Raw genomic sequence first — 288358 nt, 5'->3', positions numbered from 1 at the left:
CCATAAGATTAGAAGCAGACTTCTCCACACAAACACTACAGGCCAGAAGAGAATGGCAAGATATCTATCGAGTGCTCAATGAGAAAGGCTTTCAACCAAGAATACTATATCCTGCTAAAATGTCATTCAGACTCGATGGAGGCATCAAAACCTTCTCAGACAAGCAATAGTTGAAGGAATCAACTATCAACAAGCCTGCCCTGAAAGAAGTTCTGAAAGGTCTCCTATAAACAATCAGACCACCACAAATAGGACATATATCAAAACACTCTAAAACTCTACAAGAGTGGCCTTAAAATATCTTCAATATTTGATATCAATTAATGTCAATGGCCTGAATTCACCTATTAAAAGACACAGTGTAGGAAGATGGATCAGAAAACACAACCCAACAATATGCTGTCTACAGGAAGCCCACCGAACTCAACAAGACAAACACAGACTTAAAGTGAAAGGATGGAAAACTATCATACAAGCCAATGGCCCAGAAAAAAAGTGCAGGAACAGCTATACTCATATCTGACACGATAGACTTTAAAATAGATAAGATTAAAAAAGATAGGAATGGACACTACTTAATGCTGAGAGGATCAATCAAGAGGACTGAACAATTATTAACATCTATGCACCCAATGAGAAGCCATCTAAATACATCAAACTTTTACTGAAAGAGCTACAGCAATATATTAACAGCAACAAAATCATAGTAGGGGACTTCAACACCCCATTCTCTCAACTTGACATATCATCCAGGCAGAATATCAGTAAAGACATAAGGGAGATAAATGAAGAGATAGATAAACTAGAACTATTGGACATTTGAAGAGTCATTCATCCCAAGAAACTGGAATACACATTTTACTCAAATCCACATGGGTCATTGTCAAGGATAGACCATACATTAGGCCACAAAGACAGCATCAGCCAATTCAAGAGCATTGAAATCATCCTAAGCATCTTCTCAGACCACAGTGGAATTAAACTAACACTTAACAAGAAACAAAAGATTAGTAACAGTGCCAAAATGTGGAAGCTCAACAGTACACTTCTTAACAACTTCTGGGTCAAAGAGGAAATCAAGGAAGAAATCAAAATGTTTCGAGAGTTCAATGAAAATGAAGACACAAGCTATCAAAATATTTGGGACACAGCTAAAGCTGTCCTAAGAGGGAAGTTCCTAGCTATACAAGCACACATTAGGAAACAAGAAAAAGCACAAATAAACAGCCTGATTGCACATCTTAAAGACCTATAAGAAGAAGAACAAAGGAACCCTAAAGCAACCAGAAGGACATAAATCACTAAAGTTAGGGCAGAAATAAATAACATTGAGAATAAGAAAACCATACAAAAGATCAACGAAAGTAAATGTTGGCTCTTCAAAAGAGTGAACAAAATCGACAAACCTTTAGCCAGACTCACAAAACAAAAAAGGGAGAAGACCCAAGTAAATTGGATAGTAAATGAAAGAGGAGATATCACAGCAGACACTGCAGAAATTCAACATGTCATGCGAGACTTCTATGAACAACTATATGCCACCAAGCTAGAGAACCTGGAAGAAATGGATGATTTCCTAGATACCTACCAACTTCCAAAACTAAGTAAAGAGGAAGTGGATAACACAAACAGGCCCATCACAGCTAATGAAATTGAAACAGTTATCAAAAATCTCCCCAAAAATACAAGTCCTGGACCAGATGGCTTTACAAATGAATTCTACAAAACCTTCAAAGAAGAACTAATACCTCTACTTTTAAAAGTCTTCCAGAAGATTGAAGACACTGGAATACTCCCTGCCAGCTTCTATGAAGTCCATATCTCTCTGATACCAAAAGCGACAGGGACACAACCAAAAAAGAAAACTACAGACCAATATCTCTGATGAACATAGATGCGAAAATATTCACCAAAATTCTACCCAACCGGATACAACAGTATATCAAAAAGATTGTTCATCATGACCAAGTGGGGTTTATCCCAGGCATGCAAGTTTGGTTTAATATATGTAAATCAAACAATGTGACCCACCACATCAACAAAAGCAAGACCAAAAAAACACATGGTCATATCAATAGATGCAGAGAAAGCCTTTGAAAAAATACAACATCTCTTTATGATAAAAACACTACAAAAATGGGAATAGATGGAAAATTACGAAGATAGTGGAGTCTATATATAGCAAACCTACAGCCAACATCATACTCAATGGTGTAAAACTGGAATCATTTCCACTCAGATCAGGAACTAGACAGGGATGCCCACTATCACCATTACTAGTCAACATAGTGTTGTAGTTCTTGCCATAGCAATCAGGCAATCAGGCAGGAGCAAGGAATTAAAGGGATAAAGATAGGAAGAGAAGAAGTCAAACTCTACTTATTTGCAGATGACATAGTAGTTAACATGGAAAAACCTAAGGAATCCAGCAAGAAGCTTTTGGAAATCATCAGGCAATAAAGTAAGGTGTCAGGCTACAAAATTAACATTCAAAAGTCAGTGGCATTCCTCTATGCAAACACTAAGTTAGAAGAAATTGAAATCCAGAAATCAATTCCTTTTCCTATAGCAACAAAAACAATAAAATATCTAGGAGTGAATCTACCCAAAGAAGTGAAAGACTTGTATACTGAAAATTATGAGTCACTACTCAAAGAAATTGAAAAAGACACAAAGAAGTGGAAAGGTATTCCATGTTCATGGGTTGGAAGAATTAACATCATCAAAATGAATATATTACCCAGAGCCATCTACAAATTTAATGCTATCCCTATCAAGATCCCAAGCACATTGTTAGGAGAATAGAAAAAAATGCTACAAATGTTTATATGGAACCAGAAAAGACCTAGAATTGCCAAAACAATCTTGAGAAAAAAGAACAGAACCGGAGTGACCACACATCCAGATTTCAAACTGTATTACAGGGCCATTGTCATCCAAACTGCTTGGTACTGGAACATGAATAGACACACTGGACAGTGAAATAGAATTGAGAGCCCAGAAATGAGGCCCCACACCTATGGACATCTAATCTTTGACAAAGGTGCCCAGACTATTAAATGGGGAAAGCAGAGTCTCTTCAACAAATGGTGTTGGAAACAATGGGTTGAAACATGCAGAAGAGTGAAACTGAATCATTGTATTTCACCAAATACAAAAGTAAATTCAAAGTGGATCAAGGACTTGGAGGATAGACCACAAACTATCAGATACTTAGAGGAAAATATTGGCAGAACTCTTTTCCGCATAAATTTTAAAGACATTTTCAATGAAACGAATCCAATTACAAAGAAGACTAAGGCAAGTATAAACCTATGGGACTACATCAAATTAAAAAGCTTCTTCACAGCAAAAGAAACCACTACCCAAACCAAGAGATGTCTCACAGAATGGGAGAAGATCTTTACATGCCATACATCAGATAAGAGTTTAATAACCAGCATATATAAAGAGCTTGCCAGACTCAACAACAAGTCAACAAATAACCCTATCCAAAAATGGGGGAGGACTTGGACAGAATATTCTCCACAGAAGAGATCCAAAAGGCCGAGAAACACATGGAAAAATACTCCAAGTCTCTGATTGTCAGAGAAATGCAAATCAAGACAACAATGAGGTATCACTTCACTCCTGTGAGAATGTCATACATCAGAAAAGGTAACAGTAGCAAATGCTGGAGAGGGTGTGGGGTCAAAGGAACCCTCTTACACTGCTGGTGGGAATGTCAATTGGTCCAACCTCTATGGAGAACAGTCTGGAGAACTCTCCGAAGTCTAGAAATGGACCTACCCTGCAATTCCTCTCCTGAGGATATATCCTAAGGAACCCAACACATCCATCAAAAAAGATCTGTGTACACATATGTTCTTGGCAGCACAATTTGTAATAGCCAAAACCTGGAAGCAACCCAGGTGTCCAACAACAGATGAGTGGCTGAGCAAGTTGTGCTATACTATATATACACAATGGAATACTACTCAGCTGTAAAAAATGGTGACTTCACAGTTTTCAGCCGATCTTGGATGGACCTTGAAAAATTCATGTTATGGGAAATAAGTCAGAAGCAGAAGGATGAATATGGGATGATCTCACTCTCAGGCAGAAGTTGAAAAACAAGATCAGAAATGAAAACACAAGTAGAACCCAAAATGTAATTGGCATATCGCACCAAAGTAAAATACTCTGGGGTGGGTGGGTGGGGAGAATACAGGTCCATGAAGTATCATAAATGACATAGTGGGCGTTGTATTGTTAAATGGGAAACTGGGGAATGTTATGCATGTACAAACTATTGTATTTACTGTGGAATGTAAAACATTCATTCCCCAATAAAGAAATAAATTACTAAAAAAAAAAAAAAGAAAGGAAAGGAAAGGAAAAGAAAATTGAGGTCAGTATTTTCTCTTGACTTGAAAGGGCCATCCCTGAATTGGGTTTGATGTACTGCACTGAAGTAAAGGACTAGGGCGAGTGGTCTTTCAGGTCCTGGTGCATGATGGGGGAGGAGGAGCTGGGCTGGGGGTGAGAGTGTTTTGCATAAAACTGAGAATATACACATATGTGCCAACAACTGTTTACTGTTTACTGTAAACCAGTAATACCCCCTTGAATAAAAAGTAAACAAAAATCCTTTCCAGGGATAAATTATCTACAGAAAAGAATGCAAACCACTTTGTATATGCAAGAGTTAATTGGAAAAAGAAATCCATGCTAATAGAAAAGCTGCCTCGTGAAAATTATTTGGTGCAAGAGACATCAAGGATGGATATTAGGGGAAATCTGAAAAAAAGGTAACTTTTCAGATGCAGTGTTCTTTCCAAGTTTGTCATGTGACCACCAAGGATTGTTGCATATAGTCACAGCTTCCTTTTCTGTGTATACACAGACCTGTGTGTCTGTAGAAAAATACACTTTTCTGTCTGGTACATTCTGGGTTCTCCCCTCATATCTAGACCTCTTTCTGTCCAAGGCAGGAGCTTGGATTGTAAGTTCTAGTCTTAGAAATACTTACAGTGATGTCTTCCACCTGCTTTCGGGAGGTGTTCTGGATGCCCAGAATCTCATTCTGAATGTTGCTAATCAAGTCCACAGTGACCCAAAACAGAAGAAATCTGTTAGATTATTTTCAAGTCAACTTACATTTTGACTAGTCACTTCAGTCTTTTTCACTACATTTTCAAGACATTAACATACTCAGCAAGATCTAATGAAGATATATGCAAATGTATTTCTGGAAAATGAGAGCAATCTTAGAAAACATACCTATGTTGTCAGCTCTCTGAAATCAGGCCTACAGATCCTGACTTCACAGCTTTCCTGCCTGGAGTCCAGGCCAGAACCTCCCTGGGCTGTAGGGCTGGCAGGTGCATTTGCTTTGAGAACCACCCCACAGAGAAACCTGCCCTTAAGTCAGGGCAGGTAAATACATGGTCCAGGGTGATGTTAGCTCCCATCACAGCATGGAGAGAAGGGGGAGGAGAGGGAGGGGCTCTGACTGCCAGGACTCTGCATTCTGAGAACTTGAAGATTTGAAATACCATGGCCTGGGAGGTGTCACAAAGGAAAAAGGATGCAAGCATGAGATCCTAGTTCAATCCCTGGAAGCACGTGTACCAGAGTGATGTCTGTTTCTCTCTCTTCCCCTGTCTTTCTAATTAATAAAATAAAGTCTTTTAAAAAAAGATTTGTAATACCTGAACTAAGGACATACCTATGAAGCTCATTGTACCATTGCTCCATTTTCGTAACTGAACTGAAATCCAAGAGAAGGGGAGAAAAGAAGATAAAATGCACAAAATTCACACAAACATATTGTGAGTACTTCCCCCCACCAATAAAAAGTTAACAAAAAGTAAAATAAAGGTATCCCTTCCAGGGGTAAATTATCTACAGGAAACAAAAAAAAATCTTCAACATGTAAACATCAACATCAGGTTGTTATTGGTGGGACTGTGTGAGTCAGGAGGCCTGTCCTGCTCACTGGGTGGTGAGAGGCCCAGCTCTCTGACAGATAGTTTGCTGAGTTGGCAAAGAAATCTTCTAGATGGAGAGGAAATTGGGTTGGGGGTCAGGTGGTGGTGCCAGTGGTTAACTGCACATGTTACCATGCACAAGGACCCAGGTTCAAGCCCCTGGTCCCCACCTGCAGATGGCTTAGAAGCTGCATGTGTTTGCTTGAATCAGAGCCATTGGGGGGCAGTTGAGAGCACACAGCTGTCCTTGTGGGGGTCAGAGCATGTGTGGCTAATAGACCCCCAGATGGAGAGCTGTGCTCCCCCCGAGATTCATGAGGAGACAGGGTCAGGCTGCAGTCTTACTGAAAACAGACCACGAAGATGCGGTCTCTCCAGCCCAAGACCAGCGATGTTCGGGCTTTCTTTCCTTTCCTCTTGTTGAATGTCACTGACATGTCCCGCAGGGTCAAAGTGTACTTGATTCTGCACTCTTCAACCTGGAGAGGGAACAGAGCACAGAGCAGTTAGCTGGCATCTCCAGCATTCTGAGAGCAGCTGGGTTTCTCCTGCGGAGATGGTGGGTGTGTTTCTGTGGCTCCTTCCCCTCTGAGCTGAGCCTTGAGAGCACAGCAGAGGGAGGGCTGGGGCCTGAGTGCTGTGTGCTGACTGGAGCCTGGCCCAGGATGTCCCTGAACACTCCTTACCAGTGGGAGGAAAGCAGCCATTTTCCTGAACATTGCAGAACAATTAGATACCCCCCATATTTATGAGCTCCCTAAGAGAACCTTTCACTCAGCATCTTTCCTGTTGCTTATTTGTTTGCCATAATGATCCATGATCATATTTCCCTTATTAATTGTATGGAAATTGCAATGAGATTATTAGTTAATTATTGTCATCCTGAAAGTACTTGAGGATACTAATGAAATAAATCATGCATTACAATGTTAGTTAAACATATTTTCCATGATTCCCAAACAAGTTGAATTTTCAATATCTATTTTTTTTAGTTGCCATTGGGGTTATTCTGTGGCTTAGTGGCTACATGATGAATCCACTGTTCTTGTGGGTCATTTTCCTGTTTTTTGTTTTGTTTTGTTTTTTTTAATAGGACTGCGAGAAATAGGATGGTAAGGTGACTGAGTGGAAGAGAGGAATGAAACCTCCAGCCTTGCTAACTGCTCATGAATCTTTCCCTCTGCAGATGGGGAGTGGGGATTGAACCTGTGTCTTAGGCCATGGATGCTCAACCAGGTGTGCCACCACCACGCAGCCACCCAGTCTCAGTTTCTAAGAGTTTTTCATGCCTTTAAAGCTTAAGTTATTTAAAATTTGCTTTCATAAATTTGTATTCATAATTTTACATATAAATATCTGTCAACATGTTATGTTATGTTTTTATGTTCTGGCAAAACATAAAAAGCTGCTTAAGTACTGTGCCCACCTAAAACCAGGCAGAGGCTCATGTACCATGAGAAGGACCATGGACAGGAGCAAAGGGAACTGCACGGTGGGAACTGTCACTGGGTGTCTCTCCTCACTGTTCCCTTCCCCATCTCCTTCTTTGTCTCTCAGGTACTTTAAAAGAAATTTGAGGGTGGTGTATAGACACTATAATGGTTATGAAAAGATACTCTCATGCCTGAGGCTCCAAAGTCCTAGGTTCAATCCCCTGCACCCCAAATGCCAGAGCTGAGCAGTGCTCTGGTTAAAAAAAGAATTGAGGAGGACTTTGCTCAACAGTGTAGTCCACTCACTGAATTCATTGCCTCGTGTCACACAGGATAAATTCAGTTAATAAACCACTCATTCCCTCAGTCCATGGTCCCTGTCACCATGTGCAGTCTGTGATTGCAGACATTTTGCAGAAATTTCGTGTGAGTGTCTGTGAGTCATGGGAAGCAGGGATGGGCTATGGCTTGTCCTGTCTCCCTGGGGCCAAGCTGGAAGGGCAGACATGTGAAGGAAGAGCAGGCTGTGGGAGGGTCCTCCAGTCTGGGGGCCCCCTGGCCTCTGACTCTGCATCTCTCCTTCAGCCTCTCCACCCTGGCTGCCTTTCCCCAGAACTCGGAGCCCTGCCCAGTCTCCTTGCTTCCCCTCTGCTGCCTGCCCAGTGCTGGACAGAAACCTTGCAGAAAAGCCACCTCTTCTATCCTCAGGGCAGCAGAGAAGAGGCAGCTGTGGAGTCAGGAGCAGGGGGAGCAGGTACGCACTTTGTGTTGGAGATGAGCAGCACATTGGAATATAAGATCAGTTGCCTTTTCTGCCACCTCCGACCCTTCTGGAATTTGCCAAGGCCTGTGAACTGGATGTGGCCACGAGGCACCTCTGGGATGTTCTTCTCTTCCGGGCCACTCTCCTCCACAGCAGAACTGCAACACAGCAGACCCACAGGGCAGCCTGTCACTGGGGAGGCTGGACACAAGGACTCCTGATGATGCCAGCACTCACAAGCATTGCAGAGGAGTCTCAGTTCCCCAGAAGGACTCAGCACCCCGATTCAGGAGTCCTGAGCTACACAGAGCTCCTGTGAGAGTTGAGGTCACTCAGGGCCAGTGGAGATGGAGGGCAGCTTGAAGGACAGGACACAGGGGCTGTCACTTTAGTGTCAGGGGACAAGGAATCAGCAGAGTCTGGGGACTCTAAGAGGGAGTGAGGGTGACTGAGGGTATTGGGGTCCTGGTGCTTGGTGCTGGGAGTGGAGCTGAGTGGGGAGGAGAGTGTTCTGCAGACACCTCTCACTGAGTGATGAGAAATCTTACCATGTCAACAAACTGCACTGTAGTGAATTAGTCGCTCCACTAAATGATAAAAGGGGTGAGGGAACAGTTAGAGGACAAAGGAGAGATGACAAATGTTTCAAACAACCAACTCAGGTCCACAGTACAGTGTCTAGATGAACTGAAAATCATGTAGCCCCAAGTGTCACCCCCAGTTTTGCATATGCCAATGACTCCATATGCCAATGACTCTCTGGCTGTCTCCTTCCCCTCCCTCTTCTCCTTCCTCTTCCTCTTCCTTTCCCCATCTCCTTAACCCCTTCACTTTCTCTTACTTCTGCTTCTGACTCTCACTCTCAATAATAATAATAATAATAATAATAAAATGTAAACAGATATATGACCTTATAGAAGTCAAATTACAGATTACATGACATCCAAGAGTATGAAGGTGTCATTCCACTGTGGTCTCAGGTTAACATACACCCTTAGATAACAGGATTCTGGAAAACTGACTCTAATCTTAACTCAGTCATCACTTTGGGGTTGAGGGGGGCAGGAATCCCAAGATCAGCAGATAATAAATCCAACATCCAAATGTTTCTCAACTCAAGGAAGTACTAAGCTATTCTTGGCTGTGCCCTGAGTAAGCCCACAGGACTCTGATCCTAGCAGGTCAAGTCTGCTCTCTGGCATCAGCAGGAGGGAATCTCATGAGCACAGGTAACTGTTCATGAGACCAGGGGTGAAGCTGAGGATTCTGTCAGTGGGCATCACACAGAGCACGTCCTGGGACTGCCCTCCTCCTGCTCTGCCGGTCACACAGGGCATGTGAACAGACTCTACCTGAAGCAGGACAGACAGTCCAGACACTCTGAAAGCCGCGAAGACTTTCTGGTAGATGCAGACATCCTCTATTCTTCACTCTTTGACGCTAAAGAGAGAGCTGGACACAGCACTACTTGCACTCTCAGCTCAGTCTCCAAGACTGAAGATTCCGCTGTAGCCAGGGCCACTGGGCTGTGATGTCATTAGTCAAAGGTCAGATCATTACTGCACAGCTGAAAGCATGATTCCCTGAAGCAATTTGTATCTTCAGCATTGAGTTTTTCATTAGTCCTTTGGAATTTTGTTCTGATAACTATAGATCCCCATGCATTGATTAGAAACAATAGAGATGCCACAAGCCTTGCCCCCATTTCACACAGTGGTGATATCATTATATAATCCTAAACAGAGTAAATATCATGGCAGGATATTCACATGGATGCTGTCAGAGACACACTATTTCCAGGAGCATCAGTGTGTGTGTGTGTGTGTGTGTGTGTGTGTGTGAAGGGAATGTCACTTGGAAAATCAAATGTCAAATGAGTTGTGGACATTCTTTGATGACCTTCAACTGTAGTGTAAAAAGTATACATCCATGTAACCATTAGAGGACTGGATGTAGCCTAGAATAGACCTCTTAGGTTTTTTAAAAATTTATCTATTTTCCCTTTTGTTGCCCTTGTTTTTTTGTTGTTGTTGATGTAGTAATTGTTGATATTGATGTACTTGTTGTTAGATAGGACAGAAAGAAATGGAGAGGAGGGGAAGACAGACACGAGGGGAGAAAGATAGACACCTGTAAACCTGCTTTGCCACCTGGCCTGTGAAGCGACCCCCCTGCAGGTGGGGAGCTGGGGCCTCGAGCCTGGATCCTTATGCTTCGGAACATGTGTGCTTAACCCGCTGCGCTACTGCCTGACTACCAGTTTTGTTTTTTAAAGAATTTCTTTATTCATGAGAATGATAGGAGGAAAGAGAGAAAGAACCAGCCATCACAGTTACAGGTACATGGGTTGCCTGGATTAAACTCGGGGCCTCATGGTTGAGAATCCAGTGCATTAACCACTGTGCCACTTCCTGGACCACAATCTCTTTGCTTTTTCTTTATGCTTTTTTCCCTTTTTATTATGTCTTTTATTTTCTTTTTTAGTAATTATTCTTATTTATAATTCACTGGATAGAGACAGAGACATGAGAGGGAAGGAAGAGATGGAGAAAGACAGAGAGACACCTGCATCACTGTTTCACTGCTCATAAAATTCTTCCCCTTCCAGCAGGGTGGGCGGGAGACCATTGGCTTGGACCCAGCAGCTTATAGCTAGTGCTCTCAACCAAGTAGCCTCCTCCACTACTTCTTGTCTTAAACAGCTCTGGTAAGATGCATTCCATCTGATCACAGACAATAAACATACAGATTAACATCAATGAGAGAATCACTAGTCAGATCAATCAGGGTGTTGAGCTCCAGACAGGTGTGTTTGTGTCTGTGTCTGCTTGTATGGGAGAGAGGTGGGGAGAAGCCTGTTCTCACTGTCCTGCTGCATCGTCTGAGTGCTGGACCAGGCTGAGGGGTTCCTCAGACTTCTATTTCTTTCTTAGCTTTCCTTAGTATCTTATAAACTCAAAGAAAATACGACATTCTTACTAATGATGCGATGTTTGAACAATGCTTTTGCTTACTCCATCCAGGAAAAACGAGACAGATGTTTGTCTTATGCCATAAAGAATGATTAGAATATTAAGGAGGAAATGGATCACATATCCTAGATTTCCTCATGCTGCTGTCACACAGGTCAGGCATAGTCAGGTGGCCGTGATTTCATTCAGTTCCCTGGACTGTCAGAGACTCAATGGAACTTCACCTCCAAAGGGTTCAAGCAGATTTGCTTTAGCTGCAGTTTTGGGATTCAGCCACCTGAGGGCACTCATCCCCTACACATGGCAGCAAAGTGAACAAAGGTCACTCAGTTTTCTTCAAGTACTTAGAAACTGGATTCTTCTAATAGACCAGTCACATATTTTAATTGTGAATGATCAAACTTATGACAGTGCATAATTCTGAATAAGAATCAGAAATTGAAAGTACATGTAGATTGATATTAAGAGTCAGCTAGAGGCATTCAGCAATTTTCTTTTTTTTTATTTAAGAAAGGATAAATTAACAAAATCATAGGGTAGGAGGGGTAGAACTCCACAGAATGAACAAAAATCACTCAGTTTTCTTCAAGTACTTAGAAACTGGATTCTTCTAATAGACCAGTCACATATTTTAATTGTGAATGATCAAACTTATGACAGTGCATAATGTTGAATAAGAATCAGAAATTGAAAGTACATGTAGATTGATATTAACAGTCAGCTAGAGGCATTCAGCAATTTTCTTTTTTTTTATTTAAGAAAAGATAAATTAACAAAACCATAGGGTAGGAGGGGTACAACTCCACAAAATGAACAAAAATCACTCAGTTTTCTTCAAGTACTTAGAAACTGGATTCTTCTAATAGACCAGTCACATATTTTAATTGTGAATGATCAAACTTATGACAGTGCATAATGTTGAATAAGAATCAGAAATTGAAAGTACATGTAAATTGATATTAACAGTCAGATAGAGGCATTTAGCAATATTCTATTTCATTTTATTTTATTTGTTATTGGATAGAGACAGAGAGGAATTGAGAGAAGAGGAGGAGATAGAGAGCGAGAGAGACAGAGAGACACCTGCAGCTCTACTTCACCACTTGTGAAGCTTTCCCCCTGTAGGTGGGGACCGGGGGCTTGTACCCCAGTCCTTGAACACTGTAGTGTGTGTGTGCTTAACCAGGTGCACCACCACCCGGCCCCCCAGCAACATTTTGTAAGATGATTCTTTCCATGGTTTATGTTTTAGAAGAATTTAGAAACTATTCCATACTTTAGCAATGTATTTGAATCTAAATTTACACATCCTTTTTATGTCTCCAAAATTAACTAGCACAATAGTTTGACTTTCCTGAGGACATTTGGGATCAATTCTCTTCTTTGTGTCCAGGGTTATAACTGCTGGGGCTCAGTATAGGCAATAGGACTTCACTGCAGGCATCAGCTCTCCCCCCCTTTTTTTGGATAGGACAGAAAGAAATTAAGAAGGGAGGGGATATAGAGAATGAGAGAAAGACAGACACCTGCCGACCTGCTTTGCCACTTGTGAAGTGTCCTGTTGTAGGTGAGTAGTGGTGGTTCATACCTCAGTCCTTGTGTTGAGTTCTTGCACATAGTACTACATGCACTTAACTGGGTGTACCACTCCCCACCCCAAAATGAATCTATTAGATGGACAGCTTTTTATCCAATGTCCTAGGGAAACATTAATAAGTGATCTTTTACTTATTTATTTGTGATTAACAAAATCATTTGAATAATAACTGTGGCTCATACATTTTGGACAAAGAATAAAACAGACATTTCTTCATAAAATAGTTCTGTCTGCAAAGGAAATTCTTCAGATGAGAGAGAGGGAAAGGATCCAGCAGAAGGCAGCATTGTTTGGCCTTCAGTTTCAAGATTGAGCCCCAGGGGGTGGTCAGCTCCTAACAGCCAACTACAGAGAAACTCCACAGGGCCGCTGGGTGGTGGCTCACCCTGAGGAGAGCACATGTTTTCCTGCCCAAGGACTGGGGTACAAGCCCCTCAATTTCTCTCTGTTCTATCAACTGCAATAAATAAAGTTAAAATAAAAACTTTTAAGGAGAGATAAATACAGGGCATCTACTCAACATATGCTGCGCTAGGGTCCAGACCTGGGACCTCAGGATTGAATTTTATGTCTATGTGCTAAGTCATCTGCCCAAGCACAGCAAAAATCTGTGCATCTCTCTCCTCCTCCTCCTCCTCCTCCTTCTCCTGTTCTTTGTCTTCTCCTTCGTCTTTCTTCTTCTCTCTCTCTCTCATTCTCTCTCTCTCTTCTTCAGGGATTTAATAGAGCTTTACAAAATCACAAGGTTTCAGGGGTGTAATTTCAGCTCATACATGGTAACTGTATATCACCACAACTGCCATCAAAGTTCTGTGACAACCCCCAAAAAAGCACTTTTGTCATAAAGCCCAAGAGAGCATTTAGTTACTATAGTTTGTTTGTTCCTTTGCCTCCAGGGTTATCGCTGGGACTCATGCCAGCACTATGTATCCTCTGCTCCTGGCAGACATTTTTTCATTTTTTTGGATACGACAGAGAGGGAGAAAGACAGACATCTGCTGACCTGCTTCACCACTGTGAAGTGGTCCTCCTGCAGGTGGGGAGCCAGGGGTTACTATAGGTTTTAAAAGTTAATTCAGTCAAACATATCCCAGATATGAGTGAAATAATCTGGTAGTTGTCTTTCAGCTCTTTACTTAAGTGACTCAGCATAATTACCTCCAGAGCCGACCATCTTGTTCCCAGTGATACACTGTCATCTTTGTTGATAGCAGAGCAGTGTTCCATTGACTATATGCCCCCATAATCTCTATATGAGCTGGAGGCTCACTGTGGTCTGAATCTGCATTTGCAAATGTCCCTGTAATGGGCTGGGGAGTCAGCAGAATTGTTCTGCCAATGACTCAGAAGCCTGAGGCTCTGAGCTTCCTGGTCCTGTTTCAGCCCCAGAATCATCCAGAGCAGAGCATCCAGTGAGCAGCTGAGAAAAAAATCTAAGGCCCCTGTAACCTCTGAGGTCATGACCTCTGGTGTCTTCTGTCCCTTGACTTGGGCCAGTGCTGGTTCTCTCAGTCCCTCTCTCTCCTCCTCTCACTCTTCTTCTGTCTGTCTCTATAATAAATAATAATAATGATAAGATAATGAAAGGGAATCTGGCCACTGAGTGGAATAAATTCATCACGCTGGCACAGATCCAGACCCATAGAGAGAACCCCTGTGGTTAAAAATAAATAAATATTAAAAATGTTTTTAAATTTTATAAAATCAAACTTCACATGACAATTAAATAAAATGTTTTATATTGATGTGCTACCAATACAATGAAATAGTAGGATGAAGTCTGTGTAGGAAATTATTTCTTCCACCAACTAGGTTGTTGGGCCTATGGATCAAAGACCTTAAGGCTGTTTAATTTTTTTTTTCTCCTGTACTTTTTGGCATCACTGGGGCTTGACTGTCTATGCCAGTTTCTTCTACACAGAGACACAGAGAGGGGAAAACTCTCAGCACTGTCGTCTTCTACAGTGTGGTGAGGCCCAGGCCTGAGCCAAGGTGGTGTACAGGGCAAAGCGGGCAACTGTCTGGCTCGGCCATCTTGCTGGTCCTGAAGGGTCTTTACTAACTCTGTTCTAGCTTTTACCTCATTTTATAACATTTCAACATACTCACTGTTTAGTATAAGACAGTTTCCAGATTTAAAATTTTTTTATTAATTAATGAGAAAGATAGGAGGAGGAAGAGAAAGAACCAGATATCACTCTGGTACATGTGCTGCCAGGGACTGAACTCAGGACCTCATGCCTCACAGTCAAGTGCTTTATCCACTGCACCATCTCCAGGACCACCAGATTTTTAGCTTCTGAGATCAGACAAGATCGGCCGTGTTCTGGGTTTGATGGCCGTAGACACCACCAGAATTTTAAAATGTATTCATTCACTTAAATTTCACCACTGAGTAAATCCTCCTACTTTATATCCACTCATTCAAAAATATACATTAAACATGTTTTCTGATGCAGAGCAGTATATGGCAAGACCAGGACAAATGAAACAAAGTCATGACACTTTTGAAATGAGAAATTATTACTACTATTGTTATCTTTATTTATTGGATAGAGACAGCCAGAAATCTTGAAGGTAGGGGGTAATAGAGAGAGAGATGGAGAGACACCTTCAGCCCTGCTTCACCACTTGTAAAACCTTCCTCCTGCAGGTGAGGACCGGAGGCTCAAACCCTGGTCCATCAGAGCCATCACAGCCACCCATCCTGGGGTCCAGCCTCTCCCTGCGCCAAGTCCCTCATGACAGCAGGGCCGCACTGCAGGTCTGTGAACTGAACAAGGTGGCGCAGGATTATATGGGGTGCAGGCTGGAGAGCAAAAACCGTCATCCCAGAAGCAGAGGCTGCAGGTTAAGGGGTGGGACTTGGACCCAATGCTCAGGGTCTGGTTGCCTTAGTTACTGTTATCTTTCCTGCAGAGCAGTGTCTGGGAAAGTTGAGCCTCCACATAAGAGACCCCACTGGGGGGGGGGACCTCTAGGAAGCAGGAGCTAGTGGGGTTACAGAAGTGCCATCTCAGTAAAGATTCAGCCGGCCTTCACCGCCTCCACCTGTCCTCCCTTGCTCACCCCGTGAAGGCCAGCCTGCACTACACACCTGCACTGCCTCAGACCTACACTTCCTGACCCTTTAGTACAGTTTCACTTTTTAATTTATTTTAATTTCCTTATTGGGGATTAATGTTTTACATTTGACAGTAAATACAATAATTTGTACATGCATAACATTTCTCAGTTTTCCACATATCAATACAACTCCACTAGGTCCTCTGTCATCCTTTGTGGACCTGTATAGAGGGTGATAATTTTTTTTTAATTTCTTCATTGGGGAATTAATGTTTTACATTGGATGGTAAATACAATAGTTCGTACATGCATAACATTTCCCAGTTTTCCATATAACAATACTTCCCCCACTAGGTCCTCTGTCATCCTTCTTGGATCTGTATTCTCCCCACCCACCCAGCCCAGAGTCCTTTACTTTGGTGAAATATGCGAATTCCAGTTCAGGTTCTACTTGTGTTTTCTTTTCTCATCTTGTTTTTCAACTTCTGTCTGAGAGTGAGATCATCCCATATTTATCCTTCTGTTTCTGACTTATTTCACTTACCATGAATTTTTCAAGATCCATCAAGATCGGCTGAAAACGGTAAAGTCACCATTTTTTATAGCTGAGTAATATTCCATTGTGTATATATACCACAACTTGCTCAGCCACTCATCTGTTGTTGGACACCTGGGTTGCTTCCAGATTTTGGCTGTTACAAATTGTGCTGCCAAGAACATGTGTACACAGATCTTTTTGGATGGGTGTGTTGGGTTCCTTAGGATATATCCCTAGGAGAGGAATTATAGGGTCCTAGGGTAGGTCCATTTCTAGCCTTCTGAGAGTTCTCCAGACTGCTCTCCACAGAGGTTGGGCCAATTTACATTCCCACCACAGTTTCACTTTTTTTTTTTTTTTGCCTCCAGGGTTATCACTGGGGCTCAGTTCCACTGTTGTTGTTATTGATGTCTTTGTTGGATAGGACAGAGGGAAATGGAGAGAGGAGAGGAAGACAGAAGGGGAGAGAAAGACACATGCAGACCTGCTTCACTACCTGTGAAGCGACTCGCCTGCAGGTGGGGAGCCTGGGGCTCAAACCCAGATCCTTGAGCTTTGTGCCATGTGCGCTTATCCCGCTGCGCTACCACCCAGCCCCTATATTTTCAGTCTTTCTGTCCTGTGTCGCTGCCCACTTACAAGTGCACCACAGGCAGATTATAAACACAAACTAGAAGCAGTGCAGGGGCTAAAATCTGGACATTCTCCATCGGTGAGTGCGAGGCCGACCTCAGCCCCTGCTGCCAACTTCTGAGATCCTGATGGCTCCCAGCAGGTGCTGGACACCTGCATCTGGCTGAGGACAGACCCCAGGCATTCGCACATGCCCGGCCTGCAGCTGCTGCTCCGGCTTCTTCCCGGGAGACTCAGCCCCCAGCACGCGCCCACGGAGGACTCTGCCCCCCCCCCCTGCATGGTTCAAACCTGTCCTTCATCTGCAGCTCTCCCGAGATTCCCTGTTACCCCTCGGGCCTGCACTTCTGCACTGACAGGAGGTGCAAGGACCGGAGTTCAGGGACCCACCAGCCCGAGTCCACCAGGAGGTGGTGGGCACAGCGAGGGCCCCATTCCCACCAGAGGATGAGGGAGGTGTGCTACGGGGTGGGGTCTGTGACATCAGCATGTGCCTCCTGGCTTCCGGCAGGTTCGAGGCTCCTGGGCTTCCTGAGGGCTGAGACTGCAGGGCACCTGTCAGGGAAGCAGGTTGTGCGCAGTGGCCCTGTGCCTGTGACCTTCAGGAAATGCCGCGGGTGGGCCCCACTTGGGAGCACCTGAGCACACAGGGAACCACAAGCAAGGACCCCTCCTGTGGGGAGGGGTTCAGCCTCAGTAAATACATAAATACACACGTGCCTTCAGAGAGCACCCTGGAGACTCTGAACTAAAATGTCAATGCCGTTACTATGCGGGAGGAAGTGTGCAGGGGCCTGGGTTCGAGCCTCTGCTCCCTACCAGCAGGGAGAAAGTTTCGTGAGTAATGAAGCAATGTTGCAGGTGTCTGACTCTCTCTACCTCACATTCCCCTCTCTTTTTTTTTCTCCAGTTTCAGCCACTTTATCCCAAATTATACAAGGTCATCCCTTTTGACTGTTGCATTATACTCTCTTTTTTATCTAGGCATCTGTAAAAGGCATTTTGGTTGTTTCCAGGTCTTTGCAATTGTGACTAAAACCACTATGAACACGGGGGCTCACATATCCCTGAGTCAGTGCTTTTATATCTTTTGAGTATATGCCTAGGAGTGGAATTGCTGGGTCATGTGGCATTTCCATTTTTATTTGTTTAAGGAATCTCCATCCTGTTCTCCAGACTGGGTTTACCCCTTTGCATCCCACCGGCAGTGCAGTAAACTTCCCCTCTCCACATCCTCTCCAACAGTTAGTTATCTTCTCTTGTTTGACTGATGGAGTCTGTTCTCACAGGTATGTGGTGGAATCTCAAAATGGTTTTGATTTGAATGTCTCTGATGATGAGTGAACTGGAGCATTTCCCCTTGTGTCTGTGGTCCATGTGTATCTCTTCTTTAGAGAGTCACCTACTCGTGTATCCTGACCACTTTTTTATTGTGTTCATTTTGTTGAGGTTTCATCCTACCTTTTTCAATTTTTCTCTGTATAGATCCAAACTAAAATTAAAATGACCACTAGTAGGGCAACAACGGGAAAATAAATAAATATTTGATTGCTTTTTTTTAAGACCACTAGCAGCCATTGATTCATCATTCATGCTGGCAGCAAGTCCTGGTGGTAATCCTGGTGACAATAAAGAAATAAATCCCTTTAGAGAAAATCCTGGAGACTTTGCACTAAAATGTCATTATTCCTACTATGCAGGAAAATCTCACTTAATAAAATGCAGGGCGCTGGGTGGAGCTGGGCCCTTCTCCCTGTGGGGGTGATGGTGGACTGTAGCTCCTGCCCCTGACCTGCCCCTTGGACCCGGAGCAGAGTACCCACTGCCCTTCGTGGGGGTCACACACCCAGCTCTTGCTCATCCTCACCTGGTGACAACCTTTCTCTCCATCCACAGCCCACAGTGACCACATGGGCAGGGCCCAGGACAGAAGTATATCCATAGTCAGGCCAGCGCAGTGCTGGGAGATGTGAGCCCAGAGAAGAGGCTTCAGACAGGCAGACAGGCTTCTCCTGCCCGGGAGAGCCCACCGCTTGAAATGCTGTCTCCTAAGTATCCTGCCTGTGACAGACCAGCAAGGTCAGTGAACCTGCCGGAAACCTCCAGGGACTGGTGTTTTCCCAGATGAGACCCCAGGAAGGCAGGGCGTTAGTCTGCTGGGGGAGGAAGCCGCTTGGCCATGTGGCAGATGGGCACTGAGGTGTTGTGGAAAGCAGAAAGCTTAGTCCTTGAGGACAAAAGCTGCTGGCAGCGGGTTCCTTTTTGGCGGCAGGAGCACTGAGCTGGATGGTTGAGGACTGAGGTGGATTTGGGCAGTTGGGCGAGAACTGTCTTTGAGAGTCGCAGGCAGCAGATGCAGAGGCAGCACAATGTGAAACTGGAGGGTGTGAGAAGAAACAACTGACATCCCCAGGGCAGTGTGAATGGGTCTAGCTGAAAGGGGGTTTGGGTGGGGTTGTCCTTGTGCCTGGGCAGTGGCTTAGCAGGAGGAGCCCCAGGCTTGCCTGTGTGACATTGAACTTGGACATGCAAGGTCTTGGCTTGCGTGCCAGCACTGCTTCTGTGAGAGATGAGTGGTGCTTTGCTGGTGTCTTTCTCCTTAAGTAAGTGCTTAAAACTGAAAACCAGTGTTTTCAAATGGACTGTAATTCAGGGAGTCTGAGGCCATTGGAAGATGTGTAAGATAAGAACAATGTTGTAGCTGTGAGTATCAGTGTGATGTGTATTTTTCTTCTTTTTAAATCAATTTAATTATGAAGGACAAGTCCATAGGATAAGAAGGGTACAATTTCACATACAATTCCCACCACCAGATTTCTCCATCCTACCCCCTCTATTGAAAGCTTTCCTATTCTTTATTCCTCTGGAAGTATGGACCCAGGGCCATTAGGAGGTGCAGAAGGTGGGAGGTCTGGCTTCTGTAATTGTTTCCCTTCTAAACATGGGCATTGGCAGGTCTGTCCATACTCCGAGCCTGTCTATCTCTTTCCCTAGTAGGGCAGGGTTCTGGGGAGGTGGGGCTCCAGGACATATTGGTGGGTTGTCTGCCCAGGGAAGTTAGGTTGGCATCACGGTAGGTGTGGTTTTTTTTAATGAAATGATACATATAGTAGTGGCTGTGGATGGTGAGTTGTATCTTTACACCTCAGTGTGGATGGGTTTAGAGCTGTTATCAGGTCACAGAATGTTGAACCTAGATCTTTTAAGCATCTAAACAGAGGCTGCGGTGTAAATGCCTGCCATATCAGGATTTATTTGAGAAATATTCAGAAGGTAAATTCAAAAGAGCAGAGAGTGTTGGGCTGGGTAGATGGTACTAGAATTAAAGCTCCAAACTTTCAGTCCTAAGACACATGAGGCCCCAGGTTTAATTTCCAATATCACGGCAAGACAGGGCTGATCAGTGTTCTGTACTGTTGTATGCTTTACATTGGTTTGTTCTAGCTCTCCCCCGCCAAGAAAATTGAATCAGTCCTGTTAGTTTCGCAGCCCGCTTGGCCCCGCCCCTAGGGACCCCAACAGGGTTCCAGAGTTCCAGAGTTCGTTTGAGAGTGCTTGGCGCCGCTGCGGGGGGAAAGAGACAGCAGAGTTCTGTTTGGTGATTAGTTTCGTTTAGTTTATGAATCGTTGTTCCTGAATAAAGAAATACAGCTTCCCTGCCCAGCCGTATGTCTCTGGTTGTCTCTGTTACCCGCCCGTGAAGCTAGCCTGGCCAGCTAGAGCCGCCGAATTTTAACAGCAGTGTACAAAGCAACAACAACAACAAACAAGCAAACAAAACTAAATTAAATAATATTCTGTAGAGGTAGCCACGAGGGGGCTTTAAACAAATTGAAATCAAATCTCGTAGAGCTAATGGTTCTCTGTAACTAGCAGTGCCGGCACCTGACACCTTCTTGCAACTCTTTGCCTGGGTGATGTGATGTTCTCTCTTCAGATACTGACCTGCAGGTGGAGCTGCACAGAGCATATAGAAGCAGACCAGCAGCGCCTCCTTTCAAAATACCCAGTGTGCTGTTGATGTATTTGCTTCTCCAAACTGGTCGGTAGGCCTCCATCCACGAAAGCTAAATGGTAAAATCATAGTTTTCTGAATTATTTTTTAGTCAAAGAGATAGAATGAAGAGCCTCAGCCTTGAAAGGCTTTTTGCAGAACCATTCTTCTGTCTCCCCAGCACTCTCCCTCTCTCTATCCACCTCCTCTCAGCTTCTCTCTGTCCTATAAAATACAAGGATAAAAAAAAGAAAAAAAATGGCCTCAGGGATTGGTGGGTTCATAGTCCATGCAGCAAGCCCCAGTGATAATCCTGGCTGGAAAAAGTAAATTGCTTAAAAAAAAATTAAAAATAGAGGCCAGGCCAAGGAGCACTGGGTTAAGCACATGTATCACCATGCGTAAGAATCTGGTTCAAGCCCCCACTCCTCACCTGGAGGGAGGAAGCTTCATGAGCGATGAAGATGTCTTTCTCTCTCCCTTTCTATATACCCTTCTCTTTCAATTTCTCTCTGTCATGTCAAATAAGAAAAATGGTTGCCAGGAGCCATGGATTCGTAGTGTTGGCAGGGAGCCCCACTGATAATCATGGCAGCAAAAAAAATTTAAAGAATACACTAAAAATAAAATAAAACCATTTAGGCTCAATTTGTGACATATATTAGACAGCTTGTAGTTTTCACCCCATTTACAGTCACATATGGAACACTTGAGTTGTGTCATATTGTGACAATGTTGTGAACTCAGGTTTTCCATAATCAGAGAGTTGTTAGACTTCAGACTAAATGATTTGCTTGATGCTGCTTTGCCAAGTTTTATGGAGGATTTTGGACAAGTATGGCATGTGGAAGATGTTTACTTGACATTTCTGATACAATCTCCAGTTCTTCCCTAATGGAAAAACAAAAGAATACCAGGGCTGGGTGGTGTCACCCCTGGTTGACACCACCAGGATTGGTTGAAGGGGGCACTGCTAGGATTTCGCGGGGCGTAGTAAAACCTGGGGGCGGAGACTGCATCAGAATAACTCCTCAGCAACATCCAGTAAATAAATAGATACTAACTAAAAAATAAAAAAGACAATTCCTTCCAACAGTTTGCTTTATAGCATGTAGCAGCTCATGTATTCAGTCATAGAGAAAAATAGAGGAGAATTAGAATTTCCTGTAAGCTCACTGATAACTTTTCTTGGGTCTTACTTAGAAACATTGCTCAGCTCTGCCTGATAGTTTAAACATGTAAGTAGAGTTTTCCTTCATCAGTCTTCAGTGCATATAATTTAACTCTGATCTAAATTGCATAGAGTAGAAATAAGAAGATGTGAAGTCTAATCATTTAGTAATCACAATGGCATTTTTGGTGCAGAGGAATAGGGAGTGGTGTCAGGAAATACTAGCACCTCGCAAGCACTAAGGATTGCCAACTGACTACCCTGATGCACAGGGTGCTCTCTCTGCTGGTATTTTACGCTCATATTCTTTTTGTTTTCTTCCTCCAGGGTTATTGCTGGGCTCGGTGCCTGCACCATGAATCCACTGCTCCTGGAGACCATTTTTTCCCCTTTTTGTTGCCCTAGTTGTTGCAGCCTCATTGTGGTATTATTGCCATTGTTGACGTTGCTTTGTTGTTGGATAGGACAGAGAGAAATGGAGAGAGGAGGGGAACACAGAGAGGAGGAGAGAAAGACAGACCCCTGCAGACCTGCTTCACCGCCCCTGAAGCGACTCCCCTGCAGGTGGGGAGCCGGGGGCTCGAACCGGGATCCTTACGCTGGTCCCTGTGCTTTTTGCCACATGCGCTTAACCCACTGCGCCACCGCCCGACTCCCTGCACTCATATTCTTTTAAAAATATATATATATTTATTTATTTATTTATTTTCGTTGCCCTTTTTGTTTTATTGTTGTAGTTATTGATGTTGTTTGTTGTTGGATAGGACAGAGAGAAATGGAGAGAGGAGGGGAAGACAGAGAAGGGGAAAGAAAAGCCTGTTTTACCACTTGTGAAGAGACTCCAGGCATCATTAAGGTGGTTCTTGCGCTTTGTGCCACTTGTGCATAACTGGCTGTGCTAACGCCCGATTCCCTTAGGCTCATATTCTAAGAGAACAGATACATTGACTTGATCCACCTCAGGGATCCTGAAACACTCTAGTGTTTAAACTTAAAAAACTTAAAGTGAAACACTCTAGTGTTTCACTTTAAAAAGAGTCTGATTTTGTTTAGTGGGCTGGGTGTTGTGCAGTGGTAGAGTTCAGGACTTGTAAGCATGAGGTCCTAAATTCGATTCTAACACCATATCAATCAGATCAATGCACTGGTTCTCTTTTGTTAAATAAATTAAAAATATATTTATTAATCAGAAACTGAGTTTATGTGTTGTAGGAATAACTATAGGGATCTAAAGTGCTAAAACATCATATTCCTCTAACCATTTTAAGCTCCTTTATTTAAGAAAGTCCATGAGAAACCAGATATTTATTATTTTGCATACTAAGCTAGAACTTGACTTGTGAGAATTTCCTTATAAGCTTACTGTCATTGGGGTCAGTCTTCATGGGTTAAAAAGGCAGTATGGTGAAACTAAGCATCTTAATGTGTCCTTACTCCTGGAAACAACTGAACAAGAACTAGAAAGTTTGTGCTGCTATTACCACCAAACCCTACTCAAGCCTACCCTGTGTGTTCAGGTTTAATGTATTTCACATGGATTAACCTCTTTACATATTAGTGCCACATTGTAGTATAATAAGAATGCCTTTCTTTGTCTGAAAGTTATTTTATCTACAGAACCTAACTTCTTTGCTTAATAACCCTCTATCCATCTAGCTGGTGTTATAAAGTAACTCGAACATGTGGAGTGTTTTACTGTGTCACTTCTTTGTCGGTAATGATACTACTAAGATAAAGTACGTCTGGATCATTTCTTGTTAAAAATATCCCCCTGGGAGTTGGGCATTAGCAAAGTGGGTTAAGCACAGGTGGCACAAAACACAAGGACCAGGCTAAGGAACCCTGGTCAAGCCCCAGGCTCCCCACCTGTAGTGGAGTAGCTTCACAGGCAGTGAAGCAGGTCTGCAGTTGTCTATCTTTCTCTCCTTCTCTCCGTCTTCCCCTCCTCTCTCCACTTCTCTTTGTCCTATCCAACAACCATGAAAATAGTAACTACAAAAAAAGGGCAACAAAAGGACTAAATAAATAAATAAATAAATAAACTATTCCTCTAAGCTTGCCTCTAGATTTTTCTTAGAGACAGAACAGAAGCTTTTGTCAAAGGCTACTTCTAGGGGGGATCTTCCTCCTGGATGCTTTTTCTTGGTGGAAGTCTACCCCTAGACACCTGGGCATTGTAGTGAACTAAGGTGTTTGCAGTGCTGCATCCAGATGTGTCACGTTCTGAAAGGGAAGGACTGTCACCTCTCAGTGTGGATAAAGCCTCTCAGTTGTCTTCTCTTGTGATAGTAAGATTTTTCTTGAAAGATTGAAGTGATAATATAATAAAGGCAACTTATGGCAAGCTCACAGCTAGCATGGTGGAAGAGAAGTCAACTCTCACTGTTTGCAGATGATATGATAGTATGCATAGAAAAGCTTAAAGAATCCAGCAGTAAGCTCTTGGAAATTATCAAGCAATATACTAAGGTGTCAGGCTACAAAATTAACATATATAAGTCAGTGGCATACCTCTATGGAAACACTGAATTAACAGAAGGAGAAATCCAGAAATCAATCCCTTTTACTGTAGCAATGAAAACAATAAAATATGTAGGAATAAACCTAAAAAAAGTGAAAGATTTGTATACTGGGAATTATGAGTCAATATTCAAGGAAATAGAAAAAGAATTGGAAGAATTAACATCATCAAAATGAATATGCTATTCAGAACCATATACATTTTTTATTTTTAAAAGTTTTTATTATCTTTATTACTGGATAGAGACAGAAAAATTGAGAGTGGTGGGAGAGGTAGAGAGGGAGAGAGACAGAAAGACACCCTCAGCTCTGTTTCACCATATGTGAAGCTTGCTCCCTGCAGGTTGTGGCCAGGGGCTTGAACCTGGGTCCTTGTGCACTGTAATGTGTGCTCTCAACTGGCTGTGCCACCACCCTGCCTTTCATTTTTGATACTTTGAGGAACTTCCATTTGCTTTATCTAGAGCCTGGACCAGTTTACATGTCTCCGCACAGTGTACAAGGATCCTTTTTTATTTCATACCCTCACCAACAACTGCTGTTTCTGATACTGGCGATTTGGCAGTGTGATTTTACTTATTTATTAATTTTATTTTAGTGAGTGGGGGGTAGAGCTATGAAGAGAAAGACTCCTTGGCTCTGGCTTATGGAGGTGCTAAGGAAATGAACCTGAAACCTTGAATCCTCAGCATGTCAGTCTTTTTCTTTTTCTTTTCTTTTTTTTATTTAAGAAAGGATTAATTAACAAAACCATAGGGTAGGAGGGGTACAACTCCACACAATTCCCACCACCCAATCTCCATAACCCATTCCCTTCCCTAATAGCTTTCCCATTCTCTATCTCTCTGGGAGCATGGACCCAGGGTCATTGAGGGTTGCAGAAGGTAGAAGGTCTGGCTTCTGTAATTGCTTCCCTGCTGAACATGGGCGTTGACTGGTTGGTCCATACACCCAGTCTGTCTCTCTCTTTCCCTAGTAGGGTGTGTCTCTGGGGAAGCTGAGCTCCAGGACACATTGGTGGGGTCTTCAATCCAGGGAAGCCTGGCCAGCATCCTGGTGGCATCTGGAACCTGGTGATTGAAAAGAGAGTTAACATACGAAGCCAAACAAATTGTTGAGCAATCATGGACCCAAAGCTTGGAATAGTGGAGAGGAAGTGTTAGGGAGGTACTCACTGCAAACTCTAGTGTACTTCTGCTTTCAGGTATATATTTTGCAGTAGTTTATGGATACGTGTGAACATAAGCTCTCTCTCACAGAAACTGGTGTATATCTAGGTTATGGGACTTTGTTAGAAAGTGAACCACCTGAGATTAAATTAGAGTGTACTATAAAAGGAAAGGTCTCACCCGAGTACTGAAGCTGAAGGGTTGTCATTCCACACGTGAAGTCTCTGGACACAGTCTGAGGTGAAGCATGTTGAGGTGGCAATCATTGCGTTGGTTAGGTTGTGATCGGCAGATGCAATATTATTTGGTATGGATTGGGAGAGGCATACAGGAAAGTGGGCCCTATCCAAGGGTTCCAGGACTGGGTGAAGTAGAGGCTCTATAGTGGAGATGTGAGGTTCCTGCTGTCTTAGGGTTCAAAAAGACAATGGATAGTTAATGTTATCATCACATTATTTGGTAATTGGGTTCAAAAAGACAATCGATAGTTAATGTTATCATCACATTATTTGGTAATTGGGTTAACTTTGAAAAGTCCTTTTTTATGGTTTGCTGTACAGTATCCAGTATCTTGTATATAGCTGTGCTATTGGATGCTTCTAATCTACTTGGTCTAGGCTTTTGAGAGAGTCCGTGTATCAAATACACAGCCTATATATTAAAAAGATTCAGTTTGTGTTTTGAAAAACTTTGAGACATACAATTGATTTTCCCCCTCTCATATTAATTAACTACTGATTTATATGTCTACATTTTGCTAGGAGTGTACATAAACACCATTCCCACCACCAAAAGACTGTGACCCATCCCTCCCACCCACTCCCACCCCCCACTGTCCCAGGAAGCTGCATGTCTACCCCTCACCACAGGGTTTTTATTTTGGTGCCCTACTTACAATTTGGTCAGGTCCTGCTTTTAGTTTCCCTTTCAGATCTTCTTAGTTAACTTCTGTTGATGAGTGGGATCATCCCATACATACTCATCTTTATCTTTCTGACTTAGCTCACTTAAGATAATTCCTTCTAGCTCTGTCCAAGATGGGTCAGAGCTATGAAGAGAAAGACTCCTTGGCTCTGGCTTATGGAGGTGCTAAGGAAGTTTACCTGAGACCTTGAATCCTCAGCATGTCAGTCTTTTTCATAACTATTATCCCATCTCCCCCATTCAAGAATTTTAAAAATAATAATGATTAAATGAAAAAGCAGTGATCCATTTCTGACTTTATAGATGTATTAAGAGTCAGATTAATGAATCCATAGAAATCTCCTTAGATGATCTTAATTATTTTAAATAAAAAATATCATTTAACCTAAAAAAAAAATTGAGATGTAGTTGCAATCTTATTTGATTTATGGCATCCTTAATTCTAATTATTTGCCCCAGATATCTCAGAAGCAGAATGAAGTATCTTATGCTTTATAAGATACATACACACATGCACAAACCTCACAGATAACTATAATATCTGTGTAAATTTTCCACCTTCAGAAAAATTAAAATAATTGTAGAATTTGGGGCTGTTGGGTTGGGGTTAGAGACGAGACCAGAGTCGCTCAAAGTTTAGGATTTTTTCTCCACTGCTAAGAGATGAGCTACCGCTGGAGGGTAGTGTTTGACAATTAAAAAAATTCAGAGCCTAGTACCCTTGGCTTTATTTCAGAGAGAAGACATTTTGCCAACAGTACAGAGACAGTTATCTTCTCATTCAACTGCCTGGGTTTCCCCGGGGAGGGTATTTAACTCTTTTCTTTGTCTCTAGTCTTTGTAGTCCATAGAACTCAGATGATCTAAGAAATCCCCCCATGAGCCCCAGTGATTTCACCTACAGGTTATTTAGGAAACCTGAGTCTCTGTATCTGCTGCTTTCTGACTTGAACTGCCTTGTCTTCAGCATTCAGATAATTAATAGAGGAATGCTGCCTCAGGTGTTACTGTGAGTCTGGTTTTGAGAGGCTTCCTTGTGACTGTATGAATGAGATACACTCTTTTTAGAGAGAATACACAACAAGATTTCTTTCACTGCCCACAAGGACTTCTTTGGATTGCTTCCAAATCTTTCCTGGATCCTAAAATTGTCTATTTATCCCAGCTGGAAATATATATATATATAAATATATATATATTTATATATATATATATATTTATTATATATATATATTATATATATATATATATAAATATATATATATATATACACACACACACACACACACGCACACACACACACACACACACATATATATATATATCCAGGGTTATATCTGAGGCTTGGTGCCTGCACTACAAATCCACTGCTCCTGGAGGCCATTTTCCCCATTTTTGCTGCCTTTGTTGGTGTTATTTTTTTAAATTTTATATTTATAAAAAGGAACATTGACTAAACCATAGGATAAAAGAGGTACAGCTTTGCACATTTACCACCACCAGACCTCCTTATACCATCCCCTCCCCTGATAGCTTTCCTATTCTTTAACCCTCTGGGAGTATGGATCCAAGATCATTGTGGGATGCAGAAGTCCACTGGAAGTTCTGGCTTCTCTAATTGCTTCCCTGCTGAACATGGATGCTGATCCATACTCCCAGCCTGTCTCTCTCTTTCCCTAGTGGGGAAGGGCTCTGGGGAAGTGGAGCTCCAAGTCACATTGGTGGGGTTGTCTGTCCAGAGAAGTCTGGTCACATCCTGCTAGCATCTGGAACCCGGTGGCTGAAAAGAGTGAGTTAATATACAAAGCCAAACAAATTGTTGAACAATCATAGACCTAAAGGCTGTAATAGTGCAGATGAAGTGTTGATGGGTCCTCCATTTTGTAGATAGCTAATAGGCATATTTTAATTATATTTCAAAGGCCCTGTAGTTATACTAGTGTTTTTTTGTTTTTGTTTTTGTTTTTGTTTTGCATGAGCTTGAAATCTGATATGCAGGTGGATCCTAATTATTGTCTGGGGAGACGATGTCATGTCTGGAAAAGGGAAAGACAGCTGGATGAGGGAAGAGAGTAGCTTCCTAATATGGGAAAGGGGTATAAATATTACTGTAAACCCCATCAATTTGATGTGATCTGGGGCCCATAATTAACAACCCTGTAAACAATGTTTCTTCAATAACATGATATTGGGGTAAAAAAAGATTTGATTATTTTTGTGAACCAAATCATGAAGTACAAGTGTCAATTATAAAAGTATCAGGGCCAGGATAGATAACATAATGGTTATGCAGGGAGACTCCCATGCCTGAGGTCCCGATGTCCCAGGTTCAATCCTCCATACCACAAAAACTAGAGCTAATGAGTGCTCTAGTAAAATAAATAAATAATAAATAAGTAAATAAATGTATATAGAGAGAGACAGTAAAATACTGTATTTTTTCAAGGACAATTATTGTCCTCATGACAACCTTTATTAGAATCATCAAATAAGTAAATGCTGAAAAAAGGGATGCTAAAATTCTATTAAAATCCTAGCTCTATTTCCTTCTTAGCTTGAGGACAGATCTCACAAACCTAATACTGGCTAGAAAAGCCACTCAACACTTTAACAACTGAAAGAGAAAGTCTAAGCTTGTCTGATAAAGAAGGGACTCCAAAAGTTGGATAAGGGCAGGAGACTGGCTCACTCAATGATGGTCTCTTTAGCCAGTTTCAAGCCACTCTTATCACCTAGGGTCCTATCCATAGGATCATAAGACTCCCCCACAGATGTTGTGGGGCAAGACCTCTAGGAGTTCCCTCTCTCTAACACCATTGGTCACATCCATTGGGAATATTACCATAAGCACTGTGTTTAAAAAGGGAGTTGCCTCAGATAAATCACATCTAGAGACAGCTTCAGAAACTGATGGAAAATTTCCTTTCCTTTTATGTTCATTTCCACCTCCGCATTTCAGAGACAATGTGCAGGTGTTTAAAATCCCTGAAAAGCATGCTTTCTCTTCATTTTTTTGCTGAGATTATGTGTGAGGAAATTTTATTTATTTGTTTAAATTTCTCAATTAACTTTTTTAATTAATAGTATTTTTCAAAGAGATGTAGAGACACACACAGAGAAACCCATATTTAATTTTAAATGTCTTCTTTAGGGAAATGTTTATTTTTAATATTTTATTTATATATCTATTTCCTGGGTAGAGACAGAGATTGAGAGGGAAGCAGGAGATGATGAGAAGAGAGAAAGGACAATTAGGAAAGTGCCCTTCATTTTCCCAGGATGCCAGTTTGACCTGTGACTTCTTTTTTTTAAATTGTATTATTTTCCCTTTTGTTGCCCTTGTTGTCTTTTTTATTGTTGTTGTGGTTATTATTGTTGTTGTTATTGATGTGGTTGTTATTGGATAGGACAGAGAGAAATTGAGAGAGGAGGGGAAGACAGAGGGGGCAGAGAAAGATAGACACCTGCAGACCTGCTTCACCTCCTGTGAAGCGACTCCCCTGCAGGTGGGGAGCCGGGGGCTGGAACCCGGATCCTTATGCCGGTCCTTGTGCTTTGCACCACCTGTGCTTAACCCACTGCACTACCGCACGACTCCCGAGAGTGAAAGAACGTATGAGAGCATTTTGTGTGCTGGCCAGCGTGTGAGTGGAAGGGTGAAGGTGGTCCTTGGCGTGACTGCCTTGTTCAGTGTTACCTTGTTTGTTTTCTTACTTTTCCATTTTGACAAGGAAATGGGACAGGCTGTCCAAAACCAGCTCACTTCACCCCTTTGGAATATCTGATTAAAAATTTCCCAGATTTCTCCAGAAGGGCCTCTGGATTCAGGGTTCAGGTAGATGCCTTCACATTGAGGAAGTTTTGTGCAAGAGAATGGCCCACCTTTGGAGTAGGTTGGCCAGAGGAAGGAAGCCTGGATTGAGAAACATGTGCCGCTGTGCAAGATGTGATTTTCGGGGACCCTGGGCACCCGGATCAGATGCCATATATCAAAGTCTGGATGGGTATTATCCATGACCAGCCTAAGTATTTACAGGAATGTCAGAGGAACCCCAATGAGAAAAGCAAGCCAGGAGTGTACATAGCCCGGGGGGACAGGAGAAATGGGACTCTTAGGAGACCCACCTGTCCTGTTCTCCCTGAAACTCCCCCAAGACTGAGAAGATGGAGGAATGGAAATCCCACTCCATATTCTGGTTCCCTTAGGGCCACTGCTCCTGAGCCAGATTCTACATCTGGGGTCCCGTCGCGTCTCTTAAGTCCGCCCCACACCAGAGCGGGAACGACCTATGGACAGCACCAGCGGGAACTTTTCCTTTAAGGGAGGCAGGGGAGTCGGATGCCAGGGGGAGGCCGCTGAGGGTGTGTGTCCCTTTCACCACCTCTGACTTGTGTAACTGGAAGAACCAGAATCCTCCTTTTTCAGCAGATCCAGAGGGAGTGGCTACCCTGCTGGAGTCCATCTTTTATACTCATCAACCCACTTGGGTCGATTGTCAGCAGCTGTTAAATACTTTGTTCACCATGGAGGAAAGGGAAAGAATTAAGCAGGAGGGAAAGGAACAGGTCCGGGACCACCGAGGAGAACCACCTACAAACCAGGACATGGTGGAGGAGGTGTTCCCCCAGACCCGCCCCAAGTGGGACCCCAACACAAGCGCCGGATCTGAAGCCCTTGCTAGGTACCACCAGACTGTATTGAGAGGCATTCGGGCTGCAGGCCGAAAGCCTACTAATTTGTCTAAGGTGACCGAGTGTATACAGGGTGCGAATGAGAGCCCAACTGCTTTCCTAGAGAGGCTTTACCAGGTGTATCGAACCTGGACCCCCATAGATCCTAAAGCCACCCAGAATGTGCAGGCTGTCATCCTCCACTTCGTAGCTGAATCCGCCACAGATATTAGAAAGAAGCTGCAGAAGTTAGAGGGTTTTCAAGGGACATCTCTCTCTGAATTATTGGTAATTTCCCAGAAGGTTTTTGAAAATAGGGAGGACCCGGCGAAGACCACGGTGGAACTACATAAGAAGATGACCTGGGTCCTGTTGGCAAGGGAAACAGGAGGAGAAAAAGGTTGGGGACTAACAAGGAAGGCAGGAAGGGCCAAGTTCCTAGGAAAAGATCAGTGTGCATTTTGTAAAAAAGAAGGACACTGGAAGGATAAGTGCCCAGAGCAGAGAAAAAGGGAAGGGGCCTAGCAGAGAAGAAGAAGCGCCCCTCCTGGTCCTAGATTAGGAGGGTCAGGGCTCCCTCAACCCCTGGGAGCCCAGGGAAAAACTCTCGGAAGGGGGAGAGCAGCCGCTGCCCTACTGATGAAAAAGACTACTAAATTGACTTTTGGACAAACTCTGGAGATTGTAACTACCCACAATCTGGCCAGTCTACTTCACTCTCCCCCCGGCTGGTGGATGACTAACTCTCAGGTCACCCATTACCAGGTGCTGTTACTGGATCCGCCCTGTACCACTTTTAAGCAGACTGAGGCTTTGAATCCTGCCACCCTGCTCCCCAACGCGGAGGAGGAAGTCACCCATGACCGTGGAGAGATCCTGGAAACCCTGACCTCGCTGAGAGCTGATCTGACGGAGGTTCCACTGCTGGATGCACAGGACGGTGTACGGTATGCAGGGGCTGCCATAGTCACAAACCAGAAGGTCCTGTGGGCTGCATCGTTGCCACAAGGGACTTCAGCCCAAAAGGCAGAGCTGATAGCTCTCACGCAAGCACTCAAATGGGGAGCAGGGAAGAAGATAAATGTGTACACTGACAGCAGGTATGCCTTTGCCACTGTTCATGTTCATGGGACACTATATCAAGAAAGGGGATTGTTGACTGCAGGGGGAAAAGCTATCAAGCATGTTCAAGAAATATTAGCCCTGCTGGCAGCTATATGGGGACCGGAGAAGGTTGCTGTGATTCACTGCAAAGGGCACCAAAAAAAGATGACTCTGATGTTGCGCGGGGTAATCAGTTCGCTGATAAAACCGCTCGGGAGGCAGCCCAAAGACTAGTGGGGACCCATGCTCAGCTAGTGGTGTCCTCGCCAGAGGAGATACTAAAAGAATGGAAACCAGGATATTCAGGACAAGAGGAAGAATTGGGTAAAAGGCTCGGAGGAAAACCGAGTGAAGATGGATGGATCATCCTCCCTGAAGAGAGGATTCTGCTTCCCCAACAATTGGGAACACAGGTGGTAACGCTGGCACATGGAAGCACTCATACCGGGGGAGACAAACTGGCTGAATTAATCAATAAATTTTATTTGATAGTAGGTTTACATAGGATCTCCCGAAGTGTGGCAAGCCACTGTGCCACATGTGCCAGGGTCAATGCCAGCCCTGTCCAGGTTAAGGGATCTGGAACCCGGTGGCAAGGGGAGGAACCCGGAGAGCACTGGGAATTGGACTTCACTGAGATGCCTGAGGCTCCAGGAGGCTCTAAGTATCTCTTAGTCATGGTAGACACTTTTTCAGGATGGGCTGAAGCCTTCCCCACTAGGAAAGAGACTTCCCAGGTAGTAGTAAAGCAGTTGGTCTTTGAAATTATTCCAAGGTTTGGACTTCCTTATTCTCTGGGGTCGGACAGTGGCCCGGCATTCATCGCCAAGGTCACCCAACAATTGGCTGAAACTTGGCAAATTAAATGGAAACTGCATTGCATTTATCGCCCCCAGAGCTCAGGGCAAGTAGAAACGAATAGGACACTTAAGGAAAGTTTAACAAAATTAAAAATAGAGGCTGGCGGGAACTGGGTTTCCCTTTTAACCTTTGCATTGTTAAAAAATATAAATACCCCATATGTTTCTGGATTTACCCCATTTGCAATTATGTATGACAAATTGCCTACTCTTGTGCCCAGGGTAGGGGCCGAGAAATTGGCCGAGGTGGCACGAGGTAATTTCCTAGAGTCCCTACAGGCTTTGCAGGTGGGGCAAAGAAAGGCCAGCCTCGCCATCTGGAACGTGAAGCCTGGAACCCAGAGGGAGGAAGGCCAGGACCGATCGGCCCCCCTTGTTCGAGCCTGGTGATTCCGTGTTGGTGGAGAAGTTGCATCCTGATCATCTTGAGGCCCGGTGGGAAGGACTGTGCACCGTGGTCCTAAGCACACCAACCACTGCAAAGGTCGCTGGGAAGCGACGTTGGATTCACCACACACGCTTGGACAAGTTTGCTGTGGACCCCCCAGAGGCAGATGGCCGGAGAGGATGGCACGCTGTGTCTACCGCGGACCAAATGAAGATCCGACTGGTCTCGGGCTAGTCCTGGTGCTCCTGCTTTGCTTTGGCTGGAGTTCTCAAGTGTCCTCTCTGTATGTATGGAAGGTGGTGAATGAGAATGGAAAGGTGGTGGCCTTCCAGCCAACTGCAGGACAACCGATACTCACTTTTGACCTATGTGACCTGTTTGGAGCAGACTGGGACGCGCAGAAATGGCCCCTTGTCCGGAAAGGGAGGAACTGGACCAGTCAATGGGGAATTACGAATAATGGAGGGTGTGACACCATCGACTGAGAGACCTGCCTTCAGAAGCTACCCTTCTATGTCTGCCCCAAAGAGGACTGGGTTCAGGACACCAAATGCCAGGGAGAATCCCACTTCTTTTGTGGCCAGTGGGGAGAATGTTTGACTATATCCTCTGAGATGAACAATGACAATCACATAATATTCTCAAGGGTGAGCTATCCGACCACCCCCATCTGCAGCTCTACATGAGAGTGTAACCCTGTGGAGGTAAAAGTTAAGACTTGGTATGAGACTGACCTTTGGGTAAAGGGAAGGGTGTGGGGCGTCCGATTGATATTTACCAGGAAGGACCCCGGTGCATATTTTACTATCCAGTTGCAAGTGCTACCATGTACCTAGAACCCTATCGGACCTCTGAAACCAATTATTACTCTGGTCTCTATGATCCGGAAAATCAAGGATTTGATTGTCAGCTAAGACTAGTGGGGAATGTGACAGGCGGTAACAAGCGGTTACAATAAAAAACCCCTCTCTGAGATGCATCTAAGTAGATTTTAAGTTCCCATTTTAGTTTTAGGTCTTAAGTTTTAAGTTCCACTTTTCTCTTAGAAGTTAAGTTGTTTGCTGAGTGGAGTGAAAAGTCTCTTGCCCTTTTCCCTTTGAAAAACAGGACTAATCAGTGGAGGCCATCGGGTGTTTTTGCAGAGTTCTGCATGAGGGCTAGCCTTATGAGGACCTTTGCACAGATTAGAGGTATACTGGTCTCCAGATGGTATGGCCAGATGGTAGGGGAACGTGGGGACCTAGACACTGGTTAAGTCCCATTGGTTGTGTGGTTTTGCAAGGTTTAAAATTTGCCCGCGCTTTGCTTTGAATGGATCCCGCTTTTTGCTTGGTTTGAAATAATTGGATTCCGCGCTTTCCATATGATGTAATTGGATATAGATTGTTAAGATGGTGTGTTCCCCCTCCCTGAGTGTATTTTGAATTCCTATAAATTGTGTGGTTTGAGCCCGGTTCGGGGTCTAGCTGGTAGGCTGTTACTAGCTGCCACTTGGCCAAAACTCGAGTTCGTGAATAAAGATCTTTTGCTTTTGCTTCCTTGCAGTGGATGGTGGTTTGATTTTGCTCGTTACCACCCACTAGACAAAACGTTTAAAAGAACAGTCTTAGTCAGAGGGCTTCATGTCTTCCACCAGGAAGTTTACACATAGATGGCAGGACTGAGGAACAATTCAAAATCCTGCAAAGTATTAGAATATAATTGTTCTCAATTGTATATTGTATATCATACTACTAGGAAAAAGAAAGGGTCAGTTCTAGGAAGGGGAAGGATGGCTGTAGGCATTCCAGCAGACACCCAGGTGGCGTCACTGATTGCAGACCTGCCAGGGGAGCCCCCAACAAGGTGCTGAGAGGAGCCCTGAGCTCCTTAGCAGCTGAGCACGGTGTAGACAGGGAGCTGCCTGGACCCCGCACAGAGAGGTCTGAGATGGTCCATCACTGCGCCTTTCTGTAGGTGTCACTCTCCCAGCTTGAAATTAGGAGGCTGTCTTATTGTCATGCCTGAAATGAAACAAAGAGAGCTGTCTTAGATAAGTCACATTCTTAGATAGTAGCTTCCTCTTGATTCCTGAAGAAATGTATTATCCCAGGAGAAAATTTCTCCAAGGAGATAAATGCATCAAGGGGCTGTGTGGTGCCCACCTGGTGAGCACACATGCCACAGTGAGTAAGGTCCTGGGTTAATATGCCTGTACCCACCTGCAGAAAAGGAAAGCTTCAGGAGCTGGAAAGCAGAGCTGTAGGTGTCTCTCCTTCTCTCCTTCTCTGTCTCTCCCGCCCATTTTAATTACTGTCTCTAGCCATTAGGTAAATTGAATCATTAACAAAAGAGTTAAATATATTAAAACCTAGTCAGCACAGAGTAGAAACCTTTCCTTTTAACACAATACAGCAAATTTCTGCAGCCTTCTCCCAGACTGTGCTGCCAGAAGAATGAAGTCCTGCCATTGTTGGGATGTGATTCTCTTGTCCTGTTTTAAACAACCAGAACACCATGTGTCTCACACAGACTGGTTGCTAGACTAATCTCACATGGCCTAGGCTCACCCAGAATCATGGTGTAGATGAGGAGTGTCCAGGAGCCTGGTCACCTTTGTACCACTGGCATCAGTCAGGAAGAAGGCGCCTACCTCTAGCAGAACAGGGACCAGGATGGAGGGTCTCACTCCTCGCTCTCCTCCTCATTAAGCTCTGTGTGGTTGTGGGTGCACAGCACTGCCATGAGGCAGGAGAACTGAGTGCAGGTGGCCTTCTCCTTCTGGTGGACCAGATGGACACAGTCCCTGATATCCTCCACTGCCAGGTTCACAGGGATGATGGGGTTGCCCAGGGCATAGTTGTAGAGTGACACCTTGTGGGTGGCCCTGTCCCCATAACCCATCAGATAGTCAACCCTGGGCTCAGAGGCGGTGAGGTCCAGCAGAGGCAGCCATGAGAGGGCCCCGTGCAGACGGGTGGACATGGAGCTCTGCCAGATGCTTTCCACAACATGGAGGGTGGTGACAGTGTTACCCCTCTGGTCCACAGCCACCAAGATGCTCTTCTGGTGGCCTCTGCCAACAGAGCTGCCCAGGGTCCAGGTAGAGTCACCTCCAGCACAGAGTCCTGTGAACATAGCAGTGGGTTTAGCAATGGACAAAGGAGGCACCCCAGGCAGCAGAGCAGAGGCAGTGAGAGGATGAAGGAATCAGAGAACCAAGGGGCCAAGGGTCCACTATCTCACTGACACCATTGCAGAGGGACTGATGGGGAGAGCAAACCCAGGCTTAAATCTAGGAGACGAGTCCTGCATGTCAGCAGGAAAATGTTTAATGAGGAGTTGAGACAGGAGAACAGGACTCCCTAATTTTTACTGAGTTTGAAGTTGTGGAACTGGAGTTGGCTTTTTAATTGAGAACTTAAGAGGTTTCTGTAAACTTGACACTGGAAGTATCATGCTGGGTCATTGTTAATTCTGGTGTATATTCTGGTCCCATTTCCCCAGGGAGTTTGGTTTTCAGTGTCCTGAGCTTGTTTTCAGGAGGGGATAGATGGCCAGAGAGGTGGCACTTGCAGCAAAGGGTGCAGTTCCCCTCTCCCCTGCTGAGCTGACCTGGGGACCTGGGCTTGAGGAGGAGCTGACCTGGGGTGTCCTCTAGTAGCTGCTCCAAAAGGAAGGACTCCTGGTGGCTGGAAGCCGAGCTGGAGTCTTCCTGTTCCTGTGACAGGTCCTCAGTCACGGGCGGTGGTGCCATTCCATTTTCACAGTGGTAGTCACAGTCTGTGAGGAGAGAAATCCAAGCATAGGTTCAGGCTGAGGTGCCCTGATGAGCCCATCATGACCACATAGTGTGCCCACAGCATGGCAAGGGAGCTGTGTTTTTCAGGGAGACGTGCATGGTTTCTGGGGGCTACTGGGTTCCTGCCAATCCTGTGTCCCCCAATGGGATTGGTTTTCAGGGTCATGAGCTTGTTTCAGGAGGGCATTTACAGGCACCCAGGGTGTCCCCTCTACCCTGATGGTCTCCACATGCCAGGCTGGGGGAGTCATCGACTTCAAGTGGAAACTCCTCAGTGGCCGGCATTTGGCCCACTTCATGCTCCTGCAGATGTTTGCCATCTAGATGGAGAGAAACCTCAGTCTAGGTCCAGGCTGACCATGAAGAGACTCACCTCATGTAGAATATGACACACGGACCTTCTCCTGGACCTTCTTTGCTAAGAAGGCTGTGTCTCTGTGTCTCTGTATCCCTGAATCTGACAGGAGACCCGGCACTCACATGTGCCCAAGAAAAGTGTTGACAAAATAAAGAGGAAGATGCTCTTATACATTCCTGTGCCTGGAATGCCATGAATTCCTCATGAGGAAGAGCTCTACAGAGCAGCCCAATCTGCCACAGAGAAAGAAGTAGAGAAGCAAGGACTGCCCCTAGAGCCTGTTACAGAGGCAGTGAGCTGTCTACTGAATGCACGGATACCTGTTACCTGAGCTATTCCCTGTCAGAAGGTATTGAAGCGAAGCTGGAAACCATTTACTCTGAGTCTTTGCAGTTAATGTCTCACTCCAGTTAGCCTCTTCTCAGATTGCCCTGGCACTCATCTGCAGGTGGCTCTGTGGTTTCTTCCATTCTGAAACTCACAGGTCCCTGATCATCTTCCTCAGAGTCCTGGGAGAGAAAGAAGTCAGGGTTACAATAAACCTTGGGAGTGAGCTCTGGAAGAACACATTTCCTAGCTGCTCTGTTTCCCCAGAGAGAGAGAGAGAGAACCCTGTGTCCAGCACCAAAGCGACTTGAACCCTGGGGGTGACTGTGGTTTAGAGTTGACACTAGAGTTTAGTGATTCCTTGGGTTTTCAGTGCATGTTCAGAAGTGTGTTGACAAGGATATGTGGATTTCTTCCTGCTTGCTCTCTAGGCTCAGGATATACACACAGGTAACTCCCAGTTGAGTGAGTAATTTGTAATTTTAAGTGTCAACTATCTTGGGAGTCTGGCCTTAGCGTCGCAGGTTAAGTACACATGGCACAAAGCACAAGGACTGGTGTAAGGATCCCGACTCAAGTCTCGGTCTCCCACCTGGAGAGGAGTCACTTCACAAGCAGTGAAGCAGGTATGCAGGTGTCTATCTTTCTTTCCCCCTCTCTGTCTTTCCCTCCTCTCCCCATTTCTCTCTGTCCTATCCAATTACGATGACAACATCAATCATAACTACAGACATATAACAAGAGCAACAAAAGGAATAAATAAATATTTTTAAAAATTTAAAAAATGTAAAAAAAAGTCAACCATCTAATCAAATTATTGGAAAGAAAAAACCCACAATTCCCCCAACGTGATGAGAAGCATTGCCTGGTATATGAAGAAGCAAGAAAGTGTCATCAATGCTGCAGAGTGAAGGCCAACCCTGACATGATGCAGATGCTCAAATTATGCAAAAGAAAAAAGAAAAAAACCACAAACTTCTACTCCACCTATTGACATGATATAAACAGAAATATGTTCATGATGGATAAAAATTAGCGAAGAAATTGAAGTAATTTAAAACCAATCATTTAGTAGCTTAAAAAATATCTGAAAGTCACATATATTCAGTCCTTATTTAGTCCCACCAGCATTATTACTGGAGCTTTGGCAGGCACCACTGCCAGTGGTCATTTTTTCCTTTCTATTTTATTTGATAAGACAGAGAGAAATTGAGAGAGGAGGGGGACTGAGAGAGAGAGAAGAGACAGAGAGAGACACCTTCATGACTGCTTCCAGGCTTGTGATGTCTCCCCTCTGGGTCACTGTAGATGAGGACTTGTGTGTTCAACCCACTGTGTTAACCACCCAGCTGGAAAGGCTTATTCTTTATTTAATTTAATTTTATTTAATTTAATTTAGTTTATTAGAGACATCCAGAAATAAGAGAGGTATGGGGTAAAAGAGAGGGGGAGGAGAGGGGGGGAAAGAGAGGGAGAATTGCCTCTCTGCTTCACCACTCACAAAGCTTTTTCCCTGCAGGTGGGGAAGAGTGCTGGTACCCAGGTCCTTACACTTTATAATCTGTGAACTCAAACAGGTGCATGGAAGGCATATTCTTGACACACTAAGTTGCTAGTGGAGACAAGAGTGGAAGGAGGAATTGGTTTTATAATAGATCAGTATAAATCATTCCACCATAAAGGTGATAGAGAATTGAACAAAGAGCACACAGTGCCCAAGGAACCTGCATGCATTATCAAAGGGTCTAATATATCTGTAAGCAGATCTCATGAGAACAATACAGAAAACAGGGAAGAAGAACTACCTGAGCTCATAATGACTAAGGATCCTAACTCAGTGAGAGAAGTCAATCAACACATTTGAGACAGATATTCAAAGTTTCTATGCTCAAGTTCACATGACTCATTTCTCTATATTCTATAAATGTGTGAAGCCACCTAATAGCTTTCACCTCCTCACTTCACTAAGCATAATCACATTCATTCTACCCCCCAAATTTAAGTGTCAAATTATCTCAATGTTTATGAGAACTATGGAGTTATTTGTTATGGGAGACACAAAGCTTTGGAGTGGGGTGAGCATGGAAATATACCCCTATATTTATGTGAGCTTATTAACCATTATTCAGTCACTAGTGAAAATGTAGGCAAGAGAATGTCTTTGGAGGGCCAGGCAGTGGCACACCTGGTTCAGCACATGTAGTATTAAACACAAGGACCAGCGCAAGGACTCGGGTTCAAGGCACTGACTCCCTAGTTGTAGGTGGATTGCTTCACTAGCAACAAAGAAGGTCTGCGGTTGTCTCTCTCCTCCCCACTCTCAATTTCTGTCTGTCCTATCCAGTAAAATGGAGAAAAAAATACCGATTCCAGGAGCAGTAGAATTTTAATGCTGGTACTTAGTCCCAGCTATAACCTTGGAGACTTAAAAAAAAAAAACTTTGTTGTTCATTATAAATATCTTGGTTACAGCACTGCAATTCTAGAAATCAAATAATACACAAAGAACTATATTGCCACCAGGGCTTGGTGGCTGCATCATGACTCCACTGCTCCTGGCTGCCATCGTTGTCTTCTTTTTTCATTTTATTTCATAGAGAGGAAACAAGGGGGAGGAAGGGGCAGAGGACTAGACAGACACCTGCAGTACTGCTTCACCTCACAGGAAGCTCCCCTGCTGCAAGTAGGACCCAGGGACTTGAACCCAGGTCCTCTTGCATGGTGACATGTGCACTCTACCAGGTGCACCACTGTCTCTCCCCACACCCTTTCTTGCTTTTTTCCAGTTGAATAAAGAATACTGGGGTCAATATTTTCTCTTCACTTAAAAGTGTCACCCTGTCCAGGGGTTAATAATCTACTGGAAATGACACAGACAATTCTGTATACGCAACAGTCAACTGGGGAAAACCTCCATGTGAAAAGAAAAGCTGTCTCTTGAAAACAGTTAAGTACAAGAGACATCAAGGATTGACACAAGAAGCCTTCTGGAAAAAATTGTGACATTTCATGTGCCATGTTCTCTCCAGGTTTAAGTCAAATTAATTATTGTTGCATATAGTCCCAGCTTCCTTTTCTGTGTATACACAGACCTGTGTATCTGTAGGAAAATACACTTTCCTGTCTGGTACATTCTGGATTCTTCCCTCATCTCTAGACCTCTTTCTGTCCAAGGCAGGAGCTTGGAATGTACATTCTAGTCTTAGATACACTTACACTGATGTCATCCTCAGCATACTCCAGCATGGCGTCCACATAGTCCATGTTCTCACTGTAAATGTTGCTAATCAAGTTCACAGTGACCCAAAACAGAAGAAGAATAGCTGTTAGCTTGTTTTCTAATCAACTTATGTTTTGGCTGATTACTTCAGTATTTTCTACTACTTTTTCAAGATAGCAACTTTTAAAAGATATATGCAAGATCTAATGAGAGAAACAGTATGCAAATGTATTTTTGGAGAATGGAGAGATACCAGGAAAAGAAAAAAAATCTATTTTGTCAGGTCACTGAGACCAGGGCTTCAGATCCTGTCCTCACAGCTTTCCTGCTTGGAGTCCAGGCCAGAACCTCCCTGGCCTGTAGGGCTGGCAGATGCATTTTCTTTGAGAACCACCCCACAGACAAACCTGCCCTTAAGACACGGCAGTTTAATACATAGTCCGGGGTGATGTTAGCTCCCATCACAGCATGGAGAGAAGGGGGACAAGAGGGAGAAGCACTGACTGCTAGGACTCTGCATTCTGAGAACTTGAAGATTTGAAGTACCATGGCCTGGGAGATGGCACAATGGATAAAGTATTAGACTCTCAAGCATGAGGTCCTGAGTTCAATCCCCAGAAGCACATGTACCAGACTGATACTTGGTTCTTTCTCTCTGTCTCTCTCTCTCTTCCTTTCTCATTGATTAAATAAACAGAATATTCTTAAGAAATGATTTGAAATATGTGAACTAATGGCATACCTACAAAGCTCCTTATACCATTGCTCCATCCTCTCAGCTGATCTGAAATCCAAGAGGAGAAAGAAAGTTAGAATGCATAAAATTCACACAAACATATTGTGATTGCCAGCCAGTATAAACATCAACGTGGTGGTTATTGGTGGGACTGTGTGAGTCTGGAGGCCTGCCCTGCTACTGGGTGGTGAGGGCCCTGCTGTTTGACAGACAGCTTGCTGGGTTGGAAAGAAAAAAATTCTAGATGGAGGATAAATTGTGTTGGGGGTTGGGCAGTTATACTGGTGGTTAACTGCACATGTTACCATGCACAAGGATGTGGGTTCAAGCCCCTGGTCCCCACCTTCAGAGGGCATAGCAGTTGCACGTGTTTGCCTGAATCTGAGCCTATGGGGACAGTTGACAGCACACAGATGTTTTTGAGGGGGTCAGCGCACTTTTGGCTAATAGACCCACAGGTGGAGCTGTGCTCCCCCTTGAGAGTCATGAGGAGAGAGATGCCAGGCTGCAGTCTTACTTAAAAGAGACAACGAAGCTGCGGTCAGCCCAGCCCAAGACCAGTGATGGGCGGATTCTTGAGACTTTCTTGGGTTTCTTCATGTTGGGTGCCACCCAAATGTCCAGCAGGGGCACCCAGTACTTGATTCTGAAGTGACCCTTGAACCTGGAGAGGGAACAGAGCACAGAGCAGTCAGCTGGCATCTCCAGCATTCTGAGAGCAGCTGGGTTTCTCCTGGGGAGATGGTGGGTGTGTTTCTGTGGCTCCTTCCCCTCTGAGCAGAGCCTTGGGAGCACAGAAGAGGGAGGGCTGGGGCCTGAGTGCTGTTGCTGACTGGAGCCTGGCCCAGGATGTCCCTGAACACTCCTTACCAGTGGGAGAAAAACAGCCATTTTCCTGAACATTGTAGAGCAATTAGATAACCCCCCTATATTTATGAGCTCACTAAGAGAACCTTTCACTCATTTAGCATCTTTCCATGTAGTATCTTATTTGTTAATCATAATGATCCATGATCATATTTCCCTTATTAATTGTATGAAAATTGTAATTAACTTATTAGGTAATTATTGTCACCCTGAAAGTGCTTGAGGATACTAATGAAATAAGTCATGCATTATAAGTTCAGTTAAATATATTTTCTATGACACTGAAAGAATTAAGATGTATTTTCCATGTCACTTCGTTTTAATTGCCACTGGGGTTATCACAGTGGCTGCCTGATGAATCCACTGTTGTTACTGATCATTCCCCTGTTTCTGTGTGTTTGTTTTTGAGAGGACCGAGAGAAATTGAGAGGGTGGGAGACTGAGTTGAAGAGAGGAATGAATCTGCAGCCCTGCTAACTGCTTATGAAGCTTCCCCTGCAGATGAGGAGTGGGGATTGAACCTACAACCTTGGGCATGGTAATAAGTATGCACACTGAACCAGGTGTGCCACCAGCCAGCCACCCAGTCTCAGTTTCTAAGGGCTTTGCATACCTTTCCATAAGTTAGAGGGAAAATATTTACCTCAAAGAAAGCGTGCACATGTTTACAATGAGTCAATAAGTGCAGCAAGCAAGTAGAAAGAAAAGTAAAGACACCATAAAATATTGAATCAAATAGTTTATACTTAGACCTAGATACCTCTTCACCCACTTCCTATTTCACTTCCTTGATCACACTAAGGCTAAACTTGTCAGACAAAGTAAGGACAACAAAAGCTGAATAAGGGCAAGAGACCAGCAGACTTCAATGATGGCTCTCTTGGTCACCACCAGGCCACGCCATCATCTGGGGCCCAAGTCAGGAAATCCTGGGATTCCCACATAGACACGATGGGCCTAGACCTCTGACAGAGACCTGTCTGCACTGTCACTGGTCATCTCCATCAGGAGCAACACCATAAACCTCTTGTGGGCCTCTACAGGACCTTGCCCTCAATGTGGGACAGCAATAGTAGGGACTGCCCCACTCTCCAAAGGGAGGTTGGCTCAACATACTCTGCCACTGGAGGAAGACTGGTCCTGAAATAAGTGCAGCCTAGAAACGTAAAGGAATCATGTGAGATAAGCTAAAAGGTGAAGGATGAGTAGAGATGATCTCACTTGTAGGCAGAACATAAGGTTCAAAAACAGAAAGGAGAATCACGTAACAAAACGTGGACTGGTTTGGTGTATTGAGCCAAAGGAAAGGACTCTAGGGAGGGAGGGCAGGGAGAGGGCTAGGTTGGGTGTGGGGGACAGGGGATGATTGTGGAGTCCTGGAGCATGATGGGAAAGGACCAAAGTCAGTGAAGAGAGTGTTTTGCAGATACCTATCAAGGTGCAATGTCAAGATTACCTTTGTGTCAAGAACTGTACAAAACCATAAACCTACAATAATATTAGTTTAAAAGATAAAAAGTTGTTATTTCAAACTTGCTTTCTTAGTGTTTTATTCATAATGTTTCACTTAAAGTCTGGCCAAACGTAAAAAGCTGCTTAAATGCTGTGCCCATCATAAAGCCAGGCAGAGGCTCACGTACGATGAAAAGGACCTTGTCCATGAGCAAAGGGAACTGCATAGTGGGAGCTGTCACTGGGTGTCTCTCCTCTCTGTTCCCTTCCCCATATCCTTCTCTTGTCTCTCAGGTACTTTCAAAGAAATTTGAAGAGGACTTTGCTCAACAGTGTTGTCCACTGACTGAATTCATTGCCTCGTGTCACACAAAATAAATTCAGTTAATGAATTACTCATTCCCTCATTCCCAGGTCCCCGTCACCAGGTGCAGGCTGTGAATGGAAACACTTTGCAGAAATTCAGTGTTAGTGTCTGTGAGTCCCTGGAAGCATGTCTGGCTGTGGCTTGTCCTGTCTACCTCGTGCCCAGTTGGAAGAGCAGGCCAGTGGTGGGTCCTCCAGGCTGGGTCCCCGCTGGCCTCTGACTCTGCGTCCCTCCTTCAGCTTCTCCACCCTGGCTGCCCTTCCCCAGAACTTGGGGCCCTGCCCAGTCTCCCTTCTTCCCCTCTGCTGCCTTCCCAGTGCTGGACAGAAACCTTGCAGAAAAACCACCTCTTCTGTCCTCAGGGCAGCAGAGAAGAAGCAGCTGTGGGGTAAAGAGCAGGGGGAGCAGGTACGCACTTCGTGTTGGAGATGAGCAGCATGTTGGAATATAAGATCATTTGTCTTTTCTGCCACTTCCGCCCCTTCTGGAATTTGGCAGGGCCAAAGAGCAGTATGCGGCCACGAGGCATCACTGGGATGTTCTCCTCTTGCAGGCCACTCTCCTCCACAGAAGTCCTGCAACACAGCAGACCCACAGGGCAGCTTGTCAGCAGGCATTCAGGACACAGGGGCTCATGCTGATGCCAGCACTCACAGCATTACAGAGGAATCTCAGTCCCCCAGAAGGACTCAGCACCCCCACTCAGGAGTCCTGAGCTACACAGAGCTCCTATGAGAGTTGAGGTCACTCAGGGCCAGTGGAGATGGAGGGCAGCTTGAAGGACAGGACACAGGGACTGTCACGTTAGTGTCAGGGGACAAGGAAGCAGCAGAGTCACTGGACCTGGGAGAAAGGACACACTAAGAGGGAGTGAGGGGGAGTGAGGGTTGGGGTCCTGGTGCTTGGTGCTGGGGAAGGAGCTGAGTGAGGGGTGAAAGTGTTCTGTAGATCCGGCTCATGGGGAGATGAGAAATCTTACCTGTGTCAACAATCCGCACTGTAGTGAATTATCAATGACCCCCAATATAAGAATAAAAAAAAAAGTAAGGGGATGCTAGAGGTCAAAGGAGAGAGGATGAGAAATGTTTCAAAGAACCAGCTCAGGGCCAAGGCCTAAAGGCAGCACAGCGTCTAGAGTGTTGTGGTAAAATCATCAACCCCAAGTATCATCTGCAGTTTTTGCCTGTTTGACTCTGCTGCTTTCTTCACCCATTCCTCTCCCCCTTTTCTTTCCTCTTTGCTTCTTTTCTCTTCTCTTCTCTGTCTCTCTTCCTATGTCATAAAAATAATTTTAAACAGATATACGTGGGACCTACAGAGGTCAGATTGCATGGACTCCAAGAGTGTGAAGAGGTCATTCCATTGTGGTCTCACATTAACATATACACTTAGATAACAGAATTATTGAAAACTGACTCTAATCTTCTTTAAGTCAGTCTTCACTTTGGGGGTGAGGGAGGCAGGAATCCCACAATCATCTAATAATAAATCAAACATCCAAATGTTTCTCAACTCAAGGAAGTACAAAGCTATTTGTGGCTGTGCCCTGAGTAAGCCCACAGGACTCTGATCCTAGCAGGTCAAGTCTGCTCTCTGGCATCAGCAGGAGGGAATCTCATGAGACCAGAGCTGAAGCTGAGGATTCTGTCAGTGGGCATCACACAGAGCACATCCTGGGACTGCCCTCCTCCTGCTCTGCCGGTCACACAGGGCATGTGAACAGACTCTACCTGAAGCAGGACAGACAGCCCAGACACCCTGAAAGCCGCGAAGACTTTCTGGTAGACTCAGACATCCTCTATTCTTCACTCCTTGATGCTAAAGAGAGAGCTGGACACAGAACTGCTTGCACTGTCAGCTCAGTCTTCAAGACTGAAGATTCCACTGTAGCCAAGGCCCCTGGGCTGTGATGTCATCGGTCAAAGGTCAGTGTCATAACTGACCAGCTGACAGCATGACTGACTCCTTGAAGCATGTTATACCACCACTCTTCATTATTAATTCTAAACAGTAAATATCACAGCCAGATATTCACATAGGTGCTGTCAGAGACACACTATTTCCAGGAGCATAAGTAGTGTGTGTGTGTGTGTGTGTGTGTGTGTGTGTGTGTGTGTGTACATAATGGCATTGTTATCTCCATAAACCCATTTTAAAAATAAACAATCCAGTAGCAAATGAGTTGTAGATATTCCTTTCTTTAGTTTATTTATTATTTAAATTTCTTTATTGGGGAATTAATGTTTTAAACTCTACAGTAAATACAATAGTTTGTACATGCATAACATTTTCCAGTTTTCCATATAACAGTACAACCCCCATTAGGTCCTCTGTTATCCTTTTTGGACCTGTATTCTCCCCTCCACCCACCCCAGTCTTTTACTTTGGTGCAATACACCAATTCCAGTTCAGGTTCAAGTTGCACATATTCTATGATGTCCTTCAACTCTAGTATAAAGATACACATCCGAGTAACCACTAGAGGACTTGATGTAGCCTAGAATAGATGCCTTAGCTTTTTGCTATATCTTTTCTCTTTTTTATTATTAGGTCTTTCATTTTCTTTTTAATTTGCTATTAATTTTGTTACAAGATTGTGATCACATTGTACAGTTTCACACCACCAGAGTACTGTATCCCCTCTCTCCCAAAGACAACCACCAGAGTTCTCACAAGTCTCACAGTTTGCTTGCTTCTGTTTTGTTTGGATTTTTTTTTACAAGTTCAGTGAATCATATCTCCAGATTCCACATATGAGTGAAACCATCTGGTAGTTGTGTTTCATATCTTCACTTATTTTGGTAAGTATAATCACTTCAGTTCTATCCATTTTGTCGTTTTTGATTGCAGAGTAGTATTTCATGGAGCATCTATCCCATGACTCCTTATTCAGTCAAGTCATCTGATGATGGGAATCTAGGTGGCTTCCACTCTTTTTCATTTTCTTTTTAATAATCATTTTACTATAGTTCACTGGACAGGGACAGAGAAAGTGAGAGTGAATGAGCAGATGGAGAGATAGAGAAGGAGAAGGAGAGACACCTGCTGCACTGATTCAACTGCTTGTGAAGCTCTTCCTCTTCAGGGGGACCAGTGTCTTGAACCCAGCAGCTTGTAACTAGTGCTCTGAGTCAGGTGTGCCCCTCTCCTCCACCCCTCCAGCACTTCTTTCTTAAACAGCTCTGGTAAGATGCACTCCATCTGATCACAGACAAGAAACATACAGATTAACATCAGTGAGAGAGTCACTGGTCAGAACAATCAGGGTGCTGAGCCCCAGACAGGTGTGTTTGTGTCTGTGTCTGCTTGTGTGGGGAGAGGTGGGGAGAAGCCTGTTCTCACTGCCCTGCTGCATCATCTGAGTGCTTGACCAGGCTGGGGTTCCTCAGACTTCTCTTTCTTTCTTACCTTTTCCTTAGTATCCTGTAAACTAGTTGAAAGAAAATACGATGTGATGCTTGAACAGTGCTTTCCTCACTCAAGTCATGAAATATGAGACAGATGTTTTGTGTCCTTAAGAAAAAGATTAAGAACAAGAGCAACTGAAGCACACATCATGGGTTTCCCCCGTGCTGCTGGGAAATGGGTAAAGCACAGTCAGGTGCCACTGGTTTTTTTTCAACTGCTTCCATCTCCCAGTGACTCATTGGAAAACCACCTCTAAAAGGTCCAGGGAGATTTGCTTTAGCTGCTGCAGCCCCTCAGTCTGCCCTGTGACCATGACCAGGAGGACACAGTCCAGGCCACCTGAGTAAAGTGGCCTTGCTGGGCCTTGCTCTGTCCCCTTCCTATTGAGACTCACAGCCCCCCTCCTCCTCACCCCTGTGGCATATCCAGGGGGACTCTGTCCCTGCTCTCACTGAGCCTCGGCCTCCTGCTCTTGCACTGCTGCCCTGAAAAGATGTGCAGGGACCTGGGGTTGGGCCACTGCACCCCAGGTCCTGCAGGAGCTGCTGCCCTCCAGGGTAGCAGAGTAGCAGGGTAGCTGAGTGCAGATGTGCTCGGTGGTGGGGTCCTGAAACCTCAGCCACAAGGCCATGTCACTGCCTCCCCTTGGAGCTTACAGGAGCTTCTCCTCTGCTTTCTGAGGACCGGGGACCCAGGAATCTCCATAGGTTACAGGGAGGGCAGGTGGGATTGTGCCTGTGTGTCAGTGAATGAACTGTGAACCATGAAGCCCCCTGTAAGATAATGAAAAAAAAAAGCCTGTAGATATGGAGGTTGGCCCATGTCTACAACATTAGGGGAACTGAGGTGGCTTGCAGTGGGGAGACTGAGGAGTCAGAACTCTGGTGCTGGGAATGGTGTAAATTCAAAGCCCTGTCCACAGGCTATTTTGTAAAATTAAAAAATGAATCAATTAATTAAAAAATAGCACATGGTAGGCAATAGCAAGGTGAACACAGCACACCTTTAATTTCATTAGATGTTTAGCATGAAGTGGCCTTTTCTTCCTGCTCTTTCCATACCACGGTTATCGCTGAGGCTCATTGCCTGCCGGACTCCACCTTTCCTGGAGACCTTTTTATTTTTTTTATTCTCTTTCTTTTTTTTTTTCCATTTTTCTTTTGATGGTGACACAGAGAAAGGGAGAGAAGACAAAGGGGAGAGACCCTTGCAGCACTGCTCATCAGCTCATAAATATCTCTCTCTCTCACACACACACACACACACACACACACACACACAAGGACCCAGGACTTGAACCGCAGCTGCACTGTGGTGGTAACATGTGCACTCTTCCAGCTGAGCCACCACCTAGGGCCTGGTCTTTCCACTGAGCCCTCTGTTTGCACACACCAAGGGCAGTTTGAGCACTGTGGTGGGTGACCGCCCGAGTGTGAGACACACACAGACAGACGCACAGACACACACAGCAGGCAGGCAGCTGGCAGGCCTCGTCCCGTGTCCTCCCCAGTGGAAGCTGCCTCACTCTCAGGCCTGCAGTGAGAGCTCTGTTTCTCCTTCCCTGTACCTTCTATCTCGCCCTTTCTCAGCCTATTTCTCTCTGTCTCTGTCATAAAAAGATAATGAGTAAAAAACAATAAAAGGAAAGCTGGCCGCTGGGAGCATTAAATGTATCACACAGACAGCAACCACCGTAGAAAACCCCTGCAGCAAAAATGAAGAAATAAATGCATTTACATTTTTATTAAATCAGACTTCATATGATAACTAAATGTGTTATATTGAAGAGGTATCAATACAACTAAATATTAGGATGAACTCTGTGTAGGAAATTGTTGCCTCCACCAACTAGGTTGTTGGCCTGTGGATACAAAGGTACTCAAGGAAGTACTTTGCTCCCTCCCTCCCTCCCTCCCTCCCTCCCTTCCTTCCTTCCTTCTTTCCTTCTTCCTTTCTTTGTTTCTTTCCTTCCTTCTTTCCTTCCTTTCTTTCATAATATCTCTATTTTTTTCATGCCTAGGGTTTCACTCCTCCAAAGCTGTTTTGTTTTGTTTTGTTTTTCCCAGATAAGGACAGAGAGAGAGGAAAGCTCTCAGCACTGCCTGCCGTCTTCTACAGTGTGGGGAGGCCCAGGCCTGAGCCCAGGTGGTGCACAGGGCAAAGTGGGCAACTGTCTGGCTCAGCCATCTTGCTGGTCCTGAAGGGTCTTTCCTACCTCTATTCTAGCTTTTACCTCATTTAATAACACTTCAACATACTAACTGCCAGACAGTTCTCATCTCTTTCTTATTTACTTTTAAATTTATTTTTACTTTTTTTTATTAGAGAGTTCTTCTAGCGTTTGCCATTAGAGAGTTAATATTCATTCACAAAACTGTAAGGTAAAAGGGTACAGTTCCACACGGTTCTCACCACCAGAAATCAGTGTCCTCACTCCTCCATTTCACCTGGGTGATGTTGGGAGTGTTTGTCACCAGGAATATTGTTTTTATAGCTTCAATGAGAGGGAAGCTAATGTGCAAAACACCAGAGGAAGCTATGCACAGTTTCACTTATCTGAGAGAAAAGTTCTCCCAAGATCACCAATATAGGCTGATTCTATAACTAATGTGTGTGTGTGTGTGTGTGTGTGTGTGTGTGTACCCCTGTCCCAAATTTTTATAGTGGTCCTGCCTTTACCCCCTTTCCAGTTCACCCCCTGGCATCTATTACTACCAGGAGTCTTTCTCCGCCACCCTTCTCAGATAAGTGAAACTGTGCAAAGCTTCCTCTGGTGTTTTTCAATTCGCTTCCCTTTCATTGATGCTATAAAAACAAGCTTCTTGGTGACAAAAAGTTTGGATCCTGGTGGAATAGTGGTACAGAGCCCTCTGGTTCACTTCTCCTCCCATAAATCCCTCTGGGAGTCTGGACCAAAGATCATTATGGGGTGCAGAAGGTGGGAGTTCTGGCATCTGTAATTGCTTCTCCACTGGACATAGATATTGGCAGATTGATACATACCCCTAGTCTATATTATCTTTCCCTGGTGGGGCAGGGTTCTGGAGAGCTGTATTCTGGGTCATGTTGGTGAGGTTGTCTGCCCAGGAAAGTCAGGAGGGTAATACAGTAGCACCTGGAACTTGGTGACTGAAAGTCAGAAAGATGGGAAGCAGGACAAAACATTTAATGAATAAGAACCCTCAAGTACGTGTGATGCCTTCTTTAGACCCTTACACTAGAATTCCAGGCTTGTGAGGTCTGAGTCTAATCGGGAAGGACCATGAAGGACTCTTGTCTGAGGCATGTAATTGCCCCTTACTTAGGGGGACATGTACACCTGTGCCCAGCATCCTAGGCCCCAGCCTATGTCTACTCTGTAACTTTGTTAGAAAACGTGCTGTGGAAATGGAACTAGGTGGTCTCATGTGTGAGGAAAGATCTCACCATAAGAGGAGATGGGATGTTGACATCTCCGACTTGGTGTCTGGAGACAATCCACAGTAACAAGTCAGCAGCAGCACGTAGTGGCCTGGTGGCTCAGGTAGTGTTGATTGAGCTGAGCTTGTTTTTCTTTGAAATTCCAGTGGTTGGGATTTACCATAATATACTTGACCTCACTATGCTTTCTGCTGTTTAAGGCTGTCTGCTAATAACAGTATCTTAGATACTGACAGGGCCAATCGATTTTGATCTATCTGGCTAAGGTTATAGGTAAGTTAGGTACTTATACACACACATACACACATTCATCAAATGGTCTTTAAAGATTATAAACAGATGTTGTAAATATAGTGGTCAATGGTGTAGATATGTCTCTCAATACCTTGTAATTGTCTAAATATGTGATTTCCGTTTAAACTGTGTACAGTCTGGAGATGGCTTTATTGTGCAAATTCACAAAGAGCAGAAAACACCCAGAAAAAGTTGAAAGTCTCCATAGTTTGCTGGGTCAGGAGTCAATGATTTTCAACTGCTATCCTGCCTTCTAGGCTTCTATTGATGGTCAGTTGCTCCTTGGGGATCCTCTTGCTGGTCCACTCTCCTTGTTGGGGATATTCTGCCTGATTCAGCAGCTGTTAGCTTTCATTAGTAGAACACATCTGCTAGTTTTCCCCCTGGGGCCCCATATATGTCAGTAGGTCTTGCTGAGATCAAGCATGTGCACCAAAGACACAGTAAGTAGACCAGGGTCTGCTGATGCATTGGTAGCTTTCAGTTTGCCAATGCTCTATCCCTTTGTAACCTAAAGTTTTGTTCTAAAAAAAATCCATCCTTGGGAGTCCGGCAGTGGCGCAGTGGGTTAAGCGCACGTGGCGCAAAGCGCAGGGACCGGCGTAAGGATCCCGGTTCGAGCCCCCGACTCCCGACCTACAGGGGAGTCGGTTTACGGGCGGTGAAGCAGGTCTGCAGGTGTCTATCTTTCTCTCCCCTCTCTCTCTGTCTTCCCCTCCTCTCTCCATTTCTCTCTGTCCTATCCAACAACAAAGCAACGTCAACAATGGCAATAATGACCGAAACGAGGCTGCAACAACTAGGGCAACAAAAAGGGGAAAAAATGGCCTCCAGGAGCGGTGGATTCATGGTGCAGGCACCGAGCCCAGCAATAACCCTGGAGGAAAAAAAAAATCCATCCTTATTTGTGAAATGTATGACATGTTTTAATAAAATGACTTTTACACACACACACACACACACACACACACACACACACACACACACACACAAAGATGTATGTAAATTTTCCATGGTAAGAAAACCAAAATAATTCTAGAATTTGGGGCTATTGGATTTGGTTATCTTGTGCCTTATAGGTTACATACACATATGCACAAAAATCCATAGACCTATAAGATGTACCTTACGGAAAACCAAAATATTTGTGGTATTTGGGGCTGTTGGCTGTTTGGCTATTGGCCAAGAGTGAGGTTGTTCAGTTTAGGACTTTTTTCCCCCCAGTGCTAAGAGAGGAGCTTTCGCTGGAGGGCAGTGTTAGACAATTAAAAAAAATCAATGCATAGTATCCTTGCCTTTCTTTCAGAGAGAAGACATTTTAAATCCAGCAGCACAGATACAGTTATCTTCTCATTCAACTGCATGAGTTTGACCTCTGAGGTTATTTCACTGTTTTGTTTGTCTCTAGTCGTTGCAGTCCATAGAACTCACCTCTTCTAAACCCCCCCCCCTGTGAACCCCAGTGATTTCACCTACGAGTTATTTAGGAAACCGGAGTCTCTGTATCTGCTGCTTTCTGACTTGAACTGCCTTGTCTTCAGCACTCAGATAATTAATAAAGGAATGATGCCTCAGGTGTTACTGTGAGTCTGGTTTTGAGAGGCTTCCTTGTGCCTGTATGAATGGGATACACTCTTTCTAGAGAGCTTACACAACAAGATTTCTTTCACTGCCCACAAGGACTTCTTTGGATTGCACCAAATCTTTCATCTTTCCTGCATCCTAAAGTTGTCTATTTCATCCTAAAGTTATCTATTTCATCCTAAAGTTGTCTATTTCAATAACCCTGAGATATATATATATATATATATATATATATATATATATATATCCGTGCCTGCACTGCGAATCTACTGCTTCTGGAGACCATTCCCCACATTTTTGCTGCCTTTGTTGATGTGCCATTGTTGTTTTATTTTTATTGTTGCCATTGCTGTTGTTGTTGCTGCTAGGACAGGGCAGAGAGAAGTCGAGAGAGAAGCAGAAGACATAGAGGGGGAGAGAAAGTATGACACCTGCAGACCTGCTTCACTGCCTGTGAAGCGACTCCCCTGGAGGTGGGGAGCCAGGGGCTTGAACTTTTTTGGATCCTTATGCAGGTCCTTGTGTTTCATGCCATGTGTGCTTAACCCACTGCACTGCTACTGCCTAGCCTCTATTTTCTAGTTTTAAGGTCTTCCTTGCATATGGGTATGGATATGGATATGCTTACATGCTATTTTTATAATGAGTGCTCAATTTAAAAATACAAAATGTCTGAATTTAAAATGATTAAAACTCATGCCTGGAGATGAATAATAATTGTATTTATATACTATTTGCACTTGTGTTTCATTTGGCTCTTCCTCTTTTTTTTGCCTCCAGTGTTATTTCTGGGGCTCAGTGCCTGCACCAGGAATCTACTGCTCCTGCAGGCATTTTTTCTATTTTATTAGGCAGGGCAGAGAGAAATTGAGAGAGAGGAGGGGGAGATAGAGAGAAGGAGAGAAAGATAGACACCTGCAGACCTGCTTTGCTGTGCTGCTTGTGAAGCAACCCCTCTGCAGGAGGAGAGCCAGGGGCTTAAACTGGGATCCTAGCACAGGTCCTTGCACTTTGTACTATGTGCGATTAACCTGGTGAACCACCACCTGGCCTGGCCTTTTGGCTTTAACTAAAATTAAAGTATGGTTTTTGCTATGATTGCCACTGTCCAATCAGTAAGGTGGTCCTAACTTTAATCTTGTGATACAACTATTATCACTATCATTCCAATTTACAGTTGAATTTGCAGCTAGAGATATGTTTTTAACTAATCAGACACCGAAGAAATGTGACCACTAGCTAATTATAGATCGTGTTTATGTAATTGGCAGAGCTGCTCTTGCTGACACTGAAGTTGATTGCACTCACCTCTTAGACTTTCTGTAGATTCTGACTTAGAAAGGTACATCAAAACTCTGGTGACTGCTATGTGCCAAGTAGGGATTCATAGGCTTATTAATATTTTCTCAGTAGTGTAAAGCCACCTGTATTCTGAGGCTCATTGGATCAGTCAGTCAGATGTGTAACATACTGGTAGGACCTGAAGGTTCACAGATGAGTTGGAGCACAGCAAGGCGTGTGCTTGACGACTTAGCTTCCTACCCACCGCAGCATGTCCTGTCCTGGAGTGAATGGTGCTCTGGCCTGTCCCTTATACAAAATTACAACTTATTACTGTTTGACTCACAGGTTAGTTAGTTTTTGAAATCGGTGATTCTATTCAGTGTCAGTGAGGCTGAGGAAGTGACATTCTTACCAGCATTGCTGAGTTGGTTGCAAATTGATGCACACTTTCAGGAGAAAAATTTCTCAAATGATTGTTAAACTGAAAAAAATCACATGGGCTTGGGAGCCAGGCAGTAGCACCCCTGGTTGAGTGCAGACATGACATCTGCAAGGACCCCTGGTCAGGACTTCAGTCTCCACCTGTGGGAAAAAGCTTTACAAGTGGTGAAGCAGGGCAGGAGATCTATCTATCTCTATCTATCTATCTATCTATCTATCTCTATCTCTATTGCTATCTCCTGTTCTCTCTCAATATCTCTTTCCATATTGATTTTTCTGTCTCTATTAAACAAAGAAGTAAAATATTAATAAAGAGCTGTAAAAAAAAAAAAAAGAAAATACATAGACTCTTTGAATAAGAATATACTTTAAAAAACTTGTCCCAAGGAAATCACTGGGCCTTTGCTCCAAAATTCATTACACAGATCCTGGTACTTCAGAGAAAAATAGACAAATAAGAAATGGTTTTAAAATATTAAGTTCTATGGACTGGGAGGTGGTGCAGTGTATAAGGCATTGGACTCTCAAGCATGAGGTCCTAAATTCAATCCCTGGCAGCACATGTACCAGAGTGATGTCTGGTTCTTGCTCTGTCTCCTATAATTTCTCATTACTCAATAAATAAAAGCTGAAAGAAAAATTTTTAAGTTCCAGGAAGATAACTCATAAGCAGAGCACAGAACATAGATGCATATAAACGCAGGTTCAGTCTGGTGTGTGTGTGTGTGTGTGTGTGTGTGTGTGTGTGTGTGTGTGTGTGTCTGTGTTAGAAATAAGTGTATCTGGGGCTGGGTGGTAGCACACCTGTTTGAGCACACATGTTACAATGCTGAAGGACCCGGGTTGAGGCTCCTAACCCCCAGTTTCAGGGGGATAGCTTTGCAAAAGGTGAAGCAGGGCTGCAAGTGTCTCTCTGTCTTCCTCTCTAACTTCCCTTTCCTCTCAATGTCTGGATGTCTCTGTCCAATAAATTAAGATAATAAATTTTTAAAATATATATGTATATATACATATATATGTATATATATTTTTAAAAAACTGAGGAAAGACACAAAGGAAAGACACAAATGGGCTGGGTGTATGGATCAACATGCCAACTCCCATGTTTAGACGAGAAGTAGTTACAGAAGGCAGAATTCTTACCTTCTGCGCCCCAAAAGGAATTCTGGTCCATACTCCCAGAGGGAGGAGAAATGTTATGGGAAGGTGACTTGAAGATAACTATTTACAGAAGGGATAAGTCAACTCATATCTTTAACCTTGGGAGAACCACTGCAGTTCCCAGTGAAGGGGCAGAAAAGGAATGGAATTGTACTTCTGTTGTCTCATAATTTTGTAAATCAGTATTAAGCCACTAATAAAAATCTTTCAAAACTTGAATCATCTGTGTTCAGGCAGTGGCAGTCCCAGTTGAGTGCACATATTGATATGTGCAAGGACCCAGGTTCAAGCCCTTGGCCTCCATCTGCAGGGAAGAAGCTTCATGAGCAGTGAAGCCACGATGCAGGCATGTCTCTGTCTCTCTCCTTCTTTCTCCCCAACCCCTGTCAGTTTCTTTCTGTCCTGTCAAATATGAAGGAAACAAAAACCAAAAAAAAAAGGGAAGGAAAACTGAATGGTCACTAGGGTCAGTGGATTCATTGTGGAAGCACCAAGCCCCAAATGATAACCCTGGTGGAAAAATAAAATCTAAAAATGGTAGAATTTTGTATTCAATTATCAAAATAATGTAGTAGCATAATTTTGTAGGTTTGGAAATTTATTACAGACTCCATCTTAAGCAACAAAAGCAAATTAATATGTAAAGTATGATGGATTCCTTGTGCAGGCAACAATCCCCAGCAATAACCCTGGTGATGAAAAAAACAAACAATAAAAACAACAACAACAACAACAACAAAAATGATGTTGAGATAAAGAAGTTAAAAGAATCTTTAAATCTAAAGCAAACAGGTAAACAGTAACAAGTCAGCCCATATATCCTTGTAGACACTATATAGTAGCCAGTGTGCAGACATCAGATAAAACAACAGTGCTGTTGGGGGATGGTCTAGACGTGAATTGCAGTAGATAATGAAAAATAAAATTGTTTCTAGAATGTGATTAGTAGTCTTTTTAGTTACATAGCATTTCCTCTCATTGTACACATTCTAGTGTTAATGAATCTAGTTTCTTTGATACTTGATTAAAACCAAGGGTGAAGGACAGTGATAATGAGGAACAATAAATAACTTCCAAAAAGCCCCCAGGGTTGACTCACTCACCAGCTGGGTGGCCAGTCTCAGTGAAGATTCATGTGAACACCATACTTACCTCTGGACCTGTACAGAGACTTTGCATGAAGTCTTGGAAGAGTGTCTGTCACACTCATGCTTAATGTACCCAAGTGTGGATTAACTAGGGGACAGGTGACCCTTTCAAATCACATGTAGGAACAACTCCAAATTCAGTTAAACTCGGTCCTCTTGCTTGTCTCCAGGACATCCACGGAGCACCCCCTGGTCTCTTCCCTGGCTGGCGAGTTTTTTCACCCGCCTGTTGCTGCTTCTGCTGTTCAGACCTCTTTTAATGTGGATGTCCATGTTCACTACAGGCTGTGTTGCAGAATGGACTCAGTTCCCTGTTTGTTTTTGTTTTTTTTTATTTAAGTTTCAGGTGATCTTCAAGGGTTTTATTCAACAGCTTCTTCTTTGGGACACCATCTTTGAAGTTTCTGAGTTTTCCTTGTGCTTTGATCTGATAAACTAAGCATTAAAGACTGACTGCTCAGCCTCCTTACATGTTCCTGCTGTGCACTGTTTCCTCCTGGTGGAGGCCTCAGTGCTGTTGCCTGACCTCTTCAACAGTCCTTTTCATCAGCTCAACTCCCACAACTTCCTGCACCTCCTGGTTTGAATGGGAATGTTCCTAGTCCCCATTTCAGGAAGTTTTGCTGCTCCAAGAATTTTAGTTTCCTCTTCCTCTCCTTTTGTTTGGCAGTGTGGGGAGGACCTCAGGTTTCTAGCGTGTCTCCTCATGCTGGCTGACGTTGCCCATTCATATAGTGATAGACTGAAACACCACTGCTGGGGCCAGATGGTGGCACATATGTTACAATGTGCAAGGACCCGGGGTCAAGCCACCAGGCCCCATCTGCAGGGGTGGGGGACAAGCTTCACCAGTGGTGAAGCAGGGCTGCAGGTGTCTCTCTGTCTCTCTCCCTCTGTATCTCCCCCTTTCAATATCTGGCTATTTCTATCCAACAAATAAAGATGAAAGAAAGGAAGAATGAGGGACCTGGGTGGTGGTGCAGCGGGTTAAGCACACAAGGGAGGAAGTGCAAGGACTGGCATAAGGCTCCAGGTTCCAGCACCTGGCTCCTCACCTGCAGGGGGTTCGCTTGACAGGTCGTGAATTAGGTCTACAGGTATCTTTCTTTCTCTTCCATCTCTGTCTCCCCCTCTTTTCTGGATCTCTCTCTGACTTTACCAACATCAACAATAGCAATAACAATAGAGAAAGAGGGAAGAGAGAGGTAGAGAGAGGGAGTGGGGGAGAAAGGAAGCAAGGAATAAAGAAAGAGAAAGAAAGAAAGAGGGAAAGAAAGAAAGACCACTCTCTGAAACCTGCTCTGGTGCTGTGGTCCCTCACTATGGTCCTAGAACTTGAATGTGGACCACGTGCATGGCAAGGTTCTTGTCCTGCCTGATGGAATACATCTCCAGTCCTCTTTCTTCACTTTTTATTTCATTTTATCTGATTCTTGTGTTTTTAAATTTTATGATTAGATTGTAAAATTCCAGTGTATAGTGCTGTGTCACACCCACCACCAGAGTCCTGAATCCCAACCACTCCACTACCCAAAGATGACCACTAGAGTTCTCACAAGTCTTACACTTTGCTTGATTCTGTTTTGTTTTTTCAAGTTCATATGTTTCAGTTATCTATATTCCACATGAGTGAAACCATCTGAGAGTTGACTTTAGTGCCTTTATTTATATCTAGAAACAAAATCATCTCCAGTTCTATCCATTTTGTCCTGAAAGACACAATATCATCTTTTTGATTGCCGAGTAGTATTCCGCTGAATATATATCCCATAACTTCTTTAGCCAGTCTTCTTTTTTTTTTTTTTATAAAATCTTCTAAAAATAAAGGGGGCTGGGTGGTGGTGCGCCTGTTACAATGCATAAGGACCCGGGTTCGAGCCCCTAGTCCCCACCTTGAAGGGGAAAGCTTTGTGAGTGATGGAGAGCTGCAGGTGTCTCTTTTTTTTAACCAGAGCACTGCTCAGCTCTGGTTTATGGTGGTGCATGGGATTGAACCTGGGACTTTGGAGGCCCAGGCATGAGAGTCTCTTTGCAGAACCATTATGCTATCTACCCCCGCCCCAGTGTGTGTCTCTCCCTCTCTGTCACCCCCTTTCCTCTCAATTTCTGGCTGTCTCTGGTCAATAAATAAAGATAATTTTTGAAAAATTTAAACAGAGTGGGGCAGTAGCACAATGGGTTAAGCACACATGGTGCAAAGCACAAGGACCGGCATGAGGATCCCGGTTCGAGCCCCCGGCTCCCCACCTGCAGGGGAGTCGCTTCACAGTTGGTGAAGCAGGTCTGCAGGTGTCTGTCTTTTTCTCCCCCTCCCTGTCTTCCCCTCCTCTCTCCATTTCTCTCTGTCCTATCCAACAACAGCAATAGCAACAACAACAATAGCAAGGGCCACAAAATGGGAAAAGTGGCCTCCAGGAGCAGTGGACTCCTAGTGCAGGCACTGAGCCCAGCGATAACTCTAGAGCCAAGAAAAAATAATTTATTTTAATTAAAAAAAAAAAAAAGATGGGAAAGCTATCAGGGGAGGGGGTGGGATATGGAGACTGGGTGGTGGGAATTATGTGGAGTTGTACCCCTCCTACCCTATGGTTTTGTTAATTTATCCTTTCTTAAATAAAAAAAAAGAAAGAAAAAGGAGGGAAGGGAGGAAAGGAGAAAGAGAGAAGGGTAGTGGTGTACCTGGTTGAGTGCATACATGTTACAAGGACCCGGGTTCAAGCCCCCAGTCCCCACCTGCAGGGGGAAAGCTTCATGAGAGGTGAAGCAGGGCTGCAAGGCTGCTCTGTCTCTCTCTCTCTGTCACCCTCTTCCCCCTCGATTTATGGCTGTCTCTATCCAATAAATAAAGACAATATTTAAAAAGACAGAGAGTGAGAGAAAGAAAGCAAAGAACAAAAGAGCAAAACTCCCATGTGAAGCGAGTAGCCCAGTCCCTGTGGGGTGCTGGTTTCAAAGACCCCATCTGCCCTTCGGTGGGCATCTCAGGGATTCTTTGGCCTGCACAGTGGGCCAGAGGCAAGGTCACCAGGCAAGGCGCACAAGCGCAGCCTCAAAGCCAGCCCCGACTCCCCACGCCACAGTCTCTAGGGCCCTGGCACTTCGCAACCCCATCACAGTGTGCAAGGACCTGGTTCAAATCCCCAGTCCCCACCTGCCGAGAAGTTTCATGAGCAGAGCAGGACGGGTGTCTGCTTGTCTCTGTCCTTCTCTCTCTTAGCAGGTAGCAAAAGGCAGTGGAATCACTGTGCAGACACTGAGCTCCAGGGGTAACCCTGATGGCAAAATAAATCAATACAAATATATCTATTCTCCCCCCTCCCTTGCTTACAAGGGTGTCAGGGATTGAACCTGGGACTTGGAAACCTTAGGCATAACCATTATGCCATCTACCCGCCCCCAATTATTTTACAGTCCTGGAACGACTCCCTCCCCCACCTCCCGCCAGTCTTCTAATGATGGGCATTTAGGCTGCTTCCTCTCTTTGACTATTGTGAATAATGCAGCTATGAACATAAGAGTGTCTATGTCCCTTCACATTAGTGTTTGAGTGTACTTTGGATAAATGCCTGTATGGAGTTATGGGATATATATATTCCGTGGAATATTACTGTGCATTCAGAAAAATCTGATTACATACAAAACTTTTAGACAAGTTGTTCAGTTTTCTTGAAATATGCCACTGAGTCTTGATAGGGGTTGCATTGTAATTGTAGATTAGTTTTGGTTGAAAGACCATTTAATATTGTTTATTCTTCCAATCCAGGGACGAGGAATGTTCTTCAATTCTTGTGTGAAAAGACATTCTCTATTTCTTTTAACAGTGCCCAATAGTTTTCCTTTATGTGTTTGTATGGTTTATATTTTTAACCTCTTTTGTGAGACCATCCCAAGGTATTTTATGTTTTTGGTTTTGATTGTAAATGTACTTGAGTCTTTTATTTTACTCTCTTCTAACTTTTTTGTATACAGAAATGCCACAGACTTATGAGTATTGACTTTATATCCTGTTACTTTATGAAATTTATTAAATACTTCAGTAGTTTGTCCGTAGAGCCTTGAGGTTCTCTAGATATGTTATCAGTCGTTAGCAAATAGTGCTAGTTTGATTTTTCTTTCTAATTTGCATATATTTGATATTTCTGTCTTATCTGGTTGCAGTGGTGAGGACCTCAGTGACTATAGTGAATAACAGTGGAGGTAGTGGACATCCTTATTTGGTTTTCCCCATTGAGAATGATGTTAACTGTGGGTTTGTCTTAATGGTGTTTACTAGGTTGAGTAAATGTCCTTCTTTTCTCAATTTCTGGAGTGTCTTTATTATAAATGGCTAATGGATCATGTCAAATTATTTTTCACCATTAGTTGATATGACAGTGTGATTTTTTTCTTTTCCTTCTCTCTTCTCTCTCTCTCTTTCTGGTATGATAGATTTTATTGATTGGCTTTCAGATATTGTTCCATTCCTGTTTCTCAGGGATGAATCCCACTTGTACTTGGTGAATTATTTTCTTGACATGTTAGACTCATTTTTCAGTGTTTTTTTAAAAAACAAATTGATTGTAATTTCTTTTTTATTATTATTTCAATGTATTTATTTATAAAATCGAAACACTGTTACAAACACTGGTATATTTATGGAATGGAGGAAATGATTTTCTAGGAGAATAAAAAAGAACTGCACCAGGAAAGGCAAAAATACCGAGTAACACATCAAATTACTACATTTCCTTTTAAGTTGCACATCACCTGTTGCCTATTTGGCTGTTGGCCAAAACTAAGGTTGTTCAGTTTAGGAATTTTTTCCCCCATTGCTAAGAGAGGAGCTGCCACTGGAGGGCACTTAGCACTTTTTTAATTGTTTGACAATTAAAAAAATACCAGAGCCTAGTTTCCTTGCCTTTCTTTCAGAGAGAGAAGACATTTTTTTTCCTCCTCCAGGGTTATTGCTGGGCTCAGTGCCTGCACCATGAATCCAACGCTCCTGGAGGCCATTTTTTCCCCCTATAGGCTTCCCACACCTTGGAACTCCCTTCAAAGAGCAGGGAAAGATTTTGTCAGAACAGAGGAGGTAAAAATGAACTCCCAGCCTCCACACCTGCAGAAAGTCAGGAAGCCCTGACCCATGACACCCAGATGCAAAACTGGTCAGAGTTACCAAGCACCCAATCTGAAAGTATGGGGCGTATTGGGGAGTAAAAGAGATAAAACCCTGTCCTGGAAAACTAAACAGAGGAGGAAGACTTGATTCAAAGGTATTTAAAGATAGAGCATGAGAGAAGTGTGTACATGCAAGAACTGGTCCTCAAGAAAAGGAGGTGGCTCAGTAATAGAGCACAGGAATTGCCTGGGTAAAGTCCAGAGTTTGATCCTTAAATCTGTCAAATAACTGAGTAATTATTTTTAAAGTCCAGGTGGTGGAGCACATTTTATAATTCACAAGGACCCAGGTTCAAGCCCCCAGTCCCCACCTGCAGAGGGGAAGTTGCATGAGCATTGAAGTAGGTGTGCAGGTATCTTCTGTCTCTCTCCTTCTCTGTCTCCCCACTACCTCCCCAATTTTCTTTTTTTTTTCTCACCTGACCGCACCTGGCCCGGCAGCCCCGCGCAGGGCCGCGACAACCCGGCCAGGTCCCCCCCGCCGCAGCGCCCCTTCCCCGGGAGCCGGTGCCACCCATCGCAGCCTGGCCAGCGCGGCTGCCGCCCCCACGCCCCACCCCGGCGCCTCAGGCCCGCTCACCTCAACCTGGCCCTACCTCCCCAATTTTCTTTGTCCTGTCAAAAAAATAAATGAAATCAAAACCCAAAAACGAATCCTTAAAAAAAAAAGTACAAATAAGCCTTTAAAGCAGGAGGAGGAGAAGTAGAAGGAGAAGAAAAGAACTGTGGGGCCCTGGAAGTGGCACAGTGGCTAGTAAGGTGCTAGGCTCTGAATCACGAGATCCCAGGCTCGGTCTCCAACATTGCTTGTGAGAGAGTGATGCTCTGGCTCCCTCTGCCCCATCCCTCTCATTAATAAATAAATGTTTAAAAAGAATAAAAGCAAGAACTGGGCCTGAGCTCACTTCTGCTGACAAAACAGAGGGTAGGGGATTTTTTTTAATTTCTTAATTGGGGGATTAATTTTTACTTTCAACAGAACAAAACGATAAGGGGATTCAATTTGGGGCTAAAAGGAGGTCCTTAGTCATCTGTGCTTGCTCATGAGCTTTACCTAAAGGCAATGGGCCCATTCTTATATCTTTGAGATAGGAGGCAATTTCTTATATCTTTGCGACAGTTTAGGGGAAGGGGCCCACAGCTGTAGGCTCCCTCCTTCCTGGGGAGACTGCAAGATAGGGTTGCTGTCTCTTCTGATGTTTACATTTAAAAGTGGTCCTTGCGTAAGATGTTTCCTGGGTTGTAAGCTGACAAGAGAATTTAATTCTGTAAATGCTTGTGTGTTTGTGTGTGGGGGTGTGTGTGTGTGAGAGAGAGAGAGACAGAGAGAGAGAGAGAAAAAAAGAGCGAGAGAGAGAGATACAGCAAAGCACCACTGTAGCCTTTGTGATGCTTGAGATCAAACTCGGGCAGGACCCCATGCTTGAGAGTCAGCTCTCTACCCACTGAATCACATCCCTAGCCAAAAATAATAAGAAATCTTTTTAAAAATAAAGAAAACTGGGGTGACAGTAAAATACTTTCTGCAAAATACTTTCATGCCAGAAACTCTGAGGTATCATGCTTAATCCCCAGCACCATTATCAGACAGAGCTGAGTAGTGCTCTGTTCTATATGTGTATATCATTCTGCATCTCTCTCATTAAAATAAATAAAATATCTTAGAATGAAAGAGGAAAAAGAAAGTAGAATTTCCCTTTTGTAGAATTGCCCTTGTTGTTTATCATTGTTATAATTGTTGTTGTCAGTGGTGTCATTGTTATTGTTGGATAAGACAGAGAAATCTTGAGAGTAGGGGAAGACAGAGAGGGGGAGAGAAAGACAGACACCTGCAGACCTGTGTAACTGCCTGTGATGCGACTCCCCTGCAGGTGGGGAGCCAGGGGCTCGAACCTGGATCCCTGCAGTGGGATCCTTGAGCTTCGTGCCATATGGGCTTAACCTGCTGCATGACTGCACGGCCCCCTATATTTTCAGTCTTTCTGTCCTGTGTTGTGGCCCACTCACAAATGCATCACAGCCAGATTATAAGCACAAACTACAAGCAGTGCAGGGGCTAAAATCTGGACATTCCCCATTGGTGACTGTGGTGACTGCGAGGCCGACCTCAGCCTCTGTGGCCAACTTCAGGGTCCTTAATGGCCCCCAGCTGAGGCCAGACCTTCAGCTTTTGCACAGGACCGGCCTGCAGCTCCTGACATCACCTCGTGCTTCCTGGCTTCCGGCAGGTTCAAAGCTCCTGGGCTTCCTGAAATAAATCCCTTTAGAGAAAATCCTGTAGACTTTGCACTAAAATATCATTATTCCTACTATGCAGGAAGAACTGACTTGATAAAATGCAGGGCGCTGGGTGGAGCTGGGCCCTTCTGCTAGTGAGGGTGATGGAGGACAAAAGCCCTCACCCCTGGCCTGCTCCTTGGGCCCAGAGCAGAGTCCCCAATGCCCTTCCTGTGGGTCACACACCCAACTCTTGTTCATCCTCACCCTGTGACAACCTTTCCCTCCATCCACAGCCCGGAGTGACTGCGCCAGCAGGGCCTGGGACAGAAGTGCAGACGCTAGGCCTGCACAGCGCTGGGAGATGCGAGCCCAGAGAAGAGGCTGCAGACAGGTAGGCGGACATGGTTCTCCTGCCCAGGAGAGCCCACCTGGCTCTGTCCAGTTTGCTGATGTGGCGGTGCTCCTTCACGCACTTGATATGCATTCCCCTGTGACCGACCAGACCAGTGAGGTCAGTGAACCTGCTGGAAGCCTGCGGTATCTGGTGTTTTCCCAGATGTGACCCCAGGAAGGCATGGCCTCAGTCTGCTGGGGGAGGAAGCCACTTGGTCAGATGTTGTGGAAAGCAGAAAGCTTAGTACTTGAGAAGAAAAGCTTCTGGCAGTGGGTTCCTTTTTGGCGGCAGGAGCACTGAGCTGGATGGTTAAGGACTGAGGTGGATTTGGGCAGTTGGGCGAGAACTATCTTTGAGAGTTGCAGGAAGCAGATGCAGAGGCAGCACAGCATGAAACTGGAGGGTGTGAGAAGAAACAACTGACATCCCCAGGGCAGTGTGAAGGGGTTGGCTGAAAGGGGGTTTGTCCTTGTTTCTGGGCGGTGGCTCAGCAGGAAGAGCCCCGGGCTTGCCTTTGTGACACTGAACTTGGATGTGCCAGGTCTTGGCTTCTGTGCCAGCACTGCTTGTGTGAGAGATGGGTGTTGTTTGCTGGTGCCTTTCTCCTTAAGTGCATGTCTTTTTCTAAGTTTCCTTTTCTTGCACCTTCTATTATTTGCCCATAAGAGAAACCATTTCAAAGTCCTGGTAGAATCATTGGGACCACTTAGAAACAAGTCATTTTTCAGGAATCAAAGAGATACTTCCAGATGTTGAGTTCAACTATGGGTCACCAACTCCAATTTGATCACTGTACTCTCCCAGCGTGCATACACACTCTCACTCTCATGCCTTCCCTCCCTCCCTTACTCCCTCTCTCCTTTCTTTCTTTCTCTCTCTCTCTCTCAAACACACCCATATACTCTCTCTCAAAGACACACATACTCTCTCTGTTTCTCTCTCTCTCTCTCTCTCTCTCTCTCTCTCTCACACACACACACACACACACACACACACACACACACACACACACACACTTGTCTGTTGCTTATTTAGCTTGCTCTGCTTTCTTCCCATGTATGGAGGAGTATGAACTCCAAGCATGACTAAGAATAACCTTGGTCAGGAGTCAGGCGGTAGTGCAGCGGGTTAAGCGCAGGTAGCGCAAAAGGCAAAGAGGAGTGTAAGGATCCCGGTTTGAGCCTCCAGCACCCCACCTGCAAGGGGTCACTTCACAGGCGATGAAGCAGCTCTGCAAGTGTCTATCTTTCTCTCTCCTTCTCTGTCTTCCCCTCCTATCTCCATTTCTCTGTGTCCTATCCAACAACGACGACATCAATAACAACAACAATAATAACTACAACAATAAACAAGGGCATCAAAAGGGAATAAATGAATAAATATCTTTAAAAAAAGAGTAACCTTGGTCCTTGGTCTCACACCATCTTATGAACTTCAGATGTACCTACCCTGTAACTCAGCATTTCCTCCCTAGAAACTTAACTGTTTCAGTGCCACTTGAACTTCTGGTATCATATAAGCATATAATATCCTATGTTTGCATCTTTGACCTGTTGTAATGTGTTCTTTATGTTCAGTATCTGGAGAAAATTAGTTATCGTCTACATCAGTAAATACTCTGACCTTTCATACATTAAAAACATACTGATGTGTTTTTCCTTTAGTTTAATGGCTTAACATTAGTTTAAAATACTATAAAACTTCAGATATTTTGTATGTTGAAAACTCATTTACCTGTATATCACTTTGTAGCATCATGCTTTGGTAATTTGGAAACTATTAGATCATTGAGTTATATAGGTTTTGAAAATGTTGATACACCTTCTACAGTACCTAGAAATCTCACTAGTTAACATTACCATGAATCTAATCAGAAAGTTTTAAATAATATTTTGAAAATCTGTGAAGGTCACAGGAGTGGATACAAAATTTTCAAAATTCTGATTTCTCTTAAAAGCTCCAATTTGATTATTGGTACCAAGCACTGTGAGTTGTTTAACTGAAAGTTACAGGCTTTTTAATGAATTTATTTTGAGAAAATGTCTTATGTACAAATAACCAAACTCTGTTAGTCTCAAGCAGAAATAGAGCTCCATGGGAAAAAGTGACCCACTTACCAAAAAAAATCAGGGATTTTAGTTTTTATTCATATTTTTTAAAACCAGCACACTGCTCTGCTCTAGCTTATGGTGGTTGTAAGGGGAACTTTAGTTTGTAACATAGCAAATGTAGCTTCATGTACTTTCCACTTGGTCTGTCACTTAGAATAGTAAAAAGATGTACTCATGGGTTGAGATTTAATGAAATTAATAGTTTCAGTTGTGAATGCTTATCAAAGACTTTTTAGTGTGACCTTTATTGAGAGGACACCCTGGGTTTGCTCATAATCACTTCTGCACTCTTGCACTGCCAGAGCAATGCCAAGGAGTGAAAGGCCAATTGTCTGACCACTACTATGAAACTGATTTGATCTTTGCATCTCTGAAAGGTGAAGGTGATTCCTAAGGGAATCCACATTTTGTAAACGGGCTCCCTGGTTCTGATGTTCATCTCTTTTCGTCACATGGGGACTCTCACAGACTTCAGCTGCTTTGAGGGCTGTTAGCAGGACCACATTCAGAAGACCAGTTCTCACTCACTGTGAGCATGCTGGTGGAACAGACTGAGAGCAGGACTGAGGATAATTCAGGCCCAACATATACCTGGTTTAGAGATTGCAAGGAACTTAGATGGGCCACGCAGATGCTACAGGTCTCCCTTTCCTGGTGGCTTCAGCAGCTGGAAGATTCAGTACACATGTGTCTATAGCCAGAATGCTTGGAAACTCAGATGTGTCTCCAGAGAGCATTTAATTAATGGGTACACAATGACATTCTAGTGTGGGGGTAGATAGCATAATGGTTATGCCAAGAGGCTCTCATACCGGAAGCTCCGAAGTCCCAGGTTCAATCACCCTCACCACCATAACCTAGGGCTGAGCAGTGCTCTGGTTAAAAAAAAAAAAAAGACATCCTTGACTATCATGGGGTAATATGTGTGCTCAACCTGCCAGGCACTCTTGACTATCACGGGGAATACTTGGTGGAGGGCACTGGGACCATTCCAAGTTCAGGACATCTCAACATCTGCCTACCCTCTGCCTTCTCCTGGCTTGCGCTGCATGTTCCCAGAGTTATAAGCACCAGGAAGAAGATGATCTTCCTTAAAGCTGATATTTCAATCTCAGATGCTTTTTATTTTGTACACATACATTCCATTACCACCGCGTAATGTACTAATCCAAGTATAACAGGTTGTGTAGTGACACAGGAAGGAAAAGCTCTTCCCAAACTCTCCTTTGAGACAAAGCTACTACTAATGGTTAATTTTAGTTTTCTTGATGTTTTTAGTGCACATTTATCCTTGACTATATGGGAATGGTAGTGATTTTTTCATGGTTATTCTTCCATTCTGTTTTGTTACTTCTCTCCCTTTTTGTGAGAATGGGGGATTGTAAGGATTTTACATGTCCCACTGCATTCTGTTCATTAAAGCTGTCTGTACCCAACTCTCTGAGGACATGAAAATATTAGCTGTTATCTGTTCTAGATTCTGATTTCAAACATGGAGCTGGTATATCAACCTAACAGTTTTCTGGAGATGCAGAGGAAGGAGCAAGTCTGTGGTACTTTTCCATAGGGTGTGGGTTCTGTGAGGAGAGCATCTGTCAGGCCACAGTGGTCCTAATTCACTTTCCCAATGGATTTTTCAGTGTCATTTTTGTAGTCAAAGGGCTATCCTTGCCTTTTACAAGTAGGGCTAGCATTTGAATAAGTGATTCCCTTTATCTTGTAATTTTGTAAAACAATATTAAATAACTAATAAAAAAAGAAAATTATTATGATCTATATCACTAACAGTAGAGAAGAAAAGTCACACCATCATATAAGTAGACACAGAAACACCATTTGATAAAATTCATCAGAATGTCTGATCTCCGACAGGAATCTTTATTTTTGACCACTTTTCTCCTATTTTCCCTTGCCCTGTCTCTGGTACCAATCATTTTTTATCTATTTTCTTTCATTTCCATCACCTCTGGAGCTTTAACACTCTGGGATGACTTTTTCAGATAGAAAGAGCAAGTTGGTGGCCACATACTGAAGTTTCCTTTAATTCAGTGGGGCTGAGCTCAAACCTGGGTGTCACACATGACAAACAGCACAATATACAAGTGAGCTACTTACTGCCAACCAAATCTGATCTCTTCTCCTAAGAGTCTGGTGGTGGGTGGTGGTAGTGGGGTGTATGTGTCTTAGATTCTAAATATAAATCAGATCATGCAATCACATAGAAACCTGCTTTTATATCTAAAGCTCTGGAAGGAACTGGTATCAGAGCCAGTTTTCATTTTTGTCATCTTCAGAGGACTCGATTGTTCCATCTGTCTTCTCCACTACATCCCCTAGGCCCGCTGTGTCACAGTGATCCGTATTCTTGCCACAGTCCTCCAGAAGCACCACTCACCCAATTGCAGTCAGGCTTGGGTACTTCATGCACTCCTCTGCTTCCTCTCTCCCTTTATAACCCAGCCAGAAAAAAAAATAATACCATGTGTTTTACTTGCAACAATTCTCACTTCCAGTTTCTTTTTAAAAATTAATTTTATAAAATTATATGTCAACAGTGGTTTAAATCCACACCATGCCTACCACCAGAGTTATGAATCTTCAGTCTCTTCACTGCAATCCACTATAGTTCCCCTAAGGTTGTAGACACGCGCTAACCATCATCTCTACAACCATCTGTCTCCATTTATACATGATTTCCCCCATTTTCTCCTGATTCAAATCTCTGTTCCTCTCCAAGCCATTCATGACAAAATTACTACCTCCATATGCCCCTCTCCTTTTCCTTATTTCTCTCTGGGTGCTGATGGAGATGGAGTTCAGAATCCTCTTATCTTCATCTTTCCACTTCTCCCCCACTGGGAGTACAGATCAGGCTTGTTTTTGGGGTGCAGAAGGTAGGGGTTCTGGCTTCTGTAATTGCTTCTCTGTTGAACACAGTCACTGGCAGGTCGATCCATACTCCCAGCCTGTACCTATCTTTCCATAGTGGACCAGAGCTCTGGAGGTGGGAGCATCCAGGACACATTGGTGAGGTCGTCTGCCCAGAGAAGTCAGGATGAAGTCATGGTAGCATCTGTAACTTGATATCTGGAAGGTGGCGTGACCTAAATTGAGACAAACTAATTATTGAACAGGAACCAAAAAGGTAGGATTAGAGCAGATGAGATTAGGGATTTTAGGATAGAATAAAGCTAGGAAGACCATTTTAGGCATGTTCTGGGGGCACACAACTTACGGTAGTTTTGCTTGAGTTTGATAGCTAGCCTGAAGTTAGAATGAATATTGTCTGAGAGAATGGTGTCAGGTTCCGATGACAGCATGATGTCGACCAGACTTCCCTGGACTGAAGGACAACCCCACCAATGTGTCCTGGAGCCAGCTTCCCCAGAGACCCACCCTACTAGGGAAAGAGAGAGGCAGACTGGGAGTATGGATCCACTAGTCAATGCCCATGTTCAGCAGGGAAGCAGTTACAGAAGCCAGACCTTCCACCTTCTGCACCCCATAGTGACCCTGAGTCCATACTCCCAGAGGGATAGAGAATGGGAAAGCTATCAGGGGAGGGAATGAGATATGGAGATTGGGTGGTGGGAATTGTGTGGAGTTGTACCCCTCCTATCCTATGATTTTTGTTTATGTCTCCCTTTCTTAAATTAAAAAAAAGCAAATAAAAAAGAAGAAATCCCAGAAAAAAAATGGTGTCAGAGTAGAGAAAAGGGCTAAAAAGTTGGATTAAGGCAAATGATGGATAAAATGAACTATCTCCATCCATCTGACCGAGGGCCCATACATATTTGTACTTATACTTTATATTTACATTTATACTTATATTTATAATATACTTATATTTATATTTAGCACCAGAACCTGTGTAACCTCTAAGTCCCTATTGGTCTGAGCTCACAGCTCATGGTCACAGCTGGGAACAGTGCAGGCTGCACTCACTTCAGGACACAGTGTTTTCTGAGTGGCAGGGCAGGATACCCGAGCCTCCCTTCAGAGACTGGGGCTATCCCTACAGTCGCTGCTTTATGGTGAAGACAAGGTCATAGGAGGGCCGACAAGATGCCCTTCTTGATGGATTTTTTCCAGGGGCTGGGCTCCAGCGCACTGTGGTGGAGGCCGCAACCCCCGAGGGACTTGTGCCCAGGGCCCTCCCTGGTCCCCATGTCCCCACTTGCCCCGCGGGTCCCTGCGCAGCAGTTGTCTGTTTGGAGGGACTGGGGGGGTGGGGTGAAGGAGGGCGGGCCAGGGGCCTGGGCTCGGGCGCATGGTGTGACGCAACAGGGGCTGAGCGCCCCCCTAGGCGTGCGGGGGGCTGGCCCCTCCGGGTGGAGCAAGCACAGGCCGCCCCCTAGTGCGCAGGTGCCTCCCTGGGCGCTGAGTGCGCAGGCGCCAACCGATGGCAGGACTGAAACATGGCTAGAGCCCAGTCAGAGTGCAAGGCGGCAGCAGTAGAGGCAGCCCTGGACGAACAGGAACCCTGACTGACTGACCAACTGAGGCTCGAGTCTTGGAGGTAATGGGACTAAGGCGCCCGCCTAGGGGCCCGCTTGCCATGTGGCCTGGCACCTGCTGAGTGCCCGGAGCCAGTGACGCTCTCTGGGACCCACGGGAAAGGAGAGGTGTGGGGTCGCTGGTGCGGGGTGGCCTTGGCTGTGGCGACTGGGGTGTGGGGAAGGCGTGCGCCAGCAGGGGGTGGCCGACGCCCTCTCCAAGAGTGAGTGAGCACGCTGGGCTTTTTTAGGGGTGGTTGCTAATCGAGGCGCTACCCAGCGCAGGATTTTGTAACCAAGCCTCCCCTGGCAGCTGCTGTCGCCGCTCCCGCCCCTTTGCTCTCTTGCTGGAGAAATAATGATGTGATGAGCACAGCCCTGCGCGCCTCCGCCAGGGTGCAGCGGGTGCGGCCAGGTGGGCTGGCTGGGGTGTGTGTGTAGGGGGGCCGCTGCCCATCGCCTCGCCCCACCCACCCCGCTGCGCCAGGGGTGTCGGGACGAATTAGACTTGGGGAGCCTAAAGGAGAGAAGAGTTGCAAGAGGTGGGGAGGGGTTGGCGAGCTCTGGCAAGGTGGCAAGCAGAAGGGACCTGCCTGCAGTGGCCCAGGAAACTCTGGGCTAGTCCTGGATGGGGGACCCCACCAGCCTGTCGCTCTCTGTGAAGGTCTTGGGATTTGGAATCCATGATTTATCAACGGTGGCAATCTTGTATGGATTAATAGGGCCATTGCCAGCAGAACCCCATGTCCCACCTTGCCCCGTGGGTCCCTGCGCAGCAGTTGTCTGTTTGGAGGGACTCGGGGGGTGGGGTGAAGGAGGGCGGGCCAGGGGCCTGGGCTGGGGCGCGCGGTGCGAGGCACTAGGGGCTGAGCGCCACCCTAGGCGTGCAGGGGGCTGGACCCTCAGGGTGGAGCCCAAACCAGCTGCCCCCCAGTGCGCAGGTGCCTCCCTGGGCGCTGAGTGCGCAGGCGCCAACTGCTGGCAGGAAGGAAACCGGGCTAGAGCCCAGTCAGAGTGCGAGGCGGCAGAGGCTGAGGCAGCGCTGGACCTACAGGAACCCTGACTGACTGACTGACCAACGGAGCCTCGAGTCTTGGAGGCAAGGGGACTACGGCGCCTGCCTAGGGGCCCGCTAGCCATGTGGCCCGGCACCTGCTGAGCCTGGAGCACTCTGCGCTGAGGAAGTTGCGACTGTGGGGCCGGGTTGGTCGGGCTCGGCGCCATCGGGGGGAGGGGGGTGTCCGGTGGCGGGGTAGGGTCCCCGCGGAGCGCGCGGGTGTGGGCGGGGGACCCTGCGCGAGACTGCGTGGGGGCGGGAGCACGTAGGTCCTTGCTCCCAAGCCAGAGCGAGGTCCCCCGGCACCTGTGCGTGGGACCCCGAGTTGGCAGCGTGGCCCCGCGCCCCAGCAGCACTGAGTGCCCGGAACCAGCGCGCGCGTCCTGCACTGTTGCTTGTCCCTGGGTCCCGGGCTCTGGGGTGCACGGCGGGCGCAGAATGGGGCGCCGCGGAGGTGCGACGGTCCCTCCTCAGCCCTGTGAGCCCAATAGCCGGGAGACCCATGGAGGGGCTGACCAGCGAGAGGGCTACATGCTGACTGGGACTCGGGTTCTGGCGCGGCGGCACATCGCACCCCCCAACCTCCTTGGTCAATTCCGTGTGGTGACGCTCTCTGGGACCCGCGGGAAAGGAGAGGTGTGGGGTCGCTGGTGCAGGGTGGTCTCAGCTGTGGCGACTGGGGTGGAGGTAAGGCGTGCGCAGGCAGGGGGTGTCCCATGCCCTGCTCTCCAAGTGCTAGCGAGTGCGCTGGGCTTTTTTAGGGGTGGTTGCTAAGCAAGGTGCTACCCAGCGCAGGATTTTGTAACCAAGCCTCCCCTGGCAGCTGCTGTCACCGCTCGCGCCCCTTTGCTCTCTTGCTGGAGAAATAATGATGTGATGAGCACAGCCCTGCGTGCCTCGGCCAGGGTGCAGCGGGTGCAGCCAGGTGGGCTGGCTGGGGTGTGTGTGTAGGGGGGCCGCTGCCCACCGCCTCGCCCCACCCACCCGCGCTGCGCCAGGGGTGTCTGGACAAATTAGACTTGGGGAGCCTAAAGGAGAGAAGAGTTGCAAGAGGTGGGGAGGGGGTGGCGAGGTCAGGCGAGGTGGCGAGCAGAGGGGACCTGCCTGCACTGGCCCAGGAAACTCTGGGCTCCTCCTGGCTAGGGAACCCCACCAACCTGTTGCTCTCGGTGAAGGTCTTGGGATTCGGAATCCATGATTTATCAGCGGTGGCAATCTTGTATGGATTAACAATACTGCCATTGCCTGCAGAACCATCTTCAGTGTTGATTGATTCTGCCTGGGCTGCCTTAGGGAGATTGAAGTGCTGTAGCCTCTCCATCACCTTTGGCTGGAGTGCTTGGGGAAGGCCACCTCACCTGCCACTGGACTGGGGGTGAGAGGGATTACCAGCAGGGGGACATCTCTTTTCTCACCCAGTCATCAATTTGGGGGCGGGGAGGCTTGTGCCTCTGATTGACACTCAGGGACTTTAGTCTCCCAAGACTTGAAGACTCTTCTCAGCACAGTCAGAGAGTGTCCCTGTGGCACATTCACAGATTCCAAAGCCCGGTTAGCAACAGACCCCCTTTTAGCTCCACTTTCACCCCTGGTAGTGACACTTTTAGATTTGAGGTTGAGTTGCATTACAACACAATTTTCAGTTTACCTGCTTTATTTTCCTGGTGAAAGAAAGGTAATAAGTAACCAAGGCAAAAAAAAAAAAAAAAAGGTAAAAATGATAAAAACATGCTAATTTTTGGCAGGTCAAGTTGTTACTCTGGTTTTTAAAAAAATGTCATTAATCAGAATTTTCCAGTAGCCAAATTGTCTTGTGTAGGCGGCTGTGACTCAGAGATTTTGGCTCTAATAATAATTGTAGAGTGTTCACCATTTCCTTTAGATGGGGTGACTTTTTCATTGCCTGCAAGAGAACAAATGAGAATTATTTTGTACCCCACATCTGGCATTATGGCTAGTGGGATTCAGAGTGCATGGTGTACGTGGGTACATTTGGACTGAGAGGTAAGGCCTTGCAGGCCTGCAAGGACAGGAACAGGAACTACACACACCAAAGACACTATCTTCTCCACCAACATTTACAGTCAATTTATCCTCTGTCAGTAGTTCAGCAGACCTGAGGGTTCTTCTCAGTAAAAGTTGTTCAAGGGAACTGGACTTTATACATGCAAATCACTCAGTTCCCTTTATTAACTCTTTCCTCCAGGTTTCTCTGTTCTTGGTTAAGAGTTCATATAAGCCACAGATGTCATCTATGTCACTTGTCATGTCAAACTTGTGTATTGCACTTGAGACTAAGTGGTAACTTGAGTGAGCAAATGAGTAGTATGTGCAGTAACCCAAGCAGATGAAATAAAGGTTCTCAGTTCAGCATTCTAAGTCATTGTTTCAAACTCTTAATCATTTATTCCTCCTTCTTCGAAAGAACTTTGCACTTATAGTATAATTATCCTAAGTGATACTGTTTGAGACAAAAATAAACATGTATTCTACTTTCCAATATTTCTGAATGTTATAGGTTACTTGTGGTGGAAATGAAATTTAACATGTAAAACCCTTCTATAGAATTCGGATTACATTGGTATTTCTCCCCTTTGACATATATATCCTGTATTGTTAGGTTTTTTAAAATGGTATAAGTTACAAAATAAATAATAGCAATTAATAATAATACTCAATAGAAAAAGTCCTTTGGGGGGCTGGCAGTAGTGCTTCAGGTTAAGCATACATAGTACGAAGTGCAAGGACCTGTGAAAGTATCCCAGTTCAAGCCCCAGCTCCCTACCTACAGGGGAGTTGCTTCACAGGTAGTGAACCAGGTCAGCAGTCATCTCTTTCTCTTCCCCTATCTTCCCTTCCTCTCTCAATTTCACTCTGTCCTGGGACCAGATGGTGGCACACCTGGTTGAGTGCACATGTCACAATGTGCAAGGACCCAGGTTCGAGCCCGGTCCCCACCTGCAGGGGGAAAGCTTCACAAGTGTTGAAGCAGAGCTGCAGGTATCTCTCTGTCTCTCTCCCTCTCTATCACCCTCTTCCCTCTTGATTTTGGCTGTCTCTATCCAATAAGTAAATCAATAAAGATAAAAAAGGGAGTTGGGTGGTAGCGCAGTGTGTTAAGCACATGTGGCGCAAAGTGCAAGGACTATCATAAGAATCCCGGTTCGAGCCCCTGGCTCCTCACCTGGAGAGGAGTTGCTTCACAAGTGGTGAAGCATGTCTCGGGTGTCTCTTTTTCTCTTCCCCCTCTCTGTCTTCCCCTTCTCTCTCCATTTCTATCTGGCCTATCTTAACAACGATGACATCAATAACAACAATAATAAAAACCAACAAGGGCAACAAAAGGGAAAAATAAATAAATAAATAATAAAAAAATTCACTCTGTCCTATGCTATAAAAAAAGTGCTTTGCAGAATTTAAATACATTGTATTCCAGGTACCTAGAACCTGACCAGTTTTGAAAGTAAAGGATTATAATGGGGCTTTTTTTTAATTGTTAGAGGATCTGTTATTGCTCTTAACAGAGTCTCTTTCATGAAATGCACATAGGGTGAAGAGATGCCTTGATGCTTTTGTTATTTAAAACAACATTGAGGTGACAACTAGGAGAAAGCTCACTTAGTAGAGCACACACTTTGCCATGCTAAGTATTCATAGGAGCACCATGCAGAGGGGAAATTCCATGATTGGTAAAGTAGTGCTGTGGTGTTTCTCCACCCTCTCTCCCACCTCTCTCTTTCTGTCTCTCTCTCACTCTCTCTCTCTCTACCCCTTTCTATATTCCATCCTCTGTATGAAAAAAAAGAGAGAGAAAATAGTATACTTGGAGTGGTTGATTGTTACAGACACTGGTGGAAAAAAAGTATATAATATTGATTTAAGAAAACATGGAAGTCATAGTTTCTCAGTTGCCCAAGTTATTGAATAATAGGCACTTTGACTACAGCTTTTAAAGGAGTGTTAATTAGATATATTTTATTGACACACAGAATAGATTTGCCCTGGTCTTTCACTGGACACAATAAAAATAACTATGCCTTTGTGCCCTGGGCAGAAGGGAGTCCTGTGTCAGCACTGCCAGTTCATTGGTTATGAAGAGTTGTGTTCAGGAAGTCAGTCGTAAGGACAAGATGAGTCAGTGGGCAGCACATATACCTTACCATGAGTTTGAGTCTGGGCACCACATGGGAGTACCATGGATAGCACTGTGGTAGCTCCCCTGATGAGGTAGAATGATGATGTGATACTCCTCTTCTCTCCTGTACCCCAGATAGTGAAGAAAGAAAAAGGGCCAAAGAGGTCTCTCAGTAGTGTTATTTGCCATGCATGAAGCCATAAATTGATGTTGCATATGTACAAGGCTCAGAGCTCATTTCTGGAACTACATTAAAACAAATAAATAAGCAGGAAGTCAGCAAGCAGAGTGTTCTTGTGCAGTTAAATCACTTGTAAGGACTGACGAAGTTGCTCACTTGGATAATGCAGAGCTTTGCCATGTGTGTGACCCAAGTTTGAGCCCGGGCCCCCATAGCATTGAAGAAAGCCTCAGTGCTCCGGTCTCTCTCACTCTTTCTACTTCTGCCCATTAAAAAGAAAAGTCATTCTTGATCCACCATAGTTTTACTTAATGCTGTTTTTATCAAACAGTCCATTCCCAGAAGACTGGCATTTTCTTTGTCTGGGCTCTGGAGTGTGTAAGATGGTGTGTGTGTCTGTGTGTGTGTGTGTGTATGTGTGTGTGTGTGTGTGTGGTGTCAGGGCTCTCCTTTTGAAAGGCCAAGTCTCAGCTCTGTCTTGTGGTGTGCCAGACACAGATAGGAGCACTTACCCTGCCTTCTAGCCTGAACAGTAGTGACAAGGAATGGACTGAGCTGTCCATGGCAGCTGGAGTTCAGTAACCACTGCCATGCTTTTTCAGCCATTACTTTCTGCCCCTATGCTGTGGAGATGCTTCTCAGTCAGCAGCTCCTGGTCCTCACATTCAGTCCCTTGGAGTGACAGTCCTCTTGGGCTGATCTGTCATTTCTCAGAGAGAACATTATAGGGCTCACTCTTGAGAAAATGTGCCTCTCCTGAATTATTCCCAGTCATTTTTCCATGATGGATGCCTCCAGCTTTTATTCTTAAACTCTCTTTCCTGCTAGAAGAAGTTGTCCTGCACTCTTGCCCTTGTGATTGGCCCTCCATAGACATTTGCATGTAAATTTCCTTGGACTATTATATTTGCCTTTCTGAGAGTCTTGCTATTTTCAAAATGGGTTCTGCTTTGTCTAATGAGAACCCTTCCTGTTTGAGAATTTTGGTATCCAGGGATAAGATAACATGACATTTATTTATTTATTTTTGAGCTGAGACATAAACATGTCTTTTGAGCAGAGGGAATCCTTTGGAGGAAGGCTGAAAGGAAGTGGGGCCTAGAATTTTTGCTGGGTGTCAACAGCTTAGGTGGTGACTGTCTGTACACAGAGCAACATGACCACTTTAGTGTGAATTCAGGCAAGAATCTGGTTATCTGTACATGGCAACCACAGTACAGTATGAGTTTTTCTAATAATAATAATAATAATAATAATAATAATAATAATAATAATAATAATTACATGAAAATTACTGAAGAGCCTGATTTTCAGTCTTCAGCAGATATTCTCATCTAGTGTAGTCATAGAACAACAAAAAAGAAAACTTTTAATGAGTCATTGCTAAAAAGGAACATTTGCAACCACCCTTTCCTTAAAATCATAGAAAATATGTTAACAGTAACTTTGTAAGTTTAGGTAGGCATTACCTTTAAAATGATGTACTATACTCTGCACAAAAGAAAAAAGTACTGAACTAATCCACCAGAACCTGTAAGTATATATGTTAAGCCAGCCAAGATGTCATCATCCCCTTGTCTGTCATGAAAAGTTGTCCTGCTCTCCTGTATGAGGATGAATTGGAGCCCCCCTGGGGTGACAGTTCAAGTGGTATCACTGAGTTCTGATCCTAATACTCAAAAGGGGACAGAATCTATGCTGATTTGATAGGATTGTCACAAGGATGAAGTGAAACTGTGGCTGTACAGCATACAGCATTTAGAGAAGCTCCGGAGGTGACTCAGCAGGTAGAACACAGATAGGACAGGGAGAAATGGAGAGAGGAGGGGAAGACAGAGAAGGGGAGAGAAAGACAGACACCTGCAGACCTTCTTCACAGCCTGTGAAGCGACTCCCCTGCAGGTGGGGAGCCAGGGGCTCGAACCGGGATCCTTAGGCTGGTTCCTGCGCTTTGTGCCACATGCCCTTAACCCACTGCGCCACCGCCTGGCCCCCTTGTCAATTTTTTTATTTGACCTTTATTAGCAGATACTTGTAGCTTGTTGAGTTTTTTTTAAAAAAATCAAGTTGTAAACTTTTATTACAAATTAAAAATGAGGTTCTTAAAAATCTCAACTTGACCAGATATGAAACAACTTAAAAACCTTTAAAGGTGTACTGAGAAAAACCAGGCCTTTAAAAAAAAAAAAAAAACACGTTTGTCATTACCAAAAAGAGACATCTTTAGGTTAAAATAATAAAAACCCCATGCTGCATAGATAATGCAAATAGTCTGGTTATCTGCTCAAGGGGCAAAAAGCAAGCACTTAAGGTCTTCAGCTCATTCCTGTTGTTGAAACCATATCCGTTCCTTACATTGAACCATTTTACTGTTACCATAACCTTTGTTGCCTTGACCTTCTTGTCCCTGCCAGCAGGCGCCATGGATGTGAAGCTGCCTGGGCAGCCGCTCCCTGTGCTGCTGCCATTGTACCGGGCTTGGTGTTGGTGGTGCTGAGGGCAGGGGCAGCTGGCAGCTGTTGGGTCTAGGCCACCTTGCTCATGGTTGTGGTGATGGTGACTGGGGCCGGCTGCTGCAGCTGCAGCTCCTCCCAGGGTGTGATGGTAACTAGGCGGTGGTGGCGGTGGGGCTGCTCAGGACTCTCTGGGGTCAGCTCTCAGCTTGTCATTTTTAAGCCAGGTTCTAGTAGGAATGAACATGTCTGACTCCACTCAGAAACATTTCTTTTTAATATTTACTATGGCTTTCAATTTCCCATCCTTTCCCATCCAAGTTCAGCTCATTAGCAAATCCTGTAACAAGTCTAGAATGAAATTTTCAAGAGAAAATGATCTTCTCTCCTACTTCCAAAAGCCTAAAGATTCAGTGGAAAGACAGAGGTATTTATTCCTTCTAGCGTAGGTGATTGTCTTATGATTAATAAAGAAGTAGCTACAATTCAAGGGCCAGAGGGTAAGTTGTTGCACAGGGGTTCTGTTCAACATTTTGTTAATTAGGAGATTCCTGAGCCCAATTAGTCAAGTAATGATTTGAATATTTTCTTTGTAAATAGATTTAGGTAAATTAGTTCTCCTCCAGGACCATATTTAAAGCTGAATCTCCATCAAAATCCAAAGGCACACATCTGTGAAAAATGGCAAAAAAGGCTCCCAAGTTCTAGGTTTAATCCACCATACCACCCTAAGCCAGAGTTGAGCTGTGCTCTGGTAAAAAAAATAATAATAATAATAATCTAAATAAAAAATAAATCTACCATCCTCAAAGTATGTCTTTGGGGGAAAAATAATTTCATGGGAGGCGAAAAATGGAGATTCCTTTTGAGAGATAAGGACAACTTCTTGGGAAAATTTGACCAGTGAGGGAAGCAGACTTTTATGTGTAGACATGTTTTTTTTTCACCGTGTCTCTTCTGGCTAACATCCTAGCTGGCCTTCTGTTACCCCTTCACAATGTCCTCGGTGTTAACTAAGCTATTTAAAGATGGCATCGAAGAACACATGGTGAGTTCCTCACCATTTCTTAATCTCATATGTGAAGGTGGTGTGCATGTTACTAATCGCCACTTATTTTTCTCTAATCCGTCTTTCTAATGCCTACTTAAGCAGTATCTGAAGAACTCAAATGGGTAGAGGATAATATTACCTGTTTGGACACCACAGAACATTCATATTTAATCTTTTTTTCCCCTTCTTTCTCTCACTCATTCATTGGCCCATGTACTCCCAATGTGCAGGTGTTTAAAATCCCTTAAAATCATGCTTTCTCTTCATTTTTTTGCTGAGTCTATGTGTGAAGAAATATATTATTTTAAATGTCTGTTTTCTTTTTTATAAATTTTATTTTTGAAAGAGATGCAGAGACACACCCAGAGAGAAACCCATATTTAATTTTAAATGTCTTTTTTTCAGAAATGTTTCTTTTTAATATTCTATTTACTTATCTATTACCTGGGTAGAGACAGAAATTAAGAGGGAAGCAGGAGATGATGAGATTAGAGAAAGGACAATTAGGAAAGTGCCCTTCATTTTCCCAGGATGCCAGTTTTGGCCTGTGAACTTCTGACCTGCATGTGGTGTGCAGGTGCCAGTGTCAGCAGAATGAGTGACTATTCCATGAACTAATGTCCCCACACTTGGCTTCTGTCTGGGAAGTGCTGGCTAAGGAGTAAAAGGCTAGTAACTGAGGGACTAGTGTGGGAGAGACTTCACCTTGAGCTTTGCTGTGAAGTGTGCTGATGACAGTAACAGCCATCCAGAAATCAGAAGTGCACCATCTCTATTCTCTGCTACTGTCTCCTCCTGTGCTGACTTCAGACTCAGCCATGTACTTGCTGTGGCCCCCGGGACATTGACAGGTGGGAATCAGGCAGAGTCCTCAGTGCCTGTCTGGCTGTGGGGAGCCCTTCTTCCAGCACTGAGGAAGCTAGGTGCCACCCTGTGGAAGCCTGGGGAACAGGCAAGACACACATAGTAGCTCCAGTGGAGCTGTTAGCTGCCTGCAGACACACGTGACCTCAGCTGATGCAGAGCTGCCCTGAGGAGCCCACCAAGGGCTGATCTGACCCCGAGCAAAGAGAGGGGACATCTAAGGCACAGAGTCAGGAACTGATATTTATTATAGAAATAAGCAAGAAAATACAGTCAAAGACTATATAACTACATATATACCATGAAAAGAATAATAAGTGAGAAATTTCTGTGAAAAGACCAGGGTGTAAGGGATCCAGGAAAATGACTCAAATGAAATGAGCTGGATATGGAATGTTGACATTTTCCATTGTGACCCCACTAGACAAAAAGTTTAAAAGAAGTGTCTTAGTCAGATGGCTCCATGTCTTCTACCAGGAATTTTACACATAGGTGGCAGGACTGAGGAATAATTCAAAATTCTGCAAAGTATTAGAATATAAGTGTTCTCAATTGTATATCATTCTAATAGGAAAAAAAGGGACAGTTCTTGGAGGGGAAGGCTGGCTGTAGGCATTCCAGCAGATACCCAGGTGGCCTCACTGATTGCAGACCTGCTAGGGGAGCCCCCAACAAGGTGCTGAGAGGAGCCCTGAGCTCCTCAGCAGCTGAGCAGGGTGTAGACAGGGTGCTGCCTGGACCCCGCTCAGAGAGGTCTGAGATGGTCCATCACTGCGCCTTTCTGTAGGTGTCACTCTCCCATCTTGGAATTAGGAGGCTGTCTTATGGTCATGCCTGAAATGAAAAACAGAAAGCTGTCTTAGTTAAGTCACATTCTCAGATAGTAGCTTCCTCTTGATTCCTGAAGAAATGTATTATCCCGGGAGAAAATTTCTCCAAGGAGATAAATGCATGAAGGGGCTGAGTGATGCCCACCTGGTGAGCACACCTGCCACAGTGAGCAAGGACCTGGGTTCTTGCCCCTGTGTTCACCTGCAGAAAAGGAAAGCTTCAGGAGCTGGAAAGCAGAGCTGTAGGTATATCTCCTTCTCTGTCTCTCCCTCCCATTTTAATTACTGTCTCTAGCCATTAGGTAAATTTAATTATTATCAAAAGCATTAACTATATTAAAACCTAGTCATCACATAGTAGAAACCTTTCCTCTCAAATCAATACAGCAAATGTCTGCAGCCCCCACTCAGACAGTGCTGCCAGAAGAATGAAGTCTTGCCATTGTTGGGATGTGATTCTCTTGACTTGTTTCAATCAAGCAGAACACCATGCGTCTCACACAGACTGGTTGCTAGACTAATCTCACATGGCCTAGGCTCACCCAGACTCATGGTGTAGATGACCAGTGTCCAGGAGCCTGGTCACCTTTGTACCACTGGCATCAGTCAGGAAGAAGGCGCCTACCTCTAGCAGGAACAGGGGACCAGGATGGAGGCCTCACTCCTCCCTCTCCTCTTCGTTAATATCTGTATGGTTGTGGGCGCACAGCACGGCCATGAGGCAGGAGAACTGAGTGCGGGTGGCCTCCTCCTTCTGGTGGACCAGATGGACACAGTCCCTGATATCCTCCACTGCCAGGTTCACGGGGATGATGGGGTTGCCCAGGGCATAGTTGTAGAGTGACACCTTGTGGGTGGCCCTGTCCCCATAGCCCATCAGATAGTCAACCCTGAGCTCAGAGGCGGTGAGGTCCAGGAGAGGCAGCCATGATAGGGCCCAGTGCAGACGGGTGGACACGGAGTTCTGCCAGATGCTTTCCACATCATGGAGGGTGGTGACAGTGTCACTCCTCTGGCCCACAGCCAGCAAGATGCCCTTCTGGTGGCCTCTGCCAACAGAGCTTCCCAGGGTCCAGGGAGAATCACCTCCAGCACAGATACCTGTGAACATAGCAGTGGGTTTAGCAATGGACAAAGGAGGCACCTGAGGCAGTGAGCAGAAGCAGTGAGAGGATGAAGGACTCGGAGAACCAAGGGGCCGAGGGTCCACTACCTCACTGACACCATTGCAGAGGGACAGATGGGGAGAGCAAACCCAGTCTAAAATCTTGGAGATGATTCCTGCATATCAGCAGGAAAATGTTTAATGAGGAGTTGAGACAGGAGAACAGGACTCCCTAATTTTTACTGAATTTGAAGGTGTGGAACTAGAGTTGGCTTTTTAATTGAGAACTTAAGAGGTTTCTGTAAACTTGACACGACACTGAAAGTTATCAAGCTGGGTCATTGTTAATTCTGGTGTATATTCTGGTCCCATTTCCGCAGGGAGTTTGGTTTTCAGTGTCCTGAGCTTGTTTACAGGAGGGGATAGATGGCCAGAGAGTTGGCACTTGCAGCAAAGGGTGCAGTTCCCCTCTCCCCTGCTGACCTGACCTGGGGACCTGGGCTTGAGGAGGAGCTGACCTGGGGTGTCCTCTAGTAGCTGTTCCAAAAGGAAGGACTCCTGGCGCCTGGAAGCTGAGCTGGAGTCTTCCTGTTCCTGTGACAGGTCCTCAGTCATTGGCGGTGATGCCATTCCATTTTCATGGTGATAGTCACAGTCTGTGAGGAGAGAAATCCAAGCATAGGTTCAGGCTGAGGTGCTGTGATGAGCCCATCGTGACCACATAGTGTGTCCACAGCATGGCAAGGGAGCTGTGTTTTTCTTGGAGACGTGCATGGTTTCTGGGGGCTACTGGGTTCCTGCCAATTCTGTGTCCCCCCCATGGGATTGGTTTTCAGGGTCATGAGCTTGTTTCAGGAAGGAAGATCTGACTTGGTAGGAGGCATTTACAGGAACCCAGGGTGTCCCCTCTCCCCTGATGGTCTCCACATGTCAGGCTGGGGGAGTCATCGACTTCAAGTGGAAGCTCCTCAGTGGCCGGCATTTGGCCCACTTCATGCTCCTGCAGATGTTTGACATCTAGATGGAGAGAAACCTCAGTCTAGGTCCAGGCTGACCATGAAGAGACTCACCTCATGTAGAATATGACACACGGACCTTCTCCTGGACCTTCTTTGCTAAGAAGGCTGTGTCTCTGTGTCTCTGTGTCCGTGAATCTGACAGGAGACCCTGCCCTCACATGTGCCCAAGAACAATGTTGACAAAATAAAGAGGAAGATGCTTTTATACATTCCTGTGCCTGGAATGCCATGAATTCCTCATGAGGAAGAGCTCTACAGAGCAGCCCAATCTGCCACAGAGAAAGAAGTAGAGAAGCAAGGACTGTCCCTAGAGCCTGTTACAGAGCAGTGAGTTGGTCACTGTCGAATGCACGGAGGCCTGTTGCCTGTGCTTTTCCCTGTCAGAAGGTATTGAAGCAAAGCTGGAAACCATTTACTCTGAGTCTTTGCAGTTAATGTCTCACTCCAATCAGCCTCTTCTCAGATTGCCCTGACACTCACCTGCAGGTGACTCTGTGGTTTCTTCCATTCTGAAACTCACAGGTCCCTGATCATCTTCCTCAGAGTCCTGGGAGAGAAAGAAGTCAGGGTTACAATAAACCTTGGGAGTGAGCTCTGGAAGAACACATTTCCCAGCAACTCTGTTTCTCCAGAGAGAGAGAGAGCACTGTGTCCAGCACCAAAGCGACTTGAACCCTGGGGGTGACGGTGGTTTGAGTCGACACTAGAGTTTAGTGATTCCTTGGGTTTTCAGTGCATGTTCAGAAGTGTGTTGACAAGGATATGTGGATTTCTTCCTGCTTGCTCTCTAGTCTCAGGATATACACACAGGTAACTCCCAGTTGAGTGAGTAATTTGTAATTTGAAGTGCCAACTATCTTGGACGTCGGGCCTTAGTGCCTCAGGTTAAGCACACTTGGCACTAATCACAAGGACTGGTGTGAGGATCCCGACTTGATTCTCGGGCTCCCACCTGTAGAGGAGCCACTTCACAAGCAGTGAAGCAGGTCTGCAGGTGTCTATCTTTCTTTCCCCCTCTCTGTCTTCCCCTCCTCTCTCCATTTCTCTCTGTCATATCCAATTACGATGACAACAACAATCATAACTACAGACATATAACAAGAGCAACAAATGGAATAAATAAAGATTAAAAAAATTTAAACTGTAAAAAATATGTCAGCTATCTAATCAAATTATTGGAAAGCAAAAACCCACAATTCCCCCAACGTGATGAGAAGCATTGCCTGGTATATGAAGAAGCAGGAAAGTGTCATCAATGCTGCAGAGTGAAGGCCAACCCTGACATGATGCAGATGCTCAAATTATGCAAAAGAAAAAAGAAAAAAACCACAAACTTCTACTCCACCTATTGACATGATATAAACAGAAATATGTTCATGATGGATAAAAATTAGCGAAGAAATTGAAGTAATTTAAAACCAATCATTTAGTAGCTTAAAAAATATCTGAAAGTCACATATATTCAGTCCTTATTTATTTCCACTAGCATTATTACTGGAGCTTTAGGCAGGCACCACTACCAGTAGCCATTTTTTCCTTTCTATTTTATTTGATAGGACAGAGAGAAATTGAGAGAGGAGGGGGACATAGAGAGAGAAGAGACAGAGAGAGACACCTGCATGACTGCTTCCAGGCTTGTGATGTCTCCCCTCTGGGTCACTGTAGATGAGGACTTGTGTGTTCAACCCGCTGTGTTAACCGCCCAGCTGGAAAGGCTTATTCTTTATTTAATTTAATTTAATTTATTTATTAGAGACATCCAGAAATAGGTATGGGGTAAAAGGGGGGGAGAGAGGGGGGAAAAGAGAGAGAGAGAACTGCAGCTCTGCTTCACCACTCACAAAGCTTTTTCCCTGCATGCGGGGAAGAGGGCTGGTACCCAGGTCCTTACACATTATAATCTGTGAACTCAAACAGGTGCATGGAAGGCATATTCTCGACACACTCAAACTTTCTATGCTCAAGTTCACATGACTCATTTCTCTATATTCCATAAATGTGTGAAGCCACCTAATAGCTTTCACCTTTTCACTTCACTAAGCATAATCACGTTCAGTCCCCCTCCCCCAAATTGAAGTGTCAAATTAGCTCAATGTTTGTGAGAACTATGGAGTTATTTGTTATGGGAGACACAGAGCTTTGGAGTGGGGTGAGCATGGAAATCTACCCCTATATTTATGTGAGCTTATTAACCATTATTCAGTCACTAGTGAAAATGTAGGCAAGAGAATGTCTTTGGAGGGCCAGGCAGTGGCACACCTGGTTCAGCACATGTAGTATTAAACACAAGGACCAGCGCAAGGACTCGGGTTCAAGGCACTGACTCCCTAGTTGTAGGTGGATTGCTTCACTAGCAACAAAGAAGGTCTGCGGTTGTCTCTCTCCTCCCCACTCTCAATTTCTGTCTGTCCTATCCAGTACAATGGAGAAAAAAATACGGATTCCAGGAGCAGTAGAATTTTAGTGCTGGTACTTAGTCCCAGCTATAAACTTGGAGACTAAAAAAAAAAATTCTTTGTTCTTCATTATAAATATCTTGGATACAGCACTGCAATTCCAGAAATCAAATGATACACAAAGAACTATATTGCCACCAGGGCTTGGTGGCTGCATCATGACTCCACTGCTCCTGGCTGCCATCGTCGTCTTCTTTTTTCATTTTATTTCGTAGAGAGGAAACAAGGGGGAGAAAGGGGCAGAGGACTAGACAGACACCTGCAGTACTGCTTCACCTCACAGGAAGCTCCCCTGCTGCAAGTAGGACCCAGGGACTTGAACCCAGGTCCTCTTGCATGGTGACATGTGCACTCTGCCAGGTGCACCACTGTCTCCCCCCACACCCTTTCTTGCTTTTTTCCAGTTGAATAAAGAAAACTGGGGTCAATATTTTCTCTTCACTTAAAAGTATCACCCTGTCCAGGGGTAAATAATCTACTGGAAACGACACAGAACACTCTGTATATGCAAAAAATCCATGCGAATAGAAAAGCTGTCTCTTGAAAACAGTTCAGTACAAGAGACATCAAGGATTGACACAAGAAGCCTTCTGGAAAAAAATCATGACATTTCAGGTGCCATGTTCTCTCCATGTTTAAGTCAAATTAATTATTGTTGCATATAGTCCCAGCTTCCTTTTCTGTGTCTGCAGGAAATACACTTTCCTGTCTGGTACATTCTGGATTCTTCCCTCATCTCTAGACCTATTTCTGTCCAAGGCAGGAGCTTGGAATGTACATGTACGTTCTAGTCTTAGAAACACTTACACTGATGTCGTCCTTCGCATACTCCAGCATGGCGTCCACATAGTCCATGTTCTCACTGTAAATGTTGCTAATCAAGTCCACAGTGACCCAAAACAGAATAATAGCGTTAGCTTGTTTTCTAATCAACTTATGTTTTGGCTGATTACTTCAGTATTTTCCGCTACTTTTTCAAGATATCAACTTTTTAAAGATATATGCAAGATCTAATGAGAGAAACAGTATGCAAATGTATTTTTGGAGAATGGACAGATACCAGAAAAAGAAAAAAAAGCTATGTTGTCAGGTCACTAAGACCAGGGCTGCAGATCCCGTCCTCACAGCTTTCCTGCCTGGAGTCCAGGCCAGAACCTTACTGGCCTGTAGAGCTGGCAGATGCATTTGCTTTGACAACCACCCTACAGACAAACATGCCCTTAAGACACGGCAGGTTAATACATGGTCCAGGGTGATGTTACCTCCCATAACAGCATGGAGAGAAGGGGGACAAGAGGGAGAAGCACTGACTGCTAGGACTCTGCATTCTGAGAACTTGAAGATTTGAAGTACCATGGCCTGGGAGATGGCACAATGGATAAAGTATTGTACTCTCAAGCATGAGGTCCTTAGTTCAATCCCCAGAAGCACATTTACCAGACTGATACCTGGTTCTTTCTCTCTCTCTCTCCTCCTTTCTCATTGATAAAATAAACAGAATATTCTTAAGAAATGATTTGAAATATGTGAACTAATGACATACCTACAAAGCTCCTTATACCATTGCTCCATCCTCTCAGCTGATCTGAAATCCAAGAGGAGAAAGTTAGAATGCATAAAATTCACACAATCATATTGTGATTGCCAGCCAGTGTAAACATCGACATGGTGGTTATTGGTGGGACTGTGTGAGTCTGGAGGCCTGTCCTGCTACTGGGTGGTGAGGGCCCTGCTCTTTTACAGACAGCTTGCTGGGTTGGAAAGAAAAAATTCTAGATGGAGGATAAATTGTGTTGGGGGTTGGGCAGTTACTGGTGGTTAACTGCACATGTTACCATGCACAAGGATGTGGGTTCAAGCCCCTGGTCCCCACCTTCATAGGGCATAGCAGTTGTATGTGTTTGCCTGAATCTGATCCATTGGGGACAGCTGACAGCACACAGATGTTTTTGAGGGGGTCAGCGCACGTTTGGCTAATAGACCCCCAGATGTAGCTGTGCTCCCCCTTGAGAGTCATGAGGAGAGAGATGCCGGGCTGCAGTCTTACTTAAAAGAGACAATGAAGCTGCGGTCAGCCCAGCCCAAGACCAGCGATGGGCGGATTCTTGAGACTTTCTTGGGTTTCTTCATGTTGGGTGCCACCCATATGTCCATCAGGGGCACCCAGTACTTGATTCTGAAGTGACCCTTGAACCTGGAGAGGGAACAGAGCACAGTACAGTTAGCTTGCATCTCCAGCATTCTGGGAGCAGCTGGGTTTCTCCTTGCCCTCTGAGCTGAGCCTTGAGAGCACAGCAGAGGGAGGGCTGGGGCCTGAATGCTTTGTGCTGACTGGAGCCCAGCCCAGGATGTCCCTGAACACTCCTTACCAGTGGGAGAAAAACAGCCATTTTCCTGAACATTATAGAACAATTAGATATCCCCCCTGTATTTATGAGCTCTCTAAGAGAACCTTGCACTCATTTAGCATCTTTCCATGTAGTGTCTTCTTTGTTAATCATAATGATCCATGATCATATTTCCCTTATTAATTGTATGAAAATTGTAATTAACTTATTAGGTAATTATTGTCACCCTGAAAGTGCTTGAGGATACTAATGAAATAAGTCATGCATTATAAGTTCAGTTAAATATATTTTCTGTGAGACTGAAAGAGTTAAGATGTATTTTCCATGTCACTTTATTTCAATTGCCACTGGGGTTATCACAGTGGCTGCCTGATGAATCCACTGTTGTTACTGATCATTCCCCTGTTTCTGTGTGTTTGTCTTTGAGAGGACCGAGAGAAATTGAGAGGGTAGGAGACCCAGTTGAAGAGAGGAATGAATCTGCAGCCCTGCTAACTGCTTATGAAGCTTCCCCTGCAGATGAGGAGTGGGGATTGAACCTAGAACCTTGGGCATGGTAATAAGTATGCACACTGAACCAGGTGTGCCACCAGCCAGCCACCCAGTCTCAGTTTCTAAGGGCTTTGCATACCTTTCCATAAGTTAGAGGGAAAATATTTACCTCAAAGAAAGCATGCACATGTTTACAATGAGTCAATAAGTGCAGCAAGCAAGTAGAACAAAAAATAAAGACACCATAAAGTATTTAATCAAATAGTTTATACTTAGACCTAGATACCTCTTCACCCACTTCCTATTTCACTTCCTTGATCACACTAAGGCTAAACTTGTCAGACAAAGTAAGGACAACAAAAGCTGAATAAGGGCAAGAGACCAGAAGACTTCAATGATGGCTCTCTTGGTCACCACCAGGCCACCCCATCATCTGGGGCCCAAGTCAGGGAATCCTGGGATTCCCACATAGAGACGGTGGGCCTAGACCTCTGACAGAGACCTTTCTGCACTGTCACTGGTCATCTCCATCAGGAGCAACACCATAAACCTCTTGTGGGCCTCTACAGGACCTTGCCCTCAATGTGGAACATCAATGGTAGGGACTGCCCCACCCTCTGAAGGGAGGTTGACTCAACATACTCTGCCACTGGAGGAAGACTGGTCCTGAAATGAGTGCAGCCTAGAAACGTAAAGGAATCATGTGAGATAAGCCAAAAGGGGAAGGATGAGTAGAGATGATCTCACTTGTAGGCAGAACATAAGGTTCAACAACAGAAAGGAGAAACACGTAACAGAACGTGGACTGGTTTGGTGTATTGAGCGAAAGGAAAGGACTCTAGGGAGGGAGGGCAGGGAGAGGGCTAGGTTGGGGGTGGGGGACAGGGGGTGATTGTGGAGTCCTGGAGCATGATGGGAAAGGACCTAAGTCAGTGAAGAGAGTGTTTTGTAGATACCTATCAAGGTGCAATGTAAAGATTACCTTTGTGTCAAGAACTGTACTAAACCATAAACCTACAATACTATTAGTTTAAAAGATAAAAAGTCAAGTTATTTCAAACTTGCTTTCTTAGTGTTTTATTCATAATGTTTCACTTAAAGTCTGGCCAAACATAAAAAGCTGCCTGAATGCTGTGCCCATCATAAAGCCAGGCAGAGGCTCATGTACCATGAAAAGGACCTTGTGCACGAGCAAAGGGAACTGCATAGTGGAAGCTGTCACTGGGTGTCTCTCCTCTCTGTTCCCTTCCCCATATCCTTCTCTTGTCTCTCAGGTACTTTCAAAAGAAATTTGAAGAGGACTTTGCTCAACAGTGTTGTCCACTGACTGAATTCATTGCCTCTGTCACACAAAATAAATTCAGTTAATGAATTACTCATTTCCTCATTCCCAGGTCCCCGTCACCATGTGCAGGCTGTGAATGGAAACACTTTGCAGAAATTCAGTGTGAGTGTCTGTGAGTCCTGGGAAGCATGTCTGGCTGTGGCTTGTCCTGTCTCCCTTGTGCCCAGTTGGAAGAGCAGGCCAGTGGTGGGTCCTCCAGGCTGGGTCCCCGCTGGCCTCTGACTCTGCATCTCTCCTTCACCTTCTCCACCCTGGCTGCCCTTCCTCAGAACTCGGGGCCCTGCCCAGTCTCCCTGCTTCCCCTCTGCTGCCTGTCCAGTGCTGGACAGAAAACTTGTAGAAAAGCCACCTCTTCTGTCCTCAGGGCAGCAGAGAAGCAGCAGCTGTGGGGTAAGGAGCAGGGGGAGCAGGTATGCACTTCGTGTTGGAGATGAGCAGCACCTTGGAATATAAGATCATTTGTCATTTCTGCCACTTCCGCCCCTTCTGGAATTTGGCAGGGCCGAAAAGCAGGATGCAACCACGAGGCATCACTGGGATGTTCTCCTCTTGAGGGCCACTCTCTTCCACCGAAGTCCTGCAATGCAGCAGACCCACAGGGCAGCATGTCAGTGGGCATTCAGGACATAGTGGCTCATGCTGATGCCAGCACTCACAGCATTACAGAGGAATCTCAGTCCCCCAGAAGGACTCAGCACCCCCACTCAGGAGTCCTGAGCTACACAGAGCTCCTATGAGAGTTGAGGTCACTCAGGGCCAGTGGAGATGGAGGGCAGCTTGAAGGACAGGACATAGGGACTGTCACATTAGTGTCAGGGGACAAGGAAACAGCCGAGTCACTGGACCTGGGAGAAAGGAGACACTAAGAGGGAGTGAGTGGGAGTGAGGATTGGGGTCCTGGTGCTTGGTGCTGGGGAAGGAGGTGAGTGAGGGGTGAAAGTGTTCTGCAGATCCCTCTCATGGGGAGATGAGAAATCTTACCTGTGTCAACAATCCGCACTGTAGTGAATTAACACTGGCCCCCAATATAAGAATAAAAAATAAAAGGAGAGAGGATGAGAAATGTTTAAAAGACCCAGCTCAGGGCCAAGGCCTAAAGGCAGCACAGTGTCTAGAGTGTTGTGGGAAAATCATCAACCCCAAGTATCATCTGCAGTTTTTGCCTCTGTGACTCTGCTTCTCTCTCTACCCATTCCTCTCCCCCTTTTCTTTCCTCTTTGCTTCTTTTCTCTTCTCTTCTCTGTCTCTCTTCCTATGTCATAAAAATAATTTTAAACAGATATACGTGGGACCTATAGAGGTCAGATTGCATGGACTCCAAGAGTGTGAAGAGGTCATTCCATTGTGGTCTCACATTAACATATACACTTAGATAACAGGATTATTGAAAACTGACTCTAATCTTTAAGTCAGTCTTCACTTTGGGGTTGAGGGGGGCAGGAATCCCACAATCAGCAAATAATAAATCAAACATCCAAATGTTTCTCAACTCAAGGAAGTACAAAGCTATTTGTGGCTGTGCCCTGAGTAAGCCCACAGGACTCTGATCCTAGCAGTTCAAGTCTGCTCTCTGGCATCAGCAGGAGGGAATCTCATGAGCACAAGTAACTGTTCATGAGACCAGGGCTGAAGCTGAGGATTCTGTCAGTGGGCATCACACAGAGCACGTCCTGGGACTGCCCTCCTCCTGCTCTGCTGGTCACACAGGGCATGTGAACAGACTCTACCTGAAGCAGGACAGACAGCCCAGACACCCTGAAAGCTGTGAAGACTTTCTGGTAGACTCAGACATCCTCTATTCTTCACTCATTGATGCTAAAGAGAGAGCTGGACACAGAACTTCTTGCACTGTCAGCTCAGTCTTCAAGACTGAAGATTCCCCTGTAGCCAAGGCCCCTGGGCAGTGATGTCATCAGTCAAAGGTTAGTGTCATAACTGACCAGCTGACAGCATGACTGACTCCCTGAAGCATGTTACACCACCATTCTTCATTATTAAAATAGTTTTCTTTTGAGATGACTGTAGACTTTCAGGCTTTTACTAGAAATAATAGAAATGTCACAAGCCTTGTCCCATTTCACACAGTAGTTATATCATTATATAATTCTAAACAGTAAATATCACAGCAAGATATTCACATGGGTGCTGTCAGAGACACACTATTTCCAGGAGCATAAGTAGTTGTGTAGTTGGATAGGGGCCCCGAATATTGAAAGCAGCTGTTGATGTGAAGCCAGTTGTTCCTTGTGGATATTTCCAGCTGTGCCCACCTTGTGATAACTCTGAAAAGGTGAGACGAGATGGTATTGGGGTCGCAGACTCTCCCCTTGCTTGGAAGGGTGTTGGCCTAAGCTTAAGCTTCCTAATAAAGGCTCTTACTATTGCATGTGATTCTGGTCTTCTTTGTGTGAGATCAGGACTCGAACTTCTGGGTATAACATTAGAGTGTGTGTGTGTGTGTGTGTGTGTGTGTGTGTGTGTGTACACAAAGGAAATGTTATCTCCATAAACCCATTTTTAAAATAAACAATCCAATAGCAAATGAGTTGTAGATACTCTTCTTTTTTTCTTTTTTAGTTTTATTTATTTTTTTTTGAAATATCTTTAATGGTGAATTAATGTTTTACATTGGATAGTAAATATAATAGTTTGTACATGCATAACATTTCCCACTATTCCATATAACAATACAACCCCCACTAGGTCCTCTGTTACCCTTTTTTAAACCTGTATTCTCCCTTCCACTCACCCCAGTCTTTTACTTTGGTGCAATACACCAATTCCAGTTCAGGTTCAAGTTGTACATATTCTATGATGTCCTTCAACTCTAGTATAAAGATACACATCCGAGTTACCACTAGAGGACTTGATGTAGCCTAGAATAGATAGATGCCTTAGCTTTTTGCTATATTTTTCTGTTTTTTATTATTAAGTCTTTCATTTTCTTTTTAATTTGCTATTAATTTTGTTACAAGATTGTGATCACAGTGCACAGTTCCGCACCACCAGAGTACTGTATCCCCTCTCTCCCAAAGACAACCACCAGAGTTCTCACAAGTCTCACAGTTTGCTTGCTTCTGTTTTGTTTGAATTTTTTTTGACAAGTTTGTAAATCAAATCTCCAGATTCCACATATGGGTGAAACCATCTGGTGGTTGTGTTTCATATCTTCACTTATTTTGGTAAGTATGATCACTTCAGTTCCATCCATTTTGTCCTTTTTGATTGCAGAGTAGTATTTCATGGAACATCTATCCCATGACTCCTTATTCAGTCAAGTCATCTCATGATGGGAATCTAGGTGGCGTCCACTCTTTTTCATTTTCTTTTTAATAATCATTTTATTATAGTTCACTGGACAGGGACAGAGAAAGTGAGAGTGAATGAGCAGATGGAGAGATAGAGAAGGAGAAGGAGAGACACCTGCTGCACTGCTTCAACTGCTTGTGAAGCTCTTCCTCTTCAGGGGGACCAGTGTCTTGAACCCAGCAGCTTGTAACTAGTGCTCTGAGTCAGGTGCGCCCCACTCTGCTCCACCCCTCCAGCACTTCTTGTCTTAAACAGCTCTGGTAAGATGCACTCCATCTGATCACAGACAAGAAACATACAGATTAACATCAGTGAGTCACTGGTCAGAACAATCAGGGTGCTGAGCCCCAGACAGGTATGTTTGTGTCTGTGTCTGCCTGTGTGGGGAAGAGATGGGGAGAAGCCTGTTCTCACTGCCCTGCTGCATCATCTGAGTGCTTGACCAGGCTGAGGGGTTCCTCAGACTTCTCTTTCTTTCTTACCTTTTCCTTAGTATCTCATAAGCTATTTGAAAGAAAATACAATGTAATGTTTGAACAGTGCTTTCCTCACTGAACTCATGAAATATGAGACCCTTCCAGCACTGCTCATCAGATCATAAAGCCTTCTCTCTCTCTCTCTTTCACACACACACACACACACACACACACACACACATACACACACAAACACACGTAGGGACCTGGGACTTGAATGCAGCTGCACTGTGGTGGTAACACGTGCACTCTTCCAGCTGAGCCACCAACTGGGGCCTGGTCTTTGCACTGATTCCTCTGTTTGCACAAATCAAGGGCAATTTGTGCACTGTGGTGGGTGACTGCCCAGGTGTGAGACACACACAGACAGACACACAGACACACAGCAGGCTGGCAGCAGGCTGGCCTCGTCCCTTGTGTCCTTCACAGTGGAAGCTGCCTCACTCTCAGGCCTGCAGTGAGAGTTCTGTTTCTCCTTCCCTGTACCTTCTATCTCACACTCTCTCAGCCTATTTCTCTCTGTCTCTGTCATAAAAAGATAATGAGTAAAAAACAATGAAAGGAAAGCTGGCCACTGGGAGCATTAAATGTATCACACAGACAGCAACCCCCATAGAAAACCCATGCGGCAAAAATGAAGAAATAAATGCATTTAAAATTTTATAAAATCAGACTTCATATGACAATTAAATGTGTTATATTGAAGAGGTATCAATACAACTAAATATTAGGATGAACTCTGTGTAGGAAATTGTTGCTTCCACCAACTAGGTTGTTGGCCTGTGGATACAAAGGTACTCAAGGAAGTACCACTCTTTCTCTCTCTCTCTCTCTCTCTCTCTCTCTCTCTCTCTTTCTTCCATAATATCTCTATGTTTATCATACCTAGGACTTCACTCCTCCAGGGCTGTTTTTTTTTTCTCTCTCAGATAAGGACAGAGCGAGGGGGGAGCTCTCAGCACTGCCGTCTTCTACAGTGTGGTGAGACCCAGACCTGAGCCCAGGTGGTGCACAGGGCAAAGCAGGCAACTGACTGGCTCGGCCATCTTGCTGTTCCTGAAGGGTCTTTCCTACCTCTATTCTAGCTTTTACCTCATTTTATAACACTTCAACATACTAACTGCCAGACAGTTCTCATCTTTCTTACTTACTTTTAAAATGTATTTTTAATTTTTATTAGATAGTTAATATTCATTCACAAAACTGTAAGGTAATAGGGGTACAGTTCCACACAGTTCTCACCACCAGAATTCAGTGTCCTGACTCCTCCATTTCACCTGGGTGATGTTGGGAGTGTTTGTCACCATGAATCTTGTTTTTATAGCTTCAGTGAGAGGGAAGCTAATGTGCAAAACACCAGAGGAAACTATGCACAGTTTCACTTATCTGAGAGAAAAGTTCTCCGAAGATCACCAATATAGGCTGATTCTATGACTAATCTATCTGTATGTGTGTGTGTGTGTGTGTATATGTATATATGTATATATATATATATATATATATATATATATATATATATACCTGTCCCCAATTTTTATAGTGGTCCTGCCTTTACCCCCTTTCTAGTTCACCCCCTGGCATCTGTTACTACTTCCAGGAGTCTTTCCCCCCCTTCTCTCTCAGATAAGTGAAAGTGTGCAAAGCTTCCTCTGGTGTTTTCCAAATTCGCTTCCCTTTCATTGATGCTATAAAAACAAGCTTCCTGGTGACAAAAAGTTTGGATCCTGGTGGAATAGTGGTACAGAGCCCTCTGGTTCACTTCTCCTCCCATAAATCCCTCTGGGAGTCTGGAACAAAGATCATTATGGGGTGCAGAAGGTGGGAGTTCTGGCATCTGTAATTGCTTCTCCACTGGACATAGATATTGTCAGGTTGATCCATACCCCTAGTCTGTATTTATGTTTCCCTGGTGGGGCAGGGTTCTGGAGAGCTGTATTCTGGGTCATGTTGGTGAGGTTGTCTGCCCAGGAAAGTCAGGAGTGTAATACAGTAGCACCTGGAACTTGGTGACTGAAAGTCAGAAAGATGGGAAGCAGGACAAAACATTTAATGAATAAGAACCCTCAAGTACGTGTGATGCCTTCTTTAGACCCTTCCACTAAATTCCAGGCTTGTGAGGTCTAAGTCTAATCGAGAAGGACTATGAAGGACTCTTGTCTGAGGCATGTAATTGCCCCTTACTTAGGGGGACATGTACACCTGTGCCCAGCATCCTAGGCCCCAGCCTATGTCTACTCTGTAACTTTGTTAGAAAACATGCTGTGGAAATGGAACTAGGTGGTCTCATGTGTGAGGAAAGATCTCACCATAAGAGGAGATGGGAGGTTGACATCTCAGACATGGTGTCTGTGGAGACAATCCATGGTAACTGTCAGCAGCAGTGCGTAGTGGCCTGGTGGCTCAGGTAGTGTTGATTGAGCTGAGCTTGTTTTTCTTTGAAATTCCAGTGATTGGGATTTACTGTAATATACTTGACCTCACTATGCTTTCTGCTGTTTAAGGCTGTCTGCTAATAACAGTATCTTAGATACTGACAGGGCCAATCGATTTTGATCTATCTGGCTAAGGTTATAGGTAAGTTAGGTACTTATACACACACATACACACATTCATCAAATGGTCTTTAAAGATTATAAACAGATGTTGTAAATATAGTGGTCAATGGTGTAGATATGTCTCTCAATACCTTGTAATTGTCTAAATATGTGATATCCGTTTAAACTGTGTACAGTCTGGAGATGGCTTTATTGTGCAAATTCACTAAGAGCAGAAAACACCCAGAAAAAGTTGAAAATCTCCATAGTTTGCTGGGTCAGGAGTCAATGATTTTCAACTGCTATCCTGCCTTCTAGGCTTCTATTGATGGTCAGTTGCTCCTTGGGGATCCTCTTGCTGGTCCACTCTCCTTGTTGGGGATATTCTGCCTGATTCAGCAGATGCTAGCTTTCATTAGTAGAACACATCTGCTAGTTTCTCCCCTGGGGCCCCATAGGTCTTGCTGAGATCAAGCATGTGCACCAAAGACACAGTAAGTAGACCAGGGTCTGCTGATGCATTGGTAGCTTTCAGTTTGCCAATGCTCTAACCCTTTGTGACCTAAAGTTTTGTTCTAAAAAAAATCCATCCTTATTGTGAAATGGATGACATGTTGTAATAAGATGACTTTTACACACACACACACACACACACACACACACACACACACACACACACACATACACAAAGATGTATATAAATTTTCCATGGTAAGAAAAACCAAAATAATTGTGTGTGTATAAAAAATTTCATAAAAATGCCCTTAAACCAATTTTCTCTTTAGACAGTTATGATACAAATCCTGAATAGAAATAGCTTGAGGATGAAATTTGAGTTAACACATTATTAAACTTGCTGGAGAACGGACTGATGAGGGTAAAATATAGTTTTTTAATTATTTTAATTTCATGAATTACAGAAGGTGGTAGAGGGGCACAGAAGCAGCACTCTAGCATATTCAGTGCTTGGGATTGGACTCAGGACCTAAAATTTAGAAGCTCTAATTTCTTCCATGGTGCAACCTACCCATCTTCAGAGATATTTTTCTTTTGTTTTGTTCTAAAGATCTTATTTATTCATTAATGAGAGAGAGAGGAGCAGGGAGGATCTGCACGTTACTCTGGTATATGTGGCACCAGGGATTGAACTTCTGACCTCATGCCTGAGAATCCTATACTTTATCCACTCTACCTCTTCCTCCCAGTACCACTGATAATTTGGCTTTGATTGGAATTGGAACTACTGAAGAAGCACTATTGGGTGCTGGGTGGTAGTGCAGTGAGCGGGTTAAGCACACATGGCACAAAGCTCAAGGATAGGGGTTGGGATCCCAGTTTGAGCTCCCCACCTGCAGGGATGTCACTTCACAAGTGGTGAAGCAGGTCTGCAGGTGTCTGTCTTTCTCTCCCACTCATTGTCTCCCCCGACCCTCAATTTCTCTGTCCTATCCAGCAACAATGATAAACAAAAAGAACAACAAAAGGTGGGGGGGAGGTGATGGCCTGCAGGAGCAGTGGATTTGTAGTGCAGGAAGAAAAAAAAGAAAGAAAAAGAAACACTCTTACTCCATAAGTAAACCTGAGATAACAAGAGTCTTAAACAATTAAATTCCTTCCACTCTTGATCTTTGTCAATTGTATGTGCCTGACGTTCAGAAATAGAAATCCTTAGAAAAGAATTTGCGGTGCCTTTTCCATTGTAGTATAAAGATAGTAATTATATTAAAATGTGAATTCCTTTCTATCTCTGCACAGGTTGGAACAAGGACCTAGTCAGAAAGAATGCAGACCTACAATTTCACCCAGAATAGTGTCACTGACCACAGGGTAGGATATGAAGTCCATGATATTAAGGTAATATTACTGAATGTGCTTACTGTATCTTTGATTTATTAAGGAATCAAATTTTGGGGCCTGGTTTATTAAGGAATCAAATTTGGGGGCCTGGTTTATTAAGGAATCAAATTTGGGGGCTCTAGCAGGTATCCTTAGGCTGATCCTTGTGCTTTGCACCACCTGTGCTTAACCCACTACACTACAGCCCAACCCCTGTTAATATTCTATTATCTTCCTTTCCTTCTTGGCTTGGTCCCTTTATCTTGCTTGTAAATCTGTCATCTGAACTGAGAAGGTTGAAAGAGGAGGGGAGGGGGCCCACTGAGGTGGAAGGATCCAGGGCCACATGTATGCCCTGCCCACTTCACTCCCAGGTCAGACTGGCTTCCTCTGCCCCCTGGAGCCTGTCTGTGCATGTGTGTGTGGGGGTGGGGTGTTTACAAGTGTTTCCTGATGTTAGAACAGTCTCGTTGGAGTGTGACTGCTAACTGCTTTTTGGCAAGATACTATTTTAAATAGTCCTGGGGTCCTGATTGTGGTACACCTGGTTGAGCACACATGTTACAGTGCACAAGGATCCAAGTTCAAACCCCTGACCCCCATCTGCAAGGGGAAAACTTTTTGAGTGGTGAAGCCATGTTGCAGGTGTCTCTGTCTCTTTCCCTATCACCTACCTTCCCTCTGAATTTATGGCTGTTTCTATCCATTAAATAAATAAAGATAATAATAGAAAAATTAATTTACATGACAGAAGTCTACATCAAATTGGCATTTGAAGTAAGAAAGCTCTTTTTTGAGGTCCCCTGTTACAGAGCACATGAGTGGAAACAAACTGCTTCTGGAAAGCCTGTTTTTAGTAGCTTAACTTTTTCCTTTCTTTAATTTTCTTTTCTTTGTAAACTATCTTTATTTATTGGATAGAGACAGCCAGAACTTGAGATGTGATGGAAGGGGGAGATAGAGGGAGGGAGAGACAGAGACACTTGCAGCCCTGCTTAGTCACTTTTGAAGCTTTCCTCCTGCAGTGAGGATCAGGGGCTTGAATCCATGTCCCTGTGCATTGTTGTGTGTTTAACCAAGTATACCAGTGCCTGACTCCCCCCTTTTTTCTCTTGGCTTTTCTTTCTTTGTTTATTTTTCCTTTCTTTCTTTCTTTTTTTTTTTTTTTTTTTTTTTGCTTTTGGGCTTATCACCAGCTTTCAGGGCCAGCACTATGAATCCACTGGTGCTGGCAGCCATATATTTATTGATTCATTTATTTATTTATTTTGGCTAAGACAGAGAGAAACTGAGAGGGGAGGGGGTATATAGAGAGGGATAGAGACCTGTTTCTCTGCTTGTGAAGTGTCCCTCTGCAGGTGAGGAGCCAGGGCCTCCAACCAAGATAATCGCATGGGTCTTTGTGCTTTTATACTATGTGCACTAAACCCAGTGAACCCCCACCTACCCCACCCTCCCATTTGCATTCCTTTATAGGTGAGAGGAAATACAAAATAAGAGGCAAAATCTTCACCCAGCACTTTGTTTAGGGCAGAAGAAACTCTGCAAATGTCTCCCCTCAGCTTAGAGGGAGAGGGGAGTTTCTCTGCATGTGATGCCTCTTTTTTTTTTTAATTATCTATGTCTGGATTGACTGATTAGATAGAAAGAGAAATTGATAAGGGAGGAGCATATAGAAAGGGAAAGAGATAGAGACACCTCTAGCTATATTTCACCACTTGTGAAGTTTTCCCCCTGCAGGTAGGGGGCCAGGGGCTTGAACCCAGGTCCTTGTGCACTATGATGTATGCACTTAACCAGGTGCACCACCACCTGCCCCCATTTTTTTGCTTTTAAAGAAGCTTCCACTGATTTTTTTTGCATACAACTCTTTATATATGCTATTCTTTTTTAAAGGTTTATTTATAAAATGGAAACATTGACAAGGCCATAGGATAAGAAGGGTATAATTCCCACCACCAGAACTCAGTATCCCATCCCCTCCCAATGGCTTTCCTATTTTTTAACTGTCTGGGAGTATGGACTCAGAGACATTATGGTGTGCAGAGGTAGAAGGTCTGGCTTCTGTAACTGCTTCCATGCTGAACATGGTTGTTTACAGGTGGATCCATACTCTCAGTCTGTCTTTCTCTTTCCCTAGTGGGGCAGAGCTCTGGGGAAGTGGGGCTCCAGGACACATGGGTGGAGTCTTCTGTCCAGGGAAGTCCAGTAGGCATCTTGGTAGCATCTGAAACCTGGTGGCTAAAAAAAGACTTGACATATAAAGCCAAACAAATTGTTGACCAACCATGAACCTAAAGGCTGGAATGTTGCAGATGAAGATTTGGGGTCTCTGTTTTGAAGATAGCTAGTAGGCCTATTTTTAAAATGTTATATTCCAAAGGGATATTATATTCCAAGGGATATATATTCCAAAGGGACATTATATTCCTACTGCTTTGTCCTCTTCTCATGCAGTCTCATCCTGCAGGTAGCAGGATGGGTCTGGGCAAAGCCCTATTTCTTTTTCTGGCTCTGAGATTTTGAACTTTACATCCTGTCTCTAGATTTTATTCAAACTTAAGTCTGTCTCTAAACCCTAACACCATCAACACAAAATGAGTTGAGTTAGATTCTTAAAATTTATTTTGGATTTGAGTCCCCACCACACCTGCAGAGGAAAAGCTTTGTGAATGGTGAAGCAGTGCTGCAGGTCTCTCTCTCTTCTCCCTCTTTACTTCCTCTTTCCCTTTTGATTTCTGCTGTTACTATCCAATAAATAAAGATAATAAAAATATTTTTAAAATATTTTTTTAATTTTTAAAATATTTATTTTCCTTTTTGTTGCCCTTGTTATTTTATTGTTGTAGTTATTATTGTTCTTATTGATGTCCTTGTAGTTGGATAGGACAGAGAGAAATGGAGAGAGGAGGAGAAAACAGAGAGGGGGAGAGAAAGATAGACACCTGTAGACCTGCTTCACTGCCTGTGAAGCAAACCCTCTGCAGTTTGAGAGCCGGTGTACTTAACCCACTGTGCTACCTCCTGACTTCCCTTAGATTATTTTTAAGGAATTTGTATTTACAATTAAATTTTGATTTGATAGAACAAGGCAATTCATACAAGGAAGGGAGATAATGGAGAGAGAGAAAGACACATACAGCTCTGCTTGCTTGTCAAGCTTAACCCCACCCCCTAGTAGGTAGGCACTGGGGCCTTGAACCTGGGTTCTTAGTCATGGTTATGTGCATGCTCAACTGAGATCACCACCACCTGTGCCTATTTTAAAATTATTAAAGAATTTCTTAAGAATCCCCTCAACACTTTATCTGTACTATTCCAGCTTAGGTCCATGATTGGTCAACAATTTGTTCGGCTTTGTATTTTAACTCTTTTCAACCACCAGGTTCCAGATGCTAGCATAATGCTGACCAGACTTTCCTGGACAGACAACACCACCAATGTGTCCTGGAGCTCTGCTTCCCCAGAGCCCTTGCCCACTAGGACAAGGGAGAGACAGGCTGGGAGTATGGATCAACCAGTCAACGGCCATGTTCAGCGGGGAAGCAATTGCAGAAGCCAGACCTTCCGTCTTCTGCATCCCACAATGACCTTGGGTCCATATTCCCAGGGTTAAAAAACAAGAAAGCTATCAGGGGAGGGGATGGGATACAGAGTTCTGGTGGTGGGAATTGTGTGGAGTTGTACCCCTTTTTTTAAAAAAATATTTTATTTATTTATTCCCTTTTGTTGCCCTTGTTGATTTATTGTTGTAGTTATTATTGTTGTCGTTGTTGTTGGAAGTTGTACCCCTCTTATCCTATGGTTTACTCAATGTTTCCTTTTTATAAATAAAACATTAAAAAAAAAAAGGGAGTTCGGAGGTAGCGCAGCGGGTTTAGCGCAGGTGGCACAGCCTAAGGATCCTGGTTCGAGCCCCCAGCTCCCCACCTGCAGGGGCCTGGCCTCACAGTAGGTGAAGCAGGTCTGCAGGTGTGTCTATCTTTCTCTCCCCGTCTTCCCTTCTTCTCTTCTTCTCTTTGTCCCAGCTGCATCCAGCTCAGCGCCATGGAGCCCTGCTGCCAGCGCCCTGAGGCCCTGTCGCCCCCACGCCGCATTGCTTAGCGTCGCTTCGCGTCACGTCACCCCACGCGCGTCGCGTCACGTCACGTCACGTCAGCCCCACGCCGCATAGCGTCGCGTCACGTCACCCCCACGCCGCATTGCGTTGAGTTGCGTCGCACCCATAGGCCCCAGCGCTGGGGCCCTGGTCCCCGACTTGAGTGCCAGGCCACTACTGTGCAGAGGCTCCTGACGTGGAAGTACTGCTGCGGAGTCACGACGGTGCTGTGCTGGACAGCAGCGGCCATGTCCATCGTGCTCGGGCCATCTACTGCCATTCCTCCAATTCCAAGTAAGTGGCCCCCAGTGCCACCCGTCCTGGAAGGTGCTGGGTGGGGGGAGGGGCGAAATCGGGGTACAGCCACAGAGGCGCCAGCGCCGCAGGACCCCTTACCCCGGGCCAGGCACACCCCGAAGAGGTGGCTGCGCCCCCCCCAACCCCCAGGACCCAGCGGCCTTGAGCGGGGCAGTCCCCGGCAGGTGCGCACCCGGGGGAGGTGTGCGCGAGCCCCCAGACCCCACACCCCGGGCAGGGACACCCTGGAAGGGTGGCTGCGCACCCCAGATCCCGCTGTTTTCGGCTTCCAGGAGCGCAAGCACAGGGACCCAGTCTGAGAGTCTGGGCAGCCGGCCTTCCCTTTCCTTCCAGCCAGGAGAGGGGTCCTGGGGTCCCAGGGCCTCGCCCAGCATGTCCATGCCTGCGGCTCTGAGCGTCCTGAGGGTGAGGACCCGCCCGGGCAGCTCGAGGCCTGGCAGTGCGCCTCCCGCCCACCCCAACCGCCCGGGCAGGAGGGGACCCTGGTGGAACCCACCAGCCTGCCTTGGCTTCGGGAGTGGCCAGGCCCAGAGAACTTTCCGCGCGCCCGCCCATCCGAAATGTGCGCACTCTGTCCTTCCTCAGTGTGGCCCACGAAGGCTGTTTGGAATCCTGAACCTGGAGTTTGGCCTGGGGCAACATGGCGAGCCGGGCTCCCAGACTAAGGTGAAGGCCTGGGCGCGGGGTGTGGGTCCAGGTTGGGGGGTCTCCTCACACTTCTAGAACTGGAGTGTTTTCTCTGCCTCTGTCTCTCTCGGAAGAGACATGCATTTCTGAGCTGTGCCCCATGCTGGCTGGCTGGAACCCCTGTTGAGCCGTTTGCCAGGCTGTGGATTGGGTCTGGGCTGAGGGTCTGGCACTTTGCAAACTGCTGGTCCAGGGAGGCCACTCACAGCGCCCCCCCCCACCCCTTTCAGGAGGCCTGGGCCTGGCTGGGCTCCTTGCGCCATGGGGGGTAGGCGGGGGGGCGCCTGGGGCTCTTGTGTCTGCGAGGACAGTCCTGGGGGGACTTCAGTCCGCCTGCGCACAACAGGGCGGCCAGCGCACTGGCAGGTGGGAGCTGCAATAGGAGCTGGGCAGAGCCAGGCAGGAGCCAATCTTGGAGCTGGGTAGGAACCGGACAGGAACTGTGGTTTTAAAAAAAAGGAAATTAAAAAAAAGAAAAAAAATGTTACTTATTAATACCAAAAAGAGAAGCAGAGCATGACTATGGCACATGCAATGCTGGGGATTGAATTCAGGACTTAATGCCTACAGATCTACTGCCCTAGCCATTTTGCAATTCTAGAGTATAAATAGGTTATTTTATTTTTTTGTTGTTGTTGTCACCAAAGTCCCATTGCCTCCCTTTCTTTTTTTTTTCTTTTCTATTCTTATCCACTCTTTTTAAATTTTTATTTATTTTTCCTTTTGGTTTCCCTGGTTGCTTAACATTGTTGTGGTTATTAATGTCATTGTTGTTGGATAGGACAGAGAGAAATGGAGAGAGGAGGGGAAGACAGAGAGGGGGAGAGAAAGACAGACACCTGCAGACCTGCTTCACCACCTGTAAAGGGACTCCCCTGCAGGTGGGGAGCCAGGAGCTCTAACCACGAACCGCGATCTTTCCTCCGGTCCTTGAGCCTTGCGCCATGTGCGGCGCTTAACCCGCTGTGCCACCACCCGACTCCAACTGTCTCCATCTCTTAACACTTTTTAAATAAGATTATAATATAGTCCTAGCTTTGGTAGTGCATATACTGAAATTGGCATGATACAGAGAAGATTAGCATGGCCCCTGCTCAAGGATTACACACAAATTCATGAAGTGTACCATATTTTTTCAAAAAAAGTTTATAAAATATATGTACACATATAAATAATTAAAACCTTTTAAAGAGCCAGTTAATGCAAGCTGGGAGGTGGTTCAGTGGTAAGAGGTCTGGTTTGCATGTGTTGGATCCTAGGTCTGTCTGAACCCTTTTTCTACATATGCTGGAGCTCTTTTAAAAGATTTATTAGTGAGGGAGAAAGGGAGGAGAAAGAGAGAGAGATAGAGAGAGAAAACACTGTAGCATCAGTCTGTAACATGTGATGCTGGTGGTAGAATTCAGAACCTCATGCGTGAGTCCAAAACTCCAACCATTGTGCCAGCCTCCAGGGCTGCAGATTGGCTTTTTTGAAAAAAATCATGGTAATATTGTTCTCTTAACTGTACATCTTTTAAGTAATACAAAGACTTTTAAATTTTTTTTCTCAAATATTGTGCCTGGGGATCAATCCCACCCAGAACCTTGCACCTGCATGGGACAGCTGAGAAGCCTCCCCGCCAGTCTCCATTCTGTATCCTTTAAGAGAGGGAGACATGCAAAGCACTGCTCCTCTATGCACGGAGTCCCTCCCATTGCCTGCCTGTGCTGTGCACTTGCGGTGTGGAGGATCAGACCCCCAGCCACATGCTACGTAAAGCATGTGCTTTACGCCCTGAGCCGCCTTCTGGTCCTGAGTTTGATTCCTGGCATTGCACGTACCATAATGATGCTCTCATTCTCTTTTATGAATAAAAAAGTTACGTATGTACTTGCATAACAATTCCCAGTTTTCCATAAAGCAATCTATGTATCTTTTTTTTGTTTGTTATTGGATAGCGACAGAGAGAAATTGAGAGAGAAGGGGGAGATAGAGAGGAATAGAGACAGAGAGACACCTGCAGACCTGCTTTACTACCTGTAAAGCGACTCCTCTGCAGGTGGGGAGCAGGGGGCTTGAACCAGGATCCTAAACGGTCCTTGCTCTTTGTGCCATGTTGGCTTAGCCCACTGTGCTACCTTCTGGCTCCCTTAGGTATCTTTTCTAAAGCCTGTTAAATCTAAAATGTTCTTAATCTTTTGAAGTAATTTCCTGATTCATGTTTTCTTGTCTTAAACATCTTAGTTCTGTTTAAGTTTGCCTTGTGGGAAGTCCCATCTGTCTTTGGTCTTGGTAATTTTCCAGGGATTGTAGTTGAATGCCAGCAAGAATGCTCCCAGATAAAAAACAAAGAAATTGCTCTGCATGTGCTTCGAGGTAGGCTTTACCAGAAGATTATAGAGAAAGACAGGTGTCAACAGCAAAATGCCAAAAGACTGCAGGTAATATATATATACATTTAAATGAAAGAAAGAAAGAAAGAAAGAAAGAAAGAAAGAAAGAAAGAAAGAAAGAAAGGTGGGGGTCAGGTGGTAGTGCAGGAGGTTGAGTGCAGGAGGTGCAAATCACAAGGACTGGTGTAAGGAACCTGGTTTGAGCCCCTGGCTCCCCACCTGCAGGGGGTCGATTCATATGTGCTGAAGCAGGTCTGCAGATGTCTTATCTTTCTCTCCGTCTCTCTATCTTCCCCTCCTCTCTCTATTTCTGTCTGCCCTATCCACAAACAATGACAGCAATAACAACAATAATAATAACCACAATAATTATAAAACAGCAAGGGCAACAAAATGGAAAGGAAAAAAAAAGATTTATTTATTAATGAGAAGGAGTAAGGGAAGAACCAGAGCATCACTGTGACATATGCAATGCCAGAGATTAAACTGAGAACTTCATGCTTGAGAGTCCAATGTCTTATTCACTGCACCACCTGTCAGGACACTGCAGATAAGATTTATTTAGTAGAATCACTTAACAACTGTTCGAAGAGTCACTCTGCACATGCCTTACATATGGGAGTCCCTCGGATTGATTTCTGGCACCACTGAACAGCAACACAGATACAGCAAGCCAAGTTCAGTGGATAGTAGATCTGTGCTTAGGTCTCTATCTCAAAATTGTAAGCATTGAACTGAGAGATAGCTTATTGGTAAATTGCATACTGCACATGCAGGAGGCCCCAAGTTTGATCCCCAACATACAGAAGTTCTGAGTGGTGCTCTATCCATAAAAATAAATAAACGAAGGGGTCCAGAGCTTGCTCCCCCAGTAGAGTGCACATCATATCACCATGCTTGCAGACTTGGTGTTGAGCCCTAACACAACATGGGAGCACCAGGCATGATGGCAGGTACTGTGATGTTTCTCACATGCTCTTTCTCCCACTTTTTCTATTTCATTTTTTTTAATTTTTAAAGTCAATTTTCTTTTATATATATTAATATATTTATTTATTATTGGACCGAGACAGAGAAATTGGGAGGAGAGGAGGAGTTAGAAAAGGAGAGAGACAGAGAAACACCTGCAGTCTTGCTTTACCACTTGTGAAGCTTCCCCTACCCCCTGCAGCTGGGGACCAGGGACTTGAACACGATTCCTTATGCACTGAAATTTCTGTGCTAAAACAGATGCACCACTGCTGGCCCCCTGTATATTTTACTCATTTATTATTTCCTGGATAGAAATTGAGAGGGAACAGAAGATGTAGAGGGGGAGACACAGAGAGACACCTGCAGCGCTGCCTTACCACTTGTGAAGCTTCTCCTCAGCTGGTTGTATCTTGGGCTTGAACCTTAGTCCTTGTGAATTGTAACATGTTCACTCCACTGGTTACATCACCTCCCGGACCCCATTTTTTTCATTTTAAATTTAAAAGGAGAAAACGTCTGTTGGCAATAGTAGAATTATATAGTATAAAACTGTTGTACTAAAATACATCGATATATTCATCTTTTTTTAAAGGTCATTTTGTGAGTGCACATGTATACTGTGAGAGGACCAATGTTCAAGCCCTTGATCCCCACTTGCAGGCAGAAGCTTCACAAGCAGTGAAACACTATCTTAATGTGTCTCACTTTCTTTTTCCACTCTATCTCCCCTTTCCATCTCTATTTCTTTCTGTCTTACCAAACAAAAAGAAAAAAGACTTTTTAAAGGTTACTTTATATTAAAAATGTTATTTCATTATTCTTGACCAAGTAAAAATATCTCAGGACATATAGAAAATATACTCCATTGAGAATAAGAAATAACTTGAATGTTTAGGCTCTCTGTGTCTGTGCCAGAAGGGGTTTGCTAAGAAGTAATGCTTGGGAAATGTGAATTCCTAGCTTCAAGTCTACCTACTGATGCTCCTCTGCAATCTGAGACCATCGCAGGCAAGGGATTAATATATCATTTGCACTGTCACTTACACTACTGCAGGCTAAAACAAGGGTAGGGAAAGTGGAAAGGACAAAAGTAGGAAAAACTAAGATATCTAAATCAAAGTGACTAGTGACAGTTACTATAATGCTTACTGTTATGCAACCCACTTTTCCTAAAATGCTACAAGGTTTATTACAAATAACTAAAAAATATGGGTATTTTGGGCTTCCACATTCTCTTTCAACCCCATTCAGGTTTTACTTTTGTTTCTAAAGATTTATTTATTAATGAGAGAAATAGGGGAGAGGAAGAAGGAGACAGCATCATTCTGACACATCTGATGCCGGAGACCAAACTTGAGACCTCACACCTAAGAACTCCAAAGCTTTATCCACTGGACAACCTCCCAGACAGTGGCAGCCTTTATTTTTTTATAATTTAAAATATTATGATACTTTGCTTACTTAAGAGGCAAAATATTTATACAATCTGAAGAGAACAAGAGTATACATACTTTGCTTATTTAAATGATACATACACTTTAGTAGAACTTACACATTTGAATAAAACTACATACATATGTAATTCAAAATCTAGGAAATATCGAAAAATGTAGTGGGGGAAAACCCCTTTCTTACCCCTTGACCTTAGACTCTATAAGTAGAAAATATTAGAGTATGGTTTTTTTAATGAATTAATTTATTTTCCCTTTTTTGTTGCCCTTGTTTAACATTGTTGTAGTTATTGATGTTGTTGTTGGATAGGACAGATAGGAATGGAGAGAGGAGGGGAAGACAGAGGGGGAGAGAAAGACAGATACCTGCAGACCTGCTTCACTGCTTGTGAAGTACCTTTCCTGCAGGTGGGGAGCTGGGGGCCAGAACCAGGATCCTTCTGCCTGTCCTTGCGCTTTGCAGTATGGTCTTGGTAGAGCTATTTATTTCTGAACCCACAGGGAGTCGTAATAAATCTATGTAATAATATGTTTTATTTTACAACTTGAAAGTATCTTAATTTCCATAATAAATTTCATAAAAATGACCTTTAAACCAATTTTCTCTTTAGAGAGTTATGATACAAATCCTGAATAGAAACAGCTTGAGAAAGAAGTTTGAGTTAACACATTAGTAAACTTGCTGGAGATTGGACTGATGTGGGTAAAATATAGCTTTTTAATTATTTTTATTTTCATGAACTAAAGAAAGGGGTAGAGGGGCACAGAAGCAGCACTCTAGCATATGCAGTGCTTGGGATTGGACTCTGGACCTACAATTTAGAAACTCTAATTTCTTCCATGGTGCAACCTACCCATCTTCAGAGATATTTTTCTTTTGTTCTAAAGATCTTATTTATTCATTAATGAGAGAGAGAGAGGAGCAGGGAGAATCTGCACATTACTCTGGTATATGTGGCACTGGGGATTGAACTTGGGACCTCATGCCTGAGAATCCTGTACTTTATCCACTCTGCCTCCTTCTCCCAGACCACTCATAATTTGGCTTTGATTGGAACTGGAACTACTGAAGAAACACTCTTGGGGGCTGGGTGGTAGTGCAGCGGTTAAGCACCCATGGCACAAAGCTTAAGGTTAGGGGTTGGGATCCTGGTTTGAGCTCCCCACCTGCAGGGATGTAACTCCACAAGATGTGAAGCAGGTCTGCAGGTGTCTGTATTTCTCTCCTACTCCTTGTCTCCCCCCCACCCTTAATTTCTCTGTCCTATCCAGCAACAATGATAAACAAAAAGAACAACAAAGGGCGGGGGGAGGGATGGCCTCCAGGAGCAGTGGATTTGTAGTGCAGGAGGCAAAAGAAAAAGAAACACTCTTACTCCATAAGTAAACCTGAGATAACAAGAGTCTTAAACAACTAAGTTCCTTCTACTCTTGCTCTTGTCAATTGTATGTGTCTGACCTTCAGAAATAGAAATCCTTAGAAGAAAATTTACAAGTGCCTTTTCCATTGTAGTAAAGATAGTGATTGTGTTAAAATGTGAATTCCTTTCTATCTCTGCACAGGTTGGAACAGGAGCCCAGTCAGAAAGAATTTGGACCTACAATTTTACCCAGAATAGAGTCACTGACCACAGGGTAGGATATGAAGTCCAAGATATTAAGGTAATATTACTGAATGTGCTTACTGTATCTTTGATTTATTAAGGAATCAAATTTCGGGGCCTGGTGGTAGCACAACAGGTTAAGCATACATGGTGCAAAGAAGCCACCTGGCAGTGGTCCCAGTTCATGCAGATGCATGTGGTCCTGGTGATACTGCGGGGCCCATCCATGCTGGCTCTGGGCACAGCTCAGTGCCCCCCATCTGTGCAGTACTTAGGGGCCGGGGAGCCCACAGTGTACCACAGGGCGGCAGCAAGGCCCCTGTGTCGCCCTAGTTACAACATCTTCACTGGAGTGACTGTCAGTGTCACCTAGAGATGCCTGCTAGCCATATGCTGCTGGGCATTTCAGTGTTTGTTTTGCCTTTCTTTTATATTATTTTTTATATATTCTCTTTTTTTGCCCTTTTTATTGTTGTTGTATTTATTAGTATTGATGTCATCCTTGTTAGACAGGACAGAGAAAAATTGAGAAAAGAGGGGAAGACAGACAGGGAGAGAAAGACAACTGTAGATCTGCCTCACTGCCTGTGAAGCAACTCCCCTACAAGGAGGGAGCTGGGGGCTCGAACTGTGATCCTTCAGAAGGCCTTGCATTTTTGCCCCACTTGCCTTGACTGGCTGAGCTACTGCTCAGTTCCCTTTTTCCCCGCTTTTTAAAAAAAATTATTTATTCCCTTTTGTTGCCCTTGTTTTATTGTTGTTATTATTTTATTTTTAAATATTTATTCGGTTTTGTTGCCCTTTGGTTTTTGTTGTTGTTGTTGTTGTTGTTATTGTTGTTTTGTTGGGTGGGACAGAGAGAAATGGAGAGAGGAGGGGAAGACAGAGGGGGGGAGAGAAAGATAGACACCTGCAGACCTGCTTCACTGCCTGTGAAGCGACGCCCCTGCAGGTGGGGAGCCAGGGGCTGAAACCGGGATCCACATGGTGATCCTTCTGCTTGCGCACTTGTGCTTAACCTGCTGCACTACCAACCAAATCCCCTGTTGTAGTTGTTGTTGTTACTGATGTCATCATTGTTGGATAGGACAGACAGAAATGAGGAGAGTAGGGGGTCGGGCGGTGGCGCAGTGGGTTAAGCGCACGTGGCGCAAAGCGTAGGGACTGGCGTAAGGATCCTGGTTCGAGCCCCCGGCCCCCCACCTGCAGAGGAGTCGCTTCACAGGCGGTGTTGTAGGTCTGCAGGTGTCTATCTTTCTCTCCCCCTCTCTCTGTCTTCCCCTTCTCTCTCCATTTCTCTCTGTCCTATCCAAGAACAAAGCAATGTCAACAATGGCAATAATAACCGCAATGAGGCTGCAAAAACTAGGGGGAAAAATGGCCTCCAGGAGCAGTGGATTCATGGTGCAGGCACCGAGCACAGCAATAACCATGGAGGAAAAAAAAAAAAGAAAGAAATGAGGAGAGGAAGGGAAGACAGAGAGGGGAGAGAAACATAGACACCTACAGACCTGCTTCACTGCTTGTGAAGCAACTCCCCTACAGGTGGGAAGCCAGGGGCTCCAACCTGGATCATTACCCCCATCCTTGCACTTTGAGCCATGGGCGCATAATCAGCTGCACTACCACCCAAGTCTCCTTTTTTCGCTTTCTATATGCACTGAGTATGTGCTTGTCTCTGAAGGTCATGTATACCCTATGAGTTTTAGTCTTTTTTTTTTTTTTACCTCCGTAGTTATCATTGGGCTTGGTGGCAGCACTAGGAATCCACTGCTCCTGGAGGCTATTTTTACCATTTCATTGCCCTTGTTGTTGTTGTTGTTGCTATACCTGTTGTTGGACAGGACAGAGAGAAACTGAGAGAGGACAGGAAGACAGAGGGGGAGAGAAAGACAGACACCTGTAGACCTACTTCACTGCTAGTGAAGCGACCTCCCCCACACACATAAGGAAGTGGGGGCTCAAACTGGGATCTTTATGCCCATCCTAGTGCTTTTAGCCATGTGTGCTTCTCCCGCTGTGTACGGCCTAGCCCCCGGTATTTGCCTTTAATGACTTTGGTGTACCTTACTAATAATGAGACTATTTCTCATATAGACTCAGAATAATACTTTGATCGGACTTTTCAGGAAGCATTTCTTTAGATCATGTTCAGAGTTATATTTCTCTTTTAAAATATTTTTCATGACATGCCCGGTTTTATATATATGGAGACAGAGATAGAGGCAAAGGCAGGGAATGAGAGACAGAGAGACAGCGTCCCAGCATATACAGAACCTATCTGGCTGGAATGATCACCTAATCTGGCACTCTCTCCGTCTCAGGAGATGTTCTCATCCCTACTCCCAGCCTGTCCTGGGACCCTCTTCCTAGTAATTGCTACCTCTGCATTTTTCCTAGTTAACATGGATTTTTGATCATTTGAGAGTTGGTCTCTACTCTTGAAAGTTGCTCACACTTTCAAGGTGTTTCCCTCCTCCCCCCTACATTAAGGAGCACTTTAACTGCTATGTGGATAAAATATATTTCCTTGCAAGGGAGTATTTGAAACTATGATCTGTATTTAAAGTTGATTTACAAAGTGCTGAGTTTGCTAGAATATATATCTATCATTTACAAGGAAACAGTCACTGTGCAAGAAGAAATACAGTGTTGACAATAGTGTTTCAAGCATATAGTGTTCTTATGCACTCAGTCCAAGAGTTACTGAAATCAACAAAGTTTACTCTCAAACTGTAGTCAATTCTATGGAGCTAAGAGAATTTACATTTTTTACTTGCTTCATTTTTTGTGAACCTTTGGGAAGCTAAAGACAAGTTTTCTTCAAGTAGATCCTGTGAAAGGTGGGTTGTAACCCCAGTTTTTAAAAAAAATATTATTCAAGGTTCCTGCACAGCATCAGATGTGTCTGACTTCTAAGGAAAATGAGACCCCAGACACATTGATGGGTGAGTGTCAAAATATTTAAGTTGGGATGGTTGGATTTAAAATAGCAGTTCAAAACTCTCTCAATAGCAGCTGTTTAGTATTAAGCTTAATTGTCTTCACACATTTCATCCATTCTGACCAGCCCTTAATATGGCACAAAAATCAGAACTGCCTTGCTAAAAGTTTTCTTTAATACACTAAAGAATATACTTATTTGTACATCTGGGGAACAATATAGTTGCTGGATCTTTCTATTTGTTTTGTCATCTCAGTGTAATTTGTTTTAGGTAAAATAATTAAAATAATGAAAATAGAAACCAGGCATTGCACAATGTAAAGGCATCAATACCCCTGTCCCAAACTCACCTGTTACCAGTGTCTTTTTCATCCCATTTTCCATGTTTTCAGCTACATGTTCTCAGGGAAAAAAAACAAAACTCAGACCTGCTCCTCTGCACCTCTAACCACACTTGATGGTGTTGTTAGCCAAAGAGGTGAAGTCTCCTATTTTTTTCACCAAGAAGTGCTGTCTTGAAAAAAATATTTTGAGGGAGAGGCTGGGTGGCTCACCTAGTTGAGAGCACATGTTACAGTGCTAAAGGACTCAGGTTGAAGCCCCTGTTCCCCACCTGCAGGGGGGAAAGCTTCATGAGTGGTGAAGCTGTGCTGCTGGTGTCTCCCTCCATATCACCCCCATTCCTTCTCAATTTTAGGCTGTCTATCCCATCAATAAATATATAAAGATAATAAAATATTTTTAAATATGTATATTGAAGGGGCTGGCAGTGTACCTGGTTAAGCACACATAGTACTCAGAACAAGGACCCATGCAAGGATCAAGTTTCAAACCCCACTCCCCACCTTCAGGGGGGTCGCTTCACAAGAGTCGAAGCAGGTCTGCTAGTGTGTCCTTCGTTCTCCCTCCTCTCACCTCTCAATTTCTTTTTTTAAATTTTTTTTATATTTACTTATTTATTCCCTTTTGTTGCCCTTGGTGTTTTATTGTTGTAGTTATTATCAATGTCATTGTTGGATAGGACAGAGAGAAATGGAGAGAGGAGGGAAAGACAGAGAAGAGGAGAGAAAGATAGACACCTGCAGACCTGCTTCACCACCTGTGAAGCAAGTCCCCTGCAGGTGGGGAGCTGGGGCTCAAACCGGGATCCTTTCGCCGGTCCTTGCATTTGGAGCCATATGCGCTTAACCCGCTGTGCTACCGCCCGACTCCCACCTCTCAATTTCTGTATTATCCAATAAAATGAAAAAATAAGCCACCAGGAAAAGTGGATTCTTATTGAGCCCCAGCAATAAGTAACCCTGGAGGCAAAAAAAGGAAAAATCTGTTAATTGATTTATTCATTACCTCACTAATCATATCTTTCTCTCCCCCCTCTGTCTTCCCCTCCTCTCAATTTCTCTCTGTCCTGTCCAACAACAATGACAGAAATAAAAATCAATAATAACTAGAACAAAGATAAACAAGGTCAAAAAAAGGAAAAAATACCCTCCAGGAGCAGTGGATTTGTAGCATAGGCACTGAGCCACAGCAATTACATGGGGTGGGGGATTAAAGAAAAAAATAAAAAAGAGAGAGGGTGACTTTTAAACCTACTTCACCACTCATTAAAAATCCTTCCTGCTGGTGGGGAGTAGGGGCTCAAACCCAGGTCCCTGTGTATGGTAAGAGCAGTCAGCTGTGTGCATCACCAGCCATGCCCCATTCTAACATAGTTATCTAGTTGTCTGTTTTAGGTTGCTTCCATATTTTGACTTACCAACTATATAGCTATATAAACATAGCTGTGCATATGTCTTGGGACTAGCATACAATTAAATATTAGAAATTAAAGTACATATATATGTTTTTTAACAGACTATTATTATTGGAAAGGGCAGAGAGAAATTTAGAAGGGGGGGGAGGTGGAGAAGGCGAGAGACAGATATGCACCTGCAGCCCTGCTTCACCACTCTTGAAGCTTTCTCCAACTCAGGCGGAGATCAGAGGCCTGAACCTGGTTCAATGTACACTGTAACATGTGGGCTCAACCAGATGTGTCACTGCCCGGACCCTAAAAATATATATATATATATTCTTTATATATTTTTAAAATATTTTATTAATATTTCTTTATTCCCTTTTGTTGCTCTTGTTTTATTGCTGTAGTTATTACTGTTGTAGCCGTTGTTGGAAAGAACAGAGCGAAATGGAGAGAGGAGGGAAATACGGGGGAGAGAAAGATAGACACCTGCAGATGTGCTTCACACCTGTGAAGCAAAGCCCCTGCAGGTGGGGAGCCTGAGGCTGTAACTGGGATCCTGATGCCTGTCCTTGTGCTTTGCACCAAGTACACTTAATCAGATGCACTATCAGCAAACTCCCAATTCTTTATATTTTAATGAGAGATATACAAAAAGAGAAAGATCAGAGCACTGCTCAGCTCTGGGTTATGGTGGAGCTGAAAATTGATCCTGGGTCTTCAGAGCCTCAGGCATGGAAGCCTTTGACATACAGAACCATTATGCTGGCTCCCCAGCAGGGTCAGTGGAAGATAAGGAAGTTAGATGAGTGACATGCCTGGAGACAATCTGAGTATTCAAGACTATGGGAAGTTCTCAAAAATTGAGAAAAGTGGGCAGTTAGTGTGTCACCCAGTAGAGCACTTAAGTTGCCATGTTGGTGACCCGGGTTCCAGCTCCAGTCCCCACTCGCTAGGTGGGGATGGCGGAAAGTTTTAGAAATAGTAGAACAGTTCCGCACCTCAGTTCTTCATCTTTGTCTCTACATACATTCAAAATTAATAAATAAAATAAAGACAGCTGATGATGATGTTAGAGTCCTGTAGCTAATAATAGTAATAACATAAATGATATATTTATTATATATGAATAAAATAAATTAAATTAAATGAAGACAGCTGATAATGATGATAGAGTCCTATAGCTAATGAGCAGGAGCCATAGCATTAGCAACAACAATGAAACATCAAAAAGGAAACGACACATGGGCCTTTAGAGTTTTTCAAATATTATGAATAGGGTACAGAAAAAGTACAGGTAGTCAATAAATACATAAAAAGTACAGGTAGTCAATAAATACATAAAAATATTACACTTGTTATTAGGGAGGTGCAAAAGAAACTATAATGTTGATTGTATTTATAAGTAGCTTAAAAAAGTGGGTCACTATTGAAAAATAGTTACTGTTTTCATTGTTGTAATTATTGTTGTCTTTGTTATTAGATAGAATAGAGAGAAAAGGAGAGAGGAGGGGAAAACAGGGGTGGAGAGATAGATAGACACCTGCAGACTTGCTTCACCACCTGTGAAGTGACTCCCCTGCATGTGGGTAGCTGGGGATCCTTACGCCACTCCTTGCATTTCACGCCATTTGCCCTTAACCCTTGCGCTATTGCCCAACTCCCTGTTTCTATCTTTTTTTTCCTTTCAGAGAGTTTAAACTTTTAAAAATTTATTTATTCCCATTATTGCACTTTTTATTTTTTTATAGTTATTGTTGTTGTTGACCTTGTCAGATAGGATAGAGAGAAATGGAGAGAGGAGGGGAAGACAGAGACGTGAAGGGAAAGATAGACACCTGCAGACCTGCTTCACCAGTTGTGAATCAACTCCCCTGCAGGTGGGGAGCTGGCAGGTCTAACTGGGATCCTTACCCCGGTCCTTCTGCTTTGTGCCACCTGTGCTTTACCAGCTGTGCTACTGCCCAACTCCTGACCTTAAACTTTTATAATTATCGGGTATGGTCCTAGTGTACACAGGCTTTCATTTTTTAAATTTTGACAAAAGCATACTCTGATATTTTAGAAAATGTGTGCTTTTTATTTTGGAAATGCGTACTTGCTTGTTTAAAAATGTCACTTCTCTTGAAAGAATGTTGGGTGTTATATTTTCTAAAGTTCTTAGTAGGCAGTTAGTACTAAGTTTTCCTAAAAAGAGAAAGGGCAGTCAGGTTGAACAGTGACCTTCGTTTCCCCAGGATGCCAGTTTTGACCTGTGACCTTCTGATCTACATGTGGTGTACAGATGCCAGTGTCAGCATAATGAGTGGCTATTCCATGACCATTTGTCCCCACAATTGGTGACTATCTGGGAAGTGCTGGGCTAAGGAGTCTTTAAAAGGCTAGTAGCTGAGGGCCTATGGCAGTAGAGGTGTCACCTTGAACTTTGCAGTGAAATGTGCTGATCACAGTAACAGCCATCCAGAAGCCCAAAGTGCGCCATCTTTAGTCTCTGCTACTGTCTCCTCCTGGGCTGACTGTAGACTCAGCCATGTCCTTGCTCTGGCCCATGGAACATGGACAAATGGGAAGCAGGCAGAGACCTCAGTGGCTGTCTGGCTATGGTATGGGAGCCCTTCTTCTGGCACTGAAGAAGCTAGGTGCCACCCTGTGGAGATTTGGGGAACAGGCAACACACAGAAAATAGATCCAGTTGAGCTATGAGCTGCCTGCAGACACATGGGACCTCAGCTAATGCAGAGCTGCCCAGAGGAGCCCACCAAGGTTTCATCTGAGCCCTGAGCAAAGAGAGGGGCCATATAAGGTACAGAGTCAGGGAGTGATATTTATTATAGTAATACAATCAACAAGAAAATACAATAAAAGACTCTATAACTACATACATACAGTGAAAGGAATAAGAGAGAGATTTCTGTGAAAAGACCTTCAAAGCAGGATGTAAGAAGGGATCAAGGAAGATGCCTCAAATGAAATGAGCTGGATGTGAGATGTTGACATTTTTCATTGTGACCCCACTAGACAAAAAGTTTAAAAGAACTGCCTTAGTCAGAGGGCTTCATGTCTTCCACCAGGAAGTTTACACATAGATGGCAGGACTGAGAACTAACTCAAAATCCTGCAAAGGATTAAGAAAATAATTGTTCTCAGTTGGATATCATAAAGTAACAGGGAAAAGAAAGGGTCAGTTCTAGAAAGGGGAAGCTGTCTGTAGGCATTTCAGCAGACACCCAGGTGGCCTCACTGATTGTAGATTTTCCAGGGGAGCCCTGAGCCATTATCAGCTGAGTAGGTTGTAGGTAGGGGGCTCTCTGAATCCCATTTGGAGAGACCTGAGATGTTCCATCTCTGAGCCTTTCTGGAGGCGTCACTCTCCCGGATTGGAATTAGCAGTCTGTCTTACTGTCATGCCTGAAATGAAAAACAGAGAGCTGTCTTAGTTAAATCACATTGTCATATACTAGCTTCTTCTTGATTCCTGAAGAAATAAGTTAAGCCAAAGAGAGTATTTCTCCATGGAGATAAATATATGAAAGGGCTAAGTGGTGGCCACCTGGTGAGCACACATGCCACAGTGAACAAGGACCTAGGTTTTTGCCCCTATCCCCACCTGCAGGGGGGAAGCTTCAGGAGCCGAAAAGCAAAGCTGTAAGTATCTCTCAATTTCTTCCCCACTGTCTCTCCCTCCCATCTGAATTTCTATCGCTAGCAATTAGGTAAATTGAATTATTATCAGAAGAGTTAAATATATTAAAACCTAGTCAACATTTCCTCTCAACACAGCAAGATTCTGCAGCCTCCACCCAGAATGTGCTGTCACCAGGACAATGAGTCAAGTCCTGCCATTGTTGGGATGTGATTCTCTTGTCCTGTTTTAATCAGCCAGAAACCTTTGTCTCACACAGACTAGTTGCTCGAATTAATCTCACATGGCCTAAGGTCACCCAGACTCATGGTGTAGATGAGGTGTGTCCAGGAGCCTGGTCACCTTTGTACCACTGGCATCAGTCAGGAAGGAGGTGCCTACCTCTAGCAGGATCAGGGGACTTGGATGTAGGGCCTCACTCCTCCCTGTCTTCCTTGTTAAGCTCTGTGTGGCTGCTGGTGCACAACACGGACATGATGCAGGAGAACTGAGTGATGGTGGCCTTCTCCTTCTGGTGTAGCAGATAGACACAGTCCATGATGTCCTCCACTGCCAGATTCACGGGGATGATGGGGTGGCTCAGGGCATAGCTGTAGAGTGACAGCTTGTGGGTGGCCCTGTCTCCATAGCCCATCAGGTATTCAGTACTGAGCTCAGAGGCAGTGAGCTCTAGCAGAGGCAGCCATGAGGGGGCACTGTGCAGACGGTTGAACACGGAGCTCTGCCTGATGCTTTCCACATCATGGAGGGTGGTGTCAGAGTCATCCCTCTGGTCCACAGCCACCAAGATGCTCTTGTGGTGGCCTCTGTCAACAGAGCTGCCCAGGGTCCAGGTAGAGTCACCCCCAGTGCAGAGACCTGTGATCATAGCAGTGGGATTAGCAATGGACAAAGTAGGGGCCCTAGGGAGCAGAGCAGAGGCAGTGAGAGCATGAAGGACGTGGAAAACCAAGGGGTCGAGCGTCCACTTTCTAACTGAGACCTTTGTAGAGGGACAGATGGAGGTAGCAAACCCAATTATAAGAGTATGACATGATTCCTGCATATTAGCAGGAAAATCTTTGAGGATTTGGGAAAGGAGACCTGGACTCCCTACTTTTGATTGAATTTGAAGGTGTATATAACTGGCCTTGGCTTTTTATTGGAGAACTTAAGAGGTTTCTAGAAACTTGGAAGTAGAAGTTATCATGCTGGGTCACTATTAGTTCTGGTGTATATTCTGATCCCATTTCCATAGTGAGGCTGGTTTTCAGTATCATGAGCTTGATTTCAAGAGGGGAGAAATGTCCAGAGAGGTGGCACTGGCAGCAAAGTGTTCAATTTCCCTCTCCTCTGCTGGCCCTGAACTGAGGTCTGGGCTTGTGGAGGAACTAACCTGGGGTGTCCTCAAATAGCTGCTCCAAAAGGAAGGACTCCTGGTGGCTGGAAGCCAAGCCAGAGATTTCCTGATCCTGTGACTGGTCCTCAGTCACCTGTAGTGGAGCCATTCCATTTTTATAGTGATATTCTCTGTCTGTATGGAGAGGAATCCAAAATAGGTTCAGGCTGAAGTGGTCGTAATGAGCCCATTGTGACCACAGGATGTAGCTAGAGCATGGCAAGGGAGCTGTGTCTTCCTTGGAGATGTGCATGTTTTTCTGTGGGACTGCTGGGTCCCTGCCAATCTCCCCACCCCCTTGGGATTGATTTTCAGTGTCATGAGCTTGTTTCAAAAAGGAGGTATGACTTGGCAGGAGGCATGTACAGGAACCCAGCTGGTCTCCACATGTGAGGCTGTGGGAGTCATCTGCTTCTAGTGGAAGCCCCTCAGTGGCTGGCGTTTGACCCCCTTCATGTTTATGCAGATGTTTGACACCTACATGTAGAGAAACTCCCATCTAGGTCCAGGCTGACCATGAAGAGACTCACCTCACTGTAGAAGATGACACATGGGCCTTCTTTGGACCTTCTGTGCAAAGAAGGCTGTGTCTCTGTGTCTCTGTGTCCAAGAGTCTGACAGGAGACCCTGCCCTAGCATGTGCCCCAAGAAAAGAGTTGACAAAGTAAAGAGGAAGATGTTCTTATACATCCCTGTGCCTGGAATGCAATGAATTCCTCATGAGGAAGAGCTTTATATATCAGTCCTGTCTGCCACAGAGAAGTAGAGAAGCAAGGACTGTCATTAGAGCCTGTTACAGAGTAGTAGTTGGTCAGTGTCTGTTGAATTCATGGAGGCCTACTGCTTGCACTTTTCCCTGTCAGAAGGTATTGAAGCTAAGCTGGAATCCATTTTTCCTGATCCTTTGTGGTTAATGTCTCACTCCAGTCAGCCTCTTAGATTGCCCTGACACTCACCTGCAGGTGGCTCTGTGGTTTCTTCCATCCTAGAACTCACAGACCCCTGACCAGTTTCCTCAGAGTCCTGGGAGAGAAAGAAGTCAGGGTCACAATAAGCCTTTGGAGTGAGCAGTGGAAGAACACATTTCCCAGCAGCTCTGTTTCCCCCAGAGAGAGAGAGAGAGACAGAGACAGAGAGAGAGAGAGAGAGAGAACCCTGTGTCCAGTATCAAACTACTTGACCCCTGGGGGTGACTGTGGTTTAGAATCACCACTGTAGATTTACATGAATACTTGGATTTTCAGTGCATGTTTAGAAGTGTGATGACAAGGGTATTTGGATTCGTTCCTGCATGCTCTCTAGTCTCAGGATATGCACACAGGTAACTCTCAGTTGAGAGTAATTTGTAATTTAAAATGTCAGCTATCTAATCAAATACTTTTAAAAATATATATCTTCCCCCCACTAGAGGAGAAGAATTTCCTGGTGTTTGAAGAGGCAGGAAACTGGCATCAATGCTGCAGAGTGAAGGCCAACCCTGACATGATGCAGATTTCAAATTATGCAAAAGAAGAAATAAAAAAGAGAGAGAGAGGGCTAGGCAGTGTTGCAGCTGTTTTGGCACACACCTTACCAAGTGCAAGAACCAAGGATTGGGTGCCACTACCCTGCCAGAAAGCCTTATTATTGACATACTAAGCTGATAATGAAGATGAAAATTAAGGAGGAATTGGTTTGAGATAGGTGATTAAAAATAATCCCATTCTAATGCAGTAAAGAATTGTAAAAAGAGCACACAGTGTACAAGGGAAATGCAGACAGTATCCATAGGTCAAGTATATATGTAAGTGGATCTTATGAGAATATCATAGTGGGATCTCCTAGCATAATGGTCATGCAAAGAGACTGTCATGCCTGAGGCTCCAAAATCCCAGGTACAACACCCTGGATGACCATAAGCATTAAGCCAAAGGTGAGCAGTGCTCTGGAAAAAAAAAAGAGAAAGAAAGAAAGGAAGGAAGGAAGAAAGAAAGAAAGAAAGGAAGAAAGAATCCTCCTCAGGGCCAGGCAAGACAGTACACCTAGTTAAGTACACACATTACTATGGACAAGGACTCATGTTCTAGCCCCGGGCCCCACCTGTAGGGGGACAGCTTCATGAGTAGTTAAGCAGTGCTGTAGGTGACTCTGTCTCTTTCCTTCTCTATCTCCCCTCCCCTCTCAGTTTCTTTCTGTATCTATCCAAAGTAAAACAAAGAAACAAAAAAACTCCAAGGGAAGAATATGGTGTCCCATATCTGAAAATGGGGAAAGATTTAAGATGGGAAAGAAAAGATATCCGAGGTCACATGATGGAAAGACTCTAACTGAATGAAAAGTACCTTTACAAATTTGAGAAGATACTCAGAATTACTTTGTTCAAATTCACATGACTCAGTTCTTTAGCCCTCACCTCCTCAATTCATTAAGCATAATCAGCTCCAGGCCCTGCCCCCAAATGGAAGCTCCAATGTATCTCAAGGTTTGTGAGAACTATGAAGTTATCTCTTATGGGAGACACAGGGATTTGGAGTGGGGTGAGCATGGAACTCTACCCGTATACGTGGATAAGCTTATTAACCATTATTCAGTCACTGCTGAAAATGTGGGTAAGAGAATGTCTTAGTTCTCCATAGTAAATGTCTTAGCTATTGTACTGCAATTCCAGAAACCAAATGATACGCAGAGCTCCTGGCTGTCATTCTCTTCTTTTTCATTTTCTTTAATAGCGGGGAAACGGGGGAGAAAGGGGTAGAGAAAGAGAGAGAAACCTGAAGTACTGCCTCACCGCTCATGAAGCTCCCCTGCCACAAGTAGGACTCAGGGACTTGAACCCAGGTCTCTTGCATGGTAATGTGCACTCTACCGGGTACACCACTGCCTGGTCCCTCCTAGCTTGCTTTTGGTCCAGTAGCATAAAGAAAAGTGAGGTTGTTATTTTTTCTTTAATTAGTAGAGTCACCCATTCCAGGAGGAAAACATCCACAGGGAGCAATGCAGACCACTCTGTATATGCAAGACAGGGTTGCATTCAGTCTAAGCTCCCTTTTTTGTGTCTATAGAGAAGTGTGTGTAAATAGGAAAATACATCCGTCCGGGTGGTATGTGCTGAATTCTTCCCTCATCTCTAGACCACTTTCTGTGTAACGCAGGAACTTGGAATGTAAGTTCTAGTCTTAGAAACACTCACACAGGTGCGTTCTGCCTCCTTTTGGTTGATATCCAGGTAGTCCAGAATGGCGGTATAAATTTTGCTAATAGATTCCACAGTGACCCAAAAGAGAGAAGGAGAAATGAGCTGTTAGACTATTATCAAATGAACTTGTGTTTTGGCTAATCATTTCAGCATTTTTCAATGGTTTTTCAAGATATCAAGTTTTTAAAGATACGTGCAAGACTTAATGAGAATAACAGTATGCAAATGTATTTCTGGAGAATGAGACAGATCCCAGAAAACATGTCTGTGGTGTCAGGTCTCTGAGACCAGGGCTGAACACCCCATCCTCCAGGCCTGCCTGGAGTCCAGGCCAGAACCTCCCTGGGCTGTAGCTCTGGCAGGTTCATTTGCTTTGAGAACCAGCCCATGGAGAAACCTGCCCTTAAGTCAGGGCCATTTAATTCATGGTGCAGGGTGATGTTAGCTCCCATCACAGCATGAAGAGAAGGGGGACAAGAGGGAGGGGCATTGACTGCTTGGACTCTGCATTCTGAGAACTTGAAAATTTGAAATACATGAAATAAGGACATACTCAGAAAGCTCGTTATACCATTGCTCCATCTTCTCATCTGATCTGAAATCCAAGAGAAGGGGAGAAAAACAGTTAAAATGCACATTCACACAAACATATTATGAGTGTTGGCCAGTGTAAACAGCATCATTGATTGTTATTGGTGGGACTGTGTGATCCAGGAGTCCTGTCCTGGTCACGGTGCTGAGGGGCCCTGCTCTTTGACAGTTTGCTGGGTTGGCAAGGAAATCTTCTAAATGGAGGAGAAATTGGATTTAGGGCCCTTTGGTGGTGCTGGTGGTTAACTGCACATGCTACCATGCACAAGGACCCGGGTTCAAGCCCCTGGCCCCCACCTGCAAAGGGCTTAGCAGCTACATGTGTTTGCTTGTATCAGAGCCAGTGGGAGCCAATGGAGAGCACAGAGCTGTCCTTGTGGGGGTCAGAGCACCTGTGGCTAATAGACCCCCAGATGGAGCTGTGCTCCCCCTAAGAGTCATGAGGAGACAGGCAGGGCCTAGCTGCAGTCTTACTGAAAAGAGACCACGAAGCTGCGGTCAGCCCAGCCTAAGACCAGTGATGTGTGGGCTCTTGTGGCTTTCCTCATGTTGGGTTCCACCCACATGTCCATCAGGGGTGCCAAGTACTTGATTCGGAAGTGACTCTTGTACCTGGAGAGGGAATAGAGCACAGCACTGTTAGCTTGCATCCCAGCGATCTGGGAGTATCTGGGTTTATCCTGAGGAGATGGTGGGTGTGTTTCTTTCTTTAATTTTTTTACTGGGGAATTAAAGTTTTACAGTTGACAATAACTACAATAGTTTGTGCATGCATAACATTTCTCAGTTTACCCTGAGATTTTTTCACATAACAATACAACCCCCACTAGGTCCTCTGTTATCCTTTTCCAGGATGTGTACTCCCCCCACTCCTCCACCCCAGAGTCTTTGACTTTGGTGCATTATACCAACTCCTTGGAGGGAGGTACATACTTCCTGTTGGAGATGAGCAGCACGTTGGAATATAGGATCAGCTGCCTTTTCTGCCACTTCCGACCCTTCTGGAATTTGCCAGTGCCCATGAACTGGATATGGCCATAAGGCAACACTAGGATGTTCTCTTCCAGACTGCCCTCCTCCATAGAAGAGCTGCAACACAGCAGACCCACAGGGCAGTTTGTCTCTGGCAGGCAGGACACGGGCTCATTCTGATGTCAGCCCTCACAAAGCATTACAGAGGAGTCTCAGTCCCCCAGAAGAGCTCACTAGCCAAATTCAGGAGTCTTGAGCTAGACAGAGCTCCTGTGATAGTTGAGGTCACTCAGGGCTGGTAGTAATGGAGGTCTGCTTCAAGGAGAAGGCACAGGGCCTGTAACTTCAGTGTCAGGGGACAAGAAAGTAGCAGAGTCTCAGGACCTGGTAGAAAGGAGACACTAAAGGGAGTGGGGGGGGAGTGAGGGTATTGGGGCCCTGGTGCTTGGTGCTGGGAGAGGACCTGAGTGGGGGTGAGAGTATTCTGCAGACACCCTGTGTCAACAAATCACACTGTAGTGAATTAACACTGACCCCCAATATAAGGATAAAAAAATGTAAGGGGACACTAAGAGGTCAAAGGAGAGAGGATGAAAAATGTTTTAAAGAACCAACTCAGGGACACAGGGCCAAGGCCTGAAGGCAGCACAGTGTCTACAGCGTTGTCAGAGCATAATCAACCACAGTATCATCTGCGGTTTTAGCCTTTGTGACTCTGCTTCTTTCCCTACCCATTCTTCTACCCCTTTCTTTCCTCTTTTCTTCTTTTCTCTTCTTTTTATTCACTCTTCCTCTCTCATGAAAATAATTTTAAACAGATCTATGTGTGACCTATAGGGGTCAGATAGCATCGATCCAAGAGTGTGAATAAGTCATTCCATTGTGGTCTCAGGTTAACATACACACTTAGATAACAGGATTCTGGAAAACTTACTCTAATCTTCTTTAAGTCAGTCATCACTTTGGGGTGGAGGGGGGCAGGAATCACATGATCAGCCAAGAAGAAACCAAGCATTCAAATGTTTCTCAACTCAAGGAAGTACTAAGCTATTCCTTGGCTGTGCCCGGAGTAAGCCCACAAGACTCTGATGCTAAGGGGTCAAGCCTGCTCTCTGTCATCAGCAGAAGGGAATCTCATGAGCACAAGTAACTGTTGATGACTAGGGCTGAAGCTGAGATTCTGTCAGTAGGAATCGCATAGAGCACCTCCTGGGACCACCCTCCTCCTCCTCTGCTGGTCACACAGGGCATGTGAACAGACTCTACCTTAAGCAGGGCAGCCAGCGCAGACACGCTGAAAGCCTCGAAGACTTTCTGGTAGATGCAGACATCCTCTACTCTTCACTCCTTGACAGGAAAGTGAGAGCTGGGCACAGCACTTTGTGCACTGTTCAGCTCAGTCTCCAAGACTGAAGATTCCACTGTAGCCAGGGACCCTGGCCTGTGATATCAGTGGTCAAAGGTCATCATCATAACTGACAGCTGACAGAGTGCCCCTCTAAAGCCAGTTACACCTACAGCTTTGAGTCTTTTAATCTTTTCCTTTTGAGATGACTATAGACTTCCAGGCTTTTATTGGAAATAATAGAGATGCTACAAGCCTAGCCCCTATTTCATGCAGTGGTCATCTAATTATATAATACTAAACAGAGTAAATATCACTGTAGGATATTCACATGGATGCTGTCAGAGACACACTATTTCCAGGAGCGTGTGTGTGTGTGTGTGTGTGTGTGTACACACACACAAGCACAAAGGCAATGTTATCCTCATAAAACTATTTTGAAAGAATGAATCCATTGGCAAATGAGTTGTGGACATTCTTTGATGTCCTTCAACTCTAGTGTAAAAGACCCACATTCAAGGAACCATTGGAGGACTTGATGTAGCCTAGAATAGATGCCTTAGCTTCTTGGTATGTTTTCTCTTTTATTAATTAATTTATTTATCTTAATGAGAAAGATAAGTGCAATGCTCAGCTCTTGCCTTTGGCGATGGGATTGAACCTCTGAAAGGACCCCAGATCCTCACACATGAAAGTCTTTCACTTTCTTTTTTTATTATTTTATTCATAGTTCACTGAACAGAGATAGAAAAAGTAGAGTGACGGAGATGGAGGGAGAGAGGAGAGACATCTGCAGCCCTGCTTCAACTGCTTGTGAAGCTCTTCCTCTTTAGGGTGGACCCGTGTCTGGAACCCAGCATGTTGTAACTAGTGCTCTGAGCTAGGTGCATCCCAGCCTTCTATTACTTCTTGTCTTAAACAGCTCTGTAGGATGCACTCCATCTGATCACAGACAAGAAATACCCAGATTAACATCAGTGAGAGAATCACTGTTCAGAAAAAACAGGGTGTTGAGCACCAGACAGTGTGCTTGTGTATGTGTCTGCTTGTGTGGAGAGAGAGGTGGGGAGAAGCCTGTTCTCACTGTCCTGCTGCATCATCTGAGTGCTTGACCAGGCTGAGTGGTTCCTCAGACTTTTCTTTCTTTCTTACCTTCCCTTAATATAAACTGTTTGAAGGAAAATATGACATTCTTACTAATGATGTGATGGTTGAACAATGCTTTTCCTCACTCAGTCCAGGGAAAGTGAGACAGATGTTTGTCTTTGCCATAAGGAACAATTAAAAGATTAAGGAAGCAATGGATCACATATACAAGATTTCCCTCATGCTGCTGGCACACTGGTAAAGTACAGTCAGGTGGCCGTGATGTCATTCACTTCCCTTGTCTGTCAGAGACTCATTGGCACTTCACTTCTAAAAGGTTCAGGCAGATTGGCTTTAGCTGCAGTTTTGAAATTCAGCCTCTTGAGGGCACTCATCACCTACACAGGGAAGCAAAATGAACAAAACTCACTCAGTTTTTTTCTTCAAGTACTTACTTAGAAAGGAGATTCTTCTAACAGATCCATTCACATAATTTAATTGTGAATGATCAACTTATAACAGTGCATAATGTTGAATAAGAATCAGAAATTCAACATACATGTAGATTGATATTAACTGTCAGCTGGAGGCAGTCTGCAATATTTTGTAAAATGATTTTTTTCTATGGATTATGTTTTTCAGAACTTTGGAATGATTCCATTCCATACTTTAGAGATACATCTGGATCTAAATTTACACAACACTTTTTTTGTTTTTTTATATTTATTTATTTATTTTCTTTTGTTTTGACCATGTTTTTTGTTGTTGTTATAGTTATTATTATTGTTGTTATTGATATTGTTGTTGTTAGGACAGAGAGAATGTATAGAGGAGAGAAAGACAAAGAGGGGAGAAGAAAGATAGACACCTGCAGACCTGTTTCACCGCCTGTGAAGTGTCTCCAGCAGTGAGGAGCTGGGGCTTGAACTGGGATCCTTAGCCAGTCTTTGCGCTTTGTGCCACATGAGCTGAACCCACTGTGCTCTCACCTGACTCCCTACACAACACTTTTTATGTGTCCAGCATTAACTACCACAATAATAGTTTGAGTTTCCTTAGGACATTTGGGGTCAGTTCTCTTTCTTGTGTCCAGGGTTATAACCGCTGTGGCTTATTGCAGGCACAGGAATCCACTGCCGCTGGTTGCCATTTTTTACCTTTTTTTTTTTTTTTTACTAATTCCCAATTTTTTTGGATAGAGCAGAAAGAAATTCAGAAGAGAAGGAAGGATGTATATGTATATGTATATATATAGAGAGAGGCCTACAGACATGCTTCTCCACTTGTGAAGCCTCCTTGCTGCAGGGATGAGCAGGACCTGGAAGGACCTTGACCATGTACTGTGTGTGCTTATCTGGGTGCACTACCGCCAGCCCCATAATGGAGTGATTAAATGCACAGCTTTTTACCCTACAGCCTAGAGAAACACCAGTAAGTGCTCTCTTACATCTTAATATATCATTCATATAGCCATTGAGTAATAACTTTGTCTCCTACATTTGGGGCCAAGATTGGAACATGCATTTTTCTTTACATAGTTGTCTGCAAAGGAGATTCTGCAGATGAGAAAGAGGGAAAGGATCCAGCAGGAGGCAGCCTTTTCTGGCCTCAAGTTTCAAGATTGAGCCCCAGGGGCTGGTCAGCTCCTGACAGCCAACTCCAGAGAATCTCCACAGGGGTGCTGGGTGGTGGCTCACCCTGATGAGAGCACATGTTTTCATGCCCAGGAACCTATAAAAGGTTAGGACAGTAAATATCCAGGAGTCTGGAGTTGGGCTGTAGCGCAGAAGGTTAAGCACACGTGGCAGGAAGTACAAGGACTGGCATAAGAAACCTGGTTCAAGCCCCCGGCTCCCCATCGTGAAGTGACAGGGGAGTCACTTCACAATTGGTGAAGCAGGTCTGCAGGTGTCTATCTTTGTCTTCCCCCTCTGTCTTCTTCTCTCTCCATTTCTTTCTGTCCTATCCAACAACAAGGACATCAACAACAACAACGATAGTAACTACAACAATAAAAGAAGGGCAACAAAAGGGAATAAGTAAATATTAAAAAAAAAAAAAAAGACAGTAAATGTCCAAGAGCACTGGCTGCCCTCTGCCTTGGTTTTTTACAGTTATGTGTGAGAAATAGTCAGATAGCTTACTGGAAACAGTCTTTCACGTATTGGCTTAGATAGCAATCCTAAACTCTAGGACATCTTATATGAATGTCCCCCCAAGTTTGAAGGTAGACAGTCTACAGGGCATGATAGAAGGTTAAGGATGTACTGGTGGCCTTCAACTTCTCTAGAACCAGAATGAAACAGCTTATGTACTCCACCACTATGTTCTCAGGGAAGAAGGGGGTCTCCTGGGTAGTAGCTACTGTCCGGTAGCAGTTTGGGTCGTCCCTGTCCCCAGAGGCCATCACAGATTCAGGGGTGAGCTCAAGGTCCTGAGGAGGAGTAGATTTGGCCATGTTGGGGCCATGGGCGTGTGGTATATGGTGGAGTGCTTGCAGCTAAGTTTCATTATCATTGATGGTGGCGATGATGTCACTGTTCTGGTCCACTGCCACCAAGAATCTGTGATGGATGGTATCTGATGACAGATTGTACAAGGGCCTGGGATAACCCACCCTCCCCCAGCAAATAGACCTGTGACATAGCAGTGTGTTTAATGATGAGCTCAAGTGGCCACTCTGTGTGCTGAGAGGAGGTGGAGAGCCAGGCAGCCACCAGGCCCACTTTCTAGTTGAGAGCATTATAGAAGGAGAGAAGGAAGAAAGCCCAACCAGTCTTAAGTCCAGGAGAATAATGTACCTCACCATGGAAATATTTGTGCATGGGCTGATGTATGAGATTTGACTTCTCTACTTTTAACAGGATTTAAGATTTCGTAGGTGGAATCCAGATATATTGTGTTATTCATCTTTCACAGGGAGAATGCCTGTAGAAAGAACGCCCTGTCCCTTGACATACAGTCCTACCTCCAAGGACACCTCTATGAGCAAAGACAGAAAGCAGAGAGGGCACTGAGTCTTGTCACGTACTGTTGTCAGGCTTCTGCCTTTTGAATGGACAGTATCTGTTGCAAGAGTCACCAAGGCCTGGCAGTGGTGCACCTGGTAGTGCACACAGAGGAGCCGGGGGCAGGACCTTGTTTTAAGTCCCTGGACCCTAATCCTGGGTGAGGGGGAGGGAGAGGAGAACACCTCCCAAGTGGGGGAGCAGTGCTGCTGATGTCTGCCTTTATCCTTCTGTCCCCATCTCTATATCTCTGGTGTGACAAATTAGAAAAGGAAAAAGTGACTGTGGAGAGCAATGGAGTCATCATGCAGCCAAGAGCCCCAGCAATAACCCTGGTGGTAAAAAAAAAAAAAAAAAAGTCATAATGAAAAATTTATTTAATTCGTCATCCTAGTCTGGTCATAGTACATAGCAAGCCGATACACTTTTTTCAATATATAATTATCGATGGGAGAGTATTAGAATGGTATGGAGAAAATGCTCCTAAGAAATTTTAAAAAACCTGGTAAAACACATTCCTGTCTTCCTTAAGGGTAGGGGATTGGATATAGAGATCTGGTGGTGGGAATTGTTTAGAGGTTTACCCCTCCTATCCTGTGGTTTCATTAACATCTCCTTTTTTAAATAAATAAATAGAAATAGGGGGTCGGGCGGTGGCACAGTGGGTTAAGCGCATGTGGCGCAAAGCACAAGGACCAGCGTAAGGATCCCAGTTCAAGCCCCCGGCTCCCCACCTGCAGGGGAGACGCTTCACAGGCAGTGAAGCAGGTCTGCAGGTTTCTATCTTTCTCTCCCCCACTCTGTCTTCCCCTCCTCTCTCCATTTCTCTTTATCCTATCCAACAATGAATAGCGTAAACAAGGGCAATAATAATAACCACAAGGAGGCTACAACAACAAGGGCAACAAAGGGGGGAAAAATGGCCTCCAGGAGTGGTGGATTCATGACGCAGGCACCGAGCCCAGCAATAACCCTGGAGGAAAAAAAAAAGAAATAAAAAAAATACTGGCCAAAAACATCCCTGTCTTCTTTCAACATAACCTGGCTCTGAGGCAGGTATGGATGGTGAGACACTGTGGGATGAAATAGTTTCTTTCTAATGGGGATCCCAATCCTACCACCTCCCACTCTCATAATAGACTCCATGCCTAATCCAGACACTGACTGCATCACTTCCTGGATTGCCTGAGGCACTTGCCTGAGAAATCTTAAACATCTCCAATCCATCCATCAACACAGATCCAGCATCACTGTAAACAGTTTGAGTCTTACTTTTAGGTCAGTCTTCCAGGATTTTCTTTCCTTTTCCTGGCCACTCTCTTCTTCCTTCCCTTAGGCTCTCAGTTTTCCTCAATATATACTAAGATAGTAATAATATAAATGAAAGAAAACAGATGTACTAAAACTTACTGATCTACTTATATCCCTCTATATAACACACTTTTGTGTGTACTACATGGACAATCTCTATACATTTAGAAACAAGTAATATTACAAGTCATTACACAGACAATGTATTAGATTCACTAAAAAGGGTTATTTCAGTTTTTCTAGGAAATAAAGGTATCTAGTGTACATTATCTTTTTTTTTTACATGGTAGTATTATTTAAATTCTAGACACCCTTGATTTTTTTCTGTGTGTGTGTGTGCATTAGGAATCTGAGTGTCAAAGTAATTGAAAGGACTAGTTTATACCCCTTGCCTTTCATTATTTCTTTCTTCTCTTTTCTTTTTTTAATATTTATTTTATTTATTTATTCCCTTTTGTTGCCCTTGTTGTTTTATTGTTGTAATTATTATTGTTGTTGTCATTGTTGGATAGGACAGAGAGAAATGGAGAGAAGAGGGGAAGACAGAGAGGAGGAGAGAAAGATAGACACCTGCAGACCTGCTTCACTACCTGTGAAGCAACTCCCCTGCAGGTGGGGAGCCGGGGTTCGAACCGGGATCCTTATGCCGGTCCTTGTGCTTTGTGCCACCAGCACTTAACCTGCTGTGCTACAGCCCGACTCCCTCTCTTTTCTTTAACAGGAACCTTTTCCTTTAATGAAGATGTACTCTTGGTTATCACAAAGGTAATAATGAGGAGAATGGGTAAAAAATATCTGGTCAAATAGTCCATTATTTAAAGTATTTTTTTATTAACTTTTGTTGCCCTGGTTATTTTATTGTTGTAGTGATTGATGTCCTTGTTGGATAGGACAGAGAGAAATGGAGAGGGGGAAGACAGAGAGGGGGAGAAAGATAGACACCTGCAGATCTGTTTCACTACTTGTGAATCAACTCCCCTGAAGGTGGGGAGCCAGAGGCTCGACCAGGATCCTTATACCTGTCCTTGTCTTTTGCTCCATGTGCGCTTAACCCTCTGTGCTATCACTCGACTCCGAAAAGTTAATATTTTTATGCATGGCGTGTGTGTGTGTGTATAATAGGGAGAGGGAGAGAAATGGAGTGAAGGCCTGTGAGTTTCCTGAGTCATAATCAGCTCTGATAATGATGTCTGATGACACTGTCCCCTGAGAGGTTGCAGACCTGGCTCTAGAGCTAGCTAAGTGGGATTCATGTCTTGTTGTCCTGGTGTCAGACCAGTTCCTCTATAGGCCTCCAGCTTTATAAAGGCAAAGCCCTTCACAGAGATTGAACCCTTTTTTTCCAATTCCTGTACATATTGGGAGGGCTGCACCCTAGTTTTTGAATTAAAATACCAGTCATAATCCTGTTTCTCAAAGCCAGAGGCCAGAATCTCATAGTAGGTCATCTGTAGTGGTTCACTCTTGCTTCTGGACACAGAGACCAACAGACCAACAACTTTTGATCCCACAGACAGTTCTGTCCTGGTTCGATACTGGCTCAGAGATGTTCCTTGTGCAAGGAATGGCGACTGGAGCTTCAGAGTATGTGGCCATCAGTCCTCCTGGGAATTGCTGGGCTCTGCCTCTCCTCCCATGGGTATTATGCCTGAACATTTTAGGATCTAGTGGAAGGCTGTCTGGGGACAGAGTTGTCTAGCAGCAGGGAAGTGACCATGTTCAGCAGGGCCTCGGGACAGAAGTGAAGCCTCAGCCAGGCCAGCTCAGCGCTGGGGAGAAGCAAGCCCAGAGAAGATGCAGCAGACAAGTCAGGCAGACAGGCTTCTCCCTGCCCTGGAGAGCCCACCTGGCTGTGTCCAGTTTACAGATGTGGTGGTGCTCATTCATGCACTTGAAATGCTGTCTCCTAAGTATTCCTTTCTGTGACTGGCAAGGTCAGTGAAACTGCAGGAATCCAGCAGGGATTGGTTTTTTCCCAGAGGTGACCCCAGGAAGGCAGGACCTCAGTCTGCCAGGGGAAGAAGCTGCTCAGCTGCGTGGCAGATGGGCACTGACTGAGGTGTTGTGAAAAGCAGAAAGCTTAGTCTTTGAGGAGAGAAGCTGCTGGCAGCGGGTTCCTTTTTGGCGACAGGAACACTGAGCTGCATGGTTGAGGACTGCATGGTTGAGGTAGAGTTGGGCAATTGGGCAAAAACTATCCTTCAGAAGTCACAGGCAGCAGATGCAGAGGCAGCTGGCATGAAACTGGATGCTGTGAGAAGAGACAACTGACATCCTGAGGACTGTGTGAAGGGGTCAGCTGAAAGGGGGTTAGGGTGGGGTTGTCCTTGTGCCTTGGCAGTAACTCAGCAAGAAGAGCCCCAGGCTTGCCTTTGTGACACTGAACTTGGATGTGTGAGGTCTTGTCTTCTGGACAGCACTGCTGTGTGAGAGATGAGTGGTGATTTGCCAAAGGGTGTCTTTCTCCTTACGTAAGTGCTTAAAACTGGACAACAGAGGTTGTTAAATGAACTATAATTCAGGGAGCCTATGGCCATTGGAAGGTGTGTAAGATAAGAAGGATGTTTTAGCTGTGAATCTCAATGTTATGTGTATTTTTCTACTTTTTAAAAAATTATTTAATTATGATGGTCAAGTCCATTGGATAAGAGGGGTACAATTCCACACACAATTCCCAACACCAGATATCTCCATCCTACCCCCTAGTTCAGTAGTTTCTTTATTGTTTATCCCTCTGGGAGTATGGGCCCAGGATATGTATGGGGTGCTGAAGGTGGAAGGTCTGGCTTCTGCAGTTGCTTCTCTGCTGGACATGGGCATTGACAGGTGGATTCATACTCCCAGCCTGCCTCTCTCTTTCCCTAGTGGAGCAGGGACACATTGGTGGAGTTGTCTGCCCAGGGAAGTTTGGTTGAAAGCATTGTATGTGTATTTTTTTTTTAATGAAATGATACATATAGTAGTGCCTGTGGATAGTAAGTTGTATCTTTACACCTCAATGTGGATGGGTTTAGCACTGTTATCAGATCACTATGAAGGTTGAACCTAGATATTTTAAGCATCCTAACAGATGCCGCGGTATAAAAGCCAGCTATAACAGGATTCATTCAAGAAATATTCAGAAGGTAATTTCAAAAGAATACAGAGTGTGTTGGGCTGGAGAGATGGAAGTAGAATTAAAGCTCCAAACTTTCAGTCTCAAGATACATGAGGCCCCAGGTTTAGTTCCCAATACCAGGGCAAGCCAGGGCTGATCAGTGCTTTGTCCAAAACAGCAACAACAACAACAACAAAAAAAACAAGAAAAGAAACAAATACTAAATTAAATAATATTCTGTAGAGGTAGCCATGAGGGGTCCTTAAACAAACTGAAATCAAACCTCCTAGAACTAATGGTTCTCTGTCACTAGCAGTACTGGCACCTGCCACCTCCTTGCAGCACTTTGCCTGCATGATTTTCTCTCTTCAGATAGTGGCCTGACAGTGGAGCTGCACAGAGGATATATAAACAGATCACCAGTGCCTCCTTTTGAAATACCCAGTGTACTGTTCATGTATTTGTTTCTCTAAACTGGTCAGTAGACCTGCATCCATGAAAGCTAAATAGTAAAATTACGGGTTTCTTAATTGTGTTTTACTTGAAGAGATAGAATGACAATATTTTTGAGGCCTAGAACCCCACAGAGTCTATTCTTCAAAACTCTTTCTGGACCTTCTCAGATTATTTACACTTATGGGACCTTGCTTGTGACTACTGGGGATATTCTAACCTTCCCTTCAGTTATCTTCCTGCCTTTCTGTCATCCCATTAACTCAATCCTCCAAAGTGTTACAGAATGCTTTCTCTAGAAGTCAGTAATATTTAGACAGGCTTGTTCTAAACTCTGGAAGCACATTCTCCTATTCCTATACTTAAATTACCAGAAGCCAGGCACTAAGAACTTCAGGGTACACTCTGCAACTTAGTGCTTATTTTGTTAATTTTTTTTTCTAGAGATGGAAAGAAATTGAGAAGAGGGGGATAGAGACCCGCATAGCCCTGCTTTAGTACTTGTGAAGCTTTCCCCCTGCAGGGAAGGATAGGTGGCTAAATCCATGGTATTCTTAGGCACTGTAGTGTATGCACTTAGTGTGTGGCAGCCGGGCCATGCCATGTATTGTTTAAATTCCATGGTAAAACGGTGAGTAGCCCCATAGCCCCGCTACAGTAGTTAGTGCTCAGACTACCTCTGGGCCTCTTATTCCTTTCTCGCCACAGCACATTCACAATGGGGATTTGTTTTACAGGGACTGAGCCCCAGCAGTAAACCTCGAGGCAAAAAAAAAACAAAATCATTGCCGGAGCCATTTTTTAAAAATAATTATTGAAGTGTTTTTTTTTTCATTTCTTCACCTTTTAAATTTAATTTATTTATTTTATTTTAAAAAGGAGACATTAACCAAACCATGGATAAGAGGGGTACAACTCCACATAATTTTCACCACCAGATAGCTGTATCCAATCCCCTCCCCTGATAGCTTTCCTATTCTTTATCCCTCTGGGAGTATGAACCCAAGGTCATTGTGGGATGCAGAAGGTGGAAAGTCTGGCTTCTGTAATTGCTTCCCCACTGAACATGGGCACTGACTGGTCAATCCATACTCCCAGCCTGCCTCTCTCTTTCCCTAGTGTGCTGTGGTTCTGGAGAAGCAGAGCTCCAGGGCACATTGGTGGGGTCCTCTGTCCAGGGAAGTCTGGTTGGCATCATGCTGGCATCTGGACCCTGGTGGCCGAAAAGAGAGTTAAGATACAAAGCCAAATTGTTGAACAATCAGTACCTGAAAGCTGGAATAGTGCAGATGAAGTGTTGAGGAGAGGGAGGTCCTCCATTTTGTAGAAGGTAGTAGGCATGTTTTAGTTAAGGGCCTATAGGTATATTAGTGGACCTATAGGTATATTAGTGTTTTTTATCAAAGGGCCTATAGGTATATAGGTATATTAGCCTATATCAAAGGGCCTATAGGTATATTAGTGTTTTTTTTTCCCTCTGAGCCTGAAATCTGATATGCATGTGGATCCAAGTTATTGTCTGTGGAGGTGATGTCATGGCTGGAAAAGGAACAGAAAGTTGGATCAGGGAAGAAAGTAGCTCCCTAATATGGGAAAGGGGTATAAATATGGTTGACTGTAAACCCCATTGATTTGATTTCCTCTGGGGCCCATATTCAGTTTAGGAGCCAATGTGACTTCTGCATCCCTCACATTCTGTGGTCATGAGTAGGAACATTCCAAGCTGCCCAAATATCGACCCATCTTCCTCAGGTGTAGCATAGAGTATGTTGTCCATCCTCCCTTCGGAGGATGGAACATTCTCTACCATTGTTGATCCAAGATGAGGGCAAGGTCCTATAGGGGCCCCACAAAGGGCTCTGTTTTGTTGTTCTTGATAGAGATGACTGGTAACAATGGAGAGAGGGATTTATTTGAGGTCTTGTCCCATCAGTTGGCATGTAAATAAAGGAGTTTTTTATTAACTGCAAAAAAACTAACAATAGTATATTCATATGTTAATTTCTTCATTTGTATATTGGAGATAATAACATAGTTATTGAAGAGACACTTACTCTGAACTTAGAACACTTTTAGTATATTTGGGTGCAACCATATTGGGGGCACATATAATCTTTCTGTTGGATTGATCCTCTAACCAATATGTGGCTAAGTGAGTTATCTTTTTTTAAAAAAAGACATAGTTTTAATTGGTAAGTTTTCATGTAATTTTATTATTGTTTTAACTTCAATTAGTTGTTTGGGGAGTGAATCTGTTGGTATGCATTTAGTATGCATTTGGAAGTGGGCCAGGATTTATTTGCCTAGCTGCTTTTGGAAGCCTGAGCCAACCACAGGTCTTTAGTTCTCATCTTAATTTTTCCATTAATACTGGTGAATCCTTCTGGGGAGCCCAATATACTGTTGTTATTGAGTTCCTAGCTTAAGCCTCAAGATCTACCTTCATGCCACTAACAGTGTACTCTGCCTTGTAATTCCTAAAATGGTGCCAGCAGTCACTAAGCATAGCTTCTTATGTCCTGAGAATCTCTCCTTCACCCTTTTTCTACTCTTTGACCACATGTGTCTTCACCTACCTGTGGCTTAGTAAGATTCTGAAGAATTCCCAGTTGCGGTTTTTTTATTATTATTATTTTAGGTGATTATTGTTGCTTTAACTTTTTTCTCAGGGGTGCAAACTTCATTGTCATGCAGGATCCTTGCAGGATCTGCTCTAGCATGCTCTGGCCTGTCTCTTTAACCTGCTTCACTTTCAGCAACCTCTTGCCTCCCCTTGCATCTCAGGACCTTGACAGCTTTGAAGCGTGCTGGCTGAGTATTTTGTATTGTCTTTATGTTGGGATGCATATGATGCTTTTCTCCTAATTGGACCAGGGTTGTGTGTTCCTGGAAAGTAGAGCACAGAAAAAAAAAAATGCTATTTTTACCAGGTCATTCAAAAGTACATATTATCAGTATGACATCACTGCTGACAATGACCGCAGTCCACTAGCTCAAGTTGTATTTGGCTGTTTCTCCATGGCACTTGTCAGGCTTCTCTAGAAGAACAGAGCCAACAGAATATATATGGAGAGAAATGGAATATATATGGAGAGAAGGGAAAGACAGAGAGAGGTAGAGAATGACACACAACTGGAGACCTGCTTCACTGCCTGTGAAGCAACTCCGCTGCAGGTGGGGAACCAGGGGCTGGAACCGGGATCCTTATGCCAGTCCTTCTGGTTCACACTACCTGCGCTTAACCTTCTGTGCTGTCGCCCGACTCCCATGCTATTTGAATTTCAAGTGGTTTTTGACTTAAGTGAGTTAAGATTATGTTACAGTTCCTTTTCAAAGGGCACATTCTCTAACAACGTGACAGAAACTAGATATAGACTAGGGCCTAAGTGATAGGTTATATGTGCACATCAGTTAGGGGAAAATATATACCTCAAAGTTAAAGTACTCAATAGGCTGCTGTGATTAGATTTAGATTCTATATGTGCAGCAAGCTAGTATAAATGCCTAAAGACACCATAAAGTACCTAATCAAATATTTACTGCTTAGGTCTAAATTCCCTTCTTTCCTACCCCATACTTCACTTCCCTCAACCACTTTATATCTAATCTTGTCAGATACAGTAAGGACTTCAGGGGAGTCGGGTGGTAATGCAGCGGGTTAATAGCACATGGCACAAAGTGCAAGGACCTGTTAGGATCCAAGTTTGAGCCCCCGGCTCCCCACCTGCAAGGGAGTCACTTCACAGGTGATGAAGCAGGTCTACAGGTGTCTCTCTTCCTCTCTATCTCCCCCTTCTCACTCAATTTCTCTGTCTCTATCCAGTAACAAATACAAAGAGGCAAGGACTTCAAATGCTGTTTAGGGACAAGAGACTGACACACTTTAATGATGGCCTTTTTGGTCCCTACCAGGAATATCCATCATCTGGGAATCTAGTCAGGGAATCCTTGAATTACCACATAGATAATGATGGGCCTAGACCTCTAATAGGCCCCATCTCTCTGCCACCACTAGTCATCTTCATCAGGAACATTGTAATAAGCCCTCTTGTTAGCCTCTACAGTACCTTGCCCTCAGTGTAGAATAGCAATGGTAGAAACTGCCCCATTTATTGAAGGGAGACTGGATCAACCTACTGTGGCAGTCAAGGAAGACTGGTCCTAAAATGGGTGCAGTCTAGAATGTTCCTAGCTGTAGCCATCAACTGAGAGCTCACAATGACAGAGATTCAGAGGTTACACAGGCTCCTGTGCTAAATATGAATATATATGGGCCCTAGGTCAGATTTTTGGGTTTAAATTTAGTGGTATTTATATAATTTTCAAATATTTGGGAGCTAGCCAGGGGAATCAGACCAAAACTAAGTCACTAGATGTGGATTTTAAACACTGGAGATAGCAAAATGTCAATATATAGTATCTTATGCAGTATACTAGATGATGTTTTATTTTAATATATATATATATATATATATATATATATATATATATATATATATATATACATTTTGTTGCCCTTGTTGTTTTTCATTGTTGTTGTACTTATTGTTGTTATTGACATTGTCATTGTTGGATAGGACACAAGAGAAATAGAGAGTAGAGGGGAAGACAGATGGGAAGAGAAAGATAAACACATGTAGATGTACTTCATCACCTGTGAAGCTACTCCCCTGCAGATGTGGAGCCGAGGGCTCAAACTGAGATCCTTAGGCTGGTCCTTGTTCTTTGTACCAAGTGTGCTTAACGTGCTGTGCTACTGCCCAACTCCTTATAAAATATATTTTAACATATTTTGTGTATTATATATTACAGTGGAAAGTGTATAAGGTAAAATTGTAAAAAATGCTTAATAATTGTATGTTTATAATGTGTAAACTACAATTTAAAAGCTTATATTAATGTGATAATATTCTAACATACAAGGTACTACATATTACATAATAATAATATAAATTACATAATAATATACATACAGTTACCCAAGGTACAGTATATAATAGTTAATATAATACATAGACGATATTTAATACATACTTGATAATATATAATAGTGTATATTGCTGGCACTCATGTGGGTGGCCTTGCAACCAGAGGTAAGTCACTGGCTTCCCCATGCCAGCTCAAGAGACTGCACAGAGGGAACGGCCAGGGGAAAATTAAGGTATGAACAATCCGCTTTATTAAGAAAAAGGCAGGGTTTATATAGCAGAGTGGAAGAAAGAACATTTTTCACATATGTCAATGATGATGGGTTTCCAAAAGGTCAGTACCCTTTTGGTGGGGAATCTAAGGAATGATGAGAATTGATAGGCGTAGTTGAAAGGTCATTGTGATTTGTTACTTTGAGGCAAGAATGCTAATTAACTAAAGGTATTAAGAAAAACATGGTAGTTAAACCAGCATGGTGAGGTAAAGGGCAGAATATTGATGTAAGGAACAGTGATCACAAAATGAGGAAATAGTGTGTGGGTCTTAACTGTTATGTTACTGACAAGGCAGGGTGATGGAGTCCGATTTGTATGTGATCAAAGATGGTGAAGTGATCGTGAACTTTAAGTGAAATTTAAAGCAGGCAAACATTTGGTTTGTAGCAAGAGGCAAAAGAAAGGAAATACGTACGATAGGGGGTAGAGAGAAGGAAGAAGCACACACCAGCGATGACTAAACCAGATGTCACAGAGAAAAGAGGGGAAGACCAAACCAATATCCTAGAGGCAGGGGTGTGCCCAGCCAACAGTGGACATGCAAAAAGAACACATAGCAAGCAGCACAAGGGAACGCAATGTGTTAATAAAAACAGAAGGCTTCACAAGCAGTATCCAGAAGCATACCAACAATTCCCCCTTTTCTTTTTAACTAATAGCCATAGTATCAGGAATGTGGGGGGAACAGAAACCTGTACAGGCATTTTCAAAAAAAAACTGGCACAAGACATGGAGGAACAAGTAAGAGAGCAGCAAGAACCAGTGTGATGCCAAGGGAAGGCCTGAGGGGGCGTTTCTTGCCTCTGTGGGCAAGGCCTATCAGGCTAAAGAACATTTCCTGCCTCTGTGGGCATCTCTTGCCTCTGGGGGCGCTTCATGCCTCAACAGGCATTTCCTGCCTCTGTGGGCTTCTCTTGCCTCTAGGGGCGTAAAATGCCTCAATGGGCGTTTCTTACCTCTGTGGGCTTCTCTTGCCTCTGGGGGCGTAAAATGCCTCAACAGGCGTTTCCTACCTCTGTGGGCATTACCTACCAAGGAGGGGTGTGTGTCTGTCCTATAGAGTCCCAAGGCAGCTGGATGCAGTCAGTCTTTAAGACACCCAGCAGCGTAAAGGGAGCTGCTGTAGAGTTGTGTACCAGTCAGTCCGATAGAAGTGCCAGTCCAAAGTAGATGGCTAGGGGAAGAACTGCCAGGGGATGAAATGTTTCGTGTCTATCTCCATGGGGAAGGTGACCCACTGGAATTTCACTTTTCTGTAGAGAGTGAGCTTTGGAATCTATGAATCCTTTTCTTCAGGTCGTGCCAAGTCACATCATTGGTTTTGGGGGGGTGTGTTGTCCAGCGGTGGCCTCTTGCCCAACTTCACCTCTAGGAAGTGCAGAGGTGCGATCACTGCATGGAAGTCTGTGTATTCTAGCTCCTCTGCCATCAGAGCCAAGCTGGGGATCTCGGCCAGAGGGTCCAGTCCTGGCAGGGAGCCTGTGGTCACCGCGGGGTTCGGGATCTGCCCAAGCATCATAGCAGGAGGGTGGGAGAGGGAGCCGTGTAGAAGGCATGGGCCAAGGCACGCAGGGCGGGTGATGGGTTGCAGCCCTGCTCCCAGAAGCCAAGCAGCACAGAGGGAGCCCACGCCCAGCGTCCCGCGTCCCACAGTGGCATGCAGGCTCTGGCGGGGTGGGGGGTGGCAGGCAGAAACCAAAGTGTGGCCCAGAACGAAATGTTCCAGAGACAGAGAAACTGTCTCATGAAGAAAGAGTAAAGGCTTTTGGAAACCTCTCCATAAGTAGAAAGGCAGGCCATGGCAGCTTTACTTATCTGGTCTCCTTCATGTGTGTGAAGCCAAGATTCTTGTCCCTGTTCTTCGGGCGCCATTTGTCATTTTTGCTGGGCTGGCATCGTGGGCAGGAGACAGAGACGACCAGAGACTTATGGCTGAGCTGAGAACGCAGTTCAATACTTATTCACGAGCAGGGATGCAGTTCAACAAACTAATCTAATCTAATTACAACCCAATTCTGTCCTGCATCTCTCTCCTCCAGCTGAAGAGTCAGAAACAAAGGAAATACGTATGATGGAGGCAGGGAGAAGGAAGAAGCGCAAACCAGCAAAGACTAAACCAAATGTCCCAGAGGCAGGAGGGGAAGACCAAACCAATATCCCGGAGGCAGGGGTGTGCCCAGGCATCAGTGGACGTGCAAACAGAACACAAAGGAAGCAACACAAGGGAACCCAATGTGATGATAAAAACAGAAGGCTTCACAAGCAGAATCCAGAAGCATACCAACAATGGGAGGAGTTTTCCCTAAGCTCTACCAATCCACAGTCCCACAACAGATTATCTCTAAAAGGTTGTTTTCTTTTGTTTTTTTACCAGAGTTGCCTACCTCTGGCTTCGTTTGGGACAGTGCTTTGAACCTCAACCTCAGGCATGCAAAGCCTCCATCTTGAAGTCTTCTGTTCCTTCCATTCCCACAGACTGGTGCTTTTTTCTGAAATCTATCATTTAGATTCACATGAATTTATGAATATCTGTGGCGGTTGTTATGATGTCTTCCCTGTCATTTACAATTCTATTTATTTGAGTCTTTTTTTTTGTGAGTCAGGCTGTTTAATTTTTCAAAGAACCAACATTTGGCTTCATTAATCTTTTGTATGGTTCTCTTATTTTTGACACTACTTATTTCTGCCCTAAGTTTTGCTGTTTCTGGTTGCTTTAGTGTTTCTTTGTTTCTCTTTTTCTCAGTCTTTAAATCGTGTTGTCAGGTTGTTTACTGGAGCTTATTTATTTATTTTTTGGTCCCCTGTTGTGTGCTTGTATGGCTATGAATTTCCCTCAAAGTAGTGCTTTAAAATATAAAAATAGTGCCTAAATTTTTTGGCCTCCAGGGTTATTGCTGGGGTCAGTGCGTGCACCATGAATTCACTGCTCCTGGAGGCCATCTGCCCCCCTTTGTTGCCCCCTTGTTGTGGTTATTACCCTTGTTTTAGTTATTTGTTGTATAGGACAGAGAGAAATGGAGAGAGAAGGGGAAGACAGAGAGAAGGAGAGAAAGACACCTGCATACCTGCTTCACTGCCTGTGAAACGACTCCCCTGCAGGTGTGGAGCAGGGGGCCCGAACCGGGATACCTATGCTGGTCCTTGTACTTTGTGCCACTTGAGCTTAACCTGCTGTGCTACTGCCCGACCCCCTGTGTCCTAAAATTTTGATAGATTGTGTCTTCATTTTCATTTGTTTCTAGGAACCTTTGAATTTCTTTCTTGAGTTCCTCAATGTGTTAAGCAGTGTGTTGTTTAGTGTCCATATTTTGTGACTTTTACTGATTTTCCGTTTGTTGTTAAGTGTTAATTTAATTTCACTGTGGTCTGGGAAGGTGCTTGGATGATTTCAGTGCTCTAGACTTTGCTGATACTATCTTTGTGTCCTAAGGATATGGTCTGTCCTTGATTTCCTGTGTGGGTTCAGAAAGAAAGTATATTCCAGTTTTTTGGAGTGAAGAACTCTAAAAATATCCAGAAGGTCTAGTCTGTCTATCTCTTCAATTAATTCTGTTTCTTTGTTCATTCTCTGCCTAGATGATCTTTTAAGTGTGAGAGTGGTGTGTTGAAGTCTCCTACTACCACAGTGTTACTATAGATGTTTTCTTTGTAGTTCTTTCGATGCGTTTGATGTATTTAAATGGATCCTCATTGGGGTTTGGTGCCTGCACTATGAATCCACTGCTCTTGATGGCCATTTTTTCCCTTTTGTTGCCCTTGTTGTTTTTATTGGTGTTGTAGTTACTATTATTGTTGTCTTTGTTGTTGGATAGGACAGAGAGAAATTGAGAGAGGAGGGGAATACAGAGAGGGGCAAAGAAAGATAGACACCTGCAGACCTGCTTCACCACCTGTGAAGTGACTCCCCTTGCAGGTAGGCAGCCCAGGGCTCTAACCAGGATCCTTCCGCTGTCCTTGTGCTTTGCGCCATATGTGTTTAATCCGCTGCACTACTGCCCGCCCCTGTATTTTTTTTCCTCTTCTTTCCCACTCTCTCTTAAATGTATACTTGATAGCTGATTTTTGTGATTGTCTATTCTTTTTTTTTGTCTTTGGAGGAAGAATTTTGCTTGGTTAACTGATTTTGTTTGAATAGCACTAATATACACTTCTGTTGCTGTTGTATTTGCTGAGGTTTGTGATTTCATTTGTGAGAGGACTTTGGTTTCTTGTGGCTTTTTCTCACAAAAAAGAGTAACTGAATAGCCAGGACACAAAACACCCCCCCCAAAAAATGGCTAAATCAAAAACAGATAAATCAGCTACAACAATAAATAAGGACAGGAGCCCAGAACAAATTCCAAGTAAGCTAGAAGCAACCAAAATAGAAGAAAATTTCCAAACATTAAATGATGCATTAAACACATGAATGAGAAAAGCTTTGGAGGAAAATACCATCAGTAATAGGGAAATTGGAGTTCCAGTGGTGCAATGGGTTAGCGTGCGGTACTTATACAGAAATAGGGGAATAATCATTGAGACCCTGAAAGAAAACATGAACTATCTCAAGGTAATTAGAGAACTGAAAGCTGAAATACCTGAGGTAGAAGTCCAGCTAGCAGAACAAGCTAATACTGTAACAGAATGAGGTTTTTTAAAAAAACAGGGTTAACTGAAGAAAGAAGCTGAGGGAAGGGAAAGCAAAATAATAGTAGCAGAAAACAGAATTAGCCAGACCAAGGATGAGTTAGAGAAAACTGAAAAATAAGAAAGAATTCAAAGAGCTAAAAGAGAAAGGGAAACACCGAAAACAACAACAGACACATATTGGGCAACCTTAAAAGAGGCAACACACACATAATTGGCCTACCAGAGCAAGAAAGAAAGAAATAAAGAAAGGGGAAGATAGCATCCAAGAAGAAACAATAGAAGAAAACTTCCACATACTAAACAACAAAAAGGACATTAAGATACAAGAATCTCAGAGAGTCCTAACAGAATGAACCCAGACCTGAAAGCACCAAGACACATCATAGTTACAATTGGAAGAAATAAGGGTAAAAAAAAAAAGGATCCTGAAGGTTGTAAGAGAAAAACAAAAATTCAAATACAGAGGAAAACCCTTTAGTTATCAGGAGACTTCTCTCAGATTCTAAAAGCCAGAAGAGAATGGCAAGATATCTACTGAACTCTCAATGAAAGAGAGTTTCAACCAAGAATAGTATAACCTGTTAGACTGTCATGCAGAGTAGACAGAGGGATAAAAACCTTCTCAGGCAATCAGCAGTTAAAGGAGGCAACTATCATCAAACCTACCCAGAAAGAGGTTGTAAAAGCTCTCCAATACACATTAACAGCAACATCTCTCAAAAAAAAAAAACTTGCCAAATATCAGAACACACAAAAAAGTGTTGAATAGGTAGTTGGGCTGTAGTGCAGCAGGTTAAGCGCAGGTGGCACAAAGCACAATAACCAGCATAAGGATCCCAGTTCGAGCCCGGCTCCCCATCTGCGGAGGAGTCGCTTCACAAGTGGTGAAGCAGGTCTGCAGGTGTCTATCTTTCTCTTCCCTTCTCTGCCTTCCCCTCCTCTCTCCATTTCTCTCCGTCCTATCCAACAATGACGACAACAATAATAACTACAACAATAAAAAACAACAACAAGGGCAACAAAAGGGAATAAATATTAAAAATAAATACTTAAAACATTTTTAAAAATATTTTATTTATTTATTCCCTTTTGTTGCCCTTGTTGTTTTATTGTTGTAGTTATTATTGTTGTTGTCATCATTGTTGGATAGGACAGAGAGAAATGCAGAGAGGAGGGGAAGACAGGGAGGAGGAGAGAAAGATAGACACCTGCAGACCTGCTTCACCGCCAGTGAAGCGACTCCCCTGCAGGTGGGGACCCGGGGTTCGAACCGGGATCCTTATGCCGGTCCTTGTGCTTTGCACCACCTGCGCTTAACCCACTGCGCTACAGCCCGACTCCCCAAAACATTTTTTAAAAGTGTTGAATAATGGCACTTAAACCCATAATATCAATACATGTCAATGGCTTATATTTACCCTTTAACAGTCAGAATAACAGGATGGACTAGTAAATATAACCCAACCATATGCTTTCTGCAGGAATCCCACCTAATTCAACAATAAAAAAACAAACATAAAAACAATAAGGGCAACAACAACAACAACAATGCATGTTCCTTCCAAGATTGAGAGCACAGCCAGTCATCAGTTAATGCAAAATAAAGAAATAAATGCCTTCAGAGAAAATCCTGGAGACTTTGCACTAAAATATCATTATTCCTACTGTGCAGGAAGATCTCACTTAATAAAATGCAGGATGCTGGGTGGGTCTGAGCCCTTCTCCGTGTGAGGGTGATGGTGGGCTGCAGTCCCCGCCCCTGGCCTGCCCCTTGGGCCCAGAGCAGAGTCCCCAATGCCCTTCGTGTGGGTCACACACCTGACTCTTGGTCATCCTCACCCGGTGACAACCTTTCCCTCCATCCACAGGCTCCAGTGACCACACCAGCAGGGCCCAGGACAGAAGCATATCCATAGCCAGGCATGCGCAGTGCTGGGAGACTTGAGCCCAGAGAAGAGGCTTCAGACAGGTAGGCAGACAGGCTTCTCCTGCCCAGGAGAGCCCACCTGGCTCTGTCCAATTTGCAGATGTGGCGGTGCTAATTCATGTGCTTGAACTGCTGTCTCCTTAGTATCCTGCCTGTGAACAACCAGACCAGTGAGGTCAGTGAACCTGCTGGAGGAACCCTGCGGGGACTGCTGTTTTCCCTGAAGTGACTCCAGGAAGGCAGGGCCTCAGTCTGCTGGGGGAGGAAGCGGCTCAGCCATGTGGCAGATGGACACTGAGATGTTGTGGAAAGCAGAAAGCTTAGTCCTTGAGGAAAGAAGCTGCTGGCAGCGGGTTCCTTTTTGGTGGCAGGAGCACTGAGCTGGATGGTTGAGGACTGAGGTGAATTTGGGCAGTTGGGCGAGAATAGCCTTTGAGAGTCGCAGGCAGCAGATGCAGAGGCTGCAGAGCAGGAAACTGGAGGGTGTGAGAAGAGACAACTGAAGTCCCCAGGGCAGTGTGAAGGGGTGGGCTGAAAGGGGGTTTTGGTGGGGTTGTCCTTGTGCCTGGGCAGTTGCTCAGCAGTAAGGGCCCTGGGCTTGCCTTTGTGACACTGAACTTGAATGCATGAGGTCTTGGTTTCTGTGCCAGCAATGCTGGTGTGAGAGATGAGTGGTGCTCTCTCCCTGTCCTATAAAATACAAGGGGGGGGGAGAAATGGCATCTGGGAATGGTGGGTTCATAGTCCAGGCACCAAGCCCCAGCGATAATCCTGGTTAGAAAAAATAACTTGCTTAAAAAATTATAAATAGGGTACAGGCAGTGGTGCACTGGGTTAAGCACACATATAACCATGTGTAAGGATCTGGGTTTGAGCCCCACTCCTCACCTGGATAGAGAAAGTTTCATGAGCGATGAAGATATTTTTCTCTCTCCCTTTTTATCTACCCTTCTCTTTGAATTTCAATCTGTCCTCTCAAATAAACAAAAAACAGAAAAAATTAGTTGCAAGGAGCCATGGATTCCTAGTGTTGGCAGGGAGCCCAGCGATAACCCTGGTAGCAAAAAAATAAATAAAAAGAATAAATTAAAAATAAAATAAAAATGTTTAGGCTCAATTTGTGGCATATATATTAGACATCTTGTAGTTTTCACCACATTTACAGTCACATGTGGAACACTTCAGTTCTGTCATATTGTGACAATGTTGTGACCTCAGGTTTTCTGTAATGAGAGAGTTGATAGACGTCAGACTAGATGATTTGCTTGATGCTGCTTTGCCAAGATTTATGGGGGATTTTGGAACATTATGACATATAGAAAATGTTTACTTGACGTTGCTGATATAATCTCTAGTTCTTTCCTAATGAAAAACAAAAGAATTCTGGGGCCAGGTAGTGGTGTTCCTGATTGAGTGCACATGTTATGATGTGGAAGGATCCAGGTTCAAGACTCCAGTCTCCACCTGCAGAGGGAAAGCTTTGTGAGTGGTGAAGCAGTATGGCAGGTGTCTCTCTTCCTATCACACTTCACTCTCAATTTCTGGCTCTTTCTATCCATTAAATAAAGATAATAGTTAAAAAATTAAAAAAGACAATTCCTTCCAACAGTTTGCTTTATAGCATGTAGCAGCTCCCTATCAGTCATAGAGAAAAATAGAGGAGAATTAGAAATTCCTGTAAGCTCACTGATAACTTTTCTTGGGTCTTACTTAGAAACATTGCTTAGCTCTGCCTGATAGTTTAAACATGTAAGTAGAGTTTTCCTTCATCAGTCTTCAGTGCATATAATTTAACTCTGATCTAAATTGCATAGAGTAGAAATAAGAAGATGTGAAGTCTAATCATTTAGTAATCACAGTGGCATTTTTGGTGCAGAGGAATAAGGAGTGGTGTCAGGAAATACTAGCACCACACAAGCACTAAGGATTGCCAACTGACTACCCTGATACACAGGGTGCTCTCTCCTGGTCTTTTAAGCTCATATACTTCTTTTTATTTTATATTTTAAATAAATATTAATTTGTTCCCTTTTATTGCCCTTTTTGTTTTATTGTTGTCCTTATTGATGCCGTTTGTTGTTGAATAGGACAGAGTGAAATGGAGACAGAAGCAGAAGACAGAGAGGGGGAGAGAAAGATAGACACCTGCAGACCTGCTTCACCTCTTTTGAAGCGACTCCCAGGATCCTTACACTGGTTCTTGTGCTTTGCGCCATGTGTGCTTAACCTGCTGTGCCACTGCCCAGTTCCCTTAGGCTCATATTCTAGGAGAACAGGTACATTGACTTGATCCACCTCAGGGATCCTGAAATACTCTAGTCAACTTTAAAAAGAGTCCAATTTTGTTTTGTGGGCTGGGTGTTGTGCAGTAGTAGAGTACAGGACTTGTGAGCATGAGATTCTAAATTAGATTCTAACACGATATGAATCAGATTAATGCACTGATCCTCTTTTCTTAAATAAATTAAAAATACAATTATTAATTAGAAATTGACTTTATCTGTTTGTAGGAATAATTATACCCATCAAAAGTGCTAAATTGTCATATTCCTCTGTTTTAAGCTCCCTTATTTATGACAGTACATGAAAAATCAGATATTTATTAAATTGCATGCCTAAGCTAGAAATTGACTTGTGAGAATTTCCCTATAAGCTTAATGGCATTGGGTTCAGTCTTCATGGATTAAAAAGGCAGTATGGTGAAACTAGGTATCTGCATCAGCATCTTAATGTGTTCTTACTCCTGGAAACAGCTAGAGAACTAGAAAGTTTGTGCTGCTTTCACCAACAAACCTACTCAACCCTGCCCTTTGTGTGTGTTCAGGTTTAATGTATTTCACATGCATTAACCTCTTTACATATTAGTGCCACATTGTAGTATAGTAACAACCCCTTTCTTTTTTTGTTTGTTTCTTTTTTAATATTTATTTTTATTATTCCCTTTTGTTGCCCTTTTTGTTTTATTGTTGTAGTTATTATTGATGTTGTTGTAGTTGGATGGGAAAGAGAGAAATGGAGAGAGAAGGAGAGAAAGGTAGACACTGCAGACCTGCTTCACCACTTGTGAAGCTATTCCTCTGCAGGTGGGGAGCTGGGGGCTCGAGCCAGGATCCTTACACAGGTCCTTGCGCTTTGTGCTAAGTGCGCTTAACCTGCTGCGCTACTGGCCGACTCCCAACAACCCCTTTCTTTGTCTGAAAGTTATTTTATCTACAAAATCTTACTTCTTTGCTTAATAACTGTCTATCCATCTAGCTGGTTTTATAAAGTAACTTGAACATGTGGAGTGTTTTATTATGTCACTTCTTTATCAGTAATGCTAAGACAAAGTAAGTGTGGATCACTTGTTAAAAATATCCCCCTGGAAGTTAGGCAGTAGCACAGAGGGTTAAGCTCAGGTGGTGCAAGGCACAAATACCAGTGTAAGGATCCTGGTTCAAGCCCTGGGCTTCCCACCTGCAGGGGAGTAGCTTCACAGGCGGTGAAGCAGGTTTGCAGGTGTCTCTTTCTCTCTCCTCCTCTCTGTCTTCCCCTCCTATCTCCATTTCTATCCAGCAATGACTACAACAATAACTATTAAAAAAAAACATCTAGGGCAACAAAGGAATAAATAAATAAGTAAATAAATAAATATAATATCCCTCTGAGCTTTCCTATAGAGGTTGCTTAGAGACAGAACAGAAGCTTTTGCCAAAGGCTACTTCTAGGTAGGATCTTCCTGGGCGGAGGTCTACTCCTAGACACCTGGGCATTATAGTGGACTAAGCTGTTTGAATTGCTGTGTCCAGGTGTGTCATGTTCTGAAAGGGAAGGACTGTCATCTCTCAGTGTGGATAAATCCTCTCAGTTTTCTTCTATTGTGATAGTAAGATTTTTTTTGGAAATATTGAGGTGAAAACATAATAAAACCAACCTATGACAAACCCACAGTTAGTATGGTGGAAGAGAAGTCACACACTCACCATTTGCAGATAGTATGATAGTATTCATAGAAAAACCTAAAGAATCCAGCAGTAAGCTCTTGGAAATTATCAAGTAATATAGTAAGATGTCAGGCTACAAAATTAACATGTAAAAGTCAGTGGCATACCTCTATGGAAACACTAAATTAACAGAAGAAGAAATCAATCCCTTTTACTATAGCAGTAAGAACAATAAAATATGTAGGAATAAACCTAACAAAGGAAGTGAAAGATTTGTATACTTAAAATTATGAGTCACTATTTAAGGAAGTAGAAAAATAATAGGAAGAATTAGCATCATCAAAATGAATATGTTATCCAGGACCAAGTACAGTTTATTTTTATTTTTAAAAGTTTTTTATAATCTTTATTACTGCATAGAGACAGAGAGAAATTGAGAGGGGAGGGGGATGTAGAGTGGGAGACAGAGACAGAGAGACACCCTCAGCCATGTTTTACCACCTGTGAAGCTTGCTCCCTGCAGGTGGGGGCCAGGAGCTTGAACCTGTGTCCTTGTGCACTGTAATGTGTGCTCTCAAACTGGCTGTGCCATCACCCTGCTGTTCATTTTTAATGCTTTGAGGAACTTCCATTTGCTTTATCTAGAGCCTGGACCAGTTTACATATCTCTGCATAAGGGAACCTTTTTTTTCATACCCTCACCAATAATTGCTGTTTCTAGTCTTTTTGATGTTGGGGATTTGGTAGTGTGATTTTACTTATTTATTAAATTTATTTTAATAAATAAGTGGAGATATGAAGAGAAAGATATGAAGAGAGAAAGACTGCTCGGGTCTGGCTTATGAAGGTGATAAGGACATGAAACTTAGACCTTGAATCCTCAAAATATCAAATATCAGTCTTTTTTATAACCATTATGCCCTCTCCCCTATTCAAGATTTTTAAAAATAGTAATTAAATGAAAAAAGTGATCTATTTCTGATTTTATTTTACATGTGTTAAGGATCAGAATAATGAAGCTATAGAAATTTCATTAGGTGATCTTAATTATTTTAAATGAACAATATCATTTGACCTAAAAAATAATCGAGATGTAGTTGTAGTCTTACTTTGTTTGATTTATAGTACCCTTCATTCTCATTATTTGCCCGAGATAGCTCAGATTCAAAATGAAGTATCTTATGCCTTATAAGTTACATAAAGACATGCACAAAAACCCACAGTTACCTATAAGATGTATGTAAATTTTCTACCATAAGAAAAATCAAAATAATTGTGGAGTTTGGGGCTGTTGGGTTGGGTTATCTTCTGCCTTATAAGTTACATACACACATGCACAAAAATCCATAGATACCTATAAGATGTATGTGAAATTACCACTTTACAAAAAATCAAAATAATTGTGGAGTTTGGAGCTGATGGGTTGGGTTATGTTCTGCCTTATAAGTTACATACACACATGCACAAAAATCCATAGATAGCTATAAGATGTATGTGAATTTATCACCTTATGAAAAATCAAAATAATTGTGGAATTTGGAGCTGTTGGCTATTTGGCTGTTGGCCAAGACTAAAGTTGTTCAGTTTAGGAAATTTTTTCCCCCAGTGCTAAGAGAGGAGCTGCCGCTGGAGGGCACTTAGCACTTTTTTTTTTTATTGTTTGACAATTAAAAAAATATCAGAGTCTAGTTTCCTTGCCTTTCTTTTAAAGAGAAGACATTTTTTCCCCCTCCTCCAGAGTTATTGCTGGGCTTGGTGCCTGCACCATGAATCCACCACTCCTGGAGGCCATTTTTTTCCCACTTTTTTGTTGTCCTTGTTGTTGTAGCCTCATTGTGGTTATTATTATTACCATTGTTGATGTTGTTCATTGTTGGACAGGAAAGAGAGAAATGGAGAGAGGAGGGGAAGACAAAAAGGGGGAGAGAAAGATAGACACCTGCCTCACTGCCTGTGAAGCAACTCCCCTGCAGGTGGGGAGCCGGGGGCTCGAACTGGGATCTTTATGCTGGTCCTTGCACTTTGCGCCACCTGTGCTTAACCCACTGCACCACCACCCGACCCCCAGAGAGAAGACATTTTACCAACAGTACAGATACAGTTATCTTCTCATTCAACTGCATGAGTTTGACCTCAGGTTATTTACCACTTTTGTCTCTAGTCTTTGCAGTCCATAGGACTCAGCTCTTCTAAACACCCCCCCTGGGAGCCCCAGTGATTTCACCTACAGGTTATTTAGGAAACCGGAGTCTATGTATCTGCTGCTTTCTGACTTGAACTGACTTGTCTTCAGCACTCAGATAATTAATAAAGGAATGCTGCCTCAGGTGTTACTGTGAGTCTGGTTTTGAGAGGCTTCCTTGTGCCTGTATGAATGAGATACTCTTTCTAGAGAGCTTACACAACAAGATTTCTTTCACTGCCCACGATGACATTTTTGGATTGATCCCAAATCTTTCCTGTATCCTAAAATTTTCTATTTCTCCCACCTTGAATATATGTGGATATATATATATAGATAGATAGATATAGATATAGATATAGATATAGATATAGATATAGATATAGATATAGATATAGATATAGATATAGATATAGATATATCCAGGTTATTGCTGGGGCTCGGTGCCTGCGCTATGAATCCACTGCATCTGGAGACCATTCCCCACATTTTTGCGGCCTTTGTTGATGCCCTTGTTGTTGGTATTTTTATTGTTGCCATTGCTATTGTTGTTGCTGCTGCACAGGACAGAGCGAAATCAAGAAAGGAGGGGAAGATAGAGAGGGGGAGAGAAAGACAGATACCTGAAGACCTACTTCCCTGACTGTGAAGCAACTCCCCTATAAGTGGGGAGCTGGGGGCTTGAACTGGGGTCCTTACGCAAGTCCTTATGTTTCATACCATGTGTGCTTAACCCACTGCAATGCTACAGCCTAGCTCTCTATTTTCTAGTTTTAAGGTCTTCCTTAAACTAGAATATGGATATGGGTATGCTTACATGCTGTTTTTACAATTAGTGCTCAATTTAAAAATATAAAATGTCTGAATTTAAAATGAATTTTCAATTTAAAACTCATCCATGGAGATGAATAATAATTGTATTTATATACTATTTGCACTTGTGTTTCATTTGGCAATTACTCTCTTTTTTTTCCTCCAGTGTTGTTTCTGGGGCTCAGTGCCTGCACCATGAATCTACTGCTCCTGCGGGCATTTTTTCTATTTTATTAGGCAGGGCAGAGAGAAATTGAGAGAGGAGGGGGAGTTAGAGATAAGGAGAGAAAGATAGATACCTGCAGACATGCTTTGCTGCTGTGAAGCAACCCCTCTGCAGGAGGGGAGCCAGTGGCTTGAACTGGGATCCTAGCGCAGGTCCTTGCACTTTGTGCTATGTGTGATTAACCTGGTGAACCATCACCTGGCCTGGCCTTTACTCTTTAACTAAAATTAAAGTATGGTCATTGTTATGATTGCCACTGTCCAATCAGTAAGGTGGTCCTGACTTTAATCTTGTGATACAGCTATTATCACTATCATTCCAATTTACAGTTGAATTTGCAGCTAGAGATATGTTTTTAACTAATCAGACACCAAAGAAATGTGACCACTAGCTAATTACAGATTGTCTTTATGTAATGGCAGAGCTGCTCTTGCTGACACTGAAGTTGATTGCACTCACCTCTTAGACTTTCTGTATATTCTGACTTAGAAAGGTACATCAATACTCTGGTGACTGGTATGTGCCAAATATGTATTCATAGGCTTATTAATATTTTCTCAGTAGTGTAAAGCCACCTGTATTCTAAGGCTCATTGGATCAGTCAGTCAGATGTGTACCATACTGGTAGGACCTGAAGGTTCACAAATGAGTAGGAGCACAGCACAGCATCTGCTTGATGACTTAGCTTCCTACCCACTGCAGCATGTCCTGTCCTGGAGTGAATGGTGCTCTGGCCTGTCCCTTATACAAAATTACAACTTAATACTGTTTGACTCACAGGTTGGTTAGTTTTTGAAATCAGTGATTCTATTCAGTGTCAGTGAGGCTGGGGAAGTTACATTCTTACCAGCATTGCTGAGTTGGTTGCAAATTGATGCACACTTTCAGGAGAAAAATTTCTCAAATGATTGTTAAACTGAAAAAAATCACATGGGCTTGGGAGCCGGACAGTGGCACCCCTGATTGAGCACAGACATGACATGTGCAAGGACCCCTGGCCAGGACTCCAGTCTCCACCTGTAGGAAAAAGCTTTACAGTGGTAAAGCAGGGCAGGAGATCTATCTATCTCTATCTATCTATCTATCTATCTATCTATCTATCTATATATCTCTAACTCTATATCTATCTCTGTTCTCTCTCAATATCTCTTTCCATATTGATTTTTCTGGCCCTATTAAACAAAGAAGTAACTTATTAATAAAGAGTTGTAAAAAAAAGAAAATACATAGACTCTTTGAATAAGAATATACGTTAAAAAACTTGTCCCAAGGAAATCACTGGGCCTTTGCTCCAAAATTCAATACACAAAACCTGGTACTTCAGAGAAAAATAGACAAATAGAAACTGGTTTAAAAAATGTTAAGTTCTGTGGACTGGGAGGTGGTGCAGTGGATAAGGCATTGGACTCTGAAGCATGAGGTCCTAAGTTCAATCCCTGGCAGCACATGTACCAGAGTGATGTCTGGTTCTCACTCTCCTATAATTTCTCATTACTCAATAAATAAAAGCTGAAAGAAAAATTGTTAAGTTCCAGGAAGATAACTCATAAGCAGAGCACAGAACATAGATGCATAAAATTCCCAGGTCTGGTGTGTGTGTGTGTGTGTGTGTGTGTGTGTGTGTGTGTGTGTGTGTGTGTGTTAGAAATAAGTGTATCTGGGGCTGGGTGGTAGCACACCTGTTTGAGCACACATGTTACAATGCTGAAGGACCCGGGTTGAGGTCCCTAACCCCCAGCTGCAGGGGGAAAGCTTTGCAAAAGGTAAAGCAGTGCTGCAGGTGTCTCTCTGTCTCTCTTCCTCTCTAACTTCCCTTTCCTCTCAATGTCTGGATGTCTATGTCCAATAAATAAAGATAATAAATTATATATATATATATCTTTTTTAAAAAACTGAGTGCCACAAAGGAAAGTCACAAATGGGCTGGGTGTATGGATCAACATGCCAACTCCCATGTTAAGAGGAGAAGCAGTTACGGAAGGCAGAATTCTTTTTTTAAAATTATTTTTAATTTATTTCATTTATTTATTCCCATTTGTTGCCCTTGTTGTTTTATTGTTGTAGTTATTATTGTTGTTGTCTTTGTTGGATAGGACAGAGAGAAATGGAGAGAGTAGGGGAAGACAGAGAGGAGGATAGAAAGATAGACACTTGCAGACCTGCTTCACCGCCTGTGAAGCTACTCCCCTGCAGCTGGAGAGCCGGGGTTCGAACCGGGACCTTTATACCGGTTCTTGTGCTTTGCGCCACCTGCGCTTAACCCACTGTGCTACAGCCCGACTCCCGGAAGGCAGAATTCTTACCTTCTGCACCCCAAAAGGAATTCTGGTCCATACTCCCAGAGGGAGGAGAAATGTTATGGGAAGGTGACTTAAAGATGACTATTTACAGAAGGAATAAGTCAACTCATATCTTTAACCTTGGGAGAACCACATCAGTTCCCAGTGAAGGGGCAGAGAAGGAATGGAATTGTACTTCTGTTGTCTCGTAATTTTGTAAATCAATATTAAGCCACTAATAAAAACCTTTCAAAACTTGAATCATCTGTGTTCAGGCAGTGGCACTCCCAATTGAGTGCACATATTGACATGTGCAAGGACCTAGATTCAAGCCCTTGGCCTCCATCTGCAGGGAAGAAGTTTCATGAGCAGTGAAGCCAGGATGCAGGCATGTCTCTGTCTCTCTCCTTCTTTCTCCCCAACCCCTGTCAGTTTCTTTCTGTCCTGTCAAATATGAAGGAAACAAAAACCAAAAAAAAAGGGAAGGAAAAATGAATGGTCACTAGGGTCAGTGGATTCATTGTGGAAGCACCAAGCCCCAAATGATAACCCTGGTGGAAAAATAAAATCTGAAAATGGTAGAATTTTGTATTCAATTATCAACATAATGTAGTAGCATAATTTTGTAGGTTTGGAAATAGATTAAAGATGCCATCTTAAGCAACAAAAGCAAATTAATATATAAAGTATGATGGATTCCTTGTGCAGGCACCAATCCCCAGCAATAACCCTGGTGATGAAAAAAAACAAACAATAACAACAACAAAACTAAAAAAAAATGATGTTGAGATAAAGAAGTTAAAAGAATCTTTAAATCTAAAGCAAACAGGTAAACAGTAACAAGTCAGCCCACATATCCTTGTAGACACTATATAGAAGACAGTGTGCAGACATCAGATAAAACAACAGTGCTGTTGGGGGATGGTCTAGACGTGAACTGCAGTAGAAAATGAAAAATAAAATTGTTTCTAGAATGTGATTAGTAGTCTTTTTAGTTACATAGCCTTTCCTCTCATTGTACACATTCTAGTGTTAATGAATCTAGTTTCCTTGATACTTGATTAAAACCAAGGGCGAAAGACAGTGATAATGGGGAACAATAAGTAACTTCCAAAAAGCCCCCAGGGTTGACTCACTCACCAGCTGGGTGGCCATTCTCAGTGAAGATTCATGTGAACACCATACTTACCTCTGGACCTGTACGGAGACTTTCCATGAAGTCTTGGAAGAGTGTCTGTCACACTCATGCTTAATGTACCCAAGTGTGGATTAACTAGGGGACAGGTGACCCTTTCAAATCACATGTAGGAACAACTCCAAATTCAGTTAAACTCGGTCCTCTTGCTTGTCTCCAGGACATCCACGGAGCAACCCCTGGTCTCTTCCCTGGCTGGCGAGTTTTTCCACCCGCCTGTTGCTGCTTCTGCTGTTCAGACCTCTTTTAATGTGGATGTCCATGTTCACTACAGGCTGTGTTGCAGAATAGACTCAGTGCCCTGTTTTTTTTTTTTTTTTAATTTAAGTTTCAGGTGATCTTCAAGGGTTTTACTCAACAGCTTCTTCTTTGGGACACCATCTTTGAAGTTTCTGAGTTTTCCTTCTGCTTTGATCTGATAAACTAGGCCTTGAAGACTGACTGCTCAGCCTCCTTACATGTTCCTGCTGTGCACTGCTTCCTGCCAGTGGAGGCCTTGGTGCTGTTGCCTGACCTCTTCAACAGTCCTTTTCATCAGCTCAACTCCCACAACTTCCTGCACCTCCTGGTTTGAATGGGAATGTTCCTCGTCCCCATCTCAGGAAGTTTTGCTGCTCCAAGAGTTTTAGTTTCCTCTTCCTCTCCTTTTGTTTGGCAGGGTAGGGGGGGACCTCAGGCTTCTAGCATGTGTCCTCACTCTGGCTGATGTTGCCCATTCATATAGTGATAGACTGAAACACCACTGCTGGGGCCCGATGGTGGCACATATGTTACAATGTGCAAGGACCCGGGGTCACCACCAGGTCCCATCTGAAGGGGTGGGGGACAAGCATCACCAGTGGTGAAGCAGGGCTGCAGGTGTCTCTCTGTCTCTCTCCCTCTGTATCCCCCCTTTCAATTTCTGGCTATTTCTATCCAACAAATAAAGATGAAAGAAAGGAAGAATGAGGGACCTGGGTGGTGGTGCAGCAGATTAAGTGCACAAGGGACGAAGCGCAAGGACTGGCATAAGGCTCCAGGTTCCAGCACCTGGCTCCTCACCTGCAGGGGGTTCGCTTGACAGGTGGTGAATTAGGTCTACAGGTATCTTTCTTTCTCTTCCATCTCTGTCTTCCCCTCTTCTCTGGATCTTTCTCTGACTTTACCAACATTGACAATAGCAATAACAATAGAGAGAAAGGGAAGAGAGAGGTAGAGAGAGGGAGAAAGGAAACGAGGAATAAAGAAAGAGAAAGGAATAAAGAAAGAAAGAAAGAAAGACCACTCTCTGAAACTTGCTCTGGTGCTGTGGTCCCTCACGATGGTACTAGAACTTGAATGTGGACCACATGCATGGCAAGGTTCTTGTCCTGCCTGATGGAATACATCTCCAGTCCTCTTTCTTCACTTTTTATTTCATTTTTATCTGATTGTTGTGTTTTTAATTTTTTAATTTTTTAATTAATTAATTTATTTTGTTGCCCTTGTTGTTTTGTTGTTGTTGTTGATGTCGTTGTTGGATAGGACGGAGAGAAATGGAGAGAGGAGGGGAAGACAGAGAGGGGGAGAGAAAGACAGACACCTGCAGACCTGCTTCACCGCCTGTGAAGTGACTCCCCTGCAGGTGGAGAGCCAGGGGCTCGTACAGGTTCCTTCTGCTGGTCCTTGTGCTTAGCGCCACCTGCGCTTAACCTGCTGCGCTACCATCCAACTCCCTGTGTTTTTAAATTTTATGATTAGATTGTAAAATTCCAGTGTATAGTGCCATCTCACACCCACCACGAGTCCTGAATCCCAACCACTCCACTACCCAAAGATGACCACTAGAGTTCTCACTGGAGTTTTACACTTTGCTTGAATCTGTTTTGTTTTTTCAAGTTGATATGTTTCAGTTCTCTATATTCCACATGAGTGAAACCATCTTAGAGTTGTCTTTAATGCCTTTATTTATATCTATAAACAAAATCATCTCCACTTCTATCCATTTTGTCCTGAAAGACACAATATCATCTTTTTGTTTGCCGAGTAGTATCCCATTGAATATATATCCCCTACCTTCTTTAGCCAGTCTTCTGATGATGGGCATTTAGGCTGCTTCCACTCTTTGGCTATTGTGAATAATGCAGCTATGAACATAAGAGTGTCTATGTCCCTTCACATTAGTGTTTGAGTGTACTTTGGATACATGCCTGTATGGAGTTAAAGGATTTATATATATATTGAATGGAATATTACCATGCATTCAAAAATATGATTACATACAAAACTTTTAGACAAGTTGTTCAATTTTCTTGAAATATGCCACTGAGTCTTGATAGGGGTTGCATTGTAATTGTAGATTACTTTTGGTAGATAGACCATTTAATATTGTTTATTCTTCCAATACAGGGACAAGGAATATTCTTTAATTCTTGTGTGTCTTTCTCTATTTCTTTTAACAGTGCCCAATAGTTTTCCTTTATGTGTTTGTGTGGTTTATTTTTTTAACCTCCTTTGTGAGACCATCCCAAGGTATTTTATGTTTTTGGTTTTGATTGTAAATGTAATTGAGTCTTTTATTTTACTCTCTTCTAACATTTTTTATACAGAAATGCCACAGACTTATGAGTATTGACTTTATATCCTGTTACTTTATGAAATTTATTAAATACTTCAGTAATTTGTCCGTCGAGCCTTGAGGTTCTCCAGATATGTTATCAGTCATTAGCAAATAGTGCTAGTTTAATTTTTCTTTCTAATTTGCATATATTTGATATCTCTTTCTTGTCTGGTTGCAGTGGTGAGGACCTCAATGACTATAGTCAATAACAGTGGAGGTAGTGGACATCCTTGTTTGGTTTTCCCCATTGAGAATGATGTTAGCTGTGGGTTTGTCTTAATGGTGTTTACTAGGTTGAGTAAATGTCCTTCTTTTCTCAATTTCTGGAGTGTCTTTATTATAAATGGCTAATGGATCATGTCAAATTATTTTTCACCATTAGTTGATATGACAGTGTGATTTTTTCTTTTCCTTCTCTTCAATCTCTCTGTCTTTCTGGTATGATAGATTTTATTGATTGGTTTTCGATATTGTTCCATTCCTGTTTCTCAGGGTTGAATCCCACTGGTACTTGAATTATTTTCTTTTTTTATTTAAGAAAGGATTAATGAACAAAAACATAAGGTAGGAGGGGTACAACTCCACACAATTCCCACCACCCAGTCTCCATAACCCACCCCCACCCATGATAGCTTTCCCATTCTCTAGCCCTCTGGGAGCATGGACCCAGGGTCGTTGAGGGTTGCAGAAGGTAAAGGTCTGGCTTCTGTAATTGCTTCCCCGCTGAACATGGGCGTTTTCTGTTCGGTCCATACTCCCAGTCTGCCTCTCTCTTTCCCTAGTAAGGTGTGTCTCTGGGGATGCTGAGCTCCAGGACACATTGGTGGGGTCTTCAATCCAGGGAAGCCTGGCCAGCATCCTGGTGGCATCTGGAACCTGGTGATTGAAAAGAGAGTTAACATACGAAGCCAAACAATTTGTTGAGCAATCATGGATCCCAAGCTTGGAATAGTGGAGAGGAAGCGTTAGGAAGGTACTCACTGCAAACTCTAGTGTACTACTGCTTTCAGGTATATATTTTGCAGTAGTTTATGGATACGTGTGCACATAAGCTCTCTCTCACAGAAACTGGTGTATATCTAGGTTATGGGACTTTGTTAGAAAGTGAACCACCTCAGATTAAATTAGAGTGTACTATAAAAGGAAAGGTCTCACCCGAGTAATGAAGCTGAAGGGTTGTCCAGAAACAAAAATCAACTCCAAATGGATCAAAGACCTAGATGTCAGACCAGAAAAACTCAAATACTTAGAGGAAAACATTGGTAAAACACTTTCCCACATACACCTCAAGGACATCTTTGATGAATCAAACCCAATTGCAAGGAAGACTAAAGCAGAAACAAACCAATGGGACTACATCAAATTGAAAAGCTTCTGCACATCCAAAGAAACTATTAAACAAACAGAGAGACCCCTCACAGAATGGGAGAAGATCTTCACATGCCAGACATCAAACAAGAAACTAATCACCAAAATATATAAAGAGCTCAGCAAACTTAGCACCAAAAAAGCAAACGACCCCATCCAAGAATTATTTTCTTAACATGTTAGACTCATTTTTTCAGTGTTTTTTAAAAACAAATTGATTGTAATTTCTTTATTATTATTATTTTAATGTATTTGTTTATAAAATGGAAACACTGTTACAAACATTTGTATGTTTATGGAATGTTGGAAATGATTCTCTAAGAAGAATAAAAAAGCACTGCACCAGAAAAGGCAAAAACACCGAGTAAAACATCAAATTCATGCATTTCCTTTTAAGTTGCACATTACCTGTTCATACTTATTTGAAGCTTTTCTCCCTTGGTCGAGATCAACTGCAGCTTCCATAAGTAAACATGTTTTTTGTGAGATCATAACTACTTGGTCAGAAGGACAAAACTGGGACATCTATGAGAAATGGCCAGAATACTAATAAATAGTAATAACACTTCCAGATGAACACAAAGAATAAGAATGAATTAGATAATTCAGCTAAAAAAACATCTCGCTAAGAATTATATAGACTATAGCATTGATTTTTTGTTTCAATTTTATATTGTTTTCTCACTGATTTTAGCACCTCCATAGAAATAAAAACACTTTATTTACCTGAAAAAAATACAAATTGATTGAAAAACCTAAATGATTTCTTTCCCCCATCATGTCAGTGCTTTAAAACATAACGTTAAACAGTAGCTCTTTGAGGGCTTTTAACTATTTGTCTCTCATGTAGATTGTTGCTTCTTCTCTTCCTCACTTAATTCAAGTGCATGGTTTTTGTTAATTTTTGGTAATCTTTTTAACAATATGGGGTGTGTTATCTCCTTCCTGCCAGATCTCTTCCCTACATTCTGCACAAATCAGGGATTTAACTATCTCCTTGTGACAGACAGTTCATGTAAAAATCCCTGCAAATATGTGCAGAGATATGATGAGTTAATGAGTTAATGAGATGTCTTTGAGCCCGACATTCCCATGATCATTCTTGGTGCCTAATTTTAATAAAGATAGATAGTTGTTTCTGTATTCTCATCTAACTCTTCAACTAAGTTTTCTAAAAAGAAATGTCACCCGCTAGTAGATCTAAAATTAAATTTCAGATTGATTATAAAAGTCAGTAGTAATTCAAGAGGTAGATTATGGGGGAAGATCCTGAAGATGATATCATGGCTGGAAAAAGGACCAGAAAGCTGGATCAGGGAAGAGAGTAGCTCCCAAATATGGGAAAGGTGTATAAATATTGTTGACTGTAAGCCCCATAAATTTGATCTGATTCAATGCCCATATTCAGCTTAGGAGCCTATGTGACCTCTGCATCCCTGAGTTCACATTCTATGGTCATGAGTAGGAATGTTCCAAGCTGCCCCAATTTCAGTATCCAACTTCCTCAGGTGGAACATAGAGTATGTTGTCCAGCCTCCCTTAGGAGGATGAAAATTCTTAACTCAGAGACTATTTGAAAAGATAGAGTCAGCTGTTATGAAGAATTTGAAACAACAAGGGCAGCAAAAGAGAAAATAAATAAATAAAATTAAAAAAAGAATTTGAAAGCATCTTGTAAAAAAAATTAACAAGTATATTATAAAAGAAAAAAAAAAAAACGAGGGCCTGGCGGTAGTGCAGTGGTTTAAGCACACAGGGTGCAAATCTCAAAGACTGGCCTAAGAATCCCAGTAGGAGACCCTTGCTCCCCACCTGCAGGGGGATCACTTCACAAGAGGTAAAGCAGGATTGTAGGTGTCTCTCTCTCTTTCCCTGTCTCTGTCTTCCTGTCCTCTTTCAAATTCTCTCTGTCCTATCCAACAACAATGACAACAGTGTTAATAACAACAATGATAAGCAACAAAAGGGAAAATAGCCTCCAGGAGCAGTGGAGGCACTGAGCCCCAGCAATAACCCCAGAGGTTTAAAAAAATCAACATTTTTCATGTTAAATCATAGGAGACTGAAAAAAAGATATGGCTCTTACCTCCACAGAGCCCTGCTGCCTCACTAGGGAAAGACAGAAACAGGTTGGGGGTATGGACCCACCTGTCAATGCCCATGTCCGGTGGAGAAGCAATTACAGAAGTCACAACTCTACTTTCTGCACCCCATAAAATCTTTGGTCCAGGGGCTGGGTGTTAGGGCAGCAGGTTAAGCACACATGGCACAAAGCTCCAGGATTGGAGTAAGGATCCCAGTTTGAGCTCCCAGTTCCCTAACTGCAGGGTGGGAACTTCATAAGTGGTGAAGCAGGTATGCAGGTATCTTGTCTTTCTCTCCCCACCTCTGTCGTCCCATCCTCTCTGGATTTCTCTCTGTCCTATCCAACAACAATAGGAATGGCAATAATAACAACAGCAATAACAACAAGGACAAAAGAATGGAAAATAATGACCTCCAGGAGCAGTGGACTGTAGTGCAGGCACCAAGCCCCAGCTGTACTCCTGGAGGCAAAAAAAAAGAAATCTTTGGTCCATTCTCGCAGAGGGATAAAGATTAGGGAACCTTCCAGTGGAGGGGAGGGTATAGGGAACTCTAGTGACTGTAATTGTATGGGATTGTACTTCTCTTATCCCACAATCTTGTTAATCATTATTAAATCACTAATTAAAAAAAACAAGATAAAAATCTGTAAAAACAAAGTAGCACACTATCTGCTAGGTGCCTTCTTAGTAACTTTCTGAAGCTCCACATCCAATCTGTGTATAATTAGAAAAGAGTTTAGTCTAGCTAGCTTAACACAAATACTAAAGAAAACATGTTCTCTGTACACTTGTTGAGGGAGGAATATTGATTGTTTTTTTCTATTTTTATTAGTGATTTAATAATGAGTTTGTTCTGTTGTTATTGTTGAGTCATATGATTTATTTATTATCATTTGTTATCCGTCTCATCAGTTGTGTGACATCCAGGTATCTTCTGCCAAATTCTGGGTTACCTTTGTGTGTGTGTGTGTGTGTGTGTGTGTTTATTTAGAAGAAGCTGTTAAGTTTGTAGAAGCTGTAAAATTTGTTGTAGTCCCAGTAATTTAACCTTGTTTTAGTTTTGCTTACTCATAGCAATGAGTCTCCAAATAGAGCCTGATGTTAAACTGTAGATGTTTTCCACCAATGTTTTCTTTATATTTTTTATTCTCAGTTCCAATAGCCAGATCTTTGACCCATTTTGAGTTAATTTGGCATATGGTATTAAGGGGTGGTGAAGTTTCATTTTTCTGCAATTGACTACCCAGTGTCAGCTATTGAAGAGGCCTTCTTTCCACTCACTGAAAAGGTTTTAGTCCTTTATAATGTATGCACATGTGGGTTTATTTTCCCTTTCTGCCCTTTTTATTGTTATAGTTATTATTGCTGTTGTTATTGATGTAATCATTGTTAGATAGGACAGAGAGAAATGGAGAGAGGAGGGGAAGACAGAGGGAGAGAGAAAGACACCTGCAGACCTGCTTCACCACCTGTGAAGTGACCCCCCCCCTGCAGCCTCTCTCCATTTCTCTCTGTCCTATCTAATGACAACGATGATATCAACAACAGAAACTACAACAATAAAAATAATAATAATAATCCCAGGCATTAGTAAACTCTAAAAGACATGAGCCTATCATTCAGAAATGTGAAATTTGGTATGTATGGAACAGGCTTCCAAAAATTCTGACATCGTAAGGAAAGAGATGCTTGCTAACACGCATGTACAAGACAGACTGAGAACACAACCATATTTACCCTGAAGTTCATAAAATTTAAGCAGAGACACACATGACCTTGGCTGATTCCAGAACTGCCCAGGTGAGGCCTCAACAAGGGATTTATGTGAGCCTTGAACAAAAAATAGAGGTCATATAAGTACAGAATTATAGGATAAATTTTATTATATCAATAAATAGAAAAATACAACAAATGACTATATACCAATATATGACATTATTAATGGGATAATGGGTCCTGGAAAGGGCCAGAGAAGTGTTGTAGACTGGTGCATTGTGGGCGGCCCTGTCCCCACAGCCCATCAGAAACTCAGTGTTAGGCTCCGGGGCAGTCTGGGTCAATACAGGTGGCCGTGTCGGAGCCCTGTGCCGATGAATGAACATGGAGCACTGCCTAGTGCTTTCCACGTCACGGTAGGCAGTGTTGTCCTCACTCCTCTGCTCCACAGCCACCGACATACTCTTGTTCTTGTCTCTGTCAACAGAGCTGCCTAAGGTCCAGGTAGAGTCACCCCCAGTGCAGAGACCTGTGAACAAAGCAGTGGGTTTAGCAATGGACAAAGGAGGAGCCCCAGGGAGCAGAGCAGAGGCAGTGAGAGGATGAAGGGCTTGGAGAACCAAGGGGCCGAGGGTCCACTACCTCACTGAAACCATGGTAGAGGGAGAGATGGGAGAGAAAACCCAGTCTTAAGTCGAGGAGATGATTCCTGCATATCAGCAGGGAAATGTTTAATGAGGAGTTGAGGTATGTGACCTTATGCTTTACTGAACTTAATATTTGTAACTGGAATCCAGATAAATTCAATATGGAGTCTCAGCAGAAAGAACGCCTTGAGGAAGAATGCCACATCTCCTTACACTCACTCTACACCCAGAGAGTCCTCTGAGGCTGAACACAGGCAGAAGCAGAGAGCCAGAGTCCTGTGTCACCCTGTCAGAGTCCTGTGTCACCCTGTCAGGCTTGGTCCTTTTGTGCTGGACATTATTTGGAGGAAGAGCTCATGATCCCTCAGTGACCAAACAAGAGAGATGCTCTATCTGTGGGGGCTGAGTGGGATGAATAAACAGGCTAGCTTATTAAATTGATCTGTCTTCGGGAGTTGGGCGGTAGCACAGTGGGTTAAACACACATGTTGCAAAACACAAGAACCAGATTAAGGATCTCAATTTGAGCCCCCAGCTCCCAACCTGCAGGGGAGTCGCTTCACAGTTGATGAAGCAGGTCTGCAGGTGTCTATCTTTCTCTCCCCCTCTCTGTCTTCCTGTCCTCCTTCCATTTCTCTCTGTACTATGCAACAACAACATATATAATAACTACAACAATAAAACAAAGACAACAAAAGGAAATAAATAAATATTAAAATTTCTTTCAATGTTCTGTCTTCAATGTTTAGGCAAGATTTGTTTTATGAATACCTCAGGGTTGATGGGGCATGAATACAACCTTGAAAGTGTAAGTCAGTACTTCTGGATTAGAATTATCATAATAAAAATATCTTAACCCATTCTATTCTGATCCAAATAAATACCAACTAGCACTTTTCTTTAAGGGACAAAGATTGGTGGGAGAGTTTTAGCATTATATTGGGGAAAGGGGAGGGACTGGATAGAAGGACCATTTTAAAGACACCTGATAACACATAGACTTTCAGTCTACTGTCATGCTGATCTGGGCCTGAAGACAACTTGGGAAATGAGACTGCTTTGGGGGTGGAATTGAGAGTTTCACTGTAACAGGAATCCCAAGGCTTCTCCAATACAAGCTCAGAATAGAGTCCAGTCCATTCCTGCAACTCTGAGTTGCTCCACCTCTACCAGAGTCAGTGGAGACGTGCATGGTTTCTGGGGGCTTCTAGGTCCCTGCCAATCCTGCCCTCCCTCCCATGGGATTGGTTTTCAGTGTCATGAGCTTGTTTCAGGAAGGAAGATCTGACCTGGATCAAGGCATACACAGGCACCCAGGGGGTCCCCTCTCCCCTGCTGGTCTTCACATGCGAGGCTGGGGGACTCCTGTGCTTCCTGTGGAAGCTCCTCAGTGGCCGGCATTTGGCCCACTTCATGCTCCTGCAGATGTTTGCCACCTACATGGAGAGAAACCTCAGTCTAGGTCCAGGCTGACCATGAAGAGACTCACCTCACTGTAAGTGTGACACAGGGGCCTTCTCCTGGACCTTCTGTGCAAAGAAGGAGGTGTCTCTGTGTCTCTGTGTCACTGTGTTTCTGTGTCTCTGTGTCCCTGAATCTGACAGGAGATCTTGCCCTCACTTGTGCCCAAGAAAAGAGTTGACAAAATAAACAGGAAGATGCTCTTATTCATTCCTGTGCCTGGAATGCCATGAATTCCTCATGAGGAAGAGCTCTACAGAGCAGCCCAATCTGCCACAGAGAAAGAAGTAGAGAAGCAAGGACTATCCCTAGAGCCTGTTACAGAGCAGTGAGTTGGTCACTGTCTACTGAATGCATGGAGGCCTGTTGCCTGCACTTTTCCCTGTCAGAAGGTATTGAAGCGAAGCTGGAAACCATTTACTCTGAGTCTTTACAGTTAATGTCTCACTCTAGTCAGCTTCTTCTCAGATTGCCCTGACACTCACCTGCAGGTGGCTTTCTGTTTACTTCCAGCCTGGAATTCGCATCCTGGAAGAGAAGGAAGGCAGGGTCACAACAAGCTTTTGCAGTGTGCAGTGGAAGAACACATTTCCCAGCAGCTCTGTTTCCCCGGAGAGAGAGCCCTGTGTCCAGGATCAAAGCTACTTGACCCTTGCAGTGACTGTGGTTGAGTCGACACTGTAGATTTGAGTGACTCCTTGGGTTTTCAGTGCATGTTCAGAAGTGTGTTGACAAGGATATGTGGATTTCTTCTTGCTTGCTCTCTAGTCTCAGGTTATACACACAGGTAACTCCCAGTTGAGTGAGTAATTCATAATTTAAAATGTCAAATATATCAACTATCTACTCAAATGCTTTGAAAAAAAAGCAGCTCCTCCCCCACCCCCCTTGAAGAGAAGCATTGCCTGGTGTATGAAGAAGCAGGAAAATGTCATCAATGCTGCAGAGTGAAGGCCAACCCTGACATGATGCAGCTGTTCAAATTATGCAAAAAAAAATAAAAGAAATAATGAAAAGAAAGCGGGCTAGGAGGTGCTGCAGCTGGTTAGGCACACACCTTACCAAGTCAAGAACCCAGGTCTCAACCCTCACTCCCTACCTGTAGTGGGGAGGCTTCCTGAGAGGTGAAGCAGGTCTGCAGGTTCTATCTCTCTTGAGTGGGGAGAGGTGGGTTATGGTGCACAAGGTTAAGCGTACATAGTACAAACTGCAAGGACCTACATAAGGATCCTGGTTCAGTTAGAGCCCCTGCTCCTGATCTGCATGGGGGTCACTTCACAAGTGGTGAAGCAGGTCTGCAGTGTCTCTTTCTCTCTCCTCTATCTTCCCCTCCCCTCTCAATTTCTCTTTGTACTATCAAAAAAAAAAAAAGGAAAAGTCAAAAAAATATCCATAAAAGACTGGATCTGTAGTGCAGCAATGAGCCTCAGCAATAACCCTGGAGGGAGGGAGAGAGAGAGATAGAGGGGGGGGTGAAACAAAAGGAAAGGAAAAAAGGAAAAGAAAGGAAAGGAAAGGAAAGGAAAGGAGAGGAAAGGAAAGGAAAAGAAAATTGAGGTCAGTATTTTCTCTTCACTTGAAGAGCCATCCTTGAATTGGGTTTGGTGTACTGCACCAAAGTAAAAGACTAGGGCGAATGGTTGTTCCAATCCTGGTGCATGATGGGAGAGGCGGAGCTGGGCTGGGAGTGAAGTGTTTTGCAGAAAACCGATATACATATGTGCCAACAACTGTTTACTGTTTACTGTAAACCATTAATCTCCCCATTAATAAAAAGTAAAAAAAAAAATCCTGGCCAGGGATAAATTATCTACAGGAAACAATGCAAACCACGTTGTACATGCAAGAGTTAATTGGGAAAACAATCCTAGCTAATAGAAAAGCTGTCCTGTGAAAATCATTTGGTGCAAGAGACATCAAGAATGGATATTAGGGCGATCTGAAAAAAATGTTAACTTTTCAGATGCAATCTTCTTTCCAAGTTTAAGTCATGTGACCACTAAGGACTGTTGCATATAGTCCCAGCTTTCTTTTCTGTGTATACAAAGACCTGTGTGTCTGTAGAAAAATACACTTTTCTATCTGGTACATTCTGGATTCTTCCCTCATCTCTAGACCTCTTTCTGTCCAAGGCAGAAGCTTGGAGTGTAAGTTCTAGTCTTAGAAACACTTACAATGATGTCTTCCACCTGCTTTCGGAGGGTGTTCTGGAAGTCCAAAATCTCATTCTGAATGTTCCTAATCAAGTCCACAGTGACCCAGAACAAAAGAATATCTGTTAGATTATGTGCAAGTCAACTTACGTTTTGACTAGTCACTTCAGTATTTTGCACGCCTTTTTCAAGATATCAACATACTCAGCGAGATCTAATGAAGAGATATACAAATGTATTTCTGGAAAATGAGACCAAATCCTAGAAAACATATATTGTCAGGTCTCTGAGAGCAGGGCTCCAGATCGTGTCTTCACAGCTTTCCTGCCTAGAGTCCAGGCCAGAACCTCCCTGGGCTGTAGGGCTGGCAGGTGCATTTGCTTTGAGAACCACCCCTCAGAGAAACATGCCCTTAAGTCTGGGCAGGTGAATACATGGTCCAGGGTGATGTTAGCTCCCATCACAGAGTGGAGAGAAGGGGGACAAGAGGGAGAAGCATTGACTGCTAGGACTCTGCATTCTGAGAACTTGAAGATCTGAAATACCATGGCCTGGGAGGTAACACAAAGGAAAAAGGTCTCAAGCATGAGATCCTAGTTCAATTCTTGGAAGCACATGTACCAGAGGGATGTCTGGTTCTTACTCTCTCTCCTCCTATCTTTCTCATTAATAAAATAATGTCTTATAAAAAAGATTTGAAATACCTGAACTAAGGACCTACCTATGAAGCTCATTGTACCATTGCTCCATTTTGTCGACTGAACTGAAATCCAAGAGACGGGCAGAAAAGAAGTTAAAATGCACAAAATTCACACAAACATATTGTATTTCCCCCACCAATAAAAAGTAAAAACAAATAATAAATAAAATAAAATAAAGTTATCCCTTCCAGGGGGAAATTACCTACAGGAAACAACAACAACAACAAAATCAACATGTAAACATCAACATCAGGTTGTTATTGGTGGGACTGTATGAGTCAGGAGGCCTGTCCTGCTCATTGGGTGGTGAGAGGCCCAGCTCTCTGACAGATAGTTTGCTGTGGGTTGGCAAGGAAATCTTCTAGCTGGAGGAGAAATTGGGTTGAGGCTCAGGTGGTGGTACCAGTGGTTAATTGCATATGTTACCATGTACGAGGACCCAGGTTCAAACCCCTGGTCCCCACCTGCAGAGGGCTTAGAAGCTGCATGTGTTTGCTTGAATCACAACCATTGGGGGACAGTCGAGAGCATACAGCTATCCTTGTGGGGGTCAGTGCACATGTGGCAAATAGACCCCCAGATGGAGCTGTGCCCCCCGCCCAGGTGAATCATATGGAGACAGGGCCGGGCTGCAGTCTTACTGAAAAGAGACCACGAAGCTGCGGTCATCCCAGCCCAAGACCAGCGATGTGCGGGCTCTCGCTCCATTCCTTGAGTTGTGTGCCACCCACATGTCCAGCAGGGGCACCCAGTACTTGATTCTGCAGTCACTCTTGAACCTGGAGAGGGAACAGCACAGAGCAGTTAGCTTGCATCTCCAGCATTCTGGGAGCAGCTGGGTTTCTCCTGGGGAGATGGTGGGTGTGTTTCTGTGGCTCCTTCCCCTCTGAGCTGAGCCTTGAGAGCACAGCAGAGGGAGGGCTGGGGCCTGAGTGCTGTGTGCTGACTGGAGCCGGGCCCAGGATGTCCCTGAACACTCCTTACCAGTGGGAGGAAACCAGCCATTTTCCTGAACATTGCAGAACAGTTAGATACTCCCCCATATTTATGAGCTCGCTTTTTATGAGAACCTTTCACTCATTTAGCATCTTTCCAGTTGCTTGCTTGTTAGCCATAATGGTCCATGATCATATTTCCCTTATTAATTGTATGGAAATTGCAATTAATATATTAGTTCATTATTGTCATCCTGAAAGTGCTTGAGGATACTAATAAAATAAATCATGCATTACAATGTTAGTTAAGAATATTTTCTGGATGTCTACCCCTCACCACAGAGTTTTTACTTTGGTGCCCTACTTAAATTTGGTCAGGTCCTGCTTTTAGTTTCCCTTTCAGATCTTCTTACTCAACTTCTGTTGATGAGTGGGATCATACCCCTCCTACCCTATGTTTTTGTTAACTTATCCTTTCTTTAAATAAAAAAAAATTTTTTTAAGAATATTTTCTGGGCTGGGCGGTAGTGCGCAAGGACCCGGGTTCAAGCCCCGTCCCCACCTGCAGAGGGAAAGCTTCACAAGTAGTGAAGCAGGGCTGTAGGTGACTCTCTGTTTTTCTCCTCCCTATCACCCTCTTCCTTCTCGATTTCTGGCTGTCTCTATCCAATAAGTAAATAAAGATAATTTTTTAAAAAGTTTAAAAGAATATTTTCTATGAGTCCCAAACAATTACGTTGAATTTTCCATGTCTATTATTTTTAATTGCCACTGAGGTTATCACTGTGGTTTGGTGGCTACATGATGAATCCACTGTTTTTGTGGGCCATTTTCCTGTTTTTTGTTTGTTTGTTTTAATATATACTTATTTATGTATTTTTTCCCTTTTCTTGTCCTTGTTTTTTTATTGTTGTGGTTATTATTGTTGTTGTTGATGATGATATTGTTGTTGGATAGGACAGAGAGAAATGGAGAGAGGAGGGGAAGATAGAGGGAAGAGAAAGATAGATACCTGCAGACCTGCTTCACCGCTTGTGAAGCGACTCTCCTGCAGGTGGGGAGCCAGGGGCTTGAACCAGGATCCTAATGTTGGTCCTTGCACTTTGTGCCACCTGTGCTTAACCTGCTGTGCTACTGCCCGACTCCCTGTTTTGTTTTGTTTTGTTTTAAAGGACTGAGAGAATTAAGATGGTAAGATGACTGAGTGGAAGAGAGGAATGAAACCTACAGCCTTGCTAACTGCTCATGCATCTTTCCCTCTGCAGATGGGGAGTGGGGATTGAACCTGGGTCTTAGGCCATGGATGCTCAACCAGGTGTGCCACCACCACCCAGCCACCCAGTCTCAGTTTCTAAGGGTTTTTCATGCCTTTAAAGCTTAAGTTACTGAAAATTTGCTTTCATGAATTTGTATTCATAATTATCCCACTTAGAGTCTGGCAAAACATGAAAAGCTGCTTTAGTACTGTGCCCACCTAAAACCAGGCAGAGGCTCATGTACCATGAGAAGGACCATGGACAGGAGCAAAGGGAACTGCACTGTGGGAGCTGTCTCTGGGTGTCTCTCCTCTCTGTTCCCTTCCCAATCTCCTTCTCTATCTCTCAGGTACTTAAAAAGAAATTTGAGGGTGGTGGGTAGATACTATAATGGTTATGCAAAGATACTCTCATGCCTGAGGCTCCAAAGTGCCAGGTTCACCCCCACATCCCATCAGCCATGAGGAGGACTTTGCTCAACAGTGTTTTCCACTCACTGAATTCACTGCCTCTTGTCACAAGAGAATAAATTCAGTCAGTGAATGAATCATTCATTCCCTCAGTCCCAGGTCCCTGTCTCCATGTGCAGGCTATTGTTGGTATGCCAGAGACCCCTTCTGTTTCATTTGGTTTAAATCCCCCCTGCTTAACACTATTCTATTTACATAACCACTTCATTCTATTTACATAACCACTGTTAACAAGTAGCACCCTCCCTCCAGGGCATTGGTGGTTCAGTGATGGGATTCTCGCCTGCTCTGCCACCTCCTTGTCACACTCTGATTTTCACCAGTCACTTTTCTCTCCACCCTCTCTATGTCACATCCTGTTTCCACCCTACTTGGCAAGTATATATAAAGACAGCATTTTACAGTACCTTGAGTTTAGCTTAGCTCATCTTAGATTGTGCTGTGTCCTGCATGAATAAAGAGATACTGCCTACAGCTCAGCCATGAGTCCCTGGTCGTCTGTTACCTGCCCGTGAAGCTAGCCCGGCAAAAACAACATAACCCGTTGAAAACAACAGGCTGTGAATGCAAACACTTTGCAGAAATTCAGTGTGAGTGTCTGTGAGTCCTGGGAAGCAGGGACTGGCTGTGCCTTGTCCTGCCTCCCTCGGGCAGAGCTGGAAGGGCAGACACCTGAAGGAAGAGCAGGCCAGGGGAGGGTCCTCCAGGCTGGTGCCCCCCTGACCTCTGTCTCTGCATCTCTCCTTTAGCCTCTCCACCCTGGCTGCCCTTCCCCAGGACTCTGGCCCTGCCCAGTCTCCCTGCTTCCCCTCAGACGCCCACCCAGTGCTGGACAGAAACCTCGCAGAAAAGCCACCCCTTCTGTCCTCAGGGCAGCAGAGAAGAGGCAGCTGTGGGGTCAGGAGCAGGGGGAGCAGGTACGTACTTTGTGTTGGAGATGAGCAGCACGTTGGAATATAAGATCAGTTGTCTTTTCTGCCACCTCCGCCTCTTCAGGAATTTGCCAGGGCCACTGAGCAGGGTGCGGCCATGAGGCAATACTGGGATGTTCCTCTCTTTTAGGCCGCTCTCCTCCACAGAAGACCTGCAACACAGCAGACCCCCAGGGCAGCTTGTCAATGGGCAAGTTGGACACAGGGACTCGTGCTAATGTCAACACTCACAAGCATTACAGAGGAGTCTCGGTCCCCCAGAAGGACTCAGCACCCCGATTCAGGAGTCCTGAGCTACACAGAGGTCCTGTGAGAGTTGAGGTCACTCAGGGCCAGTGGAGATGGAGGGAAGCTTGAAGGACAGGGCACAGGGGCTGTCACTTTAGTGTCAGGGGACAAGGAAGCAGCAGAGTCTCAGCAGGATCTGGTAGAAAGGAGACACTAAGAGGGAGTGAGGGGGAGTGAGGTTATTGGGGTCCTGGTGCTTGATGCTGGGAGAGGAGATGAGTGGGGAGGAGAGTGTTCTGCAGACACTTCTCACTGGGCGATGAAAAATCTTACCCCGTGTCAACAAACTGCCCCTCCACTAAATGAAGGAACAGTTAGAGGACAAAGGAGAAATGACAAATGTTTCAAACAAGCAACTCAGGTCCACAGCACAGTGTCTAGTTGAACTGAAAATCATGTATCCCCAAGTGTCATCCCAAGTTTTGCATATGCCAGTGACTCTCTGGCTGTCTCCTTCCCCTCCTTCCTCTTCCTCTTCCTTTCCCCATCTCCTTCACCCCTTCACTTTCTCTTTCTTCTGCTTCTGTCTCTCTCTCTCTCTCTCACACACAATAATAATAAAAAAATAACGTAAACAGATATATGACCTTATAGAGGTCAAATTGCAGATTACAAAACATCCAAGAGTGTGAAGAGGTCATTTCACTGTGGTCTCAGGTTAACATACACCCTTAGATAACAGGATTCTGGAAAACTGACTCTAATCTTAACTCAGTCATCACTTTGGGCTTGAGGGAGTTAGGAATCCCAAGATCAACAGATAATAAATCAAACATCCAAATGTTTCTCAACTCAAGGAAGTACTAAGCTATTCCTTGGCTGTGCCCTGAGTAAGCCCACAGGACTCTAATCCTAGCAGGTCAAGTCTGCTCTCTGGCATCAGCAGGAGAGAATCTCATGAGCACAAGTAACCGTTCATGAGACCAGGGCTGAAGCTGAGGATTCTGTCAGTGGGCATCACACAGAGCACATGCTGGGGCTGCCCTCCTCCTGCTCTGCCGGTCACACAGGGCATGTGAACAGACTCTACCTTAGGCAGGGCAGCCAGCCCAGACACTCTGAAAGCCACGAAGACTTTCTGGTAGACACAAACATCCTCTACTCTTCACTCGACGCTAAAGAGAGAGCTGAACATAGCATTGTGTGCACTGTCAACTCAGTCTCTAAGACTGAAGATTCCACTGTAGCCAAGGCCACTGGTCTGTGATGTCAGAGGTCAAAGGTCAGTGTCATAACTGTCCAGCTGACAGACTGAGTCCCTGAAGCAATTTGCATCTTCAGCTTTGAGTTTTTTAATTAGTCCTTTGAAATTTTGTTCTGATAACCATAGACTCCCATGCATTTTTTTTAAACCAGTACAGTGTTCAGCTCTGGCTTACAGTGGTGTGGGGAATTGAACCTGGGACTTTAGAGCCTCAGGCACAAGAGTCTGTTTGCATAAACATTGTGCTATCTACCCTCCACCCAACTGCCATGCATTTATTAGAAATAATAGAGATGCGACAAGCCTTGCCCCCATTTCAAGCAGTGGTCATAGAATCCTAAAGAGTAAGTATCACAGTAGGATATTTACATGGATGCTGTCAGAGACACACTATTTCCAGGAGCATAAGTGTGTGTGTGTGTGTGTGTGTGTGTGTGTGTGTATGTATGTATGTACAAAGGGAATGTCACTTGGCAAGTGGAATGGCAAAAGAGTTGATATTCTTTGATGACCTTCAACTGTAGTGTAAAAAGTGTACATTCAAATAACCATTAGAGGACTTGATGTAGCCTAGAATAGATCCCTTCGTTTTGTTTTGTTTTTTTATTTTTTATATTTATTTACTTTCCCTTTTGTTGCCCTTGTTGTTGTTATTGATGTTGTTGTTGTTAGATAGGACAGAGAGAAACAGAGAGGAGGGGAAGACAGAGAGGGGGAGAGAAAGATAGACACCTGAAGAACTGCTTCACCGCCTGGCCTGTGAAGTGACCCCCCTGCAGGTGGGTAGCCAGAGGCTCGAGTCTGGCTCTTTACGCCTCACAACAACTGCGCTTAACCTGCTGCGCTACCACCTGACTCCCAGTTTTGTTTTTTTAAAGAATTTCTTTATTCATGAGAAAGATAGGAGGAGACAGAGAAACAACCAGTCATCACAGGGGCAACCAGGATTGAACTCTGGAACTTCACCTCCAAAAGGTTCAGGCAGATTTGCTTTAGCTGCAGTTTTGGGATTCAGCCACCTGAGGGCACTCATCCCCTACACATAGCAGCAAAATAAACAAAAATCACTCAGTGTTCTTCAGTACCTAGAAACCAGATTCTACTAATAGGTCCATTCACATATTTTAATTGTGAATGACCAACTTATGACAGTGCATAATGTTAAATAAGAATCAGAGATTGAAAGTACATGTAGATTGATATTACGGCTCAGCTAGAGGCATTCAGCAATTTTTAATTCTATTGATTTGTTATTGGATAGAGACAGAGAGAAATTGAGAGAAGAGGAGGAGAGAGAGAGGGAGAGAGAGAGACACCTGCAGACCTGCTTCACCACTTGCAAAACTTTCCTCCTGCAGGTGAGGAATGGAGGCTTGAACCCTGCTCCATCAGTGCCATCACGGCCACCCATCCCGGAGCCCAGCCCCTCCCTGGGCCATGTGCCCCATGACAGCAGGGCTGCACTGCAGGTCTGTGGACTGAACAAGGGAGAGGATGCTGAGGAACTCTGTTAATAATCAAGACGACCGAAGCCCAGGTGGGTGTAGGAGGAAAGGAGCCTTTTATTCCTGCTTGGGCCAGGGGCTCAGATCTTTCTGAAAAGTCTGGCATAGGATGGAGGGGAAGCACAGGCTTATATGGGGCGCAGGATGGAGAGCAAAAAGCATCATCCCAGAAGCAGAGGCTGCAGGTTAAGGGGTGGGACTTGGACCCGCTGCTCAGTGTCTGGTTGCCTTATCTGGTTACTGTTATCTTTCCTGCAGAGCTGTGCCTGGGAAAGTTGAGCCTCCATATAAGAGACCCCACTGGGGGTGTGGGGGTCCTCTAGGAGACAGGAGCTAGTGAGGTTACAGAAGTGCCTTCTCAGTAAAGGTTCAGCCCGGCCTTCACCGGCTCCACCTGTCGTCCCTTGCTCACCCGGGAAGGCCAGCCTGCACTACACACCTGCACTGCTTCAGACCTTCTACACTTCCTAATCCTTTATTACAGTCTCAGGTTTGTTGTGGTTGTTGCTGTTTTGCCTTCAGGGTTATCACTGGGGCTTCAATCCATTGTTGTTGTTATTGCTGTCGTTGGATAGGACAGACAGAAATGGAGAGAGGAGGGGAAGACAGAGAGGGGGAGAGAAAGACACCTGCAGACCTGCTTCACCGCCTGTGAAGCGACTCCCCTGCAGGTGGGGAGCGGGGGCTTGAACCAGGATCTTTGCGCTTGGTGCCCAGTGGGCTTATCCTGCTGCACCAACCCCTGGCCCCCTATATTTTCAGTCTTTCTGTCCTGTATTGCCGCCCACTTACAAATGCATCACAGGCAGATTATAAACACAAAGTACAAGCAGGCCAGGGGCAAAATCTGGGCATTCCCCATCGGTGAGTGTGAGTCCCACCTCAGCCCCTGCAGCCAACTTCCAAGCCCCAATGGCTCCCAGCAGGTGCTGGACACGTGTGTGCAGCTGAGGACAGACCCGTGACTTTCACACACACCTGGTCTGCGGCTCCTGCTTGGGCCTCTTCCAGGAGACAGCCCCCAGAATGCTCACAGCGAGAGCTCTGCCCCCGCCCTCACCGCAAAGCCCACACCTTTGCTGGGAGCTCTGGCAAGAAGCCCCACAACCCCTGCCTGGCCTTCCTGAGGGCGGAGACCGCAGGGCACGTGTCAGGGAAGCGGCCATGTGTGCCCTGTGCCTGTGACCTTCAGGAAATGCCATTGGGCGGCTGCACACTGCTGCACCTGGCTAAGCGCACGTGGAACCACGAGCAAGGACCCAGGTTCAAGCCCCGGCCCCACTGCGGGTTGGGGGGGGGCTCAGCTTCAGTAAATACATAAATACACAAGTGCCTTCAGAGAACACCCTGGAGACTCTGAACTAAAATGTCACTGCTTCCACTGTGTGGGGGGAACTCGCTTAATAAAATCAGGACCCTGAGCGCACATGTTACAGTTTGCAGGGACCCTTGTTCGAGCCCCTGCTCCCCACCTGCTCCCCACTTGCAAGTGATGAAGCAATGTGGCAGGTGTCTGCCTCCCTTCCTCTTTTTTTAAATATTGATTTATTTTTCCCTTTTGTTACCCTTGTTTTTTATTTTGATAGTTATTATTGTTGTTATTGATGTCATCATTGTTGGATAGGACAGAGAGAAATGGAGAGAGGAGGGGAAGACAGAGAGGGGGAGAGAAAGAGAGAGATTCCTGCACACCGGGGCCGGGTGGTGGCGCACCTGGTTGAGCGCACATGTTACAATGCACAAAGTCCTGGGTTCAAGCCCCCACTCCCCACCTGCAGGGGAAAACTTCACAAGTGGTGAAGCAGTGCTCGATTTCTGACTGTCTCTATTCAGTAAATAAAGATAATTAAAAAAGTAAAAAGAAAAAGACACCCGAAGACCTGCTCCACCACCTGTGAAGCGACCCACCTGCAGGTGGGGAGCCAGTGTCTCGAACCAGGGTCCTTATGTCAGTCCTTGCGCTCTGCTGCACGTGCGCTTAACCCGCTGTGCTACTGCCCGGCACCCAATATTTTTTTGTAATACTGCAGGGCGCTGGGTGGAGCTGGGCCCTTCTCCTTGTGAGGGTGATGGAGAGCTGCAGTCCCCCCCCCCCACCTGCCCTTCGGCCTGGAGCAGAGTCGCCGCTGCCCTTCGTGTGGTCACACACGCGGCTCTTGCTCACCCTCACCCGCTGACAACCTCTCTCTCTGTCCACAGCCCGCAGTGACTGCACCAGCTGGGCCTGGGACAGAAGTGCGGCTGCAGCCAGGGAGACGCAAACCCAGAGAAGAGGCTGCAGAAAGGTAGGCAAACAGGCTTCCTCCCCTGCCCTCACACCCCATACCCAGACATCTAGTTAGTGGCATCTTTGCAAAGCGGCCAGAACTAGAAACTGTGTCAGCTCTACTGTCATCCAGATCACTGTGGATGATGGGATAATTCCTCAGTGGAATAATCTACAGTGATGGAAAGACAAATGTACATGTGCATGGCAAACATTGGATGAATGTCACAACATCCTTTAAGAGAATGAGGATCCCATCAAACATTTCTATTTGCACAAAGTACAAAATAGGCAAAAAGCATCTGAACTGTTGAGCAGGGACCTGAAGGAGACAGGAGGAGCCCTGAGTGCTGCTATGCAGGTGTCTGAGGTGATGCTGGGTTTGGAGGTCAGGTTACCGTATGCAGTTTCCTGGAACTCATTATGACGTGTGCTTTTATTACTTTTATTATTCTTTGAGGAAATTTTAATTTTTTTTAAAGGAGGCTTGGTACTCTTCTCTTTTCAGACCCATTAGAAATTTTTTTTTGCCCATTGTATTGTCAGCATCCTGAATTTCATTGGTTGGTAGCCCAATACTAATTCTTTATAATCATTGCTGCTTGGATGTTAAATAAATTATAATTTATTACATATGAATTGTAAACTTCTGTTGAGCAGAAACTGTGTCATTTTTTTCTCAGTGTCTTAAGTGAGATTAGATGGTAACAACTGTTAAATCACTGATACCTTCTCCAACCTCATTTCTCTTTTCTGTACTTTATTGATTTAATAATGATCAACAAGACCTTATTGAAGAGGGGTACAATGCCACACAATTCCCACCACCAGAGTTCCATATCCCATCCCCTCCATTGGAAGCTTCCCTAGTCTTTATCCCTCTGGGAGTATGGACCCAGGATCACTGTGGGGTGCAGAAGGTGGACGTTCTGGCTTCTGTAATTGCTTCTCCGCGAGACATGGGGTTGGCAGGTCGATCCACACTCCCAGTTGTACTTTCTTATTTGTTTAATAGAGTGTCCTCTGGCTCTGTACACATTTAAAAAAATTTTTTTTGTAAATTATCTTTATTTATTTACTGGATAGAGACAGAGAGAGATCAAGGGGGAATGAGGAGATAGAGAGGGAGGCAGACAGCTGCAGCCCTGCTTCGCCACTAGGGAAGCTTTTCCCCTGCAGATGGGGACCAGGGCCTGAGCCTGAGTTCTTGTGCACAGTAGCATGTCCGCTTAAGCAGGTGCGCCACCACCCAGACCCTGTGCACATTTCCTCATTTATAAGGAATTTGGTATGTGAGTACCGTGTGGGTTTTCTTTTTGTTTTGTTTGTTTGTTTGATTTGTGTGTTTTTATTTTTTGTAACTCAGAAGTCTAAATTTGTTTGCCTTTGTGATAGCACCTGAGGTTATAAAATATATAAATAAATTGGTTCTTGAGGATTTCAGCTCAGTGGATAAGAGCCAATAGTCAGGATAAAATTTGAGAGTTTCTCTACTGTCATATTGATTTTGAGAGCTCTGCCAAGGTCATCTATCTCTTAGGGCACTATCATGTGAATGGAAAGAATGATAGGCTCTCCTGCTCTCAGGACCACATCACTGTGCAGACGATGGGGCTTAAATACAGTTTCTTGTCCTTTATAATGCAAAGGCCCACGAAGCTGCTCCCCCAGTTCTACTGGCAGATGCTGATTGTCTTCCTAGTGCTCACTGACAGATGAGAGAAAGCTGAGACAGCTGTGCTCCATCGCTCCCCTCAGCTAGTCTTTGAGACAATGGGTCTCATTCCCTGCAAGGCAACGTGTCAGTAACTCCTACACACACACACACAGGTGCCCAAGGAGCATATTTCCACTTGCCCTCAGGAAGATTTTCAGTTTTGCTGGGAAAGGAGTGCTTCAACTTGATTGTCTAGGCAGCGGGCTCTCGAAAGTGCTTGAATGCAAAACACTGTGTGTGTGGGTGCCTGCCATGGATTTGCCTCAAAATATGCACAGGATTATTGTGAAATCACTTTTAAATGTTCACTGTGCAACTTAGACATGTGCTAAAAACATTTATAGTGAGGGTGCTGGGCAGTAGTGCAGCAGGTTAAGCGCAAAAGGCACAAAGCACAAGGACCAGCGTAAGGATACAGGTTTGAGTCCCCAGCTCCCCACCTAAAGGGGGGTCACTTTGCAAGTGGTGAAGCAGGTGTCTATCTTTCTCACCCCCTCTCTGCCTTCCCCATAGAAAGCCAAACATACAAAGCCAAACAAATTGTTGAGCAATCATGGACCCAAAGCTTGGAATAGTGGAGAGGAAGTGTTAGGGGTACTCACTGCAAACTCTAGTGTACTTCTGCTTTCAGGTATATATTTTGCAGTAGTTTATGGATACATGTGAACATATGCTTTCTCTCACAGAAACTGGTGTATATCTAGGTTTTGGGACTTTGTTGGAAAGTGAAACACCTGAGATGGAATTAGATATACTATGAAAGGAAAGGTCTCACCTGAGTAATGAAGCTGAAGGGTTGTCATTCCACATGTGAAGTCTCTGGACACAGTCTGAAGTGAAGCATCGCTGTGTTGATTAGGTAGTGATTGGCAGATGCAATATTATTTTATACGGATTGGGAGAGGCATACGGGAAAGTGGGCCCTATCCAAGGGTTCCAGGACTGGGAGAAGTAGAGGCTCTATAGTGGAGATGTGAGGTTCCTGCTGTCTTAGGGTTCAAAGAGACAATCGATGGTTAATGTTATCATCACATTATTTGGTAATTGGTTTAACTTTGAAAAGGCCTTTTGTTATGGTTTGCTGTACAGTACCCAGTATCTTGTATATAGCTGTGCTATTGGTTGCTTCTGATCTACTTGGTCTAGGCTTTTGAGAGAGTCCACCTATCAAATACACAGCCTATATATTAAAAATATTCAGTCTGTGTTTTAAAAAACTTCAAGACATACAATTAATTTTCCCCCTCTCATATTAATTAACTAGTGATTTATATGACTACATTTTACTAGGAGTGTACATAAACACCATTCCCACCATCAAAAGACTGGGACCCATCCCTCCCACCCACTCCCACCCCCCACTGGCCCAGGAAGCTGCATGTCTACCCCTAACCACAGGGTTTTTACTTTGGTGCCCTACTTCCAATTTGGGTAGGTCCTGCTTTTAGTTTCCCTTTCAGATCTTCTTCCTCAACTTCTGTTGATGAGTGGGATCATCCCATACTCGTCTTTATCTTTCTGACTTAGCTCACTTAACATAATTCCTTCTAGTTCTGTCCAAGATGGGTCAGAGAAGGTGGGTTCCTTGTTCTTGATAGCTGCATAGTATTCCATTGTGTATATATACCACAGCTTTCTCAGCCACTCATCTGTTGTTGGGCACCTTGGTTGCTTCCAGGTTTTAGCTATTATTAATTGTGCTGCTATGAACATAGGAGTACACACCTCTTTTTGGTTGGGTGTTATGGAATCCTTGGGGTATAATCCCAGGAGAGGAATTACTGGGTCATATGGAAGGTCCATGTCTAGCCTTGTGAGAGTTTTCCAGACTGCTCTCCATAGAGGCTGTACCAGTTTACATTTCCACCAGCAATGCAAAAGGGTTCCTCTGTCCCCACAACCTCTCCAGCATTTGTTGCTGCTGTCCTTTTTGATATATGCCATTCTTACAGGAGTGAGGTGATATCTTAGTGTTGTCTTAATTTGCATTTCTCTGACAATCAGTGACCTAGAGCAGTTTTTCATATGTTTGTTAGCCTTTTAGATCTCCTCTGAGATGAATGTTTTGTTCATATCCTCTGCTGTAGTGTATTACACAAATACTCATGTAATTGCAGCTACATAGTGACAAGACCATGACTTAGGATTAGTTCAAATGAACCTTCTCTTATAGAGAGTTCATTTATTAAAATATTAGTGTCTATTAAAACTGTTTTGGCTTGTCACCAGTGTGTTGTGGATGACTATAGATCAGAAGAGGAGAATGTGTGCATTTGAAATGAATGACCATGAAACATTTTCAATTTATGGTGAGTTGTTGGAGTATTTCACTTGGGATCAGTCCAGATGATTTATGGGCATCTGTCAGTGACTATTTTTGTTCAGAGGATGGTAACATATCTAGTCAGGCTGTTGATGCCAAGGTCTCCTAGATTGTAAGGGAAAGAAGATGGTGAGGTTATTCATTTCTGAAACTCCAGCAAGTCAATTCATGGTAATATCCCCATGCTCCACTTTTTTTCTTTATACTCAGAATCTCATACAGATACAACTTCAGTTTCCAATAGCTTTTAATCCAGTTAGAGAGAGACACACAAAGAAGGAGAGGGAGAGGGAGAGGGAGAGGGAGAGGGAGAGGGAGAGAGAGAGAGAGAGAGAGACTTACCACAGAACCAGAGCTTTCCTTGGGGCCATACTGTTACCATGGGGTGTTCAAGCTTGAACCCAGGCTGCAAGCATGGCAAGGTATGTGCCCAATATGTTGAGCTGTCTTTCTGTCTAACCCAGCTCCCGTTCTTTCAAAACATGTGGAAAGATGTGTGTAATCCTCAAAAAATTAAAAATATATGTTGTATATGGTCCAGTTATCCTCCTTCAGGTTTCTTACCTGAAAAAAAAGCATAAACAGTAATTCAAGAGCCACCTACATCTCCATGTTCATTTCAGCACTATTTACAATATGTGAGAACTGAAAACAACCTATTGCCTATAGAGAGGGGAGTGGATAATGAAAATGTAGTCTGCATACACAATATATATTCAGATCAAAGGAAAAGAAGGCCTGCTGTTTTCAGTAGCCTGGATAGACTTTGTAGATATTATGTTTAGGTGGAGAAAGACAAATGCCTTGTGATTTCACTCATTTGTGATAGAGAAAACAAATGGATGAGTTACACCTCTCCGTAGTCTTCCCTTATTAGGGATAGATAGAGACAGGCTGGGGATATGGATCAACTAGCTAACATCCCTGGCCAGTAGAGAAGCAATCATGCAAGCCAGAGTTCCTTCCTTCTGCACCTCAAAAAGTATTTGGGGTTCATACTTCCAGCAGTGGGGGAATGTGAAGGGAAGACGACCAGAGAACGTTGAACCCCAATTCCATCAGGCCAGGAAATGTTTGTCACCAGGAATCTTTGTTTTATCCCCATCACTGAAGGGGAAAAAATCTGGAAATCACCAGAGGAAGTCAGGCAGTGTTTTGCTTATCTGAGAGGGAAGAAGAAAATGAAAATTTGGAAGTCGTAATGGGTGTAGGTGTGACTTAGAAATGGTAATAGAAATGGGTGTAAGTGTGACTTAGAAAGGAAGAGAAGACAAGGTCATATAAGTGAATATAAATGGGCAAAATATATAGTGATAGGTAGGTAGGTAGGTAGGTAGATAGATAGATAGATAGATAGATAGATATATTGGATGATAGATAATAGTCAGTCCTTCCCTGGGCAGATGACCTCATAAATGTATCCTGTAACCTCATCTCTCCTGAGCCCTAACCCACTAGGGAAAGATAGAAACAGGTTGGGAGCATGGAACAACATGTCAGTGTCCATGTCCAGCAGAGAAACAATTACAGAAGCCAGAGTCCATGGCCAGCAGAGAACAATTACAGAAGCCAGACTGTCCATATTCTGTACCCCAAAAAAAATTTTGGTCCATACTCCCAGATGGAGAGACAATAGGAAAGTTTCCAATAGAGGAGATGGGACACAGAACTCTATTGATGGAAGCTGTATGGAATTATTCTCCTATTACAATTATACCTTTTACAATCTAGTAAATCAATATTAATCACTAAAAAACCATAAAAATATATAATCAATCCATATCTGTGACTTTGGGAGAACTATTATAATTTCCACTGGAGGGCTGTGGGGACCCAGAACTCTGGTGGTAGGTAGGAACAGTGTGGAATTTTACCTCTATTATCTTTTAATTTTGTAAATCACTATTAAATAATTGATAAGCATAAAAAAGCAAGTAGATGAGCTAAATAAAACAGCAATATACTTCTAGGCTCTGAAAAAGAACTATATGGTAAAAGGAAAGTGTTGGTGAGTGATTGGAGAAGCACACCTTTGATTTTTTTTTTTTGTCTTTGTGGAAGAGAATACTCCTTGCTGTGGTATAAATGAAACAGGAAAATTTCAGAAGGGAGAGAGGTAAGAACCTGCTGGCCACCTGTCCCAGAGCCTAGTGCCCTGAGGAACTCAGGCCCTGAAGCTTTTCTGCCAGTTGTGTCATTCCACAGGGCAGGGCGGGGTGGATCTGAAACCCTGGTCATACTCCTTTGCTTTATCCTTCAAGAATGTGTCTGAAAGGAGATCCTTTTCTCTTGAAAAAAGAAACCCATAGGGGCAAATCAGCATTAGTTTTGCTGCATTGGGACCATGGGGCAGCTAGGAGGCTCCCACCTAGTGGTACTGAGAAGAAGACGACCATCTCACACCGAGATTCGTTCCACACATCATTTAACCCTAATTTGAATGACCTCCAATGTACACCTAAGTGAACAGCACAACTGCAGTGCATGGAACTCCATGAAGTTACCTTTGTCTTTTTGGTACTTTTTTTCTACCCTCAGAAGTGTGTTATATTTCCCTCACTTGTTATTCCAGTTTCTACATTGTGTTTCTAGAAGAATGGATTCACTGTGAGTCCTGACTTTATTGTGCATTTCAGTTCAGGACACTGATGTTTTACATGAGTTGCAGAAAGAGTCCTGACTCCCATACACAACAATCCTGGTATCTTATTTTTACACTGATAGAATCAGAGAGGGTTGAAAGCAAAGCCACATGGCCCCTCACCTTCGAAAAGAATGAAGGCAGCAGAATCCATCTGCTTCTATAGATCCAGCATTCACTGAATGTGTGCAGTGCTCATGCCTCTACTAGAGACATAAATAGAAGGCAACCACAGCACATGAGAGAGTTGTCTGCAGGAGGAAGTAGCTACTGTGAAAAGAGGAAGTGTTCTGGCTGCTTGGGTTTATGAAGGCTCTTTCAAGAGGAGGCTGGTGGGTGGAAGGGCTTCCAGAAGAAAGTGTCTGGGACATAGCTGTCCCAGGTGGGAGAGGAGCTGCAAGCAGTGTTTTTGAAACAGCTATACAAACACTGGGGGGTGGAGGAGCATGGGTGTCATGCTGAAATGAGTATTTTTCTAATTTCTAAATCAACTTTTCCACTGGTTCTCCACCAAATAAAACCTCTCCCAGGGGGAACACAGAGGGGCTTCCCTCAAGTCACCACTAGTAGCTTGGGCCTTTTAACATTTCAATGCGAGGCCACTATGCAATCAATTCCCCCCTTTCTAAATCTACACTTACTTTAAAATTCTCCACATGCCACAGAGCTGGTGGTCAGGCCTTCAAGTGAGCTGACCTTCTCTGGAAGGTTTCTGAATGTCAGAGCCTGGGCAGCAACAGTCCCAGGAAGCTCTTCTGCCTGAATAGCAGCAGTGCTTTGTCCCAAAGCCCATAACAACTCCGGGGCTCCCCAGCCTATGGGGAGCTCTCCAGGGGCAGACATGAGCGAGGTACAGAGGTACATTTTATATCCCTGCTTCCAGCAGCAGCCGTCAGTTGTGCCGCACATTTTGTGCCGTCATTACCCATCAATGGACGTCAAATGTGCACCTGTCACATCCAACAAAGCTGATGCTTCAAGTTTCCCATCAATTCCACTCTTTAGAGACTGGGTCTAATGATCATTCTTTTCTTCAGAAATGACGTGTTCCCCAGGGAAGCCACTTTGAAAAGATGTCAGTTAATGTGTATTTATTTGAATGTCACCTGCATCATAAAGCAAACCCTCCACACTGGATAGAAGGTTTCTGGAATAACAGGATACCTGCCCTGTGGAGGATACGTCCCTACAAGGCCTGAGTGAGGCGCGTGGTAGGCAGAAGGCTCAGGATCACATCCATCCCTGTGAGAGAGTTGGTGGGCTCTCTTCCTGTTCCTATGGCTCACTCATTTCCAAAGGGTCTGGGCTTGGGGGTGACCCTTGTGTATCCCTCAGTAAAGGACCTCTCTTCCTATCTGGTCCTCAGCTGAGTGATATCTCAGCATCTCTCACTTTTGAGGCTCATAGGTGTTCGACCAGATGACCCTCAGGGCTCTTTCAAGTCCTGTATTCTGTGTCCCTGTGATTCCCAGATCAGGTCACAGGTGTTTGGGTTGTGAGGGACCAGATGTTCAGACCCTCCTGTACTCCAGTGATCATTCAAGGGGAGTTGAGATCATGTTCATGTTTTCCATTCTCATATATTCTCCTGTCCTTTGCATACCAGATAAGCACTATTGCTGTGCCTGCCCCCTCCATCTCTCTCTCTATTTTTCTGTGTCTGTCTCTCTATCTCTCCACCAGATACACACAGTGCAGTATTCCCAGTTGAGGCCTGTCTCAGGCTATAGGGTGGTGGTGACTTTTCATGTTAACTAGTTCAGTCTGTCCTTAGTACATTCATCTGCTACATCACTTCTCTCAGAGGATGTTGAAGTGCAGTAACTAGTTGTGATTAGATCTTTTCCCTAAGAAAGCCTGAGATGTGTCTGTTAAAACCCCCTCTGAGGGAGTCAGGCTGTAGCTCAGCGAGTTAAGCACAGGTGGCGCAAAGCACAAGGACCGGCATAAGGATCCTGGTTGGAACCCCGGCTCCCCACCTGCAGGGGAGTCGCTTCACAGGTGGTGAAGCAGGTCTGCAGGTGTCTATCTTTCTCTCCTCCTCTCTGTCTTCCCCTCCTCTCTCCATTTCTCTCTGTCCTATCCAACAACGACAACAATAATAACTACAACAATAAAACAACAAGGGCAACAAAAGGGAATAAATAAATAAAATAAATATAAAAAAAAAACTCCTCTGAGAGGAGCAGATAAGGAGTGCCTTCACCCAGAGGTGAGACCACCCTGTAGACAAAGAGAAGGGACCGACATCTAAATGTGTCACTTTGTCATGTTGACACATATTATGTTTAGTTCTGAGTATGTGTCAGTGCTATCTGGGAGCTGAGAACATGCACAGAATCCTGCTGTCAGAAACATGAGGCCATGGGGCTAGGAAGCCTTAGAAGTGAGCTTTATAAAGTGTCTGAGATTGTGAGGGTAGCAACTAGAAAGATAAACAATTCCTTCTGCTCACATTAGTCCAGCAAGTTTTCCTGAGAGGGGAGGGGCATTTTCAAGTGTGGGTAAAAGGGTGAACAGATAGGGAAGAAGGCAGTGTGTGGACACAAGGACAGAAGAGGGCCTTCAAATCTGAAGACATGTATAATGGGTAGTTTGGTGTCATTTGCGTAGCCCGTGGGGCTTTCAGATGAGAGAGCCCTCTGTGTCCTCTTTGTGTCAGAGGCTAAGGAAGATCTGAGCCTTGCACTCATCCCACAGAGACCATGACAGTGGTACCTGGACCAAGCAAATGGCACATGTCCTATGAAAATAAAATCTGTATATTTAGGACTTCTGAAGTTAGCCTGTGATAAAGCAATGAAACAGCCATTGTCAGAAAGCAAGATACAGACATCCTGGTGACCATGGTGACTTGGTTAATATTGGCAGGGGCTGGGGGCTGCTTCCATGGGGAGCTGGACTCGGGGCTTATGTGATGGGACATGAGGTCATCACGGCTACATGGCTGCATGTGAGTGCTCTGACCCCCACATGCAGCCCACCACCAGCAACAAAGAATTCCAGGACTGTAAAGGAATCATCATCCTTCAAATCAAAGTGCCATGGTTATCATTAAAGCTGCAGAACACATGGAATCTCAATGAATCTGCAGGAGCCTGGAAAAACCATGGGTCTTGGAGCTTGAGGACTTGGCTCCGTGTCTGAGTATTGCTACTTATTTTATGACTCTTGACATTTACTTAAATTCTCTGAGTTTCCATTTCACCTTTAAAATTGGGATCACAGTAATGGCAGCATCACAAGAAGATGGGGTGATGTGCTTGGGAGATGCATGTAGAACACTTTATGCAGTAAGGAAGATGCTCTGTGACATCTTGGGAGCCAGGATGGAATTGAACGTGTGATGGAACCAGGCACCTCCACTTTACCTGCTTGGATGCTTCCTTTCTGAGCTCAAATTATTCATCTGCAGCATGAAGAGGCAAGGCCTTATATTTTATGATCTATGCAGTATGAACTGTACATGCAGCCTGCACTCCTGTGTGAACCATATACATATATGCACAGTGTGGTGCAGACTACTAGTGCATCACACACATTTGCTACACCTCGTACAGCACATAGTGCACTGTGAGTACATTTACTGCACTGTGCAGTGTCCAGCACATGTAAAGCACATACTGTGATGTAATGCACATAAGTATATAAGAAGACACAAGGGCCGGGGATAGCTCACTGGGTTAAGCGCACATGGCAGGAAGCACAAGGACAGGCCTAAGGATCCCAGTTTGAGCCCCTGGCTCCCCATCTGCGTGGAGGTCGTTTCACGGATGGTAAAGCAGGTCTGCAGGTGTCTATCTTTCTCTCCCCTTCTCTGTCTTCCCCTTCTCTCTCCATTTCTCTCTGTCCTATTCAACAACAATGATAGCATTGGCAACAATAACAACAACAACAACAACAACAATAAAGGCAACAAATGGGGAAAATGGCCTCCAGGAGCAGTGGATTCTATTTTCAATATTCAGAAACTTTAAAATCCAGTCTGCAAAAAGCAGAAGTTGTGAGCACGAGCATGCTTTCCTCTTGCATCTTTTCCTGATTACTATGCCCTGCTGCTATTTGTGAAATTCCAAGCATATGATATTTTGCACAATTTCTTGTTGAGGAGACAGGGCCTTCTACATGCATGATTTCACCAAACTGGGCTCCTTTTTCTTTCTTTTTAAAAAATATTTATTTATTGGGAGTCCGTGGTAGTGCAGTGGGTTGGGCGCAGGTGACGCAAAGCACAAGGATTGGCTGAAGGATCCCGGTTCGAGCCCCCGGCTCCCCACCTGCAGGGGAATCACTTCACAAGCGGTGAAGCAGGTCTGCAGGTGTCTGTCTTTCTCTCCTCCTCTTTGTCTTCCCCTCCTTTCTCCATTTCTCTCTGTCCTATCCAACAACAATGACATCAATCATAACTACAACAATAAAACAATGAGGGCAACAAAGGGGAATAAATAATAAATTAAAAAATATTTTTTTAAATACATTTATTTATTTATTTATTTTCCCTTTTGTTGCCTTTGTTTTATAGTTGTAGTTATTACTGTTGTTGTTATTGATGTCATCATTGTTGGACTGGACAGACAGAAATGGAGAGAAGAGGGGAAGACAGAGGAGGAGAGAAAGACAGACACCTGCAGACCTGCTTCACCATCTGTGAAGCGACTCCCCCGCAAGTGGAGAGCTGACAGCTCAAACTGGGATCCTTAACGCAGGTCCTTGCACTTGGAGCCACCTGCACTTAACCTGCTGTACCACCACCCAACCCCCTTTTTCTTTCAGATAGAGAAACACCACAGCACCAGGTCTTCCTCTAGTGCTGTAGCATCTCCCAGGCAGTGCCAGGACTCAAACCTGAACTGTGCGCACATAACAAGGCACATGCTTTACCTGGTGAATTATATCCCCAGATCCTTAAACCATTTTTCAAGGTTCATTTTTTATTTATTATACTTGAGAGAGAGTTTCATATGAGATGGGGTGGAGAAACACCAGAGCACCACTTTGGCACATATGCTGCCAGGAGTCAAGCCAGGAATCTTAGGCATGCAGGTCTGGCGCTCTACCAGTTGAGACAACTGCAGTTCTACTTCACTACTCATGAAGCTTCCTTTCTGCAGGTGGGGACCGTGGGCTTGAACCCAGATCTTTGAGCACTGTAATGTGTGCACTTAGCCAGGTGGTTGGTAATTGAATGGGGAAAGGGGTGATTTCTGGACCTTCTTTGAAAGCAACATGTTGTATGATGTGGAATAGCATTTTAGTGTTTCTTGTTAGGTTTTATGATTTAATCGTTTTCTAGATATTTGAACTTGGAAGGTAAATGAGGCTTCACAAGTGCAGGGTGGTGCCTCCTCATTTTCCTTCTGTTATGCTGTGTCTCCTCCTTTTTCTGGTTCAGCTCATGAGAGGAGCTCAACATGTTTACATGGAAAGTGCACTCCTTCCTCTGTGAGCATGGCCCCCTTACACCCCCAAAGCTGTACTGGACAGTGCCTTCCAGGCTACAGGTTTAGGGGACAGGGGTTGAGAGCAGTTTCTTAGCATCATCTTTTTTGGAAATTTATAGAAGACTTTCATATTTCTCCAGGTTTCCTTCCTCTTTCTGTGTCTCTCTATCTGCATGCCTGTCTATATCGCTCCTCTTTTTGAACCACACTCCACATCATGGTATTTTATTTTTATTGGCCTGTTGAAATGCCCATGTTTTAAACTGAGGGCATAGAACATGTCTAGGAAGTAATGAGAATGGCTTTATCTTGTGTGCCCTTTTTGAAGATTAGTCAATAGCTGTGCCCTTTCTCTTTACACTCTGGGTGGTCTTAATCTCCTCCACTCATAAAAGGGAATGCATTTGCACTGATGGGCCCACTGTGGGCTTTCAATCAGCATCTCTGTGGAAGGTGTGCCCTCCAGAAGGCTCCATAGAAGCAGAGGAGCAGAACTGAAGGTGGAAATATGCCCTCAGCTGCAGCTTCTCGGTGGTGCTACTATCTGTTGACACAATTTTTTTTTAACTTTTATAGATGTCTAGGTCAGTGCTGACCTGTCCCCTGGCCACAGACTCCTTCTTCTGCTGTATCTGTGTTCATCTGCTGCGTACAAATGTTAAAGTTCCTGATCTGAGGATTTGTTGGATTTTGCCTAAAGGGTGCACTGCTTCTCTGAGACTACTACTACTTTTTCAGCTCTTACACGGGAAGCAGGGCAGTGAGTAGGATTTCGTGCTGCTTTATTTCTAGGTTAAATGAGGTTCTGAAGTGGTTGTCATAGAAGAAAAAAAGTAAGTGTTAGAAATGGTTGCTCTTTTTCAAGTCATGTTGGTGTCCTCAGCTGAGAATAAGTTGCACATCTGCCTTTGAGAATTCTAGATGAATCCCACAGATCCTAGAGCCAATTCTCCATGCAGAAGCCCCCACAAGCCACTTAGGGAGATTCAATTCAGATTGAATTGTGGACATGATATAGGCAATAAAAACTGGGGTGTATTGAAGATTTGCTACAGGTCCTCAGGCATGGTAAGGGCTAGACTGTAATGGATGAATTATTTCCCCTGTCAGTTATACTTCTGATGTCCATTTGCTCCTTGCTTTCAAGAATCTATAGATGATCAGAATGGCAAGTGCCATGCATTGTCCATGGTGCTGCCTGCAGTGGTGATGAAGGTCGTTAGACTCCTGTGCATACATGTTGAAATGACACTGTGCACACCTATCAAGCTGACACCATATATGCATGCCTAATATGATGACACTGTGTAACCTAGTGAGAAGGGGTCAGTGCACACCTTCTGAGACAGTGTGCACACCTAGTGAAATAGATTCATTGTACACCCTAGCAAAAAGGACTTAGAGCAAGAATGCAGTTGATGATTTTACTAACTAGAAGTAATCTTACATGTCTTTTCCTAAGTTTCCTTTTCTTGCACCTTCTATTATTTGCCCATAAAGAGAAACCATTTCAAAGTCCTGGTAGAATCATTGGGACCACTTAGAAACAAGTCATTTTTCAGGAATCAAAGAGATACTTCCAGATGTTGAGTTCAACTATGGGTCACCAACTTCAATTTGATCACTGTACTCTCCCAGCGTGCATACACACTCTCACTCTCATGCCTTCCCTCCCTCCCTTACTACCTCTCTCCCTCTGGTGCACTGAGCAGAGCAGCCGCTGTGAAGACTTCTGTGGGCACAGGAGCTCCACGCGCTGGAGCTTTGGGTCCCTAGCGGGCCTTCCGGCGCGTGGCTGCGCAGTCCTGCAGGGAACTTTGCAGCGCCCCGGGGCTGGGCTGGAGCGCACCGCGGTGGAGGCCACAGCCTCCTCGGAACATGCGCCCGGGCCCTCCGCGGTCCCCATGTCCCAGCTTGACCCGCGGGTCCCTGCACAACAGTTGTCTGTTTGGAGGGACTCCGGGGGTGGGGTGAAGGAGGGCGGGCCAGGGGCCTGGGCTGGGGCGCTGGGTGCGAGGCACCAGAGGCTGAGTGCCCCCCTAGGCATGCAGGGGGCTGGCCCCTCTGGTGGAGCGCACACTGGCCGCCCCCCAGTGCGCAGGTGCCTCCCTGGGCGCTGAGTGCGCAGGCGCCAGCCGCTGGCACTGAAGGAAACCAGGCTTGAGCAGGCAGCAGCAGCGGCGGCAGCGCTGGACCAACAGGAACCCTGACTGACTGACCAAGGGAGCCTCGAGTCTCGGAGGCAACGGGACTACGAAGTCCGCCTAGGGGCCCGCTAGCCATGTGGCCCGGCACCTGCTGAGCCTGGAGCACTCGAGGATGTCCGCGCTGAGGAAGGTGCAACTGCGGGGCCAGGTCGGGTCTGCGCGGGGGAGGGGGGTGGCGGGTGGCGGAGTAGGGTCCCCGCGGAGCGCGCGGGTGTGGGCGGGGGACCCTGCGCGAGACTGCATGGGGGCAGGAGCGCGTAGGTCACTGCTCCTGAGCCAGAGCGAGGTCCCCCCCGCACCTGTGCGTGGGACCGCGAGTTGGCAGCGTGGCCCCGCGCCCCGGCGGCACTGAGTGCCCGGAGCCAGCGCGGCATCCTGCACTGTGGCGGGGTCCCTGGGTACTGGGCTCTGGGGTGCACGGCGGGCGCCGAGTGGGGCACCACGGAGGTGCGACTGTCCCTCCTTGGCCCTGTAAGCCCAGTAGGCAGGAGACCCATGGAGGGGCTGACCGGCAAGAGGGCTACATGCTGACTGGGACTCAGGTTCTGGCTCAGAAGGGGCAGCCGCCTTGGTGGTGGTGGGGCAGGCGGCACATTGCACCCCCCCACCCCCCAACCTCCTTGGTCAATTCCGTGTGGTGACGCTCTCTGGGACCCGCGGGAAAGGAGAGGTGTGGGGTCGCTGGTGCGGGGTGGCCTGGGCTACAGCGACTGGGATGGGGGGAAGGCGTGAGCCGGCAGGGGGTGGCCGCCACCCAGACCTCCAAGTGCAAGAGAGCTTGCCAGGCCTTTTTAGGGGTGGTTGCTAAGCGAGGCGCTACCCAGCGCAGGATTTTGTAACCAAGCCTCCCCTGGCAGAGGCTGTCACTGCTTGAACCCCTTCCCTCTCTTGCGGGAGAAATAATGATGTGATGAGTACAGCCCTGCGCGCCATGTCCAGGGTGCAGCGGGTGCGCCCAGGTGGGCTGGCTGGGGTGTGTGTGTAGGGGGGCCGCTGCCCACCGCCTCGCCCCATCCCCACCACCCACCCCCGCGATGCGCCCGGGACTAATTAGGCATGGGGAGCCTAAGAGAAGAGTTGCAAGAGGTGGGGAGGGGGTGGGGAGGGGGTGGCGAGCTCTGGCGAGGTGGCAAGCAGAGGGGACCTGCCTGCACCACCCCAGGAAACTCTAGGCTAGTCCTGGATGAGGGACTCCACCAGCCTTTCGCTCTCGGTGAAGGTCTTGGGATTCAGAATCCATGATTTATCAGTGGTGGCAATATTGTATGGATTAACAATATGGCCATTGCCAGCAGAACCATCTTCAGTGTTGATCGATTCTGCCTGGGCTGCTTTAGGGAGATTGAAGTGCTGTAGCCTCTCCATCACCTTTGGCTGGAGTGTGCTGGGGAGGCCACCTCACCTGCCACTGAACTGGGGTTGGAAGGGGTTGCCAACGGGGGATGTCTCTGTTCTCACCCAGTCATCAGTTTGGGGGCAGGGAGGCCTGTGCCTCTGATTGACACTCAGGGACTTTAGTCTCCTAAGACTTGAACACTCTTCTCAGCACAATCTGAGAGTGTCCCTGTGGCACATTCACAGATTCCAAAGCCCAGTTAGCGACAGACCCCCTTTTAGCTCCACTTTCACCCCTGGGAGTGACACATTTAGATTTGAGGTTGAGTGGCATTACAGCACAATTTTCAGTTTACCTGCTTTATTTCCCTGGTAAAAGAAAGGTAATAGGTAACCAAGGCAAAAAAAAAAAAAAAAAAAAAAAGGTAAAATGATAAAAACATGCTAATTTTTGTCAGGTCAAGTTGTTACTCTGGTTTTTCAAAAAATACCATTAATCAGAATTTTCCAGTAGCCAAATTTTCTTGTGCAGGCAGCTGTGACTCAGAGATTTTGGCTCTAATAGTAATTGTAGAGTGTGCACCATTTCCTTTAGATGGGGTGACTTTTTCATTGCCTGCAAGAGAACAAATGAGAATTATTTTGTACCCCACATCTGGCATTATGGCTAGTGGGATTCAGGTTGTATGGTGTACTTGGGTACATTTGGACTGAGAGGTAGGGCCTTGCAGGCCTGCAGGGACAGGAACAGGAACTACACGCACCAAAGACACTATCTTCTCCACCAACATTTAGAGTCAATTTATCCTCTGTCAGTAGTTCAGCAGACCTGAGGGTTCTTCTCAGTAAAAGTTGTTCAAGGGAACTGGACTTTATACATGCAAATCACTCAGTTCCCTTTATTAACTCTTTCCTCCATGTTTCTCTGTTCTTGGTTAAGAGTTAATATAAGCCACAGATGTCATCTATGTCACTTGTCATGTCAAACTTGTGTATTGCACTTGAGACTAAGTGGTAACTTGAGTGAGCAAAATGAGTACTATGTCCAGTAACCCAAGCAGATGAAATAAAGGTTCTCAGTTCAGCATTCTAAGTCATTGTTTCAAACTCTTAATCATTTATTCCTCCTTCTTCGAAAGAACTTTGCACTTATAGTATAATTATCCTAAGTGGTACTGTTTGAGACAAAAATAAACATGTATTCTACTTTCCAATATTTCTGAATGTTATAGGTTACTTGTGGTGGAAATGAAATTTAACATGTAAAACCCTTCTATAGAATTCGGATTACATTGGTATTTCTCCCCTTTGACATATATATCCTGTAGCTCTCTGTTGTTAGGTTTTTTAAAATGGTATAATTTACAAAATAAATAATAGCAATTAATAATAATAATAGAAAAAGTCCTTTGGGGGGCCGGCAGTAGTGCTTCTGGTTAAGCATACATAGTACAAAGTGCAAGGACCTGTGAAAGTATCCCGGTTCAAGCCCCAGCTCCCTACCTACAGGGGAGTTGCTTCACAGGTAGTGAACCAGGTCTGCAGTCATCTCTTTCTCTTCCCCTATCTTCCCTTCCTCTCTCAATTTCACTCTGTCCTGGGACCAGATAGTGGCACACCTGGTTGAGTGCATATGTCACAATGTGCAAGGATCCAGGTTCGAGCCCGGTCCCAACCTGCAGGGGGAAAGCTTCACAAGTGGTGAAGCAGGGCTGCAGGTATCTCTCTGTCTCTCTCCCTCTCTATCACCCTCTTCCCTCTTGATTTTGGCTTTCTATATCCAATAAATAAATCAATAAAGATAAAAAAAGGGAGTTGGGTGGTAGCGCAGGGTGTTAAGCACATGTGGCGCAAAGTGCAAGGACTGGCATAAGAATCCCGGTTCGAGCCCCTGGCTCCTCACCTGGAGAGGAGTTGCTTCACAAGTGGTGAAGCATGTCTGCAGGTGTCTCTTTTTCTCTTCCCCCTCTCTGTCTTCCCCTTCTCTCTCCATTTCTGTCTGTCCTATCTTAACAACGATGACATCAATAACAACAATAATAAAAACCAACAAGGGCAACAAAAGGGAAAATAAATAAATAATAAAAAAATTCACTCTGTCCAGAGCACTAAGAAAGCCTTAGTGCTCTGGTCCTCACATTCAGTCCCTTGGAGTGACAGTCCTCTTGGGCTGATCTGTCATTTCTCAGAGAGAACATTATAGGGCTCACTCTTGAGAAAATGTGCGTCTCCTGAATTATTCCCAGTCATTTTTCCATGATGGATGCCTCCAGCTTTTGTTCTTAAACTCTCTTTCCTGCTAGAAGAAGTTGTCCTGCACTCTTGCCCTTGTGATTGGCCCTCCATAGACATTTGCATGTAAATTTCCTTGGACTATTATATTTGCCTTTCTGAGAGTCTTGCTGTTTTCAAAATGGGTTCTGCTTTGTCTAATGAGAACCCTTCCTGTTTGAGAATTTTGGTATCCAGGGATAAGATAACATGACATTTATTTATTTATTTTTGAGCTGAGACAGAAACATGCCTTTTGAGCAGAGGGAATCCTCGGGAGGAAGGATAAAAGGAGTGGGCCTAGAATTTTTGCTGGGTGTCAACAGCTTAGGTGGTGACTGTCTGTACACAGAGCAACATGGCCACTTTAATGTGAATTCAGGCAAGAATCTGGTTGTCTGTCCATAGCAACCAAAGTAAAGTATGAGTTTTTCTAAAATAATAATAATAATTACATGAAAACTACTGAAGAGCAAGATTTTCAGTCTTCAGCTGATATTCTCATCTGGTGTAGTCACAGAATAACAAAAAAGAAAACTTTTAATGAGTCATTGCTAAAAAGGAACATTTGCAACAAGACTTTCCTTAAAATCATAGAAAATATTTTAACAGTAACTTTGTAAGTTTAGGTAGGCATTACCTTTAAAATGATATACTATACACTGCACAAAAGAAAAAAGTACTGAACTAATCCACCAGAACCTGTAAGTATATATGTTAAGCCAGCCAAGATGTCATCATCCCCTTGTCCGTCATGAAAATTTGTCCTGCTCTCCTGCATGAGGATGAATTGGAGCCCCCCTGGGGTGACAGTTCAAGTGGTATCACTGAGTTCTGATCCTAATACTCAAAAGGGGACAGAATCAATGCTGATTTGATAGGATTGTCACAAGGATGAAGTGAAACTGTGGCTGTACAGCATACAGCATTTAGAGAAGCTCCAGAGGTGACTCAGCAGGTAGAACACAGAGCCTGTGTGTGTGAGAGTCCCAAGTTCAATCCCTGGTATGTACATGCTAGAGTTGTTACTGATTCTCTCTTTCTCCTAAATAAGTACATACATACACAATGAAATTTTCCCCCTTTTTATTTGATAGGACAGAGAAAAATTGAGAGGAGGGTGAGGAGACAGCCAAAGAGAAAGAGGAAACACTTGCAGTACTGTGTCACTGCACATGAAGCTTTCCTCCTGCAGATGGGGACTTGGGACTTGAACACCAGTTCCACTACAACATGTGTGCTCAACTGGGTGCACCACTGCCCAGTCTCCATATTTTAAAAATAAAGCATTTAGCATAGTGCTCACTGTCATCCTCAATGAATCTGGTTCATTGGGACCCATTTGCAGCCATCTTGCATAAGTTGTGACCAGGCCATCTTCATATTACCATCCACCCAGAAAATAATGATTTACAGGACAGTTCTTACATGGGTTACTTGTTCATCCTTCCATGATAGGTATCTACACACCATTCCCACCATCAATTTTGCCCCACCACTGTGCATTGGGTCCCTGATAGCCACTCAACTCCCTTCCGTGGGCTTTCTGCAGTGGAAAACATCTAGTCTGGTTTTCACCCAGTGTTTTATCTTTCTTTCTTTTTAAAAAATTTTTTATTTGTTCCCTTTTGTTGCTCTTTTTTATTGTTGTAGTTACTACTGTTGTTGTTGTTTAGGGCAGAGAGAAATGGAGAAAGGAGGGGAAGACAGAGAGGTGGGAGAGAAAGACAGACACCTGCAGACCTGCTTCACTGCCTGTGAAGCGACTCCCCTGCAGGTGGGGAGCTGGGGGCTCAAACAGGGATCCTTACACCAGTCCTTGCGCTTTGTGCCACGTGCACTTAACCCACTGGGCTACCGCCCGACTCCCTGTGTTTTATCTTTCTTAAGTTCCACTTATAAGTGAGGTCATATAGTGTCCATTCTTCTCCTTTTGATTGATCTCACTTAACATGATTTCTTCAAGCTCCATTCAAGATGGGGCAAAAGAGATTGTTACATCATTTTAAATAACTGAATAGTATTCCATTATGAATATAGACCACAACTACCTTTCTCTTCTATTCCCTTCTTCTTCCTCCTCCTCCTTCTCTTCTCTTCTCTTCTCTTCTCTTCTCTTCTCTTCTCTTCTCTTCTCTTCCCTTCCCTTCCCTTCCCTTCCCTTCCCTTCCCTTCTCTTTTCTTCTCTTCTCTTCTCCCCTCCCATCACCTCCCCTCCCCTTCTCTCTCTCTCCCGCCCCCTCTCCGAACAGGGGCTTAAATCCAGGTCTTTAACATGGTAATATGTGTGTTTAATTGGATGTACCACTGCCTACCCCTAGACGCTAAATTTCTTAACCACCTGTCTGTTGTTGGGCATTTAGCATGGTCTGTTGTTGAGCTATTTTCCCAGAGAATTATGGCTGCTGTTCTGTATGTGAAACCATGTGGGTGAAGTCTTAAGCTTTTGTCTCCAAATCCAAGCTACTTTTCTGTCCCCCTGCCCAACACTTGGGAAGCAGGTTGAGTGTCCCAATGAGAACTTAGATGTGATATCAGTACCACTTTCTGATCCACAGGGTGGGCCAAGTAACACTCTGCACCTTCTATGGATTAGCATCTCACCATCAAAATCTCCCCATCCCCCAGACCCCCTTACCCTGCCACCTTTCTTCTGGAGAGACAGCTTTTAAAAAACAGTGCCCGGGGAGTTGGGCAGTGGCGCAGTGGGTTAAGTGCATGTGGCACAAAGCACAAGGACAGGCGTAAGGATCCCTGTTAGAGCCCCCAGCTCTCCACCTGCAGGGGAGTCACGTCACAAGTGTTGAAGCAGGTCCGCAGGTGTCTGTCTTTCTCTCACCTCTCTGTCTTCCCCTCCTCTCTCCATTTCTCTCTATCCTATCCAACAACAACGACATCAATAACCACAACAACGTTAAACAACAAGAGCAACAGAAGGGAAAATAAATAAATTAAACAAAACAAAACAAAAAAAAAAAACAGTGCCTGGTCTTATTTAGCTAAGATCTGACCGAAGAGGTCATACTATTCTGTGGATGAGTGAGTGAGACTGTGGGACACATTATAGATTCTCCAGATCTGTCTGACCTTGTCTTGTGAACACTGCCACTTCCTGTGGGCCCAGTACTCTGCTCTTGGGTACTGTTACTCTGTACCAGTTTCTGATTCACCTATACAAGGACAAGATTCCCTGATTTTTAATTTAATGAATTAATTTATTTAGCCTTTTCCGTGTTTTCTTCTCATTCGTTCTTTATGACCTCACTGAATAGCTACTTCTGCTGTGCCTGTGTCTCAGGTCTTAACTGCCAAAAGTCAATCTATCTGTGTGGCCCTGGGTCTCTGCCTGTCTCAGGGAATGTTCTGTGGAAGATTTGTTCTCCAGGCTGCCCAGCTAGAGTATGGCACTGTCTTTAGGGGTTGAGATTCAGTGAATGGGCAAGTTTGGCAGTCTCCCAGTTTCCACATAGTTTTTGAATGAATAAATAAATCTACAACCAACTAACTCCATAGTCCACTACTATAAAATGTCCTACTGGCATGTTTTCACATTTCTTCTATAAATTGTGTGAGAGAGACAGATGGAGCTAGAGGACCTCATGAGCATGTTAGTGGGTATGAATACTTTTTATTTGCTTGTAATAGGATAACTTTGACTCTTTAAAAATAACTTCAATCTTTTGTAATATTTTGACAAGTTTTCCAACATTTGTTTTCTGGTTCGATTAAAAACGTAGCACTGAAATCTATACTATAGTCAATTTAGATTTTTTTTTTGCCTCCAGGCTTATTGCTGGTGCGCGGTGCCTGCACTGCAAATCCATCGATCCTGGAGGCTGTTTTTTTCCTTTCGTTGCCCTTATTGTTTACTGTTATTGCTGTCATTGTTGTTATATAGGACAGAGAGTAATCACGAGAGAGAGGAAGAAAAGACAGAGAGAGGGAGAGAAGGATAGGCACCTGCAGACCTGCTTCACCGCTTGTGAAGTGATCTCGTGCAGGTGGGGAGCTGGAGGCTCGAACCTGGATCCTTATGCCTGTTCTTGCGCTTTGTACCATGTGTGCTTAACCTGCTATGTTATCTGCCCCCCAGCAATTTAGAATTTTTCACAAACTGTTGATGTTGTCTTTTCAGTCTTTCATCATGAGAACTACATATTCCCAAGTCTATACTATGCTGTTTATGTCATCAACCATTAGGCCAAGATTTTAGTTTTTTGTAAGGCAAGTTACATTGCTCTTTGAAGTCTGAACATTATTTCTTAGTCTTCAATTTATCTATTTGTTTATATTTCCTTGTTTCTATAATGATATTGTACTAAGGGTCATAGCACACATTTAAAAAGCACTACTATTCCAGGGCCTGGTGGTGCCTCAACTGGCAGAATTGGTAGCACACGCTACCAAGCACAAGGACCCAAGTTCAGGTCCTTGGTGTCTACCTTCAGGGACCGTCATGGGCTGTGAAGCAGTGTTGCAGACATCTCTCCTTCTCTGTGTCTCTCTATTCTTCTTTCTCTATGTCTCTTTCTCTCTAAAGAAATGTCAGCCTGTAATGGGAAAGTAGTGTAGGTACCATATTCCAGTGGCAGCAAGAACACCACCACCATTCTTTCTGCTTCCAGCAGTTTCATTTCTGGGAACATATCCTAAGAAAATTATCATGAATTTATAGGAAATTAGCTGAACAGATGTTCTCTTCAGCTTTGTTCATTGTAAGAAGTTGGAAAATAGCATTAACCATTGGATAAAGCCAGTGTGAAAAGGAAAAGGAAAGAAAAAGAAAACTATATGTATGCATTAAAAGGATGAAAGTTTAATACAAAATACTGTGCTCAGAGAAGAAAAACAGGCCCTTGTACCCCAAATACCTGTCATCCTTTTCAATCCTGACACCAATCTAACTATGTCAACCCGTCTGACTGAGTTTGTCCTTATCTAACCAGATTGGAAGACCATGTGGGAGAGTGTGTTACTGTGGTCCGAAGTGCATATGCCACTTCATTCTGTTCTGTTGCCTCCTCACATGCCACACTCATGGGTGGGAGATAAAAGAACCTTAGGGCCCAGGAAGAATAAGGGGTGTGTGTGTGTGTGTGTGTGTGTGTGTGTGTGTGTGTGTGTGTGTTGTGTGTGATGTATGTGAATCTTTTGACTGTTTCATGGAACTGGGAAACCTGATGTGTTCCTTTTCACAGAATAGAGACCTCCTGAGGTTCTCCGGAGGATTGTAACCTGTATCTCACAAACCTAATACTGGTTTGAAAAGCCACTCAACACTTTAAAAACTGGGAGAAAGTCTAAGTTTGTCTGATATAGAAGGGACTCCAAAAGCGCTGGATAAGGGCAGGAGACTGGCTCACTCAATGATGGTGATAAGGGCAGGAGACTGGCTCACTCAATGATGGTCTCTTTAGCCAGTGTCAAGCCACTCTTATCACCTAGGGTCCTATCCAGAGGATCATATGATTCCCCCATAGATGATGTGGGGCAAGATCTCTAGGAGTTCCCTCTAACACCACTGGTCACATCCATTGGGAATATTACCAGAAACTCCATTGAAAACACTGTGTTTAAAATGGGAGTTGCCTCAGATAAATCAGATCTAGAGACAGCTTCAAAAAATGATGGAAAATTCCCTTTCCTTTTATGTTCATTTCCACCTCCACGTTTCAGAGACAGTAATTAAAATTTTTATTTATAAAAAGGAAACCCTGACAAAAACCATATATACGATGGGTACAATTCCCCACAATTCCTGCCACCAGAATGCCATATCCCACCCCCTCCCCTGATAGCTTTCCTCTTCTTTCTCCCTCTGGGAGTATGGACCCAGGGTCATTATAGGGTACAGAAGGTGGAATGTTTGGCTTCTGTAATTACTTTCCCACTGAACATGGGTGTTTGTAGGTCGATCCATACTACCAGCCTGTCTCTCTTTCCCTAGTGGGGCGGGGTTCTGGGGAAGCAGAGCTCAAAGACACATTGGTGTGGGGTTTTCTGCCCACGGAAGTCCAGTTGGCATCATGTTAGCATCTGGAACCTGTTGTTTGGAAAAAGATTTAACATATAAAACAAACAAAAGTTGACTAATCATTATCCTAAATGCTGTAAAAGTTCATATGAAGAGTTGGGGGGTATCCATTTTAGAGTTAGTTATAGTTCTATTTTAGTTGTATTCCAAAGAATCTATGACTATACTACTTTGTTTTCCTGACCCTAACATCTAATATGCAGGTGGATCTAAGTTATTGTCTGTGGAGATGATATCATGGCTGGAGAAAGGACCAGAAAGCTGGATCAGCGAAGAGAATAGCTCCCAAGTATGGGATAGGTGTATAAATATTGTTGACTGTAAACCACATAAATTTGATCTGATCAGGTGACCATATTAAGCTTTGGAGCCTATGTGACCTCTGCATCCCTATAGACCTGAGTTCACATTCTGAGGTCATGAGTAGGAATGTTCCAAGCTGCCCCAATTTCAGTATCCAACTTCCTCAGGTGGAAAATAGAGAAACATTCTCTACTCAGAGACTATTTGAAAAGATAGAGTCAGCTATTATTAATAATTTGAAACAAGGGCAACAAAAGGATAAATAAATAAAAAATAAATTGAAGGCATACTTAAAAAAATTAACAAGTAATATATATATAAATATATAAATATATAAATATATAAATATATAAATATATAAATATATAAATATATAAATACATAAATACATAAATACATAAATACATATATATAAATATATAAATATATATATATAAATATATATATATATATAATTGGGGGCCTGGCGGTAGTGCAGTGGATTAAGTGCACATGGTACAAGGCTCAAAGCCTGGCCTAAGGATCCTGATTGGAACCCCTAGCTCCTGACCTGCGGGGGGGGGTCACATCAGAAGCGGTAAAGATGGACTGTAGGTGTCTCTTTCCCCATCTCTGTCTTCCTGTCCTCTCTCAGTTTTCTCTGTCCTATCCAACAACAATAACAACATTGTTAATAACAACAATGATAAGCAACAAAAGGGAAAATAACCTCCAGGAGCAGTGGATTATAGTGCAGGCACTGAGCCCCAGCAATAACCCCAGAGGTAAAAAAAAAACAAAAAAAAACATTTTTCATGTGAAATAATAGAAGACTAAAAAAAGATATGGCTTTTACCTCCCCAGAGCCCTGCTGCCTCACTTGGGAAAGACAGAAACAGGTTGGGGGTATGGACCCAACGGGCAATGCCCATGTCCAGTGGAGAAGCAATTACAGAATTCAGAACTCCTCCTTCTGCACCCCATAAAATCTTTGCTCCAGTGGTTGGGCGGTAGCACAGCACGTTAAGTGCACTTGGTGCAAAGCTCCAGGATTGGAGTAAGGATCCCAGTTCAAGCCCCCAGCTCTCAACTGTAGGGTGGCCACTTAACACTTGTGAGGCAGGTCTGCAGGTGTCTGTTTTTCTCTCCCCACCTCTGTATTCCCATCCTCTCTGTATTTCTCTCTGTCCTATCCAACAAAAATAGCAATGGCAACAATAACCACAGCAGTAACAACTAGGACAAAAGAATGGAAAATAATGACCTCCAGGAGCAGTGGACTGTAGTGCAGGCACCAAGCCACAGCTGTAACCCTGGAGGAAAAAAAAAAAAAGAAATCTTTGGTCCATTCTCCCAGAAGGATAAAGATTAGGGAACCTTCCAGTGGAGGGGAGGGTATAGGGAACTCTGGTGACTGGAATTGTATGGGATTGTGCTTCTCTTATCCCACAATCTTGTTAATCATTATTAAATCACTGATTTAAAAAAAAGATAAAATAATCTATAAAAACAAAGAAGCACACTATGTGCTAGCTACCTTCTTAGTAACCTTCTGAAGCACCACATCCATTCTGTAGTATTTTAGAAAAGAGTTTATTGTAGCTAGCTTAACATAAATACTAAAGAAAACATGTTCTTTATACACTTGTTGCTGGAGGAACATTGCTTGGTTTTTTTCCCTATTTTTATTAGTGATTTAATAATGGGCTTAATTGTTTTGTTGTTATTGTTGAGTCATATGATTGATTGTCATTTGTGATCAGTCTCTTGTCAGTTTTGTGACTTCCAGGTATCTTCTCCCAATTTCCACGTTACCTTTGTGTGTGTGTGTGTCTGTATGAAATTTTCTTTTAATGTGAAGAAGCTGTTAAATTTGATGTAGTCCCAGTAATTTAACCTTGTTTTAGTTTTGCTTACCCATAGTGTGATGAGTCTCCAAATAGAGCCTGATGTTAAATTGTGGACGTGTTTCACCGATCTTTTATTCTCTATAATTTTTAGTCTCAGTTCCAATAACCAGATCTTTGATCCATCTTGAGTTATTTGGCATATGGTGTTAAGGGGCTGGTGCAGTTTCATTTTTCATTGACTACCCAGCATCAGCTATTGAAGAGGTCTTTTTCCCTCCCACCCCCCACTGAAAAGGTTTTAGTCCTTTATTATGTACACATGGGTTTATTTATGAAATTTAAATTTTATTTTGTTGGTCTATAAATTGGTTTTGTTCCAGTACAGTATGTAACATTAATTACTATTGCTTTGTAGCATCAATGGAAGTCAGGAATGTTATGTGTGCATTGTTTGGTTTTTGCTAGACTGCTATGGTGCTGACTCCCCTCTGGACATCTTTATTAAATATTTTCAATAAATGTGAAAACGCATACCTTGGGATTCATAGTGTGATTATTAGTACATGATTGTTAGTTTCTATACTTAGCATATTTAATAAATATTAAAGTAGATTTTTAAATTAATTCATCTCTATATAATTAAATTATATGGCAAAGTTAGTAAAAATGTAAAACCAAGGTCTCTTTTACAATCTTCTCCTTGGGAAACAGAAGATGGCTTGTCACTTATAAGCCAGGTTCTAGTAGGAATGAACATGTCTGGCTCCACTCTGAAACATTTCTTTTTAATATTTACTATGGCTTTCAATTTCCCATCGTTTTCCATCCAAGTTCAGCTCATTAGCAAATCCAGTAGCAAGTCTAGAATGAAATTTTCAAGAGAAAATTATCTTGTCTTTTACTTCCAAACGCCTGAAGATTCAGTGAAAAGACAGATGTATTTATTTCTTCTAGTGTAGGTGATTATTTTTCTTATGATTAATGAAGAAATAGCTACAATTCAAGGCCAGAGGGTAAGCTTTTGCCCAGGGGTTCTTTTCATCCTTTTGTTAATTAGTAAATTCCTAAGCCCAATTATTCAAGTAATGCTTTGACTACTTTCTTTTTTTATTATCTTTATTTTTAATATTTATTTATTATTCCCTTTTGTTGCCCTTTGTTATTGTAATTTTTGTTATTGTAAGTTTTGTTATTGTTATTATAATTTATTGCCTTTTTTGTTATTGTAATTATTGTTGTTATTGATGCTATCGTTGTTGGATAGGACAGAGGGAAGAGGAGGGGAAGACAGAGAGGCAGAGAGAAAGATAGACACCTGCAGACCTGCTTCACCTCCTGTGAAGCGACTCCCCTGCAGGTGGGGAGCCAGGGGCTTGAACTGGGATCCTTACACTGGTCCTTGAGCTTTGTGCCACCTGCGCTTAATCCGTTGTGCTACCACCTGACTCGCTATTTGACTACTTTCTTTGTAAATAGATTTAGGTAAATTAGTTCTCCTCCAGGACCATATTTAAAGCTGACTCTCCATCAAAATCCAAAGGCACACACCTGTGAAAAATGGCAAAAAGGCACTGAAGTTCCAGGTTCAATCTGCCATACCATCGTAAGCCACAGTTGAGCAGTTCTATGGTAAAATAAAAATAAAATAAAACAAAATAAAGAATTTAAATAAAAAATAAATTTACCACCCTCAAAAGTATGTCTTTGGGGGAAAATAATTTCATGGGAGGAGAATAATGGAGATTCCTTTTTAGAGATAAGGCCAACTTCTTGGGAAAAGTTGACCAGTGAGGAAAGCAGAATTTTATGTGTAGTCATGTCCTTTTATTCACCATGTCTCTTCTTGCTAAGCTTATGAGCTGGCTTTCTGTTACCCCCTCACAATGTCCTCTGTGTTAACTAAGCTATTAAAGATGGCGTCGAAGTACACATGGTGAGTTCCTCACCATATCTGACTCTCATATGTGAAGGTGGTGTGCATGTTATTAATCATCCTTTATTTTTCTCTAATCCGTCTTTCTAATGCCTACTTAAGCAGTATCTGAAGAACTCTGATGGGTAGAAGATAATTTCTTTCTTGTTTGAACACTATAGAACATTCATATTTAGTCTTTTTTCCCTTCCTTTTTGTACTCACTAGGCCAATGTACTCCCAATGTGCAGGTGTCTAAAAATCCCTGAAAAGCAAGCTTTCTCTTCATTTTTTGCTGAGTTTATGTGTGAGTAAATTTTATTTATTTGTTTGAATTTCTCAATTTTCTTTTTTTATTAATATTATTTTTGAAAGAATGGAGAGACACACACAGAGAACCCCATGTTTAATTTTAAATGTCTTCTTTGGGGGAAATGTTTCTTTTTAATATTCTGTTTACTTATCTATTTCCTGGGTAGAGACAGAAATTGAGAGGGAAGCAGGAGATGATAGATTAGAGAAAGGACAATTAGAAAAGTGCCCTTCATTTTCCCAGGATGCCAGTTTGACCTGTGACCTTCTGACCTGCATGTGGTGCACAGGGGCCAATGTCAGCAGAATGAGTGACTATTCCATGAACTATTGTCCCCACACTTGGCCTCTGTCTGGGAAGTGCTGGCTAAGGAGTAAAAGGCTAGTAGCTGAGGGACTAGTGTGGGAGAGGCTTCACCTTGAGCTTTGCTGTGAAGTGTGCTGATGACAGTAACAGCCTTCCAGAAATCAGAAGTGCACCATCTCTAGTATCTGCTACTGTATTCAGCCATGTACTTGCTCTGGCCCCTGGGACATTGACAGGTGGGACTCAGGGAGAGACCTCAGTGCCTGTCTGGCTGTGGGGAGCCCTTCTTCCAGCACTTCTTCTTCTAGCATTTGCCTCTTCCAGCACTGAGGAAGCTAGGGGCCACCCTGTGGAGGCATGGGGAACAGGCAAGACACACATAGTAGCTCCAGTGGAGCTGTTAGCTGCCTGCAGACACACATGACCTCAGCTGATGTAGAGCTGCCCTGAGGAGCCCACCAAGGGCTGATCTGAGCCCCGAGCAAAGAGAGGGGTCATCTAAGGCACAGAGTCAGGAAGTGATCTTTATTATAGCAATAAGCAATAAAATACAGTAAAAGAATATATAACTACATATATACCATGAAAGGAATAATAAGCGTGAAATTTCTGTGAAAAGACCAGGGAGCAAGGGATTAAGGAAGAAGACTCAAATGAAATGATCTGGATATGGAATGCTGACATTTTCCATTGTGACCCCACTAGACAAGAAGTTTAAAAGTCTTAGTCAAAGGGCTTCAAATTTTCCACCAGAAAGTTTACACATGGATGGCAGGACTGAGGAACAATGCAAAATCCTGCAAAGTATTAGCATATAATTGTTCTCAATTGTATATCATAAACTAATAGGAAAAAGAAAGGGTCAGTTCTCGGAAGGGGAAGGCTGGCTGTAGGCATTTCAGCAGACACGCAGGAGGCCTCACTGATTGCAGACCTGCCAGGGGAGCCCCCAGCAAGGTGCTGAGAGGAGCCCTGAGCTCCTTAGCAGCTGAGCAGGGTGTAGACAGGGTGCTGCCTGGACCCCGCTCAGAGAGGTTGGAGATGGTCCATCACTGTGCCTTTCTGTAGGTGTCACTCTACCAGCTTGGAATTAGGAGGCTGTCTTATTGTCATGCCTGAAATGAAACACAGAGAGCTGTCTTAGTCAAGTCACATTCTCAGACACTAGCTTCCTCTTGATTCCTGAAGAAATGAATTATCCCAGGAGAGAATTTTTCCAAGGAGATAAATGCATGAAGGGGCTGAGTATTACCCACCTGGTGAGCACACATGCCACAGTGAGCAAGGACCTGGGTTCTTGCCCCTGTGCCCACCTACAAAAAGGGGAAGCTTCAGGAGCTGGAAAGCAGATCTGTAGGCATCTTTCCTTCTCTCCCCTCTGTCTCTACCTCTCATTTTAATTTGTCTCTAGCCATTAGGTAAATTGAATCATTATCAGGAGTGAAATATATTAAAACCTAGTCAGCACATAGTAGAAACCTTTCCTCTCAAATCAATACAGCAAAAATCTGCAGCCTCCACCAAGACTGTGCTGCCAGAAGAATGAAGTCCTGCCATTGTTGGGATGTGATTCTCTTGTCCTGTTTTAAACAACCAGAACACCATGTGTCGCACACAGACTGGTTGCTAGACTAATCTCACATGGCCTAGGCTCACCCAGACTCATGGCGTAGATGAGCAGTGTCCAGGAGCCTGGTCGCCTTTGTACAACTGGCATCAGTGAGGAAGAAGGCGCCTACCTCTAGCAGAACAGGGACCAGGATGGAGGGTCACACTCCTCCCTCTCCTCCTTGTTAATCCCTGTATGGTTGTGGGTGCACAGCACGGCCATGAAGCAGGAGAACTGAGTGCGGGTGGCCTCCTCCTTCTGGTGGACCAGATGGACACAGTCCCTGATATCCTCCACTGCCAGGTTCACGGGGATGATGGGGTTGCCCAGGGCATAGTTGTAGAGTGACACCTTGTGGGTGGCCCTGTCCCCATAGCCCATCAGATAGTCAACCCTGAGCTCAGAGGCGGTGAGGTCCAGCAGAGACAGCCATGAGAGGGCCCCGTGCAGACGGGTGGACACGGAGCTCTACCAGATGCTTTCCACATATTGCACGGCGGTGACAGTGTCACTCCTCTGGCCCACAGCCACCAAGATGCTCTTCTGGTGGCTTCTGCCAACAGAGCTGACCAGGGTCCAGATAGAGTCACCTCCAGCACAGATACCTGTGAACATAGCAGTGGGTTTAGCAATGGATAAAGGAGGCACCCCAGAGAGCAGAGCAGAGGCAGTGAGAGGATGAAGGACTCGGAGAACCAAGGGGCTGAGGGTCCACTACCTCACTAACACCATTGCAGAGGGACTGATGGGGAGAGCAAACCCAGGCTTAATCTAGGAGACGATTCCCGCATATCAGCAGGAAAATGTTTAATGAGGAGTTGAGACAGGAGACCAGGAGTCCCTAATTTTTACTGAATTTGAAGGTGTGGGACTGGAGTTGCCTTTTTAATTGAGAACTTAAGAGGTTTCTGTAAACTTGGCGCTGGAAGTTATCATGCTGGGTCATTGTTAATTCTGGTGTATAATCTGATCCCATTTCCCCAGGGAGTTTGGTTTTCAGTGTCCTGAGCTTGTTTTCAGGAGGGGATAGATGGCCAGAGAGGTGGCACTTGCAGAAAAGGGTGCAGTTCCCCTCTCCCCTGCTGACCTGACCTGGGGAACTGGGCTTGAGGAGGAGCTGACCTGGGGTGTCCTCTAGTAGCTGCTCCAAAAGGAAGGACTCCTGGCAGCTGGAAGCTGAGCTGGAGTCTTCCTTTTCCTGTGACATGTCCTCAGTCACAGGCGGTGGTGCCATTCCAATTTCATGGTGATAGTCACAGTCTGTGTGGATAGAAATCCAAGCATAGATTCAGGCTGAATGTGCCATGATGAGCCCATTGTGATCCCAGAATGTGCCCACAGCTTAGCAAGGGAGCTGTGTTTTTCTTGGAGACGTGCATGGTTTCTGGGGGCTACTGAGTTCCTTCCAGTCCTTTGTCCCCCATGGAACTGGTTTTCAGGGTCATGAGTTTGTTTCAGGAAGGAAGATATGACCTGGTAGGAGGCATTTACAGGAACCCAGGGGGTCCCCTCTCCTCAGATGGTCTCCACATGCCAGGCTGGGGGAGTCATCGACTTCAAGTGGAAGCTCCTCAGTGGCTGGCATTTGGCCCACTTCATGCTCCTGCAGATGTTTGCCATCTAGATGGAGAGAAACCTCAGTCTAGGTCCAGGCTGACCATGACCATGAAGAGACTCACCTCATATAGAATATGACACATGGGCCTTCTCCTGGACCTTCTGTGCTAAGAAGGCTGTGTCTCTGTGTCCCTGAATCTGTCAGGAGACCCTACCCTCCCATGTGCCCAAGAAAAGAGTTGACAAAATAAAGAGGAAGATGCTCTTATACATTCCTGTGCCTGGAATGCCATGAATTCCTCATGAGGAAGAGCTCTACAGAGCAGCCCAATCTGCCACAGAGAAAGAAGTAGAGAAGCAAGGACTATCCCTAGAGCCTGTTACAGAGCAGTGAGCAGGTCACTGTCTACTGAATGCACGGAGGCCTGTTGCCTGCGCTTTTCCCTGTCAGATGGTGTTGAAGCGAAGCTGGAAACCATTTATTTACTCTGAGTCTTTGCAGTTAATATCTCACTCCAATAAGCTTCTTCTCAGTTTGCTCTGACACTCACCGGCAGGTGGCTCTTTGGTTTCCTCCATCCTGGAACTCACAGGTCCCTGATCATCTTTCTCAGAGTCCTGGAAGAGAAAGAAGTCAGGGTAACAATAATCATTGCAGTGAGCAGTGGTAGAGCACATTTCCCAGCAGCTCTGTTTCCCCAGAGAGAGCCCTGTGTCAGTAGCAAAGCTACTTCACCCCCGGGGGGTGGTGGGGTGACTGGTTTAGAGTCTACACTGTAGATTTGAGTGAATCCTTGGGTTTTCAGTGCATTTTCAGAAGTTTATTGACAAGGATATGTAGATTTCTTCCTGCTTGCTCTCAAGTCTCCCTTGCTGCAAGTAGGACCCAGGGACTTGAACTCAGGTCCTCTTGCATGGTGACATGCGCACTCTACCAGGTACACCAGTGTCTCCCCCCACACCCTTTCTTGCTTTTTTCCAGTTGAATAAGGAAAACTGGGGTCAATATTTTCTCTTCACTTAAAAGTGTCACCCTGTCCAGGGGTAAATAATCCACTGAAAACGACACAGACCACTCTGTATACACAACAGTCAATTGGGGAAAAAATCCATGTGAATAGAAAAGCTGTCTCCTGAAAACAGTTCAGTACAAGAGCCATCAAGGATTGACACAAGAAGCCTTCTGGAAAAAATTGTGACATTTCAGGTGCCATGGTCTCTCCATGTTTAAGTCAAATTAATTATTGTTGCATATAGTCCCAACTTCCTTTTCTGTGTATACACAGACCTGTGTGTCTGCAGGAAAATACACTTTCCTGTCTGGTACATTCTGGATTCTTAACTCAACTCTAGACCTCTTTCTGTCCAAAGCAGGAGCTTGGAATATACGTTCTAGTCTTAGACACACTTACACTGATGTTGTCCTCTGCATACTCCAGGATGGCATCTTCATAGTCCATGTTCTCACTGTAAATGTTGCTAATCAAGTCCACAGTGACCCAAAACAAAAGAATACCTGTTAGGTTGTTTTCTAATCAACTTAAGTTTTAGCTGGTTACTTCAGTATTTTCCACTACTTTTTCAAGATAATCAACTTTTTAAAGATATATGCAAGATCTAATGAGAGAAACAGTATACAAATGTATTTTTGGAGAATGGACAGATACCAGAAAAAGAATGAAAGCTATGTTGTCCGGCCTCTGAGACTAGGGCTGCAGATCCTGTCCTCACAGCTTTCCTGCCTGGAGTCCAGGCCAGACCCTCCCTGGCCTGTAGGGCTGGCAGATGCATTTGCTTTGAGAATCACCCAGTGAAGAAAGCTGCCCTTAAGTCAGTGAAGTTTAATACATAGTCTTGGGTGATGTTAGCTCCCATCACAGCATGGAAAGAAGGGGGACGAGAGGGAGCGGCACTGACTTCTAGGACTCTGCATTCTGAGAACTTAAAGATTTGAAATACCATGGCCTGTGAAGTGGCACAATGGATAAAGTACTGGGCTCTCAAGCATGAGGTCCTGAGTTCAATCCCCAGAAGCACATGTACCAGAATGATATCTGGTTCTTTCTCTTTCTCTCTCTCTCTCTCCTCCTTTCTCATTAATAAAATAAAATATTCTTAAGAAATGATTTGAAATATGTAAACTAATGACATACCTACAAAGCTCTTTAAACCATTGCTCCATCCTCTCAACTGATCTGAAATGCAAGGGAAGAGGGGAAATCCAGTTAGAATGCATAAAATTCACACAAACGTATTATGAGTGCTGGTCAGTGTAAACATCAATGTCGGTCATTATTGGTGGGACTGTGTGAGTCAGGAGGACTCTCCTGGTCACTGGGTGTGAGGGAGCCCTGCTCTTTGACAGACAGTTTTCTGGGTTGGCAAGGAAGTTATCTAGATGGAGGCTAATTGGGTTTGGGGGTAAGGTGGTTATGCTGGTGGTTACCTGCACATTTTACCAAGCACAAGGACCCAGGTCCAAGCCCCTAGTCCCTATCTGCAGAGGGCTTAGCAGTTGCATGTGTTTGCCTGAATCAGAGCCACTAGGGGACAGTTGAGAGCACACAGATGTTTTTGAGGGGGTCAGAGCACGTTTGGCTAATAGATCCCCAGATGGAGCTGTGTTCCCCCCTGAGAGTCATGAGGAGACAGGGCCGGGCTGCAGTCTTACTGAAAAGAGACAAAGAATCGGTGTTCAGCCCAGCCCAAGACCAGCGATAGGCAGACTCTTGTGAATTTCTTGGCTTTCTTCAAGTTGCATATAACCCACATGTCCAGCAGGGGCACCGTGTACTTGATTCTGAAGTGACCCTTGAACCTGGAGAGGGAACAGAGCACACTGCAGTTAGCTTGCATCAACAGCATTCTGGGAGCAGCTTGTTTTCTCCTGGGGAGATGGTGGGTGTGTTTCTGTGGCTCCTTCCCCTCTGAGCTGAGCCTTGAGAGCACAGCAGAGGGAGGTCTGGGGCCTGAGAGCTGTGTGCTGACTGAAGCCCGGCCCAGGATGTCCCTGAACACTCCTGACCAGTGGGAGGAAAGCAGCCATTTTCCTGAACATTGTAGAACAATCAGATACCCCCCTATATTTATGAGCTCGATAAGAGAACCTTTCACTCAGTTAGAATCTTTCCATGTAGTGTCTTCTTTGTTAATCATAATGATCCATGATCATATTTCCCTTATTAATCATATAAAAATTGTAATTAACTTATTAGGTAATTATTGTCACCCTGAAAGTGCTTGAGGATACTCATGAAAAAAGTCATGCATTATAGGTTCCGTTAAATACATTTTCTATGAGAATGAAAGAAGTAAGATGTATTTTCTATGTCACTTTGTTTTAATTGCCACTGGGGTTATCACAATGGCAGCCCGATGAATCCACTGTTGTTACTGATCATTTCCCTGTTTCTGTGTGTTTGTTTTTGAGAGGACGGAGAGAAATTGAGAGGGTGGGAGACTGAGTTGAAAAGAGGAATGAAATCTTTAGCCCTAGGGTGTTGTAGCAGGTTAAGTGCATGTGGCACAAAGTGCAAGGACTGGCATTAAGGATCCTGGTTTGAGGTCCTGGCTCCCCACCTGCAGGGGAGTCACTTCACAAACAGTGAAGGAGTTCTACAGGTGTCTACCTTTCTCTCCCCTTCTCTGTCTTCACCTCCTCTCTCCATTTCTTTTTCTCTTATCCTACAACGACGACAACAATAACTACAACAACAATAAAAAAACAAGGGCAACAAAAGGGAAAATAAATAAATATAAAAAAACAAAAAAAAAAGAAAAAAATCTATAGCCCTCCTAACTGCTTATGAAGCTTCCCCTCTGCAAATGAAGAGTGGGGATTGAATCTGGAACCTTGGGCATGGTAATATGTACGCTCACTGAACCAGGTGTGCCACCAGCCAGCCACCCAATCTTACTTTATAAGGGCTTTTCATACATTTTTATAAGTTACAGGAAAAATATATATCTCAAATAAAAAGTGCACACATTTATAATGAGTCAATAAGTGCAGCAAGCAAGTAGAAAGAAAAAAAAGACACCATAAACTATTTAATCAAATAGTTTATACTTAGACCTAGATACCTCTTCACCCACTTCCTATTTCACTTCCTCAATCACACTAAGGCTAAACTTGTCAGACAAAGTAAGGACAACAAAAGCTGAATAAGGGCAAGAGACCAGCAGACTTCAATGGCTCTTTTGGTCACCACCAGGCCACCCCATCATCTGGGGCCCAAGTGGGGGAATAGTGGGATTCCCACATAGACAAGATGGGCCTTGACCGCTGACAGAGACCTCCCTGCACTATCACTGGTCACCTCCATCAGGAGCAACACCATAAACCCTCTTGTGCGCCTCTACAGGACCTTGCCCTCAAAGGGAACAGCAGTGGTAGGGACTGCCCCACTCTCCGAAGGGAGGCTGGGTCAACATACTCTGACACTGGAGGAAGACTGGTCCTGAAATGAGTGCAGCCTAGAAATGTAAAGGAATCATGTGAGATAAGCCAAAAGGGGAAGGATGAGTAGAGATGATCTCACTTGTAGGCAGAACATAAGGTTCAACAACAGAAAGGAGAAACACGTAACAAAACATTGACTCGTTTGGTATATTGAACCAAAGGGAAGGACTCTAGGGAAGGGAAGGGTAGGGAGAGGGCTAGGTTGGGGGTGGGGTGATTGTGGAGTCCTGGAGCATAATGGGAAAGGACCTAAGTCGATGAAGAGAGTGTTTTCAGACACCTATTAAGGTGCAATGAAAAAATTAACTTTGTGTCAAGAACTGTACCAAACCATAAACCTCAAATAAAATTATTTTAAAAGATAAAAAGTCAAGTTGTTCCCTGAAGACCCCACCAGTGTGTCCTGGAGCTCCACTTCCCCAGAGACCCACCCTAGTAGGGAAAGAGAGAGGCAGACTGGGAATATGGATCGACCAGTCAAAGTCCATGTTCAGCAGGGAAGCATTTACAGAAGCCAGACCTTCCACCTTCTTCAACCCACAACAACCCTGGGTCCATGCTCCCAGAGGGATAGAGAATGGGAAAGCTATCAGGGGAGGGGATAGGATATGGAGATTAGGTGGTGGGAATTATGTGGAGTTGTACCCCTCCTCCCCTATGGTTTTGTTAATTTATTCTTTCTTAAATAAAATATAAATTAAAAAAAAAAAGAAAAAAATTTAACCACTCAAAAAAAAGTCAAGTTATTTAAAACTTGCTTTCTTAGAGTTCTATTCATAATCTTTCACTTAGAGTTTGCAAAACCTAAACAGCTGCTTATATACTGTGTCCACCATAAAACCGGCAGAGGCTCACAAGTACCGTGAGAAGGACCATGGACATGAGCAAAGGGAACTGCATGGTGGGAGCTGTCACTGGGTGTCTCTCCTCTCTGTTCCCTTCCCCATCTCCTTCTCTGTCTCTCAGGTACGTTAAAAGAAATTTGAGGGTGGTCTGTAGACACTGTAATGGTTATGCAAAGATACTCTCATGCCTGAAGCTCCAAAGTCCCAGGTTCAATCCCCCACACCACATCAGCCAGAGAAGATCAGTGCTCTGTTTAAAAAAAAAATTGAGGAAGACTTTGCTCAACAGTGTAGTCCACTCACTGAATTCATTGCCTCGTGTCACACAGAATAAATTCAGTTAATAAATCACTCATTCCCTCAGTCCCTGGTCCCTGTCACCATGTGCAGTCTGTGAATGCAAACACTTTGCAGAAATTTAGTGTGAGTGTCTGTGAGTTGTAGGAAGCAGGTTCTGGCTGTGGGTTGTCCTGTCTCCCTCGGGTCGAGCTGGAAGGACAGACACATAAAGGAAGAGCAGGCTGGGGAGGGTCTTCCAGGCTGGGACCCCGCTGGCCTGTGTCTCTGCATCTATTCTTCAGCCTCTCCACCCTGGTGCCCTTCCCTAGGACTCAGGCCCTGCCCAGTCTCCCTGCTTCCCCTCTGCTGCCTGCCCAGTGCTGGACAGAAACCTTGCAGAAAAGCCACCTCTTCTGTCCTCAGGGCAGCAGAGAAGAAGCAGCTGTGGAGTCAGGAGGAGGGGGAGCAGGTACGCGCTTTGTGTTGGAGATGAGCAGCATGTTGGAATATACGAACATTTGTCTTTTCTGCCACCTCCGACCCTTCTGGAATTTGGCAGGGCCGAAGAGCAGGATGCCTCCACGAGGCACCACTGGGATGTTCTCCTCTTGCGGGCTGCTCTCCTCTTGTGGGCTGCTCTCTTCCACAGAAGACCTGCAACACAGCAGACACAGGGCAGTGTGTCACTGGGCAGGCAGGACACAGGGTCTCATGCTGATACCAGCACTCACAGCATGAGTCTCACAGAAGAGTCTTAGTCCCTCAGAAGGACCCAGCATCCCGATTCAGGAGTCCTGAGCTACACAGAACTCCTGTGAGATTTGAGTTCACTCAGGGCCAGTGGAGATGGAGGGCAGCTTGAAGGACAGGGCACAGGGGCTGTCACTTTAGTGTCAGGGGACAAGGAAGCAGCAGAGTCTCCGGACCTGGGGAAAAGGAGACTCTAAGAGGGAGTGAGGGGGAATGAGGGTTGGGGTCCTGCTGCTTGGTGCTGGGGAGGGAGCTGAATGGGTGTGAAAGTATTCTGCAGACACCTCTCACAGGGAGATGAGAAATCTTACCCTGTGACAACAAACTGCACTGTATTGATTTAACACTGGCCCACAATATAAAAATCAAAATATATAAGGGGATGCTAAGAGGTCAAAAGAGAGAGGATGAGAAATATTTCAAAGAACCAGCTCAGGGCCAAGGCCTAAAGGCAGCACAGTGCCTAGAGTATTGTCAGGAAATTATCAACCCCAAGTATCATCTGCAGTTTTTGCCTCTGTGACTCTGCTTCATTCCCTACCCATTCCTACTCCCCTTTTCTTTCCTCTTCTCTTCTTTTCTTTTCTCTTTTTATCTCTCTCTTCCTCTGTCATAAAAATAACAGACCCATGTGGGATCTATAAAGGTCAGATTGCATTTGCATCCAAGAGTGTGAAGAGGTCATTCAATTGTGGTCTCACATTAACATACACACTTAGATAACAGAATTATTGAAAACTGACTCTAATCTTTAAGTCAGTCTTCACTTTGGGGCTGAGGGGGGCAGGAATTCCACAATCAGCAAATAATAAATCAAACATCCAAATGTTTTTCAACTCAAGGAAGTACTAAGCTATTTGTGGCTGTGCCCTGAGTAAGCCCACAGGACTCTGATCCTAGCAGTTCAAGTCTGCTCTCTGGCATCAGCAGGAGGGAATCTCATGAGCACAAGTAACCGTTCATGAGACCAGGGCTGAAGGTGAGGAATCTGTCAGTGGGCATCATACAGAGCACGTCCTGGGACTGCCCTCCTCCTGCTCTGCCGGTCACACAGGGCATGTGAACAGACTACCTGTTGCAGGACATACAGCCCAGACATGCTGAACGCCTCGAAGACTTTCTGGTAGACGCAGACATCCTCTAATATTCACTCCTTGATGCTAAAGAGAGATCTGGACACAGCACTGCTTTCACTGTCAGCTAAGTCACCAAGACTGGAGATTCTGCTGTAGCCAAGGTCACTGGGCTGTGATGTCAGCAGTCAAAGGTCAGCGTCATAATTGACCAGCTGACAGCATGACTGACTCCCTAAGCATGTTGCACCACCCTCTCTTGATTATTAAAATAGTTTTCTTTTGAGATGACTATAGACTTCCAGGCTTTTACTGAAAATAATAGAATTGTCAGAAGCCTTGCCCCATTTCACACAGTAGTCATATATTTATATAATTCTAAACAGAGTAAATATCACAGCAAGATAGTTACATGGGTGCTTTCAGAGACACACTATTTCCAGGAGCATAAGTGAGTGTGTGTGTTTGTGTTTGTGTGTCTCTGCACAACTACAATGTTATTTCCATAAAACCACTTTTAATATAAACAATCCAATAGCAAAGATCTCAATGGTGTTATGTTTGAATGAGCAGGAGTGTTCTCAGACAGTATCCTAGCAGAAATGACTTTATGGGCCCAGCAGAAGAGCCCTCACACTGCACAGTCCCCTGCTTTTCCTGTGCCAGATCCAGGCTCAACTCAGCCCTTACCAGATAATGGAAATTAGGGTCAGTGCTGTTTTTTTGCCTTTCCCTCTCCCTCTCCCTCTCCCTCTTTCTCTCCCTCTCCCTCTCCTCCTCCTCCTCCTCCTCCTCCTCTCTCTCTCTCTCTCTCTCTCTCTCTCTCTGCTAATCTGACATTCAGTGGAACTGGTTAATGGCACCATGAATTGACTAGTCCTGTCAGTCATTTTCCATTTGTTTTTCTCTTCTGTTTTATTAGATTGAGAGAAATTGGAGGGAGAAAGAGAGAAGAGAGAAAGATAGACACTAGCAGACATGTTTCATCAGTAGAAACTGTCCCCAATCAGTTTGGGAGCTAGGGCTGTGCACTCAGGTTGGGAGCTAGTATGTGCACCCAGCCCTATACACCACCACCCAGCACCTTGTTGTTACTTGTGATCTGTCTCCCTCCTCTACTTAAAGAAAGGCAAACCCAGTGCAATGTCACCCCAGACATCACAGCATATGAAGGCCCCATTGCACCAGGTACAAGGGATGTCTGAATTCTAAGCAAGGGAACCTGGGAAGCCTGCTCCCACTGACTCAGCACATTCTGTGCCTGGGCACCTGCTTTCCGCAGGGTCTTCCTGCGTGACTGCAGTGATGCTCCCACAGACATAGAGGCTCCATCCTGAGGCCCAGAGGGAGGACCGTGGGCACCATGTGGGCAAAGCTCAAGGTGAGGTTGGCCTTATCCGGACCATTCATCAGCTTGCATCTGCATGTTGACTGTTCTCCCTGTGGGGCATCAACAAGATTGTGGACAGGAAATGGGTGAGCTGCCACCCACTGAGCTGCTGCCCCAGAGACCACAAGACTCCACTTCTGTTGTTAAAATTCGGAGGCTCCAGCTGGCTGGGCTAGCTTCAAGGGCGGGTAACAGAGATGACCAGAGACATACGGCTGGGCAGGGAAGCTGTATTTCTGTATTCAGAAACAACGATTTATAAACTAAACCAAGCCTATCACCAAACAGAACTCTGTTGCCTCTTTCCCCCGCGGCAGCGCCAAGCACTCTCGAACTCTGCAACTCTGGAACTATGGAACCCTCTTGGGGTTCCTTGGGGTGGGGACAAGCGGGCCCGCGAAACTAGAAGGACTGAACCAATTTTCTTGGCAGGGGGAGAGCTAGAACAAACCAATGTAAAGCATACAACAATTCCCCCTTTTCTTTTTAACTAAATGACCACAGTATCAGGGGTGTGGGGTGAACAGAAACCTATATCATACAGGCATTTTTTAAAAAGAAACTGGCACAAACATGGAGAAACATGTAAGCAAGTAACAAGAACCAGTGTGTTGCCAAGGGAAGGCCTGAGGGAGCCATTTTTTTTTGCCTCTGTGGGCAAAACTTTATCAGCTTAAAAAAACATTTCTTTCCTCTGGGGGGTGTACATGTCTCGATGGGCATTTGTATGGGGGTGGGGAACGGCCTAGAGTCCCAAAGGCAGCTGGCTGCAATTTACTTACTATGAAACAAAACTTGTTATTAGCATATCCACAGCACAATCTAAAATTTCTAATAGAGAAGGGATTTGAGACTTTTACATATCAACATCTTTTTAACCTTTTGTTACACCTATTCAAGATGGAGACACACCCTAGGTGTGCACAGGAAAGGAAACCTCAGGCATGATAATAATTAGCATAGCCATTGTGTAATCTACCATTTCTAATAGAGAAGGTAATCGAGAGTTTTACATATCAACAAGTCTATTTAAACTTTTGTTATACCCATTCAAGATGGAGACACACCCTAGGTGTGCATAGGTCTTTAGACCAACTTAGTTAAAATATATTGTTAACTAATTTTTACCTCAGACTTTAAATATAAGTTGATTTTATCTTTATGAGAATTACGTTGAAAACCTTTTTCATTTAACTTTGACTAGTAAGAATTTAGCCTTAAAGTTACTGTTTACAAAACTTTAAACATACACACAAACATGGTCATTAATGCACAAGGAGAGAAACCTTTGTTACAAAGACATGTCATTTCAAACACGAATTTAGATATGTACTGTCTTAGTTGTTGGGGAGGGGGGGTGCGTTGTCCAGTGGTGGTCTCTTGGGCAGCTTCACTTCTAGGAATTGCAGGTTGTGATCTCTGTACAAATCTCTGTGTACTCCAGCTTGTCTGTCTTCAGACCAGACCAGCAGCTGGAGATCTCAGTCCAGTTTCGGCAGGGAGTCCGGGCATCTGGGAGGTCCAGGATCATTCCAGAATTTATAGCACAAGGGCGGGCGGGCCAGCCTTGTAGAAGGCGCGGGCCGAGGTGCCCAGGGGTGGCAGCCATGATAGGCTGCCACGGCCCTGCCCCATGGCCCTGCCATGTCTGCTGCCCTGTTCGCAGTGGAAGAACAGCGTGGAGGGATCACATGTCCAGTGCCCTGCACCATGCGGTGGAGAGCTGGCTCCTGTGGGCTGGCCTCGGGCTCCTGCGTGTTGGCATCAGGCTCCTGTATGTTGGCATCGGGCTCCTGCGTGTTGGTGTTGGCCTCCTGCGGGCTGCAGGGCTGTGGGGCTGCGGGCGCGGTGCGTGGGGTTGTCTGGGCGCAGCCAGCTGGCTGGCTGTTCCACCAGGTGGAAAAGGCAGCTCTGTGCCTCGCCTCTTGCCCGCTGACTCTTCCCGACTCCTCTGGCTGTTTTGAGTGTGCCCGAGTGCGTGGAAACCACAGAGTGGTCCAAACATAAATGTTCCAGAAACAGCAAAACAGTCTCGTGAAGAAAGAGCAGAGGCCTTTGGAGATCTGTTCACAAGCAGAAGAGAAGGCCATAGTACATAGGTAGCCAAATTGTCTTCACTTATCTGAGAGATGCGCAGGTCAGGTCCACATGGGCACCATTTGTTGTTAAAATTTGGAGGCTCCAGCTGGCTGGGCTAGCTTCAAGGGCGGGTAACAGAGATGACCAGAGACATACGGCTGGGCAGGGAAGCTGTATTTCTTTATTCAGAAACAACGATTTATAAACTAAACCAAGCTAATCACCAAACAGAACTCTGTTGCCTCTATCCCCCGCGGCAGCGCCAAGCACTTTCAAACTCTGCAACTCTGGAACTATGGAACCCTCTCGGGGTTCCTTGGGGCGGGGACAAGCGGGCCCGTGAAACCAATTTTCTTGGCAGGGGGAGAGCTAGAACAAACCAATGTAAAGCATACAACACACTTCTGTCTCCATCATCACAGAGCCCTGCCATCTCTGAGGAGAACCCAGATCAGTGTGTCCTCAGTTGAAGTGAAGCTGGAAACTCTTTACCATTTATGTCTCACTCTAGTCAGCCTCTTCTTAGATTGCCCTGACACTCACCTGCAGGTGGCTCCGTGGTTTCTTCCCTCCTGGAACATACAGGCCCCTGATCATCTTCCTCAGAGTCCTGGGAGAGAAAGAAGTCAGGGTCACAATAAGCCTTTGCAGTGAGCAGTGGTACAACACATTTCCCAGCAGCTCCGTTTCCCCAGAGAGAGATCCCTGTGTCCAGAATCAAAGCTACTTGACCCCTGGGTGTGACTGTGGTTCAGAGTCAACACTGTAGATTTGAGTGAATCCTTGGGTTTTCAGTGCATGTTCAGAAGTGTGTTGACAAGCATATATGGATTTCTTCCTGCTTGCTCTCTAGTCTCCAGATATACACACAGGTAACTCCCAGTTGAGTGAGTAATTTGTCCTTTAAAATGTTAACTATCTAATCAAATGGTTTGAAAGAAAAAAAACCCACACTCTCCCCCACTTGAGGAGAAGCATTGCCTGGTGTATGAAGAAGCAGTAAAATGTCATCAGTGCTGTAGATTCAAGGCCCACCCTGACATGATACAGATGCTCAAATTATGTGAAAGAAGAAATTAAAAAAAGGAAAGTGGGCTAGGAGGTGGTTCAGCTGGTTGGGCACACACCTTACCAAGTACAAGAACCCAGGTTTGAACCCTAACTCCCTACCTGAAGTGGGGAAAACTGACTCTAATCTTTAAGTCAGTCTTCACTTTGGGGTTGTGGGGGCAGGAATCCCACAATCAGCAAATAATAAATCAAACATCCAAATGTTTCTCAACTCAAGGAAGTACTAAGCTATTCGTGGCTGTGCCCTAAGCCCACATGACTCTGATCCTAGCACTTCAAGTCTGCATTCTGGCATCAGCAGGAGGGAATCTCATGAGCACAAGTAACCGTTCATGAGACCAGGGCTGAAGGTGAGGATTCTGTCAGTGGGCATCACACAGAGCACGTCCTGGGATTGCCCTCCTCCTGCTCTGCCGGTCACACAGGGCATGTGAACAGACTCTACCTGAAGCAGGGCAGCCAGCCCAGACACTCTGAAAGCTGTGAAAAATTTCTGGTAGAAGCAGATATCCTCTACTCTTCACTCCTTGATGCTAAAGAGAGATCTGGACACAGCACTGCTTGCACTGTCAGCTCACTCTCCAAGACTGGAGATTCCACAGTAGCCAAGGCCCCAGGGAAGACCAGCATGCACTACACACCTGCACTGCCTCAGACCTTCTACACTTCTCAACCCTTCATTACAGTTACATATTTATTTATTTATTTATTTATTTTGCTTTCAGGGTTATTGCTGGGTCTCAGTGCCTGCACCAAAAATCCACTGCCCCTGGATGCCATTTTTCTCCTTTTGTTGCCCTTGTTGTTTATCAGTGTTATTATTGTTGTTGTCATTGCTGTCATCGTTGTTGTTGGATAGGACAGAGAGAAATCGAGAGAGGAGGGGAACTCATAGAGGGGGAGAGAAAGACAGATACCTGCAGACATGCTTCAGTGACCATGAAGCAACCCCCGTGCACGTGGGGAGCTGGGGGCTCAAACCAGGATCCTTGTGCTTCATGCCATGTGTGCTTATCCTGCGTTGCTACTGCCTGGCCCCTATATTTTCAGTCTTTCCGGTATTGTGGCCCACTTACAAATGCATCACAGGCAGATTATAAGCACAAACTACAAGCAGTGCAGGAACTAAAATCTGTGGACATTCCCCATAAGTGACTGCAAGGCTGACCTTGGCCCCTTCCTCCAACTTTGGGGCCCCAGTCTGCCCCAAGCAGGTGCTGGACACTTGCATCTGGCTGAGCACAGACCCGCAGCTTTTGTACATACCTGGCTCTTGGGCTCCTGCTCTGGCCCCTTCCCCAAGACTCAGCCCTCAATGGGTGCCCAAAGAGGACTCTGCAACCCGCAGCTTTGCCTGCAGGTCTCCAGAGATTCCCCTCTAACCCCCACTTCCTCTCTGACAGGAGGCTCCAGGACTGGAGTTCTGGGATTTGGGGACCCGAGCATGAGTCCACCAGGAGTCACAGGGCACTGGGACAATCCATATCCCATGGGAGGATGAGGGGGTGTGCTCCAGGATGGGGTCTGTGACATCAGAACATGGCTGCCCCGATGACATCACTGCATCCCTCCTGGCTTCTGGCAGGTTCTAGGCACCTGGGCTTCCTGAGAGCACAGACCAAAGGGCACCTGGTATGACCATGAAACATTTTCAGTTTATGGTGAGTTGTTGGAGTATTTCACTTGGGATCAGTCCAGATGATTTACGGGCATCTGTCAGTGACTATTTTTGTTCAGAGGATGGTAACATATCTAGTCAGGCTGTTGATGCCAAGATCTCCTATATTGTAAGGGAAAAAAGATGGTGAGGATAGTCATTTCTGAAACTCCAGCAAGTCAATTCGTGGTAATACCCCCATGCTCCACTTTTTTCTTTAGACTCAGAATCTCATACAGATACAAGTTCAGTTTCCAATAGCTCTTAATCCAGTTAGAGAGACACACAAAGAAAGAGAGGGAGAGGAAGAGATAGATTGAGAGAGAGAGAGAGACTTAGCACAGAACCAGAGCTTTCTCTGGGGCCATACTGTTACCATGGGGTGTTCAAGATTGAACCCAGGCTGCAAGCATGGCAAGGTATGTGCCCAATCTGTTGAGCTGTCTTTCTGTCTAACCCAGCTCCTGTTCTTTCAAAAGATGTGTGTAATCCTCAAAAAAAATTAAAAATATATGTTGTATATGGTCCTGTTATCCTCCTTCAGGTTTCTTACCTGAAAAAAATGCATAAACAGTAATTCAAGAGCCACCTACATCTCCATGTTCATTTCAGCACTATTTACAATATGTGAGAACTGAAAACAAACGATTGCCTATAGAGAGGGGAGTGGATAATGAAAATGTAGTCTGCATACACAATATATATTCAGATCAAAGGAAAAGAAGGCCTGCTGTTTTCAGTAGCCTGGATAGACTTTGTAGATATTATGTTTAGGTGGAGAAAGACAAATGCCTCGTGATTTCAAAAACAAGCCTCAGACCTGCACCTCTGCACCTCTAACCACGCTTGATGGTGTTAGCCAGAGAGGTGAAGTCTCCTATCTATTTTTTTTTTCACAAAGAAGTGCTGTCTTGAAAAAAAATGTTTTGAGAGAGAGGCTGGGTGGTGGCTCACCTAGTTGAGAGCACATGTTACAGTGCTAAAGGACACAGGTTCAAGCCCCTGGTCCCCACCTGCAGGGGGAAAGCTTCATGAGTGGTGCAGCTGTGCAGAAGGTGTCTCCCTCCCTATCACCCCCTTCTCTCTCAATTTTGGCTGTCTCTATCCCATCAATAAATATATAAAGATAATAAAATATTTTAAATACGTATATTGAATGGGCTGGCAGTGTACCTGGTTAAGCACACATAGTACTGAGAACAAGGACCAATACAAGGTTCAAGTTTCAAACCCCACTCCCTACCTTCAGGAGGGTCACTTCACAAAAGTCTAAGTAGGTCTGCTAGTGTGTCCATCATTCTCCATCCCTCTCACCTCTTAATTTCTGTATTATCCAATAAAATGAAAAAATAGGCCACCAGGAAAAGTGGATTCTTATTGAGCCCCAGCAATAAATAATCCTGGAGGCAAAAAAAAAGGAAAAGGAAAAATCTGTTGATTGATTTATTCATTTACTTCACTAATCATATCTTTCTCTCCCCCCTCTGTATTCCCCTCCTCTCAATTTCTCTCTGTCCTGTCCAACAACAATGACAGAAATAAAAATCAATAATAACTACAACAAAGATACACAACAAGGGCAACAAAAGGAAAAAGTACCCTCCAGGAGCAGTGGATTTGTAGCATAGGCACTGAGCCGAAGCAATTACCCTGACAGGGGGAATTAAGTAAAAATGAAAAAAGAGAGAGAGGGACTTCTAAACCTACTTCACCACTCATTAAACATCCTTCCTGCTGGTGGGAAGCAGGGACTCAAACCCAGGTCCCTGTGTATGATAAGAGCAGTCTCAGCTGTGTGCATCACCAGCCATGCCCCATTCTAATATGGTTACCTAGTTGTCTGTGTTTAGGTTGCTTCCATATTTTGATTTACCAACTATATAGCTATATAAACATAGCTGTGCATATGTCTTGGCATACAATTAAATATTAGAAATTAAAGTACAGATATATGTTTTTAACAGGCTATTATTATTGGAAAGGGCAGAGAGAAATGTAGAATGGAGGGGGAGGTGGAGAAGGCACCAGCAGCCATGCTTCACCAATCTTGAAGCTTTCTCCACCTCAGTTGGAGATCAGAGGCCTCAACCTGGGTCACTGTGCACTGGAACATGTGGGCTCAACCAGATGTGTCACTGCCTGGACCCTAAAATATATATATATATATTTATAATTTTTAAAAGTTTTTTATTAATATTTATTCATTCCCTTTTGTTGCCCTTGTGGTTTTATTGCTGTAGTTTTTACTGTTGTAGTCCTTGTTGGAAAGAACAGAGAGAAATGGAGAGAGGAGGGGAAGACAGAGGGGGGAGAGAAAGATAGACACCTGCAGACCTGCTTCGCAGCCTGTGAAGCAAACCCCCTGCAGGTGGGGAGCCTGGGGCTCGAACCGGGATCCTGATGCCTGTCCATGTGCGTTGCATCATGTGCACTTAACCCGATGCGCTAACACCCGACTCTTAATTTTTTATATTTTTAATGAGAGAGATGCAAAAAGAGAAAGATCAGAGCACTGCTCAGCTCCGGGTTATGATGGAACTGAAAATTGGTCCTGGAACTTCAGAGCCTCAGGCATGGAAGCCTTTGACATACAAAACCATTATGCTGGCTTCCCCAGCAGGGACAGTGGAAGATAAGGAAGTTAGATGAGTGACATGCCTGGAGACCATCTGAGTATTCAAGACTATGGGAAGTTCTTAAAAATTGAGAAAAGTGGGCAGTTTGTGTGTCACCCAGTAGAGCACTTAAGTTGCCATGTTGGTGACCGGGTTCCAGCTCCAGTCCCCACTCGCTAGGTGGGGATGGGGGAAAGTTTTAGAAATAGTAGAACAGTTCCGCATCTCGGTTCTTCATCTTTGTCTCTACATACATTCAAAATGAATAAATAAAATAAAGACAGCTGATGATGATCTTAGAGTCCTGTAGCCAATAATAAAAATAACATAAATGATATATTTATTATATATGAATAAAATAAATCAAATTAAATGAAGACAGCTGATAATGATGATAGAGTCCTATAGCTAATGAGCAGAAGCCATAGCATTAGCAACAACAATGAAACATCAAGAATAAAATGACACATGGGCCTTTAGAGTTTTTCAAATATTATGAATAGGGTACAGAAAAAGTACAGGTAGTCAATAAATACATAAAAATATTACACTTGTTATTAGGGAGGTGCAAAAGAAACTATAATGTTGATTGTATTTATAATTAGCTTTAAAAAAGTGGGTCACTATTGAAAAATATAAAAAAAACTCCCGTGCTCAGTGAGTTGGAACTGACTGAAATAATTGTTTCCATCTTTTCTTTAAAAAAGATTTTTATGGTGCATTTAAAAATTTTTATTTATATATTTATTTCCCTTTTGTTGCTCTTACTGCTTTTATTGTTGTAATTATTGTTGTCATCATTATTAGATAGCATAGAGAGAAAAGGAGAGATGAGGGGAAGACAGAGAGGGGGAGAGAAAGATAGACACCTGAAGACTTGCTTCACCACCTGTGAAATGACTCCCCTGCAGGTGGGTAGCTGGGGTCTAGAAACGGGATCCTTACGTCAGTCCTTGCATTTCATGCCACATGCCCATTACCCGTTGCGCTACTGCCCAACTCGTTGTATCTATCTTTTTTATTGCCTTTCAGAGAGTGAAAACTTTTTAAAATTTATTTATTCCCGTTATTGCCCTTGTTTAGTTGTTTTAGTTATTATTGTTGTTGATCTTGTCAGATAGGATAGAGAAAAATGGAGAGACAAGGGGAAGACAGAGACGGGAAGGGAAAGATAGACACCTGCAGACCTGCTTCACCACTTGTGAATCGACTCCCCTGCAGGTAGGGAGCTGGCAGCTCTAACCGGGATCCTTACCCCAGTCCTCCTGCTTTGTGCCACCTGTGCTTTACCAGCTGTGCTACTGCCCAACTCCTGATCTTAAACTTTTATAATTTTCAGGTGTAGTAGTAGTGTACACAGGTTTTCATTTTTTTAATTTTGACAAAAGCATACTCTGATATTTTAGAAAGTTTGTGCTTTTAATTTTGGAAAATGTGAACTTGCTTGTTTAAAAATGTCACTTCTCTTTGAAAGGACATTGGGTGTTATATTTTTCTTTTTTAAATTTTTTTAATTTTTAATTTTATTTTATATTTATTTATTCATTCCCTTTTGTTGCCCTTGTTGTTTTATTGTTGTAGTTATTGATGTCATAGTTGTTGGATAGGACAGAGAGAAATGGAGAGAGGAGGGGAAGACAGAGAGGGGGAGAGAAAGATAGACACCTGCAGACCTGCTTCACCGCCTGTGAAGCGACTCCCCTGCAGGTGGGGAGCCAGGGCTCGAACTGGGATTCTTATGCCAGTCCTTGTGCTTTGTGCCACCTGCACTTAACCCGCTGAGCTACAGCCCGAATCCCGGGTGTTATATTTTCTAAAGTTCTTAGTGTAGTTCTAAGTTTTCCAAAAAAGAGAAAGGGCAGTCAGGTTGAACAGTGACCTTCATTTCCCCAGGAAGCCAGTTTTGACCTGTGACCTTCTGACCTGCATGTGGTGCAAAGAGGCCAGTGTCAGCATAATGAGTGGTTATTCCATGACCATTTGTTCCCACACTTGGCTACTGTCTGGGAAGTGCTGGGCTAAGGAGTAAAAGGCTAGTAGCTGAGGGCCTATGGCAGTAGAGGTGTCACCTTGAACTTTGCAGTGAAATGTGCTGATCACAGTAACAGCCATCCAGAAGTCTGAAGCGCGCCATCTTTTGTCTCTGCTACTGTCTCCTCCTGGGCTGACTGCAGACTCAGCCATGTCCTTGCTCTGGCCCATGGAACATGGACAAATGGGAAGCAGGCAGAGACCTCAGTGGCTGTCTGGCTGTGGTATGGGAGCCCTTCTCCCAGCACTGAAGAATCTAGGTGCCACCCTGTGGAAGCTTGGGGAACAGGCAACACACAGAAAATAGATCCAGTTGATCTGTTAGCTGTCTGCAAACACAATGGGACCTCAGCTAATGCAGAGCTGCCCAGAGGAGTCCACCAAGGTTTCGTATGAGCCCTGTGCAAAGAGAGTGGTTGTATAAGGCACAGAGTCAGGAAGTGATATTTATTATGGCAGTACAAATAAGAAGAAAATACAGCAAAAGACTCTAGAACTACATACATACTGTGAAAGGAATAAGAGAGAGATTTCTGTGAAAAGACCTTCAAAGCAGGATGTAAGAAGGGATCAAGGAAGATGTCTCAAATGAAATGAGCTGGATGTAGAAAGTTGACATTTTTTTTACTGTGACCACACTAGATAAAAAAATTTAAAAGAACTGCGTTAGTCAGAGGGCTTCATGTCTTCCACCAGGAAGTTTTCACATAGATGGCTGGACTGAGAACTAACTCAAAATCCTGTAAAGGATTAAGAGAATAATTGTTCTCTATTGGATATTATAAAGTAACAGGGAAAAGAAAGGGTCAGTTCTAGAAAGGGGAAGCTGTCTGTTGGCATTCCAGCAGACACCCAGGTGGCCTCACTGACTGCAGATTTGCCAGGGGAGCCCCCAGTAAGGTGCTGAGAGGAGCCCTAGCCCTTCAGCTGAGCAGAGTGTTGCTAGGGGGCTCTCTGGATCCTGCTCAGAGAGGTGTGAGTTGGTCCATCACTGCTCCTTTTTGTAGGTTTCACTCTCCTGGCTTGGAATTAGGAGGTTGTCTTCTTGTCATGCCTGAAATGAAAAACAGAGAGCTGTCTTAGTCAAAACATATTCTCATATACTAACTTCCTCTTGATTCCTGAAGAAATAAGTTAAAGGGAGTATGTCTCCTTGGAGATAAATACATGAAAGGGCTAAGTGGTGCCCACCTTGTGAGCACACATGCCACAGTGAGCAAGGACCTGGGTTCTTGCCCCTATCCCCACCTGCAGGGGGGGAAGCTTCAGAAGCTGGAAAGCAACGCTGTAGGTGTCTCTCCTTCTCTCCCCATATGTCTCTCCCTCCCACCTTAATTACTGTCTCTAGCCATTAGGTAAATTGAATTAACATCAAAAGTTAAATATATTAAAACCTAGTCAGCATGTAGTAGAAACCTTTCCTCTCTATACAGCAAAATTCTGCAGCCTCCTCTCAGACTGTGCTGCCACCAAGAGAATGAGTAAAGTCCTGCCATTGTTGGGATGTGATTCTCTTGCCCTGTTTTAATCAGCCAGAACACCTTGTGTCTCACACAGACTGGTTGCTCAAATTAATCTCACATGGCCTAGGCTCATCCAGACTCATGGTGTAGATGAGGTGTGTCCAGGAACCTGGTCACCTTTGTACCACTGGCATCAGTCAGGAAGGAGGCACGTACCTCTAGCAGGAACAGGGGACCAGGATGGAGGGCCTCACTCCTCCGTGTCTTCCTTGTTACTCTCTGTGTGGTTGCTGGTGCACAGCACGGCCATGATGCAGGAGAACTGAGTGCTGGTGGCCTTCTCCTTCTGGTGGAGCAGAGTGGCACAGTCCATGATTTCCTCAACTGCCAGGTTCACAGGGATGATGGGGTGGTTCAGGGCATAGTTGTAGAGTGACAGCTTATGGGTGGCCCTGTCCCCACAACCCATCAGGTATTTAATTCTGAGCTCAGAGGCAGTGAGGTCCAGCAAAGGTGGCCATGAGGGGCCCCCGTGCAGACGATTGAACACGGAGCTCTGCCTGATGCTTTCCACATCATGGAGGTTGCTGACAGTGTCATCCCTCTGGTCCACAGCCACCAAGATGCTCTTGTGGTGGCCTCTGTCTACAGAGCTGCCCAAGGTAAAAGTAGAGTCACCCCCAGTCTGGAGACCTGTGATCATAGCAGTGGGATTAGCAGTGCACAAAGGAGGGACCATAGGGAGCAGAGCACATGCAGTGAGAGGATGAAGGACATGGAGAACCAAGGGGTCGAACTTCCATTTCTAACTGAAATCTTTGTAAAGGGACAGTCGGAGAAAACAAACCCAGTTATAAGTGTAGGAGATGATTCCTGCATATCAGCAGGAAAATCTTTGAGGATTTGAGAAAGGAGACCTGGACTCCCTACTTTTGATTGAATTTGAAGGTGTATATAACTGGCCATGGCTTTTTATTGGAGAACTTAAGAGGTTTCTAGAAACTTGGAAGTAGAAGTTATCATGCTGGGTCACTATTAGTTCTGGTGTATATTCTGATCCCATTTCTCCAGTGAGGCTGGTTTTCAGTGTCATGAGCTTGTTTTCAGGAGGGGACAAATGGTTACAGAGGTGGCACTGGCAGCAAAGTGTTCAATTTCCCTCTCCTCTGCTGGCCCTGTCCTGGGGTCTGGGCTTGAGGAGGAACTAACCTGGGGTGTCCTCAAATAGCTGCTCCAAAAGGACGGACTCCTGGTGGCTGGAAGCCAAGCCAGAGATTTCCTGTTCCTGAGACTGGTCCTGAGTCACCGGCAGTGGAGCCATTCCATTTTCATGGTGATATTCACCTTAGTACGGAGAGAAATCCAAGCATAGGTTCAGGCTGAAGTGGTCAGGATGAGCCCATCATGACCATGGGATGTAGCCAGAGCATGGCAATGGAGCTATGTCTTCCTTGGAGATGTGCATGGTTTTCTGTGGGGCTACTGGGTCCCTGACAATCCTGCCCCCACCCCCTCCTTTGGATTGATTTTTAATGTCATGAGCTTGTTTCAGAAGGAGATATGACCTGGCACCTAGCATATACAGGCACCCAGCAAGTCTCCATATGCAAGGCTGCGGGAATCATCTCCTTCTAGTGGAAGCCCCTCAGTGGCTGGCATTTGGCCCACTTCATGTTCATGCAGATGTTTGCCACCTACATGTAGAGAAATCTGAATCTAGGTCCAGGCTGACCATAAAGAGACTCACCTCACTGTAGAAGATGACACATGGGCCTTCTCCTGGACCTTCTGTGCAAAGAAGGCTGTGTCTCTGTGTCTCTGTGTCCATGAATTTGACAGGAGACCCTGCCCTAGCATGTGCCCAAGAAAAGAGTTGACAAAGTAAAGAGGAAGATGCTCTTATACATTCCTGTGCCTGGAATGCAATGAATTCCCCATGAGAAAGAGCTCTACAGAGCAACCCTGTCTGCCACAGAGAAGTAGAGAAGGACTATCATCAGAGTCTGTTACAGAGCAGTGAGTTGGTCAGTGTCTGTTGAATGCATGGAGGCCTATTGCCTGCACTTTTCCCTGTGAGAAGGTATTGAAGCTAAGCTGGAAACCATTTTCCCTGAGCCTTTGCAGTTAATGTCTCACTCCAGTCAGCCTCTTCTTAGATTGCCCTGACACTCACCTGCAGGTGGCTCTGTGGTTTCTCCCATCTTGGAACTCACAGACCCCTGATCAGGTTCCTCAGACTCCTAGGAGAGAAAGAAGTCAGGGTCACAATAAGCCTTTGGAGTGAGCAGTGGAAGAACACATTTCCCAGCAGCTCTGTTCCCCCACAGAGAGAGAGAGCGGGGGGGAGCACCCTTTGTCCAGTATCAAAGCTACTTGACCCCTTGGGGGTGACTGTGGTTTAGAATCACCACTGTAGATTTTAGTGAATCCTTGGATTTTCAGTGCATGTTTAGAAGTGTGTTGACAAGGGTATTTGACTTTTTCCCTGCTTTCTCTCTAGTCTCAGGATACATACATAGGTAACTCCTGGTTGAGTAATTTCTTATTTAAAATGTCAACTATCTGATCAAATGCATTTAAAAAAATATACCCCCCCACTAGAGGAGAAGCATTGTCTGATGTATGAAGAAGCAGGAAAATGGCATCAATGCTACAGAGTGAAGGCCAACCCTGACATGATGCAGATGTTCAAAGTATGCAGAAGAAGAAAAATAAAAGAGAGGGCTAGGCGGTGTTGCAGCTGGTTAGGCACACACCTTACCAAGTGCAAGAATCCAGGATTCGGTGCCACTACCCTGCCAGAAAGCCTTATTATTGACATACTAAGCTGTTAATGAAGATGAGAAATTTAGGAGGAATTGGTTTGTGATAGGTCATTAAAAATGATCCCATTCTAATGCAGTAAAGAATTGTAAACAGAGCACACAGTGTCCAAGGGACATGCAGACATCATCCATGGGTCTAATAAGTGGTATCTTATGATAATAGCATAGTGGGATCTCCTAGCATAATGCTTATGCAAAGAAACTGTCATGCCCAAGGCTCCAAAATCCCAGGTACAACCCCCAGGACCACCCGAAGCCAGAGTGGAGCAAAGCAGTGCTCTGGAAAAAGAAAGAAAGCAAGCAAGCAAGCAAGAAAGAAAGAAAGAAAGAAACCTTCCTTAGGGCCAGGTAAGGCAGTACACCTAGTTAAGTGCACACATTACCATGGACAAGGACTCATGTTCTAGCCCTGGCCCCACCTGTAGGGGGATATCTTCATGAGTAGTTAAGCAGTGCTGTAGGTGACTCTGTCTCTTTCCTTCTCTACTTCCCATGTCAAATTCTTTCTGTATCTATCCATCGTTAAAATAGTAAAACAATCAAAAAAACTCCAAGGGAAGGAGATGTAGTCCTGTCTCTGAAAATGGGGAAAGATTTCAGATGTGAAAGAAAAGATATCCAAGGTCACATGACTGAAAGATTCTAACATAATGAAAGAAGTACATTTACAAATTAGAGAAGATACTCATAATTACTTCGTTCAAGTTCACATGACTTTATATTCCATAAATGTGTGAAACCACCTAGTAGCTCTCACCTTCTCAATTCATTAAGCATAATCAGCTCCAGTCCCTCCCCCCAAATGGATGTGCCAATATATCTCAAAGTTTGTGAGAACTATGGAGTTATCTCTTATGGGAGACACAGTGCTTTGGAGTGGGGTGAGCATGGAACTCTACCCCTATAGTTGTATAAGCTTATTAACCATTATTCAGTCACTACTGAAAATGTGGGTAAGAGAATGTCTTAGTTCCCCATAGTAAATGTCTTAGCTATTGTACTGCAATTCCAGAAACCAAATGATACGCAAAGAACTTTCTTTTGCCACTGGGCTTGGTGGCTGCATCATGACTCCACAGCTCCTGGCTGCCACTATCTTCTTTTTTCGTTTTCTTTGACAGAGGGGAAACAGGGGGGAGAAAGGGGCAGAGAAAGAGAGAGAAACCTGAAGTACTGCCTCACCACTCATGAAGCTCCCCTGCCACAAGTAGATCTCAGGGACTTGATCCCAGGTCCTTTTGCACGGTAATGTGCACTCTACCAGGTACATCACTGCCTGGTCCCTCCTAGCTTGCTTTTGGTCCAATAGCATAAAGAAAAGTGAGGTTGTTATTTTTTCTTTAATTAGTAGAGTCACCCATTCCAGGAGGAGATAATCCACAGGGAGCAATGCAAACCACTCTGTTTATGCAAGAGAGGGTTGCATCCTGTCTCAGCTCCCTTTTTGGTGGCCATAGAGACCTGTGTGTAAATAGGAAAACACATCTTTCTGGGTGGTATGTGCTGAATTCTTCTCTCATCTCTAGACCACTTTCTGTGTGAAGCAGGAACTTGGGATGTGAGTTCTATTCTTAGAAACACTCACACAGGTGTGTTCTGCCTCCTCTTGGTTGGTATCCAGGTATTCGAGAATGGCGGTATAAATTTTGCTAATGGATTCCACAGTGACCCAAAAGAGAGAAGGAGAAATGAGCTGTTAGACTGTTATCAAATGAACTTGTGTTTTGGCTAATCATTTCAACATTTTTCAATGCTTTTTCAAGATACCAAGTTTTGGAAGATATGTGCAAGATGTAATGAGAGAAACAGTATGCAAATATATTTCTGGAGAATGAGACAGATCCCAGAAAACATGTCTAGGGTGTCAGGTCTTTGAGACCAGGGCTGAACATCCCATCCTCTAGGCCTGCCTGGAGTCCAGGCCAGACCCTGGGCTGTAGCTCTGGCAGGTTCATTTGCTTTGAGAATCGGCCCATGGAGAAACCTGCCCTTATGTCAGGGCCGTTTAATACATGGTGCAGGGTGATGTTAGCTCCCATCACAGCATGAAGAGAAGGGGGACAGTAGGGATGGGCACTGACTGCTAGGACTCTGCATTCTGAGAACTTGAAGATTTCAAATACATGAAATAAGGACATACTCAGAAAGCTTGTTGTACCATTGCTCCATCTTCTCAACTGATCTGAAATCCAAGAGAAGGGGAGAAAAAAATTAAAAATGCACACAATTCACATAAACATATTGTGAGTGCAGGCCAGTGTAAACACCATCATTGATTGATATTGGTGTGACTGTGTGATACAAGAGGCCTGTCCTGGTCACTGGGTAGTGAGGGGCCCTGTTCTTTGAAAGTTTGCTGGGTTGGCAAGGAAATCTTCTAAATGGAGGATTAATTGGAATTAGGTCAATATGGTGGTGCTGGTGGTTAACTGCACATGCTACCATGCACAAGGACCTGGGTTCAAGCCCTTGGTCACCACCTGAAAAGGGCTTAGCAGCTACATGTGTTTGCCTGAATCAGAGCCATTTTGGGACAGTGGAAAGCACACAGCTGTCCTTGTGTGGGTCAGAGCACGTGTGGCTAAGAGACCGCCCCAGATGGAGCTGTGCTCCCCCTGAGAGTCATAAAGAATCAGGCATGGCCTGGCTGCAGTCTTACTGAAAAGAGACCACGAAGCTGCAGTCAGCCCAGCCGAAGACCAGCGATGTGCGGGCTCTAGCAGCTTTCCTCATGTTGGGTTCCACCCACATGTCCATCAGGGGCACCAAGTACTTGATTCTGAAGTGACTCTTGTACCTGGAGAGGAAATAGAGCACAGCACTGTTAGTTTGCATCCCTGCAATCTGGGAGCAGCTGGGTTTCTCCTGAGGAGATGGTGGGTGTGTTTCTTTATTTTTTATTGGGGGATTAATGTTTTACAGTTGACAGTAACTACAATAGTTTGTACATGCATAACATTTCTCAGTTTACCCTGAGAGTTTTCCACATAACAATACAACCCCCACTAGGTCCTCTGTCATCCTTTTCCAGGACCTGTACTCCCCCTGCTCCTCCACCCCAGAGTCTTTGACTTTGGTGCATTACACCAACTCCCGAGGGGGCAGGTACATACTTTGTGTTGGAGATGAGCAGCACGTTGGAATATAAGACCAATTGCCTTTTCTGCCACCTCCGACCCTTCTGGAATTTTCCAGTGCCCATGAACTGGATATGGCCATAAGGCAACACTAGGATGTTCTCTTCCAGACTGCCCTCCTCCATAGAAGAGCTGCAACACAGCAGACCCACAGGGCAGTTTGTCACTGGCTGGTGGGACACAGGAGCTCATGCTGATGTCATCCCTCACAGAGCATTACAGAGGAGTCTAATTCCCCAGAAGGGCTCAGCAGCCCAATTCAGGAGTCTTGAGCTAGGCACAGCTCCTGTGAGAGTTGTGGTCACTCAGGAATGGTGGTAATTGAGGGCAGCTTAAAGGACAAGGCCCAGGATCTGTCACTTCAGTGTCAGGGGACAAGAAAGTAGCAGAGTCTCAGGACCTGTTAGAAAGGAGACACTAAGAGGGAGTGAGCAGGAGCAAGGGTATTGGGGCCCTGGTGCTTGGTCCTGGGTGAGGACATGAGTGGAGGTGAGAGTGTTCTGCAGACACCCTGTGTCAACAAACCGCACTGTAGTTAATTAAAACTGACCCCCCCCCCCAATATAAGGATAAAAAATGTAAGGGGACACTAAGAGGTCAAAGGAGAGAGGATGAGAAATGTTTCAAAGAACTAACTCAGGGACACATGGCCAAGGCCTGAAAGCAGCACTGTGTCTATAGAGTTTTGCAGAGCATAATCAACCCCAAGTATCATTTGCAATTTTTGCCTGAGTGACTCTGCCTCACTCCCTACCCATTCCTCTCCCCCTTTTCTTTTCTCTTTCCTTCTTTTCTCTTCTTTTTTATTCTCTCTCTCATAAAAATAATCCTAAACAGATCTATGTGTGACCTATAGGAGTCAGATTGCATAGATCCAAGAGTGTGAAGAAGTCATTCCATTGTGGTCTCAGGTTAACATACACACTTAGATAACAGGATTCTGGAAAACTGACTCTAATCTTCTTTAAGTCAGTCATTGCTTTGGGGTTGAAGGGGGCAGGAAACCCATGATCAGCAGAGAATAAACCAAACATTCAAATGTTTCTCAACTCAAGGAAGTACTAAGCTATTCCTTGGCCGTGCCCTGAGTAAGCCCACAAGACTCTGATGCTAAGGGGTCAAGCCTGCTCTCTGTCATCAGCAGAAGGGAATCTCATGAGCACAAGTAATTGTTGATGAGACCAGGGCTGAAGCTGAGGATCCTGTCAGTGGGAATCACACAGAGCACCTCCTGGAACCACCCTCCTCCTCCTCTGCTGGTCACACAGGGCATGTGAACAGACTCTACCTTAAGCAGGGCAGCCAGCGCAGACACGCTGAAAGCCTCGAAGACTTTCTGGTAGACGCAGACATCCTCTACTCTTCACTCCTTGACACGAAAGTGAGAGCTGGGCACAGCACTTTGTGCACTGTTCAGCTCAGTCTCCAAGACTGAAGATTCCACTGTAGCTAGGGACCCTGGCCTGTGATGTCAGTGGTCAAAGGTCAGCATCATAACTGACAGCTGACAGAGTGCCCCTCTAAAGCCAGTTGCACCTACAGCTTTCAGTCTTTTAATCTTTTCCTTTTGAGATGACTATAGACCTCCAGGCTTTTATTGGAAATAATAGAGATGCTACAAGCCTAGCCCCTATTTCATGCAGTGGTCATCTAATTATATAATTCTAAACAGAGTAAATATCACTAGGATATTCACATGGATGCTGTCACAGACACACTATTTCCAGGAGCGTGTGTGTGTGTGTGTGTGTGTGTGTGTGTGTGTACACACACACACACAAAGGCAATGTTATCTTCATAAAACCATTTTTGAAAGAATGAATCCATTGGCAAATGAGTTGTGGACATTCTTTGATGTCCTTCAACTCTAGTGTAAAAGACCCACATTCAAGGAACCATTGGAGGACTTGATGTATCCTAGAATAGATGCCTTAGCTTCTTGGTATGTTTTCTCTTTTATTAATTAATTTATTTATCTTAATGAGAAAGATAAGAGCAATGCTCAGCTCTTGCCTTTGGCAATGGGATTGAACCTGGAAAGGACCCCAGATCCTCACACATGAAAGTCTTTCACTTTCTTTTTTTATTATTTTATTCATAGTTCACTGGACAGAGATAGAAAAAGTAGAGTGAAGGAGATGGAGGGAGAGAGGAGAGATATCTGCAGCCCTGCTTCAACTGCTTGTGAAGCTCTTCCTCTTTAGGGTGGACCCGTGTCTGGAACCCATCATGTTGTAACTAGTGCTCTGAGCTAGGTGCATCCGAGCCTTCCATTACTTCTTGTCTTAAACAGCTCTGTAGGATGCACTCCATCTGATCACAGACAAGAAACATCCAGATTAACATCAGTGAGAGAATCACTGTTCAGAAAAAACAGTGTGTTGAGCACCAGACAGTGTGTTTGTGTCTGTGTCTGCTTGTGTGGAGAGAGAGGTGGGGAGAAGCCTGTTCTCACTGTCCTCCTGCATCATCTGAGTGCTTGACCAGGCTGAGTGGTTCCTCAGACTTTTCTTTCTTTCTTACCTTCCCTTAATATAAACTGTTTGAAGGAAAATATGGCATTCTTACTAATGATGTGATGGTTGAACAATGCTTTTCCTCACTCAGTCCAGGGAAAGTGAGACAGATGTTTGTCTTTGCCATAAGGAACAATTAAAAGATTAAGGAAGCAATGGATCACATATACAATATTTCTGTCATGCTGCTGGCACACTGGTAAAGTAAAGTCAGGTGGCCGTGATGTCATTCACTTCCCTTGTCTGTCAGAGACTCATTGGCACTTCACCTCTAAAAGGTTCAGGCAGATTGGCTTTAGCTGCAGTTTTGGAATTCAGCCTCTTGAGGGCACTCATCACCTACACAGGGAAGCAAAATGAACAAAACTCACTCAGTTTTTTTCTTCAACTACTTACTTAGAAAGGAGATTCTTCTAACAGATCCATTCACATAATTTAATTGTGAATGATCAACTTATAACAGTGCATAATGTTGAATAAGAATCAGAAATTCAACATACATGTAGATTGATATTAACTGTCAGCTGGAAGCAGTCTGCAATATTTTGTAAAATGATTTTTTTCTATGGATTATGTTTTTCAGAACTTTGGAATGATTCTATTCCATACTTTAGAGATACATCTGGATCTAAATTTACACAACACTTTTTTGTTTTTTTATATTTATTTATTTATTTATTTATTTATTTTCTCTTGTTTTGACCTTGTTTTTTGTTGTTGTTATAGTTATTATTGTTGTTTTTATTGAAATTGCTGTTGTTAGGACAGAGAGAATGTATAGAGGAGAGGAAGACAAAGAGGGGAGAAGAAAGATAGACACCTGCAGACCTGTTTCACCGCCTGTGAAGTGTCTCCAGCAGTGAGGAGCTGGGGCTTGAACTGGGATCCTTAGCCAGTCTTTGTGCTTTGTGCCACATGAGCTGAACCCACTGTGCTCTCATCTGACTCCCTACACAACACTTTTAATGTGTCCAGCATTAACTACCACAATAAGAGTTTGAGTTTCCTTAGGACATTTGGGGTCAGTTCTCTTCCTTGTGTCCATGGTTATAACCGCTGGGGCTTATTGCAGGCACAGGAAACCACTGAACCTGGTTGCCATATTTTTACCTTTTTTTTTTTTTTTACTAATTCCCTATTTTTTTGGATAGGACAGAAAGAAATTCAGAAGAGAAAGGAAGGATATATATATATATATATATATATAGAGAGAGAGAGAGAGAGAGAGAGAGAGAGAAAGAGAGAGACCTACAGACATGCTTCTCCACTTGTGAAGCCTCCTTGCTGCAGGGATGAGCAGGACCTGGAAGGCCCTTGACCATGTACTATGTGTGCTTATCTGGGTGCACTACCGCCAGCCCCATAATGAAGTGATTAAATGCACAGCTTTTTACCCTCCAGCCTAGAGAAACACCAGTAAGTGCTCTCTTACATCTTAATATGTCATTCATATAGCCATTGAGTAATAACTTTGTCTCATACATTTGGGGCCAAGATTGGAACATGCATTTTTCTTTACATAGTTCTGTCTGCAAAGGAGATTCTGCAGATGAGAAAGAGGGAAAGCATCCAGCAGGAGGCAGCCTTTTCTGGCCTCAAGTTTCAAGTTGAGCCCCAGGGGCTGGTCAGCTCCTGACAGCCAACTCCAGAGAATCTCCACAGGTGTGCTGGTTGGTGGCTCACCCTGATGAGAGCACATGTTTTCATGCCCAGGAACCTATAAAAGGTTAGGACAGTAAATATCCGGGAGTCTGGAGTTGGGCTGTAGTGCAGCAGGTTAAGCACAAGTGGCAGGAAGTACAAGGACTGGCATAAGGATCCTGGTTCAAGCCCCCGGCTCCCCATCGTGAAGTGACAGGGGAGTCACTTCACAATTGGTGAAGCAGATCTGCAGGTGTCTATCTTTCTCTTCCCCCTCTGTCTTCTTCTCTCTCCATTTCTTTCTGTCCTATCCAACAACAAGGACATCATCAACAACAACAATGGTAACTACAACAATAAAAGAAGGGCAACAAAAGGGAATAAGTAAATATTAAAAAAAAAAAAAGACAGTAAATGTCCAGGAGCACTGGCTGCCCTGTGGGTCTGGTTTTTGCAGTTATGTGTGAGAAATAGTCAGCTAGCTTGCTGGAAACAGTCTTTCAGGTACTGGCTTAGATAGCAATCCTAAACTCTTGGACATCTGATGTGATGTCCCCCAAATTTGAAGGTAGACAGTCTACAGGGCCTGATAGAAGGTTAAGGATGTGCTGGTGGCCTTCAACTTCTCTAGAACCAGAATGAAACAGCTTATGTCCTCCACCACTATGTTCTCAGGGAAGAAGGGGGTCTCCTGGATAGTAGCTACTGTACAGGAGCAGTTTGGGGTGGACCTGTCCCCAGAGGACATCACAGATTCAGGGGTGAGATCAAGGCACTGAGGAGGAGTAGATTTGGCCAAGTTGGGACCATGGGCGTGTGGTATATGGTGGAGTGCTTGCAGCTAAGTTTCCATATCATTGATGGTGGTGATGATGTCACTGTTCTGGTCCACTGCCACCAAGAATCTGTGATGGATGGTGTCTGATGACAGATTGTACAAGGGCCGGGGATAACCCACCCTCTCCCAGCAAATAGACCTGTGACATAGCAGTGTGTGTAATGATGAGCTCAAGTGGCCACTCTGTGTGCTGAGAGGAGGTGGAGAGCCAGGCAGTCACCAGGCCCACTTTCTAGTTGAGAGCATTATAGAAGGAGAGAAGGAAGAAAGCCCAACCAGTCTTAAGTCCAGGAGAATAATGTACCTCACCATGGAAATATTTGTGCATGGGCTGATGTATGAGTTTTGCCTTTGCTACTTTTAACAGAATTTAAGAATTCGAAGGTGGAATCCAGATATATTGTGTTATTCATCTTTCACAGGCAGAATGCCTGTAGAAAGAACGCCCTGTCCCTTGACATACAGTCCTACCTCCAAGGACGCCTCTATGAGCAAAGACAGAAAGCAGAGAGGGCACTGAGTCTTGTCTCATACTGTCTGTCAGGCTTCAGCCTTTTGAATTGACAGTATTTGTTGCAAGAATCACCAGGGGCCTAGCAGTGGTGCACCTGGAGCCCAGGCACTACCTGGTTTTGAGTCCCTGGACCCTAATCCTGGGTGGAGGGAGGGAGTGTAGAACACCTCCCTGTTGGGAACATGTGTGAGCCTGATAGAGCTTAGGGAGAACCACCCCCATCTTTGGATGGAGGTCTGAGAAGATAACCTCTTGGTAAATCTCTCTCAACCGAGGTGAGCATAAGGGGGGAAACTCAGACTTGGTTCTTTCCTTCTTGACTCTCAGGCCCACAGATACCCCAGTACTTCCCTCCATTAACTGCAGGCCACATGGCCTCAGATTCACTCATTCAAAGTCACCTTCTGATCATAGAAGAACACATCTTATCACACACTTCATCACACACCTCAGATCCCAGACAAGAGAAATGCCAAACTATATGGCCTTTTGATATCCATCTTCTCTCTGTCTCACCCTACGGGTTTAACCCCTATGCTTCTCTTAAATACCTTTGGATAATTAAGTTGCCTTTGTTATGGAAAATAACTGTCTTGTATTTCATCAATTCCTGTCATACCAACCCCCTACCTTAGGGCCATGCTGACTGTTAAGAAACCTGTAATTTCTGCCATATCGCAACAATAATTAACTCCATTGCTTTTCTATGTAACTCATGTCAATTTTGCTAATAAACGGACTCTAGGATTCTGGGACTCTAAAGACTCAGATTCTAGATTCACGCTAAGAGTCCCCTGGTGTCTTTTACTTCGTGTCACCCCTGTCGTGAGCGAGAAAGAACCAGCCTGTTACCTTTCCCCTGGAGGACACCCTGCCGGAGAAGGAGAGAGACATCCCGAAACCTCCCAAGTGGGTGAGCAGTGCTGCTGATGTCTGCCTTTATCCTTCTCTCCCCATCTCTGTATCTCTCTGGCGCAGCAAATTAGAAAAGGGAAAAAATGACTGTGGAGAGCAATGGAGTCATTGTGCAGCCAAGAGCCCCAGCAATAACCCTGGTGATAGAAAAGTCATAATAATAAATTATTTAATTAGACATTTTAGTCTGGTTATACTACAAAGCAAGCCAATACACTTTTTTCAATATATAATTATTGATGGGAGAGTATTAGAATGGTATGGATAAAATGGCTCCTAAGAAATTTAAAAATAATAGTAAAAAACATTCCTGTCTTCCTTAAGGGCAGGGAATGGGATATAGAGATCTGGTGTTGGGAATTGTGTGGAGTTGTACCCCTCCTATCCTATGGTTTTGTTAACATCTCGTTTTTTAAATAAATAAATAGAAATGTAAAAAAATACTGGTCAAAAACATTCCTGTCTTCTTTCAGCATAACCTGGCTCTGAGGCAGGTAGGGATGCTAAGACACTGTGGGATGAAATGGAGTTTCTTTCTAATGGGAATCCCAATTCTACCACCTCCCACTCTCATAGTAGACTCCATGCCTAATCCAGACACTGACTGCATCACTTTCTGGATTGCCTGAGACACTAGAGAAATCTAAAAACATCCCCAATCCATCCATCAACACAGATACAGCATCACTGTAAACAATTTGAGTCTTCCTTTTAGGTCAGTCTTCTAGGATCTTCTCTGCTTTTTCTTGCCACTCTTGCCGAAATCAGTTCAGTCCATTTTCTCCTAGTAGGTCAACTGTGACAGCTCATCCTTGTTTCTGGACACAGAGACCAACAGGCCAACAACTTTTGATCCCACAGACAGTTCGTCCTAGTTAGTTTCTGGTTCAGAAATGTTCCTGTACAAGGAATGGCGACTGGAGCTTCAGAGGCATGTGGCCATTAGTCCCCCTGGGCATTGTTGGGCTCCTGCCTCTCCTCCCATGGGTGTTAAGCCTGGATATTTTAGGATCCTGTGGGAGGCTGTATGGGGCAGAGTTGTCCAGCAGCAGGGAAGTGACCATGTCCAGCAGGGCCTCGGTACAGAAGTGAAGCCTCAGCCAGGCCAGCTCAGCACTGGTGAGAAGGGAGCCCAGTGTAGATGCTGCAGACAAGGAAGGCAGACAGGCTTCTCCCTGCCCTAGAGAGCCCACCTGGCTGTGTCCAGTTTGCAGATGTTGTGGTGCTCATTCATGCATTTGAAATGCTGTCTCCTAAGTATTTCTGCCTGTGACCATTGAGTTTAGTGAACCTGCTGGAACCTGCGGGGACTGGCGTTTTTCCAGAGGTGACCCCAGGAATGCAGGACTTCAGTCTGCTAGGGGAAGAAGCTGCTCAGCTGTGTCGCAGATGGGCAATGACTGAGGTGTTGTGAAAAGTAGAAAGCTTAGTTCATGAGGAGAGAAGCTGCTGTCAGCAGGTTTCTTTTTGGCGACAGGAACACTGAGCTGGATGGTTGAAGACTGAGGTGGATTTGGGCAGTTGGGCAAGAACTATCCTTCAGAAGTCACAGGCAGCAGTTGCAGAGGTAGCACAGCATGGAACTGGATGGTGTGAGAAGATGTTGAACATAGATATTTTAAGCACCTGAACAGAGGCTGTGGTATAAAAGCTAGCCATAACAGGATTCATTCAGGAATATTCAGAAGGTAATTTCAAAAGAATAGAGAGTGTGTTGGGCTGGGGAGATGGTACTAGCATTAAAGCTCCAAACATTCAGTCCCAAGATACATGAAGCCCTAAGTTTAATTCCCAATAAGCCATGGCTGATCAGTGCTCTGTTTGAAAGAAAAAAAACAAAAAAGCAAGCAAGCAAACAAAAACTAAATTAAATAATACTCTGTAGAGGTAGCCATGAGGGGGCTTTAAACAAAGTGAAATCAAATCTCCTACAGCTAATGGTTCTCTGTCACTACCAGTGCCGGCACCTGCCACCTCCTTGCAGCTCTTTGCCTGCATGATTTTCTGTCTTCAGATACTGGCCTGCAAGTAGAGCTGCACAGAGGATATATAAACAGATCACCAATGCCTCCTTTCAAAATACCCAGTTAATGTATTTGTTTCTCTAAATTGGTCGGTTGGCCTGCATCCATGAAAGCTAAATCGTAAAATCACGGGTTTCTTGTTTTTTACTCAAAGAGATAGAATAAAAATATTTTTGAGGCCTACAACCCCACAGTCTATTCTTCAAAGCTCTTTCTGGACTTTCTCAGATTGATTTACACTGATGGGACCTTGCTTGTGACTACTGGGGACATTCTAACCTTCCCTTCAGTTATCTTTTTGCCTTTCTGTCATTCCATTAACTCAATCCTCCAAAGTTTTACAGAATACTTTCTCTAGAAGTCAGTTATAGTTGGAAAGGCTTCTTCTAAACCCTGGAATCACCTTCTCCTATTCCCATATTTCAATTACCAGAAGCCAGGCTCTAAGGACTGCAGAGTAAGCTCTGCACCTTAGTGCTTATTTTGTTATTATTATTTTTAATATTTATTTTATTTATTTGTTGCTCTTGTTGTTTTGTTGTTGTAGTTATTGTTATTGTTGGATAGGACAGAGAGAAATGGAGAGAGGAGGGGAAGACAGAGAGGAGGAGAGAAAGATAGACACCTGAAGACCTGCTTCACCACCTGTGAAGCGACTCCCCTGCAGGTGGGAAGCTGGGGTTCGAACCGGGATCCTTATGCCGGTCCTTGTGCTTTGCGCCACCTTCGCTTAACCCGCTGCAACTTTTTTACAGCCCAACTTTTTTGTTATTTAATATTTATTTTTCTAGAGAAGGAAATTGAGAAGAGGGAGACAGAGACTCCCATATCCCTGCTTTAGAATCTGTGAAGCTTTTCCCCCTGCAGGCAAGGTCACGGGGCTTACTCCCTGGCATCCTTAGGCACTGTAGTGTATGTATTTGTGTGTGGCAGCCGGGCCATGCAATGTATTGTTTAAATTTCATGGTGAAAGGGTGAGCAGCCCCACAGTCCTGGCACAGTAGTTAGTGCTCAGACTACCTCTGGGCCTCTTAATCCTTTCTCACCTTGGCACATCCAAAGTGTGGATTTGTAGTGCAGGCACTGAGCCCTAGAAGTTACCCTGGAAGCCAAAGAAAATCTCTGCAGGGAGGCAATTTTCAAAATGTTTAATTTTTAAAAATTTCTTCACCTTCTTAATTTAATTTATTTAAAAAAGGAAATATTCACAAAACCATAGGATAATAGGGGTACAACTCCACACAATTCCTACCACCAGTACTCTGTATCCCATCCCCTCCCCTGCCAGTTTTCCTATTCCTTATCCCTCTGGGAGTATGGACCAAAGGTCACTGTGGGATGCAGAAGGTGGAAGGTCTGTTTTCTGTAATTTCTACCCCGCTGAACATGGGCGTTGAATGGTCGATCCAGATCCATACTCCCAGCCTGCTTCTCTCTTTCCCTATTAGGGTGGAGCTCTGGGGAAGCAGAGATCCAGGACACATTGGTGGGGTTGTCTGTCCAGGGAAGTCTGGTCAGCATCATGCTGACATCTGGAACCTGGTGGCAGAAAAGAGAACTAACATACAAAGCCAAACAAATTGTTGACAATCATAGACCTAAAGGCTGGAATAGTGCAGATGAAGTGTTGGGGGGGGGTACTCACTGCAGACTCTTGTGTACTTCTGCTTTCAGGTATATATTTTCCCTAGTTTATGGATACATGTGAAAGGCTGGAGTAGTACAGATGGCATGTTGGGGAGGCGGGCCCTCCATTTTGGAGATAGCTAATAGGCATATTTTAGTAATATTTCAAAGGTCCTGTAGCTATACTAGTTTGTTTTTTATTTTTCCTCTGAACCTGAAATCTGATATGCAAGTGGATCCCAGTATTGTCTGGGGAGGTGATGTCATGGCTGGAAAAGGGACAGAAAGCTGGATCAGGGAAGAGAGTAGTTCCATAATATGGGAAAGGGGTATAAATATTGTTGACTGTAAACCCCATCAATTTGATATGGACTGGGGCCAATACTCAACTTAAGAGCCTATGTGAATTCTGCATCCCTGTAGATCTGAGCTCACATTCTGTGGTCACGAGTAGGAGCATTCCAAGCTACCCCAATATCAGGACCGATCTTCCTTAGGTGTAGCATAGCTTATGTTCTCCATCCTCCAAAGGGAGGATAGAACATTCTCTACCATTGTTGATCCAAGGTGAGGACAGGGTCCTATGGGGGGCCCACATAGGGTTGTTTTTGATAGAGATGACTGGTAACAATGGAGAGAGGGAATTATTTGATGTCTAGGCCCATCATGTCTGTTTGAGAATCTCAGGACTCCCCGAATAGGGCCCCAGCTGATGGGGTGGCCTGATAGTGACTAAAGAGTCATCATTAACGTAAGCCAGTCTCTTGCCCTTATTCAGGTTTGCAGTCCTTGCTTTGTTAAGGTTAGCTTTGGAGTGAGTGAGAGAACTGTAATAGGAAGGAGGTGAGGAGGGTATCTAAGTCTAATTAGATACTATTTCATTAGGAACTTTATACTGACTCACTGCAGACTGTTGTGTACTTATGCTTTCAGGTATACATTTTGCCCTAGTTTATGCATGGTGTGAACATATGCTCTATCTCATGGGACCTGGTCTACATCTAGGTTTTGGGACTTTGTTGGGAGTGAACCTCCTGGGTTGGAATTAGAGAATACTATGGAAGGAAAGGTCTCACCCGAGTAATGAAGCTGAAGGTTGTCATTCCACACCTGAAGTCTCTTGACACAGTCTGAAGTGAAGCATGCTGAGGTGGTACATTGATTAGGTTGATTAGGTTGGGACTGGCAAATGCAATATTATCATTATTGTTGTTAGTAGTATTGTTGTTGGATAGGACAGCCAGAAATGGAGAGAGGAGGGGAAGATAGAGGGGGAGAACAAGATAGACACCTGCAGACCTGTTTTAACATCTGTGAAGTGACCCCCTGTAGGGGTGCAAACCCAGATCCTTATGCTGGTCCTTGCACTTCAGGTCATGTGCACTTAACTGGCTGTGCTGCTGCTCAGCACCCAGGATCCTTTCTTTATCCTTACTTCTTTTCATTGTAACTACGATGTGTCATGTTGTCTTCAAGTTTGGGTTTATCCTGTTTGGGACTCTCCTGGCCTCTGAAATCTTAATGTCCTTTCTGTTGTTGAGAGCTGGGGAGTTTTTCTCTCTTAATTCCTCTAGGATATTTTCTTCCCCTTCCTCTCTTTTTTCCTCTGGTAGGCCAATTATGAAGTGTTACTCTTTTTGAGATCATCCCATATGTCTCTGTTATTGTTTTCAGTGTCTCTCAATCTCTTTTTTAGCTCTTTTACGTCCTTCTTTTATTTCTCTAGCTCATCCTCTCTGTCTGGTAATTCTTTCTTCTGCTTCTGTTAATCTTCGTTCCCTTCCTTCACCTTCCTTCTTCAGCTCAGTAACTTGTTCTGCTAGTTGGCCTTTTAGCTCAGCTATGTCAGCTTTCAGTTCTCTAATTACCTTGAGGTAGCTGGTATTTTCCTTGAGGGTCTCCTCTGTTGTTTCCCTATTTCTGACAGTCCTTTCCTCCATAGTTGTCTTCATTTCTGTGATCATCAGGTCTATTAGTGTTTGCATACCTTTCTAATCTATAATTACTTCTGATTTATCTGGACTCTGTTCTGGGGTCTTGTCCTGATTCATTGTGCTAGCAGTTTTATTTGCTCTCAATTTAACCTTCTTTATTTTTTCATTGACGTGGTTTGTAGTTTTCTGTCCTGTCATTCTTAAGTTGTTGTGTGTGTGAGTATAAGGGCACACTAGAGTCTTTTCTCAGATGAAGTCACAAACCCCAGAGTGTACATTAGCAGCTGAAGCAGAGATTGATGCAGTTCAATCAAAACCAGTAAGCCAGACAACACCACCACTGTAAAAACAACAACAGACATTATGAAAAGAAGAGAAATGAAAAATGGAAAGGCAAGAATAGACAATTACAAAAATAAGCCATCAACTATAAATTCTGAGATAGTGGGAAGGGAGAGTGAAGGAAGGGGAAAGAGGCACAGGGAGAGATAGAATCATAGAGAGAGTCCACTCCGCTACTGCTATAAGCTCACCCATCTCTGACTCGTTTCAGGAGTCAGATCCTGGCATCTGCTTTGAAGGATTCTGAGCAATGAGTCAATCCTATTTCTGAATTATGCCATTTCCCAGAATAACCATAATAATTCTTTGTTGTGATAGAGATAGATGATACATAGGTAGATTGATTGATAGATAGATTGTTAGATTGTTAGATAGATAGATAGATAGATAGATAAAAGCACTAAAGCTTGCTTCAGTGAAGTGGGGGTAGGGTTCAAACCTGCATTAGACACATGGAAAAGCCAATGCACTATTCAAGTGAGCTATTTCACCTGCCTAGCAAAATCTTTGTTTCTTAGTCTTTTTAAAAGGTTTTTAAAAATATTTATTTCTGGGAGTTGGCAGTACTGCACTGGGTTAATTGCATGTGGGACAAAGCACAAGGACCAGCATAAAGATATCGGTTTGAGCCCCTGGCTCCTCACCTGTAGGGGAGTCACTTCACAGGTGGTAAAGCAGGTCTTCAGGTGTCTTTCTCTCCCCCACTCTGTCTTCCCATCCTCTTTCCATTTCTCTCTGCTCTATCTAACAATGATGGCGTCAATAACAACAATAATAAGTACACAAACAATAAAAAACAACAAGGGCAACAGAAGGGGAAATAAATAAAAATCTAAAAAATAAAAATATTTATTTACTTTCTTCTTTGTAGAGACAGAGAGAAATTTAAAATGAAAGGGGATATAGGGAGAGAAATATACCTGCTACACTGCTTCTCCTCTCATGAAACCTCCCCCCAGACGTGGGGACCTGGGCCTTGAACCCAGGTCACTGTACATGGTAACCTGTGTGCTCAACTGGCTGCACCACCCACCATGCTCTGCTCCATATAATATTTAAATATCTTTGCTAGGGGCTGAGAGAGGTCGGATGCATACCTAGTAGGGTGCTCCTGGCCCAGATGAACCCTGGTACCACATAGGAGTACCATAGCACCAGGGGCTGGGCAGAGGTACACCCAGTAGAGTGTATATGTTACCATGTGCAAGGACCCTAGTTGAAGCCCTCAGCCCCTACCTGCAGGGGTTAAAGCTTTAGGAGTGGTGAAGCAGTGCTATAGGTGTGTTTCTGTCTCTCCCCTCTCTATTTCTCCTTCCTTCTTAATTTCTCTCTGTGCTATTAAATCAAATACATTTATTAAAAAATGAGAGTCACAGCACCAAGGGGGAGTGCCTGTCTCTCTGAGTGAAATTGGGGGGACTACTTAGTAGTTCATGCAGAAGACTTTAGTGCTTGAGGCACCAGAGATTCCAGATTCAGTCTCCAACAGCATAAGCCAGAGTTACGCAGTGGTCAGCTAAAGAAGGAAAAGGAAAGGAAGGGAAATACAGAAAAGGAGAGGAAGGAGAAGGAGAGATATATGGCGTATAGTGGTGCTTTTGTATGACCATTATGCTATCTCCTCAGTCTTTTTTTTTCAGTTTTTTTTTGTTTTACCACTTATAGACCAAATTAGAAAAAACCACAAATCCCCATTTCATCCACCCTCCAAATATAAACAATAATCGTACTCTGTCTCTCACAGTTTGTCTGTTCTTTCCTACTCCTATTTTTTTTTGAAAAAAAACAATTTTCCCTGTTGTTGTTATTGTTGTTGGATAGGACAGAGAGAAATGCATAGAGGAGGGGATGGCAGAGAGGGGGAGAGAAAGATAGACAACTGTTAACGTGCTTCACTGCCTGTGAAGCGACCCCCCCTGCAGGTGGGGAGTTAGGGGCTTGGACCAGGATCCTTATGCTGGTACTTGTGCTTTGTGCCATGTGTGCTTAACCTACTGTGCTACCGCTGACTCCCCAGATGTCTTTACTTAACATAATGGCGTTACCACTATAATGGATTTTACTTTTTTTTCTTCTTAATATTGTGTTCAGGATCTTTGCCAGTTAATAACATCTAAACTTGGAGGCTGGGGAGCTAACTTAAAGTTTACATAGAAAGCTTTCATGCTTCAGGTTTCAAGGCTTCAGGTTGAATCCCCAGCTCTCCAGCATAAGTCTGAGCTGAGCAGTGCTGTGCTTTCACTCTGATACACACACACACACACACACACACACACACACACACACACACACACACTTATTCATTAAATATTTACTTTTTTACCAGAGCCTTGCTCAGCTCTGCATCATGGTGAGGCAGGAACCCTAGAGCTTCCAGTATGAGTCTCTTTCCATCAGCATTATGTTATTTAACCCTGCCCATTCTCATACTTTTTGTATCATTCCATTTCTCTAGCTTTCATTACTAAACATAACAATAAAATAAAATGTGATAAAGTAGTAAATAAATAAGTAGGGCTTGGGCAGAAGTGACTGCCTAGTTATCATCTTTCTGTCTTTATACCTATCTCTCATTAGTAAAGCTATTTAAGAAAGTAATGGAAAATAAAAATATTTTTCAAAGAAGCCCTTCGACTGGGAGAGCATTGACATCTTTCTCTCTCCCCATAACTAAATATAATAATACAATAAAATACAACTATTTAAAATAAAAGAGAGTGGGGGTAGAGAGCATAGTGGTTATGCAAAAATACTTTCATGCCTGAGGTTCCAAGGTCCCATTTTCAATCCCTAAGACTACCATAGTCCAGAGCTGATCAGTGTCCTGGTTAAAAAGAAGAAGAAGAAGAAGAAGGAGAAGAAGAAACATACCTTGTGTGACCCATATTTGAATGTGGTATAAAACTTTGTGAGTTCTTTAAATAAAATAAAATAAGAAGAACTTGTGCTTAGGAGTTCTGCTGAAGCCTGTCATACCTGTGGCTTTAAGAGCCCAGTTTCAGTTCCCCCGTGCCCCTTGAGCTTGAGCTGACAGTGAAAAACATACAGTTTTTCTCCCTGGATCTGTGTCTGGAAAAGAAAGTGAGGTGAAATTTGGGAGAAATATGGGAGCCCTTTGGTTGGCTGTAAGGTGCATTCTGCTCTGTGACCACAAGGCGGCAACATAACACAGCAGGGCCCCTCCTGGGCTGGCCTTGCTCTCATTGCACTGCCCCTTGGTCTGGAATAGTTGTTACTTTGGGCAGGGTGTTTGCAGTCTGTTCCCAGGATCTGTTCCTGGGATCTTCCTTCCCAGGAGCTAGAGAGAGGTAAGAGACGGTTCACTGGACATGGCACCAGGTTTACGAGGCTGAGGCGCCAAGTTCCCTGTCCTGGTGAGGTGGCCACAGAGACAGAAGGGTCCTGGAGCTCTGCCTTTGCTCCCCCTGTGTTTGTGTCATGGGTGTATCCCCTTCCATTTCTTTCACTGCTCCAACCCCTTCCAGGAAAAATGATTTGAACACCTGTGCTGGGCTGCTGGGCTGTGAGGAACCTGCTGGAGTTCCCAGACTTCCCTGCACAAGGACCAGGGTTGGAGCCCTGGTGGTTCCCCACCTGCATGGGGAGGAGAGGTGAGGCAGGTCTGTGGGGGTCTCTTTCTCTCCACATCTCTATCTCTCCCCTTCCTCTCAGTTTCTCAGTAGACTTTAAATTCAGAGAGAAAGAACAAATGGGATGTTGTTAGGTGGCAGGAGTGGGGTGAGCCATCAGCATCCCTGGGTTCCTAGTGTTGGAAATGATGTCCAATTAAAAATAGTTGTCAAGGCAAAAAAATAGGAATTGAAGCAAGGCATTTATTTATTCTTTTGCAAAAGGGCGTGCCACCAACAATGGCCTTCAGGCAGCAGCATGTCCCCCTCAACCTTCTCCCATCTTTTATATATGAAGCAGAACTGACTCCTCCACCCCTGGGCTGGGCTTCAGAGCTCACAATCTCTCCGTTGTCTAACGGAGGAAAGGAGGAAGGGAGTATGAGGGTCTCTGCTGGAGGATTGGGAGGCACTGCAGGGAGCTGACCTAAAGAATACAAAACTACTGGCCACAGGTGGTCACAGATAACAATTTATAAAAAGAATGTACTAAAAAGTTGTTATATTCATGTTCTTTTGAAGAGAAGACCTAACCATCTCTCACAGTCGATTGACTTTTTCTCTGCATGTTCTTTCTTTGATAACCACAGGAAGGCTCCCTTAACCTCCATGAAAATAAAGAAGGAAAAAATGTAGATGGGAAAGAGCTGCAGTTCAAGTCATAGCAATTCTGCTGATCCTCAGATTCCTTAGAATACAGCAGAAGTGTCTAAAATTCTACTTCAAAAATGTATCAGAAGTACAAGAGATAAAGTTTCTGAAATATGTTTTCCTAGTAGATAAATAACGACATAGTATTGCTTTAACGTTCCCTATTTCTACATGTCTCTATCTATACATACAAATGCAGTTATTTCTCTACCTCTCTGCCCATTTGTGTACTATAAGAGAGAAATTGAGTAATGAACAGCAAGGTAGGAAGCAAAACTCTCACAAGAATATACTAAAAAGTTACGTGTCACACTGTTTATTTGGAGTTATTCATGACTTTAATCATAAAAGAGGACTGGAAAAAAAAGTAGTGGATGGGACTTGGGTGGTATAGTGTAGTGGGTAAAGTACAGGTGGCATGAAGCATGAGGACCTGCATAAGGATCCTGCTTTGACCACCACCACCTGCCGGGTTCCCCACCTGCAGGGGAGTCCCTTCACAAGCTTTGAAGCAGGTCTGCAGGTGTGTATCTTTCTCTGCCACTCTGTCTTCCACTCCTCTCTCCATTTCTATCTTATCCAACAATGACGACATCAATAACAACAACTAGAACAAGGGCAATAAAAAGGGAAAAATAAATAAAAAGGGAAAATATAAAATAAACATAAATTTTAAAAATTGAAGAAAAAAAAGAAAAAAGCACTTGATACCAGGTCTCACTATTAGATATTTTCAGTATTAGGCCAGATTTCACTATTAAACATCCGTGATCAATGTTGGTAAGTTTGCTTGATAACCCAGTGGACCAGAAGTCATTCTGCTTGTGTTCCTACATTAATGACTGGAAACAACACTATTCATTGTTTCCAGTAAAAAAAGATTCATTTAATTCTACAGAACTTTTAAGAATGATTAATACCTATTCCCATAACTTCTTATTCAGTGATCTGTTATTGGCTATTTGCTTTCCTGTTTGGCTACTGTAAGCAGTGCAGCTGAGAACATGGGGCTCAGATACCTTTTTTTTTTAATGTGTTTGCCTCCAGGGTTATCTGTGGGGCTGGGTGCCTGCACTACAAATCCACTGCTCCTGGAGGACATTTTTCCAACTTTGATGCCATTGTTGCATTGCTGTTGTTGGAAAGGACAAAGAGAAATTGAGAGAGGAGGGGCAAGAGAGAGTGGAGAGAGAAAGACAGACACCAGCAGACCAGCTTCACCCCCAGTGAAGCGACCCCTCCCTGCATGTGTGGAGCAGGGGGCCAGGGGCTCAAGCCAGGATCCTTGTGCTGCCATGTGCAGTTAACCTGCTGCAATACCACCTGGCCCCCGGGCTCAGATATCTTTGAGAACCAGTGCTTCCATGTCTTTGGATAGAAGCCTAGGGATGGTATTGCTGGATCTTAAGGCACTGCCCTTTTTGTTTGAGGACTCTCCCTGCAGCTTTCCAAAGGGGCTGCACCAGTTTGCATTCCCACACCTTCCCAGACCCCAGATCTTAAAGGTATGTTGATGTGTGAGCTGGGAGTCTCACTGTGATCCCAATCTGCATTGCCAATGTCCCTGTAATGGGTTGGCCAGTCAGCAGAATTGTTGTGCAAATGACTTGAAAGCCTGGGGCTCTGAGGTCCCAAATCCTGTTTCAGCACCAGAATCAGCCAGAGCTGAGCAGGAAGTGAGCAGCTGAGAAAAAAAAAAAATCAAAGGCCCCTGTAACCTCTGAGGTCATGACCTTGGTGTCTTCCTGGCCCTTGACTTGGGCCAGTGCTGGTTGGGGACCTGGGTCTCCCCTTCACAGGAGCTCTTGGGGGAGCTGCTGGGCTTTGACACAAGACCTGCCCCTGCCTGCAGCAGCCCCTCAGTCTTCCCTGTGATGGTGGCCAGGAGGACACAGTGCAGGTCACCTGAGTGAAGTGACACTGCTGGGCCTTTATTGGGGATCCCAACACTGACTCACAGCCCCTCCATCCCACACAATTGTTAAAGAGATAATGTGGGGGGGGGCATCTGCCCCCATTCTGAAAGTGCCTCACGCCAATCTCAACAATGAATTAAAAAGAGAGCATGATTATCCAAGTAAACTAAACTGTAGAGAAAACGAAACATGTTAGTGTACAAGAGAGGGAGAGGGAGAGGAATGAACTCACCTACTTTCTCCTTGATCACATGCTATTCCCCAGAAAGAGAGCAAGCCCCACAAGGTTCACCACTTTTAAAGCCAAAGGCCCCACCTACAGCTGTAACCACTCCCATTTCTCAGTTGTGCCTTCTCTCTCTCAACACCATGACTCATCCAGGAAAGACTCACCCCTGCTCTCTCTATGCCCTGAGCCTCTGCCTCCTGCTCCTGCTCCCACTCCTGCTCCTGCCTGATTTCATGGTTCCACATGGGTCTGCACTTCTGCTCTGAGAGGAGGCACCAGGACCCGGGTTGGAGACCACACCCCAAGTCCACCAGGAGTCACAGTGCACAGGGGGATCCCGTCCTGCTGGATGGTAAGAAGGGGTGCACTCAGTGATGTGGGTCTGAGACCTCAGCCACATGCCTATGACCTTGACGTCACTGCTTCCCACCTGGAGCTTCCAGAAGCTTCTTCAAAGGCGCTTCTGCTTTCTGAGGGCAGGAGACCGGGTGTCTCCATAGGTTACAGAGACAGTGATTGGGATTGTGCCCTTATGTCAACTCTCCCATAAACCTGGAGGCCCCCATTAAGATGATGGCAAAAGGAAAACAGACCAACAGCAAAAGCTAGAAGGAAGGCAACAGTGAGGTGAACACTGAACCTTTGAAAGTTCACGGAAATGTTTAGTGTGAGACGGCCTTTACTCTGTGCTTCATTTTGTCCCTCCAGGGCTGGGACTCCACACCTACCCAACTCCACCATTCCTAGAGGCCGTTCTTTATCTTCTTCTTTTCCCATTTTTCATTCGATCGAGCACCCAGATGGATGGGGGAAACAGTGTCACACACTATAGAGCTCAGCTACAATAATGTACAAGGACCCAGGTTTAAGCCTCAGGTCCTCACCCGGGGGGAAAGGAGGCTTCACAGAGCAGTTAAGCAGAGCAGCAGGTGTCTCTCCCTTTCTATAATCTCTCTTTCCACTTTCAATTTCTCTCTCTATTCAAAATAAAGAGAGAAGATGATCGCATGCAGCACTGGTCACCTGCTCCTGAGTTCTTACCCCTTCAAGAGGGAACCAGGGACTTGAACCCAGGTCCTCTACTGTGGTAACATGTGCTTTCTACCAGATGAGCTAGCACCTGAGCCATGGCTTTTGCACTGAGCCTTCTCATCACACATGCCAGGGGTAGTGATGTGTGGATGTAGACACAAACATACGTACACACAGAGACCAAACCTTTTGGGCGCACTGAGTTAGCTTCTGATGCTGGAGTCCTACCGGCCTTACCTATGAACATGACACAGCATAGCCAGGACTGAACACATTAGGGAAATAACTGAACAGTCTGGGGCCTGGGATTCAGCATCCAAGATACACGCAGATGCACTTGCATTTTCCCAGCAGCTGTTAGAAGTTCTCTTCCATCAGAATGAATTGCATATTAGAATTTAAACATACTTCTGAAGGAAGCTCAGAGTTACTATTATTGAGGTGAGGGAGCAGAGATTAGTGCAGAGCACAGCGTTCTTAGCACATCAGTGTGCAGAGGTGAAGCCTGGCTGCAGGTGGGCACCATCTGAGGAGTTTTTAGACCCCAGAGATTCTGTTCTGTCACAGGATGGACTTCCTCTGGGGGCCGGAGCTCAGTGCTGAATAGCTCCAGGTGAAACTCCCTGTGCTGCACATTTATTTGGAGGGACAGGCTCAGGGCTTCAGGGACATTGACATCAACTTAGAGAAGTGGGGTCAGTTAGTCCTGTGAGTGCCCACACACCTCTGGTTTGGCAAGAACGTGCTCAGAGAATATGAAGATAAGATTAAGACAGAGCGTTACCAGTGGTGGTGGCCAGGCTGGGGAGGAAGCCTAGATGCAGAGATGAGTACCAAGTAACAGTGTGTGGATTGTTATTCTGGGGACCTTTCTGAGCAGCTCATGTTCTTTGAAAGCACATGTCAGGCTGTTCTGTAACTTAGAGTCTTTCCATTTTTCCTTTAAAAACAGAAACTGATGTGACTGACCTTGACCCATGTCTAAATGAAGGAGTGGGGGCTTGTCTCACTGACACTGTGGACATAAACATGTTCATGTCTGGGTCCAGGACTTAACACCAATTTTAGCTAAAAATATCAGTGAGAAGTGTAATTTCCCCCCTCAATTTTACATCGTTCCTGCAGTTATGCACAGTGGCATTTTAGATGAATTCAAAGTGTGTTTACATTTTGGTGACTGGAGATAGCTCATCTGTTAGAGTGCATGCCTCCCATGTTTGAGTCCCTGCATTGGAGCATCAGCACCATACATGGCCTCAGTCCCTTCATGGATGGTGACAGGTGCTGTGATGACTGTCTCTCTTTCTCCAACTGTGCTCTCTCTCTCTGAAAAATTATTTTAAATATTATACAGTTGGGCATTAGGGCCTGAGTGGCACTGTGCAGATGGCAGGGCCAGGATTATTCCCTGCAGTGATTAAAATAAATCAAGAGCCAGGGAGACAGCATAATGGTTATGCAAATGACATTTATTTCAGAGGCTCCAGGGACCCAGCTTCAAACCCTGCTACCACCATAAACCAGATCTGAGCAGAGCTCTGAAAAAAAAAGAAATTAAATTCAAATAAGTCTCCTTTCAAATGTGCTCTTCCAAGGAGCCTTCCTTGTTTGTCCTCTCCACAGTGTCAGTCAGTTTTCATCTTTCACCTTTACTCCCTCACTTCCCTCTTTGTTTTTTTCTGGGTAATATTTCCAGGAGTCTAGAATCACACTGTGATTGGTGGTCTCTTCTGTTGAATTATTGTCTTCCCCATTCAAAAGTTGGTTGCATGAGAATTGGGTCTTTTTTCTTTTTTTTTTTCTTTTTTTAGTCCTTACTATAGGACACTATTTCATTTCCTCAGGAAAATAACTTAAATATGTAGGCCAATCTGAAGATGCAGATAAGAATTCATTAGTAGCCACTTGTGGTGGACGGTCATTAGCACCTAGGGGTCCGGGACCTGGACAGTGTCAGAAACTTGCCCTGGAAGCTGCATGGACATGTCTGAAACATACAGTCTTTCAAACCAAGGTCTCATCCAAAACTGAATGATGCCTGGCAGAGGCATAATGTTGAGGTGGTTGTGTGTCTAGTGGTAAATAAAAGACAGACGTCCATCAAGCTTCCTGAACAACTAGAAAAACCACAGCCCACATTTCTCCAGTTTAGGACCTATATAGCCCCCATTTGGAAACAACCCAAATGCCCTTTGACAGATGACTGGATAAAAAAGTTATGGGACATATACTCAATGAAGTATCCCCTAGGAAAGAAAAGATGATGTTGTATCCTTTGGGATAAATAGGATTATGCTTGGTGGATAAGTAAAGAGGTAAGTGACAGCTACAGAACGGTTTTTGGCACTGGGTAGAAACAACTCAGCAGCATAAATCTCAGGTCTGGTCTGTGGCACTGCATATGCTTGTGTCATGTGTTATTCTATCTCTGTCTCTCTCATCAATCAACAAATGGAGTTTTGTAGTAGGCTACCTGGTGATCTATTCCTCTCATCCTAAATAAATACTTCTAAGAAACTTTAAATGAATTTTTTTATTTCATTCTTTTATGAAAAATCTATTGAAATCTTTTTTCCAATCGTGTTCTTTTCTGTGAAGGCCTGAAATAATTTAGAAGGCCCGAATTAAAAAGTTCATCATTTCTACTAATGTATGATGTTTAGTAATGTAGTATATACATTAAATGTAACAAAATATAAATATCAGAAATTCAGCAACAGGAAAGGAACGCTCAGCATTCTCTGAATGGCATTTGTAAACCCTGAAGTGCAGAGTGTAGCCACACTGGAGCCTCAGCTCTGAGAGCAGGACCTTCCTGACTGTGCTGTGGTGTCTCCAGGGTCAGTCAGCACACACAGTGCTCAGGCCCCTCTCCCCACCCTTGCTGAGCTGCCAGATGAGGACAGAGCTGCAGGAGCTCATGGGTTGTGCTAAGAGCAGAGGGGAGAATGACAGAGTGCTTCTCTCTGTCTCTCCGAGTTTGAAAGGAGCTTCAGGATCAAGCACTCAGTGCCTCTGCTTAGCCTATGGGTGTCTGCCTACTTGCAGAGATCCAGGAGAGCCACCAGCAGAGACAAGAGGTCACTGGTTCTAGGCTGGCCCAGGAACAGCTTCCTGGTTACTTTCTCCTAAGACCTCCATCTTGGTTTTCCATGTGGTCATGACTTTTACATTTAAAACATTTTCATCTACTTGTCTGTAAAGCCAATGGCTCAAGCATGAAGCTTTAGTCTTTGTTATTCTCTCTAGTTCTCTTCTGAACATTAAAAGGGAAAAACAAAAGAAAACACGGGTCATCTGGCACAGTGTAATCATGCACAGGAGGCCCACAGATAAAAAAAAAGGAAATATGGACATCAGTATTTTGTGGAGTTGAACTTATTTCTTCCCAATTTCTTGCACTGCAGGTCTGTGCAGCAAAAACAAGAGTGGCATTCCTGTCTGGAGAGGGTGGAGAGGAAGAGAGTCAGACACCTATAGCACCGCGTCATAGCCCATGAAGCTTCTCCAGAGCAGGTGGAAGCAGTGAATTGAACCCAGGTCCTTGCTCTTGCTAACATTTGCACTCTAATGGGTATACCACCTGCATGCTGTGCAGTTGGTTTACTAGGGAAACTACAGATATTTATGTTTAAGGCATAGGAAGCAAAAGGAATTCTTAGTGGCTCTACAGCCTAAATATAGAAATAATGTTGCTTATTAAATTCCATAATGTTGATCAGGCTCTTCCTGATGTCAGTCATCATACTCCTTGTAAGGAAGTGAGTTTGAGGGCCAGGTGGCCATGTCCTGAAAAAGCACACACATTACAGTGCACAAGCACACAGGTTCAAGCCCCTGTTGAAGCTTCTGGACTAGTGAAGCAGGCCTGCAAATGTCTCTGGCTCTTTGCTTCTCTGTATCTCCTCCTCTCTCAATTTATCTCTGTCTCTGTCCAATGATACATATTTTTTTTTAAAAGGGAGTGATGTTTACTAACTGGAAACTCCTACAAGAATCAAAGAAATTTTCTAAAAGCAGGGGAGAGGCCGAAAGCCCTGTGTTCAAGGGAGATAGCATATGGCTGAGAGTGAGAGTTTCTACATGTAGTTTAGGGAGATATGAATGTGAACCCATCAGATGACTACAGTCTTGCAAAACATCATTCCTGGGGGCCAAGAGGTAGCACAGCAGGTTAAGCGCACATGGTAAGAAGTGCAAGGACCAGGTTAAGGATCCAGGTTCTAGTTGCAGGCTCCCCACCTGCAGGGGCCTCGCTTCACAGGCAGTGAAACAGGTCTGCAGGTGTCTGTCTTTCTTTCTCTCCCCCTGTCTTCCCCTCCTCTCTCGATTTCTCTCTGTCCTGTCCAACAACAGCAGCTATAACAACTACAGCAATGGGAATAATGGCCTCTAGGAACAATGGATTCATCGTGCAGGCACCAAGCCCCAGCAACAACCCTTGGGGGGAAAAAATTAAAAGTTCCTCAGCATAAACAAATAACAATTTCCCTCAGTTAATTGTCACCTTTACAAAGGGTGGTTTCAGTGTTTTCACAGGTCCCTGTCCCTTACGATTTACTGAGGTAACCTAGAAAAAAATGGTAAATGTAAAAGGATCATTCAGAATCCCCTCAGGTACTGTATCTGGACTCACCATTTCATGGTCTTTTCCCACCCTCAAGGAGCCCTTCGATCTGGAGCAGATGACTTCAGAGACCACAGGGCAGCTGGTCCGCAAGGCCAGGCAGTAGAGAAGGAGCCAGCAGGGGAGAGGTGAGCCCCAGCCTTCCCAAAGTGCCTCCTCTGGGATGTCTCCCTTTCTGAAGCAGGATCATGACTCAGGACCATTCGCATGTGGGGGGTGCGGGGGTTCAGGGAAGGTTACAGGCAGGGACCCAATTCTCATCCCAAGTCATTTCTAGAAAGGTATTTTATTTTGTGAATTTCTCTAGGTCAGTGTGGGCAACCCTTTTTCTGCCAGGGGTGACATGGATATTTAAGAGATAATTTACAGGCCCTACAAAATTATCAGCTTGAACATGAGCATTGGATGCTATGTGCTGACTTTGATTCCCAGATGAAATGACTCCCTGGGTCTCATGTTGTCCACAGGCTAGAGGTGGCTTTTATTCCAGATGCCCAGATCCTGTCCTGCATGAGCTTCTCTGTAGGTGCATTGTTCTGTCATTAGAGTAGGACCTTTAGGGCCTGGGAAGAGGCCTTCCCCACCCCAGTGTGTGTCCAGTATCCTGGCCACCCTGGGAGCAGATGCACTGCCAGGCCTGTCAATCCATACTTGTAGTGGGGAACTCCCATGCACAGAGAGTATTGGGGGGTGAAAGGGACTCTGAGCACAGCCTGGGCTGAAGTGGTCTTGACTCAGCTAGAATGTGGCTCTGACCTCACTGCACTGACTTACTTCCCACATATTGACTGGATGTTGATGGTCAGGACTAATTTTTTTTTTAATTCTCCAGCTTCATATTCCCCCATGATTCCGTTATGCTTCTGATATTCCTACTACAGAAAAAAATGATTTGATCAGATTTTGCTCTCTTAGATAAAGCACTACCTTGCTTTTGTATGACAAAGCCACAAGCCTAGACCCTCCATGTTGAAAAAAGCTTTGGCACCATCTCTTTCTCTGTCTATTTGTCTGTCTCTTCGCCCCTCTGTTTTTCTGTCTCTGTTTTGAGAAAAAAGATCTTACACCAAGAATGAAAATCATATAACATACCTTTTAGCAAGTTGACTCTTACTTTATTAACATATAGTTCAGCTTTTTGTTCTTGTTGTTGTTGTCAATAATATTCTTACTTCACTGTAACCTGAGGAAACTGTATTTGAATCTTGCCTTAACAGATGGTGAAGGATGAGGTTGCATTAAATTAACTTGTTTAATCATCTCCATTTGCCCCGCCCCCCAAAAATAAAATAGAACATCTATTGTCATCAGTCACAGAAAATCAGAGTCTACACCAGGGCATGTCTATGTGTAATTAACAATACAGCTGAGCCTGACAGTCCTTCTCGGGATGAGACTCCTTTTCTGACTGTGTGTTCTGGAGTCACTATTGTAAGATTGCACAAAGGCTCTATTCCATCAAGGAATAGAACATTCTTGCCGAAAGCCTTTGTAAGGGACTATATATGGGTTACATTTTAGAAATCTTGGGTCTCAGGTAGGAAAACCAGGATGCATGTATCAACTCATCTATAAACAAATATTCCCATGTTGATGTCGGAGAATCCCCTGTTGTATTAAATAGGAGTTTGCTGTCCCTTCCTGTCTGTCCTACTGAGCCTCAGTAGGAAGTGGACCTGCCCCAGGCCCCATATTTAGCTGTCCTCCATTCTCTCCAAGCCTCTACTGAGCAGACAGGAACCTCCTCCTCTGCTCCTCCCAAAGCTCAATGTCTTGTTCACAGGTGTCCTTGCTGATGGGCGAGTCCCCTGGTCGGGATTCCAGGGCATTACCAGGAACTCCCAGGCCCTGGGAACCCTGTTGGATGAGCAGAACTTCTCCCCCTGTATCAGCAAGAAGCCACCTGGCAGCAATCCCTGTTCATGCAGATGCGTGTGGCCCTGGTGATACTGCGGGGCCCGTCCATGCTGGCCCTGGGTGCAGCTCAGTGTCCCCCATCTGTGCGGGTCTGTAGTAGCCTGGGTGCTGCAGTGCACCACAGTACACCGGGACGGCCCTGCGTTGCCCCAGTTACATCTTCATTGCAGTGACTTGCCTCATAATATGTGTCAGTATCCCCAAGAGATGCCCGCAAGCCATATGCTGCTGGGCATTTCAGTGTTTCTTTTTCCTTTTGTTTTTATTAATTTTTTTATATTTTCCCTTTGGTTGCTCTTTTTTATTGTTGTTGTAGTTATTAGTATTGATGTCATCATTGTTATACAGGACAGAGAGAAACAGAGGAGGGGAACAGACGGGGAAAGACACCTGGAGTTGTGCTTCACCGCCTGTGAAGCGACTCCCCTACAGGCAGGGAGTTGGGGGCTCGAACTGGGATCCTTCAGCAGGTCCTTGCATTTTGCGCCACATTGCTTAACCTGCTGTAGTACTACCCAGCTCCCCGTTGCCCTTTTTTTAAAATTATTTATTTATTTTTATTCCATTTTGTTTCCCTTGTTTTATTGTTGTAGTCATTATTGTTGTTGTTACTAATGTCTTCGTTGTTGGATAGGACAGAGAGAAATGGAGAGAAGAGGGGATGACAGAGAGGGGAGGAAAGATAGACACCTACAGACCTGCTTCACTGCTTGTGAAGCAACTCCCCTACAGGTGGGAAGCCAGCAGCTCAAACCGGGATCATTGCCTTTTATGCCATGGCCGAGAAGCCCGCTGCGCTACCACCCAACTCCTCTCTTTTCCCTTTCTATATGCACTGAGTATGTGCTTGTCTCTGAAGGTCATGTATACCTTATGGGTGTTTTTTTTTTTTTTTTTTTTTTTTGCCTCCAAAGTTATCACTGGGGCTTGGTGACAGCGCTACAAATCCACTGCTCCTGGAAGCTATTTTTCACATTTCATTGCCCTTGTTGTTGTTGTTGTTATTGTTATTGTTATAGCTGTTGTTGTTGGATAAGACAAGAAAATCTGAAAGAGGACTGGAAGCATAGAGGGGGAGAGAAAGACACCTGCAGACCTGCTTCACTGTTTGTGAAGTGACCCCCCACATATACAGGTGAGGTTCTGGGGGCTCAAACTGGGATCTTTATACCAGTCCTTGTGCTTTGAGCCATGTGTGCTTTACCCACTGTGTACCACCAGCCCCCAGTATTTGCCTATAATGACTTTGGTGTACCTTACTAATAATGAGACTATTTCTCATATAGACCCAGATTAATACTTCTATCGGTCTTTTCAGAAAAGCATTTCTTTAGATCATGCACAGAGCTATATTTATCTTTTACAATATTTTTATGACATGCCTGATTTTATATATATGGAGACAGAGGCAAAGGCAGGGACAGAGAGACAGAGAGACAGCATACCCAGCACCCATCTGGCTGGGATGATTCCCTAAACTCTCTCCCCTCTCTCCATCCAAGGAGATGTCCTCTTCCCTACTCCCTGCCTGTCCTGGAACCCTCTGCCTAGTAATTACTACCTCAGTTTTTTGCCTAGTTAACATGAATTTTTTATCATTTGAGAGTTGGTCTCTACTCTTGAAAGTTGCTCACACTTTCAAGGTGTTTACTCCTCGCCCCTACATTAAGGAGCACTTTGACTGCTATGTGGATACAATATATTTCCTTGCAAGAGAATATTTGAAACTATGATCTGTATTTAAATTTGATTTGCAAAGAGCTGAATTTGCTAGAATATATATCTCTCATTTACAAGGAAGCAGTCACACTGCAAGAAGAAATACAAGTGTTGACATTAGTGTTTTAAACATATATTGTTCTTATGCATTCAGTTAAAGAGTTACTGAAATCAGCAATGTTTACTCTCCAATAGTCAAGTCTGTGGAGCTAAGAGAATTTATATTTTTAGTTGATTCATTCTTTGTGAACCTTAGGGAAGCTAAAGACAAGTTTTCTTCAAGTAGATCTTGTGAAAGGTGGGTTGTAACTCCAGTTTTGTTTTTTTTTTAATTCAAGGTTCATGCACAGCATCAGATGTGTCTGACTTCTAAGGAAAATGAGACCCCAGACACATTGATGGGTGAGTGTCAAGATATTCTAAGTTGGGATGGTTAGATTTAAAATAGCAGTTCAAAACTCTCTCAATAGCAGTTGTATTAAGCTTAATTGTCTTTACACATTTCATACATCCTGACCAGCCCTTATTGTGGCACAAAAGTCAAACCTGACTTCCTAAAAGTTTTCTTTAATACATTGAAGAATATACCAGTTTGTAAATCTTGGGAACAATATAGTTGTTGGGTCTTTCTATTCATTTTGTCATCACAGTGTAATTTTTTTTTAGGTAAAATGCTTCTTTAAAATAATGAAAATAGAAAACAGGCATTGCACAATGTAAAGGCATCAATACCCCTGTCCCAAACTCACCTGTTCCCAGTGTCTTTTTCATCCCCTTTCCACATTTTCTGCTACATGTTCTCAGGAAAAAAAAAAAAGAAAAAAAAAACAGCCTCAGACCTGCACCTCTAGCCATGCTTGATGGTGTTGTTAGCCAGAGAGGTGAAGTCTTCTCTCTATTTTTTTCACCAAGAAGTGCTGTCTTGAAAAAATGTTTTGAGAGAGAGGCTGGGTGGTGGCACACCCATTTGAGAGCACATGTTACAATGCTAAAGGACACAGGTTCAAGCCCCTAGTCCCCACCTACAGGAGGAAAGCTTCATGAGTGGTGAAGCTGTGCTGCAGGTGTCTCCCTCCCTATCACCCCCTTCCCTCTCAATTTTTGGCTGTCTTTCTGCCATCAATAAATAAATAAAGATAATAAAAATTTAAAAATATATATGTTGAGGGGGCTGGCGGTGTACCCAGTTAAGCACACATAGTAGTCAGCACAAGGACCCATGCAAGAATCAAGGTTTATCCCACTCCCCACCTCAGGGGGGTCGCTTCACAAGAGTGGAAACTGGTCTGCAGGTGTGTCCATCGTTCTCCCTCTCTCTCCACTCTCAATTTCTGTATTATCCAATAAAATGAAAGAATAGGCCGCCAGAAATAGTGGATTCTTATTAAGCCCAAGCAATAAATAACCCTGGAGACAAAAAAAAAAAACGAGGAAAAGGAAAAAAATGTTAATCGATTTATTTTTTTTACTTCACTAATCATGTCTTTCTTTCTTGATGTTTATAGAAATACAGATTACACTCTCTTTTCCTCACAGCTTTTTATTTTCAGTATGGGATTCTGCTAGTCTATGCATTTATTTATTTATTCCTTTTGGTTGCCCTTGCTAGTGTATTTCTTTACAAAAAAGGACCTTGAATTTCTGAGACTCCTTTCTAATGAGGTCACACCTCTGAGTCTACACAGAAGTATTTCTTGAACCCTGGTTCCATGGCATAATGTCCTCAGCATTTGAACATAGTGAGAGGCTTGTGTCCAGGCTCAGGTGTTCATGTGCTGAACACATGCACTTGGTGTTTCTCAGACTGAGTTCCCAGCCCTCTTAGTGATGTGCATTTACAGTCCAAGTTAAATTCTCAAGAAGATCAGAATGCAAAGAGACTTTCCTCTCTATACCTCAGAAATGAGCTCCATTTCCCAGACTGCGAGCTAGAGCACTGTCAGAGGACTGTGAGCTGCTTAGTGCAGCATCCTCAGTGCCCATCCATAGTGACACTCTGCTCCTCTCTTTCCTTCTCCTCCTCCTCCTTTCTCTACTCTCTCTCTTTCTCTCATTAAGAAATGAACTGTCCCACCTGCAGAGGAGTCACTTCACAGGTGGCGAAGCAGGTCTGCAGGTGTCTGTCTTTCTCTCCCCCTCTCTGATTTGCCCTCCTCTCTCCATTTCTGTGTCCTATCCAACAATGACAACAATAATAACTACTACAACATAAAACAACAAGGGCAACAAATAGGAAATAAATAAATATTTTAAAACGTCTTTAAGAAAACATTTTAGGGAAAAATAAGAAAAAGAAATGAACCACATTTTTAAAACTCAAATCCACACCACAGCAAAGTGTCTTTCTCTATTTTGGGAAGGGCAAGGGAAAGCAATCCTAAGCATGAAGTACTAGCCACTGTTTTTATGTACAGTTACTCCCTGTGTCAACTCTGGCTTTGTACTTGGCTTCTGGGTTTTCAGTCCCCTGCGTCCTCTCTTTGGTGACTCCATGGGCTGGGAGGAGCAGTGGGATGGGAGCATAGAGCAAGGTGCCTGCTGTTCCTTTGTAGCCCTGACAAGGAGAAGGACATTCTAGGACTGGCACGGAGCTCCCACAGCAAAGCTCATTTTATTGTGTAGGAAGCCCCAGGTTCACACCCCAGGTGCACATCAGATCAGCTCAAACAGCACAGAGGGGAGACTCCATGATCAGTGGAGGCTTGCAGTGAGCCTGGATCTCTATCTCAAAACCTCTGTCTCTCTCTCTCTTTCTCTGCCTCCAGGGCTATTGCTGGGGCTCTGTGCCCTGCACTATGAATCCACTGCTCCTGGAGGCTATTTTCCTCTTTTGTTGCCCTTGTTCTTTATTGTTATTATAATAGTTTTTGTTATTGCTATCATTGTTGTTAGACAAGACAGAGAGAAATCTAATGAGGAGAGGAAGAGAGAGAGGGCAGAGAAAGACATACACCTTCAGACCTGCTTCTCCACTTAGGGGCTCCAACCGGAATCCTTAGGCCAGTCCTAGAGCTTCACACCATGTGCACTTAACCTGCTGCACTAGCGCCCAGCAACCTTGTCTCTTTTTAAAGGATTCAAAAGAGAAGGTCTTCTGGAACTAGTGGGTCACAAGACCATAGCAGTTAAGTAAATAATAAAAGAAAAGAAACATTTAAAGTCTATTAGACTGACCTCATGTGTCAGTATAGTGAGCAGAGCAATTCCACACAATCCATTGCAGTTATTTAATCACAGCAGCCATCAGTGTTCCTACCTTCATTTGTTTGACTCCTTAACAGATCTCTGTAAAGGCACAGTTTAGAAGGGCAATGTCAGGGCACAGGCAGTGGCATATCTGGTAGAACGCACAGATTACAGTGCACTAGCATCCAGGTTCAAGTCCCCAGCCCCCACCTGCAACAGGGAACCTTGATGGACAGTGAAACAGAACTACAGGCTCCTGTCTATCTCTCTACCCCCTGTCTCTCCTCTCAATATATCTTATCTTTATTCACAAGAAATAGTAAATCAAATCTTTTCTAAAGAAGGACACATTTAGTGTCAGAACTGACAAATAATCTACCATAGAAATAAAGATCTCAATGGTATTGGGCATGGATGAGCAGGAGTGTTCTCAGACAGGATCCTAGCAGAAGTTACTAATGGGCCCAAGAGAAGAGTCCTCGTACTGCAGTCGCCTGCTTTTCCTGTGCCAGATCCAGGTTCAAGCTCAATCCTCACCACATGATGGAAATAAGTGTCAGTGCTATGTTGCTGCTTTTCTCTCTCTCCCTCTCCCTCTCCCTATCTTTCTTCCTCTCTCTCTGCTATCCTGTAATTCAGTGGAGCTGCTTACTGGCACCATGAATTCACTGGTCCTGTCAGTCATTTTCCCTTTTTTTTTCTATTTTATTGAATAAAGATATATTGGAGGGGAAAAGAGAGAATAGAGAATGATAGACATCTGCAGCGTGTTTCATCTCTAAGCATGTTGGGAACTTGGACTCAAACCCAGATCCTTGCACATGGTCATGTGTGTACTCAGCCTGGTGCCCCAGCTCCCAGCCTCTTGTTATTTTTGATCTATCTCCCTCCTCTACTGGAAGAAAGACAAACCCAGTGCAATGTAACCCCAGACATCACGGAATATAAAGTTCCTATTGCACCCTGTACCAAGGGATGTCTGCATTCTAAGCAAGGGAACCTGGGAAGCCTGCTCCCATGGACTCAGCAATTTCTATGCCTGGGCACCTGCTTTCTGTAGGGTTTCCCTGGCTGAGTGCAGTGATGCTCCCACAGACACAGTGGCTCCATCCTGAGGCCCAGAGGGAGGACCTAAGGCACCATGTGGGCACTAGCTCAAGGTGAGTTGGCCTGATTGGTACCATTCTTCAGCCTGAGTCTGCATGTTGACTGTTCTCCCTGTAGGGCATCAACAAGACTCTGGATAGGAAATGAGTGAGCTGCCAACTACTGAGCTGCTGCGCCGGGGACCACAAGACTCCACTTCTGTCTCCATCATTGTAGAGCCCTGCCATCTGGAGCAGACCTCTGAGGAGACCCCAGGTCAGTGTGTCCTTAGGCCCAGACACTGAGTAGGAACCAGCAGGAAGCACTGGTGAACCCCAGCCATTCTGCAAGTGTCCCCTCTGGGCCCATGACTGCCATCCTGATGTGGCTCCTGACATTGAAAGCCACCTGTAGGGGTGAGGGGGTGGTACAGGCAGGGCCCAAGACCCACCCACAGTCCAACTTGGGGACACTTCCTGTTTTGAAATCAGACCCAGCTCACTGCTAGGGAGGGCGCTTATTTTTCAGTGGCTGTAGGTAGATAGTGGCTCCTCCTCTTTGTCTCTGGAGCCTGTCTCACACGGGACTCTGTCTCTGTGCACTGTGTCTCTTACCAGACCAGAGTGCAAGAAAGTGAAATGTATACATATCATAAATCCTCACACTTCCCCTTGTAAAGGGCCCAGGGATTCGTACTCAGTCTTCATGCTGGGGAACATGTGCTCTCTGTTATCCCAGATTCACCCTGGTCCCTTTTGGAATTTCTGAAAGCAGCAAGGTGTTCATCACCTCCTGTTTGTGAAAGGCTCAGGCTGTAGCTAGAGGACCGACAAGGCCAGGCTCCCACAGTGGATCAAATTCAGACATCACAGAATATTAAGGGAACCATTGTGTTAAAACCTTGGCTGTTCAATTTCATTTGAGAAGTCACTATAAACAACCTGTCTGCATTGCCTGTGCTGACCAGTCTGAACACTTGGGAGAGTCTGCTGGTGACTGGTAACTTTGCAACAGTTACTCAACTCACACAAGGTAGCAAAGGGTATTGATGAGGTGCTTTCTGGTCATAAATACATGTGGCAGTTTACAAATATATATATAGAGAGAGAGAGGAAGAGAGAGAGGGAGAGGGAGAGAGACATGAAGGAGGGAAGAGAAGGAAAGTATAAAGAAAACAAAAGAAATGAGAACTAAGGAACAATCTGGCCCATTTGATGTCAAAGAGAGGAATCTGACTGATCCCCACTAAAGAGAGACCAGGTGGCAGTGCTGGCCTTGTGATTGCAGACAGATAGACACAGTGTCACAGAGGGACTGTGGGCCCTTTCCCACATTGGGAGCCCAGAGCGGGCCAGTCAGAGTCAGTGTTACATTAGAAGCATTTGAATGAAATGTTGGTGTCAGGTAAGTTGAGACAGCAATGCCTTCTAGTTGTGGGAAATACACATACACACACACACAAACACACACACACACACACGCCCAACTTAGGCACACACAGAAAGGAAATAAACAGAGGAATTAAAAAACTGCCATGCAAAAGGAGACAAAGAGGTCTCCAAAGTGATGAGTGCACAGGTGGGTCCAAATCCAGGAGCAACCCCGAAGGTTAACAGAGGGGAGTGTTTTAAATGCTTGTGGTCCATATACACAAGGGAAGTCTACTCACCCATTGTAGATGGAGAAATCATCCTCTTGCGTCCTGCTGTATGGAACTTCAGGTGGCCATGTTTAGTACCATTTGTTGGAAGGAGAAAGATGAGTATTTGGCAATCTCACTTATAGATGGATCTTAAGAAATAAGGAAGAGGTTCAAGGCCCTGGCTCCCCACCTGCAGGGGAGTCTCTTCACAGTCAGTGAAGCAATTCTGCCGGTGTCTATCTTTCTCTCCCCCTCTCTGTCTTCCCCTCCTCTCTCCATTTCTCTCTGTTGTATCCCACAACAACATCAACATTAACTACAACAATAAAACAAAAAGGGCAACAAAAGGGAATAAACCAATAATTATATTTTTAAATGCCCTTTCCCTTCATTTAAAAAAAAATTAGCAAGAAAAAGCCAGATACATGGCAGAATTTAGACTAGGCTTGGCCTGCTGCAACAAGACCAGGCCTTGTGCTGTAACAGGAAGAGGAAGAGTGGGTGCTGCAGATACCCACTCTGCCCAAGGGTGGCAGAAAGGCTAAGATGGCTGTGGAGTCAGTGTGCAGGTGACTGTCAGAGACGGGGAGAAATTGTGCCCACTTGATAACTACTATTTTTAAATCATTCTTTCCCAAGTAGAAAAAAAAAACGGAAAGGAATTTTGAAGATTAACAATAGGCTGTTTTGAGTTGAGGTAGATTCATAAACCAGTGTTTCAGAAATTGATATCTTCCCTTTTTCAAAATGTGTTGCAACACCTTATCTTCCACCAGAGTCCACTGAACCCCCTGCACCCCATCTGCAGACTCTGGGGTCTAAGCACTAAACTCTAGTTTCCCACACAAAGCACTTCTACTGTCCTTAATTTAAACTAGATTTTATGGACAGATGTTACTTTCCTAATTCAGGTGGCTCACTTATGTATTGTTAGGATTAAACTGAAGTTATGTAGAATACAGTTTTTAGATCAGTATATAGTGCATAGTAATAGCCTCTCAGTCATTTATTTTTATTTCCCCAAATGTATTGTTCTTAATTTTACAAATACCTCATGTGTTTTAGATTTTGCCCATTTGGCTTTGGCTGGAATTCAGTTACTCTGCCGGTCCTTGTCTCATCATCTAGTGGGTAACAACCTTTTCCAAAATGGGCCAGGGAGTGAATTACTGTTGTTTCCTTTCTCTTAAAGTTAATAATACAGGGTGGGGGAGAGAGCATAATGTTTATGCAAACAGAATCTCATGCCTGAGGCTCCTAAGTCCCAGGTTCAATCTGCCAAGCCACCATAAGCCAGAGCTGAGCAGTGCTCTGGTGTTTCTCTGTGTGTGTGTGTGTGTCTCTCTCTCTGCATTGCTCTCAAAAAATAAATAAAATTAATTAAAAAAAAAAGATTAGAATACCATTCCTAGCACACATGAGAAAACTCCATTTAGTCTGGACTATGAATGCCCTAACACAGTAAGGATTAATACTCTTCTGAAATCCCTTCTAGAAAGGTTTTGCAGTACATCTGGTGTCTCTGCTAGAATTATTTTATCTCCAAGAATTTAAAGTATTAACTTAGTGCTATTAGTCATAGGAAATATTCAAAGGCTGTAGCAATACAAAAACCATCCTTGATTAGGTAGCATCATGAATGAATCTCAGCTTGTAAGGAAGTGTGTATCTGTATATATACACATACACATAGTTGTATGAGAAGTTTTCGCTAAGGAACTCAGTGTTCTAAGAAACATTTAAGATTGTTTTATGTACTGCATAATCCTGAAGTGTGAGGGCTTTATTTACATTTATGGTTTTTCATTCCATCAGTGAATGTCCCTCTCTAGTTAAGTGGAATTGAACTGCATTTATACTTCAAGCATTATTAACCTTGTGGATCTAGGACCTCCTGTATGCTTGATTTCACCACTTCTAGGCTGCTTTTTCATTCAGACAGAGGGACAAGAGAGGTGAAGAGAGACAGATGGTGTACTGACTACATTCAAACTTCTCCTGGTCCATTCTCTTCCCATGTAGGGCCAGGGCCCAATTCTGGGCAGCCTGCTCTACTTGGTGAACTATGTGTATTAAAGGGTTCATTTTCCACATTATTTTAAACTGTTTTTCACAGGTAGCATTTGCAAAACAGTGTCTTGGAATGAGGATAGGTTGACTTTAGATGCCAGTTATAGGCATAGCTGCTCTTTACAAATTAGTGAAAATTCAGTTTTCTATATATTGAACATTGCTTTTCTTTATTATAAATTCCCTTTTCTTTATTATTCCTCCCTCCTTCTCTCTGTCTCTCTCTATTATTTGTTTGTTTGTTTGTTTTACCAGAGCACTGATCAACTCTGGCTCATTTTATGGTGGTATGAGCTGCTGAGCCTGGGACTTTGGAGTGTCAGGTGTGAGAGTCTTTTTGCAGAACCAATGTGCTCTCTACACCTGCTGGAACAGTGACTTCTTTGTGTCAAATTCTTCTCAAGAGAACATACCAGAGCATCATTCTGGCACATTCAGTGCTGGAACCAAATTCAGGATCCTATGCTTGCAGGTCCTGCTTTCTGACTTCTGAGCTCCCTCCTGGGTCACAGTAATTCTGCTTTTAAAAACAACCAGAGCACCACTAAGCTTTGCTTGTAGTCATGCCAGAGGTTCCACTGGGACTCCAGAGCCTCAGGCATGAAAACCTTTTGTATAACCACTATGATGCATCCCAGTCGCTGCAATTGTGTTTGCAAAATGGACTTGTAGCACCAAGGTTTGGTGCAGGGACCTGAAGGAGCAAGGAGCAGCCCTGAGTGCTGCCATGTAGCTGTTGTGAGCTGAAGCTGGGTTTGGAGGTTAGTTTACCATGTCAGGAAAGCTTCACAGAACTCATTGTGTGACACCTGTGCTTTTCCTCCCTTTATTATGCTTTCATCAAAGTCTAAGTGTTCTTTAAAGGAGGATTGGTACTCTTCTCTTTTCAGACCCACTAGAATTCCTTTCGTCATGGTACTGTCAGCATCATGACTGCCATTGGTTTGAAGCTCATCAGTAACTCTTTAGAATCACTGCTGCTTGAATGTTGCTAACATTATGCTTGTTTACACTTGAATTGTGGCTTCTGGTGGGCAGAAGACGTGTGCTTTCTTTCCTCTCTCAGAGCCTAAGTCGTGTCTGATACTACGCAGTTGTAAAATCACTAGTAGCCACAAACAACTTTTCATGCTTCTCTTTTCTGTTTTCATATTAGTATAAGTAGAGATTGCTCTGGCTCTGTGCATGTCTTTTTTCCTTCCCAAGGGATTTTCTGATTGAGTATGATATGTAGTTATTTTTTGTTGTTTTCATTTTTATAACTTACAGGTTTAAATTTATTCTGCTTTGCAATGGCACTTAGTCTTCCTGAGTTAAAACTGTGAAAACTGTTTTAAAAAGACCAGAGGCATAAAGGAGGAAAATGATAGTTATAACTAAATATCTTTTTTAACATTTGTATTAGGGATTTAGTAATGCTTTATAAGATTATAAGATGCACAGCCGTGATGTGACACCAAATCTATTGCCAAAGTTCTGTACTGCTGTCCACAAGAGGAACAACCATAGTTTTCACAAAATCTTAGAAGTTAGCTTGGCTGCTGCTGTTTCTTTCACTTTTTTCCAAGTTCATTTGTTTCAGTTTTCTATATTCCTTGTCCAAAAGGACATGGTGCTATCTCTTTTTTAAATTAGAAAATATTTTTCTATAACTATATACCTGAAATTATTATTATATACCTGAAATTATTATTATTATTATTATTTATTATCAACAAATTTATCAGTGGTGTGGTAGAATGAGTAATGGTCATTATTTTTCTGTTTTATGTGTTAGAACAGAAAGAAATTAAGAGGTGAGTGGGAAGAACAAAGGGAAGGGGACGGGTGTAGTGGGTTAAGAGCCCATGGTAGGAAGTTCATGGACCAGTTTAGGAATCCACATTGGTGCCACCCACTCCAAAGCTACAGAGGGGTCACTTTACAAGGGGATGAAGCAGGTTTGCATGTGTCTGTGTTTCTCTCCCCCTGTCTGTCTTCTCCTCCTCTCAATTTCTCTTTGTCCTGTCCAACAACAATGACAGAAATAACAATAATAATAACTACAACAAAGATAAACAACAAGGGCAACAAAAGGAAAAAATAGCCTCCAGGAACAGTGGAGTTGTAGTACAGGCACTGAGCCCCAGCAATTATCTTGGGGGGGGGGGATTTTAAAAAAGAGAAAAAAGAGAGAGATGGACTTTTAAACGTACTTCACCACTCATTAAACATTCTTCTTGCTGGTGTGGAGCAGGGGCTCAAACCCAGGTCCCTGTGTATGGTAAGAGCAGTGTCAGCTGTGTGCATTACCAGCCATGCCCCATTCTAACATGGTTATCTAGTTGTCTGTTTTAGGTTGGTCCCATATTTTGACTTACCAATTATATAGCTATATAAACATAGCTTGTGCATGTGTCTTGGGATTAGCATACAATTTAATATTAGAAATTAAAGTGCAAGGGAGTCGGGCGGTAGCACAGCGGGTTAAGCGCAGGTGGCGCAAAGCACAAGGACCAGCATAAGGATCCCGGTTCGAGCCCCCGGCTTCCCACCTGCAGGGGAGTCGCTTCACAGGCGGTGAAGCAGGTCTGCAGGTGTCTGTCTTTCTCTCCTCCTCTCTGTCTTCCCCTCCTCTCTCCATTTCTCTCTGTCCTATCCAACAACGACAACAACAATAATAACTACAACAATAAAACAACAAGGGCAACAAAAGGGAATAAATAAATCAAATAAATATTTTAAAAAATATATTTAAAAAAAAAGAAATTAAAGTGCATATATATGTTTTTTAACAGACTATTTACTTATTATTGGACAGGGCAGAGAGAAATCTAGGAGGGGGAGATGGAGAAGGCGAGAGACAGAGAGGCACCTGCAGCCCCGCTTCACTGCTCTTGAAGCTTTCCTCACCTCAGGCAGAGACCAGAGGCTTGAACCTGGGTCATTGTGCACTGTAACATATGCGCTCAACCAGGTGTGCCACTGCCTGGACCCTAAAAATATAAATATGTAATTTATATTTTTAATGAGAGACAAAGAAAAAGGGAAAAAACATAGTACTGCTCAGCTCCAGGTTATGGTGGAGCTGATAATTGAACCAGGAACTTCAGAGCCTCAGGCATGAAAGCCTGTGACATGCAGAACCATTTTGCTGGCTCCCCAGCAGGGTCAGTGAAAGATAAGGAAGTCAGATGAGTGACATGCCTGGAGACAATGTGAGTATTCAAGACTATGGGAAGTTCTTAAAAATTGAGAAAAGTGGGCAGTTTGTGTATCACCCAGTAGAGCACTTAAGTTGCCTTGTTGTTAACTTTGGTTCCAACCCCAGTCTCCACCCGCGAGGCGGGGAGGGGGAAAGTTTTAGAAATAGTAGAGCAGTTCCGCATCTCGGTTCTTCATCTTTGTCTCTACATACATTCAAAATGAATAAATAAAGTAAAGACAGCTGATGATGTTAGAGTCCTGTAGCTAATAATAAAAATGACATAAATGATATATAAATTATATATGAATAAAATAAATAAAAATTAAATTAAATGAAGACAGCTGATAATGATGATAGAGTCCTATAGCTAATGAACAGAAGTCATAGCATTAACAACAAAAATGAAACATCAAGAAGAAAATGGCACATTGGCCTTTAGAGGATTTTAAATATTATGAATAGGGTACAGAAAAAGTACAGGTAGTCAATAAATACATTAAAATATTACACTTGTTCATTTATGATCTAGGAGGTGCAAAAGAAACTCTAATGCTGATTGTACTTATAAGTAGCATAAAAATGTGGGTCACTATTGAAAAAAAAAAAAAAACTCCCATGCTCAGAGATTTGGGACTGAAATAATTGTTTCCATCTTTTTTTAAAGAAGATTTTTTAAGGTGCATTTAAAAATTTTTTATTTTCCCTTTTGTTGCCTTTGTTGTGTTTATTTTTGTAGTTATTATTGTTGTTGTCCTTGTTAGATAGGTTAGAGAGAAATGGACAGAGGAGGGAAAGACAGAGAGGGGACAGAAAGACACCTGCAGACTTGCTTCACTGTGAAGGGACTCCCCTGCAGGTCGGGAACTGGGGTCTAGAACCTGGATCTTTACGCCATTCCTTGCATTTCAGCCACATGCACTTAACCCACTGCTCTACTACCCAACTCCCTGTTTCTATCTTTTTTATTGCCTTTCTGAGCTTTTTAACTTTTTATTTATTCTTTTGTGCCCTTTTTTAGTTGATGTAGTTCGTATTCTTGTTGATGTTGTTGGATAGGACAGAGAGAAATGGAGAGAGGAGGGGAAGACAGATATGAGGAGGGAAAGATAGACACCTGCAGACCTGCTTCACCACTTGTGAATAGACTCCACTGCAGGTGGGGAGCTGGCGGCTCTAACTGGGATCCTTACACTCGTCCTGCTTTGTGCCACCTGTGCTTTACCCACTGTGCTACCGCCCAACTCCCGACCTTAAACTTGTATAATTTTCAGGTGTGGTAGTAGTGCACACAGGTTTTCATTTTTTTTTAACTATGATAAAAGCATATTCTGGCATTTTAGAAAATTTGTACTTTTTATTTTGGAAAATGTGCACTTGCTTGTTTAAAAATGTTACTTCTCTTTGAAAGAGCATTCATTGAATGTTATATTTTCTGAAGTTCTTAGTAGACAGTGTAGTACTAAGTTATCCTAAAAAGAGAAAGGGCAGTCAGGTTGAACAGTGACCTTCATTTGCCCAGGAGGCCAGTTTTGACCTGTGACCTTCTGACCTGCACATGGTGCACAGATGCCAGTGTCAGCATAATGAGTGGCTATTCCATGACCATTTGTCCCCACACTTGGCATCTGTCTGGGAAGTTCAGGGCTAAGGAGTAAAAGACTAGTAGCTTAGGGCCTATGGTAGTAGAGGTGTCACCTTGAACTTTGCAGTGAAATGTGCTGATCACAGTAATAGCCATCCAGAAGTCGGAAGTGCAACATCTTTAGTCTCTGCTACTGTCTCCTCCTGGGCTGACTGCAGACTCAGCCATGTCCTTGCTCTGGCCCATGGAACATGGACAAATGGGAAGGAGGTAGAGACCTCAGTGGCTGTCTGGCTGTGGGAGCCCTTCTTCTAGCACTGAAGAAGCTCGGTGCCACCCTGTGGAGGCTTGGGGAACAGGCAACACACAGAAAGTAGATCCAGTTGAGCTGTTAGCTGCCTGCAGACACATGGGACCTCAGCTAATGTAGAGCTGCCCAGAGGAGCCCACCAAGGTTTCATCAGAGCCCTGAGCAAAGAGAGGGGTCATATAAGGCACAGAGTCAGGTAGTGATATTTATTATAGCAGTACAATCAACAAGAAGATACATTAAAAGATTCTATAAATACATACATACAGTGAAAGGAATAAGAGAGAGATTTCTGTGAAAAGACTCTCAAACTAGGATGGAAGAAGGCATCAGGGAAGATGACTCAAATGAAATGAGCTGGATGTGGAATGTTGACATTTTTCATTGTGACCCCACAAGACAAAAAGTTTAAAAGAACTGTCTTATTCAGAGGGCTTCATGTCTTCCACCAGGAAGTTTACACATAGATGGCAGGACTGAGAACTAAGTCAAAATCCTGCAAAGGATTAGGAAAATAATTGTTCTCAGTTGGATATCATAAACTGACAGGGAAAAGAAAGGGTCAGTTCTTCAAAGGGGAAGCTGGCTGTAGGCATTCCAGCAGACACCCAGGTGGCCTCACTGATTGCAGACTTCCCAGGGGAGCCCCCAGCAAGGTGCTGAGAGGAGCCCTGAGCCCTTATCAGCTGAGCAGGGTGTAGACAGGGGGCTGTCTGGATCCTGCTTAGAGAGGCCTGAGATGGTTCATCAGTGCGCCTTTCTGTAGGGGTCACTCTCCTGGCTTAGAATTAAGAGGCTGTCTTCTTTTCATGCCTGAAATGAAACACAGAAAACTGTCTTAGTCAAATCAAAATCTCATATACTAGCTACCTCTTCATTCCTGAAGAAGTAAGCCAAAGAGTGAATTTCTCCAAGGAGATAAATACATGAAGGGGCTAAGTGGTGCCGACCTGGTTAGCACACATGCCACAGTGAACAAACACCTGGGTTCTAGCCCGAGTCCCCACCTGCAAGGGGGAGGCTTCAGGAGCTGAAAAGCAGAGCTGTAGGTGTCTCTCCCCCTCTGTCTCTCCCTCCCGTCTTAATTTCTTTCTAGCAATTAGGTAAATTGAATTATTATGGACAGAGTTAAATATATTAAAGCCTAGTCAGCATGTAGTAGAAACCTTTCCTCTTTATACAGCAAAATTCTGCAGCCTCCACCCAGACTGTGCTGCCACCAAGAGAATGAGTAAAGTCCTGCCATTGTTGGGATGTGATTCTCTTGTGCTGTTTTAGTCAGCCAGAACACCTTGTGTCTCTCACAGACTAGTTGCTCGAATTAATCTCACATGGCCTAGGCTCATCCAGACTCATGGTGTAGATGAGGTGTGTCCAGGAGCCTGGTCACCTTTTAACCACTGGCATCAGTCAGCAAGGAGGAACCTACCTCTAGCAGGAAGGGGACCAGGATGCAGGGCCTCACTCCTCCCTGTCTTCCTTGTTAAGCTCTTTGTGGTTGCCAGTGCAAAGCACGGACATGATGCAGGAGAACTGAGTGCTGGTGGCCTTCTCTTTCTGGTGGAGCAGAGTGGCACAGTCCATGATGTCCTCCACTGCCAGGTTCACAGGGATGATGGGGTGGCTCAGGGCATAGTTGTAGAGTGACAGCTTGTGGGTGGCCCTGTCCCCACAACCCATCAGATATTCAGTACTGAGCTCAGAGGCAGTAAGATCCAGCAAAGGTGGCCATGAGGGGCCCCCGTGCAGACGATTGAACACGGAGCTCTGCCTGATGCTTTCCCCATCATGGAGGGTGATGACAGTGTCATGCCTCTGGTCCACAGCCACCAAGATGCTCTTGTGGTGGCCTCTGTCAACAGCTGCCCAGGGTCCAGGTAGAGTCACCCCCAGTGCAGACACCTGTGAACATAGTAGTGGGATTAGCAATGGACAAAGGAGGGGCCCTAGGGAGCTGAGTCAGTGAGAGGATGAAGGACATAGAGAAACAAGGGGCTGAGGGTCTACTTCCTAACTGAAACATTTGTAGAGGGACAGATGAAGAAAGCAAATCGAGTGTTAAGTGTAGGAGATGATTCCTGCATATCAGCAGGAAAATCTTTGAGGATTTGAGAAAGGAGACCTGGACTCCCTACTTTTTATTGAATTTGAAGGTGTGTGACTGGCCTTGCCTTTTTATTTCAGAAAATAAGAGGTTTCTAGAAACTTGGAAGTAGAAGTTATGCTGGGTCACTATTAGTTCTGGTGTATATTCTGGTCCCATTTCCCCAGTGAGGCTGGTTTTCAGTGTCATGAGCTTGTTTTCAGGAGGGGAGAAATTTCCAGAGAGGTGGCACTTGCAGCAAAGTGTTCAATTTCCCTCTCCTTTGCTGGTCCTGACCTGGGATCTGGGCTTGAGGAGGAACTAACCTGGGGTGTCTTCAAATAGCTGATCCAACAGGAAGTACTCCTGGCAGCTGGAATCCAAGCCAGAGACTTCCTGTTCCTGTAACTGGTCCTCAGTTACAGGCAGTGGAGCCAGTCCATTGTCATGGTGATATTCACCATCTGTATGGAGAGAAATCTAAGCATAGATTTAGGCTGAGGTGGTTGTGATGAGCCCATCATGACCACAGGATTTAGCTAGAGTATGGCAAGGAAGCAGTGTCTTCCGGGGAGACGTGCATGGCTTGGCTTTCTCTGGGGCTACTGTGTCCTTGCCAATCCTGCCCCCCACTCCCTCCTTGAGACTGATTTTCAGTGTCATGAGCTTGTTTCATGAAGGAGATATGACGTGGCAGGAGGCATATGCAGGAACCCAGCAGGTCCCCTCTCCCCTGCTGGTCTCCACATGCAAGGCTGCAAGAGTCATGTGCTTCTAATGGAAGCCCCTCAGTGGCTGGCATTTGGCCCACTTCATGTTCATTCAGATGTTTGCCACCTACATGGAGAGAAACTGAATCTAGGTCCAGGATGACCATGAAGAGACTCACCTCACTGTAGAAGATGACAGAAGGGCCTTCTCTTGAACCATCTGTGCAAAGAAGGCTATGTTTCTGTGTCCATGAATCTGACAGGAGACCCTGCCCTAGCATGTGCCCAAGAAAAGAGTTGACAAAGTAAAGAGGAAGATGCTCTTATACATTCCTGTGCCTGGAATGCAATGAATTCCTCATGAGAAAGAGCTCTATAGAGCAGTCCTGTCTGCCACAGAGAAGTAAAGAAGCAAGGACTGTCATTAGAGCCTGTTACAGAGCAGTGAGTTGGTCAGTGTCTGTTGAATGCATGGAGGCCTATTGCCTGCACTTTTCCCTGTCAGAAGGTATTGAAGCTAAGCTGGAAACCATTTTCCCTGAGCCTTTCAGTTAATGTCTTACTCCAGTCAGCCTCTTTGTAGATTGCCCTGACACTCACCTGCAGGTGGCTCTGTGGCTTCTTCCATCCTGGAACTCACAGACCCCTGATCAGGTTCCTCAAACTCCTGGGAGAGAAAGAAGTCAGGGTCACAATAAGCCTTTGGAGTGAGGAGTGGAAGAACACATTCCCAGCAGCTTAGTTTCCCTAGAGAGAGAGAGAGCCCTGTGTCCAGTAACAAAGCTACTTGACCCCTGGGAGTGACTGGTTTAGAGTCAACACTGTAGATTTTAGTGAATCCTTGGATTTTCAGTGCATGTTTAGAAGTGTGTTGACAAGGATATGTGGATTTCTTCCTGCTTTCTCTCTAGACTCGGGATATACACACAGGTAACTCCCAGCTGATTAAATATTTTTTAATTTAAAATGTCAACTATCTAATCAAATGCTTTGAACTGCCCCCTCCACGTGAGAAGCATTGGCTGGTGTATGAAGAAGCAGGAAAATGGCATCAATGCTGCAGAGTGAAGGCCAACCCTGATATGATGCAGATTTTCAAATTATGCAAAAGAAGAAATAAAAAAAGAGGGCTAGGCAGTTGTGCAGCTGGTTCGGCACACACCTTACCAAGTGCTAGAACCAAGGATTGGGTGCCACTGCCCTGCCAGAAAGCCTTATTGACATACTAAGCTGTTAATGAAGATGAGAAATTAAGGAGGAATTGGTTTGTGATAGATCATTAAAAATGATCCCATCCTAATGAAATAAATAATTGTAAAAAGAGCACACAGTTTCCAAGGGACATGCAGACAGAATCCATAGGTCTAGTATATCAGTAAGTGGGATCTCATGAGAATAACATAGTGGGACCTCTTAGCATAATGTTTATGCAAAGAGACTGTCATGCCTGAGGCTCCAAAGTCCCTGGTTCAATCCCCCAGACCACTATAAGCCATAAGTCAAAGCTGATCAGTGCTCTGGAAAAAAGAAAGAAAGAGAGAAAGGAAGAAAGAACCCTCCTCAGGGCCAGGCAAGGCAGTATACCTAGTTAAGTACACACATTACCATGGACAAGGACCACATTCAACACTTAGGCCCCACCTGTAATGGAAAAACTTCATGAGTAGTTAAGCAGTGCTCTAGGTGACTCTGTCTCTTTCCTTCTTTATCTCACCTCCCCACTCAATTTCTTTGTGTATTTATCAATAGTAAAACAAACAAAAGAACTCCAAGGGGAGAAGATGGTGTCCATACCTGAAAATGGGGAAAGATTTAAGATGGGAAAGAAAAAATATCCAAGGTCACATGACTGAAAGATTCTAACTTAGTGAAAGAAGTACATTTACAAATTGAAGAAGATACTCCGAATTACTTTGTTCAAGTTCACATGACTCATTTCTTTATATTCCTAAATGTGTGAAACCACCTAGTAGCTCTCACCTCCTCAATTCATTAAACATAATCACCTCCAGCCCCTCTCCCCTAATGGAAGTGCCAAGCTATCTCAAGTTTTATGACAACTATGGGTTTATCTCTTATGGGAAACACAGGGCTTTGGAGTGGGGTGAGCATGGAACTCTACCCCTATAGTTGTATAAGCTTATTAACCATTATGCAGTCACTACTGAAAATGTGGGTAAGAGAATGTCTTAGATCCCCATAGTAAATGTCGTAGCTATTGTACTGCAATTCCAGAAAACAAATGATACTCAAAGTACTTTCTTTTGCCACTGGGCTTGGTGGCTACATCATGACTCCACAGCTCCTGGCTGTCATTGTCTTCTTTTTTCATTTTATTTGATAAAGGGGAAGAAGAAGGGGGAGAAAGGGGCATAGAAGTAGAGAGACACCTGCAGTACTGTCTCACCACTCATGAAGCTCCCCCTGCCACAAGTAGGACTCAGAGACTTGAACCCAGGTCGTCTTGCATGGTAACATGTGCACTCTACCAGGTACACCACTGCCTGGTCCCTCCTAGCTTGCTTTTGATCCAGTAACATAAAGAAAACTGAGCTTGTTATTTTCTCTTTAATTAGTAGAGTCACCCATTCCAGGGGGAAATAATCCACAGGGAGCAATGCAAACCACTCTATGTGCAAGAGAATGTTGCATATAGTCTCGACTCCCTTTTTTTGTGTCTATAGAGATGTGTGTAAATAGGAAAACACATCTTTCTGGATGGTAAGTGTTGGATTCTTCCCTCATCTGTAGACCACTTTCTATGTAAAGCAGGAACATGGGATGTGAGTTCTAGTGTTAGAAACACTCACACAGTTGCCTTCTGCCTCCTCTAGGATGGTGTACAGGTAGTCGAGAACGGCAGTGTAAATTTTTCTAATGGATTCCACAGTGACCCAAAAGAGAGAAGGAGAAATGATCTGTTAAACTATTTTCAAATGACTTGTGTTTGGCTAATCATTTCAGCATTTTTCAATGCTTTTTCAACATACCAACTTTTTGAAGATATATGCAAGATCTAATAAGAGAAACAGTATGCAAATGTATTTCCAGAGAATGAGACAGATCCAAGAAAACATGTCTATGGTGTCAGGTCTCTGAGACCAGGGCTGCAGATCCCATCCTCCTGGCAGCTTTCCTGCCTGGCGTCCAGGCCAGAACCTCCCTGGGCTGTAGGGCTGGCAGGTACATTTCCTTTGAGAACCAGCCCGTGAAGAAATCTGCCCTTAAGTCAGGGCCATTTAATACATGGTGCAGGGTGATGTTAGCTCCCATCACCGCGTGGAGAGAAGGGGGAAAAGAGCGATGGGCATTGACTGCTAGGACTCTGCATTCTGAGAACTTGAAGATTTGAAATACGTGAAATAAGGACATACTCATAAAGCTTGTTGTACCATTGCTCCATCTTCTCAACTGATCTGAAATCCAAGAGAAGGGAAGAAAAAAAGTTAAAATGCACAAAATTCACACAAACATATTATAATGCCAGCCAGTATAAACAGCATCATTGATTGTTATTGGTGGGACTGTGTGATCCAGGAGGCCTGTCCTGGTCACTGGGTGCTGAGGGCCCCTGCTCTTTAACAGTTTGCTGGGTTGACAAGGAAATCTTCTAAATGGAGGAGAAATTGGGTTTGGGGTCAGTTGGTGGTGCTGGTGGTTAACTGCACATGCTACCATGCACAAGGACCTGGTTTCAATCCCTGGGTCCCTACTTGCAGAGATCTTAGCAGCTACATGTGTTTGCCTGAATCAGAGCCATTGGAGGACAATGGAGAGCACACAGCTGTACTTGTGGGGGTCAGAGCACCTGTGGCTAAGAGGCCCCCAGATGGAGCTGTGCTCCCCCTGAGAGTCATGAAGAGATAGGCAGGGCCTGGCTGCAGTCTTACTGAAAAGACACCATGAAGCTGTGGTCAGCCCAGCCCAGGACCAGTGATGTGCGGGTTCTCGCGGCTTTCTTTATGTTGGGTTCCACCCTCATGTCCATCAGGGGCACCAAGTACTTGATTCGGAAGTGACTCTTGTACCTGGGAGGGAATAGAGCACAGCACTGTAAGCTTGTATCCCAGCGATCTGCGAGCATCTGGGTTTCTCCTGAGGAGATGATGGGTGTGTTTCTTGCTTTTAGTCATTTTTTATTGGGGGATTAATGTATAGTCGACAGTAACTACAATAGTTTGTACATATATAATATTTCTCAGTTTTCCCTGAGAGTTTCCCCCATAATAATATAACCCCCACTAGGTCCTCTGCCATCCTTTTCCAGGACCTGTATTCCCCCCCCAGTCCTCCACCCCAGAGTTTTTTACTTTGTTGCATTACACCAACTTCAGGTTGAGCAGGTATATACTTTGTGTTGGAGATGAGCAAAACGTTGGAATATAAGATCAGTTGCCTTTTCTGCCACCTCCGACCCTTCTGGAATTTGCCAGAGCCGAAGAAATGGATATGGCCATGAGGCAACACTAGGTTCTTCTCTTCTGGACTACCCTCCTCCACAGAAGAGCTGCAACAAAGCAGACCCACAGGGCAGTTTGTCACTGGCAGGTGGAACAAGGGCTTCTGCTGATGTCAGCACTCACAGAGCATTACAGAGGAGTCTAGTTCCCCAGAAGGGCTCAGCAACCCAATTCAGGAGTCTTGAGCTAGACAGAGCTCCTGTGAGAGTTGAGGTCACTCAGGGCTGGTGGTAATGGAGGGAAGCTTCAAGGACAGGGCACATGGCCTGTCATTTCTGTGTCAGGGAACAAGGAAGTAGCAGAATCTCAGGACATGGTAGAAAGGAGACACTGAGAGGGAGTTAGGGGGAGTGAGGTATTGGGGCCCTGGTGCTTGGTGCTGGGAGAGGACCTCAGTGGGGGTGAGAGTATTGTGCAAGACACCCTGTTGTCAACAAATCACACTGTAGTGAATTAACACTGACCCCCAATATAAGGATAAAAAAATGTAAGGGACACTAAGAGGTCAAAGGAGAGAGGATGAGAAATGTTTCAAAGAACCAACTCAGGGACACAGGGCCAAGGCCTGAAGGCAGCACAGTGTCTAGAGTGTTGCTGAACATAATCAACCCCAAGTATCATTTGCAGTTTTTGCCTCAGTGACTCTGCCTCTCTCCCTACCCATTCCTCTCCCCCTTTTCATTTCTCTCTGCTTCTTTTCTCTTCTTTTTTGTTCTCTCTCTATTCCTTTCTAATAAAAATAATTTTAAACAGATCTATGTGTGACCTATAGGGGTCAGATTGCATAGATCCAAGAGTGTGAAGAAGTCATTCCACTGTGGTCTCAGGTTAACATACACACTTAGATAACAGGATTCTGAAAAACTGACTCTAATCTTCTTTAAGTCAGTCATCACTTTGGGGTTGAGGGGGGCAGGAATCCCATGATCAGCCGAGAATAAACCAAACATTCAAATGTTTCTCAACTCAAAGAAGTACTAAGCTATTCCTTAGCTGTGCCCATAGTAAGCCCACAGGACTCAGATCCTAACAGGTCAAGCCTGCTCTCTGGCATCAGCAGAAGGGAATCTCATGAGCACAAGTAATTGTTGATGAGACCAGAGCTGAAGCTGAGGATCCTGTTAGTGGGAATCACACAGAGCACCTCCTGGGACCACCCTCCTCCTCCTCTGCTGGTCACACAGGGCATGTGAACAGACTCTACCTTAAGCAGGGCAGCCAGCACAGACACCCCGAAAGCCTGGAAGAGTTTCTGGTAGACGCAGACATCCTCTACTCTTCACTCCTTGATGCGAAAGAGAAAGCTGGGCACAGCACTGTGTGCACTGTTCAGCTCAGTCTCTGAGACTGAAGATTCCGCTGTAGCCAAGTACCCTTGGCTGTGATGTCAGTGGTCAAAGGTCAGTGTCATAACTGAGAGTTGACAGAGTGACCCTCTGAAGCCAGTTGCACCTACAGCTTTGAGTCTTTTAATCTTTTCCTTTTGAGATAACTATAGACTCCCAGGCTTTTATTGGAAAAAAATAGATATTCCACAAGCATTGCCCCTATTTCATGAAGTGGTCATCTAATTATATAATTCTAAACAGTAAATATCACTGTAGGATATCCACATGGATACTGTCACAGACACACTATTTCCAGGAGCATAAGTGTGTGTGTGTGTGTGCGTGTCCATACACAAAAGCAATGTTATCCTCGTAAAACCATTTTTGAAAGAATGAATCCATTGGCAAATGAGTTGTGGACATTCTTTGATACCTGTGTGCTGACAGGAGGTGGAGAGCCAGGAGGCCACCAGGCCCACTTTCTAGTTGAGAGCATTATAGAAGGAGAGAAGGAAGAAAGCCCAACCAGTCTTAAGTCCAGGAGGCGAATGATGTACCTCACCATGGAAATGTTTCCTTTACATACAGTCCTACATCAAGGATGACTCTATGAGCAAAGACTGAAAGCAGAGAGGGCACTGTGTCACATACTGTCTGTCAGGCTTCTGCCTTTTAATGGACAGTATTTGTTTTAAGAGTCACCAGGGGCCTGACAGTGGTGCACCTGGTAGCACACACATAGGAGCCAGGGGCAGGACCTTGTTTTAAGTCCCTGGACCCTATTCCTGGGTGGGGGAGGGAGTGGAGAACACCTCCCAAGTGGTGGAGCAGTGCTGCTGATGTCTGCCTTTATCCTTCTGTCCCCATCTCTATATCTCTCTGGCGTGGCAAATTAGAAAAGGAAAAAATGACTGCGGAGAGCAATGGAATCATAGTGCAGGCATGAGCCCCAGCAATAACCCTGGTGGTTAAAAAAAAAAAAGAAAAAAGTCAGAATAATAAAATTATTTAACTAGACATCCTAGTCTGGTCATACTACATAGCAAGCTAATATGGTTATTCAATATATAATTTTTGATGGGAGAGTATTAGAATGGTATGGAGAAAATGGCTCCAAAGAAATTAAAAAAAAAGAAACTGGTCAAAAACATCCCTGTCTTCTTTCAAAATATCCTCGTTCTGAAGCAGGTATTCATGGTTAGGCACTGTGGGATGAAACAGAGAGTTTCTTTCTAATGGGAATCTGAATCCTACCTCATCCCAGTCTCAGAATAGAGTCCATGCCTAATACATACACTTACTGCATCACTTCCTGGATTGCCTGAGATACTAGAGAAATATAAAAACATCCCCAATCCATCCATCAACACATATCCAGCATCACTGTACACAGTTTGAGTCTTCTTTTAAGGTCAGTCTTCCAGGATTTTCTCTCCTTTTTCTTACCATTCTATTTCCTTCCCTTAGGCTCTCAGTCTTCCT

The 288358-nt window shown here is 44.2% G+C and overlaps 2 long non-coding RNA genes and 1 other non-coding gene across 4 annotated transcripts; 2 read left to right on the top strand and 1 right to left on the bottom strand.

Moving 5' to 3' along the window:
• The first annotated feature begins 105624 nt into the window (after positions 1 to 105624).
• On the top strand, positions 105625 to 105731 carry LOC132537193 (U6 spliceosomal RNA). The gene has a single exon (XR_009548656.1). It is a non-coding gene; the product is annotated as a U6 spliceosomal RNA (small nuclear RNA).
• Positions 105732 to 110972: 5241 nt separating this feature from the next.
• Positions 110973 to 266250, top strand: LOC132537005 (uncharacterized). 2 transcript variants are annotated; one of them, XR_009548517.1, is made up of 4 exons: positions 110974 to 111056; positions 113883 to 113946; positions 260377 to 260509; positions 265571 to 266250. It is a non-coding gene; the product is annotated as an uncharacterized LOC132537005 (long non-coding RNA). The 2 variants fall into 2 exon arrangements; XR_009548516.1 differs by lacking the exon at positions 265571 to 266250 and having other exon boundaries at positions 110973 to 111056; positions 260377 to 260592.
• LOC132537006 (uncharacterized) lies at positions 170170 to 174468 on the bottom strand. The gene is made up of 4 exons (XR_009548518.1): positions 174418 to 174468; positions 171473 to 171610; positions 170852 to 170893; positions 170170 to 170215 (listed from the first exon to the last, which is right to left on the bottom strand). It is a non-coding gene; the product is annotated as an uncharacterized LOC132537006 (long non-coding RNA).
• Positions 266251 to 288358: the final 22108 nt, after the last annotated feature.

This window comes from Erinaceus europaeus, chromosome 2 (assembly GCF_950295315.1).
Source record: "Erinaceus europaeus chromosome 2, mEriEur2.1, whole genome shotgun sequence".
In the NCBI taxonomy this organism is placed as follows: domain Eukaryota; kingdom Metazoa; phylum Chordata; class Mammalia; order Eulipotyphla; family Erinaceidae; genus Erinaceus; species Erinaceus europaeus.
The sequence above is the reverse complement of the archived record's forward strand: the minus strand, read 5'-3'. Positions and strand labels throughout refer to the sequence as shown.